Below are 207,904 nucleotides of genomic sequence, written 5' to 3'. Positions count from 1 at the left end.
GGACTGGGTCAGTGTGAGGTCTGGGTCAGTGTGTGGTCTGGGTCAGTGTATGGACTGGGTCAGTGTATGGACTGGGTCAGTGTGTGGTCTGGGACAGTGCGAGTCTGGGTCAGTGTGAGGTCTGGGTCAGTGTGAGGACTGGGTCAGAGTGAGGACTGGGTCAGTTTGAGGACTGGGACAGTGTATAAATTGGGTCTGTGTCTGAATTCGGACACTGTAAGGACTGGGTCAGTCTAACGATTGTGTCAGGGTAAGGACAGGCTCAGTGTATGGACTGGATCTGTGTAAGGACTGGGTCAGTGTGAGGACTGGGTCAGTGTATGGACTGGGTCAGTATAAGGACTGAGTCAGTGTGAGGTCTGGGTCAGTGTGAGGTCTGGGTCAGTGTATGGACTGGGTCAGTGTAAGGACTGGCTCAGTGTATGGACTGGATCAGTGTGAGGTCTGGGTCAGTGTGAGGACTGGGTCAGTGTATGGACTGGGTCAGTGTGAAGTCTGGTTCAGTGTATGGACTGGGACAGTGTAAGGACTGGGACAGTGTATGAATTGGGTCTGTGGATGAATTGGGACAGTGTGAGGACTGGGTCAGTGTAAGGACTCGTTGAGGCTAAGGATTGTGTCAGTGTAAGGACTGGCTCAGTGTATGGACTGGATCTGTGTAAGGACTGGGTCAGTGTGAGGACTGGGTCAGTGTATGGACTGGGTCAGTATAAGGACTGAGTCAGTGTGAGGTCTGGGTCAGTGTGAGGACTGGGTCAGTGTATGGACTGGGTCATTGTGAGGTCTGGGTCAGTGTATGGACTGGGTCAGTGTGAGGTCTGGGTCAGTGTGAGGACTGGGTGAATGTATGGACTGGGTTAGTATTGGGACTGGGTCAGTGTGAGGACTGGTTCAGTGTGAGGACTGGTTCAGTGCGAGGACTGGTTCTGTGCGAGGACTGGTTCAGTGCGAGGACTGAGTCAGTGTGAGGACTGAGTCAGTGTGAGGACTGGTTCAGTGCGAGGACTGAGTCAGTGCGAGGACTGAGTCAGTGCGAGGACTGAGTCAGTGTGAGGTCTGGCTCAGTGTGAAGTCTGGCTCAGTGTGAGGTCTGGGTCAGTGTGAGGTCTGGGTCAGTGTATGGACTGGGATAGTTTGAGGACTGGTTCAGTGTAAGGACTGAGTCAGTGTGAGGACTGGCTCAGTGTGAGGTCTGGGTCAGTGTAAGGACTGGCTCAGTGTATGGACTGGCTCAGTGTGAGGTCTGGGTCAGTGTGAGGTCTGGGTCAGTGTAAGGACTGGGTCAGTGTAAGGACTGGGTCAGTGTGAGGTCTGGGTCAGTGTTTGGACTGGGTCAGTGTTTGGACTGGGACAGTGTGAGGTCTGGGTCAGTGTGTGGTCTGGGTCAGTGTATGGACTGGGTCAGTGTATGGACTGGGTCAGTGTGTGGTCTGGGACAGTGCGAGTCTGGGTCAGTGTGAGGTCTGGGTCAGTGTGAGGACTGGGTCAGAGTGAGGACTGGGTCAGTTTGAGGACTGGGACAGTGTATAAATTGGGTCTGTGTCTGAATTCGGACACTGTAAGGACTGGGTCAGTCTAACGATTGTGTCAGGGTAAGGACAGGCTCAGTTTATGGACTGGATCTGTGTAAGGACTGGGTCAGTGTGAGGACTGGGTCAGTGTATGGACTGGGTCAGTATAAGGACTGAGTCAGTGTGAGGTCTGGGTCAGTGTGAGGTCTGGGTCAGTGTATGGACTGGGTCAGTGTGAAGTCTGGGTCAGTGTATGGACTGGGACAGTGTATGGACTGGGACAGTGTAAGGACTGGGACAGTGTATGAATTGGGTCTGTGGATGAATTGGGACAGTGTGAGGACTGGGTCAGTGTAAGGACTCGTTGAGGCTAAGGATTGTGTCAGTGTAAGGACTGGCTCAGTGTATGGACTGGATCAGTGTGAGGTCTGGGTCAGTGTGAGGACTGGGTCAGTGTATGGACTGGGTCATTGTGAGGTCTGGGTCAGTGTATGGACTGGGTCAGTGTGAGGTCTGGGTCAGTGTGAGGACGGGGTGAATGTATGGACTGGGTTAGTATTGGGACTGGGTCAGTGTGAGGACTGGGTCAGTGTGAGGACTGGTTCAGTGTGAGGACTGGTTCAGTGCGAGGACTGAGTCAGTGTGAGGACTGGTTCAGTGCGAGGACTGAGTCAGTGTGAGGTCTGGGTCAGTGTGAGGTCTGGGTCAGTGTAAGGACTGGGTCAGTGTAAGGACTGGGTCAGTGTGAGGTCTGGGTCAGTGTTTGGACTGGGTCAGTGTTTGGACTGGGTCAGTGTGAGGTCTGGGTCAGTGTGTGGTCTGGGTCAGTGTATGGACTGTGTCAGTGTATGGACTGGGTCAGTGTGTGGTCTGGGACAGTGCGAGTCTGGGTCAGTGTGAGGTCTGGGTCAGTGTGTGGACTGGGTCAGAGTGAGGACTGGGTCAGTTTGAGGACTGGGACAGTGTATAAATTGGGTCTGTGTCTGAATTCGGACACTGTAAGGACTGGGTCAGTCTAACGATTGTGTCAGGGTAAGGACAGGCTCAGTGTATGGACTGGATCTGTGTAAGGACTGGGTCAGTGTGAGGACTGGGTCAGTGTGAGGACTGGGTCAGTGTATGGACTGGGTCAGTATAAGGACTGAGTCAGTGTGAGGTCTGGGTCAGTGTGAGGTCTGGGTCAGTGTATGGACTGGGTCAGTGTGAAGTCTGGGTCAGTGTATGGACTGGGACAGTGTAAGGACTGGGACAGTGTATGAATTGGGTCTGTGGATGAATTGGGACAGTGTGAGGACTGGGTCAGTGTAAGGACTCGTTGAGGCTAAGGATTGTGTCAGTGTAAGTACTGGCTCAGTGTATGGACTGGATCAGTGTGAGGTCTGGGTCAGTGTGAGGACTGGGTCAGTGTATGGACTGGGTCATTGTGAGGTCTGGGTCAGTGTATGGACTGGGTCAGTGTGAGGTCTGGGTCAGTGTGAGGACTGGGTGAATGTATGGACTGGGTTAGTATTGGGACTGGGTCAGTGTGAGGACTGGGTCAGTGTGAGGACTGGTTCAGTGTGAGGACTGGTTCAGTGCGAGGACTGGTTCAGTGCGAGGACTGGTTCAGTGCGAGGACTGAGTCAGTGTGAGGACTGAGTCAGTGTGAGGACTGGTTCAGTGCGAGGACTGAGTCAGTGCGAGGACTGAGTCAGTGTGAGGACTGAGTCAGTGTGAGGTCTGGCTCAGTGTGAAGTCTGGCTGAGTGTGAGGTCTGGGTCAGTGTGAGGTCTGGGTCAGTGTATGGACTGGGATAGTTTGAGGACTGGTTCAGTGTAAGGACTGAGTCAGTGTGAGGACTGGCTCAGTGTGAGGTCTGGGTCAGTGTAAGGACTGGCTCAGTGTATGGACTGGCTCAGTGTGAGGTCTGGGTCAGTGTAAGGACTGGGTCAGTGTAAGGACTGGGTCAGTGTGAGGTCTGGGTCAGTGTTTGGACTGGGTCAGTGTTTGGACTGGGTCAGTGTGAGGTCTGGGTCAGTGTGTGGTCTGGGTCAGTGTATGGACTGGGTCAGTGTATGGACTGGGTCAGTGTGTGGTCTGGGACAGTGCGAGTCTGGGTCAGTGTGAGGTCTGGGTCAGTGTGAGGACTGGGTCAGAGTGAGGACTGGGTCAGTTTGAGGACTGGGACAGTGTAAAAATTGGGTCTGTGTCTGAATTCGAACACTGTAAGGACTGGGTCAGTCTAACGATTGTGTCAGGGTAAGGACAGGCTCAGTGTATGGACTGGATCTGTGTAAGGACTGGGTCAGTGTGAGGACTGGGTCAGTGTATGGACTGGGTCAGTATAAGGACTGAGTCAGTGTGAGGTCTGGGTCAGTGTGAGGTCTGGGTCAGTGTATGGACTGCGTCAGTGTAAGGACTGGCTCAGTGTATGGACTGGATCAGTGTGAGGTCTGGGTCAGTGTGAGGACTGGGTCAGTGTATGGACTGGGTCAGTGTGAAGTCTGGGTCAGTGTATGGACTGGGACAGTGTAAGGACTGGGACAGTGTATGAATTGGGTCTGTGGATGAATTGGGACAGTGTGAGGACTGGGTCAGTGTAAGGACTCGTTGAGGCTAAGGATTGTGTCAGTGTAAGGACTGGCTCAGTGTATGGACTGGATCTGTGTAAGGACTGGGTCAGTGTGAGGACTGGGTCAGTGTATGGACTGGGTCAGTATAAGGACTGAGTCAGTGTGAGGTCTGGGTCAGTGTGAGGACTGGGTCAGTGTATGGACTGGGTCATTGTGAGGTCTGGGTCAGTGTATGGACTGGGTCAGTGTGAGGTCTGGGTCAGTGTGAGGACTGGGTGAATGTATGGACTGGGTTAGTATTGGGACTGGATCAGTGTGAGGACTGGTTCAGTGTGAGGACTGGTTCAGTGCGAGGACTGGTTCAGTGCGAGGACTGGTTCAGTGCGAGGACTGAGTCAGTGTGAGGACTGAGTCAGTGTGAGTACTGGTTCAGTGCGAGGACTGAGTCAGTGTGAGGACTGAGTCAGTGCGAGGACTGAGTCAGTGTGAGGACTGAGTCAGTGTGAGGTCTGGCTCAGTGTGAAGTCTGGCTCAGTGTGAGGTCTGGGTCAGTGTGAGGTCTGGGTCAGTGTATGGACTGGGATAGTTTGAGGACTGGTTCAGTGTAAGGACTGAGTCAGTGTGAGGACTGGCTCAGTGTGAGGTCTGGGTCAGTGTAAGGACTGGCTCAGTGTATGGACTGGCTCAGTGTGAGGTCTGGGTCAGTGTGAGGTCTGGGTCAGTGTAAGGACTGGGTCAGTGTAAGGACTGGGTCAGTGTGAGGTCTGGGTCAGTGTTTGGACTGGGTCAGTGTTTGGACTGGGTCAGTGTGAGGTCTGGGTCAGTGTGTGGTCTGGGTCAGTGTATGGACTGGGTCAGTGTATGGACTGGGTCAGTGTGTGGTCTGGGACAGTGCGAGTCTGGGTCAGTGTGAGGTCTGGGTCAGTGTGAGGACTGGGTCAGAGTGAGGACTGGGTCAGTTTGAGGACTGGGACAGTGTATAAATTGGGTCTGTGTCTGAATTCGGACACTGTAAGGACTGGGTCAGTCTAACGATTGTGTCAGGGTAAGGACAGGCTCAGTTTATGGACTGGATCTGTGTAAGGACTGGGTCAGTGTGAGGACTGGGTCAGTGTATGGACTGGGTCAGTATAAGGACTGAGTCAGTGTGAGGTCTGGGTCAGTGTGAGGTCTGGGTCAGTGTATGGACTGGGTCAGTGTGAAGTCTGGGTCAGTGTATGGACTGGGACAGTGTATGGACTGGGACAGTGTAAGGACTGGGACAGTGTATGAATTGGGTCTGTGGATGAATTGGGACAGTGTGAGGACTGGGTCAGTGTAAGGACTCGTTGAGGCTAAGGATTGTGTCAGTGTAAGGACTGGCTCAGTGTATGGACTGGATCTGTGTAAGGACTGGGTCAGTGTGAGGACTGGGTCAGTGTATGGACTGGGTCAGTATAAGGACTGAGTCAGTGTGAGGTCTGGGTCAGTGTGAGGACTGGGTCAGTGTATGGACTGGGTCATTGTGAGGTCTGGGTCAGTGTATGGACTGGGTCAGTGTGAGGTCTGGGTCAGTGTGAGGACTGGGTGAATGTATGGACTGGGTTAGTATTGGGACTGGATCAGTGTGAGGACTGGTTCAGTGTGAGGACTGGTTCAGTGCGAGGACTGGTTCAGTGCGAGGACTGGTTCAGTGCGAGGACTGAGTCAGTGTGAGGACTGAGTCAGTGTGAGGACTGGTTCAGTGCGAGGACTGAGTCAGTGCGAGGACTGAGTCAGTGCGAGGACTGAGTCAGTGTGAGGTCTGGCTCAGTGTGAAGTCTGGCTCAGTGTGAGGTCTGGGTCAGTGTGAGGTCTGGGTCAGTGTATGGACTGGGATAGTTTGAGGACTGGTTCAGTGTACGGACTGAGTCAGTGTGAGGACTGGCTCAGTGTGAGGTCTGGGTCAGTGTAAGGACTGGCTCAGTGTATGGACTGGCTCAGTGTGAGGTCTGGGTCAGTGTGAGGTCTGGGTCAGTGTAAGGACTGGGTCAGTGTAAGGACTGGGTCAGTGTGAGGTCTGGGTCAGTGTTTGGACTGGGTCAGTGTTTGGACTGGGTCAGTGTGAGGTCTGGGTCAGTGTGTGGTCTGGGTCAGTGTATGGACTGGGTCAGTGTATGGACTGGGTCAGTGTGTGGTCTGGGACAGTGCGAGTCTGGGTCAGTGTGAGGTCTGGGTCAGTGTGAGGACTGGGTCAGAGTGAGGACTGGGTCAGTTTGAGGACTGGGACAGTGTATAAATTGGGTCTGTGTCTGAATTCGGACACTGTAAGGACTGGGTCAGTCTAACGATTGTGTCAGGGTAAGGACAGGCTCAGTTTATGGACTGGATCTGTGTAAGGACTGGGTCAGTGTGAGGACTGGGTCAGTGTATGGACTGGGTCAGTATAAGGACTGAGTCAGTGTGAGGTCTGGGTCAGTGTGAGGTCTGGGTCAGTGTATGGACTGGGTCAGTGTGAAGTCTGGGTCAGTGTATGGACTGGGACAGTGTATGGACTGGGACAGTGTAAGGACTGGGACAGTGTATGAATTGGGTCTGTGGATGAATTGGGACAGTGTGAGGACTGGGTCAGTGTAAGGACTCGTTGAGGCTAAGGATTGTGTCAGTGTAAGGACTGGCTCAGTGTATGGACTGGATCAGTGTGAGGTCTGGGTCAGTGTGAGGACTGGGTCAGTGTATGGACTGGGTCATTGTGTGGTCTGGGTCAGTGTATGGACTGGGTCAGTGTGAGGTCTGGGTCAGTGTGAGGACGGGGTGAATGTATGGACTGGGTTAGTATTGGGACTGGGTCAGTGTGAGGACTGGTTCAGTGTGAGGACTGGTTCAGTGCGAGGACTGAGTCAGTGTGAGGACTGGTTCAGTGCGAGGACTGAGTCAGTGTGAGGTCTGGGTCAGTGTGAGGTCTGGGTCAGTGTAAGGACTGGGTCAGTGTAAGGACTGGGTCAGTGTGAGGTCTGGGTCAGTGTTTGGACTGGGTCAGTGTTTGGACTGGGTCAGTGTGAGGTCTGGGTCAGTGTGTGGTCTGGGTCAGTGTATGGACTGTGTCAGTGTATGGACTGGGTCAGTGTGTGGTCTGGGACAGTGCGAGTCTGGGTCAGTGTGAGGTCTGGGTCAGTGTGAGGACTGGGTCAGAGTGAGGACTGGGTCAGTTTGAGGACTGGGACAGTGTATAAATTGGGTCTGTGTCTGAATTCGGACACTGTAAGGACTGGGTCAGTCTAACGATTGTGTCAGGGTAAGGACAGGCTCAGTGTATGGACTGGATCTGTGTAAGGACTGGGTCAGTGTGAGGACTGGGTCAGTGTGAGGACTGGGTCAGTGTATGGACTGGGTCAGTATAAGGACTGAGTCAGTGTGAGGTCTGGGTCAGTGTGAGGTCTGGGTCAGTGTATGGACTGGGTCAGTGTGAAGTCTGGGTCAGTGTATGGACTGGGACAGTGTAAGGACTGGGACAGTGTATGAATTGGGTCTGTGGATGAATTGGGACAGTGTGAGGACTGGGTCAGTGTAAGGACTCGTTGAGGCTAAGGATTGTGTCAGTGTAAGTACTGGCTCAGTGTATGGACTGGATCAGTGTGAGGTCTGGGTCAGTGTGAGGACTGGGTCAGTGTATGGACTGGGTCATTGTGAGGTCTGGGTCAGTGTATGGACTGGGTCAGTGTGAGGTCTGGGTCAGTGTGAGGACTGGGTGAATGTATGGACTGGGTTAGTATTGGGACTGGGTCAGTGTGAGGACTGGGTCAGTGTGAGGACTGGTTCAGTGCGAGGACTGGTTCAGTGCGAGGACTGGTTCAGTGCGAGGACTGGTTCAGTGCGAGGACTGAGTCAGTGTGAGGACTGAGTCAGTGTGAGGACTGGTTCAGTGCGAGGACTGAGTCAGTGCGAGGACTGAGTCAGTGTGAGGACTGAGTCAGTGTGAGGTCTGGCTCAGTGTGAAGTCTGGCTGAGTGTGAGGTCTGGGTCAGTGTGAGGTCTGGGTCAGTGTATGGACTGGGATAGTTTGAGGACTGGTTCAGTGTAAGGACTGAGTCAGTGTGAGGACTGGCTCAGTGTGAGGTCTGGGTCAGTGTAAGGACTGGCTCAGTGTATGGACTGGCTCAGTGTGAGGTCTGGGTCAGTGTAAGGACTGGGTCAGTGTAAGGACTGGGTCAGTGTGAGGTCTGGGTCAGTGTTTGGACTGGGTCAGTGTTTGGACTGGGTCAGTGTGAGGTCTGGGTCAGTGTGTGGTCTGGGTCAGTGTATGGACTGGGTCAGTGTATGGACTGGGTCAGTGTGTGGTCTGGGACAGTGCGAGTCTGGGTCAGTGTGAGGTCTGGGTCAGTGTGAGGACTGGGTCAGAGTGAGGACTGGGTCAGTTTGAGGACTGGGACAGTGTATAAATTGGGTCTGTGTCTGAATTCGAACACTGTAAGGACTGGGTCAGTCTAACGATTGTGTCAGGGTAAGGACAGGCTCAGTGTATGGACTGGATCTGTGTAAGGACTGGGTCAGTGTGAGGACTGGGTCAGTGTATGGACTGGGTCAGTATAAGGACTGAGTCAGTGTGAGGTCTGGGTCAGTGTGAGGTCTGGGTCAGTGTATGGACTGCGTCAGTGTAAGGACTGGCTCAGTGTATGGACTGGATCAGTGTGAGGTCTGGGTCAGTGTGAGGACTGGGTCAGTGTATGGACTGGGTCAGTGTGAAGTCTGGGTCAGTGTATGGACTGGGACAGTGTAAGGACTGGGACAGTGTATGAATTGGGTCTGTGGATGAATTGGGACAGTGTGAGGACTGGGTCAGTGTAAGGACTCGTTGAGGCTAAGGATTGTGTCAGTGTAAGGACTGGCTCAGTGTATGGACTGGATCTGTGTAAGGACTGGGTCAGTGTGAGGACTGGGTCAGTGTATGGACTGGGTCAGTATAAGGACTGAGTCAGTGTGAGGTCTGGGTCAGTGTGAGGACTGGGTCAGTGTATGGACTGGGTCATTGTGAGGTCTGGGTCAGTGTATGGACTGGGTCAGTGTGAGGTCTGGGTCAGTGTGAGGACTGGGTGAATGTATGGACTGGGTTAGTATTGGGACTGGATCAGTGTGAGGACTGGTTCAGTGTGAGGACTGGTTCAGTGCGAGGACTGGTTCAGTGCGAGGACTGGTTCAGTGCGAGGACTGAGTCAGTGTGAGGACTGAGTCAGTGTGAGTACTGGTTCAGTGCGAGGACTGAGTCAGTGTGAGGACTGAGTCAGTGCGAGGACTGAGTCAGTGTGAGGACTGAGTCAGTGTGAGGTCTGGCTCAGTGTGAAGTCTGGCTCAGTGTGAGGTCTGGGTCAGTGTGAGGTCTGGGTCAGTGTATGGACTGGGATAGTTTGAGGACTGGTTCAGTGTAAGGACTGAGTCAGTGTGAGGACTGGCTCAGTGTGAGGTCTGGGTCAGTGTAAGGACTGGCTCAGTGTATGGACTGGCTCAGTGTGAGGTCTGGGTCAGTGTGAGGTCTGGGTCAGTGTAAGGACTGGGTCAGTGTAAGGACTGGGTCAGTGTGAGGTCTGGGTCAGTGTTTGGACTGGGTCAGTGTTTGGACTGGGTCAGTGTGAGGTCTGGGTCAGTGTGTGGTCTGGGTCAGTGTATGGACTGGGTCAGTGTATGGACTGGGTCAGTGTGTGGTCTGGGACAGTGCGAGTCTGGGTCAGAGTGAGGACTGGGTCAGTTTGAGGACTGGGACAGTGTATAAATTGGGTCTGTGTCTGAATTCGGACACTGTAAGGACTGGGTCAGTCTAACGATTGTGTCAGGGTAAGGACAGGCTCAGTTTATGGACTGGATCTGTGTAAGGACTGGGTCAGTGTGAGGACTGGGTCAGTGTATGGACTGGGTCAGTATAAGGACTGAGTCAGTGTGAGGTCTGGGTCAGTGTGAGGTCTGGGTCAGTGTATGGACTGGGTCAGTGTGAAGTCTGGGTCAGTGTATGGACTGGGACAGTGTATGGACTGGGACAGTGTAAGGACTGGGACAGTGTATGAATTGGGTCTGTGGATGAATTGGGACAGTGTGAGGACTGGGTCAGTGTAAGGACTCGTTGAGGCTAAGGATTGTGTCAGTGTAAGGACTGGCTCAGTGTATGGACTGGATCAGTGTGAGGTCTGGGTCAGTGTGAGGACTGGGTCAGTGTATGGACTGGGTCATTGTGAGGTCTGGGTCAGTGTATGGACTGGGTCAGTGTGAGGTCTGGGTCAGTGTGAGGACTGGGTGAATGTATGGACTGGGTTAGTATTGGGACTGGGTCAGTGTGAGGACTGGGTCAGTGTGAGGACTGGTTCAGTGTGAGGACTGGTTCAGTGCGAGGACTGAGTCAGTGTGAGGACTGGTTCAGTGCGAGGACTGAGTCAGTGCGAGGACTGAGTCAGTGTGAGGACTGAGTCAGTGTGAGGTCTGGCTCAGTGTGAAGTCTGGCTCAGTGTGAGGTCTGGGTCAGTGTGAGGTCTGGGTCAGTGTATGGACTGGGATAGTTTGAGGACTGGTTCAGTGTAAGGACTGAGTCAGTGTGAGGACTGGCTCAGTGTTAGGTCTGGGTCAGTGTAAGGACTTGCTCAGTGTATGGACTGGCTCAGTGTGAGGTCTGGGTCAGTGTGAGGTCTGGGTCAGTGTGAGGTCTGGGTCAGTGTAAGGACTGGGTCAGTGTAAGGACTGGGTCAGTGTGAGGTCTGGGTCAGTGTTTGGACTGGGTCAGTGTTTGGACTGGGTCAGTGTGAGGTCTGGGTCAGTGTGTGGTCTGGGTCAGTGTATGGACTGGGTCAGTGTATGGACTGGGTCAGTGTGTGGTCTGGGACAGTGCGAGTCTGGGTCAGTGTGAGGTCTGGGTCAGTGTGAGGACTGGGTCAGAGTGAGGACTGGGTCAGTTTGAGGACTGGGACAGTGTATAAATTGGGTCTGTGTCTGAATTCGGACACTGTAAGGACTGGGTCAGTCTAACGATTGTGTCAGGGTAAGGACAGGCTCAGTGTATGGACTGGATCTGTGTAAGGACTGGGTCAGTGTGAGGACTGGGTCAGTGTGAGGACTGGGTCAGTGTATGGACTGGGTCAGTATAAGGACTGAGTCAGTGTGAGGTCTGGGTCAGTGTGCGGTCTGGGTCAGTGTGCGGTCTGGGTCAGTGTATGGACTGGGTCAGTGTGAGGTCTGGGACAGTTTAAGGACTGGGACAGTGTACGGACTGGCTCAGTGTGAGGACTGTGTGTCAGTGTGAGGACTGTGAAAGTGTGAGGACGGTGAAAGTGTGAGGACTGTGACAGAGTGAGGACTGTGTCAGTGTAAGGACTGAGTCAGCGTAAGGACTGGCTCACCGTATGGAATGGGTCAGTGTAAGGAGGGGGCAGAGCAATGACTGGGTCAATGTAAGCATTGGGTCAGTGTAAGGACTGGTTCATTGTTTGAACTTTATTAGTGTATGGACTTGTACCCTGTAAGGATTGTGCCAGTGTATGGACTGGGACAGTGTAATGGCTGTAGTAATGAAAGGACTGAGTCATTGTAAGGACTGGTTTAGTGTACAGAATGGGTCAGTTTAAGGACTGTGCCAATGTTTCAACTGTCTCAGTATAAATAACCCAGTCATTTTAAGGACTGGCTCAGTGTAAGGACTGGATTATTGTAAGGACTGGGTCAGTGTGAGGACTGGGTCAGTGTATGGACTGGGTCAGTGTAAGGACTGGCTCAGTGTATGGACTGGATCAGTGTGAGGTCTGGGTCAGTGTGAGGACTGGGTCAGTGTATGGACTGGGTCAGTGTGAAGTCTGGGTCAGTGTATGGACTGGGACAGTGTAAGGACTGGGACAGTGTATGAATTGGGTCTGTGGATGAATTGGGACAGTGTGAGGACTGGGTCAGTGTAAGGACTCGTTGAGGCTAAGGATTGTGTCAGTGTAAGGACTGGCTCAGTGTATGGACTGGATCTGTGTAAGGACTGGGTCAGTGTGAGGACTGGGTCAGTGTATGGACTGGGTCAGTATAAGGACTGAGTCAGTGTGAGGTCTGGGTCAGTGTGAGGACTGGGTCAGTGTATGGACTGGGTCATTGTGAGGTCTGGGTCAGTGTATGGACTGGGTCAGTGTGAGGTCTGGGTCAGTGTGAGGACTGGGTGAATGTATGGACTGGGTTAGTATTGGGACTGGATCAGTGTGAGGACTGGTTCAGTGTGAGGACTGGTTCAGTGCGAGGACTGGTTCAGTGCGAGGACTGGTTCAGTGCGAGGACTGAGTCAGTGTGAGGACTGAGTCAGTGTGAGGACTGGTTCAGTGCGAGGACTGAGTCAGTGCGAGGACTGAGTCAGTGCGAGGACTGAGTCAGTGTGAGGTCTGGCTCAGTGTGAAGTCTGGCTCAGTGTGAGGTCTGGGTCAGTGTGAGGTCTGGGTCAGTGTATGGACTGGGATAGTTTGAGGACTGGTTCAGTGTAAGGACTGAGTCAGTGTGAGGACTGGCTCAGTGTGAGGTCTGGGTCAGTGTAAGGACTGGCTCAGTGTATGGACTGGCTCAGTGTGAGGTCTGGGTCAGTGTGAGGTCTGGGTCAGTGTAAGGACTGGGTCAGTGTAAGGACTGGGTCAGTGTGAGGTCTGGGTCAGTGTTTGGACTGGGTCAGTGTTTGGACTGGGTCAGTGTGAGGTCTGGGTCAGTGTGTGGTCTGGGTCAGTGTATGGACTGGGTCAGTGTATGGACTGGGTCAGTGTGTGGTCTGGGACAGTGCGAGTCTGGGTCAGTGTGAGGTCTGGGTCAGTGTGAGGACTGGGTCAGAGTGAGGACTGGGTCAGTTTGAGGACTGGGACAGTGTATAAATTGGGTCTGTGTCTGAATTCGGACACTGTAAGGACTGGGTCAGTCTAACGATTGTGTCAGGGTAAGGACAGGCTCAGTTTATGGACTGGATCTGTGTAAGGACTGGGTCAGTGTGAGGACTGGGTCAGTGTATGGACTGGGTCAGTATAAGGACTGAGTCAGTGTGAGGTCTGGGTCAGTGTGAGGTCTGGGTCAGTGTATGGACTGGGTCAGTGTGAAGTCTGGGTCAGTGTATGGACTGGGACAGTGTATGGACTGGGACAGTGTAAGGACTGGGACAGTGTATGAATTGGGTCTGTGGATGAATTGGGACAGTGTGAGGACTGGGTCAGTGTAAGGACTCGTTGAGGCTAAGGATTGTGTCAGTGTAAGGACTGGCTCAGTGTATGGACTGGATCAGTGTGAGGTCTGGGTCAGTGTGAGGACTGGGTCAGTGTATGGACTGGGTCATTGTGAGGTCTGGGTCAGTGTATGGACTGGGTCAGTGTGAGGTCTGGGTCAGTGTGAGGACTGGGTGAATGTATGGACTGGGTTAGTATTGGGACTGGGTCAGTGTGAGGACTGGGTCAGTGTGAGGACTGGTTCAGTGTGAGGACTGGTTCAGTGCGAGGACTGAGTCAGTGTGAGGACTGGTTCAGTGCGAGGACTGAGTCAGTGCGAGGACTGAGTCAGTGTGAGGACTGAGTCAGTGTGAGGTCTGGCTCAGTGTGAAGTCTGGCTCAGTGTGAGGTCTGGGTCAGTGTGAGGTCTGGGTCAGTGTATGGACTGGGATAGTTTGAGGACTGGTTCAGTGTAAGGACTGAGTCAGTGTGAGGACTGGCTCAGTGTTAGGTCTGGGTCAGTGTAAGGACTTGCTCAGTGTATGGACTGGCTCAGTGTGAGGTCTGGGTCAGTGTGAGGTCTGGGTCAGTGTGAGGTCTGGGTCAGTGTAAGGACTGGGTCAGTGTAAGGACTGGGTCAGTGTGAGGTCTGGGTCAGTGTTTGGACTGGGTCAGTGTTTGGACTGGGTCAGTGTGAGGTCTGGGTCAGTGTGTGGTCTGGGTCAGTGTATGGACTGGGTCAGTGTATGGACTGGGTCAGTGTGTGGTCTGGGACAGTGCGAGTCTGGGTCAGTGTGAGGTCTGGGTCAGTGTGAGGACTGGGTCAGAGTGAGGACTGGGTCAGTTTGAGGACTGGGACAGTGTATAAATTGGGTCTGTGTCTGAATTCGGACACTGTAAGGACTGGGTCAGTCTAACGATTGTGTCAGGGTAAGGACAGGCTCAGTGTATGGACTGGATCTGTGTAAGGACTGGGTCAGTGTGAGGACTGGGTCAGTGTGAGGACTGGGTCAGTGTATGGACTGGGTCAGTATAAGGACTGAGTCAGTGTGAGGTCTGGGTCAGTGTGCGGTCTGGGTCAGTGTGCGGTCTGGGTCAGTGTGCGGTCTGGGTCAGTGTATGGACTGGGTCAGTGTGAGGTCTGGGACAGTTTAAGGACTGGGACAGTGTACGGACTGGCTCAGTGTGAGGACTGTGTGTCAGTGTGAGGTCTGTGAAAGTGTGAGGACTGTGAAAGTGTGAGGACTGTGACAGAGTGAGGACTGTGTCAGTGTAAGGACTGAGTCAGCGTAAGGACTGGCTCACCGTATGGAATGGGTCAGTGTAAGGAGGGGGCAGAGCAATGACTGGGTCAATGTAAGCATTGGGTCAGTGTAAGGACTGGTTCATTGTTTGAACTTTATTAGTGTATGGACTTGTACCCTGTAAGGATTGTGCCAGTGTATGGACTGGGACAGTGTAATGGCTGTAGTAATGAAAGGACTGAGTCATTGTAAGGACTGGTTTAGTGTACAGAATGGGTCAGTTTAAGGACTGTGCCAATGTTTCAACTGTCTCAGTATAAATAACCCAGTCATTTTAAGGACTGGCTCAGTGTAAGGACTGGATTATTGTAAGGACTGGCTCAGTGTAAGGACTGGCTCAGTGTAAGGACTGGGTCAGTGTAAGGACTGGGTCAGTGTAAGGACTGGGTCAGTGAAAGGACTGGTTCATTGCAAGGAATGGGTCAGTAAAGGGTCTGGGAGAGTTTAGGGACTGGGTCAGTTTAAGGTGGGGTCAATGTAAGGACTGGGTCAGTGCAAGGAGCAGGTCTCTGTAAGGACTGGGTAAGTGTAAGGACAGGCACCCTGTAAAGAATGGGTCAGTGTAATTAATGGGTCAATGTAAGGACTGGGTCAGTGTAATGACGTTACTGTAAGGACTGGGTCAGTAAATGGACTGGGAGAGTGTAGCGACTGGGTCATTTTAATGGTAAAAATAGAGACTGCGTCAGTGTAAGGTCTGGGTCAGTGTAAAGACTGAATCCATGTATGGATCATGCCTGTGTAAAGACTGGCTCAGTGGAAGGACTGGATCAGTGTATTGACTGGGTCAGTGTGAGATCTGGGTCAGTGTATGGACTGGGTCAGTGTGAGGACTGGGTCAGTGTGAGGTCTGGGTCTGTGTGAGGTCTGGGTCAGTGTGAGGTCTGGGACAGTGCGAGTCTGGGTCAGTGTATTGACTGGGTCAGTGTGAGAACTGTGTCAGTTTGAGGACTGGGACAGTGTATGAATTGGGTCTGTGTCTGAATTCGGACACTGTAAGGACTGGGTCAGTCTAACGATTGTCTCAGGGTAAGGACTGGCTCAGTGTATGGACTGGATCTGTGTATTGACTGGGTCAGTGTAAGGACTGGGTCAGTGTGAGGACTGGATCAGTGTGAGGACTGGGTCAGTGTATTGACTGGGTCAGTGTGAGGACTGGGTCAGTGTATGGACTTAGTCAGTGTGAGGTCTGGGTCAGTGTGAGGACAGGATCAGTGTGAGGACCGGCTCAGTGTGAGGTCTGGGTCAGTGTGAGGACTGGGTCAGTGTATGGACTGGGTCACCGTATGGAATGGGTCAGTGTAAGGAGGGGTCAGAGCAATGACTGGGTCAATGTAAGCATTGGGTCAGTGTAAGGACTGGTTTAGTGTACAGAATGGGTCAGTTTAAGGACTGTGCCAATGTTTCAACTGTCTCAGTATAAATAACCCAGTCATTTTAAGGACTGGCTCAGTGTAAGGACTGGGTTATTGTACGGACTGGCTCAGTGTAAGGACTGGGTCAGTGTAAGGACTGGGTCAGTGTAAGGACTGGGTTATTGTAAGGACTGTGTCAGTGCAAGGATTGGTCAGTGAAAGGACTGGTTCATTGCAAGGAATGGGTCAGTAAAGGGACTGGGAGAGTTTAGGGACTGGGTCAGTTTAAGGTGGGGTCAATGTAAGGACTGGGTCAGTGCAAGGAGCAGGTCTCTGTAAGGACTGGGTCAGTGTAAGGACTGGCGCTCTGTGAAGAATGGGTCAGTGTAATTAATGGGTCAATGTAAGGACTGGGTCAGTGTAATGACTGGTTACTGTAAGGACTGGGTCAGTAAAGGGACTGGGAGAGTGTAGCGACTGGGTCATTTTAATGGTAAAAATAGAGACTGCGTCAGTGTAAGGTCTGGGTCAGTGTAAAGACTGAATCCGTGTATGGATCGTGCCTGTGTAAAGACTGGCCCAGTGGAAGGACTGGGATTGTGTAGGGACTGGGTCAGTTTAAGGAGAGGTCAGTGCAAGTACAGCTCCGTGTAAGGACTGGGACAGTGTACGGACTGGGACAATGTACAGAATGGATCAGTTTAAGGCAGAGTCTATACAAGGACTGGGCCAGAGTAAGGACTGGGCCAGTGTAAGGACTGGATCCATGTATGGATTGTGCCTGTGTACAGACTGGGTCAGTGTATGAAGTGGTTCAATGTAAGGAGGGGTCAGTGCAATGACTGGGTTAGTGTAAGCATTGGGTCAGTTTAAGGACTGGGATTGTGTAGGGACTGGGTCAGTTTAAGGAGAGGTCAGTGCAAGTACAGCTCTGTGTAAGGACTGGGACAGTGCACGGACTGGGACAATGTACAGAATGGGTCAGTTTAAGGCGGAGTCTATACAAGGACTGGGCCAATGTTAGGACTGGCTTAGTAAAAGGACTGGGACAGTGTAAGGGCTGTGGTATTGTAAGGACTGAATCATTGTAAAGACTGGCTTAGTGTACAGAATGGTTCAGTTTAAGGACTGCATCAGTGTTACGACTGGCTCAGTATAAAGACTGTGTCATTTTAAGGACTGGCTCAGTGTAAGGACTGGGTCACTGTCCAGAATGGGTCAACGTAAGGAGGGGTCAGTGTCTTGACAGGGCCAGTGTGAGCTTTGTGTCAATGTAAGGACTGGGTCAGTGTAAGGAGTGGGTCCATGAATGGATTGTGCCTGTGTATGGACTGGGTCACTGTAAGGACTGAGGCAGTAAAGGGACTGGGTCATTTTAAGGACTGAGTCAGTAAAAGGACTGGGAGAATGAAGGGACTGGGTCATTGCAAAGACTGGGTCAGTTTAAGGTGGGGTCAATATAAGGAGTGGGTCAGTGCAAGGAGCAGGTCAGTGTATGGACTGGCTCAGTGTAATGACTGTGTCAGTATAAGTAGGGGTCAGTGTAAGCACTGGGAAAGTGTAAGGACTGTGTCAGTGTTTAGTCTCGGTCAGTGTATGGATTGTGTCAGTGTAAGGACAGGGTCAGTGTAAGGCTAGGTCAGTGTATGGACTGGGTCAGTTAATGGTGGAGTGAATGCAAAGGCTGGGTCAGTGTAAGGTGCAGGTCAGTGTAAGGACAGCGTAAATGCAGGGACTGGGTCAGTGTACAGACTGGATCTGTGTAATGACTGGGTCAGTGTAAGGACTGAGTCAGTGTAAGGACTGGCTCACTGTATGGAATGGGTCAGTGCAATGACTGGGTCAGTGTAAGCACTGAGTTGGTGTAAGGACTGGCTTACTGTATGGAATGGGTCAATGTAAGGAGGGGTCGCTGTCATGACTGGGTCAGTGTAAGTTTTGGGTCAATGTAAGGACTGGCTTAGTGCAAAAACTGGGTCTATGTATGAATTGTTGCTATGTACAGACTGGGTCACTGTAAGGACTGAGTCAGCACTCTCTGCATAAAAAAACTTACCCCTGACATCTCCTCTGAACCTACTTCCAAGCACCTTAAAACTATGCCCCCTCGTGTTAGCCATTTCAGCCCTGGGAAAAAGCCTCTGACTATCCACACGATCAGTGCCTCTCATCATCTTATATACCTCTATCAGGTCACCTCTCATCCTCCATTGCTCCGAGGAGAAAAGGCCAAGTTCACTCAACCTTTTCTCATAAGGCACGCTCCCCAATCTAGGCAACATCCTTGTAAATCTCCTCTGCACCCTTTCTATGGCTTCCACATCCTTCCTGTAGTGAGGCGACCAGAACTGAGCATAGTACTCCAAGTGGGGTCTGACCAGGGTCCTATATAGCTGCAACATAACCTCTCAGCTCTTAAACACAATCCCACAATTGATGAAGGCCGTATGCCTTCTTAACCACAGAGTCAACCTATGCAACAGCTTTGAGTGTCCTATGGACTCAGACCCCAAGATCCCTCTGATCCTCAACACTGCCAAGAGTCTTCCCAATAATACCATATTCTGCCATCATATTTGACCTACCAAAATGAAGCACCTGTAGCGATGTGCTACACACAGCGCTGAAATAACGACATGCAGTCGGTAAGCCATTTCGAGACTAGTTTATTCAAAATTTGCGGCACTGGCATTTAATCCCTAGCGCCCGCCCTCTCCGGGCGGAAATGACATCAGAGGTGCATTACCAAAGTCTCTCCCCGCACGCTGGCTATTTGTGAGCCGGTTCGCCTGCACAGAAAGTGGGTCGCCACATAACCCCCCCACAGAACCGGCGATACACCCCCCAATGTCCACAGTCTGGATCAGCCTCTGTTTGGGAGGTCTGCCTCTGCACCGCGGTGCCTGAACCTCGATCAGCTGGGCCAAGTCCCCATGGGCTGGTTTGAGTCGGTCCACCATGAGAACCTCCTCTTCCCCCCAGTGTCCAGAACGTACGTGGACCCATTGTTGTTGATCACCTTGAACGGCCCCTCGTACGGCCACTGTAGCGGTGCCCGGTGTCCGCCCCTTCATACAAACACAAACTTACAGTTCTGCAGGTCTTTGGGTACATGGGTCGGGGTCCGTCCATGCTGTGAAGTTGGTACGGGGGCCAGGTTGCCGAGCCTTTCGCGTAGTCTGTCCAGGACTGCTGCGGGTTCTTCCTCTTGCCCCCTTGGGGCTGGTATGAACTCTCCTGGGACGGCCAGGGGCGTGCCGTACACCAACTCAGCCGACGAGGCGTGCAGATCCTCTTTGGGCGCTGTACGAATTCCAAGCAGGACCCAGGGAAGCTCGTCCACCCAGTTAGGTCCTCTCAGGCGGGGCATGAGAGCCGACTTCAAGTGACAGTGGAAGCGTTCCACCAGTCTGTTCAACTGTGGGTGGTAGGCAGTTGTGTGGTGCAGCTGCGTGCCCAACAGGCTGGCCACAGGCTGGATGTGAACTGGGCGCCTCTGTCGGAGGTAATGTGGGCCGGTACCCCGAAGCGTGCTACCCAGGTTGCGATCAGTTCTCGGGCACAGGAATCGGCAGATGTGTCGGTGAGCGGGACCGCCTCTGGCCACCTCGTGAACCGGTCTACCACTGTTAGTAGGTACCGCGCTCCTTGGGACACTGATAGGGGCCCACAATATCCACATGAATGTGGTCGAACCTCCGGTGGGTGGGTTCGAACTGCTGCGGCGGGGCTTTAGTGTGCCGCTGCACCTTGGCTGTTTGTCACTGCGCGCACGTTCTGGCACATTCACTCACCTGCTTGCGAAGTCCGTTCTACGCGAACTTGCTGGAGACCAGCCGGATGGTTGTCCTGATAGATGGGTGCGCCAAACCGTGTATGGAGTCGAAAACTCGCCGCCTCCAGGCTGCCAGGACGATGGGGCGAGGTTGGCTGGTAGCCACGTCACACAGGAGGGTCCTATCACCTGGGCCTACGAGAAAGTCTTGCAGCTGCAAACCCGAGACTGCGGTCCTGTAGCTGGGCATCTCGTCGTCTGCCTGCTGTGCCTCCGCCAGTGCTGCATAGTCCACCCCCAGGGACAGGGCCTGGACAGCTGGTCTGGAGAGTGCGTCCGCCACGACGTTGTCCCTTCCCGAGACATGCTGGATGTCCGTCGTATACTCAGAGATGTAGGACAGATGTCGCTGCTGGCGAGCCGACCAGGGATTGGACACCTTCGTGAATGCGAAGGTCAACGGTTTGTGGTCCGTGAACGCGGTGAACGGCCTGCCTTCTAAGAAGTACCTGAAATGCCGGATTGCCAGATACAGTGCCAACAGCTCCCGGTCGAATGCACTGTACTTGAGTTTGGGTGGTCGTAGGTGCTTGCTGAAGAATGCCAGGGGTTGCCGGCGCCCCTCGATGAGCTGCTCCAGCAACCCACCGACTGCTGTGTTGGATGCGTCCACCGTGAGGGCGGTCGGAACGTCCGTTCTGGGGTGCACCAGCATCGCGGCATCTGCCAAGGCTTTCTTGGCTTTAATGAAAGTGGCCACGGCCTCCTCGTCCCAAGTGATGTCCTTGCCTTTACCCGGCATCAGGGTGTACAAAGGGCGCATGATATGGGCTGCTGAGGGGAGGAAACGGTGGTAGAAGTTCACCATACCAACGAACTCCCGCAGGCCTTTGACCGTGTTGGGCCGGGCAAAGTGGCGGATGGCGTCTACCTTGGCGGGCTGATGTGTTGCCCCGTCTTTGGTAATCCTGTGGCCCAGGAAATTGATGGTATTGAGACCGAACTGGCATTTGGCCGGGTTGATCGTGAGGCCAAAATCACTCAGGCGGGAGTAGAGCTGGCAGAGGTGGGACAGATGTTCCTGACGACAACTGCTGGCTATAAGGATGTCATCCAAATAGATGAACACAAAGTCCAGGTCGCGTCCCACCGCGTTCATTAGCCGCTGGAACGTCTGTGCGGCATTCTTCAGGCTGAATGGCATTCAGAGGAACTCGGACAGGCCGAACGGAGTGAAAAATGCAGTTTTAGGGATGTCCAGGGTGCACCGGGATTTGATGGTATCCCCAGACGAGGTCTACTTTGGAAAATATTCTTGCCCCGTGCAGGTTTGCTGCAAAGTCCCGTATGTGCGGCACGGGGTAGCGGTCTGGAGTGGTAGCCTCGTTCAGTCTGCGGTAGTCGCCGCATGGTCTCCAACCCCCGGCTGCTTTGGGCAGCATGTGCAGGGGGGAAGGCCCATGGGCTGTCAGACCTCCGTACGATCCCCAATTCCTCCATCCTCTTGAACTCCTCCTTCACCAGGCGGAGTTTTTCCGGGGGGAGCCTTCATGCGCGGGCATGGAGGGGTGGTCCCTGGGTCGGGATGTGGTGCTGTACCCCGTGTCTGGGCATGGCTGCCGTGAACTGTGGTGCCAGAATCGATGGAGAGTCCGCCGGGATTCTGGTGAATTCATTGTCCGACAGCGTGATGGAGTCCAGGTGTGGGGCCGGCAACTTGGCTTCACCCAGGGACAACGTCTGGAAAGTCTCGGCATGTACCAGTCTTCTCCCTTGCAAGTCGACCAGCAGGCTGTGAGCTCGCAAGAAGTCCGCCCCCAGGAGTGGTTGGGCCACCGCGGCCAGTGTGAAGTCCCATGTGAACTGGCTGGCGCCGAACTGCAGCTGCACTGTGCGGGAGCCGTAGGTCCGTATCGTGCTGCCGTTTGCGGCCCTCAGGGTGGGTCCTGGCTTCCTGTTGTGGGTGTCGTACCCCATCGGGGGCAAGACGCTGATTTCCGTTCTGGTGTCGACCAAGAAGCGGCGTCCCGACTGTTTGTCCCAGACGTACAAGAGGCTGTCCTGGTGGCCAGCCGCCACAGTCATTAGCGGCAGCTGGCCCTGGCCCTTGCAGGGCGGGCGACAACGGCGGGCTTTTGTGCCCCACCACTGGTGGTAGAAACACCACTGTTCACTGGCCTCCTCACTCCTGCCTCTGTGTTGTGTGCACCCCCCTGCCGGGCCTGGTCTGGTCTGCTGTTGGGCACGTGGCCTGGTAATCTGACCGACAGACGCCACGCTCTCCCTCTTGGCTTTCCACAGCACGTCTGTCCAGGCCGCCACCTTCTGGGGGTCGCTGAAATCTGCGTCGGCCAGCAGCAGATGTATGTCCTTGGGCAGTTGCTCCAGGAACGCTTGCTCGAACATGAGGCAGGGCTTGTGTCCATCAGCCAGGGACAGCATCTCGTTCATCAATGCTGATGGCAGTCTGTCTCCCAAACCGTCCAGATGAAGCAGGCGGGCACCTCGCTCACGCCGTGAAAGGCCAAAGGTCTCAGTGAGCAGCGCTTTGAATGCTTCATATTTGCCTTCTTCTGGGGGCGACTGTATGAAATCCGCAACCTGGGCGGCCGTCTCCTGGTCAAGGGCGCTCACCACGTGGTAGTAACGCGTGGAATCAGAGGATATCTGCCGAATCTGGAACTGGGCTTCTGCTTGGCTAAACCACACGTGTGGTCGCAGCGTCCAGAAAGTCAGCAGTTTCAGCGAAACTGCGTGAACAGATGAAGAGTCGGTCATCTTTGGTCCAAATCCCGTTTGGACCGTCGGAGTCCAAATGTGCTACACACAGCGCTGAAATAACGACATGCAGTCGGTAAGCCGTTTCGAGACTATTCAAACTTCGCGGCGCTGGCATTTAATCCATAGCGCCCGCCCTCTCCGGGCGGAAATGACGTCAGAGGTGCATTACCAAAGTCTTTCCCCGCGTGCTGGCTATTTGTGAGCCGGTTCGCCTGCGCAGAAAGTGGGTCGCCACACACCTCACATTTATCTGGGTTGAACACCATCTGCCACTTCTCAGCCCAGTTTTGCATCCTATCAATGTCCCGTTGTAACCTCTGACAGCCCTCCACACTATCCACAACACCTCCAACCTTTGCGTCATCAGCAGATTTACTAACTCATCCCTCCACTTCATCATCCAGGTCAATTATAAAAATCATGAAGAGTAAGGGTCCCAGAACAGATCCCTGAGGCACTCCACTGGTCACTGACCTCCATGACCTGTCTACAACCACTCTTTGCCTTCTGTGGGCAAGCCAGTTCTGGCTCCACAAAGCAATGTCCCCTTGGATCCCATGCCTCCTTACTTTCTCAATAAACCTTGCATGGGGTACCTTATCAAATGCTTTGCTGAAATCCATATACACTACATCTACTGCTCTTCCTTCATCAATGTGTTTAGTCACATCCTCAAAAAATTCAATCAGGCTCGTAAGGCATGACCTGTCCTTGACAAAGCCATGCTGACCATCCTAATCATATTATGCCTCTCCAAATGTTCAGAAATCCTGCCTCTCAGGATCTTTTCTATCACTTACCAACCACTGAAGTAAGACTCACTGGTCTATAATTTCCTGGGCTATCTCTAATCCGTTTCATGAATAAGGGAATAACATCTTCAACCCTCCAATCCTCCGGAACCTGTACCGTCCCTATTGATGATGCAAAGATCATTGCCAGAGGCTCAGCAATCTCCTCCCTTGCCTCCCACAGTAGCCTGGGGTACATCTCGTCTGATCCTGGAGACTTATCCAATATGATGCTTTCCAAAAGCTCCTCCTTAACATCTACATGCTCAAGCTTTTCAGTCCACTGTAAGTCATCCCTACAGTCGCTAAGATCCTTTTCCGTAGTGAATACTGAAGCAAAGTATTCATTAAATACCTCTGCTATCTCCTCCAGTTCCATACACACTCTTCCACTGTCACACCTGATTGGTCCTATTCTCTCATGTCTTATCCTCTTGCTCTTCACATACTTGTAGAATGCCTTGGGGTTTTCTGAAATCCTGCTCACCAAGACCTTCTCATGGCCCCTTCTGGCTCTCCTAATTTCAATCTTAAGCTCATTCCTGCTAGCCTTATAATCTTCTAGATCTCTATCATTACCTAATTTTTTCAACCTTTCATAAGCTTTTCATTTCTTCTCTTCTTTTCAACAGCCTTTGTACACCACAGTTCCTGTACCCTACCATCCTTTCCCTGTCTCATTGGAACGTACCCATGCAGAATCCCACACAACTATCCCCTGAACATTTGCCACATTTCTGCCATACATTTCCTGGAGAACATCTGCTCCCTATTTATGCTTCCAAGTTCCTGCCTGATAGCCTCATATTTCCCCTTACTCCAATTAAATGCTTTCCTAACTTGTCTTTTCCTATCCTTCTCTAATGCTATGGTGAAGGATATAGAATTGTGATCACTATCTCCAAAATGCTCTCCCACTGAGAGACTTGACACCTGACCAGGTTCATTTCCCAATACCAGATCAAGTACAGCCTCTCCTCTTGTAAGCTTATCTACATAGTGTCAGGAAACCTTCCTGAACACACCTAACAAACTCCACCCCATCTAAACCCCTTGTTCTAGGGAGATGCCAATCGATATTTGGGGAATTAAAATCTTCCACCACGACAACCCTGTTATTATTACACCTTTCCAGAATCTGTCTCCCTATCTGCACCTCGATGTCCCTGTTACTATTGGGTGGTCTATAAAAAGCACCCAGGAGAGTTATTTATCCCTTCCTGTTTCTAACTTCCACCCACAGAGACTCAGTAGACAATCCCTCCATGGCATCCACCTTTTCTGCAGCCATCACACTATCTCTGATCAGCAGTGCCACGCCCCCACCTCTTTTGCCTCCTTCCCTGTCCTTTCTGAAACATCTAAAGCCTGGCACTCGAAGTAATCATTCCTGTCCCTGAGCCATCCAAGTCTCTGTAAATGCCACAACATGATAGCTCCAAGTACTGATCCACGCTCTAAGCTCATCTGCTTTGTTCATGATGTTTCTTGCATTAAATTAGACACATCTCAAACCATCGGACTGAGCACATCCCTTCTCCATCACCTGCCTATCCTCCCTCTCACACTGTCTCCAAGTCTTCTCTATTTGTGAGCCAACTGCCTTTTCCTCTGTCACATCAGTTCAGTTCCCGCCCCCCAGCAATTCTCGTTTAAACTCTCCCCAATAGCCTTAGCAAACTTCCCTGCCAGGATATTGGTCCCCGTCGGATTCAAGTGCAACCCGTCCTTTTTGTTCAGGTCACACCTGCCCCAAAAGAGGTCCCAATGATTCAGAAATCTGAATCCCTGCCTCCTGCTCCAATCCGTCAGCCACACATTTATCCTCCACCTCATTCTATTCCTATACTCACTGTCACGTGGCACAGGCAGTAATCCCGAGATTACTACCTTTGAGGTCCTGCTTCTCAACTTTCTTCCTAACTGCCTGTAGTCTGTTTTCAGGACCTCCTTCCTTTTCCTGCCTGTGTCGTTGGTACCAATATGTATCACAACCTCTGGCTGTTCTCCTTCCTACTTCAGGATATCGCGGACGCGATCAGAAACATCCCAGACCCTGGTACCTGGGAGGCAAACTACCATCTGTGTTTCTCTCCTGTGTCCACAGAATCACCTGTCTGACCCCCTGACTATAGGGTCCCCTATCACTACTGCCTTCCTCTTCCTTTCCCTACCCTTCTGAGCCACAGGGCCAGACTCTGTGCCAGAGGCGCGATCACTGTTGCTTCCCCCAGGTAGGCCGTCACCTCAACAGTACTCAAACAGGAGTGCTTATTGTTAAGGGGGACAGCTATAGGGGTATTCACTAGTATCTGACTCTTGCCCTTCTCCCTCCTGACTGTTACCCACTTATCTGTCTCCCCAGGCCCCAGCGTGACAACCTGCCTGTAGCTCCTCTCTATTACCTCCTCACTCTCCCTGACTAGACAAAGGTCACCGAGCTGTATCTCCAGTTCCCTAAATCGGTCCCTAAGGAGCTGCAGCTCGACACACCTGGTGCAGATGTGGCCATCTGGGAGGCTGGGAGTCCCCCAGACATCCCACATCTGACATTGAGCACAGAAAACTGCCTCACAGACATACTTCCTGTTTTATCCCTCACAGGTAACTTACCTCGCCTCGACCTGTTATCGGCAAAGCCCTACCACCCTGCCTCAGATCACTCTGTCGATGACCACTCCGCTAGGCCGTGTCTCCCTTTTGTGCCTGAACCTTCCCTGCTATCTAATTCACGATTGGTGCTCCAGTTATAGCCGCTGATAGGCCACGTACAATGGCCTTCCTCACAAAGTTCGCTTTTTGAGTGGAGTCCGGAAAATTAGCTCAGACTCGTTGGGCTATTTAAGATCATCAGATGGGTCAACCCTGCCATGTACTGGTTGGCTCTGCCTAGGCCAGCGAGAGCATTTCCCAGGTGAGACCAGTGGTGATCTCTCCTGTCTTCTCCAGTCCCCTCCCTTGCATTGTAGGTAGTGGTCCTGCTTGTACCGTGAGGAGGCTGCTTGACTCCTGACATCATGGTCACCGACCAGCTGGGAAGGATATAGTCCAGAAGACTGGACTCGAGTGTCAGTACCACACATCTGAGACCCAGACCTGATCCTGGCTTACCACCACCATCCTGATCGTCCTGGGTCATCAGGAGCTGGCCGTAGAGGGGGAACAGTCGAACCTTATCTCTTCACCAGAGGGAGGAAGAGGTGACAAAGCCAAACCCTTCCTGTTCACTTGTCTATTAGGCTAATTATTAGTTCATTGTTATTACCTGTGCCTTGGTTGTAGCCCTATACAAGTTCCATGTCCCTTGTTTCTTTGTTCAGTCTTGGAATCATCTTCTGTGAGTGAAGCTTTGCCTTTGTTTGTAGGAATTGCTGGTTTCTGAAACTCTAGTTAATGTTTTGTTGGATTTTGACTTTGCCTGTGAGTTTTTTGCACCCTCTGTCTGTATCTCGCCTGATAAGAAATCCAGTGAAGCCTTGTTGGATTTTCCCTCTAATTTTGTAACTTTTCTCTGAGTAGGGTTCACCTCTACTCAGTTTTAACTTTCTTCACACTGAACGAGTTACCTGACAAGTCCTGACGAAGGGTCTCGGCCCGAAACGTCGACAGCGCTTCTCACTATAGATGCTGCCTGGCCTGCTGTGTTCTACCAGCATTTTGTGTGTGTTGCTTGAATGTCCAGTATCTGCAGATTTCCTCGAAGTTACCTAGTCAGCCTTGACATCCTGAACTAACGAAGACAATCATGCCTTGGGTCTTCATTACCATCCTATTAACCTTCAGGTGGCTATGGACATGGAGATCTTCTTCAGTTACCTTAATCACAAATCCATTAAATGGACTTGTCTTTCCATGCTTCTTTGTTTTTACTTTGTGCTGTATGGCATAAGTTTCATGTGTGTATATCTTGTACATACATGCCTGTGGTATTGCCGTGGATTTTTCATTCTATCTGTATGTAACATCTGTGTCGAGGTGGTCTTGTCTTGTGTGACTGGTTGCTGCACTGTTTATGAGAAAATCAAATTATACAGTACTACACTAGGTGCTCGTAGACCATCAGGAGCTCTAGATATCAGAACCAGGCAGTGAATAGAAAACACACACATCCGGAGGTTAGTTTTAAAATAACAAGATGGACAAAATGTTTACATAAAAACAATTCCAAATTCCAATATTCAACAATCTCAAATCAACAAAAACCAAATTCCCATTTAGTCAGAATCAGTGATATTCATTAGAATAACTGTTGATACTTTAATTTCTCTAATTAGATCTAGAGTTATTCCCTATTTAAAGGTTTACAGACTAACCTTACCCTTTCCTCTATTAGAGAGAAAACTAATTGAATTCCTATTTAGTATTCAGTTTCAGTTCAAGTCAGTATATCTACAAATCGAAATTCAAATTCAAAAAGTATGTCTACATATCTTAACCCCTTTCACTATGATTCTCCAACATCACAACTTTTAAACAAAGTAAATCTCGTTCAGTAACTTATCAAAGTCTTTGCAAATAAAAAAATCAGTTCTTGCAGAAAATCTAATTTGGATCCTTCGAATGAAAATAAAGTTGTACATGCAGCCGTATTAAATCCTTATGTCATCACGTTCCTCTACGTTCCCGCGCTGGCTCTTCGATACTGGGTGGCTCACCAGCTTGTTTCATTGGATGAAATAGTTGATCATTCACGGAGGTTGATTCACAACACTGACACAAAAAAGTTACTAAACGCCTTGGTGTGATTTAACAGAACCAATTCCCGGTTACCTGTTAGAGATCTTGGACACTCGTCTCTGCCGATATTGTCTTGTTACAGCTGTAGCTTCAATAGATCTTTTATCACTATCAATTCTCCTCCAGCAGTTTCACCCTGAGGCTTTCAAGTAAGTAGGGTAGAGATACTACTCATTCCACTCTTAAGTTTATATGTTTAGTCTCTAATAGTCTGCTGCGTCGGCCAATCCTCCTTCTCGCATAACTCCCCTCCCCCGTTAATTCGGTAAACCTCATTTTCATCTCTCCGCAGGTGGAGCTTTTTAACATTACACCTTCGGGTTTAATTAACCTGGGTTACATGTACATGCACACGTGTCAATGGATTCAACTTGATTTGGAACACAGTGATGTTGTCAGGAACGGGGGCAGGATTGGACCCAAATGCAGGACGCAGACACTGAAGTAGGACAGGATGGGGATGCCATGGCATAAAAGGGGTAAGGCAGGTGGGGCTGGATCCCGGAGGTCAGGCGAGGCGGAAGGATCCCAGAGTTCGGACGAGGCAGACAGGAGGGTCCCAAAGTTCGTGGCAGACAGGAGGGTCCCAGAGTTCGGACGGGGCAGACAGGAGGGTCCCAGAGTTCAGGCAGGGCAGGAGGATTCCTCATGGCGGGCCACATGGGTCCCGGGCAGGGCCGCCTCCCAGGCGGAAAACATGAAGGCCTGGGCCAGTCACAGACACCTGGGCAGGTGCAGGGCACAAACCTCAGGGAGCAATAGGTGGAAAGGGCAGAACCACAGCCGGGCAGCGGCCGTCCGGCCGCATCTGCCCGACGGAGGCAAGGGATCAGAAGGAAGCTGGGTCCAGGGTGAGCAGCAGGACTACCATGATACACTGGTAAACTGGGAAAGGTAACCGACAGCGTGGCAGTGCGAGCAAGATGAATAAGGCAGAACAGTGGGACCAGCGCACAGGAGAGAAGCAGGGGAACAAGACCAACCGGATAGAGCATATACAGAACAGGCCGGCAACCAGGGCAGAACAGGATTCCGAGCAGGGCGGCAACCAGGGCAGAACAGGATTCCGAGCAGGGCGGCGACCAGGGCAGAACAGGATTCCGAGCAGGGCGGCGACCAGGGCAGAACAGGATTCCGAGCAGGGCGGCAACCAGGGCAGAACAGGATTCAGAGCAGGGCAGCAACCAGGGCAGAACAGGATTCCGAGCAGGGTAGCAACCAGAGCAGAACAGGATTCCGAGCAGGGCAGCGACCAGGGCAGAACAGGATTCCGAGCAGGGCGGCAACCAGGGCAGAACAGGATTCAGAGCAGGGCAGCAACCAGGGCAGAACAGGATTCCGAGCAGGGCGGCGACCAGGGCAGAACAGGATTCCGAGCAGGGCGGCGACCAGGGCAGAACAGGATTCCGAGCAGGGCGGCGACCAGGGCAGAACAGGATTCCGAGCAGGGCGGCGACCAGGGCAGAACAGGATTCCGAGCAGGGCAGAACAGGATTCCGAGCAGGGTAGCGACCAGGGCAGAACAGGATTCCGAGCAGGGCGGCGACCAGGGCAGAACAGGATTCCGAGCAGGGCGGCGACCAGGGCAGAACAGGATTCCGAGCAGGGCGGCGACCAGGGCAGAACAGGATTCCGAGCAGGGCAGAACAGGATTCCGAGCAGGGTAGCGACCAGGGCAGAACAGGATTCCGAGCAGGGCGGCGACCAGGGCAGAACAGGATTCTGAGCAGGGCGGCAATCAGGGCAGAACAGGATACAGACAGTTTACAGTTTGCGGATGACACGAAGCTGGGCGGCGGTGTTAGCTGTGAGGAGGATGCTAAAAGGATGCAGGGTGACTTGGATAGGTTAGGTGAGTGGGCAAATTCATGGCAGATGCAATTTAATGTGGATAAATGTGAGGTTATCCACTTTGGTTGCAAAAACAGGAAAACAGATTATTACCTGAACGGTGGCCGATTAGGAAAAGGGGAGATGCAACGAGACCTGGGTGTCATTGTACACCAGTCATTGAAGGTGGGCATGCAGGTACAGCAGGTGGTGAAAAAGGCAAATGGTATGTTGGCATTCATAGCAAAAGGATTTGAGTACAGGAGCAGGGAGGTTCTACTGCAGTTGTACAAGGCCTTGGTGAGACCGCACCTAGAATATTGTGTGCAGTTTTGGTCCCCTAATCTGAGGAAAGACATTCTTGCCATAGAGGGAGTACAGAGAAGATTCACCAGATTGATTCCTGGGATGGCAGGACTTTCATATGAAGAGAGACTGGATCGACTAGGCTTATACTCACTGGAATTTAGAAGATTGAGGGGGGATCTTATTGAAACGTATAAAATTCTAAAGGGATTGGACAGGCTAGATGCAGGAAGATTGTTTCCGATGTTGGGGAAGTCCAGAACGAGGGGTCACAGTTTAAGGATAAAGGGGAAGCCTTTTAGGACCAAGATGAGGAAAAACTTCTTCACACAGAGAGTGGTGAATCTGTGGAATTCTCTGCCACAGGAAACAGTTGAGGCCGGTTCATTGGTTATATTTAAGAAGAAGTTAGATATGGCCCTTGTGGCTGAAGGGATGAGGGGGTATGGAGAGAAAGCAGGTACAGGGTTTTGAGTTGGATGATCAGCCATGATCATACTGAATGGCAGTGCAGGCTCGAAGGACTGAATGGCCTACTCCTGCACCTATTTTCTATGTTTCTAGACAGGATTCAGAGCGGGTTAAACCGGCTTCAGATCAGGACAACCCCACAACTAGGCTCAGTCCCCGAGCCCCTTATAAACACCTGCCTCCTAATAGGCAACAGGTGTACCTCCTTAAGCCAAGATGATCCAATGGCTCTGGGTGACAGGAGGGCTGGCTGCAAGGCCCGGAGTCCGGAGTGCGAGGACTGGAGCAAGACCCGGAAGGCGGGCTCCGGACCGGACCCCAACAGATGTTCCTTCAGTGTTTCTGGCTTGAAATCCTGGAACTTCTCTTAACAGCTTTTTGTGTATTCCCACAACTCAGAATACAGCCGGCCAAGGAGGCAGCTCACTGCTACCTTCTCAAGGGCAATGAGGGATTGGCAAAGCCCACAGCCCTTGAATGAAGGTAATAGATAGTATGTGTTTTATGAACAAGATCAGTAATAATGTTCTCTCATATTTGTATGTGATCCTATCTTACTGGTTAGTCATCTTTTGACTTGCATGGCCACCTGCACCATCCCACTCTCGGCTTCTGTTTATAATTACCACCTTCAATGTCTGTCAATCCCTTCCATTTTTGGAGGACACACAACTGATACTCTGACTGGCTTTATCTCTCCACAGGTGGCCCATGCCTGACTGGAGAACTATCTTTAGTTTTTGCTGGGTTTCCAACAGCTCTTATTTTGTCATTAATCCCCCCTGTGTTGGCTATGTTTCAGGATCAGCTTTGAAAATAGAATATGTCACTCAGCAAAAGGCCTTCTGTCCTGACCCACCCATGGACACAATGAGTCACGCATTGCCACCACGCCTAACTATGTCAATGAAGCGATGCTGTGAGGACTTGAGAGCATGGATTATAGGGAAAGCAAACATGAGGAAATCTGCAGATGCTGGAAATTCAAGTAACACACACAAAATGCTGGTGGAACGCAGCAGGCCAGGCAGCATCTATAGGAAAAAGTACAGTTGACGTTTCAGGCCGAGACCCTTCGTTAGGACTAACTGAAAGAAGAGATAGTAAGAGATTTGAAAGTGGGAGGGGGAGAGGGAGATCCAAAATGATAGGAGAAGACAGGAGGGGGAGGGATGAAGCTAAGAGCTGGAAAGGTGATTGGCAAAAGGAATACAGAGTCGGAGAAGGGAAAGGATCATGGGACAGGAGGCCTAGGGAGAAAGAAAGGGGGAGGGGAGCACCAGAGGGAGATGGAGAAACAGGCAAAGAGTGATTGTGAGAGGGACAGAAAGAAAAAAAAAGAGAGAAAAGAAAAAAGGGGAAAAATAATAAATAAATAGATAGATAGATAATGGATGGGGTAAGAAGGGGAGGGGGCCATTAACGGAAATTAGAGAAATCAATGTTCATGCCAGATGGAATGGCTACCCAGATGGAATATAAGGTGTTATTCCTCCAACCTGAGTGTGGCTTCATCATGACAGTAGAGGAGGCCGTGGATAGACATATCAGAATGGGAATGGGACATGGAATTAAAATGTGTGGCCACTGGGAGATCCTGCTTTCACTGGTGGACCGAGCGTAGGTGTTCAGCGAAACGGTCTCCCAGTCTGCGCCAGGTCTCACCAATACATAGAAGGCCGCACCGGGAGCAAGTGGTGGCTGAAGGTCCTGTTTCTGTGATATAAACCCATGAATCTCAACCCAACTTTGCAACCAAATCTGCTCAGCAGTTCAGTTTATGCTGTTTTGATGGTGATTTTCCTTCTGAAAGGGTTTCATACTGTAACTGTGGCCAAAGGCAAATGGCAAATACAAATTAAAGTGCAAATGCCAGGGGCAGTACAAGGCACCAAGACTGGCTTGTTGCAAAGATATTCTTCTTCCACAAAGTGAAGCCCCTCTCCTCCCATTACTTGTACTCAGCCCATAGTCTTTTCTATGAGAGTCAGAAAAACACATGAGATTCTGCAGATGCTGAAATCTATAGCAGCACACACAAAATGCTGGAGGAACTCAAGGTCAGACAGCATCTTTGGAAATGAATAAACAGTCAACGTTTCAGGCTGAGACCCTTCATCAGGACTGGAAAGGAAGGAGGAAGATGCCAGAATAAAAAGGTGAGGGGGGGGGGTGAGCTGGAAGGTGACAGGTGAAGCCAGGTGGGTGGGAAAGGTAAAGGACTGGAGAAGAGGAATCTGATAGGAGAGGAGAAAAGGAGCTATGAGGAAATGTTAATGCTATGTAAGACCTTAGTTAGACCCACTTGGAGTACTGTGCTCAGTTCTGCTCACCTCACTACAGGAAGGATGTGGAAACTATAGAAAGGGTGCAGAGGAGATTTACAAGGATGTTCAAACAACACACACAAAATGCTGTTGGAACACAGCAGATCAGGCAGCATCTTGTTGTTGTTGTTGTTGTTTGTCCTTTGGAGTCGAAGACGACCACGACTTCTGTCAGGTGGAGGGTTTGTGACTGTGGGTCCGGAGGTGACTGGTGGGGCCAATCTGGATCCTGAAAGCTCGCCCACATGTGGGACACATGAGGGTAGGTGCTGCAGTGGAAGTGGAGGTAGCTTGAGCCTTGCGCGTTTCCTTTGAGCCTCTGCGGTGCGTCTGATTTCTGCTGCATACGCTCCTTCAGTGGTCCTGCTCCACCAGGTTGGGCGGTCCAGAGCAAGCGATTCCCAGCTACTGGGATTGATGTTGAGGTCTTTGAGGCAGTCTTTGAAACATTTCTTCTGCCCTCCAACTGAGCGCTTGCCCTGGCTCAGCTCTCCATACAGCAGCTGTTTTGGTAGTCGACTGTCAGACATCCTGACGACATGGCCAGCCCATCTGACTTGGGCTTTCTGTAGGAGGGTGTAGATGCTGTGGGTGCTAGCCCGCTCCAGGACCTCCGTGTCTGGGACTTTGTCCTGCCATCGTACATGGAGAAGTCTGCGGAGGCAGCTCAAGTGGAAGTGGTTGAGCTGTTTAGCGTGTCTGCTGTAGACAGTCCAGGTCTCGCTGGCATAGAGGAGGGCGGTGAGAACCACTGCTCGGTAGACCTTCAGCTTGGTGGTAAGGCTGAGTCCTCTCCGCACCCATACATTCTCACGGAGTCTCCCAAAGGCGGCACTGGCTTTGGCAATTCTATAGGCAGCATCTATAGAAGCACTGTTGACGTTTCGGGCCGAGACCCTTCGTCAGGACTATCTGAAAGGAAAGATAGTAAGAGATTTGAAAGTAGTGGGGGGAAGGGGAAATGCGAAATGATAGGAGAAGACCGGAGGGGGTGGGATGAAGCTAAGAGCTGGAAAGGTGATTGGCGAAAGTGATACAGAGCTGGAGAAGGGAAAGGATCATGGGACGGGAGGCCTCGGAAGAAAGAAAGTGGGGAGGGGAGCACCAGAGGGAGATGGAGAACAGGCAAACAACTAAATATGTCAGGGATGGGGTAAGAAGGGGAGGAGAGGCATTAACGAATGTTAGAGAAGTCAATTTTCATGCCATCAGGTTGGAGGCTACCCAGCCGGTATATAAGGTGTTGTTCCTCCAACCTGAGTGTGGCTTCATCTTGACAGTAGAGGAGACCATGGATAGACATATCAGAATGGGAATGGGATGTGGAATTAAAATGTGCGGCCACTGGGAGATCCTGCTTTCTCTGGCAGACCGAGTGTAGGAGTTCAGCGAAACGGTCTCCCAGTTTGCGTCGGGTCTCACCAATATATAAAAGGCCACACCGGGAGCACCGGACGCAGTATACCACACTAGCCGACTCACAGGTGAAGTGTCGCCTCACCTGGAAGGACTGTCTGGGGCCCTGAATGGTGGTGAGGGAGGAAGTGTAAGGGCAGGTGTAGCACTTGTTCCGTTTACAAGGATAAGTGCCAGGAGGGAGATCGGTGGGAAGGGATGGGGGGGACGTCCACAGCTCTATCTAACTTGGCCTTTTACCTTGGAGTGATGGAGGATGAGAGGTGACCTGATAGAGGTGTATAAGATGATGAGAGGCATAGATCGTATGGATAGTCAGAGGCTTTTTCCCAGGGCTGAAATGGCTAACATGAGGAGGCATAGTTTTAAGGTGCTTGGAAGTAGGTACAATGGGGTTGTCAGAGGTAAGTTTTTTTACGCAGAGAGTGGTGGGTGCGTGGAATGGGCTGCCAGTGACGGTGGTGAAAGTGAGTACTTTTAGGAGACTGTTAGATAGGTAAATAGAGCTTAGAAAAACAGGCGGCTGTGTGGTAAGGAAATTCTAGGCAGTTACTAGAGTAGGCTTCGTGATTGGCACAGCATTGTGGGCCGAAGGGCCTGTAATTTGCTGTAGATTTCTATGTAAATTTCAAGATGTATATATTTCTCTGACATTAAATGTACCTATTGAAACCTTTGCAAAAACACCTGTTCCCAATTTATGCTCCCCAGTTCCTGCCTAACACCATTGTAATTAGCCCTTATCCAATTAAGCACTTCTCATATCATCTGCTCTAAACTTTGCCCATGGCTATCCTAAAGGTCAGAAAGTTGTAGTCACTGTCTCTGAAATGTTCGCCCACCAAGAAGTTTGCTACCTGATCAGGTTCGTTACCCATTACTAGACCCAGTATGGCCTCTCTTCTAGTCTGCTTGTCCATATACTATGTCAGGAATCCTTTCTGGACACATCTAACAAATTCTGTTCCTTCAAAACCTTTTCCACTAAGGAGACGCCAGTCAGTATTAGGGAAGCTGAAATCACCCATGACAACAGCCCTGTTATTTTTGCACCTTTCCAGATCTGCTCAACTTATCTGCTTCTCAGTGTCCTGGTGGTCACTGGGGCTCCAATGGAATACTAGAAACAGAGTGATTGCAGAAAACGTCGGAACATTACTTGCGGAAAGAGTGAGGGAGCTTGGATGAGTTATTTCGAGATGGGGAGCCTGCACTGTATGGGATGGTTAACATGGAAAATCACAAAGATAAAAGCAAATTCCAGTTGGGGCATTCCTCCATTATAGTACAAAGGCATCAGACAATATTTATTTCTGAGATGGTAAGCAATATAAACTGTGTGTTAGCTAATTGCTATTCGATGGGACTGAGTGCTGTTTCCAAAAATACTCTAGCTGATTACAGTGGGAGAGAATGTCACTGGGAACAGCCAGTCTACATAAGTTTGAAGCTGCACTTGAGACACTATATATAACAAACTAACCAGTGCAAAGAGCTGCTCCCAGGGGATGGCCTGTACTCCCTGATATATTCTCCAAGGCAAAGCATTGGAATTCATTCCCAGCAATGGAACTCTACAAGGCTGCCATGGTACTGGGTGGAGTTGGTGATGCGCTGGGCTACAGGAATTCCAGGTGGGAGAAATGTCCTTCAGGTGTGGTCATTCTCTCTGAGCTGAAAGCTCTGGGTGGATTGGAAGGGATTACAGTATCAGCCGATGAGTGGCCTGTCAGTGACAATACAGTCATGCACATAGTGACAGCAGAGACACTTGTATCAGGTAAGAATTTAATGAGAACAACTTTATGCTTGACTGAACCATCAGATCCTTATGATTAGTACCTGTTTCCCAATACACAAGGGTTACTCTTTCAGATAAACCCTCTCGCTGTTAATTTGTGGCTTTCCTTCTGATGCGCTTACTCTTACATCCCAGAAACGTGTGGATCAGTAGGTTAATTGGTCGCTGTAAATTGTCCTGGGTGTGTAGGTGATTAGTAAAATCTGGGGAAAAGGAAAGGTATTGGTTATTATCACACTTTTCACCCTATCCACACCGACCAAATCACACTGACCGAGATGGAGCTTTTCACCCTATCCACACCGACCAAATCACACTGACCGAGATGGAGCTTTTCACCCTATCCACACCGACCAAATCACACTGACCGAGATGGAGCTTTTCACCCTATCCACACCGACAGAGATGGAGCTTTTCACTCTATCCACACCGACCGAGATGGAGCTTTTCACTCTATCCACACCGACCGAGATGGAGCTTTTCACCCTATCCACACTGACCGAGATGGAGTAAGAAGCTTTGTTTGCCATTCCATACATAAGTACATCAAAGTAGTAAAAAAGAAGAAAAACACAGACCAGAATGTCACAGATGCCAAGAGTAAGATGCGGGAGGGCAAATAAATTTGAGGATCTCAGTGAGGTAGATTGGGAGATTAAGAGCTCATTGTTTATGAGAGGTCTGTTCAGGCTATTGATAGGAATGTGGGGAGGATAAAATGGGTTCAGCTAGGGTTATTATAAAAATGGGGGCTTTAGCGTAGGCTCGGTGAGCTGAAAGCCCTGTTTCTGTGACTTGATGATGAGAAAGTACTTGGATTCCTGCTGTCTCTTTTATGATGCTGGGTAAGTTCCAAATCCCTTGGCCACTAAATGACTACTTTGAAGTACAATGACTGTGTACTGAACAGCCCTTACCAGATGGCAGGGGGTCTGACATTCAGCAATGGCTCCTTGCCAGGTAGAAAGTTGTCATGCAGTGATGGGCGGTGAATTGGTGATAGGCCTTAATTCGGAGTGACCTCATTTCTCACTAGCCTACATTATAGAGGATTTCCTTCCCACCACCCTCTCATTTCCAACCCTTCACTCTCCTTTTAGGATTGTCAGACAGAGGAAGCACAGACCCAACCCCCACCCCCCAATCTAACCAGACCAGGTTTTTACATGGGCATGTTATATGAGTCAGACCTCACGGCTAATCTTCTGTTGCTTGGCTCTTGGTGTTCACTTCTGATTGGTTTGTAAGGAAGGTGGTTTGCAAGGACCTAAACAGTTTGTAAGCTTGAATGAAATAATGCACTGGACTGAACATTCCAAGGGAAGGGGGTAAAAGCTAGAAGACAAACCAGTGATCAAAGGAAGAGGGATGAGAAATTTGGGAAATACGCACAAAATGCTGAGCCCCTCCAGCATTTTGTGTGTGTTGCTTGGATACCCAGCATCTGCAGATCTTCTCTTGTTTGAGAAATTAGAGAAGTGGACAAAGCCAATGCAGTCAGACCCCTGGCATATTTTCTGCTACACTGTGGTCTAATCTGTCCCATGCTATTCTGGCATAGCTCAAATACCATCTATAAATTTGCTGACGATACAACCAGTGTTGTTAGAATCTCAAGTGGTGACGAGAAGTCGTACAGGACTGAGATATGCCAACTAGTGGAGTGGTGCCGCAGCAACAACCTGGCACTCAACGTCATTAAGACAAAAGAGCTGATTGTGGATTTCAGGAAGGGTAAGATGAAGGAACACATACCAATCCTCATAGAGGGATCAGAAGTGGAGAGAGTGAGCAGCTTCAAGTTCCTGGGTGTCAAGATCTCTGAGGATCTAACCTGGTCCCAACATATCGATGTAATCATAAAGAAGGCAAGACAGCAGCTATACTTTATTAGGAGTTTGAAGAAATTTGGCATGTCAACAAATACACTCAAAATCTTCTAAGATGTACCACAGAGAGCATTCTGACAGCCTGTATCATTGTCTGGTATGGAGGGGCTATTGCACAGGACCAAAAGAACCTGCATAAGGTTGTACTGGTCAGTTCTATCTTGGGCACTAGCCTACAAAGTACCCAGGACGTCTTTAGGGAGCAGTGTCTCAGAAAGGCAGCGTCCATTAATAAAGACATCCAGCACCCAGGGCATGCCCTTTTCTCACTATTACCATCAGGTAGGAGTTTCAGAAGCTTGAAGGCACACACTCAGCAATTCAGGAACAGCTTCTTCCCCTCTGCCATCCGATTCCTAAATGGACATTGAAGCTTTGGATACTACCTCACTTTTTTAATATATTCACATTTTTTAATTTATTCAATATATGTAATTGATATACTTGTTTATTATTTTTTTTAATGTTATTTATTATTTTTTTCTCTGCTAGGTTATGTATTGCATTGAACTGCTGCTGCTAAGTTAACAGATTTCACATTACATGCCTGTGATAATAAACCTGATCCTGATTCTGAAATAATGTTAAGTGTATGTAGAACAGGATTCCAATGTCAGGCTGATGAGTGAATGTAAATAGACAAGATGTCTCCCATTCCATTAGAGAATGCTGACCTCTACTCTTAAACATGGCCCAGTTGGCCAGTTAGCAGCTTTTCTTAAGCTTCAGATTAAGGTAGGCTAAGTGCAGAAACAGATCAAACCTCAAGAACAAACACAGATATTACCTGACTCGTCGAGTTCCTCCAGCAGTTTGCTTTTGCTCCATATTCCAGCATCTGCAGAACTCCAAGATCATGGTGATGCCAAATAGCCAGTATCTTCTCCAAATCAGGACTTTGATCAACTGATATTTGGTTAGTGAGGCAATCAAAAAATGAAGGAATGAAGCTGGAAGATGGAGCTTGAAGATCAGCTGCCATCTAATGGAATGGTAAGAGCAGACTAGGGAGACTCAGAGATCCTCTCCTGCCCCTGCTGCTTAACTTCTGAAAGATCCATCTCTCAATAAGTGCTAATGTAGACAATGAAGAAGGTCAACAACACTTATGGGGGAATCTTGATAAACTGGTTAAGTGGACTAAAGAATGGCAAATTCAATTCAGATTAAGTACAAGACATTGCTTTTTGTTTAGTCAATCAGGGCAAGGCTTTCACAGTGAACAGGATGGCTTTGAGGAGTGTGGTAGAACAAAGGGACTTACGGTATGTGGTATCACAGGTGGTTAGGGTGGTGAAGAAGGTTAGCCTTGGCCTTGATCAGTCAAGGCACTTATAGAAGCTGGAACATAATGTTGTAGTTATACAAGGTATTGGAGCAACTGTGTTTGGAATATTGTATAGAATTCTGATCTCGCTATTATAGGAAAGATGGCATTAAACTAGAAAGAGTGCACTAAAGATTTACAAGAATGTTGTGAGGACTCAAGGGCCTGAGTCAGAGGAAGAGGTTGGGGAAGCAAAGACTTTATTTCTTAGAACATAGAACAGAAGGGGTGACCGTCCCTTCCCTTCAACCATTCAATTCTTGATCCAACCACCTTTCTCTGAAAGTTCTGTATGATTTACGTCTAAGTGTTTTTTGTGAATGCTGCTCATCTGCTGCTCTGTGCTTGAGATGCTGCCCTCAAGTTCTTCACTGCACCTGTGTGTACAGAAACTTCGGCATATTTGTTTTTGACTTAGAAAAATGTACAAAATCAAGAGGGTCACGTACAATTTGAATACACACAATATTTTTCTCTGGGAAAGGGAATCAGAAACTAGAAAACATATGTTTAGGTGAGAGGAGAAAGAATTGAAAGGAACCTGAGGGGGCAACTTCTTTACATAGTGGTTGGTAAATATATAGAATGAGCTTCCAGAAGAAGTTGGGGAGGTGGGTACAATAACAATGTTTAAAGGCATGGTGGGCAAGGGTGATGTGATGGAGACCAGGAATATAAAAAAGGAGGCGAAATGCAGAGAACTTGGTGGGTTGGAGGAAGTTAGAAGTAATGAGCGAGAAGGGTTACAGAGGCTTGCACCACAATAGACCAGGCTGTTCCAAAGGGATGGAAATACCAGATTTCCATGGACTTCTGAGCCCAGACTTGATTGGATTTATCAGATTATGGTGGGAACTAGTCTCTGTGATCCCATGTCAGTTGTACTGCTTTTGGACTGGAACCAAAATTAAAGTAGAATTTATCATCATATGCTCAAGCACATGTCTGCACAGTTGTAATGAGAAACTTGCAGCAACATCACAGGAACATCGCAACAGATAAGCAGCCTTCACAAGAAAAACATAAACATAAATCATGCACAAGTTTTTTTTTACAAGAAAACACAATGAGAATAAAATAAATAAATATTTGTGCAAAGTTGTCAAAGTGATCACAGTGTTGCTGAACTCTGGTGATTAGGCTTCGCTGGTTGGTTTGAAGGGAAATGGCTGTTCTTGAACCTGGTGGGGAGCTCCAGGCTTCTGTACTTCATTCCCAAGGGTGGCTGCAAGAAGACAGCATGACCTGGATGTTGGGGAGATTTGATGTTAGATGTTGCCTTCTTGAGCCAGTGCCTCCTGTAGATATTACCAATGGTGGGGAGGGCTGTGGGCATAGTCCACTACTCTGTGCAGCTTCTTACAATCCAGTGCATGTGAATTACCATATTAGACCATCATGCCATCAGTTGGGATACTTTCAACAGTATATCTGCATGAGTGTTCAATGACAACCTGAAGCTCCTTAACTTCTTAAAGTAACGACGCTGCTGTAATTTCCTTATTATTGCACCTATATGCTGGGCCCAGGACAGCCATCAGATATGTTAACAATTTTCTCCATTGACGATTCTCCAGTGTAGAATGACACATATTAACCTCCTTCCTGTTGAAGTCAACAATCAGCTCTCTATAATTGCTGACACTGAATGAGAGGCTGTTGTGGCTGTTGTCCCATCTCACCCCAGTATGTTGATTCTTCACCACCTGTGACTTTACCAACAGCAGTAGCACCATCAGTCAATTTGAAGATAGCATTGGAGTCCCCAGTTATTCATAGAATCTTCTGACCCTTGCAGTAGAAAACATTTTGTTTCTTTTTACTTATTTTCCTTTTCTTTTACACTTTAAAAATCTATTATTCCATCACTTTCATGAGCTGAGGAGTGGTGGGGAACTGGCAGATGGAATAATGTGGCAACACTATGAAGACAACAGAAGGTGTTAGGTTTTGGGCTCAATATTAAAGGAAAGATTTGCTGACCTTGAGGAGGATACAGAGACGATTCACAAGAGTGATCCTGGGAATGAACAGCAAAGTATGACATGCATTTGGTGTCTCTGGGTGTTTACTTGTTCAAGAAGGAGGAGGGGAATCTCATTGAAATATACTAGATGCTGAAGGGTCTGTAATAAAGGGAACGTGGAGAGGATGTTTTTATTACTCAGAGGAACTAGAATCCAAAGACACAGCCTCAGAATAAAGAGACATCCCTTTAGAACTGAGATGAGGAGGAATTTCTTCAGCAAGAGGGTGGTGAATCTGTGAAATTCATTTCCACAGAGGGCTGTCTTTGGGTGTCTTTATGGCAGAGACTGTTAGTTCTTGATTGGTAAAGAAATTAAGGATTATGTACAGGAAAGGAGAATGGTGTTGAAAAAAATCAACCGTAATTAAATCATGAAGCAGACTCAGTGGGCTGAATGGCCTAATCATGGCCCTATAACTTATGGAAAAGCAGAATATTAGTTAAATGGTGTGACACTGGGCTGTACTTATCAGGGATTTAGATTCCTGAAAGTGGCAGCAAATGTAAACAGGCTGGAAAAGAAGCTGTGTGGGATGGTTACATTCATTGTCTGGTGCACAGACTATTAGAGCTTTAAGTTTATAGTTAGTTATATCCAACTAGCTATATAGTTGGAAGTTATCTCCAATTAAGTCCATCATATCCAACAATGACAGGAGGCCTGTGCCGGAGAGGATAAACTGGGACAGTTCCAGTCTCTTGTCGTTGGAAGTCTGGGTTCATTGGTACGAGTAGTCATCTCAAACTGGGCTCTCGGTTGCAGTGGATGACCATGGCATCTGTACCTTAGCATGCCCTTCGCTCTCCACCCAGTCGACCAGAGCTGACTTCACATGCTAGGACAGGCGTGTCCCTATCTCAGCAGGATATGAGGCCTGCCAGTTACTCTCACCTCGTTCAGCCTTCCTGCCGAAGTGCTACACTGAAATGTGGCTGCTGTCACATGCAAACAGCTACGTGGAGACACAGGAGCCCAAAGGTGAGTGAGCTGCCCTGGAATGGTCATGACAAGCCCTTTCACCAGAGGTGCTGGACACCCCATATACCTAAGGTTATAGTCAAGACCATCATTATATGCCATGTTATATGATGTGGGCAATCATGGATGGAAATCTGTCATTAATCCAAAGCTCTTCATAATCTTTTCTCTATCTGTGACCATGATTGTTCTTGGCATATTTTTCTACAGAAATGGTTTGCCACTGCCTCCTGGACAGTGTCTTTACAAGATAGGTGTTATCAATACCCTTCCGAGATTGTCTGTCTGGCGTCAGTGGTTGCATAACCAGGACTTGATCTACACCAACTGCACGTACTACTATCCACCACCTGCTCCTATGGCTTCACGTGACCCTGATCAGAGGGCAAAGCTAGTGCTACACCTTTCCCAAGGGTGACGTGCAGGCTAGCAGAGTGAAGGAGCACCCTACACTTCATCTGATAGAGACATATCGCCACCCCACCACCCAAAAGGTTATAGTGCAAGTCAATAAAACATTTCTGAGGTCGTAGCTGGAGTATGTCGTACAGTTCTGGTCACCACACTACAGGAAAAAGGGATTGCACTGGAGAGGGTGCAAAGGAGATCCACAGGGTTGTTGGCTGGTTTTCAGTGTTTCAAATATGAAGAGAGATTGGAGAGGGTGTAGTTATTTTCCTTGCGCAGGAAAACCTGACAGAGGTCGACAAAATGCTGAGAAACACTGATAGGCTGGATAGTGAGCCACTCCCCTTCTTCCATAAGTTTAGGGTGAGGATGAAGAAATGTAGGAAGAGTGGTTGGTGTTTGGAACTTGTTATAGAGTAATAGAGTCATAGAGAAGTACAGCACAGAATTGGGCCCTTTGGCCCATCTAGTCCATGCTGAAACCAATTATACTACTTACTTTCATTGACCAGCTCTGGGACAGTAGTCCTCCATACCCCTACCATCCATGTACCTATTCAAACTTGTCTGAAGGATTGAAATCGAGCTCACATACATCATTTGTGCTGGTGGCTCATTCCACACTCTCACAAACCTCTGAGTGAAGAAGTTTCCCCCCACATTCCCCTTAAACTTCTTACCTTTCACCCTTAAGCCATGACCTCTGGTTGTAGTTGCTCCCAACCTCAGTGGAAAAAGCCTGCTTGTATTAACCCTATCTATATCCCTCATAATTTTGTACTCCTCTATCAAATCTCCTCTTAGTCTTCTACATTCCAAAGAATACAGTCCAAACCTATTCAATCTTTCCTTAACTCAGGTCCTCTGGTCCCAGCAACATCCTTGTACATTATTTCCTCTGCACTCTTTCAAACTTGCTTACATCTTTCCTGTAGGTAGGTGATGAAAACTGTACACAATACTCCAAATTAGGCCTCACCAATGTCTTATACAATGTCAACACAACATCCCATCTCCTGTACTCAGCACATTGACTTATGAAGGCCAATGAGCCAAAAGGTTTCTTTATGATCCTATCAACCTGTGACGCCACTTTCAATGAATTATGGACCTGTGTTCCCAGATCTCTGTGTTCTACCACAATCCTCAGTACCCTACTGTTTTCTGTGTAAGACCTACTGTATTGAAGTGCAACATCTTGTACTTGTCTGCATTATATTCTATCTGCTATTGTTCAGCCCACTTTTCCAGCTGATGCAGATTTCTCTGCAAGCCATGATAGCCTTCCTCAGTGTCCACTATGCCCCCAATCTTGGTGTCTTCTGCAAATTTGCTGATCCAGTTAACCACATTATTATTCAGATCATTACTATAGATGGCAAACAATAAAGGACTCAGCACTTCTTCCTATGGAACACCACTAGTCAGAGAGGCAACCCTCTATAACTACTCTCTGGCTTCTCCCACAAAGCCAATGTCTAATCCAATTTACTATCTCACCCTGACTGCCGAGCAACTGAACCTGTTTGACCAACTTGCCATGCAGGATCTTGGTAAAGTCCACATAGACAACATCCACTGCCTTGCCTTCAACAACTTTCCTGGTAACTTCATCGACAAACTTTGTAATGTTGGTTAGACATGACCTACCATGCTGACTATCCTTAATCAGTCCATGTCTATCCAAATATCATATATCCAGACCCTTAGAATACCTTCCCACAACTGATATCAGACTCACTAGCCTATAATTTCCTTCTTCTTTAGACCCTGTTTAAAACAGTAGAACAACATTTCTGCACTTGCCTCCCCTGGGGTCTGAGGGAATATCTTGTCAGGCCCTGGGGATTTATTTACCCTGATTTGCCTCAGGGTAGCAAACACCTTATCCTCTGTAAGCTATATAGGGTCCATGAAGTTGATGCCTCTTTGCCTCACTTCTATAGACCTATAAATACAAATGCAAAGAATGCATTTAAGTTTTCATTGTCTGTTTTGTCTCCACACATGGATTATCATTCTGGTCTTCCAGAGAACCAATTTTGTCCCTTGCAATCCTTCTGCTCTTAACATATCTGTAGAATCCCTTAGGATTCTCCTTCACCTTGTCTGTTAGAGCAACCTCATGCCTTATTTTAGCCCTTGTGATTTTTTTCTTAAGTGTTCTCTTGCATTTCTTGTACTCCATAAGCTCCTACGTGTCTATACCTGCAATGCACCTCCTTTTTTCTCGTAACCAGGGCCTTAATATCTCTTGAAAAACGAAGGTTCCCTACACTTGTTAACTTTACCTTTTATTCTAATAAGCTTTGTACTCTTAAAATTTCTCTTTTGAAGGCTCACCATTTACCAAGTACACCTTTGCCAGAAAACAGGCTGTCCCAATCCACACTTGCCAAATAATTTCTGATCAAAATTTGCCTGTCTCCAATTTAGAATCGCCACCTGTAGACCAGACCTATCTTTTTGCATATTTACTTTGAAACTAATGGCATTGTGATCACCAGATGGAAAATTTTCTCCTACACCAACTTTTGATACCTGCCCTGTCTCATTCCTTACTATCAGATCCAGTATTGCAGGCTCTCTCATTGGAACTTCTGTGTACTGATGAAGGAAACTTTCCTGAACATGTTTTACACTCTCTCCCATCTAGTCCCTTTTACATTAAAGGATTCCCAGTCAATATGTGGAAAGTAAAAATCACCCACTATAACTACCTTATGTTTCTTGCAACAATCTGCGATCTCTTTACAAATTTGTTCCTTTAAATTCCCAGGATTGTGGACCCATTTATGTGGTCACACCTTTCTTATTTCTCAGTTCCACCCATAACACCTCACTAGACGAGTCCTCCAGTCTGTCCTGATGAACACTACTGTGACATTTTTCCTGACTAATAACGCCATCCCTCCTCCTTTAATTCCTCCCGCTCTGTCACATCTAAAACAACAGATCCCCAGAATTATAAAGTCCTGTCCCTCCTGCAACCAAATCTCACTGATTGCTTCAATATCATAATTCCAGGTTTTGATCCATGCCCTGAGCTCATCTGCCTTTCTCTTGATACTTCTTCCATTGAAATATACACAGCTCAGGACACTAGTTTCACCACGGTCAACCTTTTGATTCCTGACTTTGTCTGAGGTCTTACCAGCATCTGCCTCCACAACCTCTCCACTACTGTTCTGGCACTCTGGTTCCCATCACCCTGCAACTCTACTTTTAAACCCCACCATGCAGCATTAATAATTCTTCCTGCTAGGATATTAGTCCCCCTCCAGTTCAGGTGCAAACCGCCCCTTTATACAGGTCCCACCTTCCCTGGAAGACCTCACTTGGAGTATTGTGTGCAGGTTTGGGCTCCTTATTTAAGAAAGGATGTGCTGACTTTGGAGAGGGTTCAGAGAAGATTTACTAGAATTATTCCAGGAATGAGAGGGTTAACATATGAGGAACGTTTGACCACTCTTGGACTGTACTCCTTGGAGTTTAGGAGAATGAGGGGGGACCTCATAGAAACATTTTGAATGTTGAAAGGCATGGACAGAGCGGGTGTGGCAAAGTTGTTTCCCATGGTGGGGGAGTCTAGTACGAGAGGGCATGAATTAAGGATTGAAGGGCGCCCATTCAGAACAGAGATAAAAAGAATTTTTTTTAGCCAAAGGGTGGTGAATCTGTGGAATTTGTTGCCACGGGTGGCAGTGGAGGTCAAGTCTTAGGGTGTATTTAAGGCAGAGATTGATAGGTATCTGAGTAGCCAGGGCATCAAAGGTTATGGTGAGAAGGCGGGGGAGTGGGACTAAATGGGAGAATGGATCAGCTGATGATAAAATGGCGGAGCAAACACGATGGGCCGAATGGCCGACTTCTGCTCCTTTGTCTTTGTCTTATGGAAGAGAGCCCAATGATCCACAAATCTTACAGTATGTCTCCCTTCTACAGCAACTCCTTAGCCATGTGTTAAACTGTATAATCTTCCTAGTTCCAGCCTCACTAACACATGGCATGGGTAACAATCCTGAGATACAACCCTGGATACAACCTAACTGCCTGAACTCCCTGTGCAGAACCTCGTCACTCATCCTACCCATGTCATTGGTACCTATATGGACCATGACATCTGGTTGTTCACCTTCCCATTTAAGAATGCTGAGGACTTGATCCAAGATGTCCTGGACCCTGACACCCAGGAGGCAACAGGCCATATGAGAATCTCATTCCTGTTCATTCTCTAAACTAACGAATCCCCTATCACCACAGCGTGCCTCTTCTCCCCCTTCCCTCTGAGACTCAGTGCCAGAGATCTGACCATTGTGACTTTCCTCTGTTAGGTCATCCCCCCTGACAGTATCCAAAGTGATATACCTGATATTGAGGGGGGTGGCCACAAGTGTACTCTGCACTGGCTCCTTAACCCCCTTTCCTTTTCCTGACTGTCATCCAGGTTTCTATGTCCTGCACCTTGGGTGTAACTACCTCTCTAAGTGTCCTATCTATCACCCCCTCAGCTTCCCAAATAATCCGGAGTTCATCCAGTTCCAGCTCCAACTCCTTTACGCAGATTGTTAGAAGCTGCAGCTGGATGCACTTCCTGCAGTTGTAGTTGTCAGGGACACTGGAGGTCTCCCTGCATTCCTACATGAGGAGCATTCCACTATCCTGCCTGGCATCTATACTGTCATAACTGAGCAGATATAAAGAAGAGAAGGAAAAAAAACACTTTACCTAAAGCTTTTATTTTTGCTTTCTCTGACTAAAGCCTCTTCACTGAACCCTCAAAGAGATAAAGTCTCAAGATCACCACTCTGAATCTGTCTCCTCCAACAATGGCTGTTGTACTTTATTTTGCTCTTGCTAATCAGTCCAAAATGCTGATTGGTTGCTGGTCAAAGCTCAGCTGCCTTTTTCTACTCGGGCAGTGGCAGTCGCTTCTATCACCTTTGTTCTTGTACAAAGTGACGATTTTGGAGTCGCACATATCCTGTGGTATGGCTGCTTCCTTCCAGCACTGACAGAGGACCTCGTGTAAAGGTTCGAGGAGTGAGCTCTTGCAGTGTTTGAGCAGGTCTGGAGGAATCCCATCATTGCCAGGAGCTTTCCCTGGGGCCAGACTGTCAATTGCCTGGCTGAGGTCCTCAATGGTTGGTACGGAGTCGAGTTCATCCATGACTGGTAGACAGACAATCGATGGCATCAATGGCTGAGCTAACAACAACATTTTCCCTCGGATAGAGCTCAGAGTAGTGTTCTACCCAGCGTAACATCTGCTTGCTTCTATCGGTGATTATTTCACTGCTGGATGACTTCAGGGGTGCTGTCTTGCTCTGCGATGGGCCAAGGGCTTTCTTGATACCATCATACATCAATCTGATGTTGCCTGTTACAGCTGCTGTCTGAGTGTCCTCACTGAGCTGGAGCCAGTACTCATTTGCACACTGCCTTGCAGTCTGCTGCACTTTGCTTCTAGCAGCTCGAAGAGCCTGGAGTGTTTGGTCGGATGGTGAGCGCTTGTACTCTGAGAGCTGCATGCTTGGCTTCGATGACAGGAGTCACGATGTTGGACTTTGCCTCAAACCAGTCACTGCTCTTTGTGGTCTCTCTTCCATAGATAGAGAGTGCTGATTTGTGGATGCTGTCGCGAAGGTATGATCATTGTTCTGTTGTAGTATCTCCTTGTGAGGAGGTAGTCATAGCACCCTGTACTGACTTGGCAAACTGGTCAGCCTTTTCTGACTGTTTCATCTCTGTTGTGTTGATGTGAGATTTTCCAGTTTATTTGGAATGGTGAATTTTCTTCGGACATAGTTTGATCTTGCAGCATACTAAAGCATGATCCATATCGCAGTCTGCACTGTGGTATGAGCGTGTGATTAGTACAGAGTTGATGAAAGAGTGCCTGGTGATAATCGTGTCTACTTGGTGCCAGTGTTTAGACCGTGGATGTCACCATGAGACCTTGTACTGCGACTTCGTCTGAAAGTAGGAGTTAGTTACACACAGGCCATGATAGGAGCAGAACTCCAAGAGATATTGTCCATTGTCATTTATATTGACAATTCCAAAGTGGCCAAGACAAGACGGCCAGGAATCGTTATCGGCTCCCACTCTGGCGTTGAAGTCATCAAGGAGAACGAGGTGTTCATCACTGGGAGTATTCCTGACAACAGCTTTTAATTTGTCATAGAACATGTCTTTTGCCTCAGAGTTGGAGTTCAAGGTAGGGGCATACACACTGACGAGAGATACTGGGCCATGACTGGTGTGTAGGCGGAGAGTCATAAATTGTTCTTATCCATTTTCTGGTGGCTCTACCATCTGTAACAAGGAGTTCCTAACAGCAAAACCCACTCCATGCTCACAGGGCTTGCCTTGGTTCTTTCCCTGCCAGAAAAATGTGTAGTCCCTTTCCTTCAGTGTACCTGAATCTGCCAAACGTGCTTCTTGTAGGGTAGCTATTTCTACAGTACCTTGAGCCTCAGTAGCTCATTGTTAATGACCGCTGTTCTTTGTGCATCTTCAATATCCTTGAGGTTTTGGTCAAGTCCAGCTATCACTGTGTGGACATTCCAGCCATCACTGTGTGGACATTCCAGCATCCCAACTTGAAGGGAGTTGTCTTATTTGATTTGTTTTCTTTCTTGTCTGGTGCAGTAGTTACAGTCAGCTCTTCATGGAATAATTCATTATCCCCATGCACACAATAAGAAGACTGACTGTGGCAGGCCAGCACCTTATTGGCTGGGGGCTGCCCAGCTTGAGGCAGGCAGTAGCTGTCTAGTGAAATGCGATGGTCTCTCCCACTGTCGGAAGCAACCCCTGGCACCATGCTCTACGCCAACCAAGCATTATAACTTATAACCGGTAACTTTGGTCTTACTGACAATGAGTGCAAGGTTGTTGCTGCGACACCACTCAACTGGCTGGTACATCTCGCTCTTGAACGCCCTTGTCTCCATTTGAGATTCTGTCAACAATGCATTATCAGCCAGTTTATAGATGGCATTTGATCTCTACCTAGCCACACAGTCATGAGAATAGAGAGATTAAAGTAGTGGGCTAAACACACACCCCCAAGGTGTGCCAGTATTAATTTGTCAGTGAGGTGGAGATGTTATTGCAAATCTGCACTGATTGTGGTCTTTGGAATGCATCAGCTGACTGTTAGTGAACATAGAACAGTACAGCACAGTCTTCATGGTTCGTAGTTCATGGTTAGGAAGTTGAGGATCCCATTTGCAGAGGGAGCAGCAGAGGCCCAAGTTTCGTAACTTATCGATCAAGACAGTGGGAATGATTTAATAGTGTTAAATGCTGAGCTAAAGTCAATAAACAGCATCCTGACATAGGTATTTGTGTTGTTCAGGTGATCCAAGGCCACATGGAGAGCCCTTGAGATTGCCTCTGCTGTAAATCTATTGTGCCAATAGGTGAATTAAATTGAATTACATCCTTTGCATACATGAGGAGTAAAGATCTTTATGTTACTTCTTCCTCTAAATGTACAATCATAGTAATTTATAATAATTTATCATAAATAGAACAGTCAATGTAATATAGAGTACACTCAAATCAGTGTGAGTTCATCAGTCTGATGGCCCGGTGGAAGAAGCTGTTCTGGAGCCTGTTGGTCCTGGCTTTTATGCTGCGGTACCGTTTCCCGGATGGTAGCAGCTGGAATAGATTATGATTGGGGTGACTTGGGTCCCCAATGATCCCACGGGCCCTTTTTCCACACTGTCCTTGTAAATGTCCTGAATCACAGGAAGCTCACAACTACAGAAGCGCTAGGCTGTCCGCACCACTCTCTGCAGAGTCCTGTGATTGAGGGAGGTACAGTCCCCATATCAGGCAGTGATGCAACTAGTCAGGGTGCTCTCAGTTGTGCCCCTGTAGAAAGTTCTTAGGATTTGGAGGCCCATACCAAACTTCCTCAACCGTCTGGTGTGCTGGTGTTTACAGACCACGTGAGGTCCTCGGTGATGTGGATGCCGTGGAACTTAAAGCTGTTTACCCTCTCAACCCCAGATTCATTGATGTCAAAAGGGGTTAGCCCGTCTCCATTCCTCCTGTAATGCAGTAGTTCCAGGTCCTCGTTGAGGCAGGCATTCATTCTCTCTGATGCACCATCAATGACTCTCTGAGACGTGAGGCGAGATATCGGCTTTTATTGACTGGAAGAAAGAACAAGCAGCAATTGACCACCTGGAGACTGAGGGCAGGGCTCAGGCCTCAATCGCCTTTATACCGGGGTCTGTGGGAGGAGCCACGGTCAGTGGGAGGAGCCACAGGAGCAGTCAGCAGTGGGGGCATATCCAGACAGGTATATGTAGTTCACCACACTCTCTATGACCAACCTGTCAAAGCATTTCATCACTGTTGATGTCAGTGTTACTGGATGATAGTCGTTGAGGCAACTCACACTGCTTTTCTTGCAAACAGGTAGAATTGTTGCTCTTTTGAAGCAAGTGGGAACTTCTGACCTTATCAGTGAGATTTGAAAATATCTTTGAATACCCCTGCCACTTAGTTGGCCGAAGTTTTAAGAGCCTTACCAGGTACTCCATCCGGGCCGACCATTTTGCGAGGGTTCATCCTGCTGAAAGACAACATAATGTCATCCTCTGAGACAGAGATCACAGGGTCATCGGGTGCAGCAGGGATCCTTACACCTGTATTTTATTCTCATTTTCAAAGTGAGCATAAAAGGCACTAATCTCATGTGGTAGTGAAGCATCACTGACATTCATTCCAAAGTTAATTCGAAGGGGATACTAGCAGGAATGATGGCCAAATAGCAATGGCTGGAGTTTCTGGGAATAATTAGGAAACATTCGGAAGATGAAAAAGTATTATAAAAGGAGGATGAACAAAGGAAGTCAAAGAGAGCATAAAAGAAAAAGAGGAGTCATATAGCAAAAATTAGTGGGAAGTTAGAGGATTGGGAATTGTTTAAAATCCAACAGAAGGCAATTTAAAAACCATAAGGAGAGAAAAGAAGAGATATGAAGTTAAGCTAGCCAACAATGTAAAAGTGAATACAAAAAGATTTTTTTCAGATGTACAGGAATAAAAGAAGCGAGAGTAGATAATGGACCACTGGAAAATGATGCTGGTATGGTAGCAATGGGGACAAAGAAATGGCAGAGGAACTTAATAAGTATTTTGCGTCAATCTTCACTGTGGAATATACTGCGTTACACACGTGCTGCAAGTTTGAGAGTGTTGGGGGCAGAAGTGAGTGCTATTGCTATTATTAGGGAGAGGGTGCTTGGGAAGCTGAACAGTCTGAAGGTAGATAAATCACCTGGACCAGATGGGCTACACCCCAGGGTTCTGAAGGAAGTAGCTGAAAAGATTATGGAGGCATTAGTAATGATCTTTCAAGAATCACTAGATCCTGGAAATGTTCCGGAGGGCTGGAAAATTGCAAATGTCACTCCACTCTAAGAAGAGAGGGAGGCAGGAAAGAGTAAATTAAAGGCCAGTTAGTCTGACCTCTTCTTTTCACGTTTTATAATTTGGATGACGGAATCGATGGCTTTGTGGCCAAGTTTGTGGACAGTATGAAAATAGGTAGCGGGGCAGAGGCAGGTAGTGTTGAGGAAGCTGGGAGCTTGCAAAAGGACTTAGACAGATAAGGAGAATGGGCAAAGTAGCAAATGTAATATAGTAAATGGAAGTGTACGGTCATGCGTTTTGGTAAAAGGAATAAAGGTGTAGACTATTTTCTAAACAGGGATAAATTTCAAATATCAGAGATGCAAAGTGACTTGGAAATCGTTGTGCAGGATTCCCTAAAGGTTAACTTGCAGGTTGAGTCAGTGAAGCAAACACAATGTTAACATTAATTTCAAAATAAAAGCATAGATGTAATGCTGAGGCTTGATAAGGCGGTGGTCAGACCGCATGGCATATTGTGAACAGTTTTGTGCCCCTTATCTAAGAAAAGATGTGCTGGCATTAGTGAGAGTCCAGAGGAGGTTCAGAGAATGATCCTGGGAATGAAAGGGTTAATGTATGAGGCTCATTTGATGGCTAGGGGTCTGTATTTGCTGGAGTTTAGAAGATCGAGGGAGGATCTCATTGAAACCTACTGAATATTAAAAAGCCTAAATAGAGTAGATGTGGAGAAGACGTTTCCTATATTAGAGGAGCTAGGAGCAGAGGCACAGCCTCAGATAGGGGGATGTCCACAAGATGAGGAAGAATTTCTTTAGCTAGTGTGGTGAATCTGGAACTCATTGACACAGATGGCTGTGGAGGCCAATTCATTGGGTATATTTAAAGCGGAGGTTGATAGGTTCTTGATTAGTCAGGACATTAAGGTTATGGAGAGAAGGCAGGAGAATGGGGTTGAGAGGAATAATAAATCAGCCATGATGAATCTGGAACTTTCTACCCAAAAGATGAGTGGAGGCGAGGCTTGGTCAACGAGTTTATTGAAGATAGCTATCAGTAGATTTCTAGATAGTTCAGGAATGAAGGAATATGGAATGTGCTATGTTGAGGTTGATCAGCTATGATCTGGATGAATGGTAGAGCAAGCTCAGGGGGTGGGGTTGTGGGTGGAGATAGTCAACACCTGCTTCTATATCTATATTGGACTTAATGCATTTTAATGTGTTATTAGAACATAGATTATACTGTAGAATGGTCTAGCACAGAAACAGGGCCTTCAGCCATGACGGGTGTGCCAAACACAAAGCTGAATTGAACTAAATGGTACACATCCCTCCACTGCCTATCGAAGAGCCTCTTAAAGACTATTATTGTACCTACTTCTATTGTCACCCCTGTCAGCCTGTTTCAAGCACCCACCACCCTCTGTGTAAACAAAAAAAACTTGCCCCACGTATCACCTTTAAACTTTTTCCCCTCTCATTTTAAATGGATGTCCTCTAACTATTTGACATTTTAACCCTGGAATTAGAATTCAGTCTGTTTACTCTATACTTCTCATAATTTTATAAACTTCTATCAAATCTTTCATCAGCTTCTGACATTCTAGGAAAACACAACTCACATTTGTCTAACCTCTCCTTTTAGCTCAAGCCCTCTAGTCTAGACAGCATCCTGGTAAGTCTCTTCTGTACCTTTTCTAAAGTGTACAGATCCTTACTGTAATTGGGTGACCAGAAATGCACAGTGCATCTAGTGCTTCTAGTGCAGCCCAACCAAAGTTTTATACAACTGCAAATGTTTTCTTGACTTGTCCTCATTACCCCGGCAATGAAAGCAAACACCACCCTTGGGTCATAGGTCACTACAAGAGCCTTAATCTGTGCAGTATTATATCTAACACTACCTAAAAATCCAAATACTATCTTCTACTGATTCACCTAAACCATGAAAATCTGTAATAGATTTGACAAACCTTATAACCTGACATTAATATCATCCTACCTACTTGAGTTATGGATTTGGACTCAAGGATCCCTCTGTGCATCATTATTTTAGGGGTCCTGACAGAAACAATATACTGTATTTTCTCCTTACATTTGATTAATAAAAGCATGTATAATATTTAGAACTATTTAAAGTGTTGTTGATAATTTTTATGAGATCTTGGCAGACCCTTGCATTGCTGCACAGGCTGAGAGATGAGGAACAGAACATCTTGGGATGGTACTGCACTGCTCCAGGGACTGTGGCTCAGCTGCCCCTGAGGGCCCCTTGCTGCCAGCCTCTGTACAACTGGGTTCTGTTGGGATGGCTGTGGAAAGGGCATGGGGATGTGTATTTATTCAAGAATTTGTCAAAACTCTCATCACATTTTGACCTGAATTCTCAGATATCTGGTCCCTGACAGACCTCTACCGTGAGATGGTGAAGGCTTATGTTGAGATTGTTGAGCAGATACACAAACGACAGCCAGACCTAGCCACCATTGAAGGCTGCTCCCAGCTGAAGCCGGACAACTACCTTATGGGCTGGCACACACCCTTCAATAAGAAAGGTACATATGAAGCCTCAGGTGGAATGGGATGCTCCTCATGACAAAGTCAGCTCAGCCACTGACAGAGCACTGACGCCTCTTTGTTCCTTAGGCTCAGGATTTGGTGCAGCCACGAAGGCTATGTGTGTCGGTATGAGATACTGGCAGCCTGAGAAACTGGACAACCTCGTGGAAGTGAGCATTGAGTGTGGACGAATGACTCATAACCACCCCACAGGTAATCACAACATGAGGAATTACCCCATTGGTCAAGACCCACAAGTCTGATCAGATCCACTGATCGTTTCCCCTTGGGTCATCAACCTACAGGTCAATACAGATGCCATCACCCCGTCAACCCATGTAACATGGTACAGAAGTCATTGCTCCAGAGATCATCACCCCCTGGGTCATGGGTCATAGGTCACTACAAGAGCCTTAATCTGTGCAGTATTATATCTAACACTAAAAATCCAAATACTATCTTCTACTGATTCACCTAAACCATGAAAATCTGTAATAGATTTGACAAACCTTATAACCTGACATTAATACCATGAATACTTTGATCAGCATCCTATCACATTCTAAGTTCCGGCCTTACAGTCCTATTTGTGGAACCTCTCCTTGTAGTTTGACCTTCAGCTTACTCTGAGTGAAGAAATTTCATCAACCTCTGCCCTGATTGAGCAACCTATATTGTGGAACCAAGACCTTGGTTCTAGACAGCACAACCTGGAAAAAAAATCAACTGTGTCCATCCTTTAAAGCTGTGCTGGAATATATATATATATATATATATATCTCCCAATGAGATCACCTTACATTCTTACAAACTCAAGAGCGTAGGTCTAGTCTGCTTTCACTCCTCTATCACACACTCCTCTGTACTTTGGTAGGGAGACCGAACCTGTTCACAGTACTCTTACAATACAGGCCTTGCGGATTGCCTGCCATACCTATACATTACACTGAACATAGAATAGTATGGTACAGGAACAGGCCCTTCAGCCCACAGTGTCAAAGCCCACTAAACTAATCCCTTGTGCCTACACAATGTCCATATTGTTCCATTCCCTGTGCCAATCTAAGAGTCTCTTGAACACCTCTGTTGTATTTGCCTCCTCTACCACTTCAGACATGTACCGGTCTCTGTGTAAAAAAATGTGCCCCACACATCTTTGCAATTTCCCACTTCTACTTAAACGCATGCCCTCTAGTATTAGACATTTCAACACAAGGAAAAAGACACAATCTTACTGACTTTGGCCAGGTCTCCCCTTAACCTCTGCTTGGTCCAGGGAAAAACAGCCCAGGTTTGTCCTACCTCCCCTTCTCATACATGCCTTCTAATCCAGGCAGCATCCCCGTAAACCTCTTTTGCCGACTCTATCAAAGACTCAACATCCTCCCTATCAAGGGGCAAACGGAACTGAATGCAATACTGCAGATGCAGCCTAACTCAAGCTTTAATAAGCTGCAATTAACTTTCAGAGGACACCCAGATCTCTCTGAATCCCAACAGATTTCAATCCCCACCATTCCCATCTGCTTTCCCACCTTCTTTCTTTTATTCTATCCTCCATCTTCCTCTTTTCTTAGGTTCCATCACATACAGATGTTTGTCACCTTCACTTACTGTATCACCTCCCATTTCCCCTACCTGACTCCAGCTGACAACCAAACTTCTCCTGACCTAGCTCCACCTAACACTTGGTAGCTTTTATCCCATCCCTTCCCTCCAGCTTTTCATGCTGGCCATGTTCCCTCTCCTCTTTCAGTGCAGATGAAGCCCCTTTCGATGACCCCTTTCCCTCCACAGATGCTGCCTAACCCAGTGAGTTCCTCCAGCAGCTTCTTCTTCTTTTGCTCCAGATCCCAACAAAAACAGTACCTTGTGTCTCTAGATTTCAATCTCTCACCACTTAAATAAAAACCCTAGCTTTTTAAAATTCATATAAATTTCCATTAGCCATGTCCTTCCCATTGCCCTCTCTTGTTGACAAGCGTATATAACACTCTGGATGCTGGTATGGAAGTACATCTCTACCAAAGGAGGCGTAAGGCACTCCTTTCCTCCACCAGCCTGCAGATCACCCTTGGGCAAGGTGTAGCACCTGCTTAGCCCCACAATCAGGGTCACATGAAGCCATGAGAGCAGGAAGTGGATGGTCATATGAGCAGCTGGTGTATGTCACAAGTCCTGAGAATTAGTCTCAGCCCACATCAACCCAATAATTCTAAGTTGCTGTCACCAGACCAAGGTGATGTTTGATGGGCCACATATGTTCACAAGACCTGCTGAATTGTGTTGGGTTGTTTATTCCACACAAGGTGATTGAAACCAGCCTGTAGTGTTTGGTCTGAACCAGGTGCTCACTATTAATTAGACGTGAACCATGCCTGCAAAGCCTGCTTCAGGATATACTGAAACCTGAGCTGCAGTTTATTGGTAAAATCAGCTGTTGTCTCCACACACCAAACTGCTGAAGATTAAAGTCCCTAATTGGATAAGTATGGGGCTAATCTTTGTAGCTTGTAATTTGAAGCAGTAAAAAACATCTATAAGATGGTTGTGGCTTTTGAGATCTGTCAGCAAATGGCCCAGTCTGGCTTTCATTGCCTTTTAAATTAAGGAATAGAAGCCTGAGTATTTCCTATTTCACATGTGGAAGGCATTGGGAAACTGGAGTAGCAGTGCAGATGAATATGCCGACACTGCAACATCCTACATCTCCTTCTGTGAAGATGTGTGTCTTCCTGAAAGGAACAAGCCATGTTTCACCAAGGAGTTGAGGAATTTCAGATTTACAAAGGTTCATGCCTACACGTCTGGAAACAGAGAGGAATATAGCTCTGGAATACATCAGGTTAATAAAGCAACGCCAGCTTCAGGATTGAAAGCCACTTACGAGGATTGACTGCAGAGAGAGGGACTTTAGCAACGATAGCTGGGCAGCCTAGGGTTCCCTGCAAATTCTTACCAACCTCAAACAGAAGTGCTCCCAAGTCTCCCCCTCCCTTACGGTGGCCAGTCAGCTCAATCAGTTTCATAAGGATAATCAACATCTTTATGTTCTCATTTCTTCTGATCCGGATATGTTGAGCCCTACTCCCTCCTTTTCACAACCACTCCGATGTCACCATCCCTCCCTTCATCCCAGCCCCATTCACCTTCTTCAGCCTCCTGTAACTTGCTCATTCCCAATCCCACCCTATACTTCCTGTACAGCAAGAAGATACTCAGGAACTAGTTGGAAAACAGAAAATTGCAGGCCCTGATGCTGTGTCACCTGGTACTCTAAGGCACTGTGGATTAATTAGCAACTGTCTTCACTGAGATATTTAACTCCTCCCTGCAATTATGCATGTTTTTCGGCTGCTTTGAAGTTGCTACAATCATTCCAGTTCCCAAGAAAGACAGCTCACTGAATTTAATGATGTAGGCCAGTCACTCTGCCTTTAGTAGTTATCAAAACCTTTTCATGTTTGATATTAAGTCCATTACTAATGCTCTTCTTGACCTGCTGCAGTTTGTTTATAGAGAAAATCGCTCAGTTGAGGATGCAGATAACTTGTGCCTTCATTATATTCTTCAACGTTTGGACTCCCTGAACACCCATGTGAGGATCTTGTTTGTGGATTTTCACTCTGCCTTGAACACTATTATTTCAGAGTTGCTCTACAGCGAGCTAACCCAGACAGCTGTACCCTACAGTGGATTACTGACTAGGAAAAGCAATCTGTAAGTGTGGGCTCCAACTTGCCTGATTCAATGTCTGTAAACACAAGCTCTCCCCAGTGCTCTGTTCTTTCACCCCTCCTGTTCTCATTTTATACAAATGGCTGTACCTCCACAGACGTAGAAACCTAGAAAACCTACAGCACAATACAGGCCCTTCGGCCCACAAAGTTGGGCAGAACATGTCCCTACCTTAGAAATTACTAGGCTTACCCATAGCCCTCTATTTTACTAAACTCCATGTACCCATCCAAAAGTCTCTTAAAAGACCCTATCGTATCCGCCTCCACCACCGTTGCTGCCAGCCCATTCCACGCACTCACCACTCTCTGAGTAAAAAAAAACTTACCCCTGACATCTCCTCTGTACCTACTCCCCAGTACCTGAAACTCGTGTCCTCTTGTGGCAACCTTGAGAAAGCCTTGAGAAAAAGCCTCTGACAATCCACACGATCAATGCACCTTCTTATACATCTTCAATGCATCATCTTATACACCTCTATCAGATCACCTCTCATCCTCCATCACTCCAAGGAGAAAAGGCCAAGTTCACTCAACCTGTTTTCATAAGGCATGCCCCCCAATCCAGGCAACATCCTTGTAAATCTCCTCTGCACCCTTTCTATGGCTTCCACATCCCGTAGTGAGGTGACCAGAACTGAGCACAGTACTCCAAGTGGGGTCTGACCAGGGTCCTATTTAGCTGCAACATTATATCTCGGCTCCTAAATTCAATTCCACAATTGATGAAGGCCAGTACGCCATATGCCTTCTTAACCACAGAGTCAACCTGCGCAGCTGCTTTGAGCGTCCTATGGACTTGGACTTGAGACCCTTCGAAGGGCCTCGGCCCAAAACGTCGACAGTGCTTCTCCTTATAGATGCTGCCTGGCCTGCTGCGTTCCACCAGCATTTTGTGTGTGTTGCTTGAATTTCCAGCATCTGCAGATTTCCTCGTGTTCACTTCACACTTATCTGGGTTGAACTCCATCTGCCACTTCTCAACCCAGTTCTGCATCCTATCAATGTCCCGCTGTAACCTCTGACAGCCCTCCAGACTATTCACGACACCTCCAACCTTTGTGTCATCAGCAAATTTACTAACCCATCCCTCCACTTCCTCATCCAGGTCACTTATAAAAATCACAGAGTAAGGGTCCCAGAACAGATCCCTGAGGCACAGCACTGGTACAAATCTATTAAAATCCTAAGGTTTGCGGATGACATGACATCTTTAATAAGATGTGACCTGCTATCAAAGAGAGGTAGGCCATATTGCAGCGTGGTGTGCTCGTAACAACTTGGAGCTTAATACTATCAAAACAGTGGAATTGAGAGCTGATTTCCACTGACAACTCCCTACCTGTCCTCCTTGGAAATTAATGGTCAGGCTGGGACCATTCAAATTCCTTTACCAGTACAGGCTGGGACAAGCACTTCACATTCATCATGAGGAAAGCCCAGCAGAGACTATTCTTCCTATCCCAGCTTAGGAAACTTAACATCTCAGGGTGAGTCCTGATGGATTTGTACTCAGCCATCATTGACAGTGTTATGAGCACCCCTGTCACTGTTTGGTTTCCCACCGGCACCTCCGTCTCCAAGACCCCATTCCAGCGAATGGTCCACTCAGGATGATTTTTGGTTGTCAGGTGCTGATACCAAATCACCTGTTCATTGCCAAAGAGATGACAAGAGCTGAAAAAAGTTACTGCAGACTCCTAAAATAGGTGACCCCAGCAGTCACCTATTCAGCAAATTGTTATCAGGGAGACATTGCAAGTCCATAACAGCCAGGGCTACACGTCATCTCCAAAGCTCCTTTCCTGTAGCTATACAGCTTCTCAACAGAACTCACTCAGGTGTAATACCCTGACTGTCCCTGCACAACCGCCATTAAATGGTCTTTCCTGCTGTCTTTGTTCTGTTGGTAATTATTGAGTCTGTTCATATGTTCACGTTTATTTAAGTTTGATTATTGATGTTTGTACGTGACCATTTTGCTAACTCTTGCATGCTCATGGCTATTGTCTTGTAACTTGTTGGTTGCTATTGTGTTGTCTATTATGGTAATTACCCTGTGTTTCATGCTTAGCACTGAACCACAATCAATTCTGGGATGTATCACATACTGGCAATAAAGTGATTCTGATTCTGGTAATTTCAGTGCACCTTGTTATTACAGTTCAGCCAGGAAGCTAACATGGGCCGTAGAGGAGTACGGCACAGGGGGGTGTTTGGGCCCACTGTGTATGTGCTGAACATGATGTCAAGTTAAACCAAATCTCTCCTACCCGTATGTGATCCATTTCCCTCCACTCCTTGCATATTCATGTGTCTATCTACTTTAACCCCCCACCCACCACCTTTGTGTTAAATAAAAGAATGTGCCCTGTACATTTACTTTAAACCTCCACCACCACCACCACCTTTATGTTAAATGTATATTCTATTGAAAAGAATGTGCCACCCACCCACCACCATTGTATTGTCCTTGACACTGGGAAAAAGAATCTGAGGCTACATCCACACTAGACCGGATAATTTTGAAAATGCCAGTTTCATGTAAAAATAATAGGCGTCCATACCAAGTGTTTTTGAAAATACCTCTGTCCACATTAAAATGGGTATTTGGGTGAATCTCCTCCTACTGCGCATACACAGGACACATCGACAGAAAACAAGCGACATGTTTGGTGTTGAATCTCGCTGTGAAAGTCTGTGTTTGTGCAGTTACAGACTAGAAAAACTTAAAAGGAAATTGCCAAACGACAGACAGCTGTTGGGTCTCATGCAGGAGGACTTAAAACTAAAAAAAAAAAATACTGGAGCATATGGAGGCAACCGACAGGGAGTTCACAGACAGTTTGACCCGGCTGATGATGAACATTGAAAAACAGACTAACTCTGTTGCATTAATAAAGCACCTTGTTAAATGTATAAAACATGTCTGCATCAGTGTTATCTTGTATTTCCATACAATGTTACATTAGGCTGTTACACATCTATTGTCAGAGAAGTAATTGCATAAATAGGTAAACCACCTTCATACGAACAAGGACAGAAAACAGGGCAAAGTGAGTATACTTATTTATTCAGTAAGTTATGGGTCAAAGTATTTGGTGAGTACATTTCTAACACTTCTGGGTTCAGTCTCGTTGCCATCTGTTCTGAAATTGTTAGGTTGTGTGTGTGTGGGGGGGGGGGGTTGCGTTCAGGAAAACAATGAAATGCCGCGCTGCCACCAGCATCTGTTCCAGCACGTCGTGACAGCGTTTTTAAAATATCCGGTTACCCCGTCCACATTACTCTGCCCAACTGGCGTTTTCAAATTTACACACTCTGGAGGGCATTTTAGAAAAGCCCCATTTTTGGGGGAGGAAAACGTGGACGGAGGATAAAAACAAAGAGAAAAAGCTTCGGTTATGGATTTATCCGGTCTAGAGTGGACGTGGCCTGACTGGCTTCTCTACCTCTGCCTCCATCTGTTCCCTTGCATTTATTATCTGTGTTATTGCTCCCAGTTGGTCCATCTGACATTTTGAGGCATTTGAAAGTGAATGAATTCAAAAGTTTCAAAGGTACATTTAATGTCAGTAATGTATACCATATACATCCTGAAATGTTTTTTCCTCGCAACCGTCTACGAAAACAGAGGAGTGCCCCAAAGAATGAATGACAGTTAAATGTTAGAACCCCAAAGTCCCCCCCCCAGCTCGCCTGCCTCCTGTACGTAAGTGGCAGCAAGCAATGTTCCCCCCTCCTCCCACTGGCGAAAAAGCACTGCCACCACTGAGCACTCAAGTGTGCAGCAAAGACACAGACTTGCAGTACTCCAAAGAATACTCATTCACCTGGTATTCGACATACCATAGGCAGATGCGCTCTCCCTCTCCCTCTCTGTCTCCCTCGCCCTCTTCCTCTCCCTCTCTCCTCCTCTCTCCCTCTCCCCCTCTCTCCCTCTCCCCTCCCCTCCTCTCCCCTCCCCTCTCTCTCTCCCCCTCTCTCCCTCTCCCCCTCCCCTCCTCTCCCCCTCCCCTCTTTCTCCCTCTCTCCCCCTCTCTCCCTCCCGCTCTCTCCCTCTCCCCTCCCCCCCTCTCTCTCCCTAATAAGGAAGAAAGAGATGTCTCCATTTCACAGCGAGAGGGGAGACATGACAAACAACTCACTGGTTAAAATTCTGCTGCATTGCTTTTTCCCAGCTCTGTGCCCAAAGATATCGGGCCTCCTACAAAACACTGATCTCCTGCTCAGACACTGACCTCTGACCCCCCCCCCCCCCACCACCATCTCCAGAGCCAGGATATCTCAGACCTCGGAAGGCAAGCAAAGCTCTCAGGCTGAGCCTTCGGCATGCTGAATAACAGCCAGTAATAACGGTCAGTTACGAAACCCCGAGAGCGGGTCCCATTCCCGCAAAGAGTCACAGTCAGTGTGTAACTCCAGGTCAGGGTCTTCAAAAGAACCCTGAAAGGGAAAATGGAGATATTAAAGATAGAAATAGAGCTGTTTCAGGAGATGCAAGCAAAGGAATCGCCTTTGAATTGATGAAATAATGCTGCTTGCTATGGAACATTTTCAAACTCCCTTCCCACCATGGCATTTCCATGAACATACAGAGAACATTTTAACATTTACAGATCACTTTATTTGTTCCAGGGATGGATGATGGAGGTGGACATTGTACGCCAGTACTGAAGGAGAGTTGTACTCTCAGGAGAAACAATGTGTGCTCTCAGTTGAACCTGTGATGCACCATCAATAACTCTAGGAGAATGGAAGTGAACGATAGGCTTTTATTAACAGTGAAAAGGGAGCACGACGTGTCGAAGACTGAGGGAGGAGCAGTGCGCCAGTCGCCTTTATACAGGGGTCTGTGGGAGGAGCCACAGGAGCAGTCAGCAGAGGGGCGTGTCCAGACAGGTATACATAGTTTACCACAACCTGAAAGATCTCAGAGGCAAGGGAACTTTCCCTGATGACCTGGGCCACTGTTTAACACCCACCCTGCAGAAAGCCAGCCAGTGGTCATTGTTACTTCCTGTTTTCTGTTTAAAGTTTCAACACTATAATGCTGTCTGCCCTTCAAAAGTGTCTGAAATACTCAACGGGCCAGGCTGTGTCCATGGGAAGAGAAACAGACTCACAACAAAGGCTCCTCACCCTGACACATTAACACTGCCTCTCTCTCCAGAGATGCTCCCTGACCCACTCAGCATTTTAGATTGCCAACATCTGCAGGTTTGCTTTTGGTTTTCATTTCACAAGTACTTCATATGATAGAAGATTCCAAGGAAGGCAAAGGCATTGCACAAGTGCAAGTCTTTGAAGTGACTTCCACACATTTCCCTATCATTTCAATCAAGTGACAGGTTGTCAGGCCAGGCCAGGACTGGTGTCAGGAGGGGCCTCATTTTGGACTGCTCCAAGACCAGGCGTCAGCAGGGGTCTTAGATCAGTGCCAAATGGGTCCTGAGGACTTGGGGTGGATGAGGACTGGACCCTGAGGCACAGTCTACTTGGGTGGTCAACTCTGGTCTTTTCTTTGTCTCCACGTAAGTCTCCAATGTGACCATAGGGTGTCAGTGCACAGCCGGGTCAGAGATGTAGAAGTGGGCAGCAGGGCAGGACTATGGACAGGCACATACCCAATACAGCAGATTTAATTTTCCCTACTCCCCTGCGCTTTCCCCAAAAAAGATTGCCCTTTGAATAGTTATTTCTGAAACTCCTTCCAATGGCCTTCAACGTAAATCATTCCAGTTACTTGACAGTTGTAAATATACTCCAGGGCCAGTTGTGATAGACCTTGACTTTGGTTCTAAACTAGCCCTCAGCCTCACCCCGTTTCCCCTTTGGAAATTTACCAATGAATCAGTGTTGGGCTGCATGTTCCAGTCTTCTCTCCCTCTCAAACCAGGATTCCTGGGATCACTGTGCACAGCTCTGTTTGCATCGTATGCCATCCAGCGCAAGCCAGTGGTGGACTGGGGGCGGGAGATGTTGAAGGTTCTCAATGCGGCCGAGACTTACTGCAGGAAGACTATTCGCCACATGGCAGGTAAATCTTGGCTGGTTGTGCGAGAGATGAATTGTGGGTTGGCAATATGGTAAATATTTCATTATAATTAGTATCATCATCATTATTCACATGGAGATAAATACAGTGAAAAACTTTTGTTTGCGTATCATCCAGACAGATCATTCTACTCCATACATAGGCACAGTGAGGTATAACAAAAGAAAAACCGGTGCTGGTGTGCTTTCTTGGCCATAGCATGCACACGGTTGGACCAGGACAAATTGTTAAAGATGTTTTCACCTGGGAATTCAAAACTCTTAACCATCTCCACCTCAGCACCATTAATAATGATTGGGACCCATCTTCCTGAAGTCAATGAAAGCTCTTTGTTTTGGTGACACTGAGGAAAAAGTTTTCCACTAAGTTCAAGACGTACAGAAAAGCTGGATGAACTCAGCAGGTCGGGCATCATCCATTGAAAGGAGCAGTCAACGTTTCGGGTCGAGACCCTTGACTGCTCCTTTCAATGGATGCTGCCCAACCTGCTGAGTTCATCCAGCTTTTTTGTACGTCTTGATTTGACCACAGCATCTGCAGTGTACTTTGTGTTTTCCACTAAGTTTTCCATCTTTCTCGATGGCATCATGCCCAGCAGTGGATGCTCAAACTGGAGCTCTCCTCTCAGGTTTTCTGATAACTTTATCAACGAGGGTACTCAAAACAATCCCATCAGTCTCATTGCCCCTACCCTTTCTCTCATGCCTATCAATTGTCCCCTATTCTCCTGTCACCCACCCACATTAGGGGCAATTTACAATGGCAATCAGCTGCATGTGTTTGGATGTGAGAGGAAAACGGTACGGCTGGCAGAAACCTGGCACGTGACAGAGAGAACGTGCAAACTACATTCTGACAGCACTGGAGCCCTGAAGACTGGAAAGAGCACAGGGTCAGGGTCGGTGAGAATGAGGTGATTCTAGAAGAACAGGTTAAATAAACTGAGGTTTGCAAACTCATTAGAATGAAGGGCATGCAGAATGAGGGGGAAATCCCTGAGGTCAAGATTTCCCAATACACAGGTAAGGGGGAATAGGGGGAAAGAGTGCGAGGTGGGGTTGCTGAAATGGCATCTGGAAGGTATTCATACAGTGAGATCATCCAGGTCAGTGGAAAGACAAAGGTAATACAGTTGGACAGGCTGATGAACAAAGTGTATGACAGACTTGCCTTCATAGTTTGGGGCATAGAATACAAAACTTGCAAGAGTTTAGATGAGAAACAAGATGTGAAGGGGGCAGTGATAGCTGGTCCACAGGTCAACACTGTGTGAAGAAGGTTGGAAAATACTAGACCACTCTGGAGAGAAGACAACAAGGGTGGAGGCGACGACAGCTACCATCTCTGCTGATCATCAGCCATTCATTTACACTAATCTCAACCCAGTCTCATTTTAATCTGCCCACAATACTTTCAACTTTGACTATGTTTTTCCTACTCACCTTCAGACCAGTTGTCTCACACTGAAAGTGAAAAGACAAGAGTGTTTCCAGTGGTGCAAACACTAAGCAGTCATCTTTGAGAATTGCATATTGGTTCATGTACCAAAACACAATGAAAGTCTCCTGGTTCCTTGCCTTCCAAAAAAATCATTCCATAATTAAGTACATGGAAGCAGTAAAAAAGAATACAGAATAATGTTATGGTTACGGAGAAAGTGCAAGCACCATGACAAGGTAGACTGAGAGATCAAGAGTTTACGTTTATCATGTATGGGTCTGTTCAAATGTCTGATAACAGCAGGATAGACTCTGTCCTTAAGCCTGCTGGTATATGTTCTCAAGATTTTGTATCTACTGCCTGACGGGAGGAAGAAGAAGATGATTTCGAAAGAAGCCTCATATGGTAATCCAGCTTTAGTCGAGGGCAAGAATCAGAACCAGGTTTATTATCACTGACATATTATGTGAAATCTGTTGCTGTGTGGCAGCAGTACAGCACAAGGACATATAAATCTATTAATTACATTAGTAAATAGTGAAAAAAAGGAATAATGAGGTAATTTTCATGGGCCATTCAGAAATCTGATGGCACTGGGAAGGAAGCTGCACCTGAGTATGGGTCTTCAGGCTTCTGTCCCCCTCCCCAATAGTAGTAATGAGAAAAAGGTATGCACCAGATGTGAATGCCCTTAACGATGAATACCGCCTTCCTGAAGCACTGTATCTTGAAGATATCCTCAAAGTGAAGAAGCTTGTGCCTCTGATGTACCATGTATCTGGTACTGATGTACCAGTACCTGGCAAGAAAAATACTTTGATAGCTGATAGAGATTGCTTGAGAGAATGGCCACAGTAAGATGTGCCTTTTTCCTTAGAATATCAAGAAAGTTGGTTTTATTTTGAGACTAAGTGGCAGTCGTATTTGGAAGAAAGAGGAATTGCTCAGGAGGGGCAGAATACACCGAAATTTCCAAAGATCTACGATGCCGAGGAAAGAGATCAGGTTGGTTATTTTAAATTTCTCTTTCAAGGCTGTACACCCTAAATTTCTGCATGCCTAAGGAAGCAAGTTTAGATGTCAGCAGAACATCTTGGGAAGTTGCTGGTTTGTTCCCAATCTTTTTACAATTCTCCCTCACCAGGTATATGCATGTCTCAGTGTGTTGAAAATCACTGGAGGTGCTTTCTCCAGCAGACTGATCAAGCTTTGTGGTAGTCAAGGCTCAAGTGGAGATTATTTCTATTGAGTAGAATCAGAATGAAGCTCCAAAGCCTGACACAGGAAAGGAGATTGTATCAGAAAATTAGTGATGCAGCCATAAATTATCCCTAATACAGTGCTCCTATCCAATTATTTGGCATGTGTCAGAATCTCGCCAGCCTGGTTGGTTTTGGTATATTATTGTCACGTATTGAGATATTTTGAAAAGTTTAGTTTTGCATACCATCCCTACAGATGATTTCAAAATGCCAGTGCATCAAATTAGTACAAGAGAAAAGGGAAATTGGCTGACTTGTGCCATCCAGACAGATCATGCCATATATAAGACACAGGAGTAGAATTAGACCATTGAGTCTGTTCCGCTATTTCATCATAGAAGCATTGAAAACCTACAGCACAATACAGGCCCTTCGGCCCACAAAGCTGTGCCTAACATTTCCTTTGCCTAGAACTACCTAGGCTTACCCATAGCCCACTATTTTCCTAAGCTCCATGTAGCCATTCAGGAGTCTCTTAAAAGTCCTTATCATTTCTGCCTCCACCACCACCGCTGGCAGCCCATCCCATACACTCACCACTCTCTGCGTAAAAAACTTGCCCCTGATATCTCCTCTTTACCATAGAACCATAGAACATTACAGCACAGAATCAGGCCTTTTGTCCCTTCTTGGCTGTGCCAAACCATTTTTCTGCCTAGTCCCACTGATCTGCACCTGGACCATATCCCTCCATACACCTGTCCATGTACCTGTCCAAGTTCTTCTTAAATGTTAAAAGTGAGCCCGCATTTACCACTTCATCTTGCAGCTCATTCCGCACTGCCACCACTCTCTGTGTGAAGAAGCCCCCCCCCCCCCCCCAATGTTCCCTTTAAACTTTTCCCCCTTCACCCTTAACCCATGTCCTCTGGTTCTTTTCTCCCCTAGCCTCAGGGGAAAAAGCCTGCTTGCATTCACTCTATCTATACCCATCATAATTTTATATACCTCTATCAAGTCTCCCCTCATTCTTCTACACTCCAGGGAATAAAGTCCTAACCTACTCAACCTTTCTCTGTAACTCAGTTTCTCAAGTCCTGGCAACATCCTTGTAAACCTTCTCTGCACTCTTTCAACCTTATTAATATCCCTCCTGTCATTCAGTGACCAAAACTGCACACAATATTCCAAATTTGGCCTCACCAATATCTTATACAACTTCACCATAACATTCCAACTCTTATACTCAATACTTTGATTTATAAAGGCCAATGTAACAAAAGCTCTCTTTACTACCCTATCTACCTGTGATGCCACTTTTAGGGAATTTTGTATCTGTATTCCCAGACCCCTCTGTTCTACTGCACTCCTCAGTGCCCTACCATTTACCTTGTATGTTCTACCTTGGTTTGTCCTTCCAAAGTGCAATACCTTACACTTGTCTGTATTAAACTCCATCTGCCATTTTTCAGCCCATTTTTCCAGCTGGTCCAGATCCCTCTGCAAGCTTTGAAAACCTTTCTCACTGTCCACTACACCTCCAATCTTTGTATCATCAGCAAATTTGCTGATCCAATTTACCACATTGTCATCCATATCATTGATATAGATGACAAATAACAATGGACCCAGCACTGATCCCTGTGGCACACCACTAGTCACAGGCCTCCACTCAGAGAAGCAATCCTCCACTACCACTCTCTGACTTCTCCCATTGAGCCAATGTCTAATCCAATTTATTACCTCACCATGTATACCTAGTGACTGAATCTTCCTAACTAACCTCCCATGCGGGACCTTGTCAAAGGCCTTACTGAAGTCCATATAGGCAACTTCTACTGCCTTCCCTTCATCCACTTTCCTGGTAACCTCCTCAAAAAACTCTAATAGATTTGTTAAACATGACCTACCACGCACAAAGCCGTGTTGATTCTCCCTAATAAGTCCCTGTCTATCCAAATACTTGTAGATCCTATCTCTTAGTACTCCCTTCCAATAATTTACCTACTACCAACGTCAAACTTACCAGTGTATAATTTCCCGGATTACTTTTAGAGCCTTTTTTAAACAACGGAACAACATGAGCTATCCTCCAATCCTCCAGCACCTCACCCGTGGATACCGACATTTAAAATATATCTGCCAAGGCCCCTGCAATTTCAACACTAGTCTCCTTCAAGGTCTGAGGGAATACTCTGTCAGGTCCTGGAGATTTATCTACTCTGAATTGCCTCAAGATAACAAGCACCTTCTCCTCTCAATCTGTATAGGTTCCATGACCTCACTACTTGTTTGCCTTATTTCCATTGACTCCATGCCAGTTTTCTTAGTAAATACAGACACAAAAAACTCATTTAAGATCTCTCCCATTTCTTTTGGTTCCATACATAGCCGACCACTCTGATCTTCAAGAGGACCAATTTTATCCCTTACTATCCTTTTGCTTTTCATATACCTGTAGAAGCTCTTTGGATTATCCTTCACCTTGACTGCCAAAGCTACCTCATGTCTTCTTTTAGCCCTCCTGATTTCTTTCTTAAGTATTTTTTTGCACTTTTTATACTCCTCAAGCACCTTAATTGCTCCGTTTCCTATACATGTCATACATCTCTCTCTTCTTCTTTATCAGAGTTCCAATATCCCTAGAGAACCAAGGTTCCTTATTCTTATTCACTTTGCCTTTAATCCTGACAGGAACATACAAACTCTGCACTCTCTAAATTTCTCCTTTGAAGGCCTCCCACTTACCAACGACATCCTTGCCAGAGAACAACCTGTCCCAATCCACACTTTTTAGGTCCTTTCTCATTCTTCAAATTTGGCCTTTTTCCAGTTTAGAACCTCAACCTGAGAACCAGATCTATCTTTATCCATGATCAAGTTGAAACTAATGGTGTTATGGTCACTGGAACCAAAGTGTTCCCCTACAGACACTTCCGTCACCTGTCCTAACTCATTTCCTAATAGGAGATCTAATATTGCATCCTCTCTAGTCGGTACCTCTATATATTGATTTAGAAAACTTCCCTGAATACATTTTATAAACTCTAACCCATCTAGATGTTTAACAGTATGGGAGTCCCAATCAATACGTGGAAAATTAAAATCCCCTACTATCACAACTTTATGTTTCCTGCAGTTGTCTGCTATCTCTCTGCAGATTTGCTCCTCCAATTCTCGCTGACTATTGGGTGGTCTATAATACAACCCCATTAATGTGGTCATACCTTTCCTGTTTCTCAGCTCCAGCCATATGGCCTCGGTAGACAAGCCCTCTAATCTGTCCTGCCTGAGCACTGCTGTAACGTTTTCCCTTCATCCTCCACCCCACCCCCCCCCCCACCCTTCATCCCTCTGCCTCTATCACGTCTGAAACATCGGAACCCTGGAACATTAAGCTGCCAGTCCTGCCCTTCCTGTGGCCAAGTTTCACTAATGGCTACAATGTCATAATTCCACGTGTCAATCCACGCCCTCAGCTCATTAGCCTTCCCCACAATACTCCTCGCATTGAAATAGACACACCTCAGAAGATTATTACCACCACTCACAACCCTTCTATTTGTGACTTTGCTTGAAACCTTAACATCATTTATTTATTTACTACTCCCTGGCAGAATATACTACACCTTGTACCTACTCCCAAGCAGCTTAAAACTATGCCCTGTCATGTTAGCCATTTCAGCCCTGGGAAAAAGCCTCTGACTGTCCATACGATCAATACCTCTCATTATCTTATACACCTCTATCAGGTCACCTCTCATCCTTCGTCACTCCAAGGAGAGAAGGCCGAGTTCACTCAACCTATTCTCATAAGTCATGCTCCCCAATCCAGGCAACATTCTTGTAAATCTCCTCTGCACCCTTTCTATGATTTCCACATCCTTCCTGTAGTGAGGCGACCAGAACTGAGCACAGTACTCCAAGTGGGGTTTGACCAGGGTCCTATACAGCTGCAACATTCCCTCTCGGCTCTTAAACTCAATCCCATGATTGACGAAGGCCAATGTACCGTATGCCTTCTTAACCACAGAGTCAACCTGCGTAGCAGCTTTGAGCGTCCTATGGACTCGGACCCCAAGATCCCTCTGATCCTCCACACTGCCAAGAGTCTTACCATTAATACTATATTCTGCCATCATATTTGATCTACCAAAATGAACCCCTTCACACTTACCTAGGTTGAACTCCATCTGCCACTTCTCAGCCCAGTTTTGCAACCTATCAATGTCCCACTGTAACCTCTGATAGCCTCCACACTGTCCACAACACCCCCAATCTTTGTGTCATCAGCAAATTTACTAATGCATCCCTCCACTTCCTCATCCAGATTATTTATAAAAATCACAAAGAGTAAGGGTCCCAGAACACATCCCTGAGGCAAACCACTGGTGATCGACCTCCATGCAGAATATGACCCATCTACAACCACTCTTTGCCTTCTGTGGGCAAGCCAATTCTGAATCCACAAAGCAATGTCCCCTTGGCTCCCATGCCTCCTTACTTTCTCAATAAGCCTTTCACGGGGTACCTTATCAAATGCCTTGCTGAAATCCATATACACTACATCTATGGCTCTGCCTTCATCAATGTGTTTAGTCACATCCTAAAAAAATTCAGTCAGGCTCATAAGGCACGACCTGCCTTTGACAAAGCCAAGCTGAATATTCCTAATCATATCATGCCTCTCCAAATGTTCATAAATCCTGCCTCTCAGGATCTTCTCCATCAACTTACCAACCACTGAGGTAAGACTCACTGGCCTATAATTTTCTGGGCTATCTCTACTTCCTTTCTTGAATAAAGGAACAACATCCGCAACCCTCCAATCCTCCAGAACCTCTCCCGTCTCCATTGATGATGCAAAGATCATCGCCAGTGGCTCAGCAATCTCCTCCCTCACCTCCCACAGTAGCCTGAGGTACATCCCGTCCGGTCCCAGTGACTTATCCAACTTGATGCTTTCCAAAAGCTCCAGTACATCCTCTTCCTTAATATCTACATGCTCAAGCTTTTCAGTCCACTGCAAGTCATCCCTACAATCACCAAGATTCTTTTCCATAGTGAATACTGAAGCAAAGTATTCATTAAGTACCTTTGCTATCTCCTCCAGTTCCATATACACTTTTCCATTGTCACACTTGATTCGTCCTATTCTCTTGCATCTTATCCTCTTGCTCTTCACATACTTGTAGAATGCCTTGGGGTTTTCCTTAATTCTGTCTGCCAAGGCCTTCTCATGGCCCCTTCTGGCTCTCCTAATTTCACTCTTTAGCTCCTTCCTGCTAGCTTTATAATTTTCTAGATCTCTATCATTACCTAGTTCTTTGAACCTTTCATAAGTTCTTCTTTTCCTCTTCTTCATAGCTGATCCATTTCCCTCTCAACCCTAATCTCCTGCCTTCTCTCCATAACTTTTCAAGTCCTGACTAATCAAGATCCTATTAACCTCCACCTTAAAAGACGCCCAATGACCTGGCTTCCAGAACCACCTGAGGCAATGAATTTGACAGATTTATCATCCTCTGGCTAAAGAAATTTCTGCTTATCTCTGTTCAAATAGACATCCTCTTTTCTGAGGCTGTGCTCTCTGATCCTGGACTGCTCCAACCTAGGAAACATCGTCTTCACATCCACTCTATTGAGGCCTTTCAACATTCTATAGGTTTCAATGAGATCACCCCGCATTCATCTAAATTTGAATAAAGGCTCAGAGTCATCAATTGCTCCTCATGGGATAATCCTTTCATTCCTGGCATCATTCCTGTGAACCTCCTCTGAACCCTCTCCAATGTCACCATGTCCTTTCTTAAATAAGGGACTCAAAACTGCTTACAATACAATTGGTGTGGCCTCACCAGTGCTTTATAAAGTCTCAACATTACATCCTTGTTTTTATATTCTAGTCCTCACAAAATGAAGGCGAACATTGCATTTGCCTTCTTCAGCACCGACTTAATCTGTAATTTAACTTTTAGGTAATCCTGCCTGAGGACTCCCAAGTCCCCTTCACCTCAGATTTTTGGAATTTTCTCCCCATTTAGAAAATAGTTTATGCTTTAATTCTTTCTACTGAAGTGGCAGGACCATATACTCCACGCCACTGAATTGCATCTGCCACTTCTTTACCTATTCTTCTATTCTGTTTAAGTCCTTCTGCAGCCTCTTGATTCCTCAACACTGCCTGTCCCTCCACCTATCTTCTTATCATCTGCAAACAGAGCCATCAATTCCATCATCCAAATCATTGACATAAACTTAAAATGAAGTGGTTCCAACTCTGACCCCCACAGAACATCACTAGTCATGAGCAGCCAATTGAAAAGGCTCCTTATATTCCCATTCTTTGCTTCCTACCAACCAGCCAATGCACCATCCGTGCTAGTATCTTCCCTATTATACCATGGGCCCTTAACTTGCTAAGCAGCCTCATGTGCTGCACCTTGTGAATAGGCCTTCTGAAAATCCATTGATTCTTCTGTGTCTATCCTGCTTGTTATTTCTTCAAAGAATTCCAGCAGATTTGTCAGGCAAGATTTTCCCTTGAGGAATCCTGCTGACTTTGGCATATTTTATGTGCCTCCAAGTACCCAAAAACCACATCTTTTACAATTGACACTGACATCTTCCCAACCACTGAGGTCAGATTAATTGGCCTCTCTCCCTTCTTGAAGAATGAAGGGACATTTGCAATTTTCCAGTCACCTGGAACCATTCCAGAATCCATTGATTCTTGAAAGATCATTACTAGTGCTTTCACAATCTCTTCAGCTAACTCTTTCCGATTCCTGGGGTGCAGTCCATCTGGTTCAGGTGACTTATCTACCTTCAGACCTTTCAGTTTCCCAAGCACCTTCTCCCTAGTAATAGCCACTGTGCTCACTTCTGCCCCTGACATACTCAGATTTTCAGTGTTTTCTAGTGTTTTCCATAGGAAAGCCTGATATAAAATACTTGTTCAATTCACCCGCCATTTCCTTATCCCCCCCCACCCCCCGATAGCTCTCCGGCATCACTTTCCAATGGTCAGATATCTATTCTCGCCTCTCTTTTACTTTTTATATCTGAAAAAAATGTTGGTATGCTCTTTGATATTTTAAAAGGCTAGCTTCCCACCCCCCCCCCATTTCCCTCCCCATGGTCTTTTGAGTTTTCTTCTGTTGGTTTTTCAAAGTTCTTCATCCTCTAATGAGGACAATGATATAATTAAAAATGGAAAACAGAAACAGAATGCAAAATATAGTTTGAATTAATTTAAATCTTGCATAGTCCCACAACGCGAGGGAGTGAAAATCTTTGTGTTATGACTCCATCGCATTGTACAGACTTGTAAATTTATAAGTCTATTGGCTTGTAGATAGAAGCTGTAGTACCGTTTGCCAGACGGAAGCAGCTGACACAGATTATGGTCGGGATGACTGGTGTCCCCAATGATCTTCCAGGCCTTCTTTATGCACCTGCTGCTGCTGTAAATGGCCTCATTTGAGGGAAGTTCACATCCACAGATGCGCTGGGCTTTCCTTACCACTCTCTGCAGTGCCCAGTGATCAAGGACGGTGCAGTTCCCATACCAGGCAGTGATTTAACCAGTCAGGATGCTCTCAAAGGTGTCTCTGTAAAGGTCTTGGGGATTGGGGGCCCAGTCGCCTGAAGTGGAAGAGACAATGTTGTGCTTTTTTGCCACACAGCTGGTGTGTACAGTCCAGGTGAAAGTTTTGGTAATGTGTTTTCAAGACTTTGTATCCTCTGCCCAATGGGAGGGGGAGAAGAAAGAGTGACAAGCTCAGAAGACATATCTACTTCAGTTGTTCAGCATTAGTTGGCTATTTGAGGTTGGCTGTTTTGTGATGTTACGTTCCCCGTAACTGGGTGACTTACCAGCAAAGATAGAGAGGTCTGCTGAAGTCTGATGGTACTATTTTCGAACGTTTTTATTTATAAAGGGGCACAAACGTATGGTTAATACAAAACATTCAGATCATCTACGTTGTCAATACTCAATCTAAAGCACAGGTATAGTAATAATCAATCAGAAATAAGCTCTATCGTTGCCTAGGGGATAATACTGAGTCCACTGGAAATATAAAAGTCTCTCAGAAATCTGCAGGCTTTTCCGTTTGGGAACCGCTGGCATTTCACGTGTTGGAGAGAGAGATTGGTGAGAGAAAAAGGAACACTTGCCTGTTGTCTTTGCGAAGCAAATCCCTGTTGTTAGTTAAAAACGGTTTTTCCTTTGGTTTCAGCCACAGACTCCCAATCCGGAATCTAATGCACGTGGCTTCCTTCAAAATGGCTTCCCGCTCCGACGGGAAGCGCTATCGTGTCTTCTTAGCGTGTCTCCTTGGTGCGTCTGAGGGGCCGCCTCGGCAGCCCACCTTTTATCGGGACTTGCAGGGTTGTAGCTGTCAATCAGGGTGGGGTGTGGCAATCTTTCCCCATCACCCAGCCCACGTTGCCCTGAGGGTTTGCACGTAGACCAGTCCCCATTTCACAAAGGTGTCTCCAAGAGACAATGGCCATGTCCGTGGCTTTTGTCTGGCTGAGAGGCCAGACCACATTCCAAACCTTAAGGCTTCTCTCTTATTTTCCTGAGTCCAAATTCAGCACGTCGCTCTCTCTCTTGCGATTCTCACAAAGGAGGGGGCTGGGGTCATAACTCCTCCCCTCTTAAAAGTTTTTGACCAGCAGTTAAAAACAAGTTGGTACAGAGTCTCACAGGATTTTTGAATCTAACACAATACACAAGCTTTTCTTTTCACAGAGTACTACCATTATACATTCAAGTCAGTATCTAAACAGGTAACAATTACAGTGTCCCTTTCTTTAATATCTTAACATCGTGTACCGTACTAAAGTCTTGTAGCATCAAACTTCAGCTCAATAACCACCTATTTATTTATTTTCTTCAGCAACAAAACTAAGGAGGTGTGATCTTAGCTTAGGTGCATCTACAAAAGTTTATGCAAATACTAATTGTTTCGGTCGTGTTATTTCACCGGCAGGTCTCCAAAGGGGTTGTCTTTATTATTCACAGGTTTTGGCGCAAACCCGTACAACCGGCGTTGCTGTTTAAAAATGGCATTTTCTATTAACCATCGCCTTTTTTCCAGTGAGCCCCCCCCCCCCCCCGTGGGGAACTTGAGTAATTTGGCGAGGTACTCTCCCGCCTTTCCTTTCCACAAGGGTTATTCTCTTAACTCCGTGTCCCCAACCTAGTCCATCATGGGAATTTCCACCCAATTCTTTAATGTTACACAGGTAGCTAACCCTTTTGTCAAGACCATGCAGGCTGATGTGTTTCAGTTTGAACCTTTCCCTCCAGCCGCATTTAAATCTTGGCTTCCTCACAGCGCTTTCTTGAATAACAATAGTGTGTGGGGCACCTTTACATTCCAAATCAACCTGTAATCGATGCGCAGGCATCAATCTAGACTTTAATTTTTTTTCATTCGATTTGGGAACTACAGATTTACCGTTCTCCTCCACAACAACAGTTATCTCCCCATTCATAAACTCCACATTAACTCTGAACACCCCCTTCAGCACAACCATCGGGGAACTCACACTTCCCAAGGTTAACCCTTTCTTCCCCGAACCAAGTCTATCTGACCCAAAAGGACGGCCGTCTCGTCCAGCTGAGTCAAATACCTCAGACTTTTTCTGAGCTCCATGACTAGGTTCAGGACCACGTGCATCCCCATCTTGGACACACTCAAACGGGGCATTGGCCTCTTCCAGGCTTTCAATACCCGTACCCTTTTCAAATTCTAAATTCCCCTGATCCTCCCAGTTACTCTCTGGGCAACTCACTTCCGGAGTAAACTCAACCCCGCGGGCTGAAACAACCCCATCTGCCAACCCAGCAGACTTCTTCAAGGTAAGGGCATCCTTTTCATCTAGGACTGCCCTCATTTCATTATCGGGAACACCTTTAGAATTTTCAACTTCTTCAAACAGTCCTGCCAAACCAGACAGATCATCCATGTCCAACCCTGGACCTTTTAACAGCTTTATCTGTTTCTCATCTTTATTTCCTACCTCTAGGACCTTTTTCTTCGCTAAGGGCAGATCTACCTTCTCTCCCTTACCCCCTTTTACGTTACTATTCCTCATTTTACCACCCTCGAAACCCTCGTGGCACAGGGTCGGTAAAGACGTCTGGGCCAAATGAAAACTGGCCAATTTTAAACTGCTCCCGTTCTCAGCTGCCGCTGTCGACAGGCTGCGAGTGTCCGCGCATGCGGGATAGCTCGGGGACTCTATGGGCGGGGCCTCAACACGCACCGGTCGGCGGGTCATAGTCATGGCCGACCAAACTTTTCCTCCTGCTAAATCGTTCCCAAGGAGGACATCCACGTCAGTTCTCGGGAATTCTGATGGCACCCCCATTTCAACTGATCCATACACCAGCTCACAATCCAAAATGACCCTACGTAAAGACACCCTTTCTGTCCATTTTCCTATTCCTCTCAGGGCTACCTCGCCCATCGGAGGTCCAAATTGTAATACGATACGGTTAATTAATGATAGCTCCGCCCCCCGTGTCTCTCCAAATTCGTACGGGAATTGGTGGGTCCCCCTTCCTCACAGACACGGTTCCGTGTGACAGATAAATCTCCAACCCCTCGCGCTCTCTGCTTATCTGGGACCCTCTTGCCGATTTTCTGATTACCACTGCACACCCGATAGGGATCGCTGCTTTCCATCTCTCTGGATCCTTTCTCGGAGCAAAGCATTTTGATGCAATATGTCCCACCTTTCCACAATTAAAACAGGTTAAACCAGGAAATCTCCAGCTTTCTTGCCTTTCCCCCTCAACCTTACCACTAGCTCCCGGTGGGACCTCTGCCTCACTTGGCAGACTTCCTCGATCGTTCCCACGGTCTCTCTGGGAACTTTTTGGCGAGGAAAACTTTGTCTTGTGGGTTAGGGCATATTCATCTGCGAACCTAGCAATTTCTGAGATGGACTGATTCGTCCTCTCATTCAAATACATCCGGATCTCTTCCGGAACACAACCTTTAAATTCCTCAATCAAAAATAACTCCCTGAGACGCCCATAATTCTCGGCCACCTTTTCCGCGGTGCACCAACGGTCCAAGAGCACACCCTTCTCATGGGCTAGCTCGGTATACGTTTGATTCCACCCTTTCCTTAAATTTCTGAACCTTTGTCTATACGCTTCAGGTACTAACTCGTAACCCCGGAGAATGGCCTCCTTTATTTGGTCATAATTCCCTTCCCCTTCCGGGGGCAATGCTGCATATGCCCGCTGTGCTTTCCCTCATAACACACTTTGTAACAACGCCACCCACTGCTCTCTGGGCCACTTCTGATTCACTGCCACCTTTTCAAAAAGCAGGAAATAACTATCAACATCCGTCTCCTCGAACGGGGGGACCAACCTCAACGCCCGACTAACATCAAACCCCTCCTCTCTCTCTACCCCTTGAGCTCTTCGCTCTTGCCTTCGCCTGTCCAGCTCCAATTCATGGCTCCTTTGTTTCTCTTTCTCGGTTGCTTCTAGCTCTTTTATCTGGAGCTCATGAACCCGTTTCACCTCTAATTCCTTTAGTTTGAACGCCTGCTCCCTTTCTCTCTCAGCCCGTTCCTTTTCCTTCTCAGCTGCTTCCAGCTGCTTTACTTTAAATTCATGTTCCAACCTTACTTTCTCCAACTCTAACTGATCTGTCCCACTCGCTAATCTTTTTTCGGGGATATTTTCCAAATCCTCAGCTGCAAACACCTTCTTCCCAATGTAATACTGAGTTATGACCCTTCGCACTTCCTGCTTTTTCATTGATGACCTCACCTCTGTGAGGTCTAACCCCTTCGCCAGATTTACCAAGTCTAATTTGGTAGCCGCCCCTAGCGCCCCCGGAGTCGGGTTTCTCATAAATTCATCCACGTCCATCTTTGCTGGTTTTCTGTCTGGCTACCTGCGTACCCAGATTCAAGTTTGGACTTACAGCCCGATTCACTGACCCTCCCCTTTGGTTTCAAATCCCGAGACGAGTACCCCACTTGTTACGTTCCCCGTAACTGGGTGACTTACCAGCAAAGATAGAGAGGTCCGCTGAAGTCTGATGGTACTATTTTCAAACGTTTTTATTTATAAAGGGGCACAAACGTATGGTTAATACAAAACATTCAGATCATCTACGTCGTCAATACTCAATCTAAAGCACAGGTATAGTAATAATCAATCAGAAATAAGCTCTATCGTTGCCTAGGGGATAACACTGAGTCCACTGGAAATATAAAAGTCACTCAGAAATCTGCAGGCTTTTCCGTTTGGGAACCGCTGGCATTTCACGTGTTGGAGAGAGAGATTGGTGAGAGAAAAGGGAACACTTGCCCATTGTCTTTGCGAAGCAAATCCCTGTTGTTAGTTAAAAACGGTTTTTCCTTTGGTTTCAGCCACAGACTCCCAATCCGGAATCTAATGCACGTGGCTTCCTTCAAAATGGCTTCCCGCTCTGACGGGAAGCGCTATCGTGTCTTCTTAGCGTGTCTCCTTGGTGCGTCTGAGGGGCCGCCTCGGCAGCCCACCTTTTATCGGGACTTGCAGGGTTGTAGCTGTCAATCAGGGTGGGGTGTGGCAATCTTTCCCCATCACCCAGCCCACGTTGCCCTGAGGGTTTGCACGTAGTCCAGTCCCCATTTCACAAAGGTGTCTCCAAGAGACAATGGCTATGTCCGTAGCTTTTGTCTGGCTGAGAGGCCAGACCACATTCCAAACCTTAAGGCTTCTCTCTTATTTTCCTGAGTCCAATTTCAGCACGTCGATCTCTCTCTTGCGATTCTCACAAAGGAGGGGGCTGGGGTCATAACAGTGACCAGATGTGGAATGATTGATATGTTTCAGGGTTGGAATGCTCTGCAACTATGGTGGAGGAAGTGTCTGGTCACATATCTGAAAGTAATGTTATTGGAGGCATACTCACCCAGGCGAGTGCAAAGCATGCCATCACACTCCTGCCTGGTAGATAGTGGAACAGCTTTATGGACCTAGGGGAGTTCCTCAGTGCAGGAGCTCCAGCCCCTGTAAGTCATGGTATATATTAGGCTGGTTCCAGCTGAGTGTCTGATCCATGGTGACTGCTAGAATATTCGTTGGGGAACTTGTCCTTAGTAATGTCACTGAATCTTGGGGGGGGGGGGGTGTCCATGAGAAATTCCCAAAAGTGAGAGTATGATTTTCCACTTACCAGCCCAAGATTGAGTTTAGTTGGAGGACTGGTCTGATGATTGTGTTGTAGCATGCACACAAGGAAGGTGTGGGGATATGGACATTGTGTAGGTCAGAGGGGTTAGTGTTTGGGTAATTTTGATTTGCTTTTTAGGTGGTTCAGCACAGCATTGTGGGCCAAAAAGCCTGTTCCTGTGCTACACTTTTCTAAACAATTGAAATCTTGGCCACGTGAAAATCGGCATCCATTTGATGTGTGTTCTCTATGTATTGAATCTCTGGGATAATTTGGACACTCTGTGAGAGAAGTCAGTTAGGACTTGAACTCCAAGATACCTGGTGATTATAGCAATGCCCTGGATTGCTACAGTACCTTTACTCTAGGATGCTTAGATGTTTTGGAGATTTTTTTTTGTCTGGAATGGTTCTTCCAGTTAAAATGGTGCTACTGAACATGTGCAACAGCTCTCTAGTAGTTCAAATAGCAAGAAGTCCAACAAAAAAATCACTAAAAACACCTTTTCTGAGGTAAATTGTGTTAAATTATTGCCGTAAACAATGAGGGAAGGTGAAGCAAGTTTGGAGGATGAGCCGGGCTGGTGTGTTGCAGAATCGATGCAGACGGAGTAGGCTATTCCAAGAGGAGTTCTGATGCCTGGGTGTGGGTGTGAGGTTGGATCGTGCACACAGCTGTTTTGAAGAGCTTGAGAGCGGCTTCGGCTGGGTGATGAAATCTGGGCCTGGAGCAAGTTGCTGGTCTGGACCCCGAGCCCTTTGCAGTAGTTGGGTCTTAGTGCGAGGTATAACCTGCTGTTCAGACAATTTAAATGCTGGCTTATATTGGAGGCAGGAGCTGATTTTGCTTACTCTCTGCAATGTTCACTGCTCTCTCCAGGCCATGAGAGCCTTTCATTGCAGTGGTTTCCAGGTACAATGCGAGGTACAAATCCATTATTTGGTCAATTTAAATGCCAGCCCAGATAGACCGAAAAGACAGGGTGTTGAGGTCTGAGGCGAGAGCCGATGTTTCTTGCTCTCCGTGATGGTCATCTCCATGGTGCTGAGTCTACAAAGACCGTCCCAGTTGTTGTGCTCTGTGCCCGCTAATATGATGAGCTGATAAGTAAGGCTTTGGGCCTACTCTGGGCTGCTCTGAGGACTCAGTTTGGTTCAGAATGTTGTTGTTTGCTTCAATGGTTTGCACGATTTGTGATTTTTTCCCCCCCTTTCTCTTGCACATCGTGTGTAAGTCTTTTATTGTATTTTTAAAATTGGGTTCTTTTGGGTTTCTCGCTTTGTGGCTACTGTGAGCAAGCAAATCTCAAGGTTGTATAATTTATACATTCTTCGTTAATAAAAGTACTTGCATCTTTGAATAGTTTGGGAACTGCTTTGGACTAGTTTCAGATCATTACTCTGGATTTATTTGAATTATTTTGGGATCTTTGTTTTGATTGGAAAGATGCTATTGAATTGGAAGGAGAAAGAGTGCAGAAAAGAATTGTGAGTATGTTGACTGGACTCTAGAGAAAGGTTGGGCAAGCTAGGAGATCTGTTTATTGGACTATAAGAGTCTGAAGGATATAAAACCATGAAGAGCATAGGTAGAGTGAAAGCACTTTGCCCCCAGGGTTGAGAAATCAAGAACGAGAGGGCATGAATATAAGCCAAGAGGGAAATAGGAACTTGAGATAACAACTTTTTTTTTACACAGGAATGAAGTGCTAGAGGAGAGGTTCTTGGTGTCCACAGACCCCTTGCTTAATGTACTGTCCATTAGTATAATAAAGGCCTATGCCTGCAGAAATGGTAAAGGCAAGATCGTTAAGAACATTTATAAGACACTTGGACAAGTACGTGGATTGGCAAGGTTTGGAAGGTTATGGGCCAAATGGGACTATCTTGGATGGGAATCCTTGTTGAAATGGCGTAGTAGGGTCAAAGAGTCTGCTTCTGGGCCAGGAGGCTCTCCGACTTACTGAGTCTAGATTTGGTTCTGCTTTGCACAAGTTCTTTCATCTTTAGTTGGTCAGCATTAGTTTAATTGTGTGTGATTGTGTGAAAATTAGGTCAGACAGATGTGCTTGGAGGGGATGGAGGATAATAAATTGTATAAAGTATGAATGACTCACATGTTGTCAAACTAACCCCTCAAAGGTCTACAGGGAATGGAGCTCTGAGGGCGTGGGCGGACGAAGAGGTCATGATGCGCCAATGATCGCCTATGATGCCCTCCTCTCCGTTGGCAACAACTGGACAGAACTGTGTAACCATGCCATGTTCCATGGAGGTAAGAACATAGAAATCAACAGCACATTACAGGCTGTTCGGCCCACAATGTTGTGCCAATCGTGTAACCTGCTCTAGAAACTGCCTAGAATTTCCTTACCGCATAATCCCCTATTTCTCTAAGCTCCATGTACCTATCGAAGAGTCTCTTAAAAAGACCAGATTGTAACCGCCTCTACCACCATCATTGTCAGTGCATTCCATGCCCCACCACTGTAATGAAAGGCTCTGGAACCCTGGAGAGAGTAGTGAACATCACGGAGAGTGAGCAAAATTGGCTCTCGCCTTCGATCTAGGCCTGCGTTTAAATTGTCTAAACAGTAGATCTATTTAACTAATTTTGTGAGTTCTAAAACCAATTGGCTGCACCCATGATGATTAAAGGGGGTGAATACTTATGCAATCAATTATTTTATGTTTTATATTTGCAAGTAATTTAGATCACTTTATAGAGATCTGTTTTCACTTTGAACAAAAGAAATTAAATCCACTGTGATTCAGTGTTGTAAAAGAATAAAACATGAAAACATTCGGGGAGGGGCGGTGAATGCTTTTTGTAGGCTCTGTATGGAACAGAATGAGGCCCTTTGGCCTATCACATCTGTTCCACCATTTCATCATTGCTGATTCACTTTTTCCTCTCAGCCGCAATCTCTTGCCTTCTCCCCATATCCCTTCATGCCCCGACTAATCAAGAATCTATCAAGCAACACACACAAAATGCTGGTGGAACACAGCAGGCCAGGCAGCATCTATAAGGAAAAGCACTGTCTATGTTTCGGGCTGAGACCCTTCGTCAGGACTAACTGAAAGGAAAGATAGTAAGAGATTTGAAAGTAGGAGGGGGAGGGGAAAATGCGAAATGATAGGAGAAGACCGGAGGGGGTGGGATGAAGCTGAGAGCCAGAAAGGTGATAGGCAAAAGGGATTCAGAGCTAGAGAAGGGAAAGGATCATGGGACGGGAGGCCTAGGGAGAAAGAAAGGGGAGGGGAGCACCAGAGGGAGATGGAGAACAGGCAGAGTGATGGGCAGAAAGAGAGTGAATGAGTGAGTAAGTAAGTAAATAAATAAATAAATAAATAGATGGATAAGGATGGGGGGGGGGGGGGAAGCTAACCATATCAGGGATGGGGTAAGAAGGGGAGGAGGGGCATTAATGGAAGTTAGAAAAGTCATTGTTCATGCCATCAGGTTGGAGGCTACCCAGCCGGTATATAAGGTGTTGTTCCTCCAACCTGAGTGTGGCTTCATCTTGACAGTAAAGGAGGCCATGGATAGACATATCAGAATGGGAATGGGACGTGGAATTAAAATGTGTGGCCACTGGGAGATCCTGCTTTTTCTGGCGGACCGAGCATAGGTGTTCAGCAAAACGGTCTCCCAGTCTGCGTCGGGTCTCACCAATATATAAAAGGCCACACCGGGAGCACCGGACGCAGTATACCACACCAGCCGACTCACAGGTGAAGTGTCGCCTCACTTGGAAGGACTGTCTGGGGCCCTGAATGGTGGTGAGGGAGGAAGTGTAAGGGCAGGTGTAGCACTTGTTCTGCTTACGAGGATAAGTGCCAGGAGGGAGATTGGTGGGAAGGGAGGGGGAGGACGAATGGACGTGGGAGCGATCCCTGCAAAAAGCAGAAAGGGGGGGGAGGGAAAGATGTGCTAGAATCTATCAACCTTGGCCTTAAATATACATAAAGATTTGGCTTCCACAGTTGCCAGTGGCAGAAAAATTCCTCAGATTCAACACTCTCTGGATAAAGAAATATCTTCTCATTTCTGTTCTAAAAGGACATCCCTTTTTTCTGAGGCTGTGTTCCCTGGTCTTAGACTCTCCCACCATAGGAAACATCCTCTCCACATCCACTCTATCAAGGCCTTTCACCACTCGATGGGTTTCAATGAAGTTACTCCTCATTCTTCTGAATTCCAGTGAAATCAGATCCAGAGTTATCAGACGCTCTTCATATGACAAGCCATTCAATCCTGGAATCATTTTTGTGGAACTCCTTCAAACCCTCCTCAGTTTGAGCACATCCTTTCTTAGATATGGGCCCAAACCTGCTCACAATACTCCAAGTGAGGCCTCATCACTTCTTTATAAAGCCTCAACATTGCTTCCTTTTTAGTCCTCTTGAAATGAATGCTAACATCATATTTGCCTTCCTCACCACAGGCTCAACCTGCAAATTAACCTTTAGGGAATCTTGTACAAGGACTCCCAAGTCCTTTTGCACCTCAGATTTTTGTATTTTCTCTTCATTTAGAAAATAGTTGACCCTTTTATTTCTTCTGCCAAAGTGCAGGACCATGCACCTCCCAACACTGTATTCCATCTGCCACTTCTTTGCCCGATCTTTAAAACTGTCTACGTCATTCTGTAGCCTCTCTACTTCCTCAAAACTACCTGTGCTTCCACCTATCTTCATATAGTCTGCAAATTTTGCAACAAAGCCATCAATTCTGTCATCCAAATCATTGACATAACGTAAAAAGAATCGGTTCCAACACAGACTCCTGTGGAACACCACTTCACACCACTTCCAGAAAAGGCTCCCTTTATTCCCACTTTTTGCCTCCTGCCAATCAGCCACTGCTTTATCCATGCTAAAATCTTTCCTGTAACACCATGGGCTCATGACTTTAGTTGCTGTGGTAATGTAATGGTTGTTTCTATTTCAGCCTCTTTTGTATGTTATACAGTCACCCATCACGAAACAGGACCGTCAATGACATATCGTATTTCTCCACATTCTTCTCCTCCAACCCCCCACATATCGGTGGTAATTTATAGTTGTTAATTAACCAGCCCACCTCTATGGGATGTGGAAGGAAACTAGAACACCCAGGGGAAACCCACGCTGTCACAGGGAAGACGTGCAAACTCCACACGGAAAGTTCTCACACTGGAGGTAATGTTCAAACCTGGGTCTCAGGAGCCAAGAAGCAGCAGGACCACCTGCTTCAGCATGAGCAGACCTGAGCCTCAGGTGTCTGCAAGATGGTCAGAGACACAAGCGAATACAGATTCTGGAATTTGGAGCAGCAATCTGCAGGGGAAGGTCCATGGGAGGAAGGGAATTATCAGTCTTCAGGGTGAAATCTTGTGTTAGAAAGGGAATTATGAATGATTCAGGTTGAAACCCTGTACGGGGAGTCTGTACAGCATTAAAGTTGGATATGCCCCAAGGTCTGACGGCATATATCCCACAATATTAAAAGAAGCAAGTGAGGAGATTGCTGGGACTTTGACAAAGATCTTTTGTGTCCTCACTAGCAACAGGCAAGGTGTTGATGGACTGGGAAATAGCCAATATTGTTCCTTTGTTCAAGGAAGGAAGTAGGGATAATCCGGGTATTCACATAGAAGGAAGTTATTGTAAAGGATAGTGATGAATAGGCATCGTGCACATTGGAATGACATGGCCTACTTAGAGTTGTTAGCATAGCTCTGTGCAGGACAGGGCATGCTTTACAAACTTAATCAAGTTCTTTGAGCAGCTGACAAAGGGGCCTGATGGAGGCAAGTCACACTGTCTTCATGGACTTTACTAAGTCATTTGATAAGATCTGCATGATATGTTGATTCAGAAAATAAAGATGTATGGGATCCAGAATGAATTGCAAGTTTGGTTTCAGAACTGCTTTGCCTAGAGAAGGCAGAGAGTAGGGGTGGAAATACTATTATTCTGACTTGTGGGGTTCTCCAAGCATTGGTGCTGGTGTTGTTTGTGATATATACCAATGATTTGCGTGGAAGTGTAAAAGCCTGGAGTAGGAAGATTGCAATTGGAACAGTAGTTAACAGCGTAAAGAACTATGAAAGATTACAGATACATATGGGCAGAGAGGTGGCAGATGGAGTTTAACCTGGGCAAGCATGAGTTGTAGAACTCTGGGAGTGCAAATAAAGGGACAAAATATATAGTTAATGGTAGACCTCTGAATAGCATTGAGATACAGAGTGATCTGGGGTCCAGGCCCATAGTTCACTGATAAAGTGGTAAAGAAGACATATGGCATATGCTGCCTTCATTGGTGGGAGTGCTGAGTGTAAGAATAAGGAATTCATGTTTAACAACATAAAACTTTATGCATCCCACTACAGGAAGGACATGGGACCTTTGGAAAGGGTACAGAAGAGGTTTGCCAGGATGCTGCCTCGATTAGAGGGTATGGGCTATGAAGAAAGCTTGGACAAAGGTGTACTCTTTAGAACATGGGAAGCTGAGGGGATATTTGATGGAGTTACTTAAAATTATGACAGGCATATAGTCACAAAGGAGACAGTTATAATATTGCCTAATACCAAACATTAGGCAACATGTTTTTAAGATTAGGAGGGGGGAGTTTAGAGGTGATATGAGTAGGAAGTGCCTGGGATGGTTTCCCACGATTGCTAGTGGAAGCAGGCAGCTTGGTGGAGTTTAGGATAGGTCTTGTTCAAGGCTGGAGCCTGAGCTGGAGGTTGCACAATCAGCATTTTGAAGGTGTCCAAGATCGTTGGAACCTGCTTTGATGGCAGTTCTGAATCTGCTTGGGATCATTAGAACTATTGAGGCTGCTGAGGTGCAGTTTAAAAGGCCTAGACACATGAATTTTAAGTGAATGGATGGATACGAGTGATGTATCACTCAGAGCACTGAGTGCAGTCTGACCGAAGGAGAGATCGCTCAGGGGAGTGCTCAGACTGAAGATGTAGGGGAGAAGGAAGAAAGAGATAATAAAGTTGTTTGCACCATTAGGAATAAACAGAGAGTAAAAGGTGAAGAGTTTCTTAAATGCATCTATTTTAATGCTCGGAGCATTGTAAGAAAGGTGGATGAGCTTAGAGAATGGATTAATACCTGTAAATATGATGATGTAGCTATTAGTGAAACATTGTTGCAGGAAGGGTGTGATTGGCAACTAAATATTCCTGGATTTCATTGCTTCAGGTGTGATAGAATTGGAGGGGCAAGAGGGGGAGGTGTTGCATTGCTTGTCAGAGAAAATATGACAGCAGTTCTTTGGCAGGATAGGTTAGAGGGCTCATCTAGGGAGACTATTTGGGTGGAATTGAGGAATGGGAAAGGTGTAGTAACACTTATAGGGGTGTATTATAGACCACCTAATGGGGAGCGAGAATTGGAGGAGCAAGTTTGTAGGGAGATAGCAGATATTTGTAGTAAGCACAGGGTTATGATTGTGGGAGATTTTAATTTTCCACACAGACTGGGAAGCCCATACTGTAAAAGGGCTGGGTGGTTTGGAGTTTGTAAAATGTGTGCAGGATAGTTTTTTGCAGCAATACATAGAGGTACCAACTAGAGAAGGGGCAGTGTTGGATCTTCTGTCAGGGAATGAAATAGGTCAGGTGATGGAGGTACGTGTTGGGGAGCACTTCGGGTCCAGTGATCGCAATGCCATTAGTTTCAATATAATTATGGAGAAGGATAGGACTGGACCCAGGATAGAGATTTTTGATTGGAGAAAGGCTAACTTTGAGGAGAAGCAAAAGGATTTAGAAGGAGTGGTTTGGGACAATTTGTTTTATGGGAAGGATGTAATAGAGAAATGGAGGTCATTTAAAGGTGAAATTTTGAGGGTACAGAATCTTTATGTTCCTGTTAGGTTGAAAGGAAAGGTTAAAAGTTTGAAAGAGCCATGGTTTTCAAGGGATATTGGAAACTTGGTTTGGAAAAAGAGGGAGATCTACAATAAATATAGGCAGCATGGAGTAAATGAGGTACTTGAGGAATGTAAAGAATGTAAAAAGAATCTTAAGAAAGAAATTAGAAAAGCTAAAAGAAGATATGAGGTTGCTTTGGCAAGTAAGGTGAAAATAAATCCAAAGGGTTTCTACAGTTATATTAATAGCAAAAGGATAAAATTGGTCCCTTAGAGAATCAGGGTGGACAGCTATGTGCGGAGCCAAAAGAGATGGGGGAGATTTTGAATAATTTCTTTTCTTCGGTATTCACTAAGGAGAAGGATATTGAATTGTGTAAGATAAGGGAAACAAGTAGAGTAGTTATGGGAACTATGATGATTAAAGAAGAGGAGGTACTGGTGCTTTTAAAGAATATAAAAGTGGATAAATCTCCGCTACTGACAGGAAATTCCCTAGGACCTTGAGGGAAGTTAGTGTAGAAATAGCAGGGGCTCTGACAGAAATACTTCAAATGTCATTAGAAATGGGGATGGTGCCGGAGGATTGGCGTATTGCTCATGTTGTTCCATTGTTTAAAAAGGGTTCTAAGAGTAAACCTAGCAATTATCGACCTGTAAGTTTGACGTCAGTGGTGGGTAAATTAATGGAAAGTATTCTTAGAGATGGTATATATAATTATCTGGATAGACAGGGTCTGATTAGGAGCAGTCAACATGGATTTGTGCATGGAAGATCATGTTTGACAAATCTTATTGAATTTTTTGAAGAGGTTACTAGGAAAGTTGACGAGGGTAAATCAGTGGATGTTGTCTGTATGGACTTCAGTAAGGCCTTTGACAAGGTTCCACACGGAAGGTTAGTTAGGAAGTTTCAATCGTTAGGTATTAATATTGAAGTAGTAAAATGGGGTCAATAGTGGCTGGATGGGGGATGCCAGAGAGTAGTGGTGGATAACTGTTTGTCAGGTTGGAGGTCGATGACTAGTGGTGTGCCTCAGGGATCTGTACTGGGTCCAATGTTGTTTGTCATATACATTAATGATCTGGATAATGGGGCGGTAAACTAGATTAGTAAGTATGCAGATGATACTAAGATAGGTGGTGTTGTGGATAATGAAGTAGGTTTTCAAAGCTTGCAGAGAGATTTAGGCCAGTTAGAAGAGTGGGCTGAAAGATGGCAGATGGAGTTTAATGCTGATAAGTGTGAGGTGCTACATTTTGGTAGGAATAATCCAAATAGGACATACATGGTAAATGGTAGGGCATTGAGGTGGAATCTCATGTGGATAGGGTGGTGAAGAAAGTTTTTGGTATGTTGGCCTTTATAAATCAGAGATTTAGGAGTATAGGAGTTGGGATGTAATGTTAAAATTGTACAAGGTGTTGGTGAGGCCAAATTTGGAGTATTTTGTACAGTTCTGGTCACTGAATTATAGGAAAGATATCAACAAAATAGACAGAGTACAGAGGAGATTTACTAGAATGTTACCTGGGTTTCAGCACCTAAGTTACAGGGAAAGGTTGAACAAGTTAGGTCTTTATTCTTTGGAGCATAGAAGGTTGAGGGGGGACTTGATAGAGGTATTTAAAATTATGAGGGGTATAGATAGAGTTGACGTCGATAGGCTTTTTCCATTGAGAGTAGGGGAGATTCAAACAAGAGGACATGAGTTGAGAGTTAGGGGGCAAAAGTTTAAGGGTAACACGAGGGGGAATTTCTTTACTCAGAGAGTGGTAGCTGTGTGGAATGAGTTTCCAGTAGAAGTGGTAGAGGCAGGTTCAATATTGTCATTTAAAGTAAAATTGGATAAGAATATGGACAGGAAAGGAATGGAGGGTTATGGGCTGAGTGCGGGTCAGTGGGACTAGGTGAGAGTAAGCGTTCGGCACGGACTAGAAGGGCCAAGATGGCCTGTTTCTGTGCTGTAATTGTTATATAGTTATATGTACAGGGGAAGGGCATTTCGTATAAATTGGCCGTCAGATTGGCACAGTATTGAGGGTTGACCTGGCCTGTCCAGTGCTGTACTATTCTTTGTTCTTAGTTCTGTTGTTTCTTTGCTCAATTGTCAATATGCATGTCATGGTAGGACCAATGCCTCACAAACTTTAGAGACCTGGATTCAGTCCTGGCCTTGAATGCTGTCTGTGTGGAGTCTGCATGTTCTCCTTGTGACTGTGTGAGATCCCCCTGATGCCCTTGCACTAAGAGAAAGCAGAAGTTAATTGGCCGCTGTAAACTTACCATGTGTAACTGGGTGGTGGGAGAACCAGGGGGCAGTTGAAGGGATTGTGTGGGATCATTTTGGAGGGCTAAAGTGGAGTACAGAGTGGGACTGATGGTCTTGAGGTCCTGGAATCGGAATAGGTTCAATGTCTGGAGTCACAGTAAGGACAGTTCATATCATTGGCTCTTCTCAACCCCTCCCCCACCTGCCCTATCCCAAAACAGCCTCTCCACTGCAGAAGGCACGCATCAACTGTGAGTTGTATGCACAACGCCCACACAACAGGTTGAGAGCCAAAGTCCTAACCAACTTGTTACTTCATGCCAACAGGTCTGAGTGGAGCCACGGGCTCAATCGCTGGCTGTCTCTATGGCTTGCTCTTCGGAATGACGAACGTTCCCAAGGGACTGTACCAGAACCTGGAGTTTAGGGAGAAGCTGGAAGAAGTTGCAGCCAAATTGCACAAAGCAGCAAATGAGGGTGAAACAGTCTGACCAATCAAAGGGAATGGGGATAGGGGATCAGAAAAAGCGAGACATTTAAAAACTCTGCCATTACCACTTCTCTCAGTTGATTTCATGCTCCACCTTCATCATCTCCCTCCAAATTCCATCGTCTTTAGCCCTTTGACACCTCCACACATCAACTCCCAGCCTCTGTCACTATTCCCACTCTGCCCTCCCACATCAGTCTGTTGCCACTCTTCCTTAACTGGATCTACCCATCCCTTCCCTCCACTGCTCTATACTGGCTCTCTCCCCTCTATCTATCAGTGCGGATGAAGGGTCTCTCTCTATCTGATATCTGGACTATTCATTTCCCTTCACAGGTATTGCTTGATGCCCACATCTTGTGTGTTGCTCCAGATTCCAGTGCCTGCAATCTCTTGTATCAACGTTTAAAACAGGTTCTCAACCTGACCCCTTGGTTAATGATAAGGGTCCTTAGCATAAAAAACACTGGGAATCCCTGATTTAATATGTATATGATATAGAGTCATACAGAACAGATATAGACTCTGTGTTTGCTCACCATCAATCATGTTTTGATGGTCTAAAGGCAGTGTACAGAAACTGGTGTTCCTCCAACATCATGGTACCAGTCCGCTCCTCACTGACAAAGGCAGCATTGTCCAACACTGGGCAGACCATTTCCACCAGGATTGAACCTCAGTCTCTGGAACTGTGGCTCTACCAGCTGTGCCACACAATTTTAATTATTTCCAGAATCCTCCTTTCACTTACAAATCTGCTTTACTAATAATAAGTGCTACTTTAAATAGTAGAAACATACAATCGAGAAGCTGCAGTTTTAAGTGTGCCAGCTTACAATGTGAAGTGTACGGCTACCCACTGGGCTTTGCCGGAAGCTCAGCAGCTGTGACGTGCCGTCTGGAAACCCTGCTGCATGCTCACTGAAGTTGCAGCAAAGGCAAACCCTTTATAACATAACACCCATTACGTGCACTGTGTGGTGGCCTATACCATAACACTGACACTGCAGTGGCTGATTAAACTAACACTGCTTTATAGCTTCGCAATATTCCCCTTTTCAATACATAGTACGTACACTGTACACACCTAACAGCCAATTGTATTTTACAGTATAATGCTTGTATATGTCTGAACTAAACAACAGACATTATTCTGAAGCGACCATAAGACATAGAAGCAAATCAGGCCATTCAACCCCTCAAATCCCACTTGGAGTTCTGTGCTCAGTTCTGGTCACCTGACTACAGGAAGGATGTGGAAGCCATAGAAAGGGTGCAGAGGAGATTTACAAGGATGTTGCCTGGATTGGGGAGCATGCCTTATGAGAATAGGTTGAGTGAACTCGGCCTTTTCTCCTTGGAGTGACGAAGGATGAGGGGTGACCTGATAGAGGTGTCAAGATGATGAGAGGCATTGATCATTTGGATAGTCAGAGGCTTTCTCCCAGGGCTGATATGATTGCCATGGGTTTAAGGTGCTGGGGAGTAGGTACAGAGGAGATGTCAGGGGTAGTTTTTTAACAGAGTGGTGAGTGCATGGAATGGGCTGCCAGCAACGGTAGAGGAGACGGATATGATAGGGTCTTTTAACAGACTTTTAGATAGGTGCTGGAGCTTAGTAAAATAGAGGGCTATAGGTAACCCTAGTAATTTCTAAGATAGGGACATGTTCGGCACAACTTTGTGGGCCGAAGGGCCTGTATTGTGCTGTAGATTTTCCATGTTTCTATGAATCCATACCACAATCAGTCATGGCTGATATTTTATTTCTCTTTTTTAACCCCATTCTCTTGCATTCTTTTCTAACCCTCAAGCCCTTTATCACCCAAGAACCTTTGATGCCCTTACTAAACAGCAACCTATCAACCTCCGCTTTAAATATACGCAATGGCTTAGCCTCCACAGCCAAATGTGGCAATGAATTCAATAAATTCACCACCCTCAGGCTAAAGAAATTCCTACTTAGCCCTGTTCTATAAAGAGGCCATTGTATTATGAGACTGTGCCCTCCAGTCCTGGACACTCCCACTACTGGAAACATCCTCTGCATACTAACATCTTCTGTATTAAGTTTGGTATGATTCTACCTCATTCTAAACTCCAGCAAGTACAGACCCAGAGCCATCAAATGTTCCTTATTTAAAGCACAAAGTAAAATTTACTATCAGAGTACATACAGGTCAGCACATACAACCCTGAGATACTTTTTCCTGCGGGCATTCTCTGCAAATCTATAGAACAGTGACTGTAAACAGGATCAATGAAAGAGCAAGAGCACCCTGCAAATGCAAATATAAATAAATAGCAATAAATAATGAACATGAAATAACAAGAGTCCTTAAAGTGAGATCATTGGTTGTGGGAGCATCTCAATAGATGAGTGTTGTTATCCTCTTTTGTTTAAGAGCCTGATGGTTGAAGGTAGTAACTGCTCTTGAACCTGGTGGTGTGAGTCCTGAGACACTGGTACACTCTTCCTGGTGGTGTGAGTCCTGAGACACTGGTACACTCTGCCTGGTGGTGCGAGTCCTGAGACACTGGTACACTCTTCCTGGTGGTGCGAGTCCTGAGACACTGGTACACTCTTCCTGGTGGTGCGAGTCCTGAGACACTGGTACACTCTGCCTGGTGGTGCGAGTCCTGAGACACTGGTACACTCTTCCTGGTGGTGCGAGTCCTGAGACACTGGTACACTCTTCCTGGTGGTGCGAGTCCTGAGACACTGGTACACTCTGCCTGGTGGCTGCAGCAAGAGAAGAGCACGGCCTGGGTGGTGACAATCTTTGATGACGATGCTGCTTTTCTACGGCAATGTTTCATGTAGATGTGCTCAATGGTTGGGAGGGCTTTACTTGTGATGTACTGGGCCGAATCCACTACGTTTTGCAGGATTTTCCGCTCAAAGGCATTGGTGTTCCCGTACTAGACGACAATACAGCAAGTCAATACATTTTCCTGCACATATATATATAGAAGTTTGCCAAGGTTTTTGATGCAATGCAGCATCTCCGCAGACTCCTGAGGAAGTAGAGGTGCTGTCATGCTTTCTTTGCAATTATATGATGTGTCCATGAAAGATCCTCTGAGACAGTGACACCTAGGAATTTACAGTTACTGACCCTCTCCAGCCCTGATCACTGGCTCATGGATCTCTGGTTTCCCTCTCCTGAAGTCTACAATCAGTTCCGTGGTCTTGCTGACACTGAGTGAGAGATTGTTGTTATGACACCACACAGCCACATTTTCAGCCTCCCTCGTGAATGCTGATACATCATCACCTCAGATATGGCCCACAACAGTGGTGTCATCAGCGAACTTGTATATGGTGTTGGAGCTGTATTTAGCCACATGGTCATAGGTGTAAAGTGAATGGAGCAGGGCTCTAAGCACACAGCCCTGTGGTGCACCTGTGCTGATATTTTTCCCAGGATCCAATAGCACAACCCTTTTACTCCTCGAGTCATTCTCCTGAGCCTACACAGGACACTGTCCAATGCCAGCATATCGAATCTTACCTATGGGGCCTAACCCTGCTCACAATAGTCGGTGTGGTCTGACCAAAATCTCATAAAGCCTCATAAAGTTGCATTTGCCTTCCTTGCTACTGACTCAGCCTGCAAGTTAACCTTTAGACAACCCTGTACATGGACTCCCAAATCACTCTGCACCTCTGATTCCTGAATTTGCACACCATTAGGAAAATAATCTACACCTTTATTCCTTTTACCGAAGGGCATAACCTTACACTTCCCTATATTGTATTCTATCTGCCACATTTTGCCATTCTCCTAATCTGAACAAATCCTTCTGTAGACTCCCTGTTTCCTCACACTACCTTCCCCTCCACCTATCTTTGTAACATCTGTAAATTTAGCCTGAAAACCATCAATTCCGTCATGCAAATCAGTAACATGAGAAGTAGTGGACCTAACACTGACCCTTCCAGAAAGCCACTAGCCTCTAGAAGCCAGCCAGAACCGGCCCCCTTCTGTCCATGTTAGTATCTTTCCTGTGCTCTTACCTTGTAGCACCTTGTCAAAGGCCTTCCGAAAACACGGGTGAAAAAAACATGCTTCTTTGTCTATAATGCCTATTACTTCCACAAATAATTTTAACGGATTTATAAGGCAAGGTTTCCACTTATGGAAACCATGCTGACTGGCCTATTTTATCACGTGCCTCCAAGTACCCTGAAACCTTATCCTTAATAATTGAAACAACACACACAAAATGCTGGTGGAACACAGCAGGCCAGGCAGCATCTATAAGGAGAAGCACTGTCGACGTTTCGGGCCAAGACCCTTCATCAGGACTTAATAATTGACTCCAGCATTTTGTCAACCACTGAGATCAGGCTAATTGGCCTATAATTTCCTGTCTTTTACCTCCTTCCCTTCTTAAAGAATAGAGTATTTAAGATTTTGCAGTCTTCTAGAGTCCTTACAGAACCTAGTAGTTCTTGAACAATCATTACTAATGTCTCCACAGGTTTTTTAGCCATCTCTTTCAGAACCCTGGGGTGTAATCCATCTGGTCTGGGTGATTTAACTACCCTCAGACCTTTCAGCTTCCAAGTACCTTTTCCTCAAAAATAGTAACTACACTCACCTCTGCCCCCTGACACTCTGGCATGCTGCTGGTATCTTCCAAAGTGAAGACTGATGCAATTTAATTATTCAGTTCATCCTCAACACAAGAGATTCTGCTGATGCTGGAAATCTTGAGCAATAAACACAATATCTTCTTTGAACTCAACCGGTGCTGCTGAATTCCTTCAAGATTTTGTCTGTGTTATTCAATTTGTTTGCTATTTCCTTGTTCTCCACTACTGCCAGAGTGGACATTGGGGAGGCTACACCTGGAAAAATGTGTATGGCTTTAGTCATCCTGTCAAATTAATGTTACTAAGCTGGAAACTGTACAAAGAAGATTTTCAGGACCATTGCCAGGACTCAATCTACTGAGTTATTGGAAGAGATTGGACAGGCTAGCACTTTATCCCTTGGAACATCAGTGACTGAGGGGTGATTTTAGAGGAATATGTAATATAAGGGACATCTATATGGTGAATGCACTCACTTCCTTTTCAGGGGGGTAATCAAAAACTAGAGGGTATTGGTTTGAGGTGAGAGGCAAAAGATTTATAAGGAACCTGAGGACAGCAGAGGATGGTGTGTATATGGAATAAACTGCTAGAGGAAATGGTTGAAGCAAGTACATTAACAACATTTAAAAGACACTTGCATAAGTATATAGATGAAGTTTTAACAGGGTATGGTGAAAACATGGCTTAGATTGGCACCTTGGTTGTCATGGAGAAGTTGAGCTTAAGGGCCTGTTTCTGCACGTATGACATGGTAACCTTCAAAGCAACTAGGTTCTACTAGGATGGTGGGATAATCTAATAGAATGGATGGATAAGCAGAAAAGATTTAGGAACCGAGACTGTGATGGTTATCCAAGTAGTTTCAACCTGCTCTTTAAAGGCTGCTCAATTGATTCTACATTCAAAACTTACCCCCAAGAAGATAAGGAGGCAAGGAGAAGGGACGAACACAAGTGCAGGAGCAGGATTGTGTGGAACAGAGGAAAATATACAATCTACTTGATACGTAGAAGTCCCTCACCATGAGCACCTCACATCCAAGGGAACCCAACCATCTTTCAGTTTCCTTTCATTCACGTAGCAACACAGAGTAGACATACATTAAATATGTTGTATCCTCATTCGGGGGAAGTCTGGAAGTCTTTCCACATCAGCACAGAAGATCAAAGTGGACCTTCCTTAAGGGCAGTTAGGGTTGGACAACAAATAATAAACTCCCAATAATATAAATAAAAATAATGCAAAGTGTGAAAATATCTGAGTGGTTGAAGAATTCAGCTATTAAAACAGTAAGATTGTTGTATTTTATTCAAATTTATAGATTCCATGAAAGATACAACTATATAAAGACATTTAAAATAGGAAATAATCAAGAGTGTGCAAGGTACAAAATTCCATATATATTATAAAGTAATAGAGAATAAATAATGAGTTTAGATGCATGTACATAGGGTCGCTGTTAAAATGACTAAACTGGTAACAGCTGTTTATGATAAAATTAGTTAAAAGCTTTGTGATAAAATAAATTCTCTGACATTTGATTACAAATTTTGCCCATTATATAAGATAGATAGATAGATAGATAGATACTTTATTCATCCCCATGGGGAAATTCAACATTTTTTCCAATGTCCCATACACTTGTTGTAGCAAAACTAATTACATACAATACTTAACTCAGTAAAAATATGATATGCATCTAAATCACTCTCTCAAAAAGCATTAATAATAGCTTTTAAAAAGTTCTTAAGTAGTTTACTTAAATACATTGAGTCCTAACCCCGGCACTTTAACATATCTTACTCCTGGCGGTAGAATTGTAAAGCCTAATGGCATTGGGGAGTATTGACCTCTTCATCCTGTCTGAGGAGCATTGCATCGATAGCAACCTGTCGCTGAAACTGCTTCTCTGTCTCTGGATGGTGCTATGTAGAGGATGTTCAGAGTTATCCATAATTGACCGTAACCTACTCAGCGCCCTTCGCTCAGCTACCGATGTTATACTCTCCAGTACTTTGCATCAGGCAAAGTAAGATTTCCCAGCTTAACTGCTTTCAACTCCATTTAGATAACTTGCATTCATCAAGCCCTGAGATCAGTGACACCAACTGATCCTCATTGGCCTCTCCCCAAAGGATAGTAAAGGGCAGAAAGGGACAAAGCCAAGGAACTTCCATTCAATGGGCATCATGGGTGGTGGGTGGGAGGGAGCCTTAATAAGGAAGATGAATGGACTGGGATCAGAAAGTTTTACATGTGTCTTTTCATGGAATATGGAAGTTGGCATTAGTTGCCCACACACTGGATTTTAGTTATATTCCTAGTATTAAATACTTCCTCCATATACTTAATAAAAAGCCACCAAATAAAGTTTAAATTAGGCCATCCCAGCTCTAAGAAATTGTTGCTGATCCTTTGAGCTAAGGGGAAAGCTGAATTCTGCAATGCTTTCTGTTGCTGGGGCGGTAAGTAGACTGCTGGTGACAAGGTGAATAAGGAGAGAGGGTTCCACAGCTCGGGATGTAGACCTGTCTGATATGAAGGAGAGAGGGTTCCACAGCTCGGGATGTAAACCGGAGTCTGATGTGAAGGAGAGAGGTTCCACAGCTCGGGATGTAGACCTGTCTGATGTGAAGGAGAGAGGGTTCCACAGCTCGGGATGTAGACCGGAGTCTGATGTGAAGGAGAGGGTTCCACAGCTCGGGATGTAGACCGGAGTCTGATGTGAAGGAGAGAGGGTTCCACAGCTCGGGATGTAGACCGGAGTCTGATGAGCTGTCGGTTGTAAAGGTACAGGCCACATGTTGCTCGTACTTCATTATCCCACTGGAGAATAAAGCATCAACACTCGGTAGAGGCAGCAGTGATTCCTGAATGTAGCATCAATTGACAACATCAACCAAAACCTCTGACTTTTTCCACAGCTCTGAATTCTGGAAATGTCTGTTTAGTTTAAGATATGAACTATAACTGCAGGATACAATGAAGTCAGTGACTATACTCCTCTGGCTTCAGGCAGATTACAATTTTTTTTTGGCTCTGAGAGGGGTGAACAAGCAGATTTCAGAAAGTGCAATGCGACATGCTGACATTTTGCCATCAGTTACACATTTCTGTCAGTCTGATTGCAATAACAAAGGTATCTGTTGGAGGTGAAGCAGCCATTCCTTTGGAAAACTCTGCATATTAGTAGAGTGCAATATTAATGTAAAACTACAGAGGCTGCCCACAAGGTGCCAGAGTCACTGTTGGCAAGATTATACCTGCTACCTGATCTTTAGTTTTAATAATACTAATATCATTTAAAAACAGGCTGTTTAAATAAAAATAACAATTAAACTTTAAAAGATAAAGAAACAAAAATAAGAGTTCTCTTGCTGGACAAATCACCAATGCCATGTCAGTCCAGATCCTGGGCTGTTTCACAGACAGGGGATGGGTCCCCTGGTTGCCTTAGCTGTGGCAGAGAGCTGATCTGCTGACGTTGGCACCTGGGAGACCGCAGAGAAAGCCCCGACTACAGAAACATCTGCACTGTGTAATATGTGGTCCTGAAGAGTATGGTTTCAAAATGTGCAAGGCTACTTTCTCTGACCATTTTTAAACAAGTTTTCCATCTCTACTGATTGCTGGTTCACCACATAAGGAGGACACATATGGCTGAGGTAAAACAGCCTGAGCAAGTTACAAATACTGAGGCAGAGCTGCATAATCGCAGGTTTTCACTGGGCTTGCACACTCACACTCATCTGGGGGTGTACGCAGGAACAGTCTCTCTCACACACACACACTCACACACACACACACACACACACACACACACTCACACACACACACACACTCACACACTCACTCACACACACACACACACACTCACTCACACACACACACACTCACACACACACTCACACACACACACACACACACTCACACACACACACACACACTCACACACACTCACACACTCACTCACACACACACACACACACACACTCACACACACACACACACACGTACACACACACACACACTCACACACACACACACACACACGTACACACACACACACTCACTCACACACACACACACACACACACACACACTCACTCACTCACTCACTCACTCACTCACTCACTCACTCACTCACTCTCCCTCTCCCTCTCCCTTGCTCTCTCTAAAGCAGTACAGCTACAACACCCTCACAAGGACTACTGCATATTAGGGCACATATTCCAAAGTCAGAGCAGGGACACGAGAGGACGTTCTATCCAGGCTGAAAATTGCACCACGCATGAAGGTATTCATGCCAACCAGAGACACAGCCGTGCACTTTGACATGGCTGTCACATGTACTTTGAGCAATACACACACACCCACCCTCCCCATAAACTGGGCTTCATTCACTCATCTCATGTAACCAGACACCAAGGCATATTCCTTAACCCGGGTACTTCTCAGTCACAAAGGCTCTCTTCCTTTCACAACATCCAAAGCAAACCTTGCTCCAATTTAAGCAAGTTAATACTGTAATACTTTAACCTGTGTACGATTGTCACACGTTTGAGATAACATAGAAAGATCTCCAGCAGTGATCTGTAGCAAAGAGTCTTGTTTCATAAATAATTCAAAACACTTTGCATGAAGAATAAGGTTATAAAGACAGGAAGCCTCCTCTAGAGCTGGAACTGGGTGTAACCTTCAGCCCCTGTCACTATGACATCCATCCAGATCCTCATGGTCTCAGCAGATGGTGCCACCATGTAGAAGATTCTGTCCCGGGTCTTGACGCTGAAGGTAAGCAAAGGTTTGGGGCTCTAGAGAAAGAGAAAGACAGGACATGTGTAAGAGTGGTGAACACTCAGTAGGGATTCCACTCTACACCACCTCTACCAAGGATTGGTCTGGTGTCTGTACTACTGTGACTCAGGATCCTGAGCCCTGCTATCACCTGCGAACACAGCTCTGGATTAAAGTGGGGTTTCTAAACCAGAGACCAGCATGAAATTAAACCAAGGACTTCTAAAGCAAAACTGGGTAGATAGGGTGAGCTGCATGCTAACTGACTACGTAGAATGAAGCAAAGAAATGTAGTCTGGTCACATCATTTGCACAGCTGAAGCTCAGTGCAGGATAGAAACCGCAGCCCAGCCAAAAGAGAGAGTGCAGTACAAGAATGGAACTGTAGCGAGCTGCCAATCTTGTTAATGGGGCAGCCACTCCTCTTTCAACCACTGTCCCGACTGACTGAACAGTTTGCAGCCCATGGTCTGGTTCATCGTCACCTGTACAAGTATACACAGGGAATCAGTACAACGAACAGCTTACCTGTATCACATCATACACACACAGCAGTCACAAGAAAAGCATAAATTACACATCAATAAGAAACAATTTCTGAAAAGAAAGGAAGCATTTAGAAGAAAAAATACAGACTATTACAGTACAAATTGATCAAACTGCTCACAGTATTGGACAGGCGATTCTGTGGATGCAGGAAAGAAGTCCGGATGGTAGTTTGTCTCCCAGGTACCAGGGTCTGGGATGTTCCTGATCGCGTCCACAATATCTCGAAGTGGGATGGAGAAAAACGAGAGGTCGTGGCACATATTGGTACCAATGACATAGGCAGGAAAAGGGAAGAGGTCCTGAAAACAGACTACAGGGAGTTAGGAAGGAAGTTGAGAAGCAGGACCTCAAAGGTAGTAATCGTGGGATTACTGCCTGTGCACGCGACTGTGAGTATAGGAATAGAATGAGGTAGATGATAAATGCGAGGCTGACGGATTGAGCAGGAGGCAGGGATTCAGATTTCTCGATCATTGGGACCTCTTCTGGGGCAGATATGACCTGTACAAAAAGGACGGGTTGCACTTGAATCTGAGAGGGACCAATATCCTGGCAGGGAGGTTTGCTAAGGCTACTGGGGAGAGTTTAAACTAGAATTCCTGGGGGGTGGGAACCGAACTGAAGAGACTGGGGAAGAGGAGGTTGGCTGACAAATAGAGAAAGCTTGGAGACAGTGCGAAAGGGAGGATATACAGGTGATAGAGAAGGGACGCACTCAGACCGATGCTTTGAGATGTCTATTTTAATATGAGGAGTGTTGTCAACAAAGCAGATGAGCATAGAGCGGGGATCAGTACTGATGGTGTGGGACATGGGTAAAGTGACTGGTCGTGTTGGACATGGGTAAAGTGACTGGACGTGTGGGACATGGGTAAAGTGACTGGTGGAGTGGGACATGGGGAAGTGACTGGACGTGTGGGACACGGGGGAGTGACTGGTGGTGTGGGACACGGGGGAAGTGACTGGTGGTGTGGGACATGGGGAAGTGACTGGACGTGTGGGACACGGGGAAGTGACTGGTGGTGTGGGACAGGGGGGAAGTGACTGGTGGTGTGGGACATTGGGGAAGTGACTGGTGGTGTGGGACACGGGGGAAGTGACTGGTGGTGGAGAACATGGGGAAGTGACTGGACGAGTGGGACAGGGGGGAAGTGACTGGTGGTGGAGGACATTGAGGAAGTGACTGGTGGTGTGGGACATGGGGGAAGTGACTGGTGGAGTGGGACACGGGGAAGTGACTGGTGGTGTGGGACAGGGGGGAAGTGACTGGTGGAGTGGGACACGGGGAAGTGACTGGTGGTGTGGGACGGGGGAAGTGACTGGTGGTGGAGGACATTGGGGAAGTGACTGGTGGTGTGGGACACGGGGGAAGTGACTGGTGGAGTGGGACAGGGGGGGAAGTGACTGGTGGTGTGGGACACGGGGGAAGTGACTGGTGGTGTGGGACAGGGGGGAAGTGACTGGTGGAGTGGGACATGGGGGAAGTGACTGGTGGAGTGGGACAGGGGGGAAGTGACTGGTGGTGTGGGACATTGGGGAAGTGACTGATGGTGTGGGACACGGGGGAAGTGACTGGTGGTGTGGGACAGGGGGGAAGTGACTGGTGGAGTGGGACATGGGGAAGTGACTGGTGGTGTTGGACATGGGGGAAGTGACTGGTGGAGTGGGACATGGGGAAGTGACTGGTGGTGTTGGACATGGGGAAGTGACTGGTGGTGTGGGACAGGGGGGAAGTGACTGGTGGTGTGGGACACGGGGAAGTGACTGGTGGTGTGGGACACGGGGGAAGTGACTGGTGGTGTGGGACATGGGGGAAGTGACTGGTGGTGTGGGACACGGGGAAGTGACTGGTGGTGTGGGACATGGGGGAAGTGACTGGACGTGTGGGACACGGGGAAGTGACTGGTGGTGTGGGACACGGGGGAAGTGACTGTTGGTGTGGGACATGGGGAAGTGACTGGTGGAGTGGGACATGGGGGAAGTGACTGGTGGTGTGGGACACGGGGAAGTGACTGGTGGTGTGGGACATGGGGGAAGTGACTGGACGTGTGGGACACGGGGAAGTGACTGGTGGTGTGGGACACGGGGGAAGTGACTGGTGGTGTGGGACAGGGGGGGAAGTGACTGGTGGTGTGGGACACGGGGGAAGTGACTGGTGGTGTGGGACAGGGGGGAAAGTGACTGGTGGTGTGGGACACGGGGGAAGTGACTGGAGGAGTGGGACACGGGGAAGTGACTGGTGGTGTGGGACATTGGGGAAGTGACTGGTGGAGTGGGACAGGGGGGGAAGTGACTGGTGGTGTGGGACACGGGGGAAGTGACTGGTGGTGTGGGACAGGGGGGAAAGTGACTGGTGGTGTGGGACACGGGGGAAGTGACTGGTGGTGTGGGACATTGGGGAAGTGACTGGTGGAGTGGGACATGGGGAAGTGACTGTTGGTGTTGGACATGGGGAAGTGACTGTTGGTGTGGGACATGGGGAAGTGACTGGTGGTGTGGGACAGGGGGGAAGTGACTGGTGGAGTGGGACACGGGGGAAGTGACTGGTGGAGTGGGACATGGGGAAGTGACTGGTGGAGTGGGACATGGGGGAAGTGACTGGTGGGGTGGGACACGGGGGAAGTGACTGGTGGTGTGGGACACGGGGAAGTGACTGTTGGTGTGGGACACGGGGGAAGTGACTGGTGGTGTGGGACAGGGGGGAAGTGACTGGTGGTGTGGGACATGGGGAAGTGACTGGACGTGTGGGATACGGGGGAAGTGACTGGTGGTGTGGGACATGGGGAAGTGACTGGAGGAGTGGGACACGGGGAAGTGACTGGTGGTGTGGGACATTGGGGAAGTGACTGGTGGAGTGGGACAGGGGGGGAAGTGACTGGTGGTGTGGGACACGGGGGAAGTGACTGGTGGTGTGGGACAGGGGGGAAAGTGACTGGTGGTGTGGGACACGGGGGAAGTGACTGGTGGTGTGGGACATTGGGGAAGTGACTGGTGGAGTGGGACATGGGGAAGTGACTGTTGGTGTTGGACATGGGGAAGTGACTGTTGGTGTGGGACATGGGGAAGTGACTGGTGGTGTGGGACACGGGGGAAGTGACTGGTGGAGTGGGACATGGGGAAGTGACTGGTGGAGTGGGACATGGGGGAAGTGACTGGTGGTGTGGGACACGGGGGAAGTGACTGGTGGGGTGGGACACGGGGGAAGTGACTGGTGGTGTGGGACACGGGGAAGTGACTGTTGGTGTGGGACACGGGGGAAGTGACTGGTGGTGTGGGACAGGGGGGAAGTGACTGGTGGTGTGGGACATGGGGAAGTGACTGGACGTGTGGGATACGGGGGAAGTGACTGTTGGTGTGGGACATGGGGGAAGTGACTGGTGGTGTGGGACACGGGGGAAGTGACTGGTGGAGTGGGACATGGGGGAAGTGACTGGTGGTGTTGGACATGGGGGAAGTGACTGGTGGTGTGGGACAGGGGGGAAGTGACTGGTGGTGTGGGACATTGGGCAAGTGACTGGTGGAGTGGGACAGGGGGGGAAGTGACTGGTGGTGTGGGACACGGGGGAAGTGACTGGTGGTGTGGGACATTGGGGAAGTGACTGGTGGAGTGGGACATGGGGAAGTGACTGTTGGTGTTGGACATGGGGAAGTGACTGTTGGTGTGGGACAGGGGGGAAGTGACTGGTGGTGTGGGACATGGGGAAGTGACTGGACGTGTGGGATACGGGGGAAGTGACTGTTGGTGTGGGACATGGGGGAAGTGACTGGTGGTGTGGGACATGGGGGAAGTGACTGGTGGTGTGGGACACGGGGGAAGTGACTGGTGGAGTGGGACATGGGGGAAGTGACTGGTGGTGTTGGACATGGGGGAAGTGACTGGTGGTGTGGGACAGGGGGGAAGTGACTGGTGGTGTGGGACATTGGGGAAGTGACTGGTGGTGGAGGACATGGGGGAAGTGACTGGTGGTGGAGGACATGGGGGAAGTGACTGGTGGAGTGGGACATGGGGGAAGTGACTGGTGGTGTGGGACACGGGGGAAGTGACTGGTGGTGTGGGACAGGGGGGAAGTGACTGGTGGTGTGGGACACGGGGGAAGTGACTGGTGGGGTGGGACACGGGGGAAGTGACTGGTGGTGGAGGACATGGGGAAGTGACTGGTGGTGTTGGACATGGGGGAAGTGACTGGACGTGTGGGACATGGGGGAAGTGACTGGTGGTGTGGGACATGGGGAAGTGACTGGACGTGTGGGACATGGGGGAAGTGACTGGTGGTTGAGGACATGGGGGAAGTGACTGAACATGTGGGACACGGGGGAAGTGACTGGACGTGTGGGACATGGGGGAAGTGACTGGTGGAGTGGGACACGGGGGAAGTGACTGGTGGAGTGGGACACGGGGGGAAGTGACTGGTGGAGTGGGACATGGGGGAGGGCACTGGTGGTGTGGGACATGAGGGAGTGACTGGTGTTGTGGGACATGACTGTTTGACATGTATTAGATATGAGAGTGAACTGCAGCCAACTCTGCAACATGAGTGGAGTATTCTAGTAATCTGGCACTCTCAGAGCTCAGCACCGGTGACAGTAACTCCATATGGAACCTAACAAGTTTCTCGGCCATTATATTGTAATCTGTTCTGGCATTCAGAGAAATCCGGTCAGTAAGGTCCCCACCATGTAGGCCCTGCTCTCTTTTTGACAGTGGAACAGCTCAAAGTTCAGCAAAAGCCCCCTCCTCACTGCCATCAGGTTCCTGATCTGACCTGAAACCCTAATACCACCTCAGTTCATACTTCTCTCTTCTTGCACCCATGTTTTTATGTCCATTTTTGTTTATTTTGTCATGTAGGTTATGTATAATTTCTGTTAACTTAAACTTGTTTAATTTATAAGGACGAGAAAGTCTGTAGATGCTGGAAACCCAAGCAACACCCACAAAATGCTGGAGGAACTCAGCAGGCCAGGCAGCATCTGTGGAAAGGAGTAAACAGTCCATATGTTGGGCTGAGACCCTTCTTCAAGACTGAGGATTTGAATTTGTTCATATTGTACTCTGTTGCTGCAAAAGAAAAACTAATTTTTGTGACATTTCTACCTTGTGTATGTATTGCCACGACAATAACCATGAACTTGAACTTCATTCGCATTCACCCAAATTTCCCTGTAACCTATTTTCCATTAACATCCACTGATCCTCCCAGCACGCACCTACTCTGGGGTCCATTTACAGCAGCTGGTTAACCAAGCAAGCATCTTTGGGATGTGGGAAGAATCTGGGGAAGCCAGAGGAAGCCCACAGAGACATGGGGAGAAGATGCAAGCTCACAGAGACAGCACTTGAGGTCACAATGAAACCAGGGTTTCTGGAACTGTGGGGAATCAGCTCTGTCTGCAATCCGACTCTATCCAGCTTTCCATTAGAGTCATGTTCAATCTGTGTCAACAACCAAGCCTTTGTCGAGGCTGCTGTAGCACACACATCTGTCAATTATTGGCCAAGATCTCAGGTAAATATACTTCGCAGTGAGATATACTAAATCAACATCACAACGCACTGTAACAGCTACAGTAATCCAGTAATACTCATAAATAAATGTTTAGAGAACATTTGGACAAGTTCATGCATGGGAAACATCTCGAGGGACAGAGGTCAAACACAGATAATTAAGACTGCTTTATGTAGGCGCCTTGATCAGCAGAGACAAGATGGGTTGAAGATCCTCCTGCCAATTTGTAATACCTAGTGACTCTGCTTTCCATCTTGGATCCAAACACATAGAAGTGTGAGTGAGTACTGAGAGCTCACACCCCTTACCAAGTCTATCTCAGCCCATCCCACCTCCAGGGTCCATTCATTTGCAAATCACGGGTCCACTGTTACACTGTATATGATATATCAGCCCTCAAAATTCATCACCACTCCATGAACTAGATTAAAATGGCCTTGCCTCTGTCACTCTTATAGGTAATGGCACCGACTTCTATACTCTGCCCCATCATCCTTCACTCTACGCCCTGCCCCATCATCCTTCACTCTACGTCCTGCCCCATCATCCTTCACTCTATACTCTGCCCCATCATCCTTCACTCTACGCTCTGCACCATCATCCTTCACTCTACGCCCTGCCCCATCATCCTTCACTCTACGTCCTGCCCCATCATCCTTCACTCTATACTCTGCCCCATCATCCTTCGCTCTGCACCCTGCCTCATCACCTTTCGCTCTGCACCCTGCCCCATCACCCTTCGTTCTACACCCTGCCCCATCATCCTTCGTTCTGCACCCTGCCCCATGCCCCATCATCCTTCGCTCTGCACCCTGCCCCATCATCCTTCGCTCTGCACCCTGCCCCATCATCCTTCGTTCTACACCCTGCCCCATCATCCTTCGTTCTACACCCTGCCCCATCACCCTTCGCTCTGCACCCTGCCCCATCATCCTTCGCTCTGCACCCTGCCCCATCATCCTTCGTTCTACACCCTGCCCCATCATCCTTCGTTCTACACCATGCCCCATCATCCTTCGTTCTGCACCCTGCCCCATCATCCTTCGTTCTACACCCTGCCCCATCACCCTTCGCTCTGCACCCTGCCCCATCACCCTTCGCTCTGCACCCTGCCCCATCATCCTTCGTTCTACACCCTGCCCCATCACCCTTCGTTCTGCACCCTGCCCCATCATCCTTCGTTCTGCACCCTGCCCCATCATCCTTCGTTCTACACCCTGCCCCATCACCCTTCGCTCTGCACCCTGCCCCATCACCCTTCGCTCTGCACCCTGCCCCATCATCCTTCGTTCTACACCCTGCCCCATCACCCTTCGTTCTGCACCCTGCCCCATCACCCTTCGCTCTGCACCCTGCCCCATCATCCTTCGTTCTGCACCCTGCCCCATCACCCTTCGCTCTGCACCCTGCCCCATCACCCTTCGCTCTGCACCCTGCCCCATCACCCTTCGCTCTGCACCCTGCCCCATCATCCTTCGTTCTACACCCTGCCCCATCACCCTTCGTTCTGCACCCTGCCCCATCACCCTTCGCTCTGCACCCTGCCCCATCATCCTTCGTTCTACACCCTGCCCCATCACCCTTCGCTCTGCACCCTGCCCCATCACCCTTCGCTCTGCACCCTGCCCCATCATCCTTCGTTCTACACCCTGCCCCATCACCCTTCGTTCTACACCCTGCCCCATCAACCTTCGTTCTGCACCCTGCCCCATCATCCTTCGTTCTGCACCCTGCCCCATCACCCTTCGCTCTGCACCCTGCCCCGTCATCCTTTGTTCTGCACCCTGCCCCGTCATCCTTCGTTCTGCACCCTGCCCCATCATCCTTCGCTCTGCACCCTGCCCCATCATCCTTCGTTCTACACCCTGCCCCATCAACCTTCGTTCTACACCCTGCCCCATCAACCTTCGTTCTGCACCCTGCCCCATCACCCTTCGCTCTGCACCCTGCCCCGTCATCCTTCGTTCTGCACCCTGCCCCATCATCCTTCGTTCTGCCCCATGCCCCATCATCCTTCGTTCTGCACCCTGCCCCATCATCCTTCGTTCTGCACCCTGCCCCATCACCCTTCGCTCTGCACCCTGCCCCATCATCCTTCGTTCTACACCCTGCCCCATCACCCTTCGTTCTGCACCCTGCCCCATGCCCCATCATCCTTCGTTCTGCACCCTGCCCCATCATCCTTCGTTCTGCACCCTGCCCCATCACCCTTCGTTCTGCACCCTGCCCCATGCCCCATCATCCTTCGTTCTGCACCCTGCCCCATCACCCTTCGCTCTGCACCCTGCCCCATCATCCTTCGTTCTGCACCCTGCCCCATGCCCCATCATCCTTCGTTCTGCACCCTGCCCCATCACCCTTCGCTCTGCACCCTGCCCCATCACCCTTCGTTCTGCACCCTGCCCCATCACCCTTCGTTCTGCACCCTGCCCCATGCCCCATCATCCTTCGTTCTGCACCCTGCCCCATCATCCTTCGTTCTGCACCCTGCCCCATCATCCTTCGTTCTATGCCCTGCCCCATGCCCCATCATCCTTCGTTCTGCACCCTGCCCCATCATCCTTCGTTCTGCACCCTGCCCCATCACCCTTCGTTCTGCACCCTGCCCCATGCCCCATCATCCTTCGTTCTGCACCCTGCCCCATCATCCTTCGCTCTGCACCCTGCCCCATCATCCTTCGTTCTACACCCTGCCCCGTCATCCTTCGTTCTGCACCCTGCCCCATCACCCTTCGTTCTGCACCCTGCCCCATCATCCTTCGTTCTACACCCTGCCCCATCATCCTTCGTTCTGCACCCTGCCCCATGCCCCATCATCCTTCGCTCTGCACCCTGCCCCATCACCCTTCGTTCTACACCCTGCCCCATCATCCTTCGTTCTGCACCCTGCCCCATCACCCTTCGTTCGGCACCCTGCCCCATCATCCTTCGTTCTACACCCTGCCCCATCACCCTTCGCTCTGCACCCTGCCCCATCATCCTTCGTTCTACACCCTGCCCCATCACCCTTCGTTCTACACCCTGCCCCATCAACCTTCGTTCTGCACCCTGCCCCATCATCCTTCGTTCTGCACCCTGCCCCATCACCCTTCGCTCTGCACCCTGCCCCGTCATCCTTTGTTCTGCACCCTGCCCCGTCATCCTTCGTTCTGCATCCTGCCCCATCATCCTTCGCTCTGCACCCTGCCCCATCATCCTTCGTTCTACACCCTGCCCCATCAACCTTCGTTCTACACCCTGCCCCATCAACCTTCGTTCTGCACCCTGCCCCATCACCCTTCGCTCTGCACCCTGCCCCGTCATCCTTCGTTCTGCACCCTGCCCCATCATCCTTCGTTCTGACCCATGCCCCATCATCCTTCGTTCTGCACCCTGCCCCATCATCCTTCGTTCTGCACCCTGCCCCATCACCCTTCGCTCTGCACCCTGCCCCATCATCCTTCGTTCTACACCCTGCCCCATCACCCTTCGTTCTGCACCCTGCCCCATGCCCCATCATCCTTCGTTCTGCACCCTGCCCCATCATCCTTCGTTCTGCACCCTGCCCCATCACCCTTCGTTCTGCACCCTGCCCCATGCCCCATCATCCTTCGTTCTGCACCCTGCCCCATCACCCTTCGCTCTGCACCCTGCCCCATCATCCTTCGTTCTGCACCCTGCCCCATGCCCCATCATCCTTCGTTCTGCACCCTGCCCCATCACCCTTCGCTCTGCACCCTGCCCCATCACCCTTCGTTCTGCACCCTGCCCCATCACCCTTCGTTCTGCACCCTGCCCCATGCCCCATCATCCTTCGTTCTGCACCCTGCCCCATCATCCTTCGTTCTGCACCCTGCCCCATCATCCTTCGTTCTATGCCCTGCCCCATGCCCCATCATCCTTCGTTCTGCACCCTGCCCCATCATCCTTCGTTCTGCACCCTGCCCCATCACCCTTCGTTCTGCACCCTGCCCCATGCCCCATCATCCTTCGTTCTGCACCCTGCCCCATCATCCTTCGCTCTGCACCCTGCCCCATCATCCTTCGTTCTACACCCTGCCCCGTCATCCTTCGTTCTGCACCCTGCCCCATCACCCTTCGTTCTGCACCCTGCCCCATCATCCTTCGTTCTACACCCTGCCCCATCATCCTTCGTTCTGCACCCTGCCCCATGCCCCATCATCCTTCGCTCTGCACCCTGCCCCATCACCCTTCGTTCTACACCCTGCCCCATCATCCTTCGTTCTGCACCCTGCCCCATCACCCTTCGTTCGGCACCCTGCCCCATCATCCTTCGTTCTACACCCTGCCCCATCATCCTTCGTTCTGCACCCTGCCCCATGCCCCATCATCCTTCGCTCTGCACCCTGCCCCATCACCCTTCGTTCTACACCCTGCCCCGTCATCCTTCGTTCTGCACCCTGCCCCATCACCCTTCGTTCTGCACCCTGCCCCATCATCCTTCGTTCTACACCCTGCCCCATCATCCTTCGTTCTACGCCCTGCCCCATGCCCCATCATCCTTCGTTCTATGCCCTGCCCCATGCCCCATCATCCTTCGCTCTGCACCCTGCCCCATGCCCCATCATCCTTCGTTCTACACCCTGCCCCATCACCCTTCGTTCTGCACCCTGCCCCATGCCCCATCATCCTTCGCTCTGCACCCTGCCCCATGCCCCATCATCCTTCGCTCTGCACCCTGCCCCATCACCCTTCGTTCTACACCCTGCCCCATCACCCTTCGTTCTGCACCCTGCCCCATCACCCTTCGTTCTGCACCCTGCCCCATGCCCCATCATCCTTCGCTCTGCACCCTGCCCCATCATCCTTCGCTCTGCACCCTGCCCCATCACCCTTCGTTCTACACCCTGCCCCATCACCCTTCGTTCTGCACCCTGCCCCATCACCCTTCGTTCTGCACCTTGCCCCATCATCCTTCGTTCTACACCCTGCCCCATGCCCCATCATCCTTCGCTCTGCACCCTGCCCCATCACCCTTCGTTCTACACCCTGCCCCATCACCCTTCGCTCTGCACCCTGCCCCATCATCCTTCGTTCTACACCCTGCCCCATCATCCTTCGTTCTGCACCCTGCCCCATGCCCCATCATCCTTCGTTCTGCCCCATGCCCCATCATCCTTCGCTCTGCACCCTGCCCCATCACCCTTCGTTCTACACCCTGCCCCATCACCCTTCGTTCTACACCCTGCCCCATCACCCTTCGTTCTGCACCCTGCCCCATGCCCCATCATCCTTCGCTCTGCACCCTGCCCCATCACCCTTCGTTCTACACCCTGCCCCATCACCCTTCGCTCTGCACCCTGCCCCATCATCCTTCGTTCTACACCCTGCCCCATCATCCTTCGTTCTGCACCCTGCCCCATCATCCTTCGTTCTGCACCCTGCCCCATGCCCCATCATCCTTCGTTCTGCCCCATGCCCCATCATCCTTCGCTCTGCACCCTGCCCCATCACCCTTCGTTCTACACCCTGCCCCATCACCCTTCGTTCTGCACCCTGCCCCATCACCCTTCGTTCTGCACCCTGCCCCATGCCCCATCATCCTTCGCTCTGCACCCTGCCCCATCACCCTTCGTTCTACACCCTGCCCCATCATCCTTCGTTCTGCACCCTGCCCCATCACCCTTCGTTCTGCACCCTGCCCCATCATCCTTCGTTCTACACCCTGCCCCGTCATCCTTCGTTCTGCACCCTGCCCCATGCCCCATCATCCTTCGCTCTGCACCCTGCCCCATCATCCTTTGTTCTATACCCTGCCCCATGCCCCATCATCCTTCGCTCTGCACCCTGCCCCATCATCCTTCGTTCTATGCCCTGCCCCATGCCCCATCATCCTTCGTTCTGCACCCTGCCCCATGCCCCATCATCCTTCGCTCCGCACCTTGCCCCATCATCCTTCGTTCTATGCCCTGCCCCATGCCCCATCATCCTTCGCTCGGCACCCTGCCCCATCACCCTTCGTTCTACACCCTGCCCCATCACCCTTCGTTCTGCACCCTGCCCCATGCCCCATCATCCTTCGCTCTGCACCCTGCCCCATCATCCTTCGTTCTATGCCCTGCCCCATGCCCCATCATCCTTCGCTCGGCACCCTGCCCCATCACCCTTCGTTCTACACCCTGCCCCATCACCCTTCGTTCTGCACCCTGCCCCATGCCCCATCATCCTTCGCTCTGCACCCTGCCCCATCACCCTTCGTTCTGCACCCTGCCCCATCACCCTTCGTACTGCACCCTGCCCCATGCCCCATCATCCTTCGCTCTGCACCCTGCCCCATCATCCTTCGTTCTACACCCTGCCCCATCATCCTTCGTTCTACGCCCTGCCCCATGCCCCATCATCCTTCTTTCTATGCCCTGCCCCATGCCCCATCATCCTTCGCTCTGCACCCTGCCCCATGCCCCATCATCCTTCGTTCTATGCCCTGCCCCATGCCCCATCATCCTTCGCTCTGCACCCTGCCCCATCACCCTTCGTTCTGCACCCTGCCCCATCACCCTTCGTTCTGCACCCTGCCCCGTCATCCTTCGTTCTACACCCTGCCCCGTCATCCTTCGTTCTACGCCCTGCCCCATCATCCTTCGTTCTACACCCTGCCCCATCATCCTTCGTTCTACGCCCTGCCCCATCATCCTTCGTTCTATGCCCTGCCCCATGCCCCATCATCCTTCGTTCTACGCCCTGCCCCATCATCCTTCGTTCTGCACCCTGCCCCATCATCCTTCACTCTGCACCCTGCCCCAACATCCTTCGTTCTACACCCTGCCCCGTCATCCTTCGTTCTGCACCCTGCCCCATCACCCTTCGCTCTGCACCCTGCCCCATCACCCTTCGTTCTGCACCCTGCCCCATCACCCTTCGTTCTGCACCCTGCCCCATGCCCCATCATCCTTCGTTCTGCACCCTGCCCCATCATCCTTCGTTCTGCACCCTGCCCCATCATCCTTCGTTCTATGCCCTGCCCCATGCCCCATCATCCTTCGTTCTGCACCCTGCCCCATCATCCTTCGTTCTGCACCCTGCCCCATCACCCTTCGTTCTGCACCCTGCCCCATGCCCCATCATCCTTCGTTCTGCACCCTGCCCCATCATCCTTCGCTCTACACCCTGCCCCATCATCCTTCGTTCTACACCCTGCCCCGTCATCCTTCGTTCTGCACCCTGCCCCATCACCCTTCGTTCTGCACCCTGCCCCATCATCCTTCGTTCTACACCCTGCCCCATCATCCTTCGTTCTGCACCCTGCCCCATGCCCCATCATCCTTCGCTCTGCACCCTGCCCCATCACCCTTCGTTCTACACCCTGCCCCATCATCCTTCGTTCTGCACCCTGCCCCATCACCCTTCGTTCGGCACCCTGCCCCATCATCCTTCGTTCTACACCCTGCCCCATCACCCTTCGCTCTGCACCCTGCCCCATCATCCTTCGTTCTACACCCTGCCCCATCACCCTTCGTTCTACACCCTGCCCCATCAACCTTCGTTCTGCACCCTGCCCCATCATCCTTCGTTCTGCACCCTGCCCCATCACCCTTCGCTCTGCACCCTGCCCCGTCATCCTTTGTTCTGCACCCTGCCCCGTCATCCTTCGTTCTGCACCCTGCCCCATCATCCTTCGCTCTGCACCCTGCCCCATCATCCTTCGTTCTACACCCTGCCCCATCAACCTTCGTTCTACACCCTGCCCCATCAACCTTCGTTCTGCACCCTGCCCCATCACCCTTCGCTCTGCACCCTGCCCCGTCATCCTTCGTTCTGCACCCTGCCCCATCATCCTTCGTTCTGCCCCATGCCCCATCATCCTTCGTTCTGCACCCTGCCCCATCATCCTTCGTTCTGCACCCTGCCCCATCACCCTTCGCTCTGCACCCTGCCCCATCATCCTTCGTTCTACACCCTGCCCCATCACCCTTCGTTCTGCACCCTGCCCCATGCCCCATCATCCTTCGTTCTGCACCCTGCCCCATCATCCTTCGTTCTGCACCCTGCCCCATCACCCTTCGTTCTGCACCCTGCCCCATGCCCCATCATCCTTCGTTCTGCACCCTGCCCCATCACCCTTCGCTCTGCACCCTGCCCCATCATCCTTCGTTCTGCACCCTGCCCCATGCCCCATCATCCTTCGTTCTGCACCCTGCCCCATCACCCTTCGCTCTGCACCCTGCCCCATCACCCGTCGTTCTGCACCCTGCCCCATCACCCTTCGTTCTGCACCCTGCCCCATGCCCCATCATCCTTCGTTCTGCACCCTGCCCCATCATCCTTCGTTCTGCACCCTGCCCCATCATCCTTCGTTCTATGCCCTGCCCCATGCCCCATCATCCTTCGTTCTGCACCCTGCCCCATCATCCTTCGTTCTGCACCCTGCCCCATCACCCTTCGTTCTGCACCCTGCCCCATGCCCCATCATCCTTCGTTCTGCACCCTGCCCCATCATCCTTCGCTCTGCACCCTGCCCCATCATCCTTCGTTCTACACCCTGCCCCGTCATCCTTCGTTCTGCACCCTGCCCCATCACCCTTCGTTCTGCACCCTGCCCCATCATCCTTCGTTCTACACCCTGCCCCATCATCCTTCGTTCTGCACCCTGCCCCATGCCCCATCATCCTTCGCTCTGCACCCTGCCCCATCACCCTTCGTTCTACACCCTGCCCCATCATCCTTCGTTCTGCACCCTGCCCCATCACCCTTCGTTCGGCACCCTGCCCCATCATCCTTCGTTCTACACCCTGCCCCATCATCCTTCGTTCTGCACCCTGCCCCATGCCCCATCATCCTTCGCTCTGCACCCTGCCCCATCACCCTTCGTTCTACACCCTGCCCCGTCATCCTTCGTTCTGCACCCTGCCCCATCACCCTTCGTTCTGCACCCTGCCCCATCATCCTTCGTTCTACACCCTGCCCCATCATCCTTCGTTCTACGCCCTGCCCCATGCCCCATCATCCTTCGTTCTATGCCCTGCCCCATGCCCCATCATCCTTCGCTCTGCACCCTGCCCCATGCCCCATCATCCTTCGTTCTACACCCTGCCCCATCACCCTTCGTTCTGCACCCTGCCCCATGCCCCATCATCCTTCGCTCTGCACCCTGCCCCATGCCCCATCATCCTTCGCTCTGCACCCTGCCCCATCACCCTTCGTTCTGCACCCTGCCCCATGCCCCATCATCCTTCGCTCTGCACCCTGCCCCATGCCCCATCATCCTTCGCTCTGCACCCTGCCCCATCACCCTTCGTTCTACACCCTGCCCCATGCCCCATCATCCTTCGCTCTGCACCCTGCCCCATCACCCTTCGTTCTACACCCTGCCCCATCACCCTTCGCTCTGCACCCTGCCCCATCATCCTTCGTTCTACACCCTGCCCCATCACCCTTCGTTCTGCACCCTGCCCCATCACCCTTCGTTCTGCACCTTGCCCCATCATCCTTCGTTCTACACCCTGCCCCATGCCCCATCATCCTTCGCTCTGCACCCTGCCCCATCACCCTTCGTTCTACACCCTGCCCCATCACCCTTCGCTCTGCACCCTGCCCCATCATCCTTCGTTCTACACCCTGCCCCATCATCCTTCGTTCTGCACCCTGCCCCATGCCCCATCATCCTTCGTTCTGCCCCATGCCCCATCATCCTTCGCTCTGCACCCTGCCCCATCACCCTTCGTTCTACACCCTGCCCCATCACCCTTCGTTCTACACCCTGCCCCATCACCCTTCGTTCTGCACCCTGCCCCATGCCCCATCATCCTTCGCTCTGCACCCTGCCCCATCACCCTTCGTTCTACACCCTGCCCCATCACCCTTCGCTCTGCACCCTGCCCCATCATCCTTCGTTCTACACCCTGCCCCATCATCCTTCGTTCTGCACCCTGCCCCATCATCCTTCGTTCTGCACCCTGCCCCATGCCCCATCATCCTTCGTTCTGCCCCATGCCCCATCATCCTTCGCTCTGCACCCTGCCCCATCACCCTTCGTTCTACACCCTGCCCCATCACCCTTCGTTCTGCACCCTGCCCCATCACCCTTCGTTCTGCACCCTGCCCCATGCCCCATCATCCTTCGCTCTGCACCCTGCCCCATCACCCTTCGTTCTACACCCTGCCCCATCATCCTTCGTTCTGCACCCTGCCCCATCACCCTTCGTTCTGCACCCTGCCCCATCATCCTTCGTTCTACACCCTGCCCCGTCATCCTTCGTTCTGCACCCTGCCCCATGCCCCATCATCCTTCGCTCTGCACCCTGCCCCATCATCCTTTGTTCTATACCCTGCCCCATGCCCCATCACCCTTCGTTCTGCACCCTGCCCCATCACCCTTCGTTCTGCACCCTGCCCCATGCCCCATCATCCTTCGCTCTGCACCCTGCCCCATCATCCTTCGCTCTGCACCCTGCCCCATCACCCTTCGTTCTACACCCTGCCCCATCACCCTTCGTTCTGCACCCTGCCCCATCACCCTTCGTTCTGCACCTTGCCCCATCATCCTTCGTTCTACACCCTGCCCCATGCCCCATCATCCTTCGCTCTGCACCCTGCCCCATCACCCTTCGTTCTACACCCTGCCCCATCACCCTTCGCTCTGCACCCTGCCCCATCATCCTTCGTTCTACACCCTGCCCCATCACCCTTCGTTCTGCACCCTGCCCCATCACCCTTCGTTCTGCACCTTGCCCCATCATCCTTCGTTCTACACCCTGCCCCATGCCCCATCATCCTTCGCTCTGCACCCTGCCCCATCACCCTTCGTTCTACACCCTGCCCCATCACCCTTCGCTCTGCACCCTGCCCCATCATCCTTCGTTCTACACCCTGCCCCATCATCCTTCGTTCTGCACCCTGCCCCATGCCCCATCATCCTTCGTTCTGCCCCATGCCCCATCATCCTTCGCTCTGCACCCTGCCCCATCACCCTTCGTTCTACACCCTGCCCCATCACCCTTCGTTCTACACCCTGCCCCATCACCCTTCGTTCTGCACCCTGCCCCATGCCCCATCATCCTTCGCTCTGCACCCTGCCCCATCACCCTTCGTTCTACACCCTGCCCCATCACCCTTCGCTCTGCACCCTGCCCCATCATCCTTCGTTCTACACCCTGCCCCATCATCCTTCGTTCTGCACCCTGCCCCATCATCCTTCGTTCTGCACCCTGCCCCATGCCCCATCATCCTTCGTTCTGCCCCATGCCCCATCATCCTTCGCTCTGCACCCTGCCCCATCACCCTTCGTTCTACACCCTGCCCCATCACCCTTCGTTCTGCACCCTGCCCCATCACCCTTCGTTCTGCACCCTGCCCCATGCCCCATCATCCTTCGCTCTGCACCCTGCCCCATCACCCTTCGTTCTACACCCTGCCCCATCATCCTTCGTTCTGCACCCTGCCCCATCACCCTTCGTTCTGCACCCTGCCCCATCATCCTTCGTTCTACACCCTGCCCCGTCATCCTTCGTTCTGCACCCTGCCCCATGCCCCATCATCCTTCGCTCTGCACCCTGCCCCATCATCCTTTGTTCTATACCCTGCCCCATGCCCCATCATCCTTCGCTCGGCACCCTGCCCCATCACCCTTCGTTCTACACCCTGCCCCATCACCCTTCGTTCTGCACCCTGCTCCATGCCCCATCATCCTTCGCTCTGCACCCTGCCCCATCATCCTTCGTTCTATGCCCTGCCCCATGCCCCATCATCCTTCGCTCTGCACCCTGCCCCATCATCCTTCGTTCTATGCCCTGCCCCATGCCCCATCATCCTTCGTTCTGCACCCTGCCCCATGGCCCATCATCCTTCGCTCCGCACCTTGCCCCATCATCCTTCGTTCTATGCCCTGCCCCATGCCCCATCATCCTTCGCTCGGCACCCTGCCCCATCACCCTTCGTTCTACACCCTGCCCCATCACCCTTCGTTCTGCACCCTGCCCCATGCCCCATCATCCTTCGCTCTGCACCCTGCCCCATCATCCTTCGTTCTATGCCCTGCCCCATGCCCCATCATCCTTCGCTCGGCACCCTGCCCCATCACCCTTCGTTCTACACCCTGCCCCATCACCCTTCGTTCTGCACCCTGCCCCATGCCCCATCATCCTTCGCTCTGCACCCTGCCCCATCACCCTTCGTTCTGCACCCTGCCCCATCACCCTTCGTACTGCACCCTGCCCCATGCCCCATCATCCTTCGCTCTGCACCCTGCCCCATCATCCTTCGTTCTACACCCTGCCCCATCATCCTTCGTTCTACGCCCTGCCCCATGCCCCATCATCCTTCTTTCTATGCCCTGCCCCATGCCCCATCATCCTTCGCTCTGCACCCTGCCCCATGCCCCATCATCCTTCGTTCTATGCCCTGCCCCATGCCCCATCATCCTTCGCTCTGCACCCTGCCCCATCACCCTTCGTTCTGCACCCTGCCCCATCACCCTTCGTTCTGCACCCTGCCCCGTCATCCTTCGTTCTACACCCTGCCCCGTCATCCTTCGTTCTACGCCCTGCCCCATCATCCTTCGTTCTACACCCTGCCCCATCATCCTTCGTTCTACGCCCTGCCCCATCATCCTTCGTTCTATGCCCTGCCCCATGCCCCATCATCCTTCGTTCTACGCCCTGCCCCATCATCCTTCGTTCTGCACCCTGCCCCATCATCCTTCACTCTGCACCCTGCCCCAACATCCTTCGTTCTACACCCTGCCCCGTCATCCTTCGTTCTGCACCCTGCCCCGTCATCCTTCGTTCTGCACCCTGCCCCATCATCCTTCGTTCTACGCCCTGCCCCATCATCCTTCGTTCTACGCCCTGCCCCGTCATCCTTCGTTCTGCACCCTACCCCATCATCCTTCGTTCTACGCCCTGCCCCATCATCCTTCGTTCTACGCCCTGCCCCGTCATCCTTCGTTCTGCACCCTGCCCCGTCATCCTTCGTTCTGCACCCTGCCCCGTCATCCTTCGTTCTGCACCCTACCCCGTCATCCTTCGTTCTACGCCCTGCCCCATCATCCTTCGTTCTACGCCCTGCCCCATCATCCTTCGTTCTGCACCCTGCCCCATCATCCTTCGTTCTACGCCCTGCCCCATCATCCTTCGTTCTGCACCCTGCCCCATCATCCTTCGTTCTGCACCCTGCCCCATCATCCTTCGTTCTGCACCCTGCCCCATCATCCTTCGTTCTGCCCCATGCCCCATCATCCTTCGTTCTGCACCCTGCCCCATCATCCTTCGTTCTACACCCTGCCCCATCATCCTTCGTTCTGCACCCTGCCCCATCATCCTTCGTTCTGCACCCTGCCCCATCATCCTTCGTTCTACGCCCTGCCCCATCATCCTTCGTTCTACACCCTGCCCCATCATCCTTCGTTCTGCACCCTGCCCCATCATCCTTCGTTCTGCACCCTGCCCCATCATCCTTCGTTCTGCCCCATGCCCCATCATCCTTCGTTCTGCACCCTGCCCCATCATCCTTCGTTCTACACCCTGCCCCATCATCCTTCGTTCTGCACCCTGCCCCATCATCCTTCGTTCTACGCCCTGCCCCATCATCCTTCGTTCTACACCCTGCCCCATCATCCTTCGTTCTGCACCCTGCCCCATCATCCTTCGTTCTGCACCCTGCCCCATCATCCTTCGTTCTACACCCTGCCCCATCATCCTTCACTCTACACCCATGCCCCATCATCCTTCGCTCTGCACCCTGCCCCATCACCCTTCGTTCTACACCCTGCCCCATCATCCTTCACTCTACACCCTGCCCCATCATCCTTCACTCTACACCCTGCCCCATCATCCTTCGTTCTACGCCCTGCCCCATGCCCCATCATCCTTCGCTCTGCACCCTGCCCCATCATCCTTCACTCTGCACCCTGCCCCATCATGCTTCACTCTGCACCCTGCCCCATCATGCTTCACTCTACACCCTGCCCCATCATGCTTGACTCTACAAAGTAGGAGAAGATGCTGGAAACACTCAGCAGTTCAGGCAGCATCTGTGGAGAAGAAAGTGTTAACATAGGTGTACCTGTACTGCACTTATCTGCTACGCTAACATTGTATTTTCCATTGTTTTCTCTTTGTACTACATTACGTGTACCTGTCTACATACATACATCAGCTTTTCTGTGCCTCTTGGTATGTGTGACAATACTAAACCAATTACTAATTTCAGCCTTAATACTTTTCATTCAAATACATGTCTCCAACCCAAAGCATAAACTGTTTCTCTCTGCACATATGCCATCTGACCCAGAGCATAAGACAATAAGACATAGGAGCAGAATTAAGCCATTTGGCTAATCGAGTCTGCTTTTCATTCCATCATGACTGATCGCAGATCTCACTCAACCCCATACAACTGTCTTCTCATCATATCCTTTGATACCCTGACTCATCAGGAAACTATCAATTTCTGCCTTATATATACATATATATACCCACTACTCTTTGGCTAAAAGAATTCCTTCTTACCTTTGTTCTAAAAGATCACCCTTCAGTGGTGGCATACCCTCACCAGAGGAAACATCCTCTCCACATCCACCCTATCCAGTCCTTTCAACATTCATTAAGTTTTAATGAGATCCCCACACATTCTTCTAAATTCCAGTGAGCACAGGCCCCAAACTGCCAAACGCTCCTCATATTAACCCTTCATTCCTGGAATCATCCTCATGAACCTCCTCTGGACTCTCTCCAATGACAACACATTCTTTCTAAGATATGGGGCCCAAATCTCCTAGTGTCTTATAAAGCCTCAGTATTATCTCCTTGCTTTTATGTTCTATTTCCCTTGAAATAAATGCTAACATTGCATTTGCCTTCTTCATCACAGACTCAACCTGTAAATTAACCTTCTGCAAGTCTTGCACGAGAACTCATAAGTACCTCTGCTCCTCTATTGTTTGAACCTTCTCCCCATTTCGGTAATAGTCCACACTTTTGTTCCTTTTACCAAAATGCACTACCATACATTTCCCCACACTGTATTCCATCTGCCTGATTTTTGCCCATTCTTCCAATTTGTCTAAGTCCTGCTGCAATGACATTGCTTCCTCAGCACTACCTACCCCTCCACCTATCTTCATATCATCCGCAAACTGCCACACAGCCATCAATTTCATTATCCAAATTATTGACAAACAATGTGAAAAGTAACGGTCCCAATACTGACCTCTGAGGAACACCACTAGTCACTGGCAGCCAACCAGAAAAGGCCCCCTTTATTCCCACTCGCTGCCTCCTGCCTGTCAACCATTCCTCTGTCCATGTCAGTACCTTTCCTGTAACACCATGGGAATTTATCTTATTAAGCAGACTTATGTGTGGCACTTTATCAAATACCTTCTGAAAATCAAATTAAATGACATCTACTACCTCTCCTTTGTCCACCCTGCTTGTTACTTCCTCAAAAAACTCTAACAGATTTGTGAGGCAAGATTTCTCTTTGCAGAAACCATGCTGACTTATTTTATTTGGAGACTTATTTTATCATTAGTCTCCAAGTATCCCGAATCCTTAATTACAGACTCAAACATTTTCCCAGCCACTGAGGTTCGGCTAACTGGTTTATAATTTCCTTTCTTTTGCCTTCCTCCCTTCTTAAAGAGTGGAGTGACATTTGCAATCTCCCAGTCCTCCGGGACCATGCCAGAATCAATTGATTCTTGAAAGATCATGACCAATGCATCCGTTATCTCTTCAGCAACCTCTCTCAGGACTCTGGGATGTAGTCAGTCTGGTCCAGGTGACCTATACACCTGAAGACCTTTTAGTTTGCCTCACACTTTTTCCTTTGCAATAGCAATGGCACTCACTCCTGCTCACTGACATGCACAGACCTCTAGCACATTGCTAGAGCCTTCCACAGTGAAGACTGATGCAAAGTACCCATTAAGCTCATCTGCCATTTCTTTTCCCCCATTACTACCTCACCAGCATCATTTTCCAGTGTTCCAATATCAACTCTCACCTCCCTTTTACTCTTTATATAGCTGAAAAAAATTTCTGGTACCCTGCTTTATATTATTGGCTAGTTTGCCCTCATATTTAATCTTTTCCCTTCTTATAGCTTTTTTGGTTGTCTTTTGTTGGATTTTAAAAGCTTCCCAATTATCCAACTTCCCACTCACTTTTGCTACCTTATATGCCCTTTCCTTGGCTTTTATGCAGTCCTTAACATCCCTTGTCAGCCATGGTTGACTACTCTTGCCATTTGAGAAAAAGTTCTTCTGTGGGGAATATGTCTTATTCTCCATCTTGTGAACGGTTCCCAGAAACTTCAGCCATCTCTGTTCTGCCGTTATCCCCACCAGTATCATCCTCCAGTCCACCTGGGCAAGTTCCTCTCTCACGCCTCTGTAATTCCCTTTATTCCATTGTGATACTGAAACATGTGAGTTATGCTTCTCCCTCTCAAACTGCAGTATGAATTCAATTATATCATGATCACTGCTTCCTAAGGGTTCCTTTACGTTAAGCTCCCTAATAAGATCTGGGTTGTTACACAACACCCTGTCTAAGATGGCCTTTCCCCGAGTAGGCTCAAGCGCAAGCTGCTCTAAAAAGCCATTCTCATAGGCATTCAACAAACTCTGACACCAATCTGATTTTCCCAATCCGCTTGCATATTGAAGTCCCCCATTACAATTGTGTCATTATCCTTATTACATGTCTTTTCTAGCTCCCTATGCAACCTCAACCCCACATCTTGGCTACTATTTGGAGGCCTATATAGGATTCCCATAATGCTTTTTTTACCCATGCAGTTTCTTAACTCCACCCACAAAGATTCAACATTCTCTGACCCTTTGTCACTGCTTTCTAAAGGTGTAATTCCATCTCTTACCAACAGAGATACACCACTGCCCATGCCTTCCTGCCTGTCCTTCTGGTACTAAATACATCCTTTGATGTTAAGCTCCCAACTATGGTCCTCTTTCAGCCACGACTCAATGATGCTGAGTGTTTCCCAATATTTCGTATTTTTATTTCAGATTTCTAGTGGCTGCTGTTTTTCATTTTTTTTCAGAGAAGCAGGAATGACCCTACTCTGTATTCTGCCTTCAGCTCGCTCTAAACTGCAGCTCAGGAGAACGTGTAAACCCACACCAGGGGATTAGGCAGCCTTGGTTTCATAGAAACATAGAAAACCTACAGCACAATACAGGCCCTTCAGCCCATAATGCTGTGCCGAACATGTCACGTACTTTAGAAATTACCTAGTGTTACCCATAGCCCTCTGTTTTTCTGAGCTCCATGTACCCTGTCCAGGAGTCTCTTAAAAGACCCTATTGTATCTGCTTTCACCACAGTCGCTGGCAACCCATTCCACGCACACACCACTCTCTGCATAAAAAACTTAGCCCTGACATCTCCTCTATTCCTACTTCCAAGCACTTTAAAACTGTGCCCTCTTGTTCTAGCCATTTCAGCCCTGGGAAAAAGCCTCTGACTAGCCACACGATCAGTGCCTCTCATCATCTTATACACCTCTATCAGGTCACCTCTCATCCTCCATCACTCCAAAGAGAAAAGGCCAAGTTCACTCAACCTGTTTTCATAAGGCATGCTCCCCAATCCAGGCAACATCCTTGTAAATCTCCTCTGCACACTTTCTATGGTTTCCACATCCTTCCTGTAGTGAGGCAACCAGAACTGAGCACAGTACTCCAAGTGGGGTCTGACCAGGGTTCTATATAGCTGCAACATTACCTCTCGGCTCCTAAACTCAATCCCACGATTGATGAAGGCTAATACACCGTACACCTTCTTAACCACAGAGTCAACCTGCCAGCAGCTTTGAGTGTCCTATGGACTCGGACCCCAAGATCCCTCTGATGCTCCACACTGCCAAGAGTCTTACCATTAATACTATATTCTGTCATCATATTTGACCTACCAAAATGAACCACCTCGCACTTATCTGGGTTGACTCCATCTGCCACCTCAGCCCAGTTTTGCATCCTATCAATGTCCCACTGTAACCTCTGATGGCCCTCCACACTATCCATAACACCTCCAACCTTTATGTCATCAGCAAACTTACTAACCCATCCCTCCACTTCCTCATCCAGGTCATTTATAAAAATCACGAAGAGAAGGGGTCCCAGAACAGATCCTTGAGGCACACCACTGGTCACCAAAGAATTCCTGAACGTTTTTACCAGGGACTAATTTTTATATTCATATGTATGATGATGAAACAAAAGTCTGAATTTGTGATTGAGTGCAGGTGTCTCTCTGCCTGACATCAGTAAAGGCACGGTTCTGAAGTCAACATGTCTGTCAGTGGTGGGTTAAGTGACTGGCTGTTACAGTGTGGATGTTTTAAGAGGTGGAAACTGCACTTCACTTTGCAGAAACTTCATATCTGCTTGGCCAGCTGGTTACAGGGTCTGCAACCTTTACACCAGATGGCACGGTAAAAATTAACAGAAGCTTCTTTACCTTGTACGCACTCTTCAAATGGTCGTAGTACACCTCCTCGATGGCTTGGAAATAGATCACTCCTTTCAATTTGGTTTCGTGTTTGTCTGCAGGAAGATAACAGTGAGAGCTTCAGTGCTGGCAGATTAAACACTTACACACAATCTGCTGGAGGAACTCAATGGGTCAAGCTACATCTGTGGAGGGAAGAAAGTGTCAAAGTTTCAGGTTGAAACCCTGCATCAGGACATTGGTATCTCCCCCGGCCCACCACGACCAAGGCTGTTTGAACCCTCTGAGTTCTCCCACCAGATCGTGTGTTGCTCTATCTGCTGGTTCTTGTATCTCCACTGTCTGCTGGTTCTTGTATCCCCATGTCTGCTGGGTTCTTGTATCCCCACTGTCTGCTGGTTCTTGTATCCCCACTGTCTGTTGGTTCTTGTATCTCCACTGTCTGCTGGTTCTTGTATCCCCATGTCTGCTGGGTTCTTGTATCCCCACTGTCTGCTGGTTCTTGTATCCCCATGTCTGCTGGGTTCTTGTATCCCCACTGTCTGCTGGTTCTTGTATCCCCATGTCTGCTGGGTTCTTGTATCCCCACTGTCTGTTGGTTCTTGTATCTCCACTGTCTGCTGGTTCTTGTATCTCCACTTACACACCTCAGCCTGGGAGTAGTTGATGAAGGTGCTTAAACATAGAGTGATTTGCAGTGAAGCGGAGGCACAGTCAAAGACCTGAAGTGACCGAGGGGAAGGACTGGCACAACCATGTCAGTGTGCACAATGCATTGGTGGTGCACTTTGATACAAGAAAGGAAACTGAATGGAGGGAAAGGATGAACAGGGTTACTGGGGAAGAAACAGGGAATTCATTGGCTGGATATCTCTAACAACAATGTCACAGGTAGACCGGGTGATGAAGCAACACACACAAAATGCTGGGGGAGCTCAGCAGGCCAGGGAGCATCTATGGAAAAGAGTACAGTCGATGTTTCAGGTCGAGAACCTTCATCCATGAAAGGTCTCGGCCCAAAACATTGAATGTATCTTTTTTGCCTGGCCTGCTGAGATCCCCAGCATTTTGTGTGTGTTAAGTGGGGATCTTGCATGGCATGGACCAATTAGAATGGAGGGCCAGTTTCTGTGCTGAGTTACTCTGTAACAACGGACAAACACAGGAGATGGAGAGATAACCCCAGCCTGCTGTGCACGAGCCAAGGGTTTAACAAGGGGTCTTTGCCCATTGACGGAGCCAGGCCCACGTATACCCACGTGCATAACAGGAGAGGGTCCGTTTACCCACCTGCATAATAGGAGAGGGTCCGTTTAGTCCTGTTGAAAACAAACCAGCGTTTCTTCCAGGTTTTAATTTTGCCACCCATTTTGATCAAGAAGCCTCTGCAGGTCTTCTCTGTGAGGGACACATGGTAGCAAGTCTCAACGTTGTGTCCAGCTGCTTCAATATGGGCTCGCAAGTCAAAGTCTTCCTTTCTGACTGGGAGGTAGCGAGTCAGTGGCCTGGCCTGTCGGCACAAAGTCAAAGTCGAGTTTCTTGTATGTGGGGTGCAATGAAAGACTTGCCAGGCACACAGCATTAACAAAAAAACGTAATTTAAGCATAAAATATATGCATTTATACAAGAAAGAACACAACTAGAACAAGTAAATAAGGCACATTGTAGTGTAGAGTGGTCATAGTGTTGCTACTCCGGTAGTAATTGGGGTTCTGTAGATTGGTTCAAAACCAAAAGGAAATAGCTGTTCTTGAACCTGGTGATGTAGGACTTCAGGCTTCTGTACGAGGACAGAGCTGAGGGCATCTGCAAATAGTGTCTACAATGAGCTGGTTGTCTGATCAGGGAAACTCCTGCTGATCATTCCATTGGCTGAACAGCACAATATGTGATTACTACTTTGTAAGGTGTGCATCTAATTCCTTCTCCGCGCTGCGCCACGGGGAACAATGAACAGCCCATTCACTGATAACACACACCCACACAGCCCAGCAACACATATCCATGCTGGATCAGGATAATCCCATTGCCTCATTCTCTCCGATTTCCTTTTGATACGGGTGTTTACCAATTGTTTATGTTGCCTCTCATGGCAGAGTTCCATCACTTATTTCTCAGTGACCCACTCTCACTCACTTATCTGTTATCTCTCACAGCCTTAAGTAAATGACACTCATTTATTCTCGAAAGTGCTGTCACAGGTAGACAAGGTTGTAATGAAAGCTTTGGGTACATTGGCCTTCATAAATCAAAGTATTGAGTACAGGAGATGTTATGAGATGTTTGAGATGTTATGTTGAAGCTGTACAAGATGTTGGTGAGGCCTAATTTGGAGTATTGCATACAGTTTTGATCACCGACCTACAATAAAGATATAAATCAGATTGAAAGAGTGCAGAAAAAATTCACAAGGATGTTGCCGGGTCTGCAGGACCTGTATTATAAGGAAAGATTGAGTAGGTTAAGACTGCATTCCTTAGAACAGAAGATTGAGAGATTTAACAGAGGTATACAAACTAATGAGGGGCATAGATAAGGTAAATGCGAGCAGGCTTTTTCCACTGAGGTTAGGTGGAACTACAGCCAGAGGTCATGGGTTGAGGGTGAAAGGTGAAATGTTTAGGAGAACATGAGCGTAAACTTCTTCACTCAGAGGGTCGTGAGAGTGTGGAATGAGCTGCCAGGACAAAGCTTAATTTCAATGTTTAAGAGAAGTTAGAATAGGCACATAGAATGTAGGGATATGGAGGGCTGTGGTCCCGGTGCAGGTTGATGGAAGCAGGCAGTTTAAATGGTTTTGCAAAGACTAGATGGGCTGAAGGGTCTGTTTCTGTGCTGTACCCTTCTATGACTCGCCCACAGCCCTGTGTCAACTTAGCCACTGCCCTGCATCGTCCTGTATAAATACAAAGCTAACTCCGCAGTCCTGTCTCAAATACAAACTTAATCCCACTGCTCTGTCCACAGTGTGTATCAATATCAGACAAATTCCACTACCCGCTCCCTCCCCAGAGTACCAAACTAATCTCAATCCATTCTCACCCGGTACCATTCGCAAACTACTGACACTGAACTAACCTATCAGAATCATTGAACATACAATAGTACAGCACATCACAGGCCCTTCGGCCCACAATGTTGTGCCAACCCTCAAACCCTGCCTCCCATATAACCCCCCACTTTAAATTCCTCCATATACCTGTCTAGTAGTCTCTTAAACTTTACTAGTGTATCTGCCTCCACCACTGACTCAGGCAGTGCATTCCACGCACCAACCACTCTCTGAGTGAAAAACCTTCCTCTAATATCCCCCCTGAACTTCCCACCCCCTACCTTAAAGCCATGTCCTCTTGTACTGAGCAGTGGTGCCCTGGGGAAGAGGCACTGGCTGTCCACTCTGTCTGTTCCTCTTAATATCTTGTACACCTCTATCATGTCTCCTCTCATCCTCCTTCTCTCCAAAGAGTAAAGCCCTAGCTCCCTTAATCTCTGATTATAATCCATACTCGCTAAACCGGGCAGCATCCTGGTAAATCTCCTCTGTACCTTTTCCAATGCTTCCACATCCTTCCTATAGTGAGGCGACCAGAACTGGACACAGTACTTCAAGTGTGGCCTAACCAGAGTTTTATAGAGCTGCATCATTACATCGCGTCTCTTAAATTCTATACCTCGACTTATGAAAGCTAACACCCCATAAGCTTTCTTAACTACCCTATCTACCTGTGAGGCAACTTTCAGGGATCTGTGGACATGTACCCCCAGATCCCTCTGCTCCTCCACACTACCAAGTATCTGCCATTTACTTTGTACTCTGTCATGGAGTTTGTTCTTCCAAAGTGTACCACCTCACACTTCTCCGGGTTGAACTCCATCTGCCACTTCTCAGCCCACTTCTGCATCCTATCAATGTCTCTCTGCAATCTTCAACAATCCTCTACACTATCTACAACACCACCAACCTTTGTGTCATCTGCAAACTTGCCAACCCACCCTTCTACCCCCACATCCAGGTTGTTAATAAAAACCACAAAAAGTAGAGGTCCCAGAACAGATCCTTGTGGGACACCACTAGTCACAACCCTCCAATCTGAATGTACTCCCTCCGCCACGACCCTCTGCTTTCTGCAGGCAAGCCAATTCTGAATCCACCTGGCCAAACTTCCCTGGATCCCATGCCTTCTGACTTTCTGAATAAGCCTACTGTGTGGAACCTTGTCAAATGCCTTACTAAAATCCATGTAGATCACATCCACTGCACTACCCTCATCTATATGCCTGGTCACCTCCTCAAAGAACTCTACTGGGCTTCTTAGACATGATCTGCCCTTCACAAAGCCATGCTTTAGAGATCAACCATGATTCTCTAAATGCCCATAGATCCTATCTCTAAGAATCTTTTCCAACAGCTTTCCCACCACAGACGTAAGGCTCACTGGTCTATAATTACCCAGACTACCCCCACCACCTTTTTTGAACAAGGGGACAACATTCGCCTCCCTCCAATCCTCCGGTACCATTCCCGTGGACAACGAGGACTTAAAGGTCCTAGCCAGAGGCTCAGCAATCTCTTCCCTCGCCTCGTGGAGCAGCCTGGGGAATATTCCGTCAGGCCCCGGGGACATTCGTCCTAATGTATTTTAACAACTCCAACACCTCCTCTCCCTTAATATCAACATGCTCCAGAACATCAACCTCACTCATATTGTCCTCACCGTCATCAAGTTCCCTCTCAGTGGTGAATCCGAAGAGAAGTATTCATTGAGGACCTTGTTCACTTCCACAGCCTCCAGGCACATCTTCCCACCTTTATCTCTAATCGGTCCTACCTTCACTCCTATCATCCTTTTGTTCTTCACATAATTGAAGAATGCCTTGGGGTTTTCCTTTACCCCAAGTAAATAAATTACAGTATACATATATTGAATAGACTAAAATATGTGCAAAATCAGAAATAGTGTACAGGTAGTCCCCAAGTTACGAACGTCTGACTTACGGACAACTCGTACTTACAAACTGAGGAACGAGAACGCCATCCATCATTTTAAGTCGGATCTCAACGCTGTCCGTCATTTTAAGCCATTGCCGTTGACACTGCGTTGAGTGTTTAACTTTGTATTTGGCTTAAATTTTTCTTAGTAAGATTCACCCTGACCACCCCCCCACCCCCCCACATTCCGGTCGGCTGATGGCGCAGTGAGTTCAGCACCGGGCTGGAGAACGGAGGTTCCCGAGTTTGATTTAGTGACAGATCACTCCCGTGCCTTGTTGACATCGAGCTTGCAACTCAACCTCGTAAAAAAAACACTGCCACCTCCAGTTTAAATTCCCACATGGAATATCATGGAGGATCAAATACCCAAACCCAGCACAGCCCCCACTTGTCCCATTTAACCTGTCTCAGTGCGGACCTGGGGAATTCAGTGTGGTGGGCCTTAGGACCCAGCAGTCCTCGGGAGCCGGCGGAGCTCAGGACCCGCCGCCCACAGTGTTTCTGTTCCATTGACGGGAAGCAATTGTGATTGAAAATAAAGTGGAAATAATAAAGCGTTTGGAAAGAGGTGAAATGCCATCGGTCATTGGAAAAGTGTTAGGCTACAGTCGGTCAACGATCGGAATAATTTTAAAGGATAATGGATAAAGTGAGAATAATGGAGCATGTGAAAGGTCTTGCCCCGATGAAAGCAACACAATGGTTTAATTATTGGAATACATACGTTTCTTAAGTGTCTTATATGCATAGAAAGGTAAAATATATACTATATACTAAGACAAACGTTTGACTAACTGACGCTAAATAATACTGGATGTACTTGTAAGACACTTAGAACAATGTCCATTTGAGTGCAAAGATGGTCACGGTGACTAGGGTTATAACAACACACAAAATGCTGGGGCACTCAGCGGGTCAGGCAGCACCTATGGAAGGAAATAGACAACCAGCATTTCAGGTTGGGACCTCATGACTCAGATAGTGGGGATCTTTGATGACCTTCTCGAGGTAGTGCCTTCTGTTATTACTACTAATTGTAGTGATCTCTGTGTAAACAAAACTTACCCCTCAGAACCCTTTCACAAATCCTTACTCCCATCTTCACCTATGTTCCCTTGTCTTTGGGAAATGGATTTTGGATATCTATCCCTCTTATAATGTTATATATTTCCTTCAGGTCATCATTGCTCCAGGGACAACTTCTCCCCGTCACTAAATTCCTCCAATCCGAAAAACATCTCCTCTGCACTCTCTCCGGTGCAACCATATTGTGAGATAAGGTGAGTACTGGCTTTGGGGACCCTAAATGGAGATTTATAAAAGACATAGAGCCATTTCATAAAGTCGAGGGCTGCAGAATTCAACAGAACTGGGCTAGCACCAGATGCCAGGCTCCAGGTCCCGGATCAACGTACACATCAAGTACCTGCCATCGCTGCTTTTCTCGCAGTTTAACTTCCTTCTCGATCAGCTGCTGCCTGCGTTCTGTCTCCTCCTGCAGCCTTTTCTCCAGCTGCTCCCTGCGGCACCGTTCCTCTTGCAACGCCTGCTTCTTCGCCTCCATTTCCCGCTCCTCCAAAACCAGGAGAAAAGAACATCAGTTAACCAATCTGGCAGAAAAGCAGCACGTGACTTTGTCCAATGGAGACTGCTTCTCTCTTCAAAGTATAAACATCAACAACTAAAGCAGTGTAAAATCCTCTCCACCACTTCTGTTCCTCAGATTATTACACACCCAGCCAGCATTAAAGTCAATGAGGAACCCAGACAGTATCCAGTCCGAGGAAGAGACTCTTAGTTCTGCCTTTACACTAGACGATGGCAGTGTTAATGTGGGTGCAGTTGTACATGGCACTCCAGAATGAAGCACATTCACAAAGGGCAGTAGAACAACCACATTCAGCATTACCAATAGAATTTACAGTATCACAATTTTAAGCTGTAAAGGTGCAGAAAAAAACTGGGATATTGATGCTGGGGTTTGGCCGTGGTACTGTCATTAAATCTCAAGGATTGGTGGTTCCTGGAAATAATCATTGTCTTTGCGTGAATGTTGCTTGCCATTTATCAGCCTAGGTCTTGTTAGGGTACGGCCTCATTTTCTGAGGAGCTGCAAATGGAATTGAACAGTCATCAATTGTCAGTGAACATCCCCACGCTTGGCCTCATGATGGATGGAAATGATGGGGCAAGTGAGGATGTTTGGAGCCTAGGGCACCGCCCTCAGCAACTCTTAGAGGAATCAATGATTGGCTAACCTCCATTGACCACAACCAACTTCAGAGTGGTTTAATAAATTATTGTTCCCTGTACCAAGGTAGAGTGAAAAACTTCAGAACACACACATAATGCTGGAGGAACTCAGCAGGTCAGGCAGCATCTTGCATTACATCCATACAGTCATTTTCACTGAGGTGGTACAATGGCAAAAACACAGAATGAAGTGTTAACAGTTACAGATAAAGTACAGTACAGAGAGGCAATAAGGTGCAAGGCCATGATAAGGTAGACTGGGAGATGAGAAGTCCATCGGGGTAGAAGCTGTCCTTGAGCTTGGTGGCACGTGCTTTCAGGGTCTCTAAGCTTCTGCTCGATGGGGGGGCGGGGGTGGTGAGGAGAGGTATGTGGTGGGTGGGGTATAGACCAAGTGCATGGAAGGGAGACTAGCTTTTGTGCTGGACTGGCCTGCCCACAACTCTCTGCAGATTCTTGCAGCCTCGGACAGAGTGCTGCCACAGCAAACTATGATGGATCTGGATAGATCACTCCTGAGTTTCGACCTTCCCCTTCAATGTCCACTGACTTCAGCTTTAACAGTGATGGCCACACTGAATCAAACACTGTCTTGATGCTGGAGGCAATTACTTTCATCTTTGGCATTGCACCAAGATGGACCCGGAGTGGTCAATGGGTTATTGCTAACAGCATTGTTGACAACACCATTACCCACTTTGCAAGTGATGAACGTGTCAGAAGTAATGAAAATGGAATGGCATGGTGGTGTATTCAGTACTGCAGTTGAATGTTGACTGGTTGTTGCAGAACCAGCCGTTTCTTGATATAAAGTGGAGTGAATCGATTTGGCTGAAGAGGGGATCTATGATGATGGGATACACAGGAAGGCCCTGTTTCCCTCAGCAGAATCAGATTTATCATCACATGATCTGAAATTTGTTGTTTGAAGGCAGAAGTACAGTACAAAATTATAAAACAAATCAACAGTCGAAAATAAAAGCAACAATGAAGTAGTGTCCATGGACAATTGAAAAAGCTGATGGCAGAGGGGAAGAAGCTGCTCCTGAATCATTGAGCGAGGTTTGGCCGGCTCCTGTGCTTCCTCGTTGGTAGAAATAAAAGAGGACTCATCTCAGATGGTGAAGTTCCTTAATGATAGATGTTGCCTTCTTGAAGCACTGCCTGTTAAAGATGCCTTTGATGGAGCTGGCTGAGTCCACAAGCCCCCACAGCCTCTTTCAATCCTGTGCATGGAGCTCCTGAACCGGGTTGTGATGCCACCAGTCAGAATGCTCTCCACTATACATCTATAGAAGTCTCGGTGACCTATGAAATTTCCTCGGACTCCTAATAGAGCTGCTGGCTGGCCTTCATGACTGCATCAATGTTTTGGGCCCAGGAAAGGAGATATTGAAACCCAGGAACTTGAAGCTGCTCACCCTTTCCACCACTGACCCCTAAGGACTAGTGTGTAGTCCCACTATCAACTCCTTAGTCTGGCTGACATTGAGTGTGAGGGTGTTGTTGTGACACCACTCAAACAGCTGATCTATCTCGGTCTTGTATGCCGCCTAGTTACCATATGGCATTTTACCAGAATCAGTGCTAACAGTCGTTCAGAGACAGGGATCTAACATATTCATTGTAATATTAACAAAAAAGGAATAGTTGTGAGACCTTAAAATCACTGCCTGGAAGGTTGGCTGAGACCAGAGTGAACAAGTGCCTGCAGTAGGAGAGAGGGATCAGTCTGAACCAGCATGAAAACACTGACGGATCTTTGCTACTGTCAGTACTGTGTATGACCCACCCAGTGTTACAGCTTCTGTGTCGTGAGACAGCCCTGAACAGAGAGTGTTTGTGAACTGCTTACAAGGTCTGTTTCTTTTGGCATAGAAGGTGACAATGAAATGAATTTCAGGTTTGTAAACATTTCCAGAGCACTCAGAGCTCATTGAGATAGAAACGAAGAGAGATTAAGGTGATGACAGTGTGAAATCACCCCAGAAGCTGGGAATGGAACTCACTTTGCTCTCGATGAGCCACGCTTTCTCAGCCTGAGCCTCCTTCAGAAGACGTTCCATCTCCTCAAGTTTTGCAACATTGAACGTACTGGCACTGCACACAAGCATACAAACCATGAAAAACATGTTGAAAGTTAATAATGCAAAGAGAAGTAATGTTGATATTGAATCCTCATTCACCACTTGTGCTGGCAGTTCATTCCACACTCTCACCACCCTCTGAGTGAAAAAGATCCCCTTATGTTCCCCTTAAACATTCCACCTTTCATCTTTCGCCTCTAATTCTTGTTTCACCCAACTTCAGTGGAAAAAGTCTGCTTGCGTTTACCCTATCTATACCCCTCAGATTTTTGTATAGCTCTAAAAAATCTCCCCTCAATCTTCAATGCTCCAGAGAATAAAGTCCTAACGCATTGGACCGTTCCCTACAACTCAGGTCTTCAAGTCCTGACAACATCCTTGTAAATTTTCTCTGCACTCTTTCATTCATATTGACATCTTTCCTGTAGGTGGGTAACTAAAACTGCACACAATACTCAAATTAGGCCTTGTCAACATCTTATACAACTTCAATGTAACATTCCAACCTGTACTCAGTACTTTGACTTATGAAGGCCAATGTACCAAAAGCTTTCTTTACGGCCCCATCTACCTGTGATACTACTCTCAATGAATTATGGATCTGTATTCCCAGATCCCGTTGTTCTACTGTACTTCCCAGTGTTCTACCACTCACCACGGTTTGTCCTCCAAAATGCAAAACCCCTTTTCTGCATTAAATTCTATTGCCATTTTCAGCCCATTTTTCCAGCTGGTCCAGCTCCCACAGCAGGTCATGATAGCCTTCCTTGCTGTCTACTACGTTCACAATCTTGGTGTCATCTGCAAATTTGCTGATCCATTTTCCCACATTATCATCCAGATCACTGATATAGATGACAAACAACAAAGGACCCAGCACTAATCCCTATGGCACACCACTAGTCACAGGCCTCCAGTCAGAGAGGCAACCATCTACTACCACTCTCTGGCTTCACCCACAAAGCCAATGTCTAATCCAATTTACTAACTCACCTTTAACGCAGAGTGATCAAAACTTCGTGACCAACTTCCCATGTAGGACCTTGTCAAGGAACTTGCTGAATTCCAATTAGGCAATACCCACTGCCTTTCCTTTATCAGCTTTTCTGGTAAATTCCTGAAAAAACTCTATAGATTGGCTAGACATGACCTATGCACACAAAACCATGTTCACTATCCTTAATCAGTCCCTGTCTATCTATATATACTTAGATAAATGGTCTTGTAGAATACCTTCCAATAACTTACCGACTACTGACATCAGGCTCACCAGTCTATAATGTTCTGGCTTATTCTTAGAACCTTTCTTAAGCAACAGAACAGCATTAGCTATCCCCCAATCCTCCAGCACCTCACCCATGGTTAGGATGTTTTAAATATCTCTGCTGGGGCCCCAGCATCCCTGCATCTGCACTAGCCCCCACAGGGTGGGGTCCAAGGGAACACCTAGTCAGGCCCTGGGGACTTATCCACCCAATTTGCTTTAAAATACCTCCTCCTCTGTAATCTGTATATGGTCCATGAACTCACTGCTGTTCCCCCTCACTTCTATAGACTCTGTGCCCATCTCCTGAGTAAACACAGATGCAAACAACATCCATTGAAGATCTTCCCCATTCCTTTTGGCTGCATGCACAGATGGCCACTTCCAGAGGACCAATTTTGTCCATTGCTATCCATTTGCTCTTAATAATTCTATGGAAGCCCTTGGGACTCTCCTTCGCCTTGTCTGTTCAGGCAGCCTCATGCCTTTTGCTAGCCCTCCTCATTTTCTTCTCTTGCATTTCTTACACTCCTCAAGTATCCCATTTGCTCCTACCTGCCTTTACCTGCTATGCATCTCCTTCTTTTTCTTATCCAGGGTCTAATATCTCTTGAAAACCAAAGTTCCCTAAACCTGTAATCTTTGCTTTTTATTCTGAGAGGAACAAACAAATGCTGTATTCTCAGAACTTCACTTTTGAGTTTCACCTTTGCCAGAAAACAGCCTGTTGCAATCCACACTTGCCTGATCCTTTCTGATACCATCAAAACTGGCCTTTCTCCAATGTAGAGAAAAACCCATGGACCAGACCTATCCTTCTCTATAATTATGTTGAAACTCATGGAACTATGGTCACTGTGCAAAGTGTTCCCCTACACAAATTTTTGTCATCTGCTCTGTCTCATTAGACACTCTCTCTAATTTGGGACCTCTATTTACTGATTAAGGAAATTGTCCTGAGCACATTCGACAAACTCTATCATATCCAGCACTTTTACAGTATGGGAGTCCCAGTCAATATGTGGAAATGTAAAATCACCTATGATTACAATACATGCTTCTTGCAACAGTCTGCTATCTCTCTACAAATTTGCACCTCTAAATCAGACAGGCTATTAGGAGAAGTCTCCACATGTGCCCTTACCAATGTCTGGATACCTTATCAAAGGCTGACAATGATAAATGCACTGTTCTCTTCAAACCTTCAAAGAGCCAGCACAGGCTCAATAGGCCAAAGCTCTTCCAGTGCAGATTCTACACTTTGCTGACTATTCTAGTGAAACCAGCTTCACTGAATACACCATATAAAAAAGCTGAATGCATCGAGTGGGGAGCAATAGAGAGCACAACTTATCAACCAGCCAAACTGATTTTGCAAAGGATCCATACGGTATTCAGAGGGGAGGAGGAATCGGGAAGATAGGGGCTTGGGAGGGTTCAAGGCTTTAAATGATGAAACAGCAGAGCCGAGGCATAGTCGGCACAGTGATACAACTGGTAGAGCCACTGCCTGACAGCTTCAAACCGAGGTCTTGGGAGTTCTGTTGAATCACAGGTCAGGACAGCGATTCATTTCTGACGTCCCATGCTGTCCGTGTGAGGAGTTTGCACATTCTCACCTTGACTCTGTGGGTTTCCCCAAGTGCTTCACTTTTCTCCCACATCGACAGGTGTATTTGTCAGTTTAATTTGCCCCTAATGTGCAGTGAGTGGTAGAATTTGTGAGGAGAAGAGAATGGCATGAATGTGATTGGTGTTGGATGGTCTGTACAGACCAAATGGGCCCAAGGGCCTATTTCACAATGTATGACTCACAGCCCACCCTCTACTCCTCCCTGCAACTCCTCTTTTGATTTATTTACTGAGTCTGGAGTTCACTGTCCTGACAGTGTTTAGCTCCCTTCCCTAATTGCCATCGAGATGGTGAAGGTGAGCTCGTTTGTGAACTGGTGACCCAGGGAGTTCCAGAATTCAGACACAGTGGCACAGGTACAACTTGCTCAAGTTGTCTCCTGACCGTCTTGTGTTTGCCTGATCTCTTTGGCTGCCTTACTCCTTTCCATTCTGGAATTCTTCCCCCTCCATCTATTGGCAGCATTTCATCTGCCCTTCAGTTCTCTCAGCACACGCCATTTGTCAACTGCAAAGCGATTGGCACAATTCGATGCAGCTCCTTCTCTGGAAGAACACCATTGGTCAGGTAACATCTGTGAAGGTCAATGTATCAGGTTGAGACAGTTCATCTGGACTGACAGAATAGAGGGAAGATAGCCAGTATAAATATGTGAGGGAAACGAACTGGATCCAGGTGGTGAGGGTGACAGGCAGATGGAGGAGAGGAGATTAGAGGTAGTGACAAAGGCTGGGAGATGACAAAGCGATGAAGATGAAGCAATCTGCGAGGGTGAATGTGGAGCATGGAATCAGGTGAGGGAGGTGGGTTGGGCAATCGAGAACAGTAGGGGGAGGTGACCCAGTGGGTTGGGGGTGGGCGGATGGAGTGGGTGGAAGAGGGGAAAGAAATGGGGTGCTATGGATGGTATAGGAAGAGTGGGGGTAGATCAGGAGGAGAGAGGGGCAAAGAGTGGAGGTTACATGGAGTTTGAGAGTTCAATGTTCACGCTGCCAGGTGCAATATAAGGTGCTCATCCTCCAGTTTATATTTAACCTCACTCTGGCAGTGGAGGAGGCCAAGAACAGGCAGGTTGGTGTGGGAATGGGGAGAATTACAATAGTTAGTAACTAGGATTCTATCCTTTTCAGCTCTTTGTCACCTCCCAGCCTCTGATGTTATTCCCACTCTCTTCTCCTGCAGTCCCCTCACCTAGATACATCTACCACCTGCCAGTTCTTGCTCCATCCCTCCCCTCCACATTTTAAACACTAGCTGCTTCCCTCTTTCTTTCAGTCCAGAAAAGGGTCTCAACCCAAACATGGCTGATCTTACTTCCCAGATACTGCCCGACCTACTGAGTTTCTACTGTATTTTGTGTGTTGTTCCAGCTTCCTGCATCTGCTGTCTCTCAGGTCTCCATCTGCTTCACTCCCTGCTCGTTTTACACCAGACGTCAGAGTTGAAGCAATATCAAAACATTCCTGCTTTTAGGATGGCTAATCAGAGAGGTTATAGACAGAGTAGATTTAATATCAATGACACGGTAGCACGCTGCTTTACAGTACAGGAGACCTGGGTTCAATTCCCGCCATGGCCTGTAAGGAGTTAGGATTCAAATGATTGGGGAATCCCTGCTATGAGAATCAGTTCAAAGATTTAAATTAACGTGATGCCTTGCCCTTCTCATCCAGCAATGTACTTCTGAAATGAAAACCAAAAGCAAACCTGCAGATGTTGGCAATCTAAAATGCTGAGTGGGTCAGGGAGCATCTCTGGAGAGAGAGGCAGTGTTAATGTGTCAGGTTGAGGAGCCTTTGTTGTGAGTCTGTTTCTCTTCCCATGGACACAGCCTGGCCCGTTGAGTATTTCAGACACTTTTGAAGGGCAGACAGCATTATAGTGTTGAAACTTTAAACAGAAAACAGGAAGTAACAATGACCACTGGCTGGCTTTCTGCAGGGTGGGTATTAAACAGTAGCCCAGATCATCAGGGAAAGTTCCCTTGCCTCTGAGATCTTTCAGGTTCACACATTGTTTCTCCTGAAAGAGAGTACAACTCTCCCTCAGTACTGGCGTACAATGTCCACCTCCATCATCTATCCCTGGAACAAATAAAGTGATCTGTAAATGTTAAAATGTTCTCTGTATGTTCATGGAAATGCCACAGTGGGAAAGGAGTTTGAAAATGTTCAATAGCAAGCAGTATTATTTCATCAATTCATTCGCTTTCAAATGCCTCGAGATGTCGGACTGACCAACCGGGAACAATGACACAGATAATAAATGGAAGGGAACAGATGGAGGCAGAGGTAGAGAAGAAAGTCAGATTCTTTCTCTCAGTGTAGAAATGTCAAGGACAATAGGATGTGCAGTTTTAAGGAGATGTATGGGATGCTTTTTGCACAGTGGTAGGTGTCTGGACCAGGCTGTTAAGAGTGATGCTGGAAGCAGATAACTGAAAGGCAGTTAGATAGACACATGAATATGCAGGGGGTGGAGGTAGAACCTGATGTAATAGTGACATGTAGGAGGCAGTTAGATAGACACATGAATATGCAGGGGATCACGTACGGGTAGGAGAGATTTGGTTTAACTTGACATCATGTTCAGCACAGACATTGGGCCCAAGGACCTGTTCCTATGCCGTACTCCTCTACGTCCCATGTTAGCTTCCTGGCTGAACTGTAATAACATGGTGCACTGAAACTACCACATGAAATGAAGTGAAGTAGGAAATATTCCAGCTTCTATTCCTTAATTTAAAAGTCAATGAAAGCCAGACTGGGCCATTTGCTGAAAGATCTCAAAACCCTCATTATCTTACCCAAAACCATCTTGTAGATGTTTTTTACTACTTCAAATTACAAGCTACAAAGATTAGCCCCATATTTATCCAATTAGGAACTTTAATCTTCAGCAGTTTGGTGTTTGGAGACAACAGCTGATTTTACCAATAAACTACAGCTCAGGTTTCAGTATATCCTGAAGCAGGCTTTGCAGGCATGGTTCACGTCTAATTAATAGTGAGCACCTGGTTCAGACCAAACACTACAGGCTGGTTTCAATCACCTTGTGTGGAATAAACAATCCAACACAATTCAGCAGGTCCTGTGAACATATGTGGCCCATCAAACATCACCTTGGTCTGGTGACAGCAACTTAGAATTATTGGGTTAAGTCCAATCTCATTCTCCGTACAACAGACTTGTCAGGATGAAGCTCCAAGTGACCAGTGTTGGAATTTAGGGTAGTGAGGTCTCATCAAGATTATGGCAAACTTTGACGTATATACCAAGAGACTTACTGATTGCTGCTTTTCAACCTGCCCCTCTCTGTACCTCCTAAAATAACTCATCTTTGGGATCAATAAGGAATCTGCTGGAGAACTCAGCAGATCGAGCAGAATCTATGGGGGTAGAGGAACTGTCCAATCCCTGCATCAGGACCGAGCAATTTTGGGTTCCTAGAAAACATCTGCTGGCATTGGAGAGGAAATTTCTTTAGCCCAAGGGTGGTGAATCTGTGGAATTCATTGCCACAAACGGCTGTGGAAGTAAAGTCATTGGGTATATTCAAAGTGGAGGTTGATAGATTCCTTATTAGACAGGGCATCAAAACTTACGGGCAGAAGCCAGGAGAATGGGGTTGAGAGGGATAATAAATCAAGTATGATAGAATGGTACAGCAGGTTTGATGGGCTGAATGGCCTGTTTCTGCTCCCATGTCTTATGAGTGGGGTAGGGAAGTGGCCAGTATAAAGAGGAAAGGGGGAGTGAGACAGGACTGTTAAGTGATTGGTGGACTGAGGAGTGGTGAAAGACAGCGGATAGGTCCAGAAGGAGACGGAGGGTGGAGTAGGATTCCAGTGGCAGGTGAATGATAGATGGAGACAGACAGGGAGAGAGAAATGAGGACAGAGGGAGAGAGAGAAATGAGAGGCAGAGGGAGAGAGAGAAATGAGAAGCAGAGGGAGAGAGAGAAATGAGAGGCAAAGAGAGAAATGAGACAGTGGGAGAGAGAGAAATGAGAGGCAGAGGGAGAGAGAGAAATGAGACAGTGGGAGAGAGAGAAATGAGATGCAGAGGGAGAGAGAGAAATGAGAGGCAGATGAAGTGACGTCAAGGAAGGGGGGATGTGAAGGTGAGGTGTTTCTTTGAAAATTATCTCCGCATGTCTAGTTTTGTTTCCCATTTTAAAATCCTCAAATATATGCCTTTGAGCTTTGATCTTGCCTGCTCACACCTACAGAAACCACTGGGAAATGATCACATAACTTCCACCCCTACGTGCCCAGCAAAGATACGCCATCTTTGTTGGTCTTTCTGGGCTAGCCTGTGCCAGAGCTCACAAAACCTTACTCTTGTTACCTGTCCATTGTGACCATTCACAATGATTGCAAGCAATGGGGAAGACATGCAGAGGTCAGAGCTGGAGGAGCAGAGTGATCTTAGTGCAGTATGGAGCCAGAGGATAGGGAGGTAATTGTTGCATTATTGTCAAATGTACTGAGATATAATGAAAAGCTTTTGTTTGCGTCTTATCATTCCATTCATGATGACACCAGAGTAGTAGAGAAGGAAAACGGAATGCAGAACGTGGTGTTACAGAGCCCAAGGAAGTACAGTGGAAGCAGACAAGCTCGTTAGGTGCAAGGGCTACAACAAGGTAGATAGTGAGATCAAGAGTTCATCTTTATCATACAAGAGCCTTCTAACAGCAAGACAAACTGCCTATGAGCCTAGTTAGTACATGTTCTCAAGCTTTTGTATTTTCTGCCCGACAGGAGAAGGGAGAGAGTGACCATTGGTGGGAGAGGACGATCGTGGTGGTAGAGAATGACTCGGGTGGGAAGGGGAGGCAGAACGAGGACACTCCTCAAACAGCCGTCATCCATAAGCACAGTGATAATGGGGAACTAGTCTTGTATGAGTTCTGTCTCAGGCACCAGAATCTGGGATCAGATTTACAGAAGAAGGGCAGTTGGGAAACCAGCTGACAGGTGACAGGTACATGAGGGATTCAGCAACAGGGAATGAGGTGGTAGGGCAGGGGTGTGGTTTGGCTGGGAGATTCACTATACAATGGACTGAGAAATTCATTCTACACAGTACTAATGCTCTGTGTCCCTGCTACTAGAACAGACTATGATACCTGAGCTGAGCATATTGCCAAATTAAATTAAAAAAAGAAACACAGAAAACCTACAGCACAATACAGGCCCTTCAGCCCACAAAACTGTGTTGAACATTTCCTTACCCTAGAACTACCTAGGCTTACCCATAGCCCTCTATTTTTCTAAGCTCCATGTACCTATCCAGGAGTCCCTTAAAAGACCCTATTGTATCCGCCTCCACCGCCACCGCTGGCAGCCCATTCCACGCACTCACCACTCTCTGCGTAAAAAACTTACCCCTGACATCTCCTCTGTACCTACTCCCCAGCACCTTAAAACTATGCTCTCTCAGGCTAGCCATTTCAGCCTTTGAAAAAAGCCTATGACTATCCACACAATCAATGCCTCTCATTATCTTGTACACCTCTACCACGTCACCTCTCATCCTCCGTTGCTCCAAGGAGAAAAGGCCAAGTTCACTCAACTTATTCTCATAAGGCATGCTCCCCAATCCAGGTAACATCATTGTAAATCTCTTCTGCACCCTTTCTATGGTTTCCACGTCCTTCCTATAGTGAGGTGATCAGAACTGAGCACAGTACTCCAAGTGGGGTCTGACCAGGGTCCTATATAGCTGCAACATTACCTCTCGGCTCCTAAATTCAATCCCATGGTTGCTGAAGGCCAATGCACTCTATGCCTTCTTAACCACAGAGTCAACCTGTGCAGCAGCTTTGAGTGTCCTATGGACTCAGACCCCAAGATCCCTCTGATCCTCAACACTACCAAGAGTCTTACCATTAATACTATATTCTTCCATCATATTTGACCTACCAAAATGAACCATCTCACACTTATCTGGGTCAACTCCATCTGTCGCTTCTCAGCCCAGTTTTGCTTCCTATCAATGTCCCGCTGTAATCTCTGACAGCCCTCCACACTGTCTACAACACCCCCAACATTTGTGTGATCAGCAAATTTACTAACCCATCCCTCCACTTCCTCATCCAGGTCATTTATAAAAATCACGAAGAGTAAGGGTCCCAGAACAGATCCCTGAGGCACAGCACTGGTGACCGACCTCCATGCAGAATATGACCCATCTCCAACCACTCTTTGCCTTCTGCGGGCAAGCCAGTTCTGGATCCACAAAGCAATGTCCCCTTGGATCCCATGCCTCCCTACTTTCTCAATAAGCCTTGCATGGGGCACCTTATCAAATGCCTTGCTGAAATCCATGTACAGTCGGCCCTCTTTATCCACAAATTCAACCAACCACGAATCACGAAAACTTCCAGCACTTGTTGTTAGAGCATGCAAAGACTTTTTTTTCTTGTCATTATTCCCTAAACAATGCAGTATAACAACTATTTTACATAGCATTTACATTGTATTAAGTATTATAAGTAATATAGAGATGATTTAAAGTATACTGGAGGATGTGCATGGGTTATCGTGGATCGGATCGAAAAAATCGTAAGTTCTTACTAAGTAAGTTGGAACAGGTACATCCAGAATTATTTAGCGTCAGTTAGTCAAATGTTTGTCTTTGTATATAGTTTATATTTTACCTTTCTCTGCATATAAAACACTTCAGAAAGTAAGTTTCAGCACCGGGCTCGAGAAGATCCCGAGTTCGATCTAGTGACAGATCGCTCCCGAGTGCACTCTGCACCGTGCCAGGTTGATGTGGAGGATCAAACACCCAAAACCCCAAAACCCAATAATTAAACCACTGCGTTGCTTAGTAATAATTGTAGTTTTCATCAGGGCAGAGCCTTTCTCACTTTATCCTTTAAAATTGTTCCGATCGTTGACTGACGTAGCCTAACGCTTTTCCAATGACCAATGGCGTTTCACCTCTTTCCAATCACTTTATTATTTCCACTTTATTTTCAATCGTTATCGTGATTATTTTCGTGAACAGAAACACTGTGGATTCAGATCACTGCTGCCGGGTCCTAATGTCCACCGCACTGAGACCGGTTAAATAAGGTCTGAGGTTCCGCTGGGTCCTAAGATCCACGGCATTGAAACACGTTGAATAAGGGGCTTGAGCATCAGCCAATTTTGGTATCCGCAAGGGGTCCCGGAACCAATCCCTCGTGGATAAGGAGGGCCGACTGCACACTACATCTACGGCGCTACCCTCATCACTGTGTTTAGTCACCTCCTCAAAAAATTCAATCAGGCTCGTAAGGATGACCTGCCCTTGACAAAGCCATGCTGATTATTCCTGATCATATTATACCTCCCCAAATGTTCATAAATCCCGCCTCTCAGGATCTTCTCCATCATCTTATCAACCACTCACTGGTCTATAATTTCCTGGGCTATCTGTACTCCCTTTCTTGAATAAGGGAACAACATCTGCAACCCTCTAATTCTCTGGAACCTCTCCCGTTCTCATTGATGATGCAAAGATCATTGCCAGAGGCTCAGCAATCTCCTCCCTCGCCTCCCACAGTAGCCTGGGGTACATCCCGTCTAGTCCTGGTGACTTATCCAACTTGATGCTTTCCAAAAGCCCAGCACATCCTCTTTCTTAATATCTGTATGCTCAAGTTTTTCAGTCCACTGTAAGTCATCCCTACAATCGCCAAGATCCTTTTCCATAGTGAATACAGAAGCAAAGTACTCACTAACTACCTCTGCTCCATACACACTTTTCCACTGTCACACTTGATAGGTCCTATTCTCTCACGTCTTATCCTCTTGCTCTTCACATACTTGTAGAATGCCTTGGGGTTTTCCATAATCCTGTCCATCAAGGCCTTCTCATAGTCCCTTCTGGCTCTCCTAATTTCATTCTTAAACTCCTTCCTGCTAGCCTTATAATCTTCTGGATTTCTATCATTAACTAGTTTTTTGAGTCTTTCATAAGTTCTTTTCCTCTTGACTAGATTTACAACAGCCTTTGTACACTACGGTTCCTGCACCCTATTATCCTTTCCCTGTCTCATTGGAATACACCTATGCAGAACCCTACACAAATATCCCCTGAACAATTACCACATTTCTTCCGTACATTTCCCTGAGAACGTTTCCAATTTATGCTTCCAAGTTCCTGTCTGATAACCTCATATTTCCCCTTACTCCAATTAAACATTTCCCTAACCTGTCTGTTCCTATCCCTTTCTAATGCTATGATGAAGGAGATAGAATTGTGATCACTATCTCCACAATGCTCCCCCACTGAGAGACCTGACACCCGACCAGATTCATTTCCCAATCCCAATTCAAGTACAGCCTCTCTTCTTGTAGGTTTATGTACATATTGTGTCAAGAAACTTCCCTGAACACACCTAACAAACTCCAACCCATCTAAACCCCTCACTCTAGGGAGACGCCATATTTGGGAAATTAAAACCTCCCACCACAACAACCCAGTTATTATTACACCTTTGCAGAATCTGTCTCCCTATCTGCTCCTCGATGTCCCTGTTACTATTGGGTGGTCTATAAAAAACACCCAGTAGAGTTATTGACCCCTTTCTATTCCTAACTTCCACCCATAGAGACTCCGTAGACAATCCCTCCATGTCTTCCTCCTTTTCTGCAGCCGTGACATTATTTCTGATCAGCAGTGCCATGCCCCCACCTCTTTCGCCTCTTTCCCTGTCCTTTCTGAACCATCTAAAGCCTGGCTCTTGAAGTAGCCATTCCTGCCCCTGCACCATCCAGGTCTCTGTAATGGCCACAACATCATAGCTCCAAGTGCTGGTCCACGCTCTAAGCTTATCCACTTTATTAATGATACTCCTCACATTACAACAGACACATCTCAAACCATTGGTCTGAGTGCGTCCCTTCTCCATCATCTGCCTATCCTCCCTCTTTCACTGTCTCCAAGCTTTCTCTATTTGTGAGCCAACCGCCTCTTCCTCTGTCACTTCAGTTCAGTTCCCATCCCCCCAGAAATTCTAGTTTAAATTCTCCCCAATAGCCTTAGCAAACTTCCCTGCCAGGATATTGGTCCCCCTAGGATTCAAGTGCAACCTGTCCTCTTTGTACAGGTCACACCTACCCCAAAAGAGGTCCCAATGATCCAGAAATCTGAATCCCTGCCCCCTGTTCCAATCCCTCAGCCACACATTTATCCTCCACCTCATTCTATTCCTATACTCACTGTCACGTGGCACAGGCAGTAACCCCGAGATTACTACCTTTGAGGTCCTGCTTCTCAACTTCCTTCCTAACTCCCTGTAGTCTTTTTTCAGGACCTCTTCCCTTTTCCTACCTATGTCATTGGTACCAATATGTACCACGACCTCTGGCTGTTCTCCTTCCCACTTCAGGATATCGTGGACGCGATCAGAAACATCCTGAACTCTGGAACCTGGGAGGCAAACTACCATCCATGTTTCTTTCCTGCGACCACAGAATCGCCTGTCTGACCCCCTGACTATAGAGTCCCCTATCACTACTGCCAGAGGCCCAGCCACTGTTGTTTCCTCCAGATAGGCCGTCCCCACCCCCAACAGTACTCAAGCAGGAGTACTTATTGTTAAGGGGGACACCCATAGGGGTACTCTCTGGCATCTGACTCTTGCCCTTTCCTCTCCTGACTGTTACCCACTTATCTGTCTCCCGAGGCCCCAGTGTGACTACCGCCTATAGCTCCTCTCTATCACCTCTTCACTCTCCCTGACCAGATGCAGATCATTGAGCTGCAGCTCCAGTTCCCTAACACGGTCCCCAAGCTCAACACACCGGGTGCAGATATGGCCGTCTGGGAAGCTGGGAGTCTCCCAGACATTCCACATCTGATACCGGGCACAGAAAACCGGCCTCACACTCATACTTCCTGTCTGTATTCTACACAGGCAACTTACCTTGCCTCGACCCGTTATTGCCAAAGCCCCGTTGAGCCAAAGCCTTCCTACTCTGTCTCCCTCTACTCCATCACCCGCTCCTTCAATGGCCGCTGTATAAATCTGTCTTCTTTTTAAACTCTTACACAGTCATGCCCCCTTTAAACCGCTGAAGAAATAAATGAATCCTGTCTGCCCGTACATGATCCATGTACCTCCATTCTCTGTATATTCACGTGTCTATCTAAAAGCCTCATCAAAGCCCAATTGCATTTGTTCCCATCACCACCCCAGTAAACAAGACAACTTTTACCTGGAAATATTGTCAGGGGAACACGCAGACAAGTTGGTGTCTGCACTGTCGGAGCTGTCCAAGCTGAGAGCATCAAATGCACTGTCCTTGCAGCCATTGTCAGTACAGAGGGTTTGCTCCAGCCCAGTGCGAGTTTGGACCTGGGATTTCACTCTCTGCTCCTCGTTGGCACGGTGAAGCCGGGGTCCTGAGGGAGCACAAAACAATATCTTGGTCAATCTACAGAACAAACCAGGCACAAATCAGACCAAACGACTCAGAGCAAGACAGCCCCTGGAGCCCAACTCCAACCATAACTGTGGTGAGGCCCCGGTATCCATTGTTGCACGGATAATAATGCCTCAGGAAAAAGGCGCACTTCATCAGGGACCCCTACCCTCCAGGCCATGCCTTCTTCTCAATGCTGCCATTGGCCAGGACATACATGAGCCCAAGGACCAACCTTCAACAACTGCTTCTTCCCCACTACCACCCTGGCCATGAACTGATTGGAATAACTTAATGCTATCTTGGTGTATATCTTCCTCAATGTGCACCAATATTATATCTATTATATTTATGTTTATTTTGTCATGCAAGTTATGAAAAATTTATTTTATATTCCATCGTGGCTGATCTATTTTCCACTCAGACCCAATTCCCTGCCTTCTCCCTGTAACTTTTCATGCCCTGACTAATCAAGAACCTATCAACTTCTGCCTTAAATATCATTTGGTTTCCACAGCCACCTGTGGCAAGGAATTCCACAGATTCACACTCTCCAGCTAAAGAATTCCTCCTCATCTCCATTCTAAATCGTCCCTCTATTCTGAGGCTGTCTTCTGGTCTTAGACTCCCACACCACAGGAAACATCCTCTCTATGTCCACTCTATCAAGGCCTTTCAATATTCAATAAGTTTCAATGAGATTGTGGTAAACTACGTATACCTGTCTGGACACACCCCACTGCTGACTGCTCCTGTGGCTCCTCGCACAGACCCCTGTATAAAGGTGATAGGAGGCACTGCTCCTCCCTCAGTCTCCAAGATGTCGTGGTCTCGTTTGCTGCTAATAAAAGCCTATTGTTCACCTCCCGTCTCCGAGAGTTATTGATGGTGCATCAGAGATCACCCCTCATTCTTCTAAACTCCAGTGAGTACAGGCCCAGAGTCTCAATCAGTCTTCAAACAATAACCCTTTCATTCCCAGAATAATTCCTGTGAATCTCCTCTGCACCCTCCCTGATGTCAACACATCCTTTCTTAGATAAGGAGCCCAAAAGCTGCTCACAATACTCCAAGTGAGACCTTAACAGTGCCTTATAAAACCAAAACATTATATCCTTGCTTTTATAATCTAGTACTCTCCAAATGAATGCTAGCAATGCATTTCCTCTCCACTGAACTAACTGTGTCCTGGGGCCATTCTCACTGTTCTAACTATCCCTGGGGCCATTCCCACTGAACTAACTTTCCCTGGGACAATTCTCACTGTTCTAATTGTCCTTGGGGCCATTCTCACTGAACTAACTCTACCCTGGGGACATTCTCATTGAACTAATTGTGTCCTGGGGGCATTCATACTGCTCTAACTGTGCCCTGGGGCCATTCTCACTGAATTGTGCCCTGGGCTAGTCTCACTGCACTAACTGTCCCCTTTGACACAATGTGTTTCCTTGGATATTAAGCTCCCAGCTATATCATCCCTCAGCCATGATTCAGTGATGCCCACAACAAGCTGTGATGTTGTTGGGATAACGGAGACATGGCTGCAGGGAGATCAGACCTGGGAAATGAATGTACAAGGGTATACGTGCTATCATAGGGACAGAAATGTGGGCAGAGGGGGTGGGGTGGCCCTGTTGGTGAGGAATGAGATTCAGTCCTTTGCAAGGGGGGACATAGGGTCAGGAGAAGTAGAGTCTGTGTGGATAGAACTGAGGAACAGTAAGGGCAAAAGGACCCAAATGGGTGTTGTCTACAGGCCACCAAACAGTAGCATGGATATTGGGTGGGTGCAAGTTGAATAGGGAGTTAACATTGGCATGTGGCAAAGGTAATGTTGCAGTAGTTATGGGGGATTTCAACATGCAGGTGAACTGGGAGAATCAGGTTGGTGCTGGACCCCAGGATAGGGAGTTTGTAGAGTGCCTACGGGATGCATTCTTGGAACAGCTTGTACGAGAGCCGACCAGGGACAAGACTATTCTGGATTTAGTGTTATGTAATGAACAGGATTTGATAAGCGATCTTGCAGTAAAGGAGCCATTAGGAGGTAGTGATCATAATATGATAAGTTTTTATCTGCAATTTGAGAAGGATAAGGGCAGCTCGGAGGTGTCAGTGTTGCAGTTGAACAGGGGAAACTATGGAGCCATGAGGGAGGAGCTGGCCAAAGTTGACTGGACGGATAGCCTAGCAGAAAAGACAGTGGAACAGCAATGGCAGGTATTCTTGGGAATAATGCACAAGGTGCAAAATCAGTTCATCCCCCAGAGAAGGAAGGATTCAAAGGGGGGAAAGGGGCCACAGTGGTTGACAAAGGAAGTCAGAGATTGCATAGCATTAAAAAAAAGTAAGTATGACAGAGCTAAGGTGAGTGGGAGGACAGATGATTGGGAAGGTTTTAAGGAACAACAGAACTTAACTAAAAAGGCAATACGGGGAGAAAAAATGAGGTACGAACGCAAGCTAGCCAGGAATATAAAAGAAGATAGCAAAAGCTTTTTTAGGTATGTGAAGAGAAAGAAGATAGTTAAGAACAATATTGGGCCCTTGAAGAATGAATTGGGTGAAATTGTTATGGAAAACAGAGAAATGGCAGAAGAATTTAATGAGTACTTTAGATCTGTTTTCACTAAGGAAGACACAAGCAATCTCCCAGATGTATGGATGGGCCAAGGACATAGGGTAACAGAGGAAATGAAACAGATTGACATTAGGAAGGAAACGGTGATGAGTAGACTGATGGGACTGAAGGCTGACAAATCCCCAGGTCCAGATGGTCTGCATCCTAGGGTACTAAAGGAGGTGGCTCTGGAAATTGCGGATGCATTGGTAATCATTTCCCAATGTTCCTTAGATTCAGGATCAGTTCCTGAGGATTGAAGAATGGCTAATGTTATCCCACTTTTTAAGAAAGGAGGGAGGGAGAAAACAGAGAACTATCGACCTGTCAGCCTGACATCGGTGGTGGGGAAGATGCTAGAGTCCATTATTAAGGATGAAATAGTGGCATATCTAGATAGCAGTGATAGGATTGGGCCGAGCCAGCATGGATTTACCAAGGGTAAATCATGCTTGACTAATCTGTTGGAGTTTTTTGAGGATGTAACCAGGAAGTTAGATGGGGGAGATCCAGTGGATGTAACCTCGATTTTAACCATATAACCATAACAATCACAGCACGGAAACAGGCCATTCCAGCCCTCCTAGTCCGTGCCAAACTCTTAATCTCACCTAGTCCCACCTACCCGCACTCAGCCCATAACCCTCCACTCCTTTCCTGTCCATATACCTATCCAATTTTACCTTAAATGACACAACTGAACTGGCCTCCACTACTTCTACAGGAAGCTCATTCCACACAGCTATCACTCTCTGAGTAAAGAAATACCCCCTCGTGTTTCCCTTAAACTTTTGCCCCCTAACTCTCAAATCATGTTCTCTCGTTTGAATCTCCCCTACTCTCAGTGGAAACAGCCTATTCACGTCAACTCTATCTATCCCTCTCAAAATTTTAAATACCTCGATCAAATCCCCCCTCAACCTTCTACGCTCCAATGAATAGAGACCTAACTTGTTCAACCTTTCTCTGTAACTTAAGTGCTGAAACCCAGGTAACATCCTAGTAAATCGTCTCTGCACTCTCTCTAATTTATTGATATCTTTCCTATAATTCGGTGACCAGAACTGTACACAATATTCCAAATTTGGCCTTACCAATGCCTTGTACAATTTTAACATTACATCCCAACTTCTGTACTCAATGCTCTGATTTATAAAGGCCAGCGTTCCAAAAGCCTTCTTCACCACCCTATCTACATGAGACTCCACCTTCAGGGAACTTTGCACTGTTATTCCTAGATCTCTCTGTTCCACTGCATTCCTCAATGCCCTACCATTTACCCTGTATGTTCTATTTGGATTATTCCTGCCAAAATGTAGAACCTCACACTTCTCAGCATTAAACTCCATCTGCCAACATTCAGCCAATTCTTCTAACCGGCATAAATCTCCCTGCAAGCTTTGAAAACCCACCTCATTATCCACAACACCTCCTACCTTAGTATCATCGGCATACTTACTAATCCAATTTACCACCCCATCATCCAGATCATTTATGTATATTACAAACAACATTGGGCCCAAAACAGATCCCTGAGGCACCCCGCTAGTCACCAGCCTCCATCCCGATAAACAATTATCCACCACTACTCTCTGGCATCTCCCATCTAGCCACTGTTGAATCCATTTTATTACTCCAGCATTAATACCTAACGACTGAACCTTCTTAACTAACCTTCCATGTGGAACTTTGTCAAAGGCCTTGCTGAAATCCATATAGACTACATCCACTGCCTTACCCTCATCAACATTCCTCGTAACTACTTCAAAAAATTCAATAAGGTTTGTCAAACATGACCTTCCACGCACAAATCCATGCTGGCTACTCCTAATCAGATCCTGTCTATCCAGATAATTATAAATACTATCTCTAAGAATACTTTCCATTAATTTACCCACCACTGATGTCAAACTGACAGGTCTATGATTGCCAGGCTTACTTCTAGGACCCTTTTTAAACAACGGAACCACATGAGCAATACGCCAATCCTCCGGCACAATCCCCGTTTCTAATGACATCTGAAAGATCTCCGTCAGAGCTCCTGCTATCTCTACACAAACTTCCCTCAAGGTCGTGGGGAATATCCTGTCAGGACCCGGAGATTTATCCACTTTTAAATTTCTTAAAAGCGCCAGTACTGCCACCTCTTTAATTGTCATAGGTTCCATAACTTCCTTACTTGTTTCCCACACCTTACACCATTCAATATCCTTCTCCTTAGTGAATACCGAAGAGAAGAAATTGTTCAAAATCTCTCCCATCTCCCTCGGCTCCACACATAGCTGACCACCCTGATTCTCTAAGGGACCAATTTTATCCCTCACTATCCTCTTGCTTTTAATATAACTGTAGAAACTGTAGATTTTCAGAAGGCATTTGATAAGGTCCCACATAGGAGATTGATGGGTAAAATCAAAGCTCAGGGCATCGGGGGGAAGGCATTGACATGGATAGAAAACTGGTTGGCAGATAGAAAGCAAAGGGTAGCGGTGAATGGGTGTTTCTCGGAATGGCAGGTGGTGACTAGTGGGGTGCCACAGGGCTCGGTATTGGGACCACAGCTGTTTACAATTTACGTCAACAATTTAGATGAAGGCATTGAGAATAACATCAGCAAATTTGCTGATAATACTAAGCTGGGTGGCAGTGTGACATGTTAGGAGGATTCAGGGTGACTTGGATAGGCTGGGTGAGTGGGCAGATACTTGGCAGATGATGTTTAATGTGAATAAGTGTGAGGTTATCCACTTTGGGAGTAAGAACAGGAAGGCAGATTATTATCTCAACGGTGTAGAATTAGGTAAGGGAGAAATACAAAGATCTAGGAGTCCTTGTTCATCAGTCACTGAAGGTGAATGAGCAAGTGCAGCAGGCAGTGAAGAAGACTAATGGAATGTTGGCCTTTATTACAAAGGGAATTGAGTACAAGAGCAAGGAAATCCTTTTGCATTTGTACAGAGCCCTGGGGAGACCACACCTGGAGTATTGTGTACAGTTTTGGTCTCCAGGGTTAAGAAAGGACATCCTGGCTGTAGAGGAAGTGCAGCGTAGATTCACGAGGTTAATTCCTGGGATGTCTGGACTGTCTTACGCAGAGAGGTTAGAGAGACTGGGCTTGTACACGTTGGAATTAAGGAGATTAAGAGGGGATCTGATTGAAACATATAAGATTATTAAGGGATTGGACAAGATAGAGGCAGGAAATATGTTCCAGATGCTGAGAGAGTCCAGTACCAGAGGGCATGGTTTGAGAATAAGGGGTAGGTCATTTAGGACAGAGTTAAGGAAAAACTTCTTCTCCCAGAGAGTTGTGGGGGTCTGGAATGCACTGCCTCGGAAGGTAGTGGAGGCCAATTCTCTGGATGCTTTCAAGAAGGAGCTAGATAGGTATCTTATGGATAGGGGAATCAAGGGATATGGGGACAAGGCAGGAACTGGGTATTGATAGTAGATGATCAGCCATGATCTCAAAATGGCGGTGCAGGCTTGAAGGGCCGAATGGTCTACTTCTGCACCTATTGTCTATTGTCTATCATACATGTCAATCTGTAACTGTGCTACAAGTTCATTGACCTTATTCTGTATATTGTGTGCATTCAAATATAGCAGCTTTAGCCCTGTATTCACCCTTTTCAATTTTGTCCCCCTTTTTCCGTTGCAACTCATCCTGTTGACTGTAATTTTGCCCTGTCGTTAGCCTGTTGTTGCTAGCACTCTCACTGCCTGTTTGCAAACCACCTGCCCCATCCTCAACACTATCACTTTGATTCCCTCCCCCTGCCAATTTAGTTTAAACCCTCCCCAACAGTTCGAGCAAACCTGCCTGCAAGGATATTGGTCCCCCTCGGGTTCAGATGGAACCCATCCCTCTTATACAGGTCGCACCTTCTCCAGAAGAGATCCCAATGATTCGGAAATCTGAACAGCTGCCCCTACACCAGTTCTCAGCCACGTATTTATCCACCTACTGCTCCTATTCTTACCCTCACTGGCACGTGGCACAGGCAACAATCCAGAGGTCACTACCCTGCTGGCCCGCTTTTCAGCTTTCTACCCAACTCTCTAAAATCTCTCTTCAGGACCTCCTCACCTTTCCTACATGTATCATTGGTGCCAATCTGTACCAAGACTCCCGGTTACTCAGCACCCTTTAAAATGCCGTGGATTCGGTCTGAGACATCCCTGAGCCTGGCACCAGGGAGACAACATACCATCCAGGTGTTCCTATTGCACCTACAGAATCTCGTCTCAATCCCTCTGACTGTAGAATCTCCTGTCAGCACCGCAGTCCTCTTCACCTCTCTTCTCCTCTGAGCCACAGTGCCAGACTCAGTGCTAGAAACCCGGTCGCCGTGGCAACCCCTGGTAGGTCATACCCCTCAATAGGATCCAAATGCTCATTACTGAGCGGTAAGGCCACAGGTTACTCCACACTGGCATCCCATTTCCCTGCATTCTCATAACAGTCACCCAGTTACCTGCCTCCTGCAACCAAGGGGTGACGACCTCCCTGTAGCTCCTATAAATCATCTCCTCGGTCTCCCGTGTCAGCCGATGGTCACAGAGCTGCACCTGGTGCAGATGTGGTTATGTGGGAGGATGCAGGTCTCCCAGAATACCCACATCTCAAACAGGGAACAGAACACAACCCCTGGGGCCATTACCACTGTTCTAACTGCACCCTGGGGCCATTCACACCACAATAACTATGCCCTGAGGCCATCCGCACTGTTCTACCTGTCTTTGGGGCCACTCTGACTGAACTAACTGTATCCTGCGTTAATTCTCCCCACACTAACTGTGTTCTGAGGCCATTCTCCCCACACTAACTGTGTCCTGGGGTCATTTTCCCCACACTAACTGTGTCCTGGGGTCATTCTCACCACACTAACTGTGACCTGGGGTCATTCTCCCCACACTAACTGTATCCTGGGGTCATTCTCACCACACTAACTGTGACCTGGGGCCATTCTCCCCACACTAACTGTATCCTGGGGCCGTTCTCCCCACACTAACTGTGTCCTGGGGTCATTCACACCACACTAACTGTGTCCTGGGGTCATTCTCCCCACACTAACTGTATCCTGGGGCCATTCTCCCCACACTAAATGTGTCCTGGGGTCATTCTCCCCACACTAACTGTATCCTGGGGTCATTCTCCCCACACTAACTGTATCCTGGGGTCATTCTCACCACACTGTGTCCTGGGGTCATTCTCCCCACACTAACTGTATCCTGGGGCCATTCTCCCCACACTAAATGTGTCCTGGGGTCATTCTCCCCACACTAACTGTATCCTGGGGTCATTCTCACCACACTGTATCCTGAGGTCATTCTCCCCACACTAACTGTGACCTGGGGCCATTCTCCCCACACTAACTGTATCCTGGGGCCATTCTACCCACACTAACTGTATCCTGGGGTCATTCTCCCCACACTAACTGTGCCCTGGGGTCATTCTCCCCACACTAACTGTGTCCTGGGGTCATTCTCCCCACACTAACTGTGCCCTGGGGCCATTCTCCCCACACTAACTGTGTCCTGGGGTCATTCTCCCCACACTAACTGTGCCCTGGGGCCATTCTCCCCACACTAACTGTGTCCTGGGGTCATTCTCCCCACACTAACTGTGCCCTGGGGCCATTCTCCCCACACTAACTGTGACCTGGGGCCATTCTCCCCACACTAACTGTGCCCTGGGGTCATTCTCCCCACACAAACTGTGTCCTGGGGTCATTTCCCCAACACTAACTGTGTCCTGGGGTCATTCTCCACACACTAACTGTGTTCTGAGGCCATTCTCCACACACTAACTGTGTCCTGGGGTCATTCTCCCCACACTAACTGTGTCCTGGGGTCATTCTCACCACACTAACTGTGATCTGGGGTCATTCTCCCCACACTAACTGTATCCTGGGGTCATTCTCACCACACTAACTGTGACCTGGGGCCATTCTCCCCACACTAACTGTATCCTGGGGCCATTCTCCTCACACTAACTGTGCCCTGGGGTCATTCTCCCCACACTAACTGTGTCCCGGGGTCATTCTCCCCACACTAACTGTATCCTGGGGCCATTCTCCTCACACTAACTGTGCCCTGGGGCCATTCTCCTCACACTAACTGTATCCTGGGGCCATTCTCCCCACACTAACTGTGACCTGGGGTCATTCTCCCCACACTAACTGTGTCCTGGGGTCATTCTCCCCACACTAACTGTGACCTGGGGTCATTCTCCCCACACTAACTGTGCCCTGGGGCCATTCTCCCCACACTAACTGTATCCTGGGGCCATTCTCCCCACACTAACTGTGTCCTGAGGTCATTCTCCCCACACTAACTGTATCCTGGGGTCATTCTCCCCACACTAACTGTGACCTGGGGTCATTCTCCCCACACTAACTGTGTCCTGGGGTCATTCACACCACACTAACTGTATCCTGGGGTCATTCTCCCCACACTAACTGTATCCTGGGGCCATTCTCCTCACACTAACTGTATCCTGGGGCCATTCTCCCCACACTAACTGTGACCTGGGGTCATTCTCCCCACACTAACTGTGTCCTGGGGTCATTCTCCCCACACTAACTGTGACCTGGGGTCATTCTCCCCACACTAACTGTGCCCTGGGGCCATTCTCCCCACACTAACTGTATCCTGGGGCCATTCTCCCCACACTAACTGTATCCTGAGGTCATTCTCCTCACACTAACTGTGCCCTGGGGTCATTCTCCCCACACTAACTGTATCCTGGGGCCATTCTCCCAACACTAACTGTATCCTGGGGCTATTCTCCCAACACTAACTGTATCCTGGGGTCATTCTCCACACACTAACTGTGTTCTGAGGCCATTCTCCCCACACTAACTGTATCCTGGGGTCATTCTCTCCACACTAACTGTGCCCTGTGGCCATTCTCCCCACACTAACTGTGCCCTGGGGTCATTCTCCTCACACTAACTGTATCCTGGGGCCATTCTCCCCACACTAACTGTATCCTGGGGCCATTCTCCCCACACTAACTGTGTCCTGGGGTCATTCTCCCCACACTAACTGTGTCCTGGAGTCATTCTCCCCACACTAACTGTGTCCTGGGGTCATTCTCCCCACACTAACTGTGTCCTGGGGCCATTCTCCCCACACTAACTGTATCCTGGGGTCATTCTCCCCACACTAACTGGGCCATTCTCCCCACACTAACTGTGTCCTGGGGTCATTCTCCCCACACTAACTGTGTCCTGGGGCCATTCTCCCCACACTAACTGTATCCTGGGGTCATTCTCCCCACACTAACTGTGCCCTGGGGTCATTCTCCCCACACTAACTGTATCCTGGGGTCATTCTCCCCACACTAACTGTATCCTGGGGCCATTCTCCCCACACTAACTGTGACCTGTGGTCATTCTCCCCACACTAACTGTATCCTGGGGTCATTCTCCCCACACTAACTGTATCCTGAGGTCATTCTCCCCACACTAACTGTATCCTGGGGTCATTCTCCCCACACTAACTGTATCCTGGGGCCATTCTCCTCACACTAACTGTATCCTGGGGCCATTCTCCCCACACTAACTGTGACCTGGAGTCATTCTCCCCACACTAACTGTATCCTGAGGTCATTCTCCCCACACTAACTGTGACCTGAGGCCATTCTCCCCACACTAACTGTGTCCTGGCGTCATTCTCCCCACACTAACTGTGTCCTGGGGTCATTCTCCCCACACTAACTGTGACCTGGAGTCATTCTCCCCACATTAACTGTATCCTGAGGTCATTCTCCCCACACTAACTGTGACCTGAGGCCATTCTCCCCACACTAACTGTGTCCTGGGGTCATTCTCCCCACACTAACTGTGTCCTGGGGTCATTCTCCCCACACTAACTGTGACCTGGGGTCATTCTCCTCACACTAACTGTGTCCTGAGGCCATTCTCCCCACACTAACTGTATCCTGGGGCCATTCTCCCCACACTAACTGTGTCCTGGGGTCATTCTCCCCACACTGACTGTATCCTGGGGTCATTCTCCCCACACTAACTGTGTCCTGAGGCCATTCTCCCCACACTGACTGTATCCTGGGGTCATTCTCCCCACACTAACTGTGTCCTGAGGCCATTCTCCCCACACTAACTGTGTCCTGGGCTCATTCTCCCCACACTGACTGTGTCCTGGGGTCATTCTCCCCACACTAACTGTGTCCTGGGGTCATTCTCACCACACTAACTGTGACCTGGGGTCATTCTCCCCACACTAACTGTATCCTGGGGTCATTCTCACCACACTAACTGTGACCTGGGGCCATTCTCCCCACACTAACTGTATCCTGGGGCCGTTCTCCCCACACTAACTGTGTCCTGGGGTCATTCACACCACACTAACTGTGTCCTGGGGTCATTCTCCCCACACTAACTGTATCCTGGGGCCATTCTCCCCACACTAAATGTGTCCTGGGGTCATTCTCCCCACACTAACTGTATCCTGGGGTCATTCTCCCCACACTAACTGTATCCTGGGGTCATTCTCACCACACTGTGTCCTGGGGTCATTCTCCCCACACTAACTGTATCCTGGGGCCATTCTCCCCACACTAAATGTGTCCTGGGGTCATTCTCCCCACACTAACTGTATCCTGGGGTCATTCTCACCACACTGTATCCTGAGGTCATTCTCCCCACACTAACTGTGACCTGGGGCCATTCTCCCCACACTAACTGTATCCTGGGGCCATTCTACCCACACTAACTGTATCCTGGGGTCATTCTCCCCACACTAACTGTGCCCTGGGGTCATTCTCCCCACACTAACTGTGTCCTGGGGTCATTCTCCCCACACTAACTGTGCCCTGGGGCCATTCTCCCCACACTAACTGTGTCCTGGGGTCATTCTCCCCACACTAACTGTGCCCTGGGGCCATTCTCCCCACACTAACTGTGTCCTGGGGTCATTCTCCCCACACTAACTGTGCCCTGGGGCCATTCTCCCCACACTAACTGTGACCTGGGGCCATTCTCCCCACACTAACTGTGCCCTGGGGTCATTCTCCCCACACAAACTGTGTCCTGGGGTCATTTCCCCAACACTAACTGTGTCCTGGGGTCATTCTCCACACACTAACTGTGTTCTGAGGCCATTCTCCACACACTAACTGTGTCCTGGGGTCATTCTCCCCACACTAACTGTGTCCTGGGGTCATTCTCACCACACTAACTGTGATCTGGGGTCATTCTCCCCACACTAACTGTATCCTGGGGTCATTCTCACCACACTAACTGTGACCTGGGGCCATTCTCCCCACACTAACTGTATCCTGGGGCCATTCTCCTCACACTAACTGTGCCCTGGGGTCATTCTCCCCACACTAACTGTGTCCCGGGGTCATTCTCCCCACACTAACTGTATCCTGGGGCCATTCTCCTCACACTAACTGTGCCCTGGGGCCATTCTCCTCACACTAACTGTATCCTGGGGCCATTCTCCCCACACTAACTGTGACCTGGGGTCATTCTCCCCACACTAACTGTGTCCTGGGGTCATTCTCCCCACACTAACTGTGACCTGGGGTCATTCTCCCCACACTAACTGTGCCCTGGGGCCATTCTCCCCACACTAACTGTATCCTGGGGCCATTCTCCCCACACTAACTGTGTCCTGAGGTCATTCTCCCCACACTAACTGTATCCTGGGGTCATTCTCCCCACACTAACTGTGACCTGGGGTCATTCTCCCCACACTAACTGTGTCCTGGGGTCATTCACACCACACTAACTGTATCCTGGGGTCATTCTCCCCACACTAACTGTATCCTGGGGCCATTCTCCTCACACTAACTGTATCCTGGGGCCATTCTCCCCACACTAACTGTGACCTGGGGTCATTCTCCCCACACTAACTGTGTCCTGGGGTCATTCTCCCCACACTAACTGTGACCTGGGGTCATTCTCCCCACACTAACTGTGCCCTGGGGCCATTCTCCCCACACTAACTGTATCCTGGGGCCATTCTCCCCACACTAACTGTATCCTGAGGTCATTCTCCTCACACTAACTGTGCCCTGGGGTCATTCTCCCCACACTAACTGTATCCTGGGGCCATTCTCCCAACACTAACTGTATCCTGGGGCTATTCTCCCAACACTAACTGTATCCTGGGGTCATTCTCCACACACTAACTGTGTTCTGAGGCCATTCTCCCCACACTAACTGTATCCTGGGGTCATTCTCTCCACACTAACTGTGCCCTGTGGCCATTCTCCCCACACTAACTGTGCCCTGGGGTCATTCTCCTCACACTAACTGTATCCTGGGGCCATTCTCCCCACACTAACTGTATCCTGGGGCCATTCTCCCCACACTAACTGTGTCCTGGGGTCATTCTCCCCACACTAACTGTGTCCTGGAGTCATTCTCCCCACACTAACTGTGTCCTGGGGTCATTCTCCCCACACTAACTGTGTCCTGGGGCCATTCTCCCCACACTAACTGTATCCTGGGGTCATTCTCCCCACACTAACTGGGCCATTCTCCCCACACTAACTGTGTCCTGGGGTCATTCTCCCCACACTAACTGTGTCCTGGGGCCATTCTCCCCACACTAACTGTATCCTGGGGTCATTCTCCCCACACTAACTGTGCCCTGGGGTCATTCTCCCCACACTAACTGTATCCTGGGGTCATTCTCCCCACACTAACTGTATCCTGGGGCCATTCTCCCCACACTAACTGTGACCTGTGGTCATTCTCCCCACACTAACTGTATCCTGGGGTCATTCTCCCCACACTAACTGTATCCTGAGGTCATTCTCCCCACACTAACTGTATCCTGGGGTCATTCTCCCCACACTAACTGTATCCTGGGGCCATTCTCCTCACACTAACTGTATCCTGGGGCCATTCTCCCCACACTAACTGTGACCTGGAGTCATTCTCCCCACACTAACTGTATCCTGAGGTCATTCTCCCCACACTAACTGTGACCTGAGGCCATTCTCCCCACACTAACTGTGTCCTGGCGTCATTCTCCCCACACTAACTGTGTCCTGGGGTCATTCTCCCCACACTAACTGTGACCTGGAGTCATTCTCCCCACACTAACTGTATCCTGAGGTCATTCTCCCCACACTAACTGTGACCTGAGGCCATTCTCCCCACACTAACTGTGTCCTGGGGTCATTCTCCCCACACTAACTGTGTCCTGGGGTCATTCTCCCCACACTAACTGTGACCTGGGGTCATTCTCCTCACACTAACTGTGTCCTGAGGCCATTCTCCCCACACTAACTGTATCCTGGGGCCATTCTCCCCACACTAACTGTGTCCTGGGGTCATTCTCCCCACACTGACTGTATCCTGGGGTCATTCTCCCCACACTAACTGTGTCCTGAGGCCATTCTCCCCACACTGACTGTATCCTGGGGTCATTCTCCCCACACTAACTGTGTCCTGAGGCCATTCTCCCCACACTAACTGTGTCCTGGGCTCATTCTCCCCACACTGACTGTGTCCTGGGGTCATTCTCCCCACACTGTGTCCTGGGGTCATTCTCCCCACACTAACTGTGACCTGGGGTCATTCTCCCCACACTGACTGTATCCTGGGGTCATTCTCCCCACACTAACTGTGTCCTGAGGCCATTCTCCCCACACTGACTGTGACCTGGGCTCATTCTCCCCACACTGACTGTGACCTGGGGTCATTCTCCCCACACTGACTGTGACCTGGGGTCATTCTCCCCACACTGACTGTATCCTGGGGTCATTCTCCCCACACTAACTGTGTCCTGGGGTCATTCTCCCCACACTAACTGTGACCCGGGGCCATTCTCCCCACACTAACTCTATCCTGGTTTCATTCTCCCCACACTAACTGTATCCTGGGGTCATTCTCCCCACACTAATTGTGACCTGGGGTCATTCTCCCCACACTAACTGTATCCTGGGGCCATTCTCCCCACACTAACTGTGTCCTGGGGTCATTCTCCCCACACTAACTGTGACCCGGGGCCATTCTCCCCACGCTAACTGTATCCTGGTTTCATTCTCCCCACACTAACTGTATCCTGGGGTCATTCTCCCCACACTAACTGTGTCCTGAGGCCATTCTCCCCACACTGACTGTGACCTGGGCTCATTCTCCCCACACTGACTGTGACCTGGGGTCATTCTCTCCACACTAACTGTATCCTGGGTCATTCTCCCCACACTAACTGTATCCTGGGGTCATTCTCTCCACACTAACTGTATCCTGGGTCATTCTCCCCACACTAACTGTGTCCTGAGGCCATTCTCCCCACACTAACTGTGTCCTGGGGTCATTCTCCCCACACTAACTGTATCCTGAGGTCATTCTCCCCACACTAACTGTGTCCTGAGGCCATTCTCCCCACACTAACTGTATCCTGGGGTCATTCTCCCCACACTAAATGTGTCCTGGGGTCATTCTCCCCACACTAACTGTATCCTGGGGCCATTCTTCCCACACTAACTGTGTCCTGGGGCCATTCTCCCCACACTAACTGTATCCTGGGGTCATTCTCCCCACACTAACTGTATCCTGGGGTCATTCCCCCCACACTAACTGTGTCCTGAGGCCATTCTCCCCACACTAACTGTATCCTGGGGTCATTCTCCCCACACTAACTGTGTCCTGAGGCCATTCTCCCCACACCATCTGTATCCTGGGGCCATTCTCCCCGCACTAACTGTGTCCTGGGGTCATTCTCCCCACACTAACTGTATCCTGGGGTCATTCTCCCCACACTAACTGTGTCCTGGGGCCATTCTCCCCACACTAACTGTGTCCTGGAGTCATTCTCCCCACACTAACTGTGCCCTGAGGCCATCGTCACTGTTCTACCTGTCTTTGGGGCCATTCTGACTGAACTAACTGTGCAGTAACAGATAAGGAAAGGAGAATGACGAAGAAGAAAAAGAAGGAGCCTCCCAGATACTTACCTTATCCGAGCCTGATCTCGAGGTAAATATCTGGTAAGTTGTTTCTTCTTCCCCCTCATGTTTGTAACTGCAGCTAATTTTCATGCCCATGTCAGTAAATCTGAAGTTGAACATGTCTTTCTGTGACATTTCCATCGTTTTGTCTCTACCGTGCTTGCTACAGACTTGAGTCATCATGTTGCCTCCTCTGACCTCATGCCAAACTGGCAAGCATTTGGCTATTCTTCCTGGCCAAGATTCACATTTAATTGTCATTCAACCATACATGAATATAGCCAAATGAAACAGAGTTCCTCTGGGGCCAAGGTGCAAACTAATCTCCTCTGCCTTCACAATGTCCATATCCCTTCATTTGCCTCGCACTCATGTGCCAATCTAAATATCTCTTAAAAATCCTGAATGCATCTGCCTCCACCACCAGCCCAGGCCCCCACCACTCTGTTAAAAACTTGCCTCTCACATCTCCTATAAAATTGCCCCCACTCACCTTCATTGCACGCCCTCTGGTATTAGACATTTCAACCTTGGGAACAGATACTCCCTGTCTACTCTATCTATGCCTCTCATAATCTTATAAACCTCTATCAGATCTCCCTCAGCCTTTGCTGCAGTCAGTCAGTCAGCCAGGTCTCTTCCCAACTATTGCCACTGGTGTCCACCATGTGTCTAACACCCTGTGCCAGCTACCATTTTGCTTTACTACCCTTTTACAACAGAATGTCAGCTCACTGATGTCTCTACCTCACGATCATGTCTTGGGCTCTCCATTGTCTCTGTTCAGAGCTCAAAGTCTCCTCCAACCATCGTATGGTGGTCCGCCTGCCCACCTGTCACATGGCAGACTGGGGTTCAATTCCCACTCATCCCCGACCTGGCTGAGGAAGTGGAGGGAGGAGTTAGTGAATTTTCTGATGACACAAAGGTTGGGGGTATTGTGGATAGTGTCAGATGTTACAGCGGGACATTGATAGGATGCAAAACTGGGCTGAGAAGTGGCAGATGGAGTCCAACCCAGATAAGTGTGAGGTGGTTCATTTTGGTAGGTCAAATATGATGGTAGAATATAGTATTAATGGTAAGACTCTTGGCATGTGGAGGATCAGAGGGATCTTGGGGTCCGAGTCCATACTCAAAGCAGCTGCGCAGGTTGATTCTGTGGTTAAGAAAGCATACAGTGTATTGGACTTCATCAATCAGGAGTTTAGGAGCCAAGAAGTAATGTTGCAGCTATATAGGACCCTGGTCAGACCCCACTTGGAGTACTGTGCTCAGTTCTGGTCGCATTACTATAGAAAGGATGTGGTAACTATAGAAAGGGTGCACAGGAGACTTACAAGGATGTTGCCTGGATTGGGAAGCATGCTTTATGAGAGTCGGTTGAGTGAACTTGGCCTTTATTCCTTGGAGCGATGGAGGATGAGAGGTGACCTGATGGAGGTGTATAAGATGGTGAGAGGCACTGATCATGTGGATCGTCAGAGGCTTTTCCCCAGGGCTGAAATGGCTAGCACGAGATGGCACAGTTTTAAGACGCTTGGAAGCAGGTGCAGGGGAGATGTCGGGGTAAGTTTTTTTTACACAGAGAGTAGTGAGTGTGTGGAATGGGCTGTCGGTGATGGTGGTGGAGGTGGATACGATAGGGTCTTTTAAGAGACTCCTGGACAGGTACATGGAGCTCAGAAAAATAGAGGGCTATAGGTAACCCTAGGTAATTTCTAGGTTAAATACATGTTTGGCACATCTTTGCGGGCCAAAGGGCCTGTATTGTGCTGTAGGATTTCTATGTTTCTATTTCATTGTATGCTTCAATGTACATGTGATAAATAAATCTTTTTCTGATTCTGTGAGTTGTCTCTACAGTTCAGTTCGACAGCAGAATCTGCGGGGAGTTGATGCTCTGTGGGGAGTATGTGGAATTTGGACTCGAAGGGTCAAAGGGTCTATTTCTGTGTTGCATCTCCCTGTGATTCTATCTAATGGGAAGCTTAAAGTTAACATCTTCCTACTTCCACAGACTCTGTTCAGCTGACCGCCAACTCTCACTCTATCCAAAAACTCTCTGAAACTCAGTTAGAATCAGGAAAATCAGGGATTTACAACTTTGCTCTATGTTTAACCCTTCAGTGAGACTTGGAACCTATATCTCTGTGGTTGTCAAATTTGTTATGCCTCCATTACACTGTGTAACTCTCTCTGGCTTCAGTACCTCTCCTACTGATATCCTCTTCCATGCCTCAACCTCCTGTATTCCAGTACACCCAGCTGGTCTGCACTCTATTATTCTGTATTTTCTTGCGATGTAGGAGAAGCCTATTTGACCCACTGAGTCTGTGCTAAGCAATCCTACCAGTCCTGTTCCTCCAATTAACCCTTCTCCACTGACATTTCCTACAATCCTGCCCAGTTCTCCTGCCACCTTCCTAAACAGATGCCAAAGTAACCAAAATCTCGTGGGCTTCACAAGATCCATAACCATGTTTCTGTGCCAGCTTAACAGCCTCCTAAATGCCACTTTCATATCTGCTTTCACCACTGCCCTTGGCAGCCTACCAACCTCTGTAAAAACAAAGTACCCGGCACATCTTCTTTTGAACCTACCTCCCGTCACCCAGTAGTATTAGACACTTTGACTCTGGGGAGAAGATACTGGCCATCTAATTTTATAACCTCAACTTCTGCCACTCCAGAGAAAACAACCCAAGTTTGTCCAACCTCTCCTTATAGCTCGTGCCCTCTAATCCAGGCAGCCTTCTTCTGCACCCTCTCCAAAGCCTCCAGTTCCTGTAATGGGACAACTAGAAATGCACACAATACTCTGGGTCATTTAAGGCAGCTTGTTCATCCAACATCTAGCATGTCTTTGCAATGGGGAAAGCCACGCAGTCACAGGGAGAACGTGTAAACACACAGGTCAGAGGTCAGGATTGAACCTGGGTCACTATACCATCCACCTCAAGGTTTGAATCCTTTCGGTTATTTCCTTCAAAGCTTTACTATCTACAATAGGTCCAAACCGATCAAAGTCCTATGCAACTATCAGTTCATGTTCACAGACAGCTCCACTTCCCCATTATAATCCATCTGTCCAATCCCTCCGTGATCTCTCTTCTATTTATTTCTACGTCCTTGCAGCCTCAGTTATTTATGCTCCCCCATTCTAACCTCTAGTTCACCCCAAAGCCCTTCTATTCAGAACTATAGCTCCATTCTTTTCTTTATACCCTCTGTCCCATTTCCTCTTCAAAAATACAAGTAGCTTTTTAACCAGCCTATTGACCTGTATGCTCAAGGTGAGGTTTTGTTAAGACCACCATGTGATATGGTGCTTAAAGAGTGGAAACTGGTGTTGACAGACAGGTTAATATCCATGGACAGACCAGGGAGACGTGCAATAAATCCTTTAGTTTTCCATCTGGGAATGGAGAAAGGAAGGGTGCTCTGCTAAAATTATCCGTGACTGTCAGATGTATCTCTTTATTAATCCATCATCAAGACATGGACTGTAGGTGGAGACTGGCTAAAGGGAGATCTCAGACGAACATCAGGAAGCATTTTGTTACACAGCGAGTTGTGAACACATGGAATAATCTACCTAGTTGTGTAGCTGAGTAGTACCTTAGAGACGTTCATACCTAAACTTGATAGTTATTTCAACACTCTATGTGAATAGGAATCTGGCAAGTTTTGTTGGACAAATGGCCTGTTTTTGTCAAAAACTTTCTAATGTTCTAATATTCTCATCTCAAACCACATGAAACAAAATAACTTTAAAAAGGTTTCAGCTAAAAGTTTAAAACTGCAGTTTTATTCTACTTAATGATACAGTTTGGAGTCAGACCTTCTGGTCCTTCGAGATACACCACCCCAGCAAATCTACAACCCCAATTAACCCTAACCTAATCACAGACAATTTACAATGACCACTTGACTACCTGCATATCTTTGGACTGTAGGACGAAACCCAAGCACCCGGGGAAAACGCATGCATGCCACAGGAAGGATGTATAGAGACATCTTAAAGAACGGCACCCAAAATTATCTCTGGGACACCCCAAGCTGTGATAGCATCATGTTAACCGCTGTTGGTTCTCCAGGCCACCTCGAGAAACTAAATGTCCCAGGGAAACATCCTCCAGCCCAGTACAGATACAGGCATAGAGCCGTTTAACTCCATTGAATGACACAGTTAATTCAACTGAAGTCTAGCTGTTGAAAGATACTAAATAGGAAACGTATGCAAACAGAGTAAGTAAGTAAGTAAACAGCTCAGTAAGTCTGACTGGCTCAAGTACACAACACAGCCTTAGATTGAAGGAATACACACCCATTTAGATAAACACTATTTTATATCTTTCAACCCAAGCTAGACTTGAAAATATACTCAGCAGCCACTTCTAATGCAAATTTCTAATTAATCATGTGGCAGCAATTCAGTGCATAAAAGCATGCAGGCATGGTTAACAGGTTCAGTTGTTGTTCAGACCAAACATCAGAATGGGGAAGAAATGTGATCTAACAGATCTTGACCATGGAATGATTGTTGGTGCCAGATGGGGTGCTTTGAGTATCTCAGAACGGCTGATCTCCTGGGATTTTCACACACACCGGTCTCCAGAGTTTACAGGGAATGGTGCGACAAACAAAAAACATCCAGGGTGAAAATGCCTCGTTGATGAGAGAGGTCGGGGTGAATGGCCAGACCAGCTCAAACTGACAGGAAGGTGACAGTAACTCAATTAACCATGTGTTACAACAGTGGTGTGCAAAAGAGCATCTCTGAAGGCACAACACGTTAAACCCTAAGGTGATCAGGCCACAGCAGCAGAAGACCACGGACATACAGAAATTCACTCAGTGGCTAATTTACTAAGTACCTCCTGTGTAAAGTGGCCCCTGATTCTACCTATTCTACTCATAAAGTCCCCACTGGTTAAAAGAAACTCCCAAGCAGATGGACAGAAATTTAGTAATCCTCGCACAAGTCCCAAACACACAAGCTTTCACTGAAGTTTGTGGTAAGAGACTAATGATGACACAATAAAAACACAAAATGCTGGCAGAACTCAGCAGGCCAGACAGCATCTATGGGAGGAGGTAGTGATGACGTTTCGGGCCGAAACCCTTCATCAGGAGAGTTCTGCCAGCATTTTGTGTTTTTATTTATTTCCAGCATCTGCAGATTCACTCGTGTTGCCTAATGATGACACAAAGCTGCTTCTCTCTAAGCCCAGGGTCAAACGTTTTCAGCACCTAGCAGTTGAAGACATTCTGAATACAAATGGTAAAAATGGACCAAAATGCTTGTGAAAATGAATACAAATGGTGAAAATGGGACCAAAATGCTTGTGAAAACCGTGGATAATCAGAGGAGCAGCAATGCGCATAAAATGCTGGAGGAACTCAGCAGGACAGGCAGCGTCTAGGAAACGAGTACAGTCAATATTTCACGCCAAAACCCAGCCTGAAACGTTGACTATTAACTCTTTTCGATAGATGCTGCCTGATGTGCTGAGTTCCTCCAGCATTTCGTGTGTGTTGCTCGGATTTCCAGCATCTGCAGATTTTCTCTTGTTTGTTCTCAGAGGAGTAGCCACAGGTTGTAACCACATTTAGAGATCAGACATTATCTTTACAGAAAACACTCGGGTGGAGAAACTGTCCATTACAGAAACTACTCGCAAAACAACAGCCGCCAACCCAAACACACTATTCCAACCAACCGGCACCAACGAGACTCAAATCTACTCCAGTACTTTCACTTCAAGGTATTTACCTTTCCTGCGAGTCCCCTTCGAATGCAAGGCTGGTCCTAGAAAGATTTGCAAAAGAAAATCAAATCAGAACAAGGAACTCTGAGTGACTACTGAAAACTATTTCAGGAACTGACTGAGCATTGTTTCATGTCACATGACAACCTTTTAATGAACAATATGAGCACAGTTCCACGCTCAGGAACCCTTTGTACATTATGTATGTACCGGCTGTATCCCAATTGATATTGTGTGTTGTCTGTATGTGTGTGACAATTGATATTGTGTGTTGTCTGTACCTGTGTGATTATTGATATTGTGTGTTATCTGTACCAGTGTGACGATTGATATTGTGTGTTGTCTGTACCAGTGTGACGATTGATATTGTGTGTTATCTGTACCAGTGTGACGATTGATATTGTGTGTTGTCTGTACCAGTGTGACGATTGATATTGTGTGTTATCTGTACCAGTGTGACGATTGATATTGTGTGTTGTCTGTACCAGTGTGATGATTGATATTGTGTGTTGTCTGTACCTGTGTGATTATTGATATCGTGTGTTGTCTGTACCAGTGTGACGATTGATATTGTGTGTTATCTGTACCAGTGTGACGATTGATATTGTGTGTTGTCTGTACCAGTGTGATGATTGATATTGTGTGTTGTCTGTACCAGTGTGATTATTGATATTGTGTGTTGTCTGTACCAGTGTGATGATTGATATTGTGTGTTGTCTGTACCAGTGTGATTATTGATATTGTGTGTTGTCTGTACCAGTGTGATGATTAATATTGTGTGTTGTCTGTACCAGTGTGATTATTGATATTGTGTGTTGTCTGTACCAGTGTGATTATTGATATTGTGTGTTGTCTGTACCAGTGTGATGATTGATATTGTGTGTTGTCTGTACCAGTGTGATTATTGATATTGTGTGTTGTCTGTACCAGTGTGATTATTGATATCGTGTGTTGTCTGTACCAGTGTGATGCTTGATATTGTGTGTTATCTGTACCAGTGTGACGATTGATATTGTGTGTTGTCTGTACCAGTGTGATGATTGATATTGTGTGTTGTCTGTACCAGTGTGATTATTGATATCGTGTGTTGTCTGTACCAGTGTGACGATTGATATTGTGTGTTGTCTGTACCAGTGTGACGATTGATATTGTTTGTTATCTGCACCAGTGTGATGATTGATATTGTGTGTTGTCTGTACCTGTGAGATTATTGATATCGTGTGTTGTCTGTACCAGTGTGACGATTGATATTGTGTGTTATCTGTACCAGTGTGATGATTGATATTGTGTGTTATCTGTACCAGTGTGACGATTGATATTGTGTGTTATCTGTACCAGTGTGACGATTAATATTGTGTGTTGTCTGTACCAGTGTGATTATTGATATTGTGTGTTGTCTGTACCAGTGTGACGATTGATATTGTGTGTTGTCTGTACCTGTGTGATTATTGATATTGTGTGTTGTCTGTACCAGTGTGACTATTGATATTGTGTGTTGTCTGTACCAGTGTGATGATTGATATTGTGTGTTGTCTGTACCAGTGTGATGCTTGATATTGTGTGTTGTCTGTACCTGTGTGATTATTGATATTGTGTGTTGTCTGTACCAGTGTGATGCTTGATATTGTGTGTTGTCTGTACCTGTGTGATTATTGATATTGTGTGTTGTCTGTATCTGTGTGATTATTGATATTGTGTGTTGTCTGTACTTGTGTGATTATTGATATTGTGTGACGATTGATATTGTGTGTTGTTGGTCCATGTGCGATGATTGATATTGTGTGTACATGTGTGATTGATATTGTCTGTACCTGTCTGACAATTAATATTGTGTGTTGCCTGTATTTATGTGTCTTTAATCTGCTGTAAGTTTTTCAATGTACCTTTATTTCACTCGATTTGTGCATGTACCTGATGAAAAACTCATTTTGATTTTCCATTTTCACACTTCAGGTATAAAAGCCTTAAAGCATGTTGCACTGGGCTCCAGGATAGCTTCTACCCCCACTGGTATAAGACTATTAAATGGTTGTAAGATGCACCCTCTGACCTCACAACCTACCTCATTTGTGCAGCTCACCATTCACCTTCATAGGATTTTCCCTGGAGCTGTTACACTTTATTCTGCATTGTTATTGTTTTAACTTTTTCTACCTCAATGATGAACAGTATACAATGCAAACTTTTCACTCATATTAACCCAATTCCAATTCCAAACCTTGTTTCCCGCAAAATGCCTCACTAATAATCAGTATTTCACCTGATCATTAATTTACCTCTGTTTAATTCTGTCCTCCTCTCCCTAGATCCACCTTGAAAATTATAAACACTCCTGTAACACCGGTTACAAAAGAACATAGCACAAAACAGGCCCTCTTGACCACAATATCCACACCAAATTAAATGCCAAATTAAACAAAATCACTTCTGCCTGCACACAATCCATATCCCACCATTCGCTGCATATTCATGTGCCTAACCAACTGCCCTATAACACCACTACAGTGTCTGCATATTCGTGTCTATCCAACTGCCCTATAACACCACTACAGTGTCTGCATATTCGTGTGTCTATCCCAACTGCCCTATAACACCACTACAGTGTCTGCATATTCGTGTGTCTATCCAACTGCCCTATAACACCACTACAGTGTCTGCATATTCGTCTGTCTATCCAACTGCCCTATAACACCACTACAGTGTCTGCATATTCGTCTGTCTATCCAACTGCTCTATAACACCACTACAGTGTCTGCATATTCGTGTGTCTATCCAACTGCCCTATAACACCACTACAGTGTCTGCATATTCGTCTATCTATCCAACTGCCCTATAACACCACTACAGTGTCTGCATATTCGTGTGTCTATCCAACTGCCCTATAACACCACTACAGTGTCCGCATATTCGTGTGTCTATCCAACTGCCCTATAACACCACTACAGTGTCTGCATATTCCTGTGTCTATCCAACTGCCCTATAACACCACTACAGTGTCCGCATATTCGTGTGTCTATCCAACTGCCCTATAACACCACTACAGTGTCTGCATATTCGTCTGTCTATCCAACTGCCCTATAACACCACTACAGTGTCTGCATATTCGTGTGTCTATCCAACTGCCCTATAACACCACTACAGTGTCTGCATATTCCTGTGTCTATCCAACTGCCCTATAACACCACTACAGTGTCTGCATATTCGTCTGTCTATCCAACTGCCCTATAACACCACTACAGTGTCTGCATATTCGTGTGTCTATCCAACTGCCCTATAACACCACTACAGTGTCTGCATATTCCTGTGTCTATCCAACTGCCCTATAACACCACTACAGTGTCTGCATATTCGTCTGTCTATCCAACTGCCCTATAACACCACTACAGTGTCTGCATATTCGTGTGTCTATCCAACTGCCCTATAACACCACTACAGTGTCTGCATATTCGTGTGTCTATCCAACTGCCCTATAACACCACTACAGTGTCTGCATATTCGTGTGTCTATCCAACTGCCCTATAATACCACTACAGTGTCTGCATATTCGTGTGTCTATCCAACTGCCCTATAACACCACTACAGTGTCTGCATATTCGTGTGTCTATCCAACTGCCCTATAACACCCACTACAGTGTCTGCATATTCGTCTGTCTATCCAACTGCCCCTATAACACCACTACAGTGTCTGCATATTTGTGTGTCCTATCCAACTGCCCTATAACACCACTACAGTGTCCGCATATTCCTGTGTCTATCCAACTGCCCTATAACACCACTACAGTGTCTGCATATTCGTCTGTCTATCCAACTGCCCTATAACACCACTACAGTGTCTGCATATTTGTGTGTCTATCCAACTGCCCTATAACACCACTACAGTGTCCGCATATTCCTGTGTCTATCCAACTGCCCTATAACACCACTACAGTGTCTGCATATTTGTGTGTCTATCCAACTGCCCTATAACACCACTACAGTGTCTGCATATTTGTGTGTCTATCCAACTGCCCTATAACACCACTACAGTGTCTGCATATTCGTGTGTCTATCCAACTGCCCTATAACACCACTACAGTGTCTGCATATTTGTGTGTCTATCCAACTGCCCTATAAACACCACTTCAGTGTCTGCATATTCGTGTGTCTATCCAACTGCCCTATAACACCACTACAGTGTCTGCATATTCGTGGTCTATCCAACTGCCCTATAACACCACTACAGTGTCTGCATATTCCTGTGTCTATCCAAACTGCCCTATAACACCACTACAGTGTCTGCATATTTGTGTGTCTATCCAACTGCCCTATAACACCACTACAGTGTCTGCATATTTGTGTGTCTATCCAACTGCCCTATAACACCACTACAGTGTCTGCATATTTGTGTGTCTATCCAACTGCCCTATAACACCACTACAGTGTCCGCATATTCGTCTGTCTATCCAACTGCCCTATAACACCACTACAGTGTCTGCATATTTGTGTGTCTATCCAACTGCCCTATAACACCACTACAGTGTCTGCATATTCGTGTGTCTATCCAACTGCCCTATAACACCACTACAGTGTCTGCATATTTGTGTGTCTATCCAACTGCCCTATAACACCACTACAGTGTCTGCATATTCCTGTGTCTATCCAACTGCCGTATAACACCACTACAGTGTCTGCATATTCGTCTGTCTATCCAACTGCCCTGTAACACCACTACAGTGTCTGCATATTCGTGTGTCTATCCAACTGCCCTATAACACCACTACAGTGTCTGCATATTCGTGTGTCTATCCAACGGCCCTATAACACCACTACAGTGTCTGCATATTTGTGTGTCTATCCAACTGCCCTATAACACCACTACAGTGTCTGCATATTCGTGTGTCTATCCAACTGCCCTATAACACCACTACAGTGTCTGCATATTCGTGTGTCTATCCAACTGCCCTATAACACCACTACAGTGTCTGCATATTCGTGTGTCTATCCAACTGCCCTATAACACCACTACAGTGTCTGCATATTCCCTGTGTCTATCCAACTGCCCTATAACACCACTACAGTGTCTGCATATTCGTGTGTCTATCCAACTGCCCTATAACACCACTACAGTGTCTGCATATTCGTGTGTCTATCCAACTGCCCTATAACACCACTACAGTGTCTGCATATTCGTGTGTCTATCCAACTGCCCTATAACACCACTACAGTGTCTGCATATTCGTGTGTCTATCCAACTGCCCTATAACACCACTACAGTGTCTGCATATTCCTGTGTCTATCCCACTGCCCTATAACACCACTACAGTGTCTGCATATTCGTGTGTCTATCCAACTGCCCTATAACACCACTACAGTGTCTGCATATTCGTGTGTCTATCCAACTGCCCTATAACACCACTACAGTGTCTGCATATTCGTGTGTCTATCCAACTGCCCTATAACACCACTACAGTGTCTGCATATTCGTCTGTCTATCCAACTGCCCTATAACACCACTACAGTGTCTGCATATTCGTGTGTCTATCCAACTGCCCTATAACACCACTACAGTGTCTGCATATTCGTGTGTCTATCCAACTGCCCTATAACACCACTACAGTGTCTGCATATTTGTGTGTCTATCCAACTGCCCTATAACACCACTACAGTGTCTGCATATTCCTGTGTCTATCCAACTGCCCTATAACACCACTACAGTGTCTGCATATTCGTCTGTCTATCCAACTGCCCTATAACACCACTACAGTGTCTGCATATTCGTGTGTCTATCCAACTGCCCTATAACACCACTATAGTGTCTGCATATTCGTGTGTCTATCCAACTGCCCTATAACACCACTACAGTGTCTGCATATTGGTGTGTCTATCCAACTGCCCTATAACACCACTACAGTGTCTGCATATTCGTGTGGTCTATCCAACTGCCCTATAACACCACTACAGTGTCTGCATATTCGTGTGTCTATCCAACTGCCCTATAACACCACTACAGTGTCTGCATATTCGTGTGTCTATCCAACTGCCCCTATAACACCACTACAGTGTCTGCATATTCCTGTGTCTATCCAACTGCCCTATAACACCACTACAGTGTCTGCATATTCGTGTGTCTATCCAACTGCCCTATAACACCACTACAGTGTCTGCATATTCGTGTGTCTATCCAACTGCCCTATAACACCACTACAGTGTCTGCATATTCGTCTGTCTATCCAACTGCCCTATAACACCACTAAAGTGTCTGCATATTTGTGTGTCTATCCAACTGCCCTCTAATACCACTACAGTGTCTGCATATTCCTGTGTCTATCCAACTGCACTATAACACCACTACAGTGTCTGCATATTCGTGTGTCTATCCAACTGCCCTATAACACCACTACAGTGTCTGCATATTCGTGTGTCTATCCAACTGCCCTATAACACCACTACAGTGTCCGCATATTTGTGTGTCTATCCAACTGCCCTATAACACCACTACAGTGTCCGCATATTCGTCTGTCTATCCAACTGCCCTATAACACCACTACAGTGTCTGCATATTCGTGTGTCTATCCAACTGCCCTATAACACCACTACAGTGTCTGCATATTCGTCTGTCTATCCAACTGCCCTATAACACCACTACAGTGTCTGCATATTCGTGTGTCTATCCAACTGCCCTCTAACACCACTACAGTGTCTGCATATTTGTGTGTCTATCCAACTGCCCTCTAACACCACTACAGTGTCTGCATATTCCTGTGTCTATCCAACTGCCCTATAAACACCACTACAGTGTCTGCATATTCGTGTGTCTATCCAACTGCCCTATAACACCACTACAGTGTTTGCATATTCGTGTGTCTATCCAACTGCCCTATAAGACCACTACAGTGTCCGCATATTTGTGTGTCAATCCAACTGCCCTATAACACCACTACAGTGTCTGCATATTCGTGTGTCTATCCAACTGCCCTATAACACCACTACAGTGTCTGCATATTCCTGTGTCTATCCAACTGCCCTATAACACCACTACAGTGTCCGCATATTCGTCTGTCTATCCAACTGCCCTATAACACCACTACAGTGTCTGCATATTCGTGTGTCTATCCAACTGCCCTATAACACCACTACAGTGTCTGCATATTCGTCTGTCTATCCAACTGCCCTATAACACCACTACAGTGTCTGCATATTCGTGTGTCTATCCAACTGCCCTATAACACCACTACAGTGTCTGCATATTCGTCTGTCTATCCAACTGCCCTATAACACCACTACAGTGTCTGCATATTCGTGTGTCTATCCAACTGCCCTATAACACCACTACAGTGTCTGCATATTCGTCTGTCTATCCAACTGCCCTATAACACCACTACAGTGTCTGCATATTCCTGTGTCTATCCAACTGCCCTATAACACCACTACAGTGTCTGCATATTCGTGTGTCTATCCAACTGCCCTATAACACCACTACAGTGTCTGCATATTCGTGTGTCTATCCAACTGCCCTATAACACCACTACAGTGTCTGCATATTCGTGTGTCTATCCAACTGCCCTATAACACCACTACAGTGTCTGCATATTCGTGTGTCTATCCAACTGCCCTATAACACCACTACAGTGTCTGCATATTCTGTGTCTATCCAACTGCCCTATAACACCACTACAGTGTCTGCATATTCGTCTGTCTATCCAACTGCCCTATAACACCACTACAGTGTCTGCATATTCGTGTGTCTATCCAACTGCCCTATAACACCACTACAGTGTCTGCATATTCCTGTGTCTATCCAACTGCCCTATAACACCACTACAGTGTCTGCATATTCGTGTGTCTATCCAACTGCCCTATAACACCACTACAGTGTCTGCATATTCGTGTGTCTATCCAACTGCCCTATAACACCACTACAGTGTCTGCATATTCGTGTGTCTATCCAACTGCCCTATAACACCACTACAGTGTCTGCATATTCGTCTGTCTATCCAACTGCCCTATAACACCACTACAGTGTCTGCATATTCGTGTGTCTATCCAACTGCCCTATAATCACCACTACAGTGTCTGCATATTCGTGTGTCTATCCAACTGCCCTATAACACCACTACAGTTTCCGCATATTCGTCTGTCTATCCAACTGCCCTATAACACCACTACAGTGTCTGCATATTCGTGTGTCTATCCAACTGCCCTATAACACCACTACAGTGTCTGCATATTCGTGTGTCTATCCAACTGCCCTATAACACCACTACAGTGTCTGCATATTCGTGTGTCTATCCAAGCTGCCCTATAACACCACTACAGTGTCTGCATATTCCTGTGTCTATCCAACTGCCCTATAACACCACTACAGTGTCTGCATATTCGTCTGTCTATCCAACTGCCCTATAACACCACTTCAGTGTCTGCATATTCGTGTGTCTATCCAACTGCCCTATAACACCACTACAGTGTCGGCATATTCGTCTGTCTATCCAACTGCCCTATAACACCACTACAGTGTCTGCATATTCGTGTGTCTATCCAACTGCCCTATAACACCACTACAGTGTCTGCATATTCGTCTGTCTATCCAACTGCCCTATAACACCACTACAGTGTCTGCATATTCGTGTGTCTATCCAACTGCCCTATAACACCACTACAGTGTCTGCATATTCCTGTGTCTATCCAACTGCCCTATAACACCACTACAGTGTCTGCATATTCGTGTGTCTATCCAACTGCCCTATAACACCACTACAGTGTCTGCATATTCGTGTGTCTATCCAACTGCCCTATAACACCACTACAGTGTCTGCATATTCGTCTGTCTATCCAACTGCCCTATAACACCACTACAGTGTCTGCATATTCGTCTGTCTATCCAACTGCCCTATAACACAACTACAGTGTCTGCATATTCGTGTGTCTATCCAACTGCCCTATAACACCACTACAGTGTCTGCATATTCCTGTGTCTATCCAACTGCCCTATAACACCACTACAGTGTCTGCATATTCGTCTGTCTATCCAACTGCCCTATAACACCACTACAGTGTCTGCATATTCGTGTGTCTATCCAACTGCCCTATAACACCACTACAGTGTCTGCATATTCGTGTGTCTATCCAACTGCCCTATAACACCACTACAGTGTCTGCATATTCGTGTGTCTATCCAACTGCCCTATAACACCACTACAGTGTCTGCATATTCGTCTGTCTATCCAACTGCCCTATAACACCACTACAGTGTCTGCATATTCGTGTGTCTATCCAACTGCCCTATAACACCAACTACAGTGTCTGCATATTCGTCTGTCTATCCAACTGCCCTATAACACCACTACAGTGTCTGCATATTCCTGTGTCTATCCAACTGCCCTATAACACCACTACAGTGTCTGCATATTCGTCTGTCTATCCAACTGCCCTATAACACCACTACAGTGTCTGCATATTCCTGTGTCTATCCAACTGCCCTATAACACCACTACAGTGTCTGCATATTTCGTGTGTCTATCCAACTGCCCTATAACACCACTACAGTGTCTGCATATTCGTGTGTCTATCCAACTGCCCTATAACACCACTACAGTGTCTGCATATTCGTGTGTCTATCCAACTGCCCTATAACACCACTACAGTGTCTGCATATTCGTCTGTCTATCCAACTGCCCTATAACACCACTACAGTGTCTGCATATTCGTGTGTCTATCCAACTGCCCTATAACACAACTACAGTGTCTGCATATTCGTGTGTCTATCCAACTGCCCTATAACACCACTACAGTGTCTGCATATTCGTGTGTCTATCCAACTGCCCTATAACACCACTACAGTGTCTGCATATTCGTGTGTCTATCCAACTGCCCTATAACACCACTACAGTGTCTGCATATTCGTGTGTCTATCCAACTGCCCTATAACACCACTACAGTGTCTGCATATTCGTGTGTCTATCCAACTGCCCTATAACACCACTACAGTGTCTGCATATTCCTGTGTCTATCCAACTGCCCTATAACACCACTACAGTGTCTGCATATTCGTCTGTCTATCCAACTGCCCTATAACACCACTACAGTGTCTGCATATTCGTGTGTCTATCCAACTGCCCTATAACACCACTACAGTGTCTGCATATTCGTGTGTCTATCCAACTGCCCTATAACACCACTACAGTGTCTGCATATTCGTGTGTCTATCCAACTGCCCTATAACACCACTACAGTGTCTGCATATTCGTGTGTCTATCCAACTGCCCTATAACACCACTACAGTGTCTGCATATTCGTGTGTCTATCCAACTGCCCTATAACACCACTACAGTGTCTGCATATTCGTGTGTCTATCCAACTGCCCTATAACACCACTACAGTGTCTGCATATTCGTCTGTCTATCCAACTGCCCTATAACACCACTACAGTGTCTGCATATTCGTGTGTCTATCCAACTGCCCTATAACACCACTACAGTGTCTGCATATTCCTGTGTCTATCCAACTGCCCTATAACACCACTACAGTGTCTGCATATTCGTCGTGTCTATCCAACTGCCCTATAACACCACTACAGTGTCTGCATATTCGTGTGTCTATCCAACTGCCCTATAACACCACTACAGTGTCTGCATATTCGTGTGTCTATCCAACTGCCCTATAACACCACTACAGTGTCTGCATATTCGTCTGTCTATCCAACTGCCCTATAACACCACTACAGTGTCTGCATATTCGTCTGTCTATCCAACTGCCCTATAACACCACTACAGTGTCTGCATATTCGTGTGTCTATCCAACTGCCCTATAACACCACTACAGTGTCCTGCATATTCGTCTGTCTATCCAACTGCCCTATAACACCACTACAGTGTCTGCATATTCGTCTGTCTATCCAACTGCCCTATAACACCACTACAGTGTCTGCATATTCGTGTGTCTATCCAACTGCCCTATAACACCACTACAGTGTCTGCATATTCGTGTGTCTATCCAACTGCCCTATAACACCACTACAGTGTCTGCATATTCGTCTGTCTATCCAACTGCCCTATAACACCACTACAGTGTCTGCATATTCCTGTGTCTATCCAACTGCCCTATAACACCACTACAGTGTCTGCATATTCGTCTGTCTATCCAACTGCCCTATAACACCACTACAGTGTCTGCATATTCGTGTGTCTATCCAACTGCCCTATAACACCACTACAGTGTCTGCATATTCGTCTGTCTATCCAACTGCCCTATAACACCACTACAGTGTCTGCATATTCGTGTGTCTATCCAACTGCCCTATAACACAACTACAGTGTCTGCATATTCGTGTGTCTATCCAACTGCCCTATAACACCACTACAGTGTCTGCATATTCTGTGTCTATCCAACTGCCCTATAACACCACTACAGTGTCTGCATATTCGTCTGTCTATCCAACTGCCCTATAACACCACTACAGTGTCTGCATATTCCTGTGTCTATCCAACTGCCCTATAACACCACTACAGTGTCTGCATATTCTGTGTGTCTATCCAACTGCCCTATAACACCACTACAGTGTCTGCATATTCGTGTGTCTATCCAACTGCCCTATAACACCACTACAGTGTCTGCATATTCGTGTGTCTATCCAACTGCCCTATAACACCACTACAGTGTCTGCATATTCGTGTGTCTATCCAACTGCCCTATAACACCACTACAGTGTCTGCATATTCCTGTGTCTATCCAACTGCCCTATAACACCACTACAGTGTCTGCATATTCGTCTGTCTATCCAACTGCCCTATAACACCACTACAGTGTCTGCATATTCGTGTGTCTATCCAACTGCCCTATAACACCACTACAGTGTCTGCATATTCTGTGTCTATCCCACTGCCCTATAACACCACTACAGTGTCTGCATATTCGTGTGTCTATCCAACTGCCCTATAACACCACTACAGTGTCTGCATATTCGTGTGTCTATCCAACTGCCCTATAACACCACTACAGTGTCTGCATATTCGTGTGTCTATCCAACTGCCCTATAACACCACTACAGTGTCTGCATATTCGTCTGTCTATCCAACTGCCCTATAACACCACTACAGTGTCTGCATATTCGTCTGTCTATCCAACTGCCCTATAACACCACTACAGTGTCTGCATATTCGTGTGTCTATCCAACTGCCCTATAATACCACTACAGTGTCTGCATATTCGTGTGTCTATCCAACTGCCCTATAACACCACTACAGTTTCCGCATATTCGTCTGTCTATCCAACTGCCCTATAAAACCACTACAGTGTCTGCATATTCGTGTGTCTATCCAACTGCCCTATAACACCACTACAGTGTCTGCATATTCGTGTGTCTATCCAACTGCCCTATAACACCACTACAGTGTCTGCATATTCGTGTGTCTATCCAGCTGCCCTATAACACCTCTACAGTGTCTGCATATTCCTGTGTCTATCCAACTGCCCTATAACACCACTACAGTGTCTGCATATTCGTCTGTCTATCCAACTGCCCTATAACACCACTTCAGTGTCTGCATATTCGTGTGTCTATCCAACTGCCCTATAACACCACTACAGTGTCTGCATATTCGTCTGTCTATCCAACTGCCCTATAACACCACTACAGTGTCTGCATATTCGTTGTCTATCCAACTGCCCTATAACACCACTACAGTGTCTGCATATTCGTCTGTCTATCCAACTGCCCTATAACACCACTACAGTGTCTGCATATTCGTGTGTCTATCCAACTGCCCTATAACACCACTACAGTGTCTGCATATTCGTGTGTCTATCCAACTGCCCTATAACACCACTACAGTGTCTGCATATTCGTGTGTCTATCCAACTGCCCTATAACACCACTACAGTGTCTGCATATTCGTGTGTCTATCCAACTGCCCTATAACACCACTACAGTGTCTGCATATTCGTCTGTCTATCCAACTGCCCTATAACACCACTACAGTGTCTGCATATTCGTCTGTCTATCCAACTGCCCTATAACACAACTACAGTGTCTGCATATTCGTGTGTCTATCCAACTGCCCTATAACACCACTACAGTGTCTGCATATTCCTGTGTCTATCCCACTGCCCTATAACACCACTAGTGTCTGCATATTCGTCTGTCTATCCAACTGCCCTATAACACCACTACAGTGTCTGCATATTCGTGTGTCTATCCAACTGCCCTATAACACCACTACAGTGTCTGCATATTCGTGTGTCTATCCAACTGCCCTATAACACCACTACAGTGTCTGCATATTCGTGTGTCTATCCAACTGCCCTATAACACCACTACAGTGTCTGCATATTCGTCTGTCTATCCAACTGCCCTATAACACCACTTCAGTGTCTGCATATTCGTGTGTCTATCCAACTGCCCTATAACACCACTACAGTGTCTGCATATTCGTGTGTCTATCCAACTGCCCTATAACACCACTACAGTGTCGGCATATTCGTCTGTCTATCCAACTGCCCTATAACACCACTACAGTGTCTGCATATTCGTGTGTCTATCCAACTGCCCTATAACACCACTACAGTGTCTGCATATTCGTGTGTCTATCCAACTGCCCTATAACACCACTACAGTGTCTGCATATTCGTCTGTCTATCCAACTGCCCTATAACACCACTACAGTGTCTGCATATTCCTGTGTCTATCCAACTGCCCTATAACACCACTACAGTGTCTGCATATTCGTCTGTCTATCCAACTGCCCTATAACACCACTACAGTGTCTGCATATTCCTGTGTCTATCCAACTGCCCTATAACACCACTACAGTGTCTGCATATTCGTGTGTCTATCCAACTGCCCTATAATACCACTACAGTGTCTGCATATTTGTGTGTCTATCCAACTGCCCTATAACACCACTACAGTTTCCGCATATTCGTCTGTCTATCCAACTGCCCTATAAAACCACTACAGTGTCTGCATATTCGTGTGTCTATCCAACTGCCCTATAACACCACTACAGTGTCTGCATATTCGTGTGTCTATCCAACTGCCCTATAACACCACTACAGTGTCTGCATATTCGTGTGTCTATCCAACTGCCCTATAACACCACTACAGTGTCTGCATATTCCTGTGTCTATCCAACTGCCCTATAACACCACTACAGTGTCTGCATATTCGTCTGTCTATCCAACTGCCCTATAACACCACTACAGTGTCTGCATATTCGTGTGTCTATCCAACTGCCCTATAACACCACTACAGTGTCGGCATATTCGTCTGTCTATCCAACTGCCCTATAACACCACTACAGTGTCTGCATATTCGTCTGTCTATCCAACTGCCCTATAACACCACTACAGTGTCTGCATATTCGTGTGTCTATCCAACTGCCCTATAACACCACTACAGTGTCTGCATATTCGTCTGTCTATCCAACTGCCCTATAACACCACTACAGTGTCTGCATATTCGTCTGTCTATCCAACTGCCCAATAACACCACTACAGTGTCTGCATATTCGTGTGTCTATCCAACTGCCCTATAACACCACTACAGTGTCTGCATATTCGTCTGTCTATCCAACTGCCCTATAACACCACTACAGTGTCTGCATATTCGTCTGTCTATCCAACTGCCCTATAACACCACTACAGTGTCTGCATATTCGTGTGTCTATCCAACTGCCCTATAACACCACTACAGTGTCTGCATATTCCTGTGTCTATCCAACTGCCCTATAACACCACTACAGTGTCTGCATATTCGTGTGTCTATCCAACTGCCCTATAACACCACTACAGTGTCTGCATCTTCGTGTGTCTATCCAACTGTCCTATAACACCACTACAGTGTCTGCATATTCGTCTGTCTATCCAACTGCCCTATAACACCACTACAGTGTCTGCATATTCGTCTGTCTATCCAACTGCCCTATAACACCACTACAGTGTCTGCATATTCGTGTGTCTATCCAACTGCCCTATAACACCACTACAGTGTCTGCACATTCGTCTGTCTATCCAACTGCCCTATAACACCACTACAGTGTCTGCATATTCCTGTGTCTATCCAACTGCCCTATAACACCACTACAGTGTCTGCATATTCGTGTGTCTATCCAACTGCCCTATAACACCACTACAGTGTCTGCATATTCCTGTGTCTATCCAACTGCCCTATAACACCACTACAGTGTCTGCATATTCGTCTGTCTATCCAACTGCCCTATAACACCACTACAGTGTCTGCATATTCGTGTGTCTATCCAACTGCCCTATAACACCACTACAGTGTCTGCATATTTGTGTGTCTATCCAACTGCCCTATAACACCACTACAGTGTCTGCATATTCCTGTGTCTATCCAACTGCCCTATAACACCACTACAGTGTCTGCATATTCCTGTGTCTATCCAACTGCCCTATAACACCACTACAGTGTCTGCATATTCGTGTGTCTATCCAACTGCCCTATAACACCACTACAGTGTCTGCATATTTGTGTGTCTATCCAACTGCCCTATAACACCACTACAGTGTCTGCATATTCCTGTGTCTATCCAACTGCCCTATAACACCACTACAGTGTCTGCATATTCGTCTGTCTATCCAACTGCCCTATAACACCACTACAGTGTCTGCATATTCGTGTGTCTATCCAACTGCCCTATAACACCACTACAGTGTCTGCATATTCGTCTGTCTATCCAACTGCCCTATAACACCACTACAGTGTCTGCATATTCGTGTGTCTATCCAACTGCCCTATAACACCACTACAGTGTCTGCATATTCCTGTGTCTATCCAACTGCCCTATAACACCACTACAGTGTCTGCATATTCGTCTGTCTATCCAACTGCCCTATAACACCACTACAGTGTCTGCATATTCGTGTGTCTATTCAACTGCCCTATAACACCACTACAGTGTCTGCATATTCGTCTGTCTATCCAACTGCCCTATAACACCACTACAGTGTCCGCATATTCGTCTGTCTATCCAACTGCCCTATAACACCACTACAGTGTCTGCATATTCCTGTGTCTATCCAACTATCCTATAACACCACTACAGTGTCTGCATATTCCTGTGTCTATCCAACTGCCCTATAACACCACTACAGTGTCTGCATATTCGTGTGTCTATCCAACTGCCCTATAACACCACTACAGTGTCTGCATATTCGTGTGTCTATCCAACTGCCCTATAACACCACTACAGTGTCTGCATATTCGTGTGTCTATCCAACTGCCCTATAACACCACTACAGTGTCTGCATATTCCTGTGTCTATCCAACTGCCCTATAACACCACTACAGTGTCTGCATATTCGTCTGTCTATCCAACTGCCCTATAAGACCACTACAGTGTCTGCATATTCGTGTGTCTATCCAACTATTCTATAACACCACTAGTGTCTGCATATTCCTGTGTCTATCCAACTGCCCTATAACACCACTACAGTGTCTGCATATTCATCTGTCTATCCAACTGCCCTATAACACCACTACAGTGTCTGCATATTCCTGTGTCTATCCAACTACCCTATAACACCACTACAGTGTCTGCATATTCGTCTGTCTATCCAACTGCAATATAACACCACTACAGTGTCTGCATATTCGTGTGTCTATCCAACTGCCCTATAACACCACTACAGTGTCTGCATATTCGTGTGTCTATCCAACTGCCCTATAACACCACTACAGTGTCTGCATATTCTTCTGTCTATCCAACTGCCCTATAACACCACTACAGTGTCCGCATATTCGTGTGTCTATCCAACTGCCCTATAACACCACTACAGTGTCCGCATATTCCTGTGTCTATCCAACTGCCCTATAACACCACTACAGTGTCTGCATATTCGTGTGTCTATCCAACTGCCCTATAACACCACTACAGTGTCTGCATATTCGTGTGTCTATCCAACTGCCCTATAACACCACCACAGTGTCTGCATATTCCTGTGTCTATCCAACTGCCCTATAACACCACTACAGTGTCTGCATATTCGTCTGTCTATCCAACTGCCCTATAACACCACTACAGTGTCTGCATATTCGTGTGTCTATTCAACTGCCCTATAACACCACTACAGTGTCTGCATATTCGTCTGTCTATCCAACTGCCCTATAACACCACTACAGTGTCCGCATATTCGTCTGTCTATCCAACTGCCCTATAACACCACTACAGTGTCTGCATATTCGTCTGTCTATCCAACTGCCCTATAACACCACTACAGTGTCTGCATATTCGTGTGTCTATCCAACTGCCCTATAACACCACTACAGTGTCTGCATATTCCTGTGTCTATCCAACTGCCCTATAACACCACTACAGTGTCTGCATATTCGTGTGTCTATCCAACTGCCCTATAACACCACTACAGTGTCTGCATCTTCGTGTGTCTATCCAACTGTCCTATAACACCACTACAGTGTCTGCATATTCGTCTGTCTATCCAACTGCCCTATAACACCACTACAGTGTCTGCATATTCGTCTGTCTATCCAACTGCCCTATAACACCACTACAGTGTCTGCATATTCGTGTGTCTATCCAACTGCCCTATAACACCACTACAGTGTCTGCATATTCGTCTGTCTATCCAACTGCCCTATAACACCACTACAGTGTCTGCATATTCCTGTGTCTATCCAACTGCCCTATAACACCACTACAGTGTCTGCATATTCGTGTGTCTATCCAACTGCCCTATAACACCACTACAGTGTCTGCATATTCCTGTGTCTATCCAACTGCCCTATAACACCACTACAGTGTCTGCATATTCGTCTGTCTATCCAACTGCCCTATAACACCACTACAGTGTCTGCATATTCGTGTGTCTATCCAACTGCCCTATAACACCACTACAGTGTCTGCATATTCGTGTGTCTATCCAACTGCCCTATAACACCACTACAGTGTCTGCATATTCCTGTGTCTATCCAACTGCCCTATAACACCACTACAGTGTCTGCATATTCCTGTGTCTATCCAACTGCCCTATAACACCACTACAGTGTCTGCATATTCGTGTGTCTATCCAACTGCCCTATAACACCACTACAGTGTCTGCATATTCGTGTGTCTATCCAACTGCCCTATAACACCACTACAGTGTCTGCATATTCGTGTGTCTATCCAACTGCCCTATAACACCACTACAGTGTCTGCATATTCCTGTGTCTATCCAACTGCCCTATAACACCACTACAGTGTCTGCATATTCGTCTGTCTATCCAACTGCCCTATAAGACCACTACAGTGTCTGCATATTCGTGTGTCTATCCAACTATTCTATAACACCACTAGTGTCTGCATATTCCTGTGTCTATCCAACTGCCCTATAACACCACTACAGTGTCTGCATATTCATCTGTCTATCCAACTGCCCTATAACACCACTACAGTGTCTGCATATTCCTGTGTCTATCCAACTACCCTATAACACCACTACAGTGTCTGCATATTCGTCTGTCTATCCAACTGCAATATAACACCACTACAGTGTCTGCATATTCGTGTGTCTATCCAACTGCCCTATAACACCACTACAGTGTCTGCATATTCGTGTGTCTATCCAACTGCCCTATAACACCACTACAGTGTCTGCATATTCTTCTGTCTATCCAACTGCCCTATAACACCACTACAGTGTCCGCATATTCGTGTGTCTATCCAACTGCCCTATAACACCACTACAGTGTCCGCATATTCCTGTGTCTATCCAACTGCCCTATAACACCACTACAGTGTCTGCATATTCGTGTGTCTATCCAACTGCCCTATAACACCACTACAGTGTCTGCATATTCGTGTGTCTATCCAACTGCCCTATAACACCACCACAGTGTCTGCATATTCCTGTGTCTATCCAACTGCCCTATAACACCACTACAGTGTCTGCATATTCGTCTGTCTATCCAACTGCCCTATAACACCACTACAGTGTCTGCATATTCGTGTGTCTATTCAACTGCCCTATAACACCACTACAGTGTCTGCATATTCGTCTGTCTATCCAACTGCCCTATAACACCACTACAGTGTCCGCATATTCGTCTGTCTATCCAACTGCCCTATAACACCACTACAGTGTCTGCATATTCGTCTGTCTATCCAACTGCCCTATAACACCACTACAGTGTCTGCATATTCGTGTGTCTATCCAACTGCCCTATAACACCACTACAGTGTCTGCATATTCCTGTGTCTATCCAACTGCCCTATAACACCACTACAGTGTCTGCATATTCGTGTGTCTATCCAACTGCCCTATAACACCACTACAGTGTCTGCATCTTCGTGTGTCTATCCAACTGTCCTATAACACCACTACAGTGTCTGCATATTCGTCTGTCTATCCAACTGCCCTATAACACCACTACAGTGTCTGCATATTCGTCTGTCTATCCAACTGCCCTATAACACCACTACAGTGTCTGCATATTCGTGTGTCTATCCAACTGCCCTATAACACCACTACAGTGTCTGCATATTCGTCTGTCTATCCAACTGCCCTATAACACCACTACAGTGTCTGCATATTCCTGTGTCTATCCAACTGCCCTATAACACCACTACAGTGTCTGCATATTCGTGTGTCTATCCAACTGCCCTATAACACCACTACAGTGTCTGCATATTCCTGTGTCTATCCAACTGCCCTATAACACCACTACAGTGTCTGCATATTCGTCTGTCTATCCAACTGCCCTATAACACCACTACAGTGTCTGCATATTCGTGTGTCTATCCAACTGCCCTATAACACCACTACAGTGTCTGCATATTCGTGTGTCTATCCAACTGCCCTATAACACCACTACAGTGTCTGCATATTCCTGTGTCTATCCAACTGCCCTATAACACCACTACAGTGTCTGCATATTCCTGTGTCTATCCAACTGCCCTATAACACCACTACAGTGTCTGCATATTCGTGTGTCTATCCAACTGCCCTATAACACCACTACAGTGTCTGCATATTCCTGTGTCTATCCAACTGCCCTATAACACCACTACAGTGTCTGCATATTCCTGTGTCTATCCAACTGCCCTATAACACCACTACAGTGTCTGCATATTCGTGTCTATCCAACTGCCCTATAACACCACTACAGTGTCTGCATATTCCTGTGTCTATCCAACTGCCCTATAACACCACTACAGTGTCTGCATATTCCTGTGTCTATCCAACTGCCCTATAACACCACTACAGTGTCTGCATATTCCTGTGTCTATCCAACTGCCCTATAACACCACTACTGTGTCTGCATATTCGTGTGTCTATCCAACTGCCCTATAACACCACTACAGTGTCTGCATATTCGTGTCTATCCAACTGTCCTATAACACCACTACAGTGTCTGCATATTCCTGTGTCTATCCAACTGCCCTATAACACCACTACAGTGTCTGCATATTCCTGTGTCTATCCAACTATCCTATAACACCTCTAGTGTCTGCATATTCGTCTGTCTATCCAACTGCCCTATAACACCACTACAGTGTCTGCATATTTGTGTGTCTATCCAACTGCCCTATAACACCACTACAGTGTCTGCATATTCCTGTGTCTATCCAACTGCCCTATAACACCACTACAGTGTCTGCATATTCGTCTGTCTATCCAACTGCCCTATAACACCACTACAGTGTCTGCATATTCGTGTGTCTATCCAACTGCCCTATAACACCACTACAGTGTCTGCATATTCGTCTGTCTATCCAACTGCCCTATAACACCACTACAGTGTCTGCATATTCGTGTGTCTATCCAACTGCCCTATAACACCACTACAGTGTCTGCATATTCCTGTGTCTATCCAACTGCCCTATAACACCACTACAGTGTCTGCATATTCGTCTGTCTATCCAACTGCCCTATAACACCACTACAGTGTCTGCATATTCGTGTGTCTATTCAACTGCCCTATAACACCACTACAGTGTCTGCATATTCGTCTGTCTATCCAACTGCCCTATAACACCACTACAGTGTCCGCATATTCGTCTGTCTATCCAACTGCCCTATAACACCACTACAGTGTCTGCATATTCCTGTGTCTATCCAACTATCCTATAACACCACTACAGTGTCTGCATATTCCTGTGTCTATCCAACTGCCCTATAACACCACTACAGTGTCTGCATATTCGTGTGTCTATCCAACTGCCCTATAACACCACTACAGTGTCTGCATATTCGTGTGTCTATCCAACTGCCCTATAACACCACTACAGTGTCTGCATATTCGTGTGTCTATCCAACTGCCCTATAACACCACTACAGTGTCTGCATATTCCTGTGTCTATCCAACTGCCCTATAACACCACTACAGTGTCTGCATATTCGTCTGTCTATCCAACTGCCCTATAAGACCACTACAGTGTCTGCATATTCGTGTGTCTATCCAACTATTCTATAACACCACTAGTGTCTGCATATTCCTGTGTCTATCCAACTGCCCTATAACACCACTACAGTGTCTGCATATTCATCTGTCTATCCAACTGCCCTATAACACCACTACAGTGTCTGCATATTCCTGTGTCTATCCAACTACCCTATAACACCACTACAGTGTCTGCATATTCGTCTGTCTATCCAACTGCAATATAACACCACTACAGTGTCTGCATATTCGTGTGTCTATCCAACTGCCCTATAACACCACTACAGTGTCTGCATATTCGTGTGTCTATCCAACTGCCCTATAACACCACTACAGTGTCTGCATATTCTTCTGTCTATCCAACTGCCCTATAACACCACTACAGTGTCCGCATATTCGTGTGTCTATCCAACTGCCCTATAACACCACTACAGTGTCCGCATATTCCTGTGTCTATCCAACTGCCCTATAACACCACTACAGTGTCTGCATATTCGTGTGTCTATCCAACTGCCCTATAACACCACTACAGTGTCTGCATATTCGTGTGTCTATCCAACTGCCCTATAACACCACCACAGTGTCTGCATATTCCTGTGTCTATCCAACTGCCCTATAACACCACTACAGTGTCTGCATATTCGTCTGTCTATCCAACTGCCCCATAACACCACTACAGTGTCTGCATATTCGTGTGTCTATTCAACTGCCCTATAACACCACTACAGTGTCTGCATATTCGTCTGTCTATCCAACTGCCCTATAACACCACTACAGTGTCCGCATATTCGTCTGTCTATCCAACTGCCCTATAACACCACTACAGTGTCTGCATATTCCTGTGTCTATCCAACTATCCTATAACACCACTACAGTGTCTGCATATTCGTGTGTCTATCCAACTGCCCTATAACACCACTACAGTGTCTGCATATTCGTGTGTCTATCCAACTGCCCTATAACACCACTACAGTGTCTGCATATTCGTGTGTCTATCCAACTGCCCTATAACACCACTACAGTGTCTGCATATTCGTGTGTCTATCCAACTGCCCTATAACACCACTACAGTGTCTGCATATTCCTGTGTCTATCCAACTGCCCTATAACACCACTACAGTGTCTGCATATTCGTCTGTCTATCCAACTGCCCTATAAGACCACTACAGTGTCTGCATATTCGTGTGTCTATCCAACTATTCTATAACACCACTAGTGTCTGCATATTCCTGTGTCTATCCAACTGCCCTATAACACCACTACAGTGTCTGCATATTCATCTGTCTATCCAACTGCCCTATAACACCACTACAGTGTCTGCATATTCCTGTGTCTATCCAACTGCCCTATAACACCACTACAGTGTCTGCATATTCGTCTGTCTATCCAACTGCCCTATAACACCACTACAGTGTCTGCATATTCGTGTGTCTATCCAACTGCCCTATAACACCACTACAGTGTCTGCATATTCGTGTGTCTATCCAACTGCCCTATAACACCACTACAGTGTCTGCATATTCTTCTGTCTATCCAACTGCCCTATAACACCACTACAGTGTCCGCATATTCGTGTGTCTATCCAACTGCCCTATAACACCACTACAGTGTCTGCATATTCGTCTGTCTATCCAACTGCCCTATAACACCACTACAGTGTCTGCATATTCGTCTGTCTATCCAACTGCCCTTTAACACCACTACAGTGTCCGCATATTCGTCTGTCTATCCAACTGCCCTATAACACCACTACAGTGTCCGCATATTCCTGTGTCTATCCAACTGCCCTATAACACCACTACAGTGTCTGCATATTCGTGTGTCTATCCAACTGCCCTATAACACCACTACAGTGTCTGCATATTCGTGTGTCTATCCAACTGCCCTATAACACCACCACAGTGTCTGCATATTCCTGTGTCTATCCAACTGCCCTATAACACCACTACAGTGTCTGCATATTCGTCTGTCTATCCAACTGCCCTATAACACCACTACAGTGTCTGCATATTCGTGTCTATCCAACTGCCCTATAACACCACTACAGTGTCTGCATATTCCTGTGTCTATCCAACTGCCCTATCACACCACTACAGTGTCTGCATATTCGTCTGTCTATCCAACTGCCCTATAACACCACTACAGTGTCTGCATATTTGTGTGTCTATCCAACTGCCCTATAACACCACTACAGTGTCTGCATATTCCTGTGTCTATCCAACTGCCCTATAACACCACTACAGTGTCTGCATATTCGTCTGTCTATCCAACTGCCCTATAACACCACTACAGTGTCTGCATATTCGTGTGTCTATCCAACTGCCCTATAACACCACTACAGTGTCTGCATATTCGTCTGTCTATCCAACTGCCCTATAACACCACTACAGTGTCTGCATATTCGTGTGTCTATCCAACTGCCCTATAACACCACTACAGTGTCTGCATATTCCTGTGTCTATCCAACTGCCCTATAACACCACTACAGTGTCTGCATATTCGTGTGTCTATCCAACTGCCCTATAACACCACTACAGTGTCTGCATATTCGTGTGTCTATCCAACTGCCCTATAACACCACTACAGTGTCTGCATATTCGTCTGTCTATCCAACTGCCCTATAACACCACTACAGTGTCCGCATATTCGTCTGTCTATCCAACTGCCCTATAACACCACTACAGTGTCTGCATATTCCTGTGTCTATCCAACTATCCTATAACACCACTACAGTGTCTGCATATTCCTGTGTCTATCCAACTGCCCTATAACACCACTACAGTGTCTGCATATTCGTGTGTCTATCCAACTGCCCTATAACACCACTACAGTGTCTGCATATTCGTGTGTCTATCCAACTGCCCTATAACACCACTACAGTGTCTGCATATTCGTGTGTCTATCCAACTGCCCTATAACACCACTACAGTGTCTGCATATTCCTGTGTCTATCCAACTGCCCTATAACACCACTACAGTGTCTGCATATTCGTCTGTCTATCCAACTGCCCTATAAGACCACTACAGTGTCTGCATATTCGTGTGTCTATCCAACTATTCTATAACACCACTAGTGTCTGCATATTCCTGTGTCTATCCAACTGCCCTATAACACCACTACAGTGTCTGCATATTCATCTGTCTATCCAACTGCCCTATAACACCACTACAGTGTCTGCGTATTCCTGTGTCTATCCAACTGCCCTATAACACCACTACAGTGTCTGCATATTCGTCTGTCTATCCAACTGCCCTATAACACCACTACAGTGTCTGCATATTCCTGTGTCTATCCAACTGCCCTATAACACCACTACAGTGTCTGCATATTCCTGTGTCTATCCAACTGCCCTATAACACCACTACAGTGTCTGCATATTCTTCTGTCTATCCAACTGCCCTATAACACCACTACAGTGTCCGCATATTCGTGTGTCTATCCAACTGCCCTATAACACCACTACAGTGTCTGCATATTCGTCTGTCTATCCAACTGCCCTATAACACCACTACAGTGTCTGCATATTCGTCTGTCTATCCAACTGCCCTATAACACCACTACAGTGTCCGCATATTCGTCTGTCTATCCAACTGCCCTATAACACCACTACAGTGTCCGCATATTCCTGTGTCTATCCAACTGCCCTATAACACCACTACAGTGTCTGCATATTCGTGTGTCTATCCAACTGCCCTATAACACCACTACAGTGTCTGCATATTCGTGTGTCTATCCAACTGCCCTATAACACCACCACAGTGTCTGCATATTCCTGTGTCTATCCAACTGCCCTATAACACCACTACAGTGTCTGCATATTCGTGTGTCTATCCAACTGCCCTATAACACCACTACAGTGTCTGCATATTCGTGTCTATCCAACTGCCCTATAACACCACTACAGTGTCTGCATATTCCTGTGTCTATCCAACTGCCCTATCACACCACTACAGTGTCTGCATATTCGTCTGTCTATCCAACTGCCCTATAACACCACTACAGTGTCCGCATATTCGTGTGTCTATCCAACTGCCCTATAACACCACTACAGTGTCTGCATATTCGTCTGTCTATCCAACTGCCCTATAACACCACTACAGTGTCTGCATATTCGTCTGTCTATCCAACTGCCCTATAACACCACTACAGTGTCTGCATATTCGTCTGTCTATCCAACTGCCCTATAACACCACTACAGTGTCTGCATATTCGTGTGTCTATCCAACTGCCCTATAACACCACTACAGTGTCTGCATATTCCTGTGTCTATCCAACTGCCCTATAACACCACTACAGTGTCTGCATATTTGTGTGTCTATCCAACTGCCCTATAACACCACTACAGTGTCCGCATATTCGTCTGTCTATCCATCTGCCCTATAACACCACTACAGTGTCTGCATATTTGTGTGTCTATCCAACTGCCCTATAACACCACTACAGTGTCTGCATATTCGTCTGTCTATCCAACTGCCCTATAACACCACTACAGTGTCTGCATATTCGTCTGTCTATCCAACTGCCCTATAACACCACTACAGTGTCTGCATATTCGTCTGTCTATCCAACTGCCCTATAACACCACTACAGTGTCTGCATATTCGTCTGTCTATCCAACTGCCCGATAATACCACTACAGTGTCTGCATATTCGTGTGTCTATCCAACTGCCCTATAACACCACTACAGTGTCTGCATATTCGTCTGTCTATCCAACTGCCCTATAACACCACTACAGTGTCTGCATATTCGTCTGTCTATCCAACTGCCCTATAACACCACTACAGTGTCCGCATATTCGTCTGTCTATCCAACTGCCCTATAACACCACTACAGTGTCTGCATATTCGTCTGTCTATCCAACTGCCCTATAACACCACTACAGTGTCTGCATATTCGTCTGTCTATCCAACTGCCCTATAACACCACTACAGTGTCTGCATATTCGTCTGTCTATCCAACTGCCCTATAACACCACTACAGTGTCTGCATATTCCTGTGTCTATCCAACTGCCCTATAACACCACTACAGTGTCTGCATATTCCTGTGTCTATCCAACTGCCCTATAACACCACTACAGTGTCTGCATATTCGTGTGTCTATCCAACTGCCCTATAACACCACTACAGTGTCTGCATATTCCTGTGTCTATCCAACTGCCCTATAACACCACTACAGTGTCTGCATATTTGTGTGTCTATCCAACTGCCCTATAACACCACTACAGTGTCCGCATATTCGTCTGTCTATCCATCTGCCCTATAACACCACTACAGTGTCTGCATATTTGTGTGTCTATCCAACTGCCCTATAACACCACTACAGTGTCTGCATATTCGTCTGTCTATCCAACTGCCCTATAACACCACTACAGTGTCTGCATATTCGTCTGTCTATCCAACTGCCCTATAACACCACTACAGTGTCTGCATATTCGTCTGTCTATCCAACTGCCCTATAACACCACTACAGTGTCTGCATATTCGTCTGTCTATCCAACTGCCCGATAATACCACTACAGTGTCTGCATATTCGTGTGTCTATCCAACTGCCCTATAACACCACTACAGTGTCTGCATATTCGTCTGTCTATCCAACTGCCCTATAACACCACTACAGTGTCTGCATATTCGTCTGTCTATCCAACTGCCCTATAACACCACTACAGTGTCCGCATATTCGTCTGTCTATCCAACTGCCCTATAACACCACTACAGTGTCTGCATATTCGTCTGTCTATCCAACTGCCCTATAACACCACTACAGTGTCTGCATATTCGTCTGTCTATCCAACTGCCCTATAACACCACTACAGTGTCTGCATATTCGTCTGTCTATCCAACTGCCCTATAACACCACTACAGTGTCTGCATATTCCTGTGTCTATCCAACTGCCCTATAACACCACTACAGTGTCTGCATATTCCTGTGTCTATCCAACTGCCCTATAACACCACTACAGTGTCTGCATATTCCTGTGTCTATCCAACTGCCCTATAACACCACTACAGTGTCTGCATATTCGTGTGTCTATCCAACTGCCCTATAACACCACTACAGTGTCTGCATATTCCTGTGTCTATCCAACTGCCCTATAACACCACTACAGTGTCTGCATATTCCTGTGTCTATCCAACTGCCCTATAACACCACTACAGTGTCTGCATATTCGTGTGTCTATCCAACTGCCCTATAACACCACTACAGTGTCTGCATATTCGTCTGTCTATCCAACTGCCCTATAACACCACTACAGTGTCTGCATATTCGTGTGTCTATCCAACTGCCCTATAACACCACTACAGTGTCTGCATATTCGTCTGTCTATCCAACTGCCCTATAACACCACTACAGTGTCTGCATATTCGTCTGTCTATCCAACTGCCCTATAACACCACTACAGTGTCTGCATATTCGTGTGTCTATCCAACTGCCCTATAACACCACTACAGTGTCTGCATATTCCTGTGTCTATCCAACTGCCCTATAACACCACTACAGTGTCTGCATATTCGTGTGTCTATCCAACTGCCCTATAACACCACTACAGTGTCTGCATCTTCGTGTGTCTATCCAACTGTCCTATAACACCACTACAGTGTCTGCATATTCGTCTGTCTATCCAACTGCCCTATAACACCACTACAGTGTCTGCATATTCGTCTGTCTATCCAACTGCCCTATAACACCACTACAGTGTCTGCATATTCGTGTGTCTATCCAACTGCCCTATAACACCACTACAGTGTCTGCATATTCGTCTGTCTATCCAACTGCCCTATAACACCACTACAGTGTCTGCATATTCCTGTGTCTATCCAACTGCCCTATAACACCACTACAGTGTCTGCATATTCGTGTGTCTATCCAACTGCCCTATAACACCACTACAGTGTCTGCATATTCCTCTGTCTATCCAACTGCCCTATAACACCACTACAGTGTCTGCATATTCGTCTGTCTATCCAACTGCCCTATAACACCACTACAGTGTCTGCATATTCGTGTGTCTATCCAACTGCCCTATAACACCACTACAGTGTCTGCATATTCGTGTGTCTATCCAACTGCCCTATAACACCACTACAGTGTCTGCATATTCCTGTGTCTATCCAACTGCCCTATAACACCACTACAGTGTCTGCATATTCCTGTGTCTATCCAACTGCCCTATAACACCACTACAGTGTCTGCATATTCGTGTGTCTATCCAACTGCCCTATAACACCACTACAGTGTCTGCATATTCCTGTGTCTATCCAACTGCCCTATAACACCACTACAGTGTCTGCATATTCCTGTGTCTATCCAACTGCCCTATAACACCACTACAGTGTCTGCATATTCGTGTGTCTATCCAACTGCCCTATAACACCACTACAGTGTCTGCATATTCCTGTGTCTATCCAACTGCCCTATAACACCACTACAGTGTCTGCATATTCGTGTGTCTATCCAACTGCCCTATAACACCACTACAGTGTCTGCATATTCGTGTGTCTATCCAACTGCCCTATAACACCACTACAGTGTCTGCATATTCGTGTCTATCCAACTGCCCTATAACACCACTACAGTGTCTGCATATTCCTGTGTCTATCCAACTGCCCTATAACACCACTACAGTGTCTGCATATTCCTGTGTCTATCCAACTGCCCTATAACACCACTACAGTGTCTGCATATTCCTGTGTCTATCCAACTGCCCTATAACACCACTACTGTGTCTGCATATTCGTGTGTCTATCCAACTGCCCTATAACACCACTACAGTGTCTGCATATTCGTGTCTATCCAACTGTCCTATAACACCACTACAGTGTCTGCATATTCCTGTGTCTATCCAACTGCCCTATAACACCACTACAGTGTCTGCATATTCCTGTGTCTATCCAACTATCCTATAACACCTCTAGTGTCTGCATATTCGTCTGTCTATCCAACTGCCCTATAACACCACTACAGTGTCTGCATATTTGTGTGTCTATCCAACTGCCCTATAACACCACTACAGTGTCTGCATATTCCTGTGTCTATCCAACTGCCCTATAACACCACTACAGTGTCTGCATATTCGTCTGTCTATCCAACTGCCCTATAACACCACTACAGTGTCTGCATATTCGTGTGTCTATCCAACTGCCCTATAACACCACTACAGTGTCTGCATATTCGTCTGCCTATCCAACTGCCCTATAACACCACTACAGTGTCTGCATATTCGTGTGTCTATCCAACTGCCCTATAACACCACTACAGTGTCTGCATATTCCTGTGTCTATCCAACTGCCCTATAACACCACTACAGTGTCTGCATATTCGTCTGTCTATCCAACTGCCCTATAACACCACTACAGTGTCTGCATATTCGTGTGTCTATTCAACTGCCCTATAACACCACTACAGTGTCTGCATATTCGTCTGTCTATCCAACTGCCCTATAACACCACTACAGTGTCCGCATATTCGTCTGTCTATCCAACTGCCCTATAACACCACTACAGTGTCTGCATATTCCTGTGTCTATCCAACTATCCTATAACACCACTACAGTGTCTGCATATTCCTGTGTCTATCCAACTGCCCTATAACACCACTACAGTGTCTGCATATTCGTGTGTCTATCCAACTGCCCTATAACACCACTACAGTGTCTGCATATTCGTGTGTCTATCCAACTGCCCTATAACACCACTACAGTGTCTGCATATTCGTGTGTCTATCCAACTGCCCTATAACACCACTACAGTGTCTGCATATTCCTGTGTCTATCCAACTGCCCTATAACACCACTACAGTGTCTGCATATTCGTCTGTCTATCCAACTGCCCTATAAGACCACTACAGTGTCTGCATATTCGTGTGTCTATCCAACTATTCTATAACACCACTAGTGTCTGCATATTCCTGTGTCTATCCAACTGCCCTATAACACCACTACAGTGTCTGCATATTCATCTGTCTATCCAACTGCCCTATAACACCACTACAGTGTCTGCATATTCCTGTGTCTATCCAACTGCCCTATAACACCACTACAGTGTCTGCATATTCGTCTGTCTATCCAACTGCAATATAACACCACTACAGTGTCTGCATATTCGTGTGTCTATCCAACTGCCCTATAACACCACTACAGTGTCTGCATATTCGTGTGTCTATCCAACTGCCCTATAACACCACTACAGTGTCTGCATATTCTTCTGTCTATCCAACTGCCCTATAACACCACTACAGTGTCCGCATATTCGTGTGTCTATCCAACTGCCCTATAACACCACTACAGTGTCCGCATATTCCTGTGTCTATCCAACTGCCCTATAACACCACTACAGTGTCTGCATATTCGTGTGTCTATCCAACTGCCCTATAACACCACTACAGTGTCTGCATATTCGTGTGTCTATCCAACTGCCCTATAACACCACCACAGTGTCTGCATATTCCTGTGTCTATCCAACTGCCCTATAACACCACTACAGTGTCTGCATATTCGTCTGTCTATCCAACTGCCCTATAACACCACTACAGTGTCTGCATATTCGTGTGTCTATTCAACTGCCCTATAACACCACTACAGTGTCTGCATATTCGTCTGTCTATCCAACTGCCCTATAACACCACTACAGTGTCCGCATATTCGTCTGTCTATCCAACTGCCCTATAACACCACTACAGTGTCTGCATATTCCTGTGTCTATCCAACTATCCTATAACACCACTACAGTGTCTGCATATTCCTGTGTCTATCCAACTGCCCTATAACACCACTACAGTGTCTGCATATTCGTGTGTCTATCCAACTGCCCTATAACACCACTACAGTGTCTGCATATTCGTGTGTCTATCCAACTGCCCTATAACACCACTACAGTGTCTGCATATTCGTGTGTCTATCCAACTGCCCTATAACACCACTACAGTGTCTGCATATTCCTGTGTCTATCCAACTGCCCTATAACACCACTACAGTGTCTGCATATTCGTCTGTCTATCCAACTGCCCTATAAGACCACTACAGTGTCTGCATATTCGTGTGTCTATCCAACTATTCTATAACACCACTAGTGTCTGCATATTCCTGTGTCTATCCAACTGCCCTATAACACCACTACAGTGTCTGCATATTCATCTGTCTATCCAACTGCCCTATAACACCACTACAGTGTCTGCATATTCCTGTGTCTATCCAACTGCCCTATAACACCACTACAGTGTCTGCATATTCGTCTGTCTATCCAACTGCCCTATAACACCACTACAGTGTCTGCATATTCGTGTGTCTATCCAACTGCCCTATAACACCACTACAGTGTCTGCATATTCGTGTGTCTATCCAACTGCCCTATAACACCACTACAGTGTCTGCATATTCTTCTGTCTATCCAACTGCCCTATAACACCACTACAGTGTCCGCATATTCGTGTGTCTATCCAACTGCCCTATAACACCACTACAGTGTCTGCATATTCGTCTGTCTATCCAACTGCCCTATAACACCACTACAGTGTCTGCATATTCGTCTGTCTATCCAACTGCCCTTTAACACCACTACAGTGTCCGCATATTCGTCTGTCTATCCAACTGCCCTATAACACCACTACAGTGTCCGCATATTCCTGTGTCTATCCAACTGCCCTATTACACCACTACAGTGTCTGCATATTCGTGTGTCTATCCAACTGCCCTATAACACCACTACAGTGTCTGCATATTCGTGTGTCTATCCAACTGCCCTATAACACCACCACAGTGTCTGCATATTCCTGTGTCTATCCAACTGCCCTATAACACCACTACAGTGTCTGCATATTCGTCTGTCTATCCAACTGCCCTATAACACCACTACAGTGTCTGCATATTCGTGTCTATCCAACTGCCCTATAACACCACTACAGTGTCTGCATATTCCTGTGTCTATCCAACTGCCCTATCACACCACTACAGTGTCTGCATATTCGTCTGTCTATCCAACTGCCCTATAACACCACTACAGTGTCTGCATATTTGTGTGTCTATCCAACTGCCCTATAACACCACTACAGTGTCTGCATATTCCTGTGTCTATCCAACTGCCCTATAACACCACTACAGTGTCTGCATATTCGTCTGTCTATCCAACTGCCCTATAACACCACTACAGTGTCTGCATATTCGTGTGTCTATCCAACTGCCCTATAACACCACTACAGTGTCTGCATATTCGTCTGTCTATCCAACTGCCCTATAACACCACTACAGTGTCTGCATATTCGTGTGTCTATCCAACTGCCCTATAACACCACTACAGTGTCTGCATATTCCTGTGTCTATCCAACTGCCCTATAACACCACTACAGTGTCTGCATATTCGTGTGTCTATCCAACTGCCCTATAACACCACTACAGTGTCTGCATATTCGTGTGTCTATCCAACTGCCCTATAACACCACTACAGTGTCTGCATATTCGTCTGTCTATCCAACTGCCCTATAACACCACTACAGTGTCCGCATATTCGTCTGTCTATCCAACTGCCCTATAACACCACTACAGTGTCTGCATATTCCTGTGTCTATCCAACTATCCTATAACACCACTACAGTGTCTGCATATTCCTGTGTCTATCCAACTGCCCTATAACACCACTACAGTGTCTGCATATTCGTGTGTCTATCCAACTGCCCTATAACACCACTACAGTGTCTGCATATTCGTGTGTCTATCCAACTGCCCTATAACACCACTACAGTGTCTGCATATTCGTGTCTATCCAACTGCCCTATAACACCACTACAGTGTCTGCATATTCCTGTGTCTATCCAACTGCCCTATAACACCACTACAGTGTCTGCATATTCGTCTGTCTATCCAACTGCCCTATAAGACCACTACAGTGTCTGCATATTCGTGTGTCTATCCAACTATTCTATAACACCACTAGTGTCTGCATATTCCTGTGTCTATCCAACTGCCCTATAACACCACTACAGTGTCTGCATATTCATCTGTCTATCCAACTGCCCTATAACACCACTACAGTGTCTGCGTATTCCTGTGTCTATCCAACTGCCCTATAACACCACTACAGTGTCTGCATATTCGTCTGTCTATCCAACTGCCCTATAACACCACTACAGTGTCTGCATATTCCTGTGTCTATCCAACTGCCCTATAACACCACTACAGTGTCTGCATATTCCTGTGTCTATCCAACTGCCCTATAACACCACTACAGTGTCTGCATATTCTTCTGTCTATCCAACTGCCCTATAACACCACTACAGTGTCCGCATATTCGTGTGTCTATCCAACTGCCCTATAACACCACTACAGTGTCTGCATATTCGTCTGTCTATCCAACTGCCCTATAACACCACTACAGTGTCTGCATATTCGTCTGTCTATCCAACTGCCCTATAACACCACTACAGTGTCCGCATATTCGTCTGTCTATCCAACTGCCCTATAACACCACTACAGTGTCCGCATATTCCTGTGTCTATCCAACTGCCCTATAACACCACTACAGTGTCTGCATATTCGTGTGTCTATCCAACTGCCCTATAACACCACTACAGTGTCTGCATATTCGTGTGTCTATCCAACTGCCCTATAACACCACCACAGTGTCTGCATATTCCTGTGTCTATCCAACTGCCCTATAACACCACTACAGTGTCTGCATATTCGTGTGTCTATCCAACTGCCCTATAACACCACTACAGTGTCTGCATATTCGTGTCTATCCAACTGCCCTATAACACCACTACAGTGTCTGCATATTCCTGTGTCTATCCAACTGCCCTATCACACCACTACAGTGTCTGCATATTCGTCTGTCTATCCAACTGCCCTATAACACCACTACAGTGTCCGCATATTCGTGTGTCTATCCAACTGCCCTATAACACCACTACAGTGTCTGCATATTCGTCTGTCTATCCAACTGCCCTATAACACCACTACAGTGTCTGCATATTCGTCTGTCTATCCAACTGCCCTATAACACCACTACAGTGTCTGCATATTCGTCTGTCTATCCAACTGCCCTATAACACCACTACAGTGTCTGCATATTCGTGTGTCTATCCAACTGCCCTATAACACCACTACAGTGTCTGCATATTCCTGTGTCTATCCAACTGCCCTATAACACCACTACAGTGTCTGCATATTTGTGTGTCTATCCACCTGCCCTATAACACCACTACAGTGTCCGCATATTCGTCTGTCTATCCATCTGCCCTATAACACCACTACAGTGTCTGCATATTTGTGTGTCTATCCAACTGCCCTATAACACCACTACAGTGTCTGCATATTCGTCTGTCTATCCAACTGCCCTATAACACCACTACAGTGTCTGCATATTCGTCTGTCTATCCAACTGCCCTATAACACCACTACAGTGTCTGCATATTCGTCTGTCTATCCAACTGCCCTATAACACCACTACAGTGTCTGCATATTCGTCTGTCTATCCAACTGCCCGATAATACCACTACAGTGTCTGCATATTCGTGTGTCTATCCAACTGCCCTATAACACCACTACAGTGTCTGCATATTCGTCTGTCTATCCAACTGCCCTATAACACCACTACAGTGTCTGCATATTCGTCTGTCTATCCAACTGCCCTATAACACCACTACAGTGTCCGCATATTCGTCTGTCTATCCAACTGCCCTATAACACCACTACAGTGTCTGCATATTCGTCTGTCTATCCAACTGCCCTATAACACCACTACAGTGTCTGCATATTCGTCTGTCTATCCAACTGCCCTATAACACCACTACAGTGTCTGCATATTCGTCTGTCTATCCAACTGCCCTATAACACCACTACAGTGTCTGCATATTCCTGTGTCTATCCAACTGCCCTATAACACCACTACAGTGTCTGCATATTCCTGTGTCTATCCAACTGCCCTATAACACCACTACAGTGTCTGCATATTCGTGTGTCTATCCAACTGCCCTATAACACCACTACAGTGTCTGCATATTCCTGTGTCTATCCAACTGCCCTATAACACCACTACAGTGTCTGCATATTTGTGTGTCTATCCAACTGCCCTATAACACCACTACAGTGTCCGCATATTCGTCTGTCTATCCATCTGCCCTATAACACCACTACAGTGTCTGCATATTTGTGTGTCTATCCAACTGCCCTATAACACCACTACAGTGTCTGCATATTCGTCTGTCTATCCAACTGCCCTATAACACCACTACAGTGTCTGCATATTCGTCTGTCTATCCAACTGCCCTATAACACCACTACAGTGTCTGCATATTCGTCTGTCTATCCAACTGCCCTATAACACCACTACAGTGTCTGCATATTCGTCTGTCTATCCAACTGCCCGATAATACCACTACAGTGTCTGCATATTCGTGTGTCTATCCAACTGCCCTATAACACCACTACAGTGTCTGCATATTCGTCTGTCTATCCAACTGCCCTATAACACCACTACAGTGTCTGCATATTCGTCTGTCTATCCAACTGCCCTATAACACCACTACAGTGTCCGCATATTCGTCTGTCTATCCAACTGCCCTATAACACCACTACAGTGTCTGCATATTCGTCTGTCTATCCAACTGCCCTATAACACCACTACAGTGTCTGCATATTCGTCTGTCTATCCAACTGCCCTATAACACCACTACAGTGTCTGCATATTCGTCTGTCTATCCAACTGCCCTATAACACCACTACAGTGTCTGCATATTCCTGTGTCTATCCAACTGCCCTATAACACCACTACAGTGTCTGCATATTCCTGTGTCTATCCAACTGCCCTATAACACCACTACAGTGTCTGCATATTCCTGTGTCTATCCAACTGCCCTATAACACCACTACAGTGTCTGCATATTCGTGTGTCTATCCAACTGCCCTATAACACCACTACAGTGTCTGCATATTCGTGTGTCTATCCAACTGCCCTATAACACCACTACAGTGTCTGCATATTCGTCTGTCTATCCAACTGCCCTATAACACCACTACAGTGTCTGCATATTCCTGTGTCTATCCAACTGCCCTATAACACCACTACAGTGTCTGCATATTTGTGTGTCTATCCAACTGCCCTATAACACCACTACAGTGTCCGCATATTCGTCTGTCTATCCATCTGCCCTATAACACCACTACAGTGTCTGCATATTTGTGTGTCTATCCAACTGCCCTATAACACCACTACAGTGTCTGCATATTCGTCTGTCTATCCAACTGCCCTATAACACCACTACAGTGTCTGCATATTCGTCTGTCTATCCAACTGCCCTATAACACCACTACAGTGTCTGCATATTCGTCTGTCTATCCAACTGCCCTATAACACCACTACGGTGTCTGCATATTCGTCTGTCTATCCAACTGCCCGATAATACCACTACAGTGTCTGCATATTCGTGTGTCTATCCAACTGCCCTATAACACCACTACAGTGTCTGCATATTCGTCTGTCTATCCAACTGCCCTATAACACCACTACAGTGTCTGCATATTCGTCTGTCTATCCAACTGCCCTATAACACCACTACAGTGTCCGCATATTCGTCTGTCTATCCAACTGCCCTATAACACCACTACAGTGTCTGCATATTCGTCTGTCTATCCAACTGCCCTATAACACCACTACAGTGTCTGCATATTCGTCTGTCTATCCAACTGCCCTATAACACCACTACAGTGTCTGCATATTCGTCTGTCTATCCAACTGCCCTATAACACCACTACAGTGTCTGCATATTCCTGTGTCTATCCAACTGCCCTATAACACCACTACAGTGTCTGCATATTCCTGTGTCTATCCAACTGCCCTATAACACCACTACAGTGTCTGCATATTCGTGTGTCTATCCAACTGCCCTATAACACCACTACAGTGTCTGCATATTCCTGTGTCTATCCAACTGCCCTATAACACCACTACAGTGTCTGCATATTTGTGTGTCTATCCAACTGCCCTATAACACCACTACAGTGTCCGCATATTCGTCTGTCTATCCATCTGCCCTATAACACCACTACAGTGTCTGCATATTTGTGTGTCTATCCAACTGCCCTATAACACCACTACAGTGTCTGCATATTCGTCTGTCTATCCAACTGCCCTATAACACCACTACAGTGTCTGCATATTCGTCTGTCTATCCAACTGCCCTATAACACCACTACAGTGTCTGCATATTCGTCTGTCTATCCAACTGCCCTATAACACCACTACAGTGTCTGCATATTCGTCTGTCTATCCAACTGCCCGATAATACCACTACAGTGTCTGCATATTCGTGTGTCTATCCAACTGCCCTATAACACCACTACAGTGTCTGCATATTCGTCTGTCTATCCAACTGCCCTATAACACCACTACAGTGTCTGCATATTCGTCTGTCTATCCAACTGCCCTATAACACCACTACAGTGTCCGCATATTCGTCTGTCTATCCAACTGCCCTATAACACCACTACAGTGTCTGCATATTCGTCTGTCTATCCAACTGCCCTATAACACCACTACAGTGTCTGCATATTCGTCTGTCTATCCAACTGCCCTATAACACCACTACAGTGTCTGCATATTCGTCTGTCTATCCAACTGCCCTATAACACCACTACAGTGTCTGCATATTCCTGTGTCTATCCAACTGCCCTATAACACCACTACAGTGTCTGCATATTCCTGTGTCTATCCAACTGCCCTATAACACCACTACAGTGTCTGCATATTCCTGTGTCTATCCAACTGCCCTATAACACCACTACAGTGTCTGCATATTCGTGTGTCTATCCAACTGCCCTATAACACCACTACAGTGTCTGCATATTCGTGTGTCTATCCAACTGCCCTATAACACCACTACAGTGTCTGCATATTCGTCTGTCTATCCAACTGCCCTATAATACCACTACAGTGTCTGCTTGCTCCAGAGAAAGCAGCCCAATTTTTTCCAACTTCTCATTCCCTTTAATCTGGGCAGCATCCTGGTAAACGTTTTCTGAAGCTCTCTCCAAATATTGCAATCCTTCCTGACACGGGGCAATGAGAATTGCAAAACTCCAGCTGCAGTCTCACAGAAGTTTTATACACATGTACAATGTGACTTTTAGCTCTTTGATGCTTCCACAAAGTGAAGCTTCAGTCAGAAAGCTGTTTTTTTTCATTCTCTTCTTTACATCTGCTCAGCTAGGTTAGTGGAGATGTGGCTTCTAACAATCCACGTAAAGGAATTGGATCTGAAAGTGGATGAACCGGATCACTCTGGAGACTGAAGGGTTGATAGAGAGGACATAGAGAGAGGTAGTTACACCGAAGCTGGGTGACAGTCAGGAAGGGGAAAAGGGTTAAGAAGCCAGTGAAGAGTCCCCCTGTGGCCAGCCCCCTCAACAACAGGTATATCACTTTGGATACTGTCGGGTGGGAGGGAATGGCCTAACAGAGGGAAGTCGCAGTGGTCGGGGCTCTGGCACTGAGTCTGGCTCTGTGACTCAGAAGGGTAGGGGAGAAGAGGTATGCTGTGGTGATAAGGGATGAGTTAGTTAAGGGGCCAGACAGAGGTTCTGTGGGCAAGAACGAGATTCCCGGATAGTATATTGCCTCCCAGGTGCCAGGGTCCGGGATATCTCGGATCGAGTCCTCAGCATTCTTAAGTGAGAGGGTGAACAGCCGGAAGTCGT

At 47.4% G+C, this 207,904-nt stretch overlaps 2 protein-coding genes across 4 annotated transcripts; one reads left to right on the top strand and one right to left on the bottom strand.

Annotated features, from left to right (window-relative positions):
• Window positions 1-35,783: 35,783 nt before the first annotated feature.
• Window positions 35,784-95,710, top strand: adprhl1 (ADP-ribosylhydrolase like 1). Of its 2 annotated transcripts, none has more exons than XM_073046101.1 (7): window positions 35,784-36,073; window positions 54,521-54,685; window positions 54,777-54,902; window positions 64,326-64,466; window positions 66,802-66,929; window positions 82,476-82,608; window positions 90,819-95,710. In XM_073046101.1, exons 1-7 carry the CDS (start codon window positions 35,860-35,862, stop codon window positions 90,980-90,982), a joined length of 1,071 nt encoding a protein of 356 aa, XP_072902202.1. In that variant the 5' UTR covers window positions 35,784-35,859; the 3' UTR covers window positions 90,983-95,710. The 2 variants fall into 2 exon arrangements, with proteins under 2 accessions (XP_072902202.1, XP_072902203.1); XM_073046102.1 differs by having other exon boundaries at window positions 35,855-35,927.
• Window positions 95,711-96,872: 1,162 nt separating this feature from the next.
• Window positions 96,873-168,936, bottom strand: LOC140728009 (pleckstrin homology-like domain family B member 1). 2 transcript variants are annotated; one of them, XR_012098983.1, is made up of 8 exons: window positions 168,853-168,936; window positions 147,304-147,490; window positions 134,107-134,197; window positions 131,271-131,417; window positions 126,141-126,360; window positions 124,860-124,945; window positions 98,255-100,401; window positions 96,873-98,208 (listed from the first exon to the last, which is right to left on the bottom strand). XR_012098983.1 is itself a non-coding variant. In XM_073046100.1 (7 exons), exons 3-7 carry the CDS (start codon window positions 134,161-134,163, stop codon window positions 100,261-100,263), a joined length of 651 nt encoding a protein of 216 aa, XP_072902201.1. In that variant the 5' UTR covers window positions 134,164-134,197; window positions 147,304-147,490; window positions 168,853-168,936; the 3' UTR covers window positions 96,873-100,260. The 2 variants fall into 2 exon arrangements, 1 of the variants encoding a protein (XP_072902201.1); XM_073046100.1 differs by having other exon boundaries at window positions 96,873-100,401.
• Window positions 168,937-207,904: the final 38,968 nt, after the last annotated feature.

The sequence above is a fragment of the Hemitrygon akajei genome, chromosome 5, assembly GCF_048418815.1.
Source record: "Hemitrygon akajei chromosome 5, sHemAka1.3, whole genome shotgun sequence".
Classification (NCBI taxonomy): domain Eukaryota; kingdom Metazoa; phylum Chordata; class Chondrichthyes; order Myliobatiformes; family Dasyatidae; genus Hemitrygon; species Hemitrygon akajei.
This window is presented reverse-complemented; position numbering and strand designations above follow the sequence as displayed.

Coding starts and splice junctions, on each gene's coding strand:
- LOC140728009 (XM_073046100.1), bottom strand. CDS start 134,163: ATGGAACGTCTTCTGAAGGAGGCTCAGGCTGAGAAAGCGTGGCTCATC. Junction 126,361..131,270: donor GAGAAAAGCAGCGATGGCAG/GTACTTGATGTG, acceptor TTGTGCCGACAG/GCCAGGCCACTGACTCGCTA. Junction 124,946..126,140: donor GACCCTCTCCTATTATGCAG/GTGGGTAAACGG, acceptor ATCTTCCTGCAG/ACAAACACGAAACCAAATTG.
- adprhl1 (XM_073046101.1), top strand. CDS start 35,860: ATGGAACTCTACAAGGCTGCCATGGTACTGGGTGGAGTTGGTGATGCG. Junction 54,903..64,325: donor GACTCATAACCACCCCACAG/GTAATCACAACA, acceptor CTCTCAAACCAG/GATTCCTGGGATCACTGTGC. Junction 64,467..66,801: donor GACTATTCGCCACATGGCAG/GTAAATCTTGGC, acceptor CTTTTTCCTTAG/AATATCAAGAAAGTTGGTTT.